At 47.1% G+C, this 223,619-nt stretch overlaps 2 protein-coding genes across 3 annotated transcripts; both read left to right on the top strand.

Annotated features, from left to right (window-relative positions):
- The first annotated feature begins 77,644 nt into the window (after nucleotides 1-77,644).
- top2a (DNA topoisomerase II alpha) lies at nucleotides 77,645-157,050 on the top strand. The gene is made up of 35 exons (XM_072487392.1): nucleotides 77,645-77,829; nucleotides 82,198-82,347; nucleotides 82,672-82,762; nucleotides 82,852-82,915; nucleotides 84,717-84,862; nucleotides 85,961-86,058; nucleotides 86,427-86,639; nucleotides 88,960-89,133; nucleotides 90,445-90,546; nucleotides 91,725-91,862; nucleotides 92,796-92,934; nucleotides 96,496-96,653; nucleotides 101,501-101,626; nucleotides 103,647-103,757; nucleotides 103,930-104,035; nucleotides 104,716-104,825; nucleotides 104,911-105,003; nucleotides 105,270-105,384; nucleotides 108,606-108,727; nucleotides 111,717-111,865; nucleotides 115,110-115,341; nucleotides 122,396-122,530; nucleotides 125,179-125,379; nucleotides 127,711-127,906; nucleotides 128,173-128,264; nucleotides 133,261-133,404; nucleotides 134,105-134,188; nucleotides 135,603-135,800; nucleotides 137,208-137,319; nucleotides 138,810-138,971; nucleotides 142,843-142,972; nucleotides 143,070-143,152; nucleotides 144,430-144,627; nucleotides 145,275-145,486; nucleotides 156,499-157,050. Exons 1-35 carry the CDS (start codon nucleotides 77,797-77,799, stop codon nucleotides 156,646-156,648), a joined length of 4,767 nt encoding a protein of 1,588 aa, XP_072343493.1. The 5' UTR covers nucleotides 77,645-77,796; the 3' UTR covers nucleotides 156,649-157,050.
- Nucleotides 157,051-167,909: 10,859 nt separating this feature from the next.
- LOC140398575 (gap junction delta-3 protein-like) lies at nucleotides 167,910-222,830 on the top strand. 2 transcript variants are annotated; one of them, XM_072487391.1, is made up of 3 exons: nucleotides 167,910-168,094; nucleotides 220,157-220,287; nucleotides 221,178-222,830. In XM_072487391.1, the coding sequence occupies exon 3, from the start codon at nucleotides 221,201-221,203 to the stop codon at nucleotides 222,056-222,058; it is 858 nt and encodes a 285-aa protein (XP_072343492.1). In that variant the 5' UTR covers nucleotides 167,910-168,094; nucleotides 220,157-220,287; nucleotides 221,178-221,200; the 3' UTR covers nucleotides 222,059-222,830. The 2 variants fall into 2 exon arrangements, with proteins under 2 accessions (XP_072343492.1, XP_072343491.1); XM_072487390.1 differs by lacking the exon at nucleotides 220,157-220,287.
- The last annotated feature ends 789 nt before the right edge of the window (nucleotides 222,831-223,619 follow it).

Genomic DNA, 223,619 nt, shown 5'->3' with positions numbered 1-223,619 from the left:
ACAGGTTTCTCAGTGGCGGGGGGTCACCCACTGTTGGCCGGCAGCGGGATCCTCTGGTCTCGCTGCTGTCAATGGGATACCCATGGCAGGGGGTGCACCGTCGGTGGGAACAGAGGACCCCACCAGCATGAACACCCGGAAGACCTCGCCCATTGTCTCCATGGCCTTGCAAGAAGCCGCGGTTTGTCAAATGCAAATAGCCCCCGGGCGATCTGGTAGAAGCTCCTTTGACATGATGAAGTGTGACATTCCCAAAACTGAGCAGTGAATTATTTTGTTCTGGAGACTCGCAGATGATAGTTCACGGACGGGTCAGCCATTTTAACGGTCTCCATTGAGTTTGAAAGTAAGAAAAGGTAATAAGGAAATATTTTAGATAAACCTATCAGGTTAGATTTAGTTGCGTCATAGCACAAAGAAAAGATCATAACATCTGGAAGATAGGTGGCAAGGTCGAGGACACCGATTTAAAGAGAGTGTCAAAAGAATGAGAGACTCCATGAGGAGATACTTATGCAGCAGGTGGATCGGATCTGGAGTGTTTGCGAGTGAGGTGATTGTGGTGTTCTCTGTGATTCTTGTTCTCAGGATGGACGTTGTAATGTTCACAAAGACCATAGAAGCTAAATTCATTAACAAAGCTAACATTTATTTACACTACTTATTAAGCAGTAGTATTAAGCTGGCTGCACGAGGACTCGCCCTGCCAAATAATGTCCCCCTTTGGCCACCCCCCACCAGTGCCCCCAGCCCCCACCAAAGCCCCCCTACCCGCGGACCAGCATCCCCCCCCCGCAGCCCCCCCCCCCCCCCGCCCCCCCGCACCCCCGACTGTGGCAGTGCTGGACTCAGTCTGCAGCCACCACGCCAGGTTCACGAAAATAAATAGCACACGTGTCCCACGCCATCGGGAACTCGGCCCATGGGGGGGGGGGGGGGCGGAGCATCGGGGGAGGGCCTCCGGTGATGTCGTGAGGCCATCCATACGGTGAGCGGCGTACTCTACAAGTACGCCATTTTGGAGGAGGCGGAGCATCGCAAAAGCGGCACCGCCCCCGATTTCGGTGTAAACGGGGATTCTACGGCTGATTGCCGAGCCCGACTTTGGCATTGGAGACTGGAGAGTCTCGCACCCTGTCTATAACTGTACTGTCTTCTCTATCACTGCTCTCTCTAGCTCTCCTCTGGCTCTCTCCCAGTAGTCTGTGATTCAGGGCTTTATATAGTTCTGCATCTAGCTCCATCTAGTGGTTAATTATGATATGGTATTAAATCTTTGTATTCTGAACATTTCCCATAATGTCACAGTAATAGCAGGTTCATAGCGAGGTTTTCAATTATCCGAATGAAAATATTTGCGGGGCTGTGGGACTATGTGATTGGCTCTCTGAGAGAGGTGGCACAGAACATTCTCCTTCTATGTTGTAACCATTCTGTGATTCTCTGAGAAAAAAATCCTCAATGGTGGAGACAATGCCAACTGATATAGAAATAGGATTGGGAAATTTAAATACCTTCTACCAGTGTAATGAAATACTCCCCACTTGCCTGGATGAGTGCAGCTCCAACATCATCCAAGAAGCTCGACAACATCCAGGACAAAGCGGCCAGCTTGATTGGCACCCCTTTCACAAGCATCCACTCCCTCCACCAACAACACACAGCAGCAGTCGTGTGTACCATCCACAAGATGCACTGCAGGAACTCGCCAAGGCTCCTTATGCAGCCCCTCAGGCAACCCCTCCAAAACCCACAACTGCTCCCATCTAGAAGGAGAAGGGCAACACATACACGGGGACACCGACACCTGGAAATTCCCCTCCATGTCACTCACCATCCTGACTTGGAAATATATCGGCCATTCTTTCACTGTCGCTGGGTCAAAATCCTAGAACTCCCTCCCTAACAGCACTGTGGGTGCACCCACACCACATGGACGACAGCGGTTCAAGAATGCAACTCACCACCACCTTCTCAAGGGCAATAAGGAATGCACAACAAATGCTGGTCTAGCCAGCGACACCCACATCCCAGAAAAAAGAACACCAGAGGAGATGCAGATCACGGAAAGTTCCTACCATCCAATTCAATGGGAGAAGGGGTAGTTAAACTTCTATTGCAGAGTGCTAGCATGGAAACGATGGGCCAAATGGCCTCTCTCTGTGCGATGCCCAGTCTGACTCCCTTTATCCCCGCTTACAACATTTGCAGCTGTGTCACCGTAGCAGAGAAAAATGAACAAAGACAAAAGGTCCTGAAATATTTTCAAATTACATGTCATCTTTATGTTGAGCCAATTTCTTCCCAATCTCCAAGGATGGGGAGGGGGGAGGTGGGGGGGCGGGGGGGAGTTGCTGGTATTTTATCTGAAATGCTTTGTGACATTTAGATACCAGGGCAATTTGTAATTATGCAATTGATTTATTGTTGATGATACATTTCTACACTAACATTTAATTATTTCTCCTTAACCTACTGATATTAACATTGGTTAAAGTGCACTCTGAGATAGAAAAACACTACGGGCAGGATTCTCCCATGCCGCGCCGTATGGAGGAACCGCGTTCGCGCCATTTATTCCCGCGGTGCCGGTCCGACGTCGGCCGGCGATTCTCCGATCGGCGCGGAAACGGCAGAGTCCCCCCGCTGCCATCCACACCAGCTCGCAGCCGGCGGGACCTCTGCGCGTAGGGTCGGGGGGCGGCCTGTGGGGCGGGGAAAAGCGCTCCTTAACCGGGGTGGGGGGGGGGGGCTCCCATGGGGTCTGGCCCGCGATCGGGGCCCACCGATCGGCGGGCCGGCCTCTCCAGCCCAGGCCCTATTTTATTATGCGGCCGGCCCCTGAACCGCCACGCCATGTTGCGTCGGGGCCGGCGCGCTGAGGAAGTCTCCCGCGCATGCGCGGGTTGGCGCGGCCCAACTGCACAAGCGCGGGTTGGCGCGGCGCCCATTTGGCGACGGGAAGGGAGGCCGGAGCAGCGTGAACCACTCCAGCGCTGTGCTGGCCCCCTGTGGGGACCAGAATCGGTAGTGCCCGCGCCCGTTTCACGCCGTCATCAAGCCGTTCACGACAGGGCGAACACTTAGTCTCCATTTCGCGCCCTACATGTGTCCTGTATATTTCATAAGAAATACCTGCTGGTGTATATCCTAAGGTTAAGTATATTGATTTTAGATGTCAAATTCTGCCTCGATATTTATTCTTCCAGACATCTGTGTTCTTCAGTGTGCAGCAAGCAATTCATAATCACAATGCATGTTTAAACGGCAAAGTTAATGGATTCTTTTCTTCATTTTTGGAAATGTTAGTCTACTGCTAATGGTGAAGAGCACAATATAAACACTGGTGTTTGGACTGAAAGGAGTTTCCGCCTATTCACCAAGATCCTCTGTTCATGTCAATGAATATAGTCATAAGATCATAAGAACTCGGAGCAGCAGTAGGTCATGCAGCCCCTAGAGCCTCCCAATCACTAAGATCATGGCTGATCTGATTGTGCCCTTAGCCCAACTGGTCCCCCACGCACCCCTGCCGACTCCCTCGTCAATCAAAAATCTGTCCAGCCGTAGTGATGGTGACTATCACATTTGATTGTCGTTAAAACTCAACTGGTTCACCAATGTCCTTCAGGGAAGGTTAGCACTGCTGCCTCACTGTGTCAGGGACCCGGGTTCAATTCCGGCCTTGGGTGACTGTCTGTGTGGAGTTTGCACTCTCTCAATAAGGGTGGGACCTGTACGAGAGGTAAACGTCTTTTGCACTATGTTTATGGTTTCGTGTATATTGTTTATTTTGTTGTTCTTACTATACCAAAAATATCTCAATAAAATGTTTATTAAAAAATGTAATCGGTTGTGACCTGGCATTTACACCAGATATGCGCCATTCAGTACTGACTTTACCCAGGTTTGTAGGGTAAGTAGGGGGCCAGTCATGTTAACAAAGGTAAAGTCCACCATCCGAGGTTCGGAAGAGGGCTTCCTTACTGCCTGGGGGCAATTTGTCGGCCTGTTCCAAAACCTCCTCGAGGCCAGCAACAGGCAGTAGAGAGGGAAACTGGAAAGTAAAAATAAAGAAAAAGAGGCACGTCGGGGATGCACAACCGAAGGGGGGGGGGGGAGAGAAGAGAGCTTGAGGGAGAGGGAGAAAAGAAGCAACGCGGAGTGGGGTGGGGAGGGGGCAACCCCCTCCCCACAAGGTGGACATGACCAAAACCGACGGGGGCAGAAAAAAATCATAGAATCATAGAATTTACAGGGCAGAAGGAGGCTATTAAGCCCATCGAATCTGCACCGGCTCTTGGAAAGAGCTCCCCACCTGAGCCCACACCTCCACCCTATCCCTGTAACCCCCCCACGTAACCATTTTTGGACACTAGGGGCAATTTAGCATGGCCAATCCACCTAACCTGCAAGAAAGGTGGGGGTAAAGGGGGGAAACGAGGAGAAGGGGGAATACACCCCCAGAACAAGCAGGGAGGGCATCAGGGGAGGGAGGTGAGGGGGGGGGGGGGTTGGGCAGAGTGGGGAATGGGGGGGGGGGGTAAGGAGGATTGTATGTCGAGTCAGACGGCGACAATCTGTAAGAAGAGAAACTTAAGAAAAAACCTTTTGTACTGTATAATAAACGAAAACGAACGGCAATGTATATAAGATAGAAAATGCCAATAAAAAGATTTTTTTAATAAAGTCGCCATAGTCCAGATGACTATAGGTTGTTTTCCCCTTTGAGGGGGAGAGCTGACTGGTGGCGGTTTAACCTGAGGATCACCACACCTCAGGCGAGGGGCCTTCATGACTATCCTCACCCGTGGGGATTGAACCCATGCTGTTGGCCTCGCTCTGCATCTCAAACCAGCTGTCCAGCGAACTGTGTCAAACAAATGGGGCTGGTGGTTACACATAGCACCAAGCACACATGTATCGATTTTGTATGTCCCATGGAGATGGAAAATTCAGCATCTGGTCATCTTTTGGACAGGGGGGGTGGGGCGATGTTGGGGCGGGTGGGAGGGGGGGGGGGGGGGGGGGAGGAGGGGGGGTCATCAGGGCAGAGATGTTGGAGAGCTTGTTCATGGACCCCCGCCCCCCCCCCCCCCCCCCCCACCTCACGCAACATTTTGCCAGAGCCAGTCCCAATTCAGGGATCAAATTTTTGTTATTCTGCCCATTTTTTAGGGAATTCGGCCTGCTTCTCTCTCCGAAAGTGTACGGCTCATTGGTGTTCCCTTTGAATCTGCTGTGTCTCATCTCGGAGTCTAGTCTTCAATTCAATCCCTGGTCCCAGGTGAGCTGGGAAAACAAGAAACCCTATTTCAAGCAGTCAGACCCCAAATTCATTTGCTTTTGTTAGTTGGGCAACAGAAATAAGCATTTTGCAAGCCGATTGAAACCATCGGGTTGCAGAACTAAAAAGTTTAGCAGGCGGCAGGAAGCGATGGATCTCTATAGTTACGGAACATTTTCAAAACTATTTAATATAAATGCAAGTGTTATTGACAGTAGGAGCATGTGTCAAAAATTCTTACACTCTCGATGTGGTTCTGGACTTTGCAAAGTCTGCCAAATATAACTTGTACTCATTAATTTAATGTGACTCGAGAAATTGACAGCTAAATTAAGCCTTCTCACTTGTTCCAGCAGTTAGTTACAACGGGAGACAGGTTGTGGCATTGAAAGCCCTATGGCCCATATATACTTTTCCTTGCTGAATATCAATCATGTTATTTTTTAAATACCTGGACCTGGGTGCCAGCGTTTTTATTGTCCATCCCAAATTGCCCTCGAGAAGGTGGTGGTGTGCCTCCTTCTTGGACCGCTGCAGTCCATGGCTCGTAGGTACACCCACAGTGCTGTTAGAGAGGGAGCTTCCTCATTACAGCATCTACCACTTTCTGACGTGAGTGCGGTCTCCTGGCCCTCACCCGTATCCCGTTCGACTATTGATTGGTGGGGCAGCATGGTAGCACAGTGGTTAGCACAGTTGCTTCACAGCTCCGGGGTCCCAGGTTCGGTTCTTGGGTCACTGTCTGTGCGGAGTTTGCACTTTCTCCCCGTGTGTGCGTGGGTTTCCTCCGGTTGCTCCGGTTTCCTCCCACAGTCCAAAGATGTGCAGGTTAGGTGGATTGGCCTTGCTAAATTGCCCTTAGTGCCAAAAAGTTTGGGTGGGGTTACTGGGTTGTGGGGATAGTGTGGGCTTGGGTGGGATGCTCGTTCCGGGCTGGTGCTGACTCGATGGGCGGGGTGGCCTTCTTCTGCACTGTGGATTCTATGATTGACCTCTCATTTGAAGGAAGACTTCCTGGGCGGAATTCTCCGACCCCCCCCGCCGGGTGGGAGAATCAGCGCGGCATGGCACGAATCGCGCCACGCCGCCCTGATTCTGGGATGCAATTCTCCGCAGTGCGGAGAATCGGCGCCGTCGTGGTCGGTGCAGCACCGGTCGGGGTACGCGGCGACTCTCCGGCCCGGACCGGCACGGGCTGGTTCGCCGATTCTCTGGCCTGGATGGGCCGAGCGGCCGTCAGCTAAAAGCCGAGTCCCGCCGGCGCCGTTCTAACAACCTCTGAGCCGGCGGGACCTCGGTGTTGAAGGGTCTGGGGTCGGCCCGCGGGGGGGGAGAGGTGGTCCGACCCTGGAGTGGGGCTTCCGTAGTGGCCTGGCCCGCGATCGGGGCCCAACGATCGGCGGGCCGGCCTCTCTGTCCCCCGGCCTCCTTTCCTCCTCGCCGGCTCCTGTAGCCCTGCGCCATTCGGCGTCAGGGCTGGCGTGGGGAAGAAGGCCACTGCGCATGCGCTAATTGTCGCCGACCCAACTGTGCATGCGCGGACCCCGCGGCACCGGGTTCACCGTGGGCCGCTGCAGTGCCGACCTAGCCCCCTGTGGGCTGCAGAATAAAGTCCCGGAACGGGCGCCGACACCGGAGTAAAACACTCCCGTTTTTACTCCGGCATCGGCACTTAGCCGCCCAATGGGAGAATCCCGCCTGGTCCTAAATTTCTCAACTTTTACCTGCGCTCTCTTGCCCTGCTGCCCTGCTCCCCTATTCTGAAGCCATTGTTCTGAAGTTACTGCCGGGATTGTGAGATCAGAGGCTTCTAATAGCTGCTGCTTTCAACACTTTTGTCTGAGGCATCAGGGCCGGGATTCTCCCATCGGGCGGCTAAGTGCCGATGCCGGAGTAAAAACGGGAGTGTTTTACTCCGGCGTCGGCACCCATTCCGGGACCCCATTCTGCGGCCCACAGTGGGGTAGCCTGCGCTGCTCCAGCTGCCGATCCCGGCCTGAACCCGGCACCGCGGGGTCCGCACAAGCGCAGTTGGGCCGGCGCTAACTAGCGCATGCGCAGTGGCCTTCTTCCCCGCGCCGGCCCTGGTGCCAAATGGCGCAGGGCTACAGGAGCCGGAATGGGGGAAAGGAGGCGGGGGGGGGGGGGGCAGAGAGCCCGGCCCGCCGATCGGTGGGTCCCGAACGCGGGCCAGACCGCTACGGAGGCCCCCCCCCCTCCCCCACAGGCCGCCCCCGACCCCTTCAACGGCAAGGTCCCGCCGGCTCAGAGGATGTTAGAATGCCGCCAACGGGACACGGCTTTTTGATGACGGCCATTCGGCCCATCCGGGCCGGAGAATCGGCGCACCGGCCCGGGGCGGAGAGATGTCACGTACCCCGACCGGCGCCTCGCTGACCACGCCAGCCTTAATGTTGCCGATTCTCCGCGGCGTGATTGGCATGGCCCTCCGCCAATTCTCTGGCCCGGCGGGGGATCGGAGAATTCTGCCCCAGATGTTAGAAAAGGGTAAGTAAAAATGCAGTGAATTTGCAGTCTCCTTCCAGGACTAGCCTTTAGCTATCAGGCAGGCGTCTACAATGGGGGTTCTGATGGAGGTGACTGCTGGGAGTGGGGGGTGGCGGGGGGGGGGGGGGGGTGGCAGTGGGGGAGGGGGTCCTGCATGGGGATGGGTGACCCATTATTTCTATGATGGGGGACGGTGCCCATCTTTGTGAGTAGGGTGGGGAGTGGGGGGGGGGCGGGTCAGAATTTGCTTTGTGTGGGGGATGACGAATTCTGATGGACTTTACCGGAGGGTCACCTCAGTTATGTACTGACCCCATTATCCTACCTCGGGGTCTACTACATCAGGGCCACACTTGGCCAAACCTGCACCAAACCCGCCTGGATGATTTCCCGCTGTGGAAGCCGGTGCATTATGGGGTGTTAGGGGGTGCGGGCTGATGAATTGAGCTTCCAACTCATTAAACAAATTAAAATGGATGCAAATCACCTGCTGTCCCCTTGCAACTCATTTGGTGATATGAAGACGAATTGATGCGGGCAGGGATCGAGGCCAGGTCACAGGTTTGGACCCTAACCAGACCCTCCACTACAGGGACTAGAAGGCGGCCTTCACTGGGTATTATATCAGATTGCCTGGTTCTCTGCTGGTTTGTCCACTATCAGGTATAAGCTGCCTTTATATACCCAGGACCCAGGGACACAGGTATGGTTCTGGGTGACTGTGAGGAGTTTGCACTTTCTCCCCGTGTGTACGTGCGTTTCCGCCAAGTGCCCTGGTTGCCTCCAACAATCCAAATATGTGCAGGGTACGTGGATTGACGTGGATTGACCACACTAAAAATTGCCCCTGGAGAATTCCAAAAAAAGGGTTACGGGTTAACGGGTGTAGGGTGAGGGCATGGGCTTAGGTGGGGTGCTCTTTTGGAGGGTCGGTGCAGACTTGATGGGCCGAATGGCCTCCTTATGCACTGTTAGGCTTCTCTGATTCTATGTCAGGTCTACTAGGGTTAGAATGCAAGTATCATTCAAAGAAGCATATACCCTAATGTAAAGTTTGCTAAATTATCTTGGAGAGCCATTTAGTCTGCAGAATCTAAAAGAGAATGACTTTCCAGGAATAGACTGTGATCCAGTTTGCTGTCTCATTATTTTTTGACTTGAAATTGAGTCTTTATACACACAAGCAAAGGTGGTTCTGGTGCATCTTTTAGCTGCAGGCTCGTGAATGGTAGGTTCATGATGACATCATCTCCATGCGCTGTGCAACAGCAATGATGTCATCCCCCCTTCCCCGCATCACAGCATTGTTGGTCTGGTAATTGGTGTTCTTTTTTAAAATAAATTTAGAGTACCCAATTCATTTTTTCCAATGAAGGGCCAATTTAGCGTGGCCAATCCACCTACCCTGCACATCTTTTGGGTTGTGGGGGCGAAACCCACGCAGACACGGGGAGACTATGCAAACTCCACACGGACAGTGACCCAGAGCCGGGATCGAACCTGGGACCTCGGCGCAGTGAGACAGCAGGACTAACCCACTGCGCCAACGTGCTGCCCTGTGTTTGGTACTCTTGCCCGCCAACACGATGGGCGGGATTCTCTGGCCTCCCTCCCCGCGGCGTGTTTCTCGATGGCGGGAGGCGGCACGATCTCCTAGTCCCGCTGCTGGTCAAGCGCGGGGCGGCTGGGCGGCCATCGCCAGAGGCCCTCCCAACGATACTCTGGTCCCGACCCGCCGGGTTCCTGACGGGGTGGTTCTAACCACGTCTGACTGGTTGGGATTCTCGTGCGGCAGCTGCGGACTCAATCCGCGGCCGCTCTGGTGGGGCGGCGGGGGGATCAAGCACTGGGGGGAGGGCCTTATGGGCGGCTGGGGTGGCGATCGGGTGGGTCCGATGGAGCGGCGCGGGGCAGATCGTGGGACCTTGTTTGTTGGTCCAATGGATACTGCAAGGCCTGGATAGAGTGGACGTGGAGAGGATGTTTCCGCTTATAGGAGAAACTAGAACCAGAGGGCACCATCTCAGATTAAAGGGATGATCCTTTAAAACAGAGATGAGGAAGAATTTCTTCAGCCAGAGGGTGGTGAACCTGCGGAACTCTTTGCCGCAGAAGGCTGTGGAGGCCAAATCACTGAGTGCCTTTAAGACAGAGATAGATCGTTTCTTGATTAATAAGGGGACAGGGGTTATGGGGAGAACATAGAACATACAGTGCAGAAGGAGGCCATTCGGCCCATCGAGTCTGCACCGACCGACTTAACCCCTCACTTCTACCCTATACCCATAACCCAATAATCCCTCCTAACCTTTTTGGACACTAAGGGCAATTTAGCATAGCCAAACCACCTAACCTGCACGTCTTTGGACTGTGGGAGGAAACCGGAGCACCCGGAGGAAACCCACGCAGACGCGGGGAGAATGTGCAGACTCCACACAGACAGTGACCCAGCGGGGAATCGAACCAGGGACCCTGGCGCTGTGAAGCCACAATGCTATCCACTGTGCTACCGTGCTGCCCTCAGAAGGCAGGAGAATGGGGGGTAAGATTATATCAGCCATGATTGAATGGCGGAGCAGACTCGATGGGCCAAGTTCTGCTCCTATGTCTTATGCTCTTGTGGCTAAGTCCGCCATCTAATTCAGCACGGCCGTTGGAGGCCGCCGTTGTGCGCATGCGCGGACTCAGAACCGGAAGTGCGGGGGCCGTATTCACAGCCAAAGCTGCGTGAAGTTCCCCGGGTCCCTGCCAGCCCCCTGCAGATAAGTGAATTGCTCTTCATTGTTTTCAGGAAAGTCTGGAGTGAAACACCGGCGTAAAGGGGACATAGCCCCATTTTTGGAGAATTCAGTCCCTTTTCTTTTATCCACTGAAGGGATGTGGACATCTCAGTGTTGCATTGACTTTCAAAGAGCTGGACACGTGGAAACAGCAGACCACTAATGGGATAGAGTTTGCTTACAAAATCTTGGCGAGTTTAACAAACCTCCCATTTTTAGTGAGGAACTTGTGGAGAGAAAGCTAACCGTGAGTTAGGAGCTGCCAAAAATAAAACCGGTGCCGTTTTGTCAATCCCCTCATGAAAATACCAACTTGCCCTCAACACAAAATTATTGGATTTGGACATTAATGGACCATTGAACATACTGCAGAAAGGTTGGGGTAGTACTCTTGCCCTATTAATGAGGAGATTTATGTTGTTGCCACACTCCAGGCTCGAATGGGAACAGCTGGAGCAGGGAGGTTCATTCCAGCGGGTCGGGAATTTTCCTTGGAAATTTAAAAAGATTTCAATCTTGAACTTTTTAGAACTTTTCCTTCCTTGTCTCTTTCTTTGCCCCTCTCTCGCAATCCAATATTTCTTTCCCTCCATTTATCTTTCCCTGATTTGACTTTAATTCGCCCATTTCTTGGGTTAAAGAGATGGACAGTTGGTCCCACCAGGATCCCAGGTGCGGCGTTCTCCCCTCGTTAATGACTCCATGAATTTGTGATGCGAAAGCTATTTCATCTGAAGCGTGACGAGAGGTTTAATAGAGGACACGGGCAATTTCTGGGCCAATGCTTAAAAACGTCTCGAGAGACAGAAAGCCAAGGATACATGCACACACACAAATGCAACACACACTTCAGTTATCACATTTATTTATTTTTTTCAGCTGCTGAATTCTTGTGATCTCTAAATAACTTGAGAAAAAGCCTAAATGCAATTAGTTTCGGAATAAGAGTATGTCTGCACACTATTTAACAACAGCAACTTGTATTTCTATATTTTTTTATTCATTCTTTGAATGTGGGAGTGCTGGCTGGGCCCATCCCTAATTACCCTTGAGAAGGTGATAATTGAGCTGCTCTCTTAACTTTTTTAAAACATTTAGAGCCCCCAATTATTTTTTCCCAATTGAGGGTCAATTCACCTACCCTTCACATCTTTTTGGGTTATGGGGGTGAGACCCGCGCAGACACAGGGGGGAATGTGCAAACTCCACATGGACAGTGACCCGGGGCCGGGATCAAACCCGGGTCCTCGGCGCCGTGAGGCAGCAGTGCTAACTACTGCGCCACGTGTCGCCCCTCTTCTTAACTGTTTCAGTCCATGTGGTGTAGATACACCCACAATGCTGTTAGGGAGGGAGTTCTAGCAACAGTGAAGGAACAACAATATGTTTCCAAGTCAGGATGGTGTGTGGCTCGGAGGGGAACATCCAGGTGGCAGTGTTCCCATGTGTCAGCTGCCCTCGTCCATAATCTAGGTGGTAGTGGTCGTGGCTTTGGAAGGTGCAGTCTAAGGAGCCTTGGTGAGTTCCTGCAGTGCATCTTGTAGGTGGTACACACGGCTGCCACTGTGTCGGTGGTGGAGGGAATGAATGTTTGTGGATCGGGGACCAAACAAGCGGGTTGCTTTGTCCTGGATGATCTGATTTGTTCTTTTTTTACATTTTTGGAGGCATTTACAAATATTTACATAACAAAGAAGAAAAACACAAAAACCAACCGTGGCAACAGCAAACAGCCAAAACATCCTTTCACACTCCCCCAACCATCCTCCCCCCCCCCCCCATCTACCCGCTGCCACACCGCCGCCTGTCCCCCCTTTTTAATTTTTAGCCCAACCCGAACAGAGAAAGAAACACTCCCCCTCCCCCGCCAATGCCTCAATATTCCTCAAAGAAGTCGATGAACAGCTTCCAACTCTAGATGGGCCCCTCCTCTGCATCCCTAATGGCGAACTTGATTTTCTCTGCCAAATCACTCACAGTAAGAAATCTTACAACACCAGGTTAAAGTCCAACAGGTTTGTTTCGATATCACTAGCTTTCGGAGCACTGCTCCTTCCTCAGGTGAATGAAGAGGTAGGTTCCAGAAACATATATATAGACAAAGTCAAAGATGCAAGACGATACTTTGAATGCGAGCATTTGCAGGTGATTAGTTCTTTACAGAGCCAGAGAGAGGGGTAACCCAAGGTTAACGAGGTGTGAATTGACTCAAGCCAGGACAGTTGGTAGGATTTCGCAGGCCAGGTGGTGGGGATGAATGTAATGTGACATGAATCCCAGGTCCCGGTTGAGGCCGCACTCATGTGTGCGGAACTTGGCCATAAGTTTCTGCTCGGCGATTCTGCGTTGTCGAGCGTCCTGAAGGCTGCCTTGGAGAACGCTTACCCGGAGATCAGAGGCTGAATGCCCTTGACTGCTGAAGTGTTCCCCAACTGGAAGGCAACACTCCTGCCTGGCGATTGTCGCGCGATGTCTGTTCAACCATTGTCGCAACGTTTGCATGGTTTCGCCAACGTACCACGCTTCGGGACATCCTTTCCTGCAGCGTATGTGGTAGGCAACGTTAACGTTGGCTGAGTCGCATGAGTGTGTACCACGTACCTGGTGGGTGGTGTTCTCACGTGTAATAGTGGTACCCATGCCGATGATCTGGCACGTCTTGCAGAGATTGCCATGGCAGGGTTGCGTGTGTTGTGGTCGCTGTTCTGAAGGCTGGGTAGTTTGCTGCAAACAATGGTTTGTTTGAGGTTGCGCGGTTGTTTGAAGGCAAGTAGTGGGGGTGTGGGGATGGCCTTGGCAAGATGTTCGACGTCATTGATGACGTGTTGAAGGTTGCAAAGAAGATGTCGTAGTTTCTCCGCTCCGGGGAAGTACTGGACGACAATGGGTGCTCTGTCGGTTGTGCTCACATATACCCCTACGCTCAGTGGCTCCGAGTCCCGCCAGCACAACAAAATCCATCCCCGGGCTATCAGAGAGGCAAAGGCCAACACATCGGCCTCTCCCAAAGAAGCTATTTTCAACCCAACACCTGCCCTCACAGCGGTATAGAAACCAACAAAATTCTGGCAAAGGAACCCCTCTCCCAAATCTGCCTTTACTGCATTTGGCTGTGCTTCTTACAAAGGGAGTCCCTGTCCCATTTAACCCTGACAGGAACTAATTGTCTAGGGCCAAGAACAAGCCTACATGGGTCCTGTCTAATTTCACATCCCCTCCGCTGAACTGACAGTGGGTCTATGCTGGGAGCTCCCATAAAAATGTTGGCTGCAGTTGATTTCCCAGGGCTGGTAACAATAGTGTAAAATAAATCCTTTATTCATGAGATCAAGTCCCATTAGCTGTGGAAGGGACTGCGAGAAATCAGATAATTAGATGAGATTGCCCCAATTTAAGATCTATTTATTTGTGATAAAATATTGCCACGGAGCCATAACCATCACGTAAATATCAATGCTGGATTTGTTTTAGCGCTTAAATGTTATTACTGTTTAATGTAACTACTGCACTGATGCCTCCCTGATATGTTGGTAAAGATCATTCCCCTCATTTTCAGTCTGCATTTTGTAACACGGTGACACTAATTTTCCAATAATTGTTTCATTCTGGCACATTAGCCAGCTCCCCTGTGATGTTTTGGCAGGCTCTGCAACGCCCTGAATCAATACAGTTATGTTTTTTCATCACAAATCTCATAAAACTCATTAGTCTTCAACATCTCGCATGTGCTGATCACAAGCTTGACACACAAAAAAAAACAGTTTTGCTCGAACCGCGGTAAAGAAATGATACATATCAATATACGGCGCCTTACCCACTCTTGAGAAGCCTCAAAGTGTCTCACAGTCACTGAATTATCTTTCTCTGAAGTGTACTCACTGTTGCCTTGCAGCCTTTGCCCACAGCAATTAAACAAATGACCATTTGGAACATCAATGATCAAAATGCCTTCAGCAACCTGGAATTTATGAAAAACATCTTTTTAAAAGACATATATTTATGGAATTTCCAAAAATAAACAACAATATCAACAGACAGGTACACAGGATATATAGGTAAAGAATCAGGAAAGTGATAAGCATATACATTGGTCTTTATGGGTTGCACGGTAGCACAGTGGTTAGCAGTGTTGCTTCACAGCGCCAAGGTCCCAGGTTCGATTCCCGGCATGGGTCACTGTCTGTGTGGAGTCCACACGTTCTCCCCGTGTCTCCGTGGGTTTCCTCCGGGTGCTCCAGTTTCCTCCCACTCCTGTTAGGTAATTTGGGCATTCTGAATTCTGACTCAATACCCAAACAGTGATTCCCACTCTGTGATGGATCCCGTTGGCGGCTGTCTTCTGGGGCTACCGGGCTGGATGAGCCCGGCTGCTGCTCGGGCATCTGAGGTTGCGTTGTGCCGCCCTGTTCTGCCCGCTGCCCACCAGATGCACCAGGGACAGAAGGGAGGAGTCCGAGGTGGTACGGTATTCCAGCATCTCCCCTGCGGGAGTCACTGGCATGGACCCCATCACCAATCCTCCCTCAGGGTGCCCGATGTCCCCCGGGCTACTCCATGGGATGGGGGTGCAAGGGGAATTATCCCCCGAGGCACTCCCATCACCTGGCACTGCCAGTCCTGGAGGCCCGCTCCGGTCTCGATCAGGGTCTGCATGCTGCCATCCATGGAGCTCAGGGAGTGGGCCATCTCCATCTGGGACTGCGCCACATCACCCATTGACTGTGCCACCACCTTCTGGGTTTGTGTCAGTGGCTGTGCCATCTCCCTCTGTGTCTGTGCAACATCGACCAGTGCCTGGGCAATACCGCCAATGTTCCCAGCCACGGCCTACTGTGATTGGGCCACGTTTTGTTAAGATTAATAAAGTTTGCTATGGCAGCAGACAAATGCTATGAAAAACAACTTTGAGACTATCTTGTTTGCCCATTCCAGTGGAGTGCTGACGTAACTCCAATGTGAGTCCAGCTGAATGGTGGTAAATTCTCCGGAACTCAGTTACTCAGAAGGAGCCAGGAGTGGTCATCATCAGCAGCTCCAAACATGGGGCGAAATTCTCTGGAAACGGCGCGATGTCCGCCGACTGGCGACCAAAACGGCGCAAATCAGACGGGCATCGCGCCGCCCCAAAGGTGCGGAATGCTCCGCATCTTTGGGGGCCGAGCCCCAACCTTAAGGGGCTAGGTCAGCGCCGGACGAATTTCCGCCCCGCCAGCTGGCGGGAGAGGCCTTTGGTGCCCCGCCAGCTGGCGCGGAAATGACATCTCCGGGCGGCGCATGTGCGGGAGCGTTAGCGGCCGCTGACGGCATTCCCGCGCATGCGCAGTGGAGGGAGTCTCTTTCACCTCCGCCATGGTGGAGACCGTGGCGGAGGCGGAAGGGAAAGAGTGCCCCCACGGCACAGGCCCGCCCGCGGATCGGTGGGCCCCAATCGCGGGCCAGGCCACCGTGGGGGCACCCCCCGGGGCCAGATCGCCCCGCGCCCCCCCCAGGACCCCGGAGCCCGCCCGCGCCGCCTTGTCCCGCCGGTAAGGTAGGTGGTTTAATCTACGCCGGCGGGACAGGCATTTTAGCGGCGGGACTTCGGCCCATCCGGGCCGGAGAATCGCGCGGGGGGGCCCGCCAACCGGCGCGGCGCGATTCTCGCCCCTGCTGAATCTCCGGTGCCAGAGACTTCGGCAACCGGCGGGGGCGGGATTCACGCCAGCCCCTGGCGATTCTCCGGCCCGGCGGGGGGTCGGAGAATCTCGCCCCTGAAAGTAACGCAAAATAATTTCACGCAATAATACATTTCCTAAAGATTGCAATGAGTGTTCATTATCCATGAGTTAATGGATTCACCATTTCCCTTGATTCCTTCGAAAGACTTCAGCGGAAAACCTCTATCTAATTAAAATGCTTTTAACGTCTTCATCTAAATTCCAAATGAGGCAACGTTTACTTGTCTTTTCTTGAACCTAATTATCTTTCATCATTCAATAAAGGAGAGACAATTATCTGTGACTCTACTATTCTTCATTTCATTTTGCTGTCAGTGATAAAATTTATTGACGCGAGGCATCGGACCGTTGGATGATGGATCAGCTGCAGCTGAGAATGCATGTTGCTCTTCAGGAACAATGCAATTTAATCATTGATTATCATAATCCAACATTGATATATGTGGCACCAAAGCACAGTATGCTGACGGATGAAAATCAGGATGGCACTGTAGCTTTTGACACTAGAAGCTGTAAGAAGACATTTTCCAAGGGGCAGCATGGGGGCGCAGTGGCTAGCACTGCTGCCTCACGGCGCCGAGGTCCCAGGTTCGATCCTGGCCCTGGGTCACTGTCCGTGTGGAGTTTGCACATTCTCCCCGTGTTTGGGTGGGTTTTGCCGCCACAACCCAAAGATGTGCAGGTTAGGTGGATTGGCCACGCTAAATTGCCCTTAATTGGAAAGAAAATGAATTAGGATCTTCCGGGCCCACCGAAGTCAAGAGCATTGGTCATTGGCCGCGCTGCTAGAGAACCTGCCGCAGGGTGTTGCCTTCAGGGGTACTGGAAGATCCCACCATTGGGAAGGATTGGAAAATCCCACCCATTGAATTAATGAAGTGGTCAGAATAATGGTATATGAACATACGGAATGAGAGCAGAAGTAGGCCATTTGGTCCTTCGAGCCGGTTCCACCTTCAGGCTGGTCCATTTGAGGTTTTGTTTTAAATTTGTTTTCATTCAAAATTTTTACAATAAAATAAGTAAATAAAAATGGCTGATTGTCACAAGTAGGCTTCAAATGAAGTTACTGTGAAAAGCCCCTCGTCGCCACATTCCGGCGCCTGTTCGGGGAGGCTGGTACAGGAATTGAACTGTGCTGCTGGCCTACCTTGGTCTGCTTTCAATGCCAGCGAATTAGCCCACTATGCTAAACCAACCCCCCCCCCCCCCCCCCCCCGTTTTGCTGCTGCTGCTGACCTCCACCTAACTTTCCGCGAGAAAGTCAAGGAACGGTTGCCACTGCCTGGCGAACCCCTGCAAGGACCCTCGCAAGGCAAAATTTCTCCTCTCCAACCTGAGAAACCCCGCCACGTCACTGACCCAAGCCTCTACGCTTGGGGGCTTCGCGTCCCTCCACATTAACAATCGCCTTCTCCGGGCTACCAAGGAGGCAAAGGCCAGAACTCCGGCCTCTTTCAACTCCTGCACTCCCGGATCGTCTGATACCCCAAATATCGCAATCCCCCAGCTCGGTTTTACCCGAGTATCCAAGACCGCGGACATAGCCTTTGCGAAGCCTTTCCAAATTCCTGTAAGTGCCGGGCATGCCCAGAACATATGGACATGATTTGCTGGACTCCCTGAACACCTCACGCACCTGTCCTCCATCCCAAAGAACTTACTCATTCTCGCCACTGTCATATGCGCCCGGTGCACCACCTTAAACTGAATCAGGCTGAGCCTGGCGCAAGATGAGGAGGAATTGACCCTGCCCAGGGCGTCAGCCCACAGGCCCTCATCCAGCTCCTCCCCCAGCTCCTCCTCCCACTTGCCCTTCAGCTCCTCCACCGAGGCCTCCTCCGCCTCCTGCAGCTCCTGGTATATGTCTGATTCTTTGCCATCCCCCACCCACACGCCCGAGACCACCCTGTCCTGTATCCTCCGGGAAGGCAGCAGCAGGAATTCCCCCACCTGCTTTTTCTTTTTTTTTAAATATATTTTATTAAAGTTTTCAAACAGAAATTTTCCAATTTACAAATCAACATAAAAATAGCACAATAACCGATAAATAACATTATTTAAATAAAGTAGTGAGCTAACAAAGTAACAAAAAATAGTGCCCCCCCCCCCCCCCCCCCCGCCTCCACGCCGGGGGGGTTTCGCTTCCTTCCACATAAGTAGGATCCTTCGCCGGGCTATCAGGGACGCAAAGGCCAGAATATCGGCCTCTTTCGCCTCCTGCACTCCCGGCTCTTCCACTACCCCAAATATAACTAACCCCCAGCCTGGCTTGACCCGGACCTTCACCACCTTTGAAATTACCTTTGCCACTCCCCTCCAGTACTCATCCAGTGCCGGACACGACCAGAACACGTGTGTGCGGTTCGCCGGGCTTCCCAAGCACCTCCCACACCTGTCCTCCACTCTGAAGAACCTGCTCAGTCTTGCTCCCGTCATATGTGTTCTGTGTAGATCCTTGAATTGTATCAGGCTAAGCCTGGCACACGAGGACGAGGAATTTACCCTACTTAGGGCATCAGCCCACAGCCCCTCCTCAATCTCCTCCCCCAGCTCTTCTTCCCATTTTCCCTTCAGCTCCTCTACCAGCGCCTCCCCCTCGTCTCTTATCTCCTGATATATTTCGGACACTTTGCCCTCCCCGACCCATACCACGGAAATCACTCTATCTTGGATCCCCTGTGTCGGGAGCAGCGGAAATTCCCTCACCTGTTGCGTCGTAAACGCCCTCACTTGCATGTATCTAAAATTATTCCCCGGGGGCAGCTCATACTTTTCCTCCGGCGCTCCCAGGCTCGCGAACGTTCCGTCAATAAACAAATCGCTCAATCTCCTAATTCCTGCCCGATGCCAGCTCTGGAACCCTCCGTCCATCCTTCCTGGGACAAACCTATGGTTGTTCCTGATCGGGGACCACACCGAGGCACCCATCACCCCACTGTGTCGCCTCCACTGCTCCCCCACCTGCTTTTTCACGAATGCCTGAACCTGCATATACCTAAAGGTATTCCCCGGGGATAGCCCAAATTTCTCCTCCAGCGCCTTCAGACTAGCAAAAGTCCCATCAATGAACAAGTCCCCCATCCTTTTGGTACCCGCCCTGTGCCAACTTAGGAACCCCCCGTCTATTCTACCCGGAACAAAACTGTGATTGTTCCGTAGCGGGACCCGGACTGAAGCCCTTGCCTCCCCCCTGTGCTGTCTCCACTGCCCCCAGATCCTTAATGTTGCCGCCACCACCGGGCTCGTGGTATACCACGTCGGCGGAAGCGGCAACGGTGCCGTCATCAGTGCCCCCAAGCTAGTATCTTTACAAGACGCCGCTTCCAACCGTTTCCACGCCGCCCCCTCTCCCTCCATTACCCATTTCCGAATCATGGATATATTCGCTGCCCAGTAATAGCAGCAAATGTTCAGCAGCACCAACCCCCCCCCCCCCCCCCCACAACCCCCGACTGCGCTCCAAGAACAGTCTCTTAACACGCGGGGTCCTGTTTGCCCACACAAATCCCATAATAATCCTATTTACCCGCTTGAAAAAGGACTTGGGGATGAGAATGGGAAGGCACTGGAAGACGAACAAGAACCTGGGCAGGACCGTCATCTTTACGGACTGCACCCTGCCCGCCAGGGAAAGCGGTAGCTTGTCCCACCTCTTGAAGTCCACCTCCATCTGATCCGCCAGCCGGGCTAAATTGAGTTTGTGCAGGACCCCCCAGCTCGTAGCCACCTGAATGCCCAAGTAGCGAAAGCTCCTCTCCACCATCTTAAGTGGTAGCTCTCTCAGTCTCTTTTCCTGGCCCCTCGCATGTATCACAAAAAGCTCGCTTTTTCCAACATTCAGCTTATACCCCGAAAAGTCTCCAAAATCCCTAAGAATCTGCATAACCTTCCCCTACACCGGATCCGCAATGTACAGGAGCAGGTTATCCGCATACAGTGAAACCCGATGCTCTTCCCCCCCGAACCAACCCCCTCCAGTTTCTGGACTCCCTCAACGCCATGGCCAGCGGCTCGATCGCCAGGGCAAACAGCAGGGTGGACAGGGGGCACCCCTGCCTTGTCCCTCGATGAAATCTAAAGTACCCCGACCGCAGCCGGTTCATCGACACACTCGCTACCGTGGCCTGATACAACAATTTGACCCATTCTATAAATTCCTCTCCAAACCCAAATCTGCCTAACACTTCCCACAGATACTCCCACTCCACCCGATCGAAGGCTTTCTCCGCGTCCATTGCCGCTACCACTTCTGCATCCCCCCATTCCGAGGGCATCATGATCACATTCAGGAGCCTCCACACATTCATATTCAACTGCTTGCCCTTCACAAACCCCGTCTGATCCTCATTGATCACTCCCGGGACACAGTCCTCGATCCTAGTGGGCTAGTTCCCGTACCAGCCTCCCAGAACAGGCACCGGAATGTGGCAACTAGGGGCTTTTCACAGTAACTTTATTTGAAGCCGTCTTGTGACAATAAGCGCTTTTCATTTCATTTCATTTTCATTTTCATTTCATTCAAAATCTTGGCCAACAGCTTGGCATCCACATGAAGGAGAGAAATCGGCCAATAGGAGCCACATTGCAACAGGTCCTTAGGATAAGCGAGATCAGAGCATGCGACATCATCGGGGGAAGGGTTCCCTTTTCCTTAGCCTCATTGAAAGTCCTGTCATGCGAGAGTGCCTTTAAGAACTGGATGTTTAAGCAATGAACCTTTAAGAAAACAGTGATGTCATAGAGTGGGTGGAGCTCAGCTCAGTTCAGCCATTTTGCAGTTTGGTTTTTGCAGGTTTTTAGTTTCAGTTTCCAGAGAGCTGCAGGTTTTGCGGTTTGGTTTTGCTGAGAGCAGCTAAAAAGTGCCTGGCTGGTTTTGCTGAGAGCAGTTTAAAAGTAGAAAGCCAGTTTGCGACAGTCTCTGCCATTCTACAGTAAATATATATATCCTTTAACCTGATGTGATACTGTTTAAAGGTGTTAAGTCTCTTGGAAATTTGAAGGAACATTTTAAGGAATTATTTACTGTTGCAATATTTTCTGAGTTATCTTTGAAGTAAGGGGTGTTAAGAGATCCAATATTTATTTAAGAAGTTAAGTTGAGTTCATGGAATAAACAGTGTTTTGTGTTTAAAAACCCACATGTCCCTAATTGTAATCCCACACCTAGGGAACAAGCCGTGTGCTCGGAAGAGCAACAAATCCATTAAAGGGAGAGGTTGGTTGAACTCCATGATACATTTTGGAGTTCTGAAACCCCTCGCCCATAACATTTGGGGGCTCGAGGGGGATAAAAGTCTATTTATTGAATTAGCTTTTGTGAACTTAAAGACAGTAAAGGATTGTTGATTTTCCGGTGTGGTATTTTAGTTTAAGTGGGGAGAGTGTTGTGTACAATGGCTCTTTCAGAGGCTCAGAAGTTTTTGGGGGTGGAGAATTCACACGTAGTACTTTACGGACAGAAACAAACAGCAGACTGTTAGATTTGGCAAAAACATTGCAGTTAACCTTACCTGATAAAATGCGAAAGGGTGAGGTAATTATGGCGGTGGTTAAGCATTTAAAGTTACCTGAGATAGAGTTTGACTCATTGGAAATGGCAAAAATTCAGTTGCAAATTAAACAAATGGAACATCAGAAAGAATTAAAGCGGCTGGAATACGAGAGTGAGAGAGAGGAAAAAGAAAGAGAAATAGAGAGAGAGGGAAAAAAAAGGGAAAGAGAGAGAGAGGAAAAAGAAAAGGAGAGAGAAGAAAGGAGAAAAGAAAGAACAGCCCTCGCAGAACAAAAAGATAAAGAGAGGGAGTTTGAACTTCAGAAAATTGCCATGAAATATGACAATCAGTTAAAATTGGCAGACGTAAAGGGAAACGTACAGTTGGATGATAGTGATGAGGATAGTGAGAAAGAGCATCATAGTCGAAGGCTTGGTGGGGATCTATTTAAATATGTCCAAGCATTGTCAAGGTTTGACGAGAAGGAAGTGGAAGCCTTTTTCATTTCATTTGAGAAGGTAGCTAAACAAATGAAATGGCCACAGGACATGTGGGTGTTACTGATTCAAACAATGCTGGTAGGTAGAGCTAGTGAAGGGTTTGCATCACTACCGGAGGAGGTATCTGGAACGTATGAGGAGGAGAAGTAATCCATCTTAAGTGCATATGAGCTAGTGCCTGAAGCTTACAGACAAGGGTTTAGAAATTTAAGGAAATAATTTGGTCAAACATACATGGAGTTTGAAAGGCTCAAACAGAATAATTTTGATAGGTGGATAAGGGCTTTGAAAATAGACCAAACGTATGAAGCTCTCAGATAAATTATACTTTTGGAGGAGTTTAAAAATTCAATTCCTGATGTAGTGAGAACTCGTGTGGAAGAGCAGAGGGTTAAAACTGCGGAAATGGCAGATGATTATGAATTAGTTCATAAATCAAAGATTGGTTTCCGACATCAGTTTCAGCCAGTGAGGGATAGAAACTGGGGACATGAGAAATACTGAAGTGGTAAATTGGTGATCTGATGGGAGATAATAAGGAGAGTGTACCTCAGATTAAAAAAAGAAATCCAAGAGGGTAGAAAAGAAATGAAAAGTTTCAAATGTTTTCACTGTAATAAACTAGGCCATGTAAAGTCACAGTGTTGGTGGTTGAAGAAAAGCACTGGGAAGGCTGATGTGGTAAAATAGGATAAGACAGTGGGGTTTGTTAGAGTGGTAAAGGAAAGCCCAAGGGAAGCGAAGGAGGTGCAAACGATTGTACAGCTTGTTCAAGAAGTAACTGTTAAGAAGGTGCCAGATGTCTTTAAAGAATTTACTTGTGTGGGTAAAGTTTACTCATGTGTATCAGGAGGAGCAGGTAAAGAAGTCACAATTTTAAGAGATACAGGGGCTAGTCAATCTTTAATGATAAGAGATGAGGAATTATGTAGTTTGGGAAGAATGTTGCCAGAAAAGGTGGTGATATGTGGAATTCAGGGTGAGAGGAGTAACGTTCAATTATATAAGGTAAGGTTGGAATCTCCAGTGAAGAGTGGTGAAGTGGTAGTAGGAGTAATAGATAAACTATCTTGTCCAGGAATTCAGTTTATCTTGGGTAATGATATAGCTGGATCGCAGGTGGGAGTGATGCCTACTGTGGTTGATAAGCCAGTGGAAAATCAGACAACTGATGTGTTGAAGGACGAATATCCTGGGATTTTTCCGGATTGTGTAGTAACAAGGTTGCAAAGTCACAGGTTAAGACAAGAGGAGAAATCAAAGAGTGAAGGTGAAGTTGAAGTGCAATTATCAGAAACGATTTTTGATCAGATGGTTGAAAAAGAACAAGAACAGGTGGAGGATGAGGCGGATATTTTTAGTTCAGGAAAATTGGCGGAGTTACAACAGAAAGATGTAGAAATAAAACGGATATATCAGAAAGCATATATGGAGGAGGAATCTGAGAGTATACCAGAGTGTTATTACCGTAAAAATGATGTCTTGATGAGAAAATGGAGACCTGTACATATGCAGGCGGATGAAAAGTGGGCAGAAGTTCATCAAGAAGTATTGCCAGTAGGGTATAGAAAGGAGGTGTTGCGAGTTGCACATGAGGTACCAGTGGGAGGTCATTTGGGAATAAGGAAAACTCAAGCTAAAATCCAGAAGCATTTTTATTGGCCTGGACTAAATAAAGATATAGTTAAATTTTGTCAATCATGCCACACATGTCAAGTGATAGGGAAACCTCAAGCAGTGATAAAACCAGCGCCCTTAATACCCATTCCAGCATTTGAGGAACCTTTTACAAGGGTCCTAATCAATTGTGTAGGACCGCTTCCTAAAACAAAAAGTGGGAATCAATATCTTGTGACTGTAATGGATGTGTCTACTAGGTTTCCAGAGGCCATTCCAGTACGTAATATTACAGCTAAAAGGATTGTGGAGGAGTTACTTAAATTCTTTACTAGATATGGACTACCCACAGAAATTCAATCGGATCAAGGAACAAATTTTACTTCAAAGTTATTCAAAGAAGTTATGGATAGCTTAGGAATAAAACAATTTAAATCAACTGCGTACCATCCAGAATTGCAGGGAGCGTTAGAAAGGTGGCATCAGACATTAAAGACAATGTTGAGGGCATATTGTCAAGATTATCCAGAGGATTAAGATAAAGGAATTCCATTCGAATTGTTTGCAATTAGGGATGCACCTAATGAGTCTACCAAATTTAGTCCTTTTGAACTAATTTTTCGTCATGAGGTAAGAGGACCACTTAAATTGATTAAGGAGAAATTGGTGGGTGAGAAATCGGAAATTACACCATTGGATTACATGTCAAATTTTAGGGAACGATTAAATAGAGCAGGTGAATTGACTAGACAACATTTGAAAGTTGCACAAAATGTGATGAAACGGGTAGTGATGAAATCCAAAGTTCGTAGATTTGCCAGTGGGGATAAAGTTTTAGTGTTGTTACCAGTTGTAGGGGCGCCTTTAAAAGCTAGGTTTTGTGGACCGTATCAGATTGAAAGTAAATTAAGTGAAGTGAATTATGTGGTAAAAACACCAGATAGAAGGAAGACTCACCGAGTGTGTCATGTGAATATGCTTAAAAGGTACTTTGAAAGGGAAGGAGAGAAAAAGGAGGTTTTAATGATTCTAACTCAAAGTAACGAACCAAATCCAGGTGACTGTGAATTTGACATACCTCAAATTAAATTGGAAAATCAGGATGTTCTTAAAAATTGGGATGAATTGTTAAGTTACCTTCCAGAGGAAAAACAAACTGACCTGAAAGAGTTATTGATATCACATGGACAAGTTTGTAGAGATAAATTGGGAAGTACTAAAATGGCTATACATGATGATATTTGAATCATCAGCAGCCACAGGTGAGGTGCCTGAAGATTGGAGAGTGGCGAATGTTGTGCCCTTGTTTAAGAAGGGCAGCAGGGAAAAGCCTGGGAACTACACACCGGTGAGCCTAACGTCTGTAGTAGGTAAGTTGCTAGAAGGTATTCTGAGAGACAGGATCTACAAGCATTTAGAGAGGCAAGGACTGATTCGGGGCAGTCAGCATGGCTTTGTGCGGGGAAAATCATGTCTCACAAATTTGATTGAGTTTTTTGAGGGGGTGACCAAGAAGGTAGATGAGGGCAGTGCAGTAGACGTTGTCTACATGGACTTTAGCAAAGCCTTTGACAAGGTACCGCATGGTAGGTTATTGCAGAAGGTTAAAGCTCACGGGATCCAGGGTGAGGTTGCCAACTGGATTCAAAATTGGCTGGACGACAGAAGACAGAGGGTGGTTGTAGAGGGTTGTTTTTCAAACTGGAGGCCTGTGACCAGTGGTGTGCCTCAGGGATCGGTGCTGGGTCCACTGTTATTTGTGATTTATATTAATGATTTGGATGAGAATTTAGGAGGCATGGTTAGTAAGTTTGCAGATGACACCAAGATTGGTGGCACAGTGGATAGTGAAGACGGTTATCTAGGATTGCAGCGGGATTTGATCAATTAAGCCAGTGGGCCGACGAATGGCAGATGGAGTTTAATTTAGATAAATGTGAGGTGATGCATTTTGGCAGATCGAATCAGGCCAGGACCTACTCAGTTAATGGTATGGCGTTGGGGAGAGTTATAGAACAAAGAGATCTAGGAGTACAGGTTCATAGCTCTTTGAAGGTGGAGTCGCAGGTGGACAGGGAGGTGAAGAAGGCATTCGGCATGCTTGGTTTCATTGGTCAGAACATTGAATACAGGAGTTGGGACGTCTTGTTGAAGTTGTACAAGACATTGGTACGGCCACACTTGGAATACTGTGTGCAGTTCTGGGCACCCTATTATAGAAAGGATATTATTAAACTAGAAAGAGTGCAGAAAAGATTTACTAGGATGTTACCGGGACTTGATGGTTTGAGATATAAGGAGAGGCTGGATAGACTGGGACTTTTTTCCCTGGAGCGTAGGAGGCTTAGGGGTGATCTTATAGAGGTCTATAAAATAATGAGGGGCATAGATAAGGTAGATAGTCAACATCTTTTCCCAAAGGTAGGGGAGTCTAAAACTAGAGGGCATAGGTTTAAGGTGAGAGGGGAGAGATTCAGAAGGGCCCAGGGCGGCAATTTCTTCACTCAGAGGGTAGTGAGTGTCTGGAATGTGCTGCCAAAGGTAGTAGTAGAGGCGGGTACAATTGTGTCTTTTAAAAAGCATTTAGATAGTTACATGGGTAAGATGGGTATAGAGGGTTATGGGCCAAGTGCGGGCAACTGGGACTAGCTTAATGGTAAAAACTGGGCGGCATGGACTGGTTGGGCCGAAGGGCCTGTTTCCATGCTGTAAACTTCTATGATTCTATGTAGATGTGGGAAATGCTGTTCCGATCAAACAACATCCATACAGACTTAACCCTTTAAAATTGGCACAGATTAACAAAGAGATTGAGAGTATGCTGAAGAATGGCATAATTGAAGTGGGTTGCAGCCAATGGAGCTCACCCATAGTGATGGTACCTAGACCAGATGGTACCCAACGGTTGTGTGTGGACTATCGAAAGGTGAATGCAGTTACAAGAACGGACTCTTATCCTATCCCACGTTTGAGGGATTGCATGGAGAAAGTGGGACAATCTGCTTTTATTTCCAACTTCCAGACATGGAAAGAATATTTGAAACATCGTATGGAGTTCTTCGATCGACTTCAGGAGGCGGGTTTGGATAAACCTAGCCGAAAGTGAATTTGGAGAAGCCTGAATCACTTTCCTTGCGGAGTTTCCGATACCCTCAAGACGAAGGGAAATAAAGCGATTTCTTAGCATGAATGGATTTGATCGAACATTTGTGCAAAGGTTTTGTGGCGTGATTTCTCCACTGATGGACTTGCTAAAGAAACCTAAAAAATTTCAATGATCAGCGGATTTTCAACAGGCATTTGACTGCCTGAAAGCTGTGATCACCAATGTTCCTGTATTGGAGAATTGCAAGGGACTCTGTGGTCAGATTGAACTAAATTATCTGATTCTGAAGGGAAACGCCGAGGAGTAGAGGAATGGATGGATCGTGCAGAGTCTTTATTCAAAGAGACTGGAGGAAGAAGAACAAAGAAAAATGGACTATATTATTATACTTGTTTGCATGTGTTATTTTCTTTTAATGAAAATGTATATTTACTGTGTGCATTTCTTAGTGGATGGTGCAAAAGTGAAAAATGAAACCATCTTGAAGTTGATGGGGGGGTTTTCTTGGGGGGGAGGTGTCATCCGAGAGTGCCTTTAAGAACTGGATGTTTAAGCAATGTACCTTTAAGAAAACAGTGATGTCATAGAGTGGGTGGAGCTCAGCTCAGTTCAGCCATTTTGCAGTTTGGTTTTTGCAGGTTTTTAGTTTCAGTTTCCAGAGAGCTGCAGGTTTTGCGGTTTGGTTTTGCTGAGAGCAGCTAAAAAGTGCCTGGCTGGTTTTGCTGAGAGCAGTTTAAAGGTAAAAAGCCAGTTTGCGACAGTCTCTGCCATTCTACAGTAAATATATATATCCTTTAACCTGATGTGATACTGTTTAAAGGTGTTAAGTCTCTTGGAAGTTTGAAGGAACATTTTAAGGAATTATTAACTGTTGCAATATTTTCTGAGTTATCTTTGAAGTACGGGGTGTTAAGAGATCCAATGTTTATTTCAGACGTTAAGTTGAGTTCATGGAATAAACAGTGTTTTGTGTTTAAAAACCCACGTGTCCCTAATTGTAATCCCACACCTAGGGAGCAAGCCGTGTGCTCGGAAATGCAACAAATCCATTAAAGGGAGAGGTTGGTTGAACTCCATGTTGCATTTTGGGGTTTAGAAAAGCCTCACCCATAACAGTCCTCAACAACAGCGGAGCCAGCAGCTCCGAGAATTTCCTATAAAACTCTACGGGACATCCATCCGGTCCCAGGGCCTTGCCCGCCTGCATACCCCCTAACCCCTTAACCAGTTCCTCCATCTCAATCGGGGCCCCCAATCCCTCTATTCGCCCCTCCTCCACCTGTGGAAACCTCAATTGGTCCAGGAACTGCCTCATCCCCCCCCTCCCCCCCTCCGGGAGTTCAGACTCGTACAATTTGGCATAAAAGTCCTTGAAGACCTTGTTAATCCTTGCCAGGCTCAGCACCGTGTTACCCCCCTATCTCTAATTCCCCCAATCTCCTTGGCCACCTCTCTCTTCCGCAGCTGATGCGCCAGCATCCTACTTGCCTTCTCCCCATACTCCTACACTGCTTTTGTACCTTCCTCAACTGAGCCTCAGCCTTCCCCGTGGTAAGCAAGTCAAACTCCGCCTGCAGGCTCCGGCGCTCCTTCAACAACCCCTCCTCGGGGGATTCCGCATACCTCCTGTCCCCCCTAAGTATCTCCCCCCCCCAATCTCTCCCTCTCCATCCTATCCCTCTTCTCTCTGTGGGCCCTGACTGAAATTAGCTCCCCTCTGACAATTGACTTCAGCGCCTCCCAAACCACACTCACCGAAACCTCCCCATTCTCATTTGTCTCCACATAGCTTTGGAATACATCTCCGAACCCGCCCACAGACCTCCTCGTCCGCCAGTAGTCCCACGTCCATTCTCCACAGAGGGCGTTGGCCTCTCTCCTCCCCCAGCCCCAACTCCACCCAGTGCGGGGCATGGTCCGAGATCCCAATGGCCGAATACTCCACTCTCGGGATTAGCGCCCGATTTACCACAAAGAAATCAATCCGCCTAGGGCACATGGGAGAAGAAGGAAAACTCCTTCGCCCTTGGCCTGGCAAATCTCCACGGATCCACTCCCCCCATCTGGTCCACGAACCCCCTCAGGACCTTGGCCGCTGCCGGCCTCTTACCCGATCTCGACCTAGACTGATCCAGTGACGGGCCCAGGACCGTTTTAAAGTTCCCCCCCCCCCCCCATTACCAAACTGCATGACTCCAGATCCGGAATCCTACTCAACATTCGCTTCATGAACCCCGCATCATCCCAGTTCGGAGCATACACATTCACTAGCACCACCCGGGCCCCCTGCAACCTGCCACTCACCATAATATATTGACCCCCTTTATCCGCCACAATACCCGCCGCCTCAAATGCCACCCGCTTGCTCACCAAAATTGCGACTCCCCTGTTCTTCACATCCAGCCCCGAGTGGAAAACCTGCCTCACCCATCCTTTCCTCAGCCTGGTTTGATCCGCGATCATCAGGTGCGTTTCTTGTAGCATGGCTACGTCTGCCTTTTGCTCCTTTAAGTGCGAACACACACGGGCCCTCTTGACCAGCCCATTCAGGCCTCTCGCGTTCCACGTGATCAGCCTGGTCGGGTTGGCTACCGCCGCCGCCCCCCCCCCCCCCCCCTCTGCCGACTACCCATCTCATATTTTAGGCCAGCCTCGTGCCCGCACCTCTTTGAGATAGATATAAGACAGATGTCAGAGGTAGGTTCTTTACTCAGAGAGTAGTAAGGGTGTGGAATGCCCTGCCTGCAACAGTAGTGGACTCGCCAACACTAAGGGTATTCAAATGGTCATTGGATAGACATATGGACGATAAGGGAATAGTATAGATGGGCTTGAGAGTGGTTTCACAGTTCGGCGCAACATCGAAGGCCGAAGGGCCTGTACTGCGCTGTAATGTTCTATGTTCTAAGTTCCCGCACCCTCCAGCCCCCCGCAAGCGGAGGCTCCCTGTCTCAACTCTCCCCTTTAACATCGATTCCCCCTCAGTCAGCACAGCAGCATCCCAGCCCTCTTAACCCTCTCCCCCCCCCCAAGTCAAGCATCCGCTTAACCCCTCTACCCCCCATTACATTCCCGCAAGTCAGCTGGCTCATGCTGACCCCGGCCACTCCCGCCTCCACCTCCAATTGCCCTATGGGTTCTCCTTACAAATCTCCAACCTCACCCCCCCAACTCCCCACCTAAGTGGGGTAGAGAGAGTCCCCCCCCTAAACCCCGTGTGAACAGAGAAAGGAAAACAAAACAAAGTACCGTACACTCAAACCCAACTGCGACCTTGCCCAAAGCCTCGAGGGCCCAGGGCAAAGGGGCCACAGAAACTCAAGAAAACACGGGGGGAACCCCAACATAACACCGCCCCCTCCCCCCACCAACAACCCCCACAACATACTGCAGTCCATTAACTCGAGTCCAGCTTCTCATTCTTGATGAAAGTCCACGCCTTGTCCAGTGTGTCAAAATAGTGGTGCTGGTCCTGATATCTAACCCACAGCCTCGCCGTTTATAACAGCCCCAACTTCACCCCCTTTCCGTGGAGGACCGCCTTGGCCCAGTTGAATCCTGCCCTCTTCTTGGCCAGCTCTCCACTCCAGTCCTGATAAATACGGTTCTCGGTGTTCTCCCACCTGCTGCTCCGCTCCTTCTTCGCCCATCGCAGGACACACTCCTTGTCGGTGAAGCGGTGGAACCTTACCGCCATCGCTCTCGGCGGCTCGTTCGCCCTCGGCCTCCTTGCCAGGACTCTGTGCGCCCAATCCAGCTCCAGGGGCCGCGGGAAAGGCCCCGCGCCCTTCAGCGTACCCAGCATCGTGGTCACGTACGCCCCAGCATCCGACCCCTCCACGCCTTCAGGGAGACCCAGAATCTGCAGGTTCTGCCTCCTTGACCTATTCTCCAGGTCCTCCAGCTTCTCCTGCCATTTTTTGTGCAGCGCCTCGTGCGCCTCCACTCTAACCGCCAGGAACAGAATCTCGTCCTCATTATCAGAGGCCTTCTGCTGCACCTCTTTGATCGCCGTCCCCTGCATCTTCTGGGTCTCCACCAACCTTTCAATCGACGCCTTCATAGGGGCCAACATCTCCGCCTTTAAATCCGCAAAGCAGCTTCTCAAAACCTCCTGCTGCTCCCGAGACCACTGGGCCCAGGCCGCCTGATCCCCGCCCGCCGCCATCTTGTTTTTTCGCACCCGTTCTCCTCTCTTCTCTGAAGCCACTTTTTTGACAGCTCCATTCCTGATCCACTCCATACAGCGCTGGGGGACCCTCACTGTTTGCTTCCCACACCGGGAATCGTCGTCAAAGTGCCGCTGGAGCTCCTTAAAAGGGCCCAAAAGTCCGTTATCGGCGGGAACCGGACGTCATCCATTTGAGTTTTAACTTCCACATTCCCACCTGCCCCTGATAACCTTTGAGCCCCTTGCCTAACAACAATCTATCTACCTCCCCCTTATAAATATTCAATGACCCCCACCTCCGTCGCCTTCTAAGGCAGAGAGTTCCAGAGTCGCACAACTCTCTGAGGAAAAAATATTCTCATCTCTGTGCTGTTATGCATCAGAGAGAATACATCCCTGCTGGTGAAGTGTCACCTGATCTGTCGTGACCTCAGCAGTGAGTTTTTGAGCGGGCTTCAGTTCTCCACCTTAGATTGTATGAGCAACAGCCCTTATAAGACTGCTCATCGTGTTTGTAAGAATCCAGAGTGCGGGCACCCCCACACCTTTTCTCTTTGCGGCATACTCAAAGATATAACAAGGGAAAACTGGCGATGAGGATTGAGGCAAGAAAACGGAATTGTGCTGAACAAATGAACAATTTTTGGCAAAATTGGTGGAGACGGCATCGAGAGCAGAGAAAGGCTCTCAGGACAAGACACACACACGCGTCAGGTGAGGCAAGCCACTGATGTTGAAGGTTTTAAACAAAAACTACTACAGCCGTGAGTAAAGAAGAATGAACGTTTGAAAACTTGCTTGTAGTTGAAGTGGGTAGAGTACCGCAGGGACCGCTCACTTGATGAAGTTTAAATGGGCTGCAGGAATGGGGATTCAGAAGCCTTCCGACTCTGCCCACAACTCGGGAAAAAGCCAAGCCACCGTCCGGCAAAAAGGAAAAGAAAACTCTGAGCTGCTTTGTATTTAAGGGGATCACCTGTGCCATATATCAAAAATAAATGGAAGGGAAGAAATTGTTTCAAGTATAAACCGTGGGAGCCACGATCCAGAATGGCAGGAAAAATGGGAAACCATGGATGCATTTAATGAGGACTGTGAAGTTTGGAACTCATAAGAGGAAAGATTCCAATTGTATCTCATAGCGAATCAAACACCAGAGGACCTAAGGTTGCAACATTTCTTGGTTCGGTAGCACGTAAAACTTTTATGCTGCTACAAAGTTTAGTTCACCCAGCAAAGCCATGAGATAAGTCTCATATCAAACAAATTACCACTTTAGAAGAGCATTTCTCACCTAGACCGTTGTTAATTCCACTGCCAGAGAGTCAGAAAGAAGGTGAGAGCATTTTACCATTCATAGTGACTTTAAGACAGTTAGCAAAATACTGCATGTTTGGTGCAACACTCGATGACACTTTTGTGATAGGCTGGTTTGTGGACTGCACAGTGAAGCTATTCAGTGGAAGCTGTAAGTGATTTAACTCTCAAAGCTGAGAGGTACTCAGTTCACTTTGAAGGAGTTTGAGGACTACCTAAAGGGAAACAATATGCACCAGATCAAGTCAGCTCCCCACCTTCCAGCATCAAATGGGTTAGCCGTATGTTTCAGCCAATCATTGAAACTTCCATCAAGGCATCGAAGGACCAAGGTACATTGGCAAGAAGAGTTCGCAAATTGGTAATGTCTTACTGGAACACCTCACAGGCAACAACAGAGTTCACCAGCAATGCCGTTGCTCAAGAGGAAACTGTGAAAACAGTTTGATCTTTTGGTACCGGCTGATACTTTAGAGTTTGCCAAATGACAACAATAAGCACAGATTTCTAGGAGGGAACAAAACTCTAAAAAGTGAGTATTCAATCAAGGAGAGGTAGTGCTGGCCAGAAGCTACACCCCTAGCAAGAAATGGGTACGTGCTGTGATCCTAGCGAAGACAGGTCCAATATCAGACACCATACAGACGGAGGATGAAAGAATTTGGCATCATCATGCTGACCAGCTACTAGCTTCAAGGAGTGAAATCACTTAAACTTCTCAAGAAGTATTTTAGGCAGCGATAGCTCAGAACAGACCCTAAACACAGAGACAAGTGCAGATTTGGGGTGGGTTTTATCAGCTGTTCACACGGGCGGGATACTCCAGCCCCTTGCTGGCGCACAGGTTACCTAGCGATGAGGGACGCGGGAAATCCGGTGACAATAGTGGGACCAGGATATCCCACTGGCAGGCCCCCTCCGCCACCGAAAAACACATGCCGGGCGGGTTGGTCGGTAAATTCAGCCCTCTGCTTCTGAAGACTTCCCATTACCTCTAAAGACATAAGAAGAACAGAAGAACAGGAGTAGGCCATCTGGCCCCTCGAGCCTGCTCCGCCATTCAATTAGATCATGGCTGGTCTTTTGTGGACCCAGCTCCACTTTCCAGCCCGAACACCATAACCCTTTATTCCTTTATTCATCAAAAAACTATCCATCTTCATCTTAAAAACATTTAATGAAGGAGCCTCAACTGCTTCACTGGGCAAGGAATTCCATAGATTCGCAACCCTTTGGGTGAAGAAATTCCTCCTAAACTCAGTCCTAAATCTACTTCCCCTTATTTTGAGGCTATGCCCCCTAGTTCTGCTTTCACCCGCCAGTGGAAACAACCTGCCCGCATCTATCCTATCGATTCCCTCATAATTTTATATGTTTCTATAAGATCCCCCCTCATCCTTCTAAATTCCAACGAGTACAGTTCAGTCTACTCAACCTCTCCTTGTAATCCAACCCCTTCAGCTCCGGGATTAACCTAGTGAATCTCCTCGGCACACCCTCCAGTGCCAGTACGTCCTTTCTCAAGTAAGGAGACCAAAATTGAACACAATACTCCAGGCATGGCCTCACTAAGACTGGAGTAACTTCCCAAGAAGTACCACCTACTGGAGGAACAGACAAAGCTTCCGAAGGTCACGAGCAGCCAGGTTCCAGAACTTCAAATACAACCCAAGAGGAATAGTCCTATTAAGTTGTATATATTTGTATAGAGATAATGCTCAAGTGTGTCTGTTGTATAAATGTTAAGTCGTTGTCACTGTACTAAAGAAGTAAAAGGGGACGGGTGTTATGTATCAGAGAATACTATCCAGCTGGCGAAGCATCACATGTTCTGTAGTGATGTCTGCAGTGAGTGTTTGTGGGAGCTTCAGTTCTCCATGTTACATTGTATGAGCAACATCCTAAAATAGCAACACCTTGGGTTGGATTTTCCGTGGCTCTCCATTGGTCGGCAGAGGGATCTTCTGCTCCCGATGTTGCCAGCGGGGTTTCCTGTCGTATGCACGCCTTGTCACCAGGAATTCACAGCAGGAGTGCGCCGCCGGCGGGACTAGAAGATCCTTGCTTGAGTGATTGGAATGCACTTACCTCACTTTGATGTGGTCAACGTTTACAAGCATTGGGGTTTCACCACTTAGGCCACGGAACATGAAGGGAGATGAATGGACCAAAGCTGCAGGTGGTTTATAGAAGCTGACAATTGCAGGCAACTACTAGAAAGCTATGAATGGCCTGCAGCTAATGGAACTGTGGGAACCAGGCGCAGATCACAGCTGTTCTCTTTGAGGAATGGACACGTGGAGCTTCAAAGTAAGTGATACAGCTGTAATAGTCCCTGTCGGGACTATTCTCTCGCTTCCAGACAGGGATCTGTTTTCTGGGTGGGCAGGGGGTTCTGTTTGGGACTGGATTTGTGGGGGAGGGCCCATTACAGGGGTGACTGTGTGGGGTCTCCCTATTACAAGGGTCCAGGTGGGAGGTCTCCCAATGACAGGGGTCTCTTAGGGGGTCTCCTAATAACAGGGGTGCCTGTGAGGGGGGTGGGCGGGTCTCCCCATCTGACACCGGCATATATGATGGACAGTGTGCAGAACAGAGTGGCACCTGATCTCCTGTGACACCTGAAGGTCGGCCTATCCAGGTCCAGGCCCTCCAGAGGACGGCTGCCAAAGGCATTTCAGGTCAGAGGGTGATAGACACAGCAGGCTGCCTCCACGCCTGATGTACAATCTGGGGTCTCACCTAGAAGGTGCAGTAGGCCACGTAAAATAAGGAAGTTAAACACCAGTTAAGTTGGCATGGGTGCAGCACATAGGTTAGAGGTAGGGGTCAGGGCACAATAATGCATATAGTCACTATTAAACACCTTTTCACCAACATTGCAATGTGCCTCAATCTTCTGTCTGAAGGGTGTGAGGGATGGGCTGGGCTGGGCTGGGTGTAGAGAGTGTGCCAGCTTGGAGTGTGGGAGGTTGGTGTTGTGGGGTGTGGGTGTTGGAGGATGGTACGGGGCAGGGCCCTCAGAACAAGTAAACGTTCCACCTGGGGTCACCCTCAGAGGTGGCAGGGAACAGGGCCAGAGGTGTGAGGCCACCTTGTAGGACAGCTTACCCTGCTCACCATTTCCATATCCCACCCAACTCCCCCAAGGATATATAGGCCCGTGAGATGGAATGACCAGCACACTCCCGGGGAGGCGGTGGCATTGTGGCATTGCCACTGGACTAGTAGACCAGAGACCCAGAAACAGTTAGCAGTCAGCAGAGTGAGCAGCCAGGGGCCTGTAACTTGTACCAAATGGCTGCATTGGTATAGCTCCCCCGACCCTGGCAGCCACCCCCCCCCCCCCCCGCCCCCAGCACGTGGTACAATTTTTAACATTTTAAAAAAACTTTGCTTGCCTTCTCTCTCACCCTCAGCAGCTATGGGCCTGGACCCGTTTGTAAATACATTTCGTAAATCACGCCCGCGTGGCTTCCGCCTGAGAGGCGCGGAGCATTGGGTGGGTCAAACGCGCTAATCACATTTCAATGAATGCAAATGCCGGTTTTGCCTGTCGCCGCTGGCGCAAACCTCGTCAACGCCACCAACGATGGAGCAAGCGTAGACCTCGATTTTGGTCTTACTCCCGATCCTCCGCCCGATCGCGGTTCACGTTTGCGGCGTCACGACGCAGAGAATTTTACCCATCGTGTCGGACTGGTATCCATTTTCTATCTTATAAGCTTGTTTGGCCACTTTTGTGCATACTCGCCCTTTCGTGCTGCTTGCTTGATTCTGCAAGTCAACAACAGGTCTCAGCTCGGCTGCTTCCTGCCTTTCCTTGGTCGCTCATGTTCTGTCGGCATCTCCCGCCTCTCGGTATAACACTTAGCACCATTGATTGGGCACGAAACTCGCTTCCAGCCCAGTTAGGATATCTACCGTTAAAGTTTCTATTGCGTGAGCAATACAGACATAGCACTGGGCTGGAATTCAGAAATTCTCAGATGTTAAGATGCCCACCCCGAGGTGAAAATCAAGTGTGTGTGGTTTCGACATCCACCTTGGAAGGACAGATAGATCTTGGAGAAAATTTAGTTACAATTCCCTGAGCTGATCACTGGGATAAAGGGTTATGATGGAACACAAAGTAACTTTGAATTATATTGTTCGGAGATGATGAAATTAAGGCATGACTTAGTTGAAACATGGAAAGAAATCAAAAATTACTGATCATAATCTTGGTACAATACATAGCAGTGGAGAACACACTTGGCTAAATAGCTGGATTATAATGCAGAACAAGGCAGCAGCACGGGTTCGATTCCCGTACCAGCCTCCCCGAACAGGCGCCGGAATGTGGTGACTAGGGGCTTGTCACAGTACCTTCATTGAAGCCTAATTGTGACAGTAAGCGATTACTATTATTATTATTATAAAGGGTTGTACATTTTTTGCATTAACATTGTTTTGTTTTGTGAAAGATTTGGTGCCGCAGTTTCTAAACATAAGAGGTAAGATGTTGCCGGCTTCAGACCGCCCCCCCCACCGATGTCAGGATGAAATATGGTTCCAAGCCCACACTTCGCAGCAGCAGGACCAACTCGACCATTTTACCGGCGACAGCCTCCTAATTGGCCAATTAAGGACGGTCGGGGGGCTCCCAATGCTGCCAGCCCAGTCAGAGGGCTGGCACCTCGAGAGCAGCATGGTAGCACAGTGGTTAGCACTGTTGCTTCAAAGCACCAGGGTCCCAGGTTCGATTCCTGCTTGGGTCACAGTCTATGTGGAGTCTGCACGTTCTCCCCGTGATTGCGTAGGTTTCCTCCGGGTGCTCCGGTTTCCGCCTACAAGTCCCGAAAGAAGTGCGTGTTCGGTGAATTGGACATTCTGAATTCTCCCTCAGTGTACCCGAACAGGCGCCGGAGTGTGGCAACTAGGGGATTTTCACAATAACTTCATTGCAGTGTTAATGTAAGCCTACTTGTGACAATAAAGATTATTATAATCTCAACGATTCTGAGTATACCTCGGCCACACCATCAGGAGAGATAGGCACTGCTGAGGCAGCTCAGGAATGAAGAGGATACCTCAACATGGAGGCACAATTGAAGAGGTGAGTATAAAACGTTAAAAATCAGAGGAGCCAAACAGGAAGCGCCACGAGGGTGACGTTCCATGACCACGATCCCTTCTTCGGGGCATGGAGCCTCCAGTTTTGAAGTCCCCTCCCACTGCAGACTATCACAGGGAAGCTGCCTCCATAATGTTGGAGACTTCCCCACAAGATGTGGAGGGGTGGGCGGCTCTGCCACCACAAAATGCCAGGGGCACAAGGAATTAATTCTTTACATACATAGATTTACATAGAACATACAGTGCTGAAGGAGGCCATTCGGCCCATTGAGTCTGCACCGACCCACTGAAGCCCTCACTTCCATCCTATCCCGGTAACCCAATAAACCCTCCTAACCCTTTTGGCCACTAAGGGCAATTTATCATGGCCGATTCACCTAACCTGCACGTGTTTGGACTGTGGGAGGAAACCGGAGCACCCGGAGGAAACCCATGCAGACACGGGGAGAACGTGCAGACTCCGCACAGAGAGACGTTAAATATTTAAATTGACTTCCCAACTCCAGAAACTTAACTGGTCGTGAGAATGTGCTGGGAAGCCGTATTGACACGGTTCTCCCCCTATTTTACTGGCCTGACCTGCTATGTTCTTGCCAACACAGGGCAGGTAAAATCCAGTCCAAAAAAGGAAATACAGGACCTCAAGAAACGCAAGAATTTCAAAACTTCAGGCAGCGAGTTAATACTGATCCTCAGTTGTTCCATTTTAGCATGCTGCAGGTATAATGCTTTGGTGAAAAAAAATGTCTCGTTGTTTGTTTAGAGGACAGCAAATTCATTATACGGACTGTGATACATATGCAATTTTCAGCACCTCAAGGGAAGTAGCATCCAGCCCAATCTTTTCAACCTGAGACGCCGATTTTACAGCACAAAAGGTTATTGTCTTGCTCAATTAATGCAGAAGATTTCTTCCATTGAATTCCTTCAATGTGTGCTGGGTTCTCTCCCAAGTGCCATTCATGAATTTTGATCGATACTGGAGCCAAAATGCTGCTGCAACCTTTGAAAGAAAACACAGGCAGATAATTTCCATCAATTCTGCCCTATCTGCGATGCAAAAATGGGTAAGTTTTATGAGGAGCATCTCAATAGATGGCATTTAATTTCACAAGATCCATCCCAAAGATTTTCTAGATTCTGTGATAAATACTGGGTGTGAATACAAATCTACATGCATCTAAAGAATAATCATAGAATTTACAGTGTAGAAGGAGGCAATTCGGCCCATGGAGTCTGCACCGGCTCTTGGAAAGAGTACCCGACCCAAGCCCACACCCCCATCCTATCCCCATAACACAGTAACCACACTAAGGGCAATTTTGGACTAAGGGCAATTTAGCATGGCCAATCCACTTAACCCACACATCTTTGGACTGTGCGAGGAAACCGGAGAACCCGGAAGAAACCCACGCAGACACGGGAAGAACGTGCAGACTCCGCACAGACAGTGACCCAAGCCGGGAATCGAACCTGGGACCATGGAGCTGTGAAGCAATTGTGATAACCACTATGCTACCATGCTGCCCGAATAATGATCACAGCCATCAACTATTTTCTCCAAACTTTAGTTTGGTCGGTAAAGTTAAGCTTTCATGGGGAGCTGACTTCTTTGCAGAGTAATTATATCCTACAAGATAATTTCTCAGGTTAGAGAATGGGGGAATACTGTGATGGGTTTAGCTCAGTTGGTTCGTGATGCAGAGTGAGGCCAGCAGCGTGGGTTCGATTCCCGTACTGGCTGAGGGTATTCATGAAGGTTCTGCCTTCTCAAGCTGCCCCTCGCCTGAGCTATGGTGATCCTCAGGTTAAATCACAACCGGTCAGCTCTCTCCCTCAAAGGGGAATGCAGCCTATGATCATCTGGGACTATGGCGACTTTACATTTACTGTGATGGGTGAAAGAGTATCATCAAACTTGTTGAGTCAACACTTACATTACTTTTATATTGTATTTTGCGAACAACAAATACTCATTAGAAATGTAAAAATCGTAAACATTTGTGCAACAATAGCCATTGTCAATTGGCCAATGTCAAGACAGCAACACAACTGTTCCAGACCAAGGTTGACTGAACTGAGAACAATCCTTCAATTGCAGGACAAGTTTGCATTCAAATTGGTTCTTGATGAGCGACTGATGATCTAAACATCAGCGAATTATCCTCCCCTGTGGTGTTTGGTGGACTGATCAAGTTTTTGAAAGCTGCATAGATTCAGCAAGAGGTGATGGTGTGTTGCAGTTTGCTCGGGGAGTCCGTGTTGCTGTGGTAACATGCACGCTGTAGTCCAGAGCGACCTTGTATCACATTGCTGACCAGGAATCTCTCTGGTTGTTAGGGCCTGCCATTGGTGTGTGTTGGAAGGACTTGCAGAGTGCTGATGCCTCGTGTGTTTTATAGCTGGTGTTCTGTCTGGTAATTGGTCGTGTTCTGTTCTGTATGTTGGTTGGCTCACCTGGGTGTCTGTCACTACCTGCTTTTACCTCATGATGTGCATGGGTGCATATTATGACAGGGTGGGACTCGAATCCAGAGGCTGAGAGGCAGGGACACTACCCATTGCGCCACACAGTCACCTCAACAAGAACGTGTCAGGCCTATTTTTGATTTATAAACAAGTGAGATGAATTAATTGCCAATTTTCACCGTGTTTTCTGATGTAATTTATTCTTTAACTGGAGTCTTTAGAGAAATAAGCGGGAACTATAAAGGAGGTTTTCATTTTTGCGGCCTTGTGGAGTCCATGGACCACGTCTATGTTATAGGTGGCACCCCCTTTTTAGTTTTCTGAAAAGTCTTTTGTTAAAGTTTTGTTTGCACTTCTGCCCTATGCTCCACAGCTATATTCATAGCCAGATATTCCCAGAAAGGGAGCATGCAGTGTCCACGGGCACCATCAAGGTCTTCTGCGCCCACTGGGCACCACAGGGGTTGAAGTGCTTCATTGATCCTTTTAAATTCACACTTATTTGATGTTTCTTTTAATACATTTAGAGTACCCAATTATGTTTTTTTCCAATTAAGGGGCAATTTAGCGTGGCCAATCCACCTAGCCTGCACATCTTTGGGTTGTGGTGGTGAAACCCACACAGACACGGGGAGAATGTGCAAACTCCACACGGACAGTGACCCGGGGCCGGGATTCAAACTTGGGTCCTCAGCGCCGTCATATTTGATGGTTTAAGGTTCTGTTGACCTTTGTTACGTTTGGGCAGTGCCCCTCTCAGGAGCAGCTCATTTTGCATTATGCCTTATCTTAATTGCTTTTGTCTACTTAGTTGCCCTTCCTGCTCTCTTGCAGGTGGCTCCTGCTTGCTCCTGCAGAGTGCCGCCGATGCCTGGAGGTTCGCTGTCGGCTGTGCAGCCGTCGTGACTGGGGGAGAGGACCCCGAGGATGGGAACCAACACTTTGCCTGCGCCAGGGGAGGAGCAGTGCAGTTTGGCGGTGGATTCGGTGGTGAGCCTGGTCGGAATTGACCTGCTGCCGAGCTGTAGGTGGAGACGGAGCTCGCTCGTGCTGTCATTGAACTGGGTGGTGCCGGTGCTGTCGGGGGGCGGCCTGATTGACTGTGCTGCTGTGTTTGTGACTATATGCTGCTCCTGTATTCAGCTTTGTTCCTTTGCACTGTGGAATTGTTAATAAACTCAAAGATCTAAAGGAGGTTTTCAGCAAGGTTCCAGGTGGAACTGAATTAGTGTTGAATTAGCTGATCATTTCAGCGGTAAGGGCTGGATGCTATGATTGGCCTTTGCGTCCTTGACCTTGGGAGTAGAAAACAAATATTTTCTGAGAGCTACTTAGTGAACCTTCCTGGAAGATCTATACGTGAAGTCAGTAAGGAGGGTATCAAACTCAATTGATTAACACCTTTATTTATTTATAGACTACTGACATCGTCTGTGGTCATACATGTAGCTTGTCCACTTTGGTGGATTATTTGGAGAGCTACCATCACCTGTCACTTTTGTCACAAGAGAACATTGAGGTTGCGCATAAGAACAGGAATTGAAGGGCAGCACGGTGGCGCAGTGGTTAGCACTGCTGCCTCACGGCACCGAGGTCCCAGGTTCGATCCCGGCCCCGGGTCACTGTCCGTGTGGAGTTTGCACATTCTCCCCGTGTTCACGTGGGTTTCGCCCCCACAACCCAAACGATGTGCAGGGTAGGTGGATTGGCCACGCTAAATTGCACCTTCATTGGAAAAAAAATGAATTGGGTACACAACATTTTTTTAAAAAGAACAGGAATTGGAAAACATGACTCTTGCATTGAGGGACAGACCAAAACCTAAGAACTGTAAATGTGTCAATTCTGCAACATCACTGCTGTGGCCCAAGTTCAAAGCAGAAGCGTTTACCCCACACAATCCAAGAATGTGCAGAGTGAGGAAATTATACATTTAAGGAACAAGAATTTTTTTCTGAATAATTTTATTAAGGCTTTATATATATATATATACACACATCAAACACAGCCACACCAAAAAGAGAATAAACAGGAATTCAAATAACCAATAACTATCTAACATTCCACCATGCCCCCTCCCTGCCGCTACTCTCCAACTCCCCTACCTCCTATTTAACCTCCCCACCCCCCGACCCCACTGCTAACATCTTAACTGTTTTCAAAGTAGTCGATAAACGGTTTCCATCTCCGGGCAAACCCCTCCACAGTCCCTCTCAAGGTAAACGTGATAGAATCATAGAATTATAGAGTTTACAATGCAGAAGGAGGCCATTCGGCCAATTGCGTCTGCACCAGCCCTTGGAAAGAGCACTCTACCTAAGCCCACACCTCCACCCTATCCCCAATACCCAGTAACCCTATCTAACCTTTTTTGGACACTAAGGGCAATTTATCATGGCCAATCCACCTAACCTGCACATCTTTGGACTGTGGGAGGAAACCGGAGCACCCGGAGGAAACCCATGCAGACACGGGGCGAACGTGCAGACTCCGCACAGACAGTGACCCAAGCTGGGAATCGAACCTAGGACCCTGCAGCTGTGAAGTAAATGCGCCAACCATTGTGCTACCATGCCGCCCATGTGCTACCGTACCTCCCATCTTTTCCAATCTGAGGAATTCCGTGAGGTCGCTCACCCACACCCCTGGTTTCGGCAGCCCCGGGCCCCTCCATTCCAACAAGATCCGTCTCCAGGCTACCAGGGAGGCAAAGGCCAAAACGCCGGTATCAATCGCGCCCCCTGGACTCCCGGGTCTTCCGACACTCCAAAGATCACCACTTCTGGACTCAGGACCACATTCACCCTCAACCCCTCAGACATCACGTCAGCAAACCCCTGCCAGAATCCCTCCAGCTTCAGGCAGGCCCAGAACATGTGGACATGGTTCGCCAGCCCACCCACGCACCGCTCACACTTATCGTCTACCCCTCAAAAAACCTACTCATCCTGGCCATCGTCATGTGCACTCTGTGAATTACCTTGAACTGAAAAAGGCTAAGCCTCGGACATGAAGAGGATGCATTCACTCTCCTCAAAGCCTCCCCCCACGGCCCAGCCTCTAACTTCCTACCCAGCTCTTGAAATGAAATTAAATGAAAATCGCTTATTGTCACAAGTAGGCTTCAATGAAGTTACTGTGAAAAGCCCCTAGTCGCCACATTCCGGCGCCTGTTTGGGGAGGCTAGTATGGGAATTGAACCGTGCTGCTGGCCTGCTTTAAAAGCCAGCAATTTAGCCCAGTGTGCTAAACCAGCCCCTGTCTTCCTCCCACTTGCGCCTGACGTCTCCTCTCGGAGCGCCCTCCCAGTCCATTGACTCTTTGTAGATCTCCGAGACTCTGCCCTCACTCACACCTGTTTTCAACACCACCTTATCCTGTAGCCCCGGGGGCGGCAGGTCAGGAATGGATGGCACCTGCTTCCTCACATAGTCCCTCACATGCTAATACCGGAACCCATTCCCGCTGGGCAGCTCATATTCCTCTACCGAACCCTCCAAGTTCGAGAATAGGTCCCCAAACCACTCAATCTTGCCGCCACCCGGAGCGAACCTATGATTCCCGCAGATCGGTTCCCTTACCGAGGCCCCCTCCAGCCTCTGGTGCTGCCGCCACTGTCCCCACACCCTCAGGGCCCCCACCACCAACAGACTTGTGGAGTACCTGGCCAGCGAGAACGGCAGAGGTGCCATCAACAGTGCCCCTAAGCTCAAGTCCTTGCACAAGGCTGCCTCCATTTGCTCCCATGCCGACCCCTCCCCCACTACTGGTAATCACGGTAGCACAGTAGCACAGTGGTGAGCTCTGTTGCTTCACAACGCTAGGGTTCCGGGTTCGATTCCTGGTTGGATCACTGTCTGTGCGGAGTCTGTACGTTCTCCCCGCGTCTGTGTGAATTTCCTCCGGGTGCTCCGGTTTCGTCCCACAAGTCCCGAAAGACATGCTGTTAGGTGAATTGGACATTCTGAATTCTCCCTCTGTGTACCTGAACAGGGGCAGGGATGTGGCGACTAGGGGCTTTTCACAGTAACTTCATTAGAACATAGAACATAGAACAATACAGCGCAGTACAGGCCCTTCGGCCCACGATGTTGCACCAAAGCAAAAGCCATCTAACCTACACTATGCCATTATCATCCATATGTTTATCCAATAAACTTTTAAATGCCCTCAATGTTGGCGAGTTCACTACTGTAGCAGGTAGGGCATTCCACGGCCTCACTACTCTTTGCGTAAAGAACCTACCTCTGACCTCTGTCCTATATCTATTACCCCTCAGTTTAAAGTTATGTCCCCTCGTGCCAGCCATTTCCATCCGCGGGAGAAGGCTCTCACTGTCCACCCTATCCAACCCCCTGATCATTTTGTATGCCTCTATTAAGTCTCCTCTTAACCTTCTTCTCTCCAACGAAAACAACCTCAAGTCCATCAGCCTTTCCTCATAAGATTTTCCCTCCATACCAGGCAACATCCTGGTAAATCTCCTCTGCACCCGCTCCAAAGCCTCCACGTCCTTCCTATAATGCGGTGACCAGAACTGTACGCAATACTCCAAATGCGGCCGTACCAGAGTTCTGTACAGCTGCAACATGACCTCCCGACTCCGGAACTCAATCCCTCTACCAATAAAGGCCAACACTCCATAGGCCTTCTTCACAACCCTATCAACCTGGGTGGCAACTTTCAGGGATCTATGTACATGGACACCTAGATCCCTCTGCTCATCCACACTTGCAAGAACTTTACCATTAGCCAAATATTCCGCATTCCTGTTATTCCTTCCAAAGTGAATCACCTCACACTTCTCTACATTAAACTCCATTTGCCACCTCTCAGCCCAGCTCTGCAGCTTATCTATAGCCCTCTGTAACCTGCTACATCCTTCCACACTATCGACAACACCACCGACTTTAGTATCGTCTGCAAATTTACTCACCCACCCTTCTGCGCCTTCCTCTAGGTCATTGATAAAAATGACAAACAGCAACGGCCCCAGAACAGATCCTTGTGGTACTCCACTTGTGACTGTACTCCATTCTGAACATTTCCCATCAACCACCACCCTCTGTCTTCTTTCAGCTAGCCAATTTCTGATCAACATCTCTAAATCACCCTCACTCCCCAGCCTCCGTATTTTCTGCAATAGCCTACCGTGGGGAACCTTATCAAACGCTTTGCTGAAATCCATATACACCACATCAACTGCTCTACCCTCATCTACCTGTTCAGTCACCTTCTCAAAGAACTCAATAAGGTTTGTGTGGCATGACCTACCCTTCACAAAGCCATGCTGACTATCCCTGATCATATTATTCCTATCTAGATGATTATAAATCTTGTCTCTTATAATCCCCTCCAAGACTTTACCCACTACAGACGTGAGGCTCACCGGTCTATAGTTGCCGGGGTTGTCTCTGCTCCCCTTTTTGAACAAAGGGACCACATTTGCTGTCCTCCAGTCCTCTGGCACTATTCCTGTAGCCAATGATGACATAAAAATCAAAGCCAAAGGTCCAGCAATCTCTTCCCTGGCCTCCCAGAGAATCCTAGGATAAATCCCATCAGGTCCCGGGGACTTATCTATTTTCAGCCTGTCCAGAATTGCCAACACCTCTTCCCTACGTACCTCAATGCCATCTATTCTATTAGCCTGGGGCTCAGCATTCTCCTCCACAACATTATCTTTTTCCTGAGTGAATACTGACGAAAAATATTCATTTAGTATCTCGCCTATCTCTTCAGACTCCACACACAATTTCCCATCCCTGTCCTTGACTGGTCCTACTCTTTCCCTAGTCATTCGCTTATTCCTGACATACCTATAGAAAGCTTTTGGGTTTTCCTTGATCCTTCCTGCCAAATACTTCTCATGTCCCCTCCTTGCTCGTCTTAGCTCTCTCTTTAGATCCTTCCTCGCTACCTTGTAACTATCCATCGCCCCAACCGAAACTTCACACTTCATCTTCACATAGGCCTCCTTCTTCTTCTTAACAAGAGATTCCACTTCCTTGGTAAACCACGGTTCCCTCGCTCGATGCCTTCCTCCCTGTCTGACCGGTACATACTTATCAAGAACATGCAGTAGCTGATCCGTGAACAAGCTCCACTTATCCAGTGTGCCCAACACTTGCAGCCTACTTCTCCACCTTATCCCCCCCAAGTCACGTCTAATGGCATCATAATTGCCCTTCCCCCAGCTATAACTCTTGCCCTGCGGTGTATACTTATCCCTTTCCATCATTAACGTAAACGTCACCGAATTGTGGTCACTGTCCCCAAAGTGCTCTCCTACCTCCAAATCCAACACCTGGCCTGGTTCATTACCCAAAACCAAATCCAACGTGGCCTCGCCTCTTGTTGGCCTGTCAACATATTGTTTCAGGAAACCCTCCTGCACACACTGTACAAAAAACGACCCATCTATTGTACTCGAACTATATCTTTTCCAGTCAATATTTGGAAAGTTAAAGTCTCCCATAATAACTACCCTGTTACTTTCGCTCTTATCCAGAATCATCTTCGCCATCCTTTCCTCTACATCCCTAGAACTATTAGGAGGCCTATAAAAAACTTCCAACAGGGTGACCTCTCCTTTCCTGTTTCTAACTTCAGCCCATACTACCTCGGAAGAAGAGTCCCCATCTAGCATCCTTTCCGCCACCGTAATACTGCTCTTGACTAGCAGCGCCACACCTCCCCCTCTTTTGCCTCCTTCTCTGAGCTTACTAAAACACCTAAACCCCGGAACCTGCAACATCCATTCATGTCCCTGCTCTATCCATGTCTCCGAAATGGCCACAACATCGAAGTCCCAGGTACCAACCCATGCTGCCAGTTCCCCTACCTTGTTTCGTATACTCCTGGCATTGAAGTAGACACACTTCAAACCACCTACCTGAACACTGGCCCCCTCCTGCGACGTCAAATCTGTGCTCCTGACCTCTATACTCTCATTCTCCCTTACCCTAAAACTACAATCCAGGTTCCCATGCCCCTGCTGCATCATTGCAGTGTTAATGTAAGCCTACTTGTGACACTAAAGAAGATTATTACCCACTTCCTTACCATGGCTATATTTGCTGCCCAGTAATAATTCATCAAGTTTGGCAAACCCCCCCCCCCCCCCCCCCACAATGTGCACACTCCAGCAGCACCCTCTTTACTTGTGGGGCTTTACCTACCCACACAAACCCTGAAATCAGTGCATTAACCCTCCTAATAAAAGCCTCTGGAATAAATATCGGGAGGTTCTGGAACACAAATAAGAACCTCGGGAGATCCGTCATTAAGGAACAAGAAATGAATTTACAATAACAGGTTGGGAAAGATGACCTGTTCAGAATGATAAGATTTTCAGGCTCAGCAATTTGTGAATTTAGCTTTTTGGATTGAGAAAAAAATGTAATTGTGATTGCTGATGGAAGAGACTTGAGTGTAGAGTGCTGAGGAACCGGCATGTACTTAAATATTCTTTGCTCTCATTATAACAAGATAGCACCATTAATCATCTTACACAGGGAGGAGATTTGACAGCATGGTAATATCAGCAGACATAGCAGTGCAGTCTGGTTTAACTGCAATTGCCTGTTCTTTTCCATATAATTGCTGGAAACTGACCAGCTGACATTTACAGACCGACATTGTACTGCACTGTTAGCTTCGGGTTCGTCACTGAAATGAGTGTTTCAAAGCATTGAAGGTAGTTGCAGAAATGCAAGCCTGCCAGAGACTATTACAGTTTTTCTGAAATGGGTGAAACTACTATGATCTCTGTCATATGACGTGTGCTATCTCTGGAAATGTATTCTGGTGAAGAGTAAGCAGGGCTGGCACTCCCACTGGGAGTTCAGCCCGCTTGAAATAAGTCATCACTGTCATAGCCCCGGCTCCTAAACTGGGCTGTCTCCCTCCTCTCACTACAGGATGATAAATGGACATCCTCATCTCCCACTTTCTTCAGTTTTCCTATGCTTTACTCAATTCATGGTGTTTGGGATGCTTAATCAATACCACTTATTGACTTCCCACCACCCATTTTGGAATGGGCAGAAACTGTGGCAACAATCCTCAGAAACTAGCCCTCATCATTGCTGGGATTTGCCAGGCCCTTGCGTAAAACTGCCCACTTTTGTTGGGTGCACTCAGATCTGTTATTAACCCATCATTCAATGGATTTATGGTCATTACCATCTTAGCAACGTTAGGCATCAACACTGACCTGCATTTATAATGTGGAGATGCCGGCGTTGGACTGGGGTGAGCACAGTACGAAGTCTTACAACACCAGGTTAAAGTCCAACAGGTTTGTTTCAATGTCACTAGCTTTCGGAGCGCTGCTCCTTCCTCAGGTGAATGAAGAGGTCTGTTCCAGAAACACATATATCGACAAATTCAAAGATGCCAAACAATGCTTGGAATGCGACCATTAGCAGGTGATTAAATCTTTACAGATCCAGAGATGGGGCAACCCCAGGTTAAAGAGGTGTGAATTACATCAAGCCAGGACAGTTGGTAGGATTTCGCAGGCCAGATGGTGGGGGATGAATGTAATGTGACATGAATCCCAGGTCCCAGTTGAGGCCGCACTCATGTGTGCGGAACTTGGCTATAAGTTTCTGCTCGGCGATTCTGCGTTGTCGCGCGTCCTGAAGGCCGCCTTGGAGAACGCTTACCCGGAGATCAGAGGCTGAATGCCCTTGACTGCTGAAGTGTTCTCCGACTGGAAGGGAACATTCCTGCCTGGTGATTGTTGCGCGATGTCCGTTCATTCGTTGTCGCAGCGTCTGCATGGTCTCGCCAATGTACCACGCTTCGGGACATCCTTTCCTGCAGCGTATGAGGTAGACAACGTTGGCCGAGTCGCACGAGTACGTACCGCGTACCTGGTGGGTGGTGTTCTCACGTGTAATAGTGGTATCCATGTCAATGATCTGGCACGTCTTGCAGAGATTGCCATGGCAGGGTTGTGTGGTGTCGTGCTCACTGTTCTGAAGACTGGGTAGTTTGCTGCAAACAATGGTTCGTTTGAGGTTGCGCGGTTGTTTGAAGGCAAGTAGTGGGGGTGTGGGGATGACCTTGGCAAGATGTTCATCGTCATCAATGACGTGTTGAAGGCTGTGAAGAAGATGACGTAGTTTCTCCGCTCCGGGGAAGTACTGGACGACGAAGGGTATTCTGTCGGTTGTGTCCCATGTTTGTCTTCTGAGGAGGTCTGAAAGGATGTCCCGAAGCGTGGTACATTGGCGAGACCATGCAGACGCTGCGACAACGAATGAACGGACATTCCTGCCTGGTGATTGTTGCGCGATGTCCGTTCATTCATTGTCACAGCGTCTGCATGGTCTCGCCAATGTACCACGCTTCGGGACATCCTTTCAGACCTCCTCAGAAGACAAACATGGGACACAACCGACAGAATACCCTTCGTCGTCCAGTACTTCCCCGGAGCGGAGAAACTACGTCATCTTCTTCACAGCCTTCAACACGTCATTGATGACGATGAACATCTTGCCAAGGTCATCCCCACACCCCCACTACTTGCCTTCAAACAACCGCGCAACCTCAAACGAACCATTGTTTGCAGCAAACTACCCAGTCTTCAGAACAGTGAGCACGACACCACGCAACCCTGCCATGGCAATCTCTGCAAGACGTGCCAGATCATTGACATGGATACCACTATTACACGTGAGAACACCACCCACCAGGTACGCGGTACGTACTCGTGCGACTTGGCCAACGTTGTCTACCTCATACGCTGCAGGAAAGGATGTCCCAAAGCGTGGTACATTGGCGAGACCATGCAGACGCTGCGACAACGAATGAACGGACATCGCGCAACAATCACCAGGCAGGAATGTTCCCTTCCAGTCGGAGAACACTTCAGCAGTCAAGGGCATTCAGCCTCTGATCTCCGGGTAAGCGTTCTCCAAGGCGGCCTTCAGGACGCGCGACAACGCAGAATCGCCGAGCAGAAACTTATAGCCAAGTTCCGCACACATGAGTGCGGCCTCAACCGGGACCTGGGATTCATGTCACATTACATTCATCCCCCACCATCTGGCCTGCAAAATCCTACCAACTGTCCTGGCTTGATGTAATTCACACCTCTTTAACCTGGGGTTGCCCCATCTCTGGATCTGTAAAGATTTAATCACCTGCTAATGGTCGCATTCCAAGCATTGTTTGGCATCATTGAATTTGTCTATATATGTGTTTCTGGAACATACCTCTTCATTCACCTGAGGAAGGAGCAGCGCTCCGAAAGCTAGTGACATCGAAACAAACCTGTTGGACTTTAACCTAGTGTTGTAAGACTTCGTACTCTGCATTTATAAGGCACGCTGTTGCTGACCGACCTTCCTCTAACGCTCCGCGAGATAGTCTAGGAACGGTTGCCACCGCCTGTAGAACCCCTGCGCAGACCCTCTCAAGGCGAACTTAATCCTCTCCAGCTTTATGAACCCAGCCATGTCGTTTATCCAGGCCTCCACTCTGGGGGGCTTCGCCTCCTTCCACATTAGCAAGGTCCTTCGCCGGGCTACTAGGGACGTAAAGGCCAGAATGCTGGCCTCTTTCGCCTCCTGCACTCCCAGCTCGTCCACGACTCCAAATATTGCTAGCCCCCAGCTTGGCTTGACCCGGACTTTCACCACCGGAGATATTGCTCCCGCCACTCCTCTCCAGAACCCCTCCAGTGCCGGGCATGACCAAAACATATGGACATGGTTCGCCGGGCTCCCTGAGCATCTTCCACATCTGTCCTCTACCCCAAAGAACCTGCTCAACCTCGCCCCCATCAAGTGAGCTCTGTGAACCACGTTAAATTGTATCAGATTGAGACTGGCACATGAGGAGGAGGAATTAACCCTACCTAGGGCATCAGCCCACAGACTTTCCTCGATCTCCTCCCCAGCTCCTCCTCCCATTTACCCTTCAACTCTTCTACCAGCGCTTCCTCCTCTTCTTTCATCTCCTGGTGTATTGCCGACACCTTGCCCTCCCCGACCCACACACCCAAGATCACCCTATCTTGAATTTCTTGTACCGGGAGCAACGGGAATTCCCTCACCTGTCGCCTCACAAACGCCTTCACCTGCATATATCTAAAAGCATTTCCCGGGGTTATCTCAAACTTCTCCTCCAGTGCCCCTAGGCTCGCAAACGTCCCGTCAATGAACAGGTCCCCCATTCTTCTAATCCCCGCCCGATGCCAGCTCTGGAACCCCCCGTCCATCCTCCCCGGGACAAACCGGTGGTTACCCCTGATCGGGGACCACACCGATGCTCCCATTGCACCCCTGCGCCGTCTCCACTGACCCCAGGTCCTTAGCGTTGCCGCCACCACCGGGCTCGTGGTGTACCTTGTCGGCGAGAGCGGCAGCGGTGCCGTCACCAACGCCCCCAGGCCCGTTCCTTTACAGGACGCCATCTCCATCCTCTTTCATGCCGCCCCCTCTCCCTCCATCACCCACTTGCGGATCATCGCCACATTTGCTGCCCAGTAGTAGCTCCCTAGGTTTGGCAGCGCCAATCCTCCTCGGCCCCTACTGCGTTCCAGGAACCCTCTCCTTACCCTCGGGGTCCTATTCGCCCACACAAACCCCATTATACTCCTACCTACTCTCTTGAAAAAGGCCTTGGTGATCACAATGGGAAGGCACTGAAACACAAACAGAAACCTCGGGAGGACCACCATTTTGACCGACTGCACTCTACCCTCCAGCAAGAGCGGCAACATGTCCCATCTTTTGAAGTCCTCCTCCATTTGCTCCACCAACCTCGTCAGATTCAGTTTATGTAGGGCCCCCCAACTCCTGGCTATCTGGATCCCCAGATACCGAAAGCTCCCCGCCGCCCTCCTCAGCGGCAGGTCCCCTATCCCTCTTTCTTGGTCCCCTGCCTGTAATACAAAGAGCTCACTCTTCCCTACATTGAGCTTATAGCCCGAAAACTCCCCAAACTCCCTTAGAGTCTGCATGACCTCCACCATCCCCTCCATTGGATCCGCCACGTTCAACAACAGGTCATCCGCATATAGCGACACCCGATGCTCTTCTCCCCTCGGACCACCCCCCTCCATTTATTAGACTCCCTCAATGACATGGCCAAGGGTTCGATCGCCAATGCAAACAACAGGGGGGACAGGGGGCACCCCTGCCTCGTTCCTCGGTACAGCCGAAAGTACTCCGACCTCCGCCGGTTCGTCACTACACTCGCCACCGGGGCACTGTAAAGGAGCTTAACCCAACTAATAAACCCTCCCCGAACCCAAACCTACGCAGCACCTCCCAGAGGTACTCCCACTCTACTCGGTCAAAGGCCTTTTCCGCGTCCATAGCTGCCACTATCTACGCCTCTCCCTCCTCCGATGGCATCATTATCACGTTTAAGAGCCGCCGCACATTAGTGTTTAATTGCCTGCCCTTTACAAATCCCGTCTGGTCACCGTGGATCACCCCCGGGACACAGTCCTCAATCCTCGTGGCCAGCACTTTTGCCAACAACTTAGCATCCACATTGAGGAGCGAGATCGGCCTGTACGATCCACGTTGCAGTCGGTCCTTGTCCCGCTTTAGGATCAAAGAAATTGTCGCTTCCGACATTGTCGGGGGCAGGGTCCCCTCCTCTCTTGCCTCATTGAAGGTCCTCACTAGTAACGGGGCCAACAGGTCTACGTACTTTCTGTAGAACTCCACCGGGAACCCGTCCGGCCCCAGGGCCTTCCCCACCTGCATACTCCCCAGACCCTTGCTCAGCTCCTCCAACCCAATTGGTGCCCCCAAACCAGCCACCTCTTGCTCCTCCACCCTCGGGAATCTCAGTTGGTCTAGGAATCATCTCATCCCCTCTTCCCCCGCTGGGGGCTGGGATCCGTACAGCTCTTCATAGAAGGCCTTGATTACCTCGTTTATTTTCGTCGCACTCCAAACCTTCCATCTTTGATTCCCCCTATTTCCCTCGCTGCCGTCCTCTTACGGAGCTGATGTGCTCCATACTCGTAGGTCGCCCCCTGCGCCTTCCTCCACTGTGCCTCCGCCTTCCCTGTGGTCAACAGGTCAAACTCCGTCTGGAGCCGTCGTCTTTCCCCAAGTAATCTTTCCTCCGGGGCCTCTGCGTATCTCCTGTCCACTCTCAAAATCTCCCCCACTAACCTCTGCCTTTCCATGCCCTCTATCTTCTCCCTATGAGCCCTGATGGAGATTAGCTCTCCCCTGATCACCGCCTTCAACGCCTCCCATACCACCCCCACCCGCACCTCCCCGTTGTCATGGCGTCCAAGTACCTTTCGATACACCCCCTCACCTTCCCACACACCACCTCATCTGCCAGTAGTCCCACATCCAGCCGCCACAGCGGGCGTTGGTCCCTCTCCTCTCCCAGCCCCAGTTCCACCCAGTGCGGGGCGTGATCCGAAACGGCTATGGCCGAATACTCCGTCCCCTCCACCCTCGGGATGAGCGCCCTGCCCAGAACAAAAAAATCTATCCGGGAGTAGGCTTTGTGCACGTGGGAGAAGAAAGAAAATTCCCTGGCCTGCGGTCTTGCAAACCTCCATGGGTCCACTCCCCCCATCTGATCCATAAACCCCCTAAGCACCTTGGCCGCCGCCGGCCTCTTTCCAGTCCTTGATCTGGAGCGGTCCAGTGCTGGGTCCAACACTGTATTGACGTCCCCTCCCATTATCAGGCCTCCTACCTCTAGGTCCGGAATGCGCCCCAACATGCGCTTCATGAATCCAGCATCATCCCAGTTCGGGGCGTATACATTTACCAACACCACCCACGTCCCTTGCAACCTGCCACTCACCATCACATATCTCCCTCCATTATCCACTATGATAGTCTTGGCCTCAAATGACACATGCTTTCCGGCCAATATTGCCACCCCTCTATTCTTCGCGTCCAGTCCCCCCCCGCCCCCCCGCCGACTAGCCATCTCCTTTTCTGGGCCAGTCCCGTGTCCGCGTCTCCCTCACCCTCCAGTCCCCCAGCCGGGGGACCCCCGTCCCGACCACCTCTTCTGTATCCCATTCCCTCGGCCAGTGCAGCAGCAACCTTTCTCCCCCGCCCCCCCCCCCCCCCCCCCCGCTAGACCCCTGTCTAGCTTTTTTGCTCCCCCCATATCACTCCCGTAAGTCAGCTGACACCTGCTGACCCCGGCTTCCCCCGCCGTCCCTTTGACCTCCCCGTGTGGGAGTCTCCCAATCAATATGCGTTCCTTCGTTCCCCTTCCCGCCTTTCTTCCCGCACGCGGGAAAAAACCCGCGCTTTCCAAAGCCTGCCCCGCCCCCTCTGGCGCAGCTCCTGTCGCGGCCTTGTCTCTCTCCCCCATGTAACATTTCCTGCGCGTGATTGACCCCCTATATACAACAACCATCACACATCAAACCTCAAACAACCCCCCCCACCCTCACAAACCCTCAGTCAGAGTCCAACTTTTCGGTTTGTATGAAGGTCCACGCCTCTTCAGGCGTTTCGAAGTAATAGTGTTGGTCCTTGTATGTGACCCACAGTCGCGCTGGCTGCAGCATTCCAAATTTCACTCCTTTCCAGTGCAACACCGCTTTGGCCCGGATGAAACCCGCTCTCCGCTTTGCAACCTTCGTGCTCTAGTCCGGGTATATTCGGATCTCTGCATTGTCCCACTTGCTGCTCCGCTCCTTCTTGGCCCATTTCAGGACCCTCTCTCTGTCCGTGAACCAGTGAAATCTCACCACCATCGCCCTTGGCGGCTCATTTGCCTTGGGCTTCCTCGCCAGCACTCGGTGTGCCCCGTCCAGCTCCAGCCACCTCGAAGGGGCCTCCGCGCCCATCATCGCCCCGATCATCGTGCCCGCGTATGCCACGGCATCGGCCCCCTCCACTCCTTCTGGGAGACCCAGGATCCGCAGATTCTTTCACCTCGACCTGTTCTCCAGGTCTTCGAGTCTTCCCGCCCACCTCTTGTGTAGCGCCTCGTGCTGCTCCACTCTCACCGCCAGGCCCAAGAGCTCGTCCTCATTCTCACTGACTCTTTTCTGTACCTCCTGGATCTCTACCTCGTGGGCCTTCTGGGTTATCCCTAGTCCTTCAATTACCGCCAGCATAGGCGGCAGCATCTCCTTGCGCAGCTCCTCGAAGCAGCGCTTGATGAATTCCTGCAGCTCCGGCCCGCACTCTGCTTTGTGACCGTCCGCCGCCATTTTGATTTTTTCCCCTCGCTTCTCCCGCTGCTCCAATGCCGCTTTTTTGGCCGTTGCACTTCTGGTCCGGTCCATAAAAGTTGGAGGGGGACCTCTCTCTTCCCTTCCCCACGGGTTGTCTTCAAAGAAATTCCGTTGGGGCTCCTCCAATGAGCCCTAAAGTCCGTAATAGCAGGAGCTGCCGAATCGTGCGGCTTAGCTCCGCATAGCCGCAACCGGAAGTCTCCATGTTAAATACAGTTAAACACCGCAAGACATTTTCAAACAAAATGTGACACTGCTCTGATAAAATTATATATTTTTTAAATGTCACACTGGAGGAGATATTTGCCACAAGGTGGTATTTGAATAGGTAACTAAAATTAGGTCAAAGAAGTGGGTTTTTAAAGGTGTCTTAAAAGGAGAAAGGGGCTGAGAATAGGAAAGGTTTAGGGAGGGAATTCATAGAATCGTAGAATCCCTACAGCGCAGAAGGAGGCCATTCGGCCCATCAACACTGCACAAAACCTTCAAAAGAGCACTCTACTCACGTCCACTCCAGCCATGTCCAATTCTAGAGCTTAGAGGCAGCTAAAGGCAGCCACCGATGTTGGAGTGATGAAAATCAAGGACTTGAAGAGGACAGAATTGGAGGAATGCAGAGCTCCTGGAGGATTGTAGGATTGGGGAGGAGGGTAGAGTTTATGAGGGACAACACCAGGGTGGGGTTTGACAACAAAGAAAATAATTTTAAAACTGAGGTGTTGCTGGATAAGACACAAACGCGGGACAGCAAGCTCACGTGTGAAGAGTGAATAGGACTTAGTGAGGGTTAGGATGAACTTCAGTTCACGGAAGGTGCAAGGTCAGAGGCCAGCCCCACTGTTGTGTCCTGCTTGCATTGCAAAAGCAGCTGAGGGAAACCTTAAAGATGAAAAGCTTGCAAAAAATGAAAAGTATTAGCGAGAGGCAGCATGGGTATTAGCGAGAGGCAGCATGGTTTTGTGAAGGGGAGGTCATGTCTCACTAACTTGATTTCTAAGAGTATTTCGAAGAGGTCACAAAGATGATTGATGCAGGTAGGGCAGTGGATGTTGTCTATATGGAATACAGTAAGGCCTTTGACAAGATCCCTCATGGTAGACTGGTACAAAAGGTGAAGTCACACGGGATCAGGGGTGAGCTGGCAAGTTGGATACAGAACTGGCTAGGTCATTGGGCAGCATGGTAGCATTGTGGATAGCGCAACTGCTTCACAGCTCCAGGGTCCCAGGTTCGATTCCGGCTTGGGTCACTGTCTGTGCACATCCTCCCCGTGTGTGCGTGGGTTTCCTCCGGGTGCTCCGGTTTCCTCCCACAGTCCAAAGATGTGCAGGTTAGGTGGATTGGCCGTGATAAATTGCCCTTAGTGTCCAAAATTGCCCTTAGTGTTGGGTGGGGTTACTGAGTTATGGGGATAGGGTAGAGGTGTGGACCTTGGGTAGGGTGCTCTTTCCAAGAGCCGGTGCAGACTCGATGGGCCGAATGGCCTCCTTCTGCACTGTAAATTCTATGTAGAAGGCAGAGAGTAGCAATGGAAGCGTGCTTTGCTAATTGGAGGGCTGTGACTAGTGGTGTTCCGCAGGGATCAGTGCTGGGACCTTTGCTGTTCGTAGTATATATAAATGATTTGGAGGACAATGTAACTGGTCTGATTCGGAAGTTTGCAGACGACACAAAGGTTGGTGGAATTGCGGATAGCGATGAGGACTGTCAGAGGATACAGCAGGATTTAGATCGTTTGGAGACTTGGGCGGAGAGATGGCAGGTGGAGTTTAATCCGGACAAATGTGAGGTCATGCATTTTGGAAGGTCTAATGCAGGTAGGGAATATACAGTGAACGGTAGAACCCTCAAGAGTATTGGAGGTCAGAGAGATCTAGGTGTACAGGTCCACAGGTCACTGAAAGGGGCAACACAGGTGCAGAAAGTAGTCAAGAAGGCATACGGCATGCTTGCCTTCATTGGCCGGGGCATTGAGTATAAGAATTAGCAAGTCATGTTGCAACTGTACACCCCACACTTGGAGTATAGTGTTCAATTCTGGTCGCCACACTACCAGAAGGATGTGGGGCGTAAAGCGAGGTGCAGAAGAGATTTACCAGGATGTTGCCTGGTATGGAGGGCATTAGCATTGAGGAGCGGTTGAATAAACTCAGTTTATTCTCACTGGAACGATGGAGGTTGAGGTGTGACCTGATAGAGGTCTACAAAATTATGAAGGGGCATAGACAAAGTGGATAGTCAGAGGCTTTTTCCCAGGGTAGAGGGGTCAATTACTAGGGGGCATAGGATTAAGGTGCGAGGGGCAAGATTTAGAGGAGATGTACGAGGCAGGTTTTTTACACAGAGGGCAGTGGGTGCCTGGAACTCGCTGCCGGAGGAGGTGGTGGAAGCAGGGACGATAGTGACATTTAAGGGGCATCTTGACAAATACATGAATAGGATAGGAATAGAGGGATACGGACCCAGGAAGCGTAGAAGATTTTAGTTTAGACGGGCAGCATGGTCGGTGCAAGCTTGGAGGGCCGAAGGGCCTGTTCCTGTGCTGTACTTTACTTTGTTCTTTGTTCTTTGTTCTTGCATTGCCCAGTGCAATCCGTCGTAGATGAAAGCAGGTGGTTGGAAGACTCTTTACACTTCAGCTGGTTCAATTCCGGCTGAGGGTGACTGTCTGTGCGGAGTTGGCACTTTTTCCCTGTGACTGGGTGGGTTTGCTCCGGGTGCTCCGGTTTCCTCCCACAGTCCAAAAATATGCAGATTAGGTGGATTGGCCATGCTAAATTTCCCCTTAGATTCAAAAAGGTTAGGCGCGGTATGGGGATAGGGTGGAGGCGTAGGGTGGTCTTTCCAAGGGCCGGTGCAGAGCCGATGGGCCGAATGGCCTCTTTCTGCACTGTAAATGCAATCATTCCATGAACTCAGACTGGGCTCAAGATGCTAGGGATTGGGTTGGCAGAGCTCGAATTGCATGTTTCAGTCTGGCTGGTAATGGGCCCCATTCGCAGTCTGGTATTCCTCATCATCAGTTTGGTTCTCCATATTATTGAAAGGATCATCAAGGGACTGGCGAGGGGGCAAAAATAGACTTTGTTAATACAAAATCTTCAGGAGACCCAAGAAGGTGATCCAAGCATTGGTATATTTTCCAGTCAATAGACAAGGCCGCAACAAGGCATACAGCACATAAATCCCAACCGGGACTACCGACCATGCCGGTCCCATTCCAGGCCGGTTTTTAAGGACTGATGTCACGAGCACCAGCTGTTTGGACTCCGCCCACCAGCAGGGGAGCTCATATTCCACAAGCCCCATGGGGAGATCAATTGGGTCATTCAATAAGTGGTAGGGATCTGGGATGCACTGCCTGTAAGTGTGATTGAGGGAGGGCCAATTGAGGCAATTAAGAGGGAATTGGATTGTTGGGTGGGATTTAACTAAATGGGAACAAAGTCCCATAGTGAGCACGTTTAGCTGTGTGTTTCCCGGCACTCGCAGTGCGGCCAAAGCCACGCATAACCCTGTTTTGTGCACTGAGGAACTCCGCTCACCATAAATCCTCAGTGTACCCCCCCCCCCCCCGCAAAAACACCCCTCCACACCCGTGCAGGGCACCCCCCCACCCATCGCCACCATGCAAAAAAGCCAGCTTGGCACCTTGGCAATCCCTGGGAGACCCCCACAAGTGGCATTCCGTCTGGCGTCCTGTCCCCGTTTGTGGAGACCAGCACTGAACAGCGCTCGCCCAAGGCCTCTGAGCCGAATGGGATAGATCCCAACACCTCGGCTACCTTGGGAAACTGTATATTAAGGTGAAACCAGCTGTCTCCCACATCGCAACATCTCACAAGATCACATTGGAACCTCGTGAGGTGCTGCGAGCCAGGTAAAACATAGAATCTACAGTGCAGAAGGAGGCCATTCGGCCCATCGAATCTGCACCGGCCCTTGGAAAGAGCACCCTACCCAAGCCCACACCCGCACCCTATCCCCATATCCCCAACTAATCTTTTTTGGACACTGAGGGCAATTTACCATAGCCAATCCACCTAACCTGCACATCTTTGGACGTCTTGGGAGGAAACCAGAGCACCCGGAGGAAACCCGTGCAGACACGGGGAGAACGTGCAGACTCCGCACAGACAGTGACCCAAGCCGGGAATCGAACCTGGGACCCTGGCGCTGTGAAGCAACTGTGCTAACAACTGTGCTACCGTGCTGCCCACCGGGGTCTCCTGGCTTAATTCGGCAACGCTGCACCTCGGCGGGCTGCTTTTCGGGCTCAGCATGGCCGTTCGATCGGGCCCATTGTCTGAAAAGGAAGGAGGTAGAGGGTTACAGGAAGAAGGCCAAAGAGTGGGAGACAGGATGGGCCAAATGTCCTCCGTCTGTGCTGTAACCATTCTGTGAAATACTGTGTAACTTTCTAACTCATGCAGGATAACAATCGATATTACTTCACCCGCTTCTCTAAAGACTCAGTGCAGAGATTGAGCATTTCCCCATTCCCCCCTCTGTGCTGCGGGCACACAGGACAATTCCCACACATGCACTGGTTCCATTCTTTCTTCAAATTCGGAAAAACCTGTGCTGTTTCTCCCACGCAAGCTGCCTTGGCTGCCTTTGTGCAACACAAATAGAATTTCTGACCTTCTATCAAACTGAGATTCCCAATGGCAGCAGCTAAAATGATTGCACTTTAATTGAGTTTACTTTCAAAGACATGTGCTGGGAAGTAGATTGCTGCTGTAGGGTTGCGAGCAGAGAATCAATTTGCTCTTAAGTATTGGGAAATTGCCAACATTTTTCACCAAGAGGTAAAAGTAGATGTTTTAAAAAACACATAGTAACTACATAAATGGGACAGTTCGTACACGTAATTGAGAATTATGTTTAAAATGCTGAGACAGGGCATACTGGGATTCAAAGCCTTAGAGGCTCCCTTGGTAAGAATTAAAACATGCAATAAATTTAACCTTACTTAAAGTTCAATCAGAAACAATCACGTTAGAGGATTTTTTTTAAAAACAGGCCCATTAGACCTTTTTACATTTCCACCTTTGTGCTCAGCATCCTTTGGTGTTGTGGGTAGTGCCCCTGTCTCTAAACCAGAAGCTCTGGATTTGAGTCACACCCCAGGACTCGATGGCCAAGGAAGATGCACTCATAACGTGGCCAAACAGGTTAGGCTCACCCTGCAAGTCCTTCCAACACGTCAGATGGTAGCAGTGGGGGGGAATCCTCGTCAACCAAGTGATGGAAGTTAGCAAGAAAAAGCAATAGACCTGAGGATTGAGAACAGTTTAAAATTCAGCAAAGGCGGACCAAGGGATTGACGACGATGGGGAAAACACAAAATGAAAGTCAGGGAGCGGGCAACATAAAAACTGACGGTGAACTATAGGTATGTAAAGAGAAAAAGGTTGACAAATACGAATTAGGCCCCTTACAGTCAGAAATGGAGGAATTCAAAATTGGGAACAAAGAAATGGCTGAGGAACTAAATTTGTACTTTGCTTCTGTCCTCCCAAAGGAAGACATGAATATGCACTGGAAGTTCTGAGAAACACAAGTTTTAGTGAGGAGCTGAGGAAATGAGTATTAGATAGTTTTGGGGGGAAGTTAATGGGATTGAAGCTGATAAATCGCCAGGATCTGATAATCCTCAACCCAGAAATAGTAGATCTATTGGTGGTCATTTTCCAAACTTTGTTGGACTGTGGAATAGTTCCTCCATATTGAAAATATTTTATCGAGGTTTGAACATTTTATATCAAAAATTCACAGGGCCAAACAAAACCAACACATGAGCACGATTCATCGTCCACGCTGCACCTGAAAAGCAGCTTGCCGCGGCACAGCATGGCCGATAAAAGCCACGAGACCCCGCTCCCAGGATCTACCCGGCTCCCAACACCTTGCAAGATCCATCACGATCTCGGGAGATGTTGCGATGTAAATCCCGCCGATTATGGGCAGGATACTCTTTGGCAAATCTGCATGTTATAGCGAGACAGTTAGCTGGTGCCACCTGGGAACCCTGGCAGTGCCAGCCTGGGACCATGGCAGTGCCACCTGGGTGCCAGGTTGACACTGCCAAGGTGCCATGCTGACATTTTCCGCGCAGGTGCGATCGGGCCACTTTGGGGGCTTCGGAGATTGGGATGACACTTAAAATTGTCTACAAATCTATGAGAGGCATAGACAGAGTGGATAGTCAGAGACTTTTTCCCAGGGTAGAGGGGTCAATTACTAGGGGGCATAGGTTAAAGGTGCGAGGGAATAGAGGCGATGTACGAGGCAAGTTTTTTACACAGAGAGTAGTGGGTGCATGGAACTCGCTGCCGGAGGAGGTGGTGGAAGCAGGGACGAAAGTGACGTTTAAGGGGCATCTTGACAAATACATGAATAGGATGGGAATAGAGGGATACGGACCCCGGAAGTGTAGAAGATTTTAGTTTAGACGGGCAGCATGGTCGGCACGGGCTTGGAGGGCCGAAGGGCCTGTTCTTTGTTCTTTGTCCTTTGTTCTCACTACACTGGGGAATTCCGGCGAGCGGAGATCCCCAGGGTACAAAACGGGGCTATGTGCGGCCTCAGCCACGTGTCCCCCCCCCCCCCCCCCCCCCCCACCCCCCCACCCCCCGCTGAGGCCCCTTATACAAAGTGAGTCTTGTTGTATAACCATGTGCTTCTCAGCGCTGCGAGCACGGGAAACACGTGGCTAAACACGCTTGCTGTGGGACTTTGCTCCCATTTTGTTTGCACATTCTCCCCTTGTTGCGTGGGTTTCGCTCCCACAGCCCAAAGTTGTGCAGGCTTGGTGGATTAGCCACGCTAAATTGCCCCTTAATTGGAAAAAATGAATTGGGTACTCTAAATTTATTTTTTTTAAACTCCAAAGTGTATTATGGAGCTCACCTGGCCTGTATCTTTTGTTGAATTTGGCCATGGTGAGCACATGAGCCTTCCCATCAGGTGTGATCCAACAGTCTTTCCAGACACTTTAATCAAAATAAGCTTTATTCTAAGAACTTAATTAACATTTATATAAACACACAGCAAGAATTTTTATCAATTACAAACATAAAGACACACCACAGCTACATTAAGCTATGTATAACACTCAATGAATTCCCCCTTAACTGTTCCAATTAATAAACAATATCTCATAAACCAAACCCCTTTTCAAGGGCATGGCCCAGCACTCTGCATTCCCACTTGAGTAAGACTGGCTTTCCCCGAGATTCTGACCCTGTCTCACCAGCAGATTTAAACCCTTCCGGAAAGCAAACTATATCTTTGAAGTTACCACCAAGGTGACTTTTTACTGAAATAGATATTTAAAATGAAACTACAGAGAGACAGACCAAAACACTTCTCGCTCCTGTCTGTGTCCACAGCAGTCAAATGTGAAAGCGAAACCAAAAAACCTCACACAGCCACAGCCCAGCTCCACCCAAAAAAATGACATCACTGAAGCCATGTGATAAGACAAAAATCTTTCTTCAAGGGATACTCCCATGACAACAGGGAGAATGTGCAAACTGCACACAGACACAGTCACCCGAGGTCAGAATCAAACCCAGGTCTCTTGCGTTGTGAGGCAGCAGTGTTAACCACTGTGCCACAATGGGATGCAGTGCACAAAATAAACTACATTGTTTTCAGACCATTTTCATCAGTACTCATTTCCTTACAACATGAATATATCTAAAAAGGGCGAGCTTTATCTTCAAACACCCAGTCCCTGTTTTATAGTTAAACCTAGACACAGCTGTTCATATTGCATTCCTGTTACAATCTTAATATTGAGATGCGGCAGACATGTCTTCCTCCTTTGTGTTGTTCATGTTGCTGAGCTCTGGTTGTCCGGATTGAGTCTGGCAACCACTAGAACGATGAGAACTCGTTGGTAAGTCAACAGTTTCTGATTCCATGATAATTGTGATATAAAAATTGCCCATCTCAGATGTTACTAATATGACGATTCGTAAGCAACCTGCACCCTCTGCTGTACAGCTGCGGTATTAGAAGTAAGATTACCATTTCCATGATGTCTTTTCCCATCTCAGGACTTCCCAAAGCACATTGCGACCAATAAAGTACTTTTGAAGCATAGTCACTGTTGCAATGTCGGAAATGAGACATGCAATATCTGCATAGCAATTTCCCACAAACTTCAATCAATAATGGTCAGATAATCTGATGATGGTTGAAGGATAAATGTTGTCCAAGGTACTGGGGAACATACCTCGTCTTTAGAATAATGTCATGGATATTTACAATCACCTAAGACATTTAATGTCGCAACACCTGTGACAGTGCAATAGCCTCTCGGTACTGTTCAGATTAGATTTGAGCTCAATTCCATGGACGGCATGGTAGCACAGTGGTTAGCACTGTTGCTTCACAGCTTCAGGGTCCCAGTTCGATTCCCAGATTGGGTCACTGTCTGTGTGGAGTCTGCACGTTCTCCCCGTGCCTGCGTGGGTTTCCTCCGGGTGCTCCGGTTTCCTCCCACAGTCTAAAGATGCTCAGGTTAGGTGGATTGGCCGTGCTAAATTGCCCTTAGTGTCCAAAAAGGCTAGGTCGGGTTACGGGGATAGGGTGGAGGTGTGGGCTTAGGTAAGAGTGTTCATTCTAAGGACCAGTGCAGACTCGATGGGCCGAATGGCCTCCTTCTGCACTGTAAATTGTATGATAAACCCATAACCTTGTGACTCAGAGGTGAGAGTGCAACCACTACACCACGGCTATTACGCTTAACCAATAAAATGTTAATTGAACTGGAAACCTATATCTTCAAAGAGTATGGACTTCGGTTTAAAAAGAGCAATGTCTCCCCTGCACCATACACAGAATCATTATGGTGCAGAAGGGGGCCACTTGGCTCATCCAGCCTGCACCAGCTCTCCGAACGAGCATCATCAATTAGTGGCACTCTCCAGCCTTTGCCCCGTCCCCTTGCGCATTATTTCTATTCAAATAATCATCAAATGCCCTCTTGAAATGCCCCGATTGAACCTGCCTCCACCACACTTCCAGGCCCTGCATTCCAGGCCCCAACCACCTCTCTGTGTGAAAAGGTTTTCTCTCACATCGTTTTCTTTCTTTTGCAAATTTCTTTAAATCTGCGCACTCTCATTCTTGATCCATTTTACGAGTGGGAACAATTTCTCCTTATCTACTCTGTCCAGCCCCCTCGTGATTTTGAACACCTCTATCAAACCTCCTCTTAGCCTGCTCCTCTCCAAGGAAAACAGTCACAGCTTCTTCAAACTATCTTTATAACTGAAGTATCTCAACTCTGGAACCATTCTTGTAAACCTCTTCTGCGCTCTCTCCAATGTATTCACATCCTTCCCAAAGTGTGCCACCTAGATGAGGTCGAGCTAGTGTTTTATACACGTTCAGCACAACCTTCCTGCCCCTATACATTAATGCCCCTATTAATAAAGCTTCAGATACTCTATGCTTTATTAACTGCTCTCTCCATCTGTCAAGCCACCTTCAATGACTTATGTACATTGTGGTGGATGTATTCACCATAATGCATGCATGATACCATAACCTGTGACCTATGACCTGGAAGTGGTAATATGAACTGCTTCCAGGTACTGTACTGTAACCCCAGTATGGCTCCGCCTCTGGCTCCACCCACACCGGGGTATATATAGAGTGGCCTCTTGTGGGCGGCATTCATCTGTACTACTGACTCTGGCTAGGCAAGTTCATGACTAATAAAGCCTTATGTTCACTCGCTCTCGCTGCCTCTCTGTGGATTGAAGGTACATCAATTTATTAGTCATAGACAGCACTATGGAAGCCGCTCTAAAGCCAGAAAGGCTCGAACTCGATGCCCGCCATCCGAAGCCAAGGAAATATTTGAACATTGGCTTTGATGCTTTGAGGCCTACATCGACTCCTCAGCAACGGCTCCCTCGGAGACCCTCAAATTGCGACTCCTCCACGCTCTGGTGAACCATCGAATCTCGATAATGATTGAAAAAGCGGCCACGTATGAGGAAGCGGTCGCAACCCTCAAGGCGCACTTCGTGAAACCCGTGAACGGGGTGTTCGCTAGGCACCTCCTCACTACTCACCGGCAACGCGCCGGAGAATCGTTAGACGAGTATCTGGAAACCCTGACCCTACTTGCAAGAAACTATCGAGATGTGACGGCGGAGGACCATATGAACTCACAGATCCGGGACACTTATGAGGCGGGGGTCCGCTCGAACTATATCAGGCAGCGCCTGCTGGAAAACGGGATCTCCGACCTGCAGGACACGGTAAAGCTAGCTACCTCGCTCGAGGTGGCCTACCAGAACCTCAGCGGGTTCCCCGCGGGCCCGGGCCTGGCGACCCCCTCATGGACACTATCGTCACGGCCCCCATCGGACCCGCCTATGTGGCAGGCCTTGCCCCCCCCTCACAGTATGCAGCCTCGCGACCCTCAATGTCTCCCCCCCTTCACTCTTTGCGAACCTCACTCCTGACTGTAAGCCCATTGCCACCAGGAGCAGGCGGTACAGCTCGCTAGACATCCATCGACTGCTGAGTGAGGGGATCATAGAGGCCATAAACAGCGCCTGGAGAGCGCAAGTGGTGGTCGTCCGGACCGGGAAAAGAACCGGATGGTTGTGGACTACAGCCAGACAATTAACCGGTTCACGCAACTGGATGCGGATCCCCTCCCCCGCATAGTGGAGTTGGTCAACCAGATCGCACAGTACCGTGTGTTCTCCACGGTAGATCTGAAGGCGGCCTACCACCAGCTCCCAATCCACCCGGAAGAACGCCACTACATTGCCTGTGAAGCAGCTGGCCGACTCTTCCACTTCCTCAGAGTCCCTTTCGGAGTCACAAATGGGGTCCCGGTCCTTTAGAGAATGATGGACCGAATGGTGGACCAATACGATTTGCGGGCGACACACCCGTACCTGGACAACGTGACCATCTGCGGCCATGACCAGCAGGACCTTGACACCAACCTTCAGAGGTTCCTCCAAGCTGCCCAATACCTCAACCTTACATACAACAAAGAAAAGTGTGTCTTCCGTACTACCCAACTGGCCATCCTCGGCTACGTCGTGGAGAACGGAGTCCGAGGGCCCGACCCCGACCGCATGCGCCCCCTCACAGAACTCCCCCCCTCCCCACAGCCTCAAGGCCCTAAAACAATGCCTGGGGCTGTTCTCATGCTACGCCGAGTTGGTCCCCAACTATGCGGACAAAGCCCGCCCACTGATTCAAACCACCAGTTTCCCCTGACGGATGAGAACCGCTCGGCCTTCAGCCGCATCAAGGCCGACATCACCGAGGCCGCAATGCATGCGATGGATGAGTCCATCCCTTTTCAGGTAGAGAGCGATGCGTCAGACGTCGCACTGGCCACCACACTCAACCAGGCGGGCAGGCCAGTAGCATTTTTCTCTCGGATCCTCCACGCTTCCGAAATTCGACACCCCTCGGTCGAGAAGGAAGCACAAGCCATAGTGGAAGCCTTGCGGCACTGGAGGCACTACCTAGCCGGTAGGAGGTTCACCCTCGTCACCGACCAGCGGTCGGTCGCCTTCATGTTTGACAACGCACAACGGGGCAAAATAAAAAATGATAAAATCTTGAGGTGGAGGATCGAACTCTCCACCTACAACTACGATATCAAGTATCGTCCTGGGAAGCTCAACGAGCCCCCTGATGCCCTGTCCCGTGGCACATTCGCCAGCGAGCAAGATGACCGACTTCGGGCTATCCACAATGACCTCTGCCAATCGGGGGTCACTCGGCTTACCTACTTCATTAAGGCCCGCAATCTGCCCTTCTCCTCCGAGGAGGTCAAGGCCATGACCAGGGACTGCCAAGTCTGCCCCGAGTGCAAACCGCACTTCTACCGGCCAGACAAGGCCCACCTGGTAAAGGCCTCCCGGCCCTTTGAGCGCCTAAGCATCGAATTCAAAGGGCCCCTCCCCTCCACCAACCGGAATATATACTTTCTCACCATCATCAATTAGTACTCCGGCTTCCCCTTTGCCGTCCCCTGCCCCGATGTGACCTCAGCCACCGTCATAAAGGCACTGCACAGCATCTTCACGCTGTTCGGTTTCCCTGCCTACGTCCACAGTGACCGGGGCACATCGTTCATGAGCGATGAGCTGCATCAGTACCTGCTCAACAAAGGCATCACCTCGAGCAGGACTACGAGCTATAACCCGCAGGGAAACTGGCAGTTGGAGTGGGAGAACGTGACGGGATGGAAGGCCGTTCCTCTGGCCCTTAAGTCTATAAGTCTCCCAATTCCCCGCTGGCAGGAGGTCCTCCCTGACACCCTCCACTCCATCAGATCGCTCCTCTGCACGACCACAAATGAGACCTCTCACGATCGTTTGTTTGTCTTCCCCAGGATGTGACCTATGACCTGGAAGTGGTGATATGAACTGCTTCCAGGTACTGTACTGTAACCCCGGTATGGCTCCGCCTCTGGCTCCACCCACACCGGAGTATATATAGGCCGGCCTCCTGTGAGCGGCATTCATCTGTACTACTAACTCTGGCTAGGCAAGTTCATGACTAATAAAGCCTTATGTTCACTCGCTCTCGCTCCCTCTCTGTGGATTGAAAGTACAACATACATATACACCCAAGACCCTCTGCTCCTGCACCTACTGCGGAGTTGTAGCTTTTATTTTACACTGGGCGCAATTCTCCGGCCGCATTGCGCTCAAGCGAGAACACAACGCGGCCAGAGAATGCCGGGAGAGGCCTGCAGTGAGCCTCCTGCCAGGATCCATGCTTCGTGAGATTCTCCGAAGTCCCGCGAGATGTCGGAATAGCAACCCCGCCCCAAAAGTGCAGGACCGAATGACGCTCACCGGATCCCTCGATTCTCCGGCCTCTCCAGGGAGGCTGCAACCGGGCGCCGATCAGTGCTGGTCCACAAATATGTGGACCAGGCGGAATGGCACCCGGGGGGTCTCCCGGGCCACCGGAGATGCCTGGGTAGTCAATGTAAGTGCAAGGTGGCTCCCTGGCCCTCTCCCTGGAATGTGGGCATCTTGGCACTGCCACCCTGGCACTGCCAAGCTTGCAGGAGCACTGCCTGGGTACCCAAGTGTGAGGGTGGCACTGCTAAGTGCCAGGGGGTGAGGGGGTTCATGCCCATGAAAGGAGAGTGGAGGGGAGGTTTCAAGCGTGGGGGTGTGCAGGGCAGGTACGTAGGGGCCTCCGAGGGGTTGGATGGGTGATGGGTGGGGGTCCTAGAAGGGAGGGGGTGCTGTAAGGGGACTTGGAGGGGCCTGAAGAGGAGGTACTCCCAGGGAACCCATAGCGGGGTGTCCTCACTTGGGGAGTGTGCGGTAGTGTCCATGTGCGCGGGGGGTGAACTTGCCCATGGGTTGGGGGTGAACGTGCCCATGGATGGGGGATATGGAGGACCCACAAGCTCACTTAGAGATTGGGGCATCCTTTCAAAATGGCGGCCCGATCGCTGAGTTCAGTTCCCCAATGCTGAAAAAAATTCTAAGTGTGGGCTAAACCGGTGAGCAATTCCCCAGGTGAAAGTGACCAAATGTCATTGAATAGAGGCGGGGAACTCCCTGAACAACCTGCCACAAATTAACTTGGGGCTGGAGTCTTCCGCCCTGCCCGCCACAAGAACACCATCGACGAGACACCAATACTAGCGAAATCCATTGACCTCGGGCGGGATTCTCCGGCCGCGGCCGCCCGGCGACAGGAGAATCCGGCCCATACAATGTTTTTTCAGAGAATCGCGCCCTAAGTAATTGAGGGTAGGAGATAGAGACAGGGGCCGGGATTCTCCATTCTGGGGACTAAGTCCCCATACCGGCGGGAAAATCGGCGCCACCCACTCCGGCGTCAACAGCCCCCGAAAGTAAGGAATTCTCCAAACTTTTGGGAGCTAGGCGGATGCCGGAGTGGTTGACGCCGCTCCAGGCGGCGCCGAAGGGAAGGTGCGAGATCGCACATGCACGGAACGGCCAGCGTGATCTCGCGCTTGCGCGGACCTGACCGCGTATTCCCGCGTATGCGCGGGGATTCTCTTCTCTGCGCCGGCCCCCGGGCAGTATGGTGGAACCCTACAGGGGCCCGGCGCGGAGGAAAGAAGTCCCCCCCACGGAACAAGCCCGCCCACAGATCGATGGGCCCCCAATCACGGGCCAGGCCACCGTGCGGGGCCCCCCCCCCAGGGTTGGATCCTCCCGCGCCCCCCCCCTGCCCCCCGAGGACCGCCCCCACATACTCGCCTGCCAGATCCCGCAGTACGTGAGGTGAGTAATTCACGCCGGCGGGACTGGCCAAAACTGGATGGCCGCTCATCCTATCGGGGCCCAGAGAATCGTCGGGGGGGGGGCCACTGTCAACGGCCCCCGACCGGCGTAGCGGGAATCCCGCCAGCGCCCGAAAAACACCTCTGGAGAATAGGGCATCCAGCGTCGGGGCGGCGGGGTGAGATTCGTGCCTCCCCCCGGGGATACTCCGACCCGGCGGGGGGGTCGGGGAATCCCGGCCAGGGTATCAAAACACCAAATGGGAATTGGAGTATTGGGTACAGTTCAATGGAATGTTTCAATCTGGCATTGATATATAGGGGAGGAAATCTAGAGGAGGCAAGTAAATTGATAAACTTTTTCTTGTCTATGTTTTTTATTCAAGAGAACAAAGTTTGATACTCTGCGCTCCACCCGAGGCATCTGGACCATGCATGGAGAGATAAGCAATAATTTTTAGATCTTTGGATAAGATCACAAACAGTTCAAGAATATGTGGAATGACATTTGGGGCACTGCATAAGTGTGCAGATGATTTACATGTGAAGTCATTAATATGCAGGAAACCAGTTCAATATAGACCCATTCAAGGGTTTGAAAATATTTGCAATTATGTATTGAAGAGCAGGCCCCAGGCACACACACTACTTGACAAACAACATGGGATGAAAGGGCTAATGGGGTGAGTAGTGTGAAACATCACATTGAATTAAACATATCGATACCTGTCAAAAAAAATGAGTAAAATTAAGGTGAAAGGGTGAATTTTTTTGTATTCGTTTACCGGATGTGGACATCGCTGGTTAGGCCAGCATTTATTGCCCATCCCTAGTTGCCCTATCGAAAGCAAATTTCAAAGCTCTTTAGGTTTCTGAACCATTTCAGTGGGAACAGAAACAATCACCGCCTGTTACGAGGCAGAGCGCTGCCTTTTAGGCTCTTTCATTGGCCACCAGCCACATCAATCAATCTGGGTCATCACTGGTGTCAGTCTATCGCAGTATTCTGGATCATGAATTAAAGGTGAGGCTGCTTTGCCTTAAAGTCACAGATTTATTAAACGTCCATGGATCAAAAATGTAACAAAAGAAATAAAAGAAAGGGGGAATATTGGAATAAACAGGGAACAAACATGACCTTTACATCATTCAGAACATTTGGACAAAGGAGATATCAGAACATTATTTTATCTTAGTAAGAAATAACAGAAACAAACTTTAATGAGAGGGATGGTCCCACAAGTAATTGACACCTTACAAGGCCAGCCAGTGGTATTAGGGAATCCCTGAGATTATTTGGTTTAGGAGACTATGGGGAAATAATAACAAGACTTTTCACAGGAACTTTGTTGCAGTGTTAATGTAAGCCTACTTGTGACACTAATAAAGATTATTATTATTATTATCAAGAGATAATCATCACCCTCAACAAAACAATTTGACAATCACAGATTCATCACACTGTGGATTGTGGCATGTAGTTAGTCAATAAGCAGCAGCTTTCACTGACTGAGTTACGCATTGAGTATAGATCTGACATTTTGATTGTAGTGCCTGCTGTTCAAAACAAAGAGGGTAGAGGAGAGGAACTTTCAACTAATTTGGCTTGTTTGGGTAAGCCAAGGTCCAAAAGGGGGAACTGAATGGGCTAAAGGTCCATTAAAAGTCATACCAGCTAATAGTCACACAAGCCGCTAGCTGCTAAATTCTCAAAGACAGGAAACTAGAGATGGGAAACCAGGGGCTGATTTCTCTGTTTCAGGGACTATGTCCCCACGACGTCATGAAAACTGTTCCCTTTTACGCCAGAAAAACAGGAGTCAAAAGGCCACATATTCACAGTCCAACAGAGGACTAGCAGGGACCGTCGTGAAACTCGCAGCTCCAGCTGCATATATGGGCCCCCGCACTTCCGGTCAGAGGTTGCGCATGCGCATGGCGGCAGCCTCCAGCGGCCACGCCGTGCTCCATGGCGACTCAGACCGTGAAGCTGGCCCGTGTAAATAATGCCCCCGATTGGTTGCGCGCCCGACCCGGACCACCCACCCAAAAATAGCGCAGTCCCATATGAGGCCCACCCTGCCCTCTGTCGTGTGAGATTACCTTTAAGAAATGGGTGTTTATAAATGGGTGTGTATATAAATATTGTAGTGAGAGTACCTTTAAAAAATGGGTGTTTATAAATGGGTGTGTATATAAATATCTGTAGTGAGAGTACCTTTAAGAAATGGGTGTTTATTACTGCAGTGATGTCAGAGAGTGGGTGGAGCTGGGCTGTCTGTCAGCTTTTTACTTTCGTTTTAGGCTGTTTGCTGCAGGGTGTGTTTTAATTTCGTTTTCAGAGCTGGATAGCTGCAGTCACAGCCAGAAGGTGTATTAGAGTCTCTCTCTGTAATCTAAAGAATTTAAATCGATCCTTTGGTGATTTAAAACTAATAACTGCTCTTAGTAGTGACTTTAATCTGATGTGCTTCTGTTAAAGGTTATGTTTTTAGTAAGTCTTCTGGATGTTAAAAGGACAGCGTACACATTACTTAGTGTTGTATTCTTTGGGGGTTGTATTTGAATTAATGGTTGCTAAGATGTTCACTGTCTGTTTTAAAAAGGTGAACTTGAGTTCATAGAATAAACATTGTTTTGCGTTAAAATATACTTTTCCATTTCTGCTGTACCACAACTGTAGAGTGGGCCGTGTGCCCCCCCCCCCCCCCCCCCCATACCACAATCTATTAAAAGTTGTGGGTCAGGTGAACTCCATGATACACTTTGGGGTTCTCTAAACCCTGGCCCATAACAGTTGATACAGCTGTAGTGGTTAATACAAGACCAGGAAATGCAAAGCCTGGCAATATCTTGTGGAGAGAAAACAGTAGCGTTAACTTTTTGGGCTTGACCTTATTAGATAAGTGGAAATCAATCCGTGCTTGGTCACATTATAATTAAGTATACTTGTCCAGATTATGATTGATAATTATACTCATGTGTTATACATTATGTACTCCTAATTATTAGTTCTGAATGGACACAGATAATTACTACACAGGATGTATTCTTTGATTGGTATATGTTAATTACTTGAACTATAAGCAAAGATATAATTACTCTGTATTTTCTATGACCAGGGAGCTGGCAAGCCATCTGATGGATGTTTAGCTCCCCTGCTGTAGTGTGAATAGAGTTCTTGAACTGAAACTCTGAGTGTAGTCTGGTCAGTTGTGAAATGAGGAACGTTATAGTCGAATAGTTGTTTGTCTCCTGCGACATCACAAAACTATAACACGCTGTCATGAACACTCACCTGGTTCACTAAAGGGAAAGAAATCTGCCATCTTTACCTGCTCTGGCCTACATTTGAGTCCTGACCCTAGCAACGTGGTTGACTTTTAACTGCCCCCTGAAATGGCCTAGCAAGCAGTTCAGTTCAAGGGCAATCAGGGATAGGTAACAAATACTGGCTTTGCTGGTGATGTCCATATTCCATGAAATAGAAAAAAAAATGAATTGCCTTCGCCTCTCTGATTGCCCAGCGACGAATCTTATTGGCGTGGCGGTCAGCAAAGCCACCGGGGGTAGCAGCCCGGCTGGGGGACTTATATGAGTTTCTTCAGATGGAAAAGATCAAATACAAATTAAGGGGTTCAGTGGAGGATTTTGAGGCAAGGTGGGGGTTGTTCGTGACCGTGTTTGAGGAGTTGTTCGTCTTGGGGGGGGGGGGGGGGGGGCGGGGGGGGGGGGGGGGGGGAAGCGGGGAAATGTGTACAAACTATATAGCCACGTGTTGGGAAGTTTGTTTCCCGAATTGTTTATGTGCTGTAACTTTTCGTATACGTTTGAAATAAAAATACATTTTAAGAAAAAAAATTAATTGACGGGAGGTTGGTGTGGAATGTACACACTATAATAATAATAATCTTTACTATTGTCACAAGTAGGCTTACATTAACACTGCAATGAAGTTACTGTGAAAATCCCCCAGTCTCCACATTCCGGCGCCTGTTCGAGTCGTCAAGTAGGGCCAAAGTACCTGCAAATTCTATGTAGACACCAAGAATTGGTTTTACCTGACCACTATTTGCTTTTACTTCTGTCACTCTTTTCAAACTTGTCAGTATATTACTAATTAAAAGAAAATAGCATATTTTACAACCAAGACCATCTCAAAGAAATTTACAACCAATGGAGTGTAACAATAATAATGGCTTATTGTCACAAGTAGGCTTCAATGAAGTTACTGTGAAAAGTCTTTAGTCGCCACATTCCGGAGCCTGTTCGGGGAGGCTGGTCCGGGAATTGAACCCACGCTGCTGGCCTTCTTCTGCATTACAAGCCAGCTGTTTAGCCCACTGTGCTAAACCAGTCCTTTTGTGTAGTCACTGTAGGAAGCGTAACAGATATTTTGTGCACAGCAAGCTCCCACAAATAGGGAATTTAGCGTGGCCTATCCACCTATCCTGCACATTTTTAGGTTGTGGGGGCGAAACCCACGCAAACACAGGGAAAATGTGCAAACTCCACACGGACAGTGACCCAGAGCCGGGATCGGACCGGGGACCTTGGCGCCGTGAGGCAGCAATGCGAACTACTGCGCCACCGTGCTGCCCTCACGATGAGAAGTTTTGATACAGGTGACAGAGAAAGGAATATTCCCTTTGGTGTGTGGGACAAAAGCAGTTGGTCAAAACCATGAGGCAAAAGGTCAAGCGGGAAATGAGGAACTTTTTCATGAAGTTGTTCCGATTGGGAATGTTCTGTCTGAAAAGGGGGTGGAAGCTGATTCCTTAACTAATTTGAAAGGTATTTGAGGATGAGAAAGTTACAGGGTTACAGGCAAAAAACAGGCATGGAGGAGTAAGGGTAGTTGCTCTTCCAAAAAGCTAGCACAGGCATAATGAGCCTTTTGTGCTGTATGTTTCTGTGATTAAATATGACCACAATAGAAATATTACATTTTCAGTTGAGGTTGCACAGCAACAGAAAAGCAAAAGGTAGATGTTGGAGATCTGAAATTAAAAATTTGCTGCTAAAGTCTGTGGAGAAAGCTAACCTTTGTTGGCAGCGGCTCCCCCCCTCCCCCCGCCCACAGATTTCCCGGCGGCGTGGGGTGGCTTCAATAGTCATTCCCATTGACAGCGACAGGAGCAGAGAATCCCGCCGCCAGTGAGCGCGCCATCTCCCGCCACTGAGAAACGCGTGGCTGGGAGGCTGAGAATCCCGCCCAACATTTCAATGAGCCACTGCAACACAGGGGGCCATTCAGTCTATTTTGTCAACTCTGCAGAGCAATCCAATCATTCCTCATTCCCACTGAAAGACATGCATTTGTACAGCACTTTTCTATGACCATTGGATGTCTCAAAGTGTTTTGCAGGCAATGAATTACCTTTGATGTGTAGCCACTGTTGGAATGTGGGGAATATGGTGACCAATTTGCACACAGCAAGCTCCCACAAAGCGCTATGTGATAATTTACTGATAAGATCAATGAAGCATGAAGGGGCATGATTGGAATGCACTTAACTCTCCTTGAAGTGGTGAATGTTTATCAACATTGTGATGAGAGCACTTCAGAATTACTCAAACGTGAAGGAAGATGAATGAAGCGAGGCTGACAGCTGTGTATGTGTGTGGACGCTGTCGGTCACAGCCCAGTGAGGGAAATGAGTGAATGGCTTGCAGCTCAAGAATCTGAGGGGTTTAAACACAGGTCACTGGTTTCCTTTTCAGGAATTGACACATGGTGCTTCCTGTGTCTGAGCCAGCAAGGTGTATACCCAGGTGAGTGTTACAATAGTAATTATTTTTCACTGCCTCTTTCTGGTCTGCTCTCTCCAGACAGGGGTCTCTTTTCTGGGGAGGGGGTATGTTGGGGAGGGGGGGGGGCTTCCTGACAGGTTTCCTGACAGGTTTCTCTTGTCTGGGGGGGCTTCCTGAAAGATTTTGTTTTTCTGGGCGGCTTCCTGACAGGGGGTCTGGGAGGGTCTCTTTATCTAGGGGGTCTCAAGGGGGGTCTCTTAATTGACAGGATCTCTTGGTGGAGTCTCTTTATTTAAGGGTCTCTGGGGGTCTCTATATTTAGGGGGTCTCAGGAGGGCCAGCGGAGGGGTCTGATTGGGGTGGGGTGGGCAGGTCTTGCATTGTGCGGGGGGCGGGGTGGGTGTCCCTTAGATAGATTTTGGGAGGTCCCCCTTGGTCCACTGAGGTCCACCACATCAGGGCCACGCTGGGAAATACTTGTCGTAAATTCCGCCCACGTGATCCCCAGAAAGAGGACCAGAGAATCATGCGGGCCTGGAGAATATGGTGCCCAGTCCGCTAAGTGAATGCAAATGGGTCATCAAGACCCATTTCCATCCTCCTACTGGCACCTGGGTGTGCTCCTCAATCCCACCACAAGCGGGAGACTGGAGCACAGGTGCCGGTCCTGTTTTTTCCCCCGACGCCCGATTCTCTGCCGCATCAGGAACCCCCGCTACTGCTGATGGGGAATCCAGCCCCTTTATATCTCACTTGAGCAGACCATGAATTGGATTCAATTTGAATTGGCACAAGGTTTTGGAGCAATAATGAGATGGATTAAGGGCTCTCCCTGTCTACTTTGCGCATTGGCTTTGTAACTTTAAGAACGGAATAAAAATTAAAAATAAATAAATGGTGGCTTAGCATCCTGTGAAACATCAAAATCTTACCCAAAAGTGAGCAACTCCAACAGTGCAATTCTCCCTCAGTGCTAGATCAATAGATAGGTAAATAGATAATTGGTTTATTGAAAAATCATAATAGCACCAGCCAGAGTGAGCAACTCCAACAGTGCAATTCTCCCTCAGTGCTAGATCGATAGGTAAATAGATAATTGGTTTATTGAAAAATCATAATAGCACCAGCCAGAGTTCACCCAAGTGTTTTGATGATACATATAAAACAAGCAATCATACAACTCCCGTGAGGTGGCACAGTAGCACAGTTGCTTCATAGCACCAGGGATCCGGGTTCGATTCCCGGCTTGGGTGACTGTCTGTGTGGAGTCTGCATTTTCTCCCCGTGTCTGCGTGGGATTCTTCCGGGTGCTCCAGTTTCCTCCCAGAAGTCCCGAGAGACGTGTTTGTTGGACGAATTGGACATTCTGGATTCTCCCAGAATGTGTGGCGACGAGGTGGTTTTCACTGCAGTGTTAATGTAAGCACTACTTGTGACACTAAGAAAGATTATTATTATTTATGAAACCAAAGAGAAATGCTGGACAATCTCAGCAGGTCTGGCAGCATCTGTAGGGAGAGAAAAGGGCTAACGTTTTGAGTCCAGATGACCCTTTGTCAAAGCTGGTTTCAGATTCCAGCATCCGCAGTAATTTGCTTTGATCCTTTTATTCAGTATTATTATTCATAATAATAAATTGTGGGCAGCACGGTAGCAAAGTGGTTAGCACTGTTGCTTCACAGCTCCAGGGTCCCAGGTTCGATTCCCGGCTTGGGTCACTGACTGTGCGGAGTCTGTACGTTCTCCCCGTGTCTGCGTGGGTTTCCCCCTGGTGCTTTCTCACACAGTCCAAAGAGGTTACGTGGATTGGCCATTCTAAATTGCCCTTAGTGCCCAAAAAGGTTAGGTGGGGTTATGGGTATAAAGGGGATAGGGTGGAGGCATGGGGCTTAAGTAGGGTGCTCTTTACAAGGGCTGGTGCAGACTCGATGGGCTGAATGGCCTCCTTCTGCACTGTAAATTCTATGATAATGTAATTGCAGTAAATTATTAATATAAAAAGTATAAATATATTACACAATTATGAACAGTCAAGTGTACAAATAGTGACAACACAATATTGTACTGGGGTTATCAACTTGGGTTTCTGCACCGGGATGACATGGACCTACAATCCTTTCAGCTGAAGCCAGCGCTGGGCATGTGATGACGCGCAACGCAACCGCGGAGAAGCCGGGCAAACTCCAACACCCGTCGGGCGCATAGAGATGACGTCACGTCCGCGCGCCGGCGCCGCCCAATCAGATTCAAACCCGACGGCCCGGCAGCCGGGATTGGCCGGCGCTTTGGCGGGCTGCGAGTCGCATTGAAGAGTCCGGGGCGCGAGCAGCGAGCGTTAGTCTGAGCGGGAGGAGAGCGGAGCGCTTTTACCTCCGCATCGGCCAGAGTCAGTGAGGAGGAAAAAAAATAACGTCCAATCTCCCCTTTGTGCCAGCAGCTTTTAAGATCCCCGATTTCAAACCATGGCGTCGGACCTTGCATCGAGCCCCTTGAGGGTGAGTACAGGTACCCCCCCCAAGCAAACTTTAATCGTTTGCTTCAAATTGCACCCAATGGCCGAATAAAAATCGGGCTAATTTTAATGAAAAGTCGATGAAGTGCAAAGTTCCAGTGGCCGATTTTTTTTTTTTAATGCACAAAGAGTCTTGTTGGGGGGGAGGGAATGTGGGACTTTATTTAAAACTAAAGAGTGAAGACGTTGGTGGTCAAAGATCTATATCTAACCTTTACCTCGAAGATGAGGAGAGTACATTTTTTAAAAAAAATCCTACCTAATGCAAAGTTTTTACATTCTGCTCCCCCCCCACACACACACTTTTTTTGCCTTGCCAGACATTAGGCAGTCAGTGATTGAGAGGAAGATTGACCAGAGTTATTGAGAAGGTTTTCGTTCTTATGGAGCAACTGGGATTACTCCCGCATTCCTAAAGCTGGGGAAGTTTGAAGGGGATTTAATAGAGGCGGACAAAATTATTCAAAGATTTGTTTTTAATCTTGCAGAGTTGTAAAACTTCCCTAAATCTGCTTGCAATGACTGCCCCCCCCCCCCCCCCCCCCCCTTTATTTTGTCTCTTGCCGGAAACCAGGTCCGGGGATGTGCACCTATCCTCGCCTGATGTCAACAAGACCTGCACTGTGCTGACATCAGGATGTGACGCTTGTGCATCTCTGCACCTTGACGGTATCATTGTGGCTTCACAGCGCCAGGGACCTGGGTTTGATGCCCGGCTTGGATCACTGTGCGGAGTCTGCGCGTTCTCCCCGTGTCTGCGTGGGTTTCCTCGGGGCGCTATTGTTTCCTCCCACAAGTCCCGAAAGACGTGCTTGTTCGGCGAATTGGACATTCTGAATTCTCCCTCGGTGTACCCGAACAGATGCTGGAGTTTAGCGACTAGGGGATTTTCACAGTAACTTCATTGTAGTGTTAATGTAAGACTACTTGTGACACTAATAAAGGATTGTTATTATTAATAAAGTATTGGGACAATTTGGTGGCATTCTCATTGCCTTGAGGCTGGGTAAAGTTTTAGTTTTGCCTGTTTATCGGGGGGAGTGGGGTCGAAGGCACAACATCCAGAATTGTGAGAGTGCACAAAAGTCCAGTGAAAAGTGGACAGAACGTCATGAAGGGGTTCAGTGTTGCTAGGATTGAAGTAAGCCCTGTTTGTGCGTAGGATTGCCAACTGTGATCAAGTGTATTCTTGAAGGCCCCATCACGGGCCAGAGCATTCATGTTGGCCAGAGCAATCATGATGCAGTGCCTTCCTAGGACTTTTGGGAAGCAACATGATTCATTACCCAATTGGATGGAGCTTGACTGTCGGCCAAACAGCCCTTTCTCCCATTTTCAATATATTTATATCTGGTAAGAGAAATGTTCACAGAGAATAACAAAAAATATATCATTTAATATCCTGGAGATTCAAGGTTACACACAACAGAGGCCTGGAGATTGATCTTCAATCCCAGACAAATCCAAGATATGTGTGTGTGGACTTCTGTACTCTGACCACCTAGCCTGTGGAAATGTCCCAATAGTGTAATAAATGTGGATTGGTCCTTCAAAACATGGATTGTATTTTAAGAGAGGAACTTGAGCTGCAAAATGCTGAAAGATATAGGGCAGGATTCTCCGACCCCCCCGCCGGGACGGAGAATCCCCGGGGGGCAGCGTGAATCCCCACGGTGGCCTGGCCCGTGATCGGGGCCCGCCGATCTGCGGGTGGGCCTATGCCATGGGGACAATCCTTCCTTCCGTGCTGGCCTCTGTAGGGCTCCGGCGTGGAGAAGACACCCCCTGCGCATGCAACAGACCACGTTGGCCCTTCGCCACCCGTTCGCGTAGTTCTTGCTGCCGGTGTCGGGCCATCCCGCCGATTGCGGGAGAATCCCGTCCATAGTTGTGATTATGACCTATGTCGCCTGTGGCAGCACTAAAACATCTTTGCTTCACTATAATCTTTGTCCTGGCAGCCCTTCAAAAAATGTTTGGTACCAGTTGCCCAGAATCAATCATCCAAGTATTTTAGCAATATGATACATATTTTGACAAATTATACACAACCTTCCGTATGATCCATTGCCTTGTATCATTTTGTTCTATGTTTTGCCACAGGGTGTATAAACTCTGGGGTGGAGGGGGTATATAAGCAGCTAGTATATCAATTAGATTAACGGCAACAGCACGGAGTTTGATCCCATGACACTTGTCAAGAAGGAGGCTTATGTAAAGATGAGACATGAAGGTTCAGTTAGGGCGCTCGAGAGTTAAAAGTTAGCTAGGAAGGATCTAAAGAGAGAACTAAGAAGAGCCTGGAGGGGACATGAGAAGTCTTTGGCAGGTAGGATCAAGGGTAACCCTAAAGCTTTCTATAGATATGTCAGGAATAAAAGAATGACTAGGGTAAGAGTAGGGCCAGTCAAGGACAGTAGTGGGAAGTTGTGCTTGGAGTCCGAGGAGACAGGAGAGGTGCTAAATGAATATTTTTCATCAGTATTCACACAGGAAAAAGACAATGTTGTCGAGGAGAATACTGGGATTCAGGCTTCTAGACTAGACTAGGTTCATAAGGAGGAGATGTTAGCAATTCTGGAAAGTGAGAAAATAGATAAGTCCCCAGGGCCCGATGGGATTTATCCTAGGATTCTCTGGAAAGCTAGGGAGGAGATTGCTGAGCCTTTGGCTTTGATCTTTAAGTCATCTTTGTCTCCAGGAATAGTGCCAGAAGACTGGAGGATAGCAAATGTCCCCTTGTTCAAGAAGGGGAGTAGAGACAACCCCGGTAACTATAGACCAGTGAGCCTTACTTCTGTTGTGGGCAAAATCTTGGAAAGGTTGATAAGAGATAGGGTGTATATTCACCTGGAAAGGAATAATTTGATTAGAGATAGTCAACATGGTTTTGTGAAGGGTAGGTCGTGCCTCACAAACCTTATTGAGTTCTTTGAGAAGGTGAGGTGGATGAGGGCAAAGCAGATGATGTGGTGTATATGGATTTCAGTAAAGCGTTTGATAAGGTTCCCCACGGTAGGCTACGGCAGAAAATACAGAAGCATGGGATTCGGGGAGATTTTGCAGTTTGGATCAGAAATTGGCTCGCTGGAAGAAGACAAAGGGTGGTGGTTGATGGGAAGTGTTCAGACTGGAGTCCAGTTACTAGTGGTGTGCCACAAGGATCTGTTTTGGGGCCACTGCTGTTTGTCATTTTTATAAATGACCTGGAGGAGGGCGTAATGACACTAAAGTCGGTGGAGTTGTGGACAGTGCGGAAGGATGTTACAAGTTACAGAGGGACATAGATAAGCTGCAGCGCTGGGCTGAGAGATGGCAAATGGAGTTTAATGCAGAAAAGTGTGAGATGATTCATTTTGGAAGGAATAACAGGAAGACAGAGTACTGGGCTAATGGTAAGATTCTTGGCAGTGTGGATGAGCAGAGAGATCTCGGTGTCCATGTACATAGATCCCTGAAAGTTGCCACTCAGGTTGAGATGGTTGTTAAGAAGGCGTACGGTGTGTTAGCTTTTATTGGTAGAGGGATTGTGTTTCGGACAGGTCATGTTGCAGCTGTACAAAACTCTGGTGCGGCCGCATTTGGAGTATTGCGTGCAATTCTGGTCGCCGCATTATAGGAAGGATGTGGAAGCATTGGAAAGGGTGCAGAGGAGATTTACCAGAATGTTGCCTGGTATGGAGTGAAGATCTTAGGAAAGGCTGAGGGACTTGAGGCTGTTTTTGTTAGCGAGAAGTAGGTTAAGAGGTGACTTAATTGAGGCATACAAGATGATCAGAGGATTGGATAGGGTGGACAGTGAGAGCCTTTTTCCTCTGATGGTGATGTCTAGCACGAGGGGACATAGCTTTAAATTGAGGGGAGATAGATATAAGACAGATGTCAGAGGTAGGTTCTTTACTCAGAGAGTAGTAAGGGCGTGGAATGCCCTGCCTGCAACAGTAGTGGGCTCGCCAACACTAAGGGCATTCAAATGGTCATTGGATAGACATATGGACGATAAGGGAATAGTGTAGATGGGCTTTAGAGTGGTTTCACAGGTCAGCGCAACATAGAACATTATGTTCTATGTTGCGCCGACCTGTGAAACCACTCTAAAGCCCATCTACACTATTCCCTTATGAACATAATGTTCTATGAATGTCGGCGCAACATCGAGGGCCGAAGGGCCTGTAATGTTCTATATTCCGGCTGAGATAGACTTGGGAGCGTCTGCTTGCGTTCCCTACCTGGTAGCAAAGAAATTAGGGCACTTTGCATGGTTCAGCCAGTATTCACCTAGGACTTGCCTTCAGGCAGAGAACTCAAGAAGAGTAATGTCAATATTAATTTTCTTTTCATCTTCCCTCAGCCTTTGTTTCCCAATCAAGTCAGTAAGGTGAAAAAAGGTGATCCTGATCGCAGATTGTCTGTTGAGAGAATCTACCAGAAAAAGACACAGTTGGAGCATATTTTGCTCCGTCCTGACAGTTACATTGGCTCCGTGGAGACAGTTGTGCAAGTGAGTATTGACTTTTTGCATTACTCGTTTTACTTTCTAAAAGAACTTCACAATTATGAAGTTGTAATAGCCTAACCATGTGAAATCATTGTTTGATGGGGAAGTTGATTTCTCCTACACTCCATCCTCTCCCGAATCCAGATTGAGGCCATTTGTAACATCACTATTTCTGGGATGCCCTTAGTAATGTTTAGAATGTGACATTGGGGGGTATTCATTTGCCTGAAGTTTACTGAATACCTTTGAAAACACAAGAACTGTACAAGAAAATTACTGTGTGTGTGATCTCAAACTGCCATGAATATACTATCTACTCTTTTATAGCAAATGTGGGTGTTTGATGAAGAAGTTGGTCTTAATTGCAGAGAAGTGACTTTTGTTCCTGGTTTGTACAAGATATTTGATGAAATTCTAGGTACGTGGAAATGAAAATCCGAAATAATCTTTCTACGTTTTGGAATATGAATATAAACTAAATTGCAAAATTAATCCCTTTTTAAATAGTGAATGCAGCTGATAACAAGCAGAGGGATAAAAACATGTCTTGTATTAAGATCAATATTGACCCGTAAGTATTTTAAAAATCTATTTACAAACACGGTGGATTCTTAAATGTTTACGATGGGGGAGAGGGGAGGGAACGTTTTGAAGTGACAATTAGTGACCTTGAATTCAATAGTTTAAAGCTCGCCCCATGTACAATCTGACTTTTAAGGTGATCGAGGGCACACTATACTGGCTGCATTCCGCCCGAATGGTGGCATGATGTTGCCGGGAGTGGCCTCTACTGGGGTTTACCCGGCTCGCCACACCTCGCGAGTTCTAACGGGATCTAGTGAGATGTCACAATCTGGATCCTGCCCATTGTGGGTGGGATCAGTATTTGGCAAATCTGCATATTAGAGTGAGGAGCTAGTCTCACTCTAATATGCAACTTGCCTGATCTACTCGAGACGTTGGGACCTAAGCTCTCCTCCTCGGAGACCTTAGGCCAGCGCCATTCAGTACTAGTTCCCACAAACACCCGGTTTAACACGCTCGATACGGGACTCATTTTGATTGCGCTCCTTGTTTATGTGAACTGTGTCACATGAAAAACTGTATGCGGTGTCCAATCAAGTTTATTTATAAATTGCATTTCAGTGAGACTAGGTGGTATCTCGTGCAAAAGACAGCCAGGCTTTGGTTTAATGTTTATCGTAATTATGCTTTGTCCAAATGGCCACCAGTCCAGTCATTGAGCACTGTTTGAGGATCTCTCACCGTTGGCAATATTTAAAGCTTTGTATTCCAACAGAACGGGAGGCCACAATTATGGGATACATCTGAAAACTTTATTTGATGGCATTAATTTCAAATTGAATGCTAGAAATAGGTGTGCTGTATTTGAACTTATTTTGTCTCGTCAAACTTCTCGTATTATTTACCTTATATTGTTACATTGACTGCCAAGCGTCCAAGGAATCAGGATCAATCTGGTCAGTCTTTGTAACTTAATATGAATCCAACGGCAGTTCAATGTTAAATCATTTTACCTCCCCAAGGTTTAATGCAGCTCCACAAATGCCATTGGCACCTCCAGAAGTGAGGCTATACCGTGTGGAATTTGCACGTTCTCCCCGTGTCTGGGTGGTTTTCACCCCACAACTCAAAGATGTGCAGGGCAGGTGGATTGGCCATGTTAAATTGTCCCTTAATTGGAAAAGAAAATAATTGGGCACTCTGATTTTTAAAAAAAATGTATAAAATATGACAAAACCATGTCTGCCGATGAATAGAATTACCTGTGATGTGAATATCATCAGCACGGCTACCATTTGTTGCCTATCCCAGATTGAGACTGTAGTAGTGAGCTATCATCTTGAACTGCTGCAATCCATTTGGTGTAGGTTCACCTACAGAGAGGTTAGGGAGGAAGTTCCAGGTTTTAGACCCGACAATAGTGAAGAAACTGATGTAATTTCGAGTCAGGATGATGTGTGGCTTGGAACAGAATTTGCAGATTATGGGGTTTCCATGCATCTGCGGCCCTTGTCCCAGATGGTTCAGATCATGCGCTTGCAAGATGCTGTTAAAAGAGGCTAGATGAGCTGCTGCCGTGCATTTATGGATGGTATACACTGCTGGTGGCAGAGGAAGTGAGTGTTTGCGGTGATAGATGGGACGCCAATCAAACTTGCTGCTTGTTCTTGATAGTGTTGAGCTTCTTGAGCATTGGAGCTGAACTCATCTGGGTTTGTGCCTTGTAGTTAGTAGGCATCATGTGCAATTCATTTATAACATGAAGAAAGTGAAATTGTTATGTTTTTTTACTCGCAATTCATTTATAACTTGAAGAAAGTGAAATTGTTATGTTTTTTTACTCGCAGTGAGAACAACACAATTACAGTGTGGAACAACGGAAAGGGAATTCCTGTTGTGGAGCATAAAATAGAGAAAGTTTTTGTTCCTAATCTCATTTTTGGCCAGTTACTGACCTCCAGCAACTATAATGATGAACAGAAGAAAATTACTGGTGCGTTTGTTTTATCATTATTAGAGTTAAACTGTTTAAAGGTATGAGAGTTAAATAGCTTTCAGATGTTCGTGTTTGCCTTAGGACAGAGAACTGTGAATGTGTTATTGAAGCTTAAGAAAAACATGATGTGATCATTAAAAATTAAGAGTGACCAGTTATAGACTTCACTGATAGATGCCATGGTGTCTTGGGTGCTACATGTAGTTTGTACCTGGGTCTTGGGTATTAAAAAACCTTGATTTGACTCAAAATTTATGAACCAGTGAGGCAACCATCAAGAACAGCTTTAAAAAAAATTCTCCCAATAAATAAAATGTATTTTGGACCAATCAATAAAAATAAGAAATGAGTGCAATTAGGACTAAATGGCCTTGATTTCAACAGCATTGCCAGGTTTTCAAAATCCTGATTTGGAGCATCTCTGGCATAAAATTGAAGTCACTTGTATAAACTTATTATGTAGGATGGGGTGGAAAGAAGTTGCCATCGCCCTTTAACTGAGTATGTTTGCGACAAATGGGTTTCCTGGTACATTTTTGATGGGATAAATCAAGATTAAATGGATTAGAAGGTGGCGATAACTGCACTGAGGTGCTGCATCATATTAGTTTAATTCATTATTCTGCTCTGACCTATAATTTCTACTTCACTTTTATGTTATTTATAGTTAAATAGCAAAACACATAGAAGTTTGAGAAATAGATTTGGTTGAAGTATAGGAGGTTTTTTGTGGTACAGTTTGAGGAACTGGGAGAAGCAAAACAGACGTAACGTTACTTGTGGGAGGTTGTAATTACAGAATGACAAGTCGACTTCAGCAATTTCAATCTAAATGTAATTAAAATATGACTACAATGGAAGCAAGGTTTTGCGAACAGAAATACAGTGCATATTTTAAGGTCCTTAATATAGATAGATAATACCGGATCTGCTTATAATGTTTTGTTTTTCTGTGATACTTGAATTTCACTCTCTTACTCGGACAGTGAAGCTCTGAATGCTATATTAAAAAGTCTGTATTGATTGCAGGTTTGATGCCATTAGCTGTTGCTTTTTAAACTACCAAACAGAATAACCCTTATTTGTTTCTTTCAGGTGGACGAAATGGTTATGGTGCAAAACTCTGCAACATTTTCAGCACAAAGTTTACAGTGGAAACTGCTTGCAGGGAGTACAAGAAATGTTTCAAACAGGTGCACTGAACAGACAACTCTAGAATGAGAAAGAAATAGCTTGGGTCAAAAGAACTTCAATATTAACTTTGCTCAGAGCAGTTTGTATGTGAGACAGTTCTTGGGCTGGTATCTACAAAATATCTTGTACCTTTAGTAAGCACCGCAGTCTTAAAGAATCACTGAGAAAAATCATTCAGCATCACGTTTTGGATTTTTTTTAACAACAAATCCTTTTTGAAACATGTTGGTATTCTTGTTTCCATGTTTTTGGGATATGTGTTATAGTTGCAGTGTGTTTTAGTTAAGTTCTTAGTTAAAATCTTTTTAGACAAATTCATTTAATCAAGTTATGTTATCTTTACTTTTATTGCACTTTTTTTCTACAGACGTGGACAAACAATATGGGAGATGCACAAGAAGCTAAAATCAGATCTTTCGATGGTGATGACTACACCTGCATCACTTTTCGACCTGATCTCCCTAAATTCAAAATGGAGACCCTTGATAAAGATATTGTGGCAATAATGTCACGAAGAGCATATGATATTGCTGGCACCTGCAAAGGAGTGAAAGTGTTCCTAAATGGCAAGAAATTACCTGTACGTGTTTTTTTAAAAAATACTATTGCGGTCATTCGGGAGAGCTATATTGGTATACGCTATATCTGAATGCCACAGCATTTATAAGAAGTGGCAGGTTGGGAGTTATTTTAAGGAGCTTGTTTCATTTTAGTGTACAGGTTTAAAATTAATACAGTGATTTAACCTAATTTTAATGTTCAACGCTAATTAATGACTGACCTAAAGCAACTTAACTTGAAAAGTGAAAATAATGTAACCGTATTGCTGCAGCTCATTTTCAAGGTACGAAAGAGACATCCATTTATGCATTCAGGATTACTGATCCCCCAAAAAGTTTTAATGCACTTCATATCAATATTAGATTTATATCTAGTTTTTCTTGGAGAGTCAGATGGCCATTTGCTTCTTGGCTCTTGTTTCCCCTGAGTTGGCTCACAATTTAGATCCCCTTCCCTTCTTGTGTTCTCCAGTTTATGATAGAATTTACCCTGCAGTTTGAGAGGGAGAAGCTGCAATCAGATGTAGCGGTATTACAATTAAATAAGGATAACTACAAAGACATGAGGGAGGAGCTGGCCAGAGTTGATCGGAAAAGGAGCCGAGCAGGGAAGACAGTGGAACAGCAAGGCAGGGGTTTTGGGGGGTTATTAGGGAGGCACAACAGAAATTCATCCTGAGGAGGAGGAAACATGCTAAGGGGAGGACAAGGCATCCATGGCTAACAAGGGATATCAAGGACAGCATAAAAGCTAAAGAAACAACAATATGGGGAGAGAAGATGAAGTATGGGTGCAAGCTAGCTAGTAATATAAAGGAAGATAGGAAGAGTTTTTTTTCAATATATAAAAGGTAAGCGAGGGGCAAAAATAGACATTGGACCGCTGGAAAATGTGGCTGAAGAAGTAATACTAGGAAACAAAGAAATGGCAGAAGAACTGAATAGTTACTTTGCAGTAACTATTCTTCACGGTGGAAGACAGCAGTGGGATGCCAGAGGTCCGGGAGAACCAGGGAGCAGAGGTGAGTGCAGTGACCATAAGGTTCTGGGGGAACTGAAAGGTCTGAAGGTGGATAAGTCACCTGGACCAGATGGACTACATCACAGGGTCCTAAAAGAGATAGCTGAGGAAATTGTGGAGGCATTGGTGCTGATCTTTCATGAATCACTGGAGGCAGGAAGAGTCCCAGAGGACTGGAAAGTGGCTAATGTAACACCACTGTTTAAGAAGAGAAGGAGGCAGAAGACGGGAAAAACTAGAACCAGAGGACACCATCTCAGACTAAAGGGATGATCCTTTAAAACAGAGATGAAGAGGAATTTCTTTCAGCCAGAGGGTGGTGAATCTGTGGAATCTTTGCCGCAGAAGGCTGTGGAAGCCAAATCACTGAGTGTCTTTTAGACAGTTAGAGAGGTTCTTGATTAATAAGAGGATCAGGGGTTATGGGGAGAAGGCAGGAGAATGGGGACGAGAAAATATCAGCCATGGTTGAATGGCGGAACAGACTCGATGGGCCGAGTGGCCTAATTCTGCTCCTATGTCTTGGTTTCAGTGGGAGAGTAAAGAATGTTTTGTGTGATAATCTCAGCAAATTTCAATTTCCATGCACTTGAACAGAATTGATCAGTAAATTACCCAGTCAGTGGTTGCTACTTAATCCAAAGAAAGCTATCCATAAATATCTAGTAATCCTTTGGCGTGGATTTTCCCTTTCTTGACGTTACTTTAAATCTGGTGCCACGCCAAGGGGAGCTCAACTATCCAACAATCATATTATCCAGCAAGTAAAAAGCTAAGTATTTTTAGTCAACCAGAGAGAAAATGCACTGATTGTCCTTCACTTTTAACAGTTTATACAGAGTTGGAAATAATTGAGAGACACAGGAGATTGGTAGCAGTTGAAATAACTAAGTCTTGGAATATATTTTAAAATGTGAATGATTTACCACAATGAAGACATTTGATATTCCACAAATATAGAATTAGTTTTTCAGGGCCTTGAAAGGCTTTTCAACAATACTTATCGCATTGTTGTATGTAGTTATCCCTCATTCAGTAACGTGTGACTTTTTCAGCGGGTTTTGCAATATGACATGGCGGAAAGTTCTCATCAGTTCATTGATTTATAATGTTTGCAGTCTATTGGTATTTTAATGGTGCAACCTCTGGATAAGCTTACAATCACTGCAGCAACCTCTGGATTTGACTGCATGTGGGGACACCCAATGTCAGTTTCAGAAGAATAATGATGGCAAGGACTGATACCCTCGCCATCTTAATGCTGCAAAGTTCAGGCTAATGTCCAAAACTAGTACTTTATCTTGTCTTCCTGCTAATAGGTTTCTGGATTCCGTAGCTATGTGGATCTTTATGTAAAAGACAAAGTGGATGAATCAGGCAGCCCGCTTAAAATAGTCCATGAAGTTGTAAATGAACGATGGGAAGTCTGTATGAGTATGAGCGAGAAAGGCTTCCAACAGATTAGCTTTGCAAATAGCATTGCCACCACAAAGGTAAGTTAATGTTTATTTTTGCTATCTACAGATGTTTGGCCAAATAGATTTGCCTTGATGAACATGGCCTGAAAAAAAATTATCTTGGCTACTTTACCCAGGGAGTAGCTGAACCATACACACTACAGAGGTCCATGCTTTGATCTTCTGTGAGTTGGCTAATCTTAACCAAGGCAGTGGTTTATAAAGAGAAATGGAAGTGGCTCAGCTATCATGTGAGGTATATTGCAGGACAATTCTTCAGGAATCAGAAAATTGAGGTTTATAATAATAATAATGATCTTTATTAGTGTCACAAGTAGGCTTACATTACGCTGCAATGACGTTACTGTGAAAATCTAGTCACCACACTCCGGCGCCTGTTCAGGTACACTGAGAAAGAATTCGGAATATCCAATTCACAGGTTGAGGATTGCATGGAACATTGAGTAGCAAACTTTTATTTGTAGCTTCAGTGAGTTTGCATCCAGCCTGACTGGCATGTAAGGTGATAAATGGAATAAATTTTGAGCAATATCAGCTTCAAATAGACCACACAAATTCCCAGAATTATGAGTTTATCAAAGAAAACAATTGACACAATTCAGCAGGATGGCAAATGGGAAATCCACCTCGACTCTGCAGAAACCTTCATCCACATGACAAGGATGTGCTTGATTATTACAATGTGTGGCAAAGATATTCAGCATTCTGTCATCTTTTTCTGCAGTACTAACGATGAATATAAAATAACATAAATAAAAGTTAATTTTGTAATTTAGTTGATTGCCTTTTCAGAACAATATTTGGAATGAATTCAAACGTCTGGATCATTGTATCTTTTTACAATTAAAACTTGCACTTATAGGATGGCACAGTGGCTAGCACTGCTCCTGCTGAGGACCTGGGGTCACTGTGGTGGAGTTTGCATTCTCCCCGTGTCTGAGTGGGCCTTGCCCCCGCAATCCAAAGATGTGCAGGGTAGGTGGATTGACCATGCTAAATTGCCCCTTAATTGGAAAAAAAAATAATTGGGTACTCTAAATTTATTTTTTAAAACGTGCACTTATGTCGGACATTTAATGTAGAAAAGAAATGACCAGATCCCTTTCAAAGTTGTACTTCAACATAAATCAACATGGAACCAGAGGACATAGTGGATATGATGACTAAAAGCTTGGGAGTAACCAAGTTAATTTGAGCAAATCATTTCAGAGCTTGGAGCCTAGATGGTTGAAAGCATCACCGTCAATAGTGAAATAATGAGAGGATGTTGGTCATCGGTTGTACTGAAGTTATTTTAATAGCTGATGTGACTATTTCTTTTTACAGGGTGGGAGACATGTTGACTATGTCACTGACCAAATGGTGAACAAATTAATTGAGGTAGTTAAGAAGAAAAATAAAGGAGGAGTTGCAGTGAAGCCATTTCAGGTAAGGTTTGCATAAAATGTAGTTGTCAGTGTAGCTGTTGAAAGCCAGAGATCCTGCTCCCAGGATCTACCCAGCTCGCCAATGCCTCGTGAGATTCAGCGCAAGTCTGCATATTATCAAAGCAGCAAGCTTCACTTTAATATGCAGATTCCCGAGGCTTTGGGATTCATCCCCTAAACCTCGGGCGAGCACCGTTTGGTACTTAAAGGAGACCAGATGGAACGGCACTCGTGTGGGTGTCCAGGGGATTGGAGGCCCCCCAGCTGCATGCCCTTTGGGCGGGTGGTGCCCTGGCACTTTGGCAGTTCCACATGGGTGCCAGCCTAGAATTGCCAAGGTGTTCAGGTGGTGTGGCCAGCTGGCATGGGCACAGCCAAGCTGGCATTATTTTCACTCGCATGATCAAGCCGGGGTTGCCTGCCGCAGGTGTTTGTGGGGGCGGACGGACTCTTCCATATTGCGTTGGGGGGGGGAAGGTCGTGGATTCTTTGGTCCTAATCTCTCCCCCATTGTAAAAATCCGGAGCGACACGCGGCCTCAGTTGCGCGTTGCCCTTTCAGGCCCCTTACCATGTTGAATAGCCACGTGTTTCTCGCGGCTTTGGAAGATCGCACGCCGTTTCCCACCAGAGACCGCACGTAGAAATCGTTGAGGAGAATTGTGCCCTTTATCTTTTGGTCTTAACTGATATATGGATACATGATAGAAGATGGATTTTAAATGAGAAGGAATGTAACTCCTCTTAATATTATTTTAAAAAACATTTTCAGTGTGGGTGTCCATTTTAAATAATAGCCACTGGAGAGATCCCCTGCACTAATAGAGTACTAATTAAAGACAAAGCACCAGAAATCTGATGGCTTTATGGTTCACCTATAGTCCTCAGTTAAACATGTGAAACTAAGATGGTGTCCATTTCTCTAGTTTCTGAAATGTGTGCAGGTTTATCAGGAAAAACTAATGAACCTTGGTTATGTTGTGAGTCCCTGACCCAATCTAATGTTTGTCATCTGCCTTTTCTTTAAAGAAAATTGACTTGTTGATCAAGGAAATACATTTTAATCATCTTTTTTGTGATGGTGCCTACTGGTTGATTTGCTGTTATGCCACAACATGTCTGATTATTCTCTGTTGCTGTTTGTGTGTTATTAACTATTATAAATTTGTATTTATAACAGGTCAAGAATCATCTTTGGGTCTTTGTGAACAGTTCGATTGAAAACCCAACATTTGACTCTCAGACCAAAGAGAATATGACACTTCAAGCAAAGAGCTTTGGGTCACGATGCGTGTTGTCTGAGAAATTCATCAAAGCGGTATGCTTCGACATCCTAATCTATTTAACATCACCGTATTTTTTTAATTGAATGCCACTCCAGAAGACTATTTTTCCCAAAGTATACTTAACACTTCTCTACACCTGCCATGTACTCATCTGCTCTACAAGAACATCTGTTAGCACTTTGCATTCTTTTGCCATACTCATGTTTTGCTTACTTTGCCCCTACTCTTGCTTCCCTATTACTGGCTCTATCACTATCTGTCCTGGCAGGGGCACTGATCTAATTTTCACATTTATATCCAATTTCAGTTGCCGGTGCTTTTCCACTGGCAAAAATATTTTGAATAGTATTTGTTGTGAAATGCATGACAGCTTCAACATGCTGACATGGGGGGAATCTCAGTTCCTGCCTGCTGAAATTGGGAATCTTAATTGGGTGGAGAATCCCGTGATAGCTGAAAAACTGGACCGGTGCCGGGTAGACCCGTCCAAAGCCTCCGTCCCACCCTGCCGGCCAGAGCGGCTTCCCGCCACACACCAGCAGGGACATGCAAACAGCTCTTACGTATTCGGCCCGAATATTCAACCCCCCATTATGCTCTGATTTCTCTTCTCCCCCCCCCCCCCAAACCCCAGGTGCCAATGGGAAATATCTACCAGGCAGGCTTTGGTGCAAGTATTGACAAGCACTTTGCGTTTCAATTTTGCAGTGCAGTACTGTTAACTGACCTTAGATGGACAGCTTAATGGTTTTTAAACAGCAGGCAGGAGGTTTGTTTATTTTTTTCCTTCATGCTTGAATGTACCCTCCATTGATCCGAACCGCAACGTTTATAAACATCCTTGTTCTGACTGACAGCTGCTGGTCACTTCAACAGTGTTAAGAGCTTTCTGTGGTTAGACAAGAAGAAGTGAAAGTGCTCTGCGTTTTGAAATTGTGCTTCATTTCATTCTGTTTCTATTGTAGGCAATGAACTGTGGCATTGTTGAAAACATCATGAACTGGGTTAGGTTCAAAGCTCAGAATATGCTTAATAAGAAATGCTCAGGATTGAAACAAACAAAAATCAAAGGAATTCCAAAATTGGATGATGCTAACGATGCTGGTATGATGACATTTCTGGAATTTGTCACTAACAAATTTTTGTGGCGAGCTAACTGTATAGTAGTAGTAAAATATTAATGTTCAAGTGCTAAAGTGTTTTAATGCAAGGAAACGCTGGTTTGTGGGCTGTAACTGAACGTAAAACTTGTTAATCATTGTCTTTGCAAATGTCAATTCTAGAACAATGACCAGTTACCAAGACCTGTAATATAAGCACAGCTAGGAATTCTGTTCTTTTGTTCAATGTATTCATTTTCTTGCAAGAAAGATTATTTATTTAAACTTTTTACATCCTATAAGAGATCTCAAACCACATGAAGAAGACATTAGCTGGGATTTTCCCACCCACATGCCGTGTGTTTTTCAGCAGCGGATGGGTCCCGCCAGCGGGATCTACCAGTCCCGCTGGTGTCAACGGGAAACTCGTGCGCTGGCGTGGGACTGGAATTTCCCGGCAGCATCGACAGTCGGTAAATCCCACCCACTGACTAAAACCTCATCACTGGTCTGCAGAACTCAATATTGAACAAATTGGGCGTTCACAACTAGAACAAGTTACTCACATGTGTCTTTTTAATTCATATTGTTATATTTAGCTAGCTCATCTGACAGTTTATACTTGAAGTGATTGTGGAATAAGTTTTTAGTTGGTATTTGGGGTCAAGTTTCAGGTGACAACAAGGAAAAATCCAGCCTGTGTGATTTGCGGCATTATTTTTGTTCAGATTTGCCTTCCTATCAAGCATAGGAAGCAGTGACTAAAATTTATCCAAAGGACAGGAGTGCACCAGATGCGTTTTTACAACAACTGATGAGAGTTTCATGATTTCAATTACTAAGACTAGCTTTCAATTTCAAAGTTTTCAAATTGATTTAGTTTTCTCAATTGAATTTAAATGAAATGAATGAAAATCGCTTATTGTCACAAGTAGGCTTCAAATGAAGTTACTGTGAAAAGCCCCTAGTCGCCACATTCCGGCGCCTGTTCGGGGAGGCTGGTACGGGAATTGAACCGTGCTGCTGGCCTGCCTTGGTCTGCTTTCAAAGCCAGCGATTTAGCCCTGTGCTAAACAGCCCCTAATTCCACGTGCAACTATGGTAGACTTTGACCCGGTATCCCGAGCATTAATTTGGGCCTCTGGATTTATCATCTCCCCAAAATGCATGCATGTTAGCTGAATGGCATGTTAGAGTCAGAGGTAAGCAATCCCAAAACCGACAAATCCGATCAAAGTCTGTAGGATCAAAGGATGTAGCAGGACTCTGCAGTCCTGCTACATCCACTTGTAAGAGGCAGTGGACATTTAAACAATGGAGGAGGAGGCTCCATCAACTTCCCCAGTTTCAATAATGGGGGAGCGCAGTGGAAAACAGGAGGCTGCAGCATTTGCAATCATCTTCAACAAGAAACAGCAACTGGATGATCCATCTTCTAAGGGCCCTGGCAATACAGCTGACGGTGTTCAGCCAATTCAATTCACTCCACATGACATCAAGTAACAACTAAATGCACTGGCTACAGCAAAGGCCATCAGCCCTGCCAAATCCTGTGTAATACTGAAGGCTTTTTCCAGAACCCCAAGCCAAGCTGCAGCACTGGGATATGCCCAACAATGTGAGAAATTGTGTGGGACAAATCCAGTCCAACAAATGACTGTCCATCAGTCTATTCTCAATCATTCGTGAAAGACGGTGCTATCAAGCGGCATTTACTGAGCACAACTTGCTCACTGATGCTCAGTTCGAGTTTTGAAAGAGCCAGTTAGCCCCCAGACCACATTACTAGGGGTAGGTGGTGTAGTGGTATTGTCACTGGACTAGTAATCCAGAGACCCAGGATAATGCTCTGGGGATCTGGGTTCTAATGTCACATAAGAATTATCAGCAGGAGTAGGCCATCAGGCCCCTCAAGCCTGCTCCGCCATTCAATAAAATCATGGCTGATCTTTTTGTTGACTCAGCTCCACTTACCCGCCCGCTCACCATAACCTTTTATTCCTTTACTGTTCAAAAATCTATCTCCCTTTGCCTTAAAAACATTTAATGAGGTAGCCTCAACTGCTCTGGGCAGGGAATTCCACAGATTCACGACCCTTTGGGTGAAGAAGCTCCCCCTTATTTTGAGGCTCTGCCCCCAGTTCTAGTTTCACCCGCCACTGGATATAACCTCCCTGCTTCTATCCTATCTGTTCCCTTCATAATTTTATGTTTCTATAAGATCTCCCCTCATTCTTCTAAATTCCAATCAACATACTCCCAGTCTACTTAGTCTCTCCATGGCAGGTGAAATTTAAATTCAATAAAAAACCTGGAATTAAAAGCATGAAACCATATTGATTGTCATAAAAACCTATCTGGTTCAGTAATGTCCTTCAGGGAATGAAGTCTGCCATCCTTTCCTGGTCTGGCCCACATGTGCCTCCAGATCCATAACAACAGGGTTGACTGAACTGACCTAGCAAGCCACTCAGTTCAAGGGCAATTAAGGATGGACAATAAATGCTGGCTCAGCCAGTGGCGCCCATGTCACGTGAATGCATTTTTAAAACATACCTGAATTCCTGACGTGATAATGATTCCTGGCCGTCAGGGCATCATTTGACCAAGTGTCAATAACCTGCAGCAAGATTGAGATAAATCTAAATTATGGGGTAATCCCCATTAGTTGGAATCATACCTACCTAAAGGATGGCTACATACACATTTTCAGCTGCTTTGCCAATGATCTTGCCATCATGAGTGATGTAAGAAGTGGGGATGATTGCACACTATTGAATGCCATTTGCAACTTCTCACATGGTGAAGCAACCCTGCCTGCATGCAGCAAGACCTGGACACCATTCGGACTTGGGCTGATCATAACCTCAGCACAACAAAAATGTCAGGCAATAACTATCTCCATCAAGAGAGGATCCAATCATTGACCAAAAACTTAACTGGATCATCCATGGGTACAGAGCAGGTTCTGGGCTGGAAATTCTGTGACGAGTCTCCTAATCCATAAAGCCTATCTACCATCTACATGGCACCATTCAGAACTCTGAGGAAAAGTCTCCATTTGCCCGGATGTGCGCAGTTCCAACAACTCCAGTAGCTTGACACCATTCAAGACAAAGTAGCCCTTTGATTGACATACCAGCCAACGTGTTAAACATTCACTCCCTCCAGCCCGATGCACAGTGGATTCAAAATACACTGCAGGAATTCACCTAGGCGCCTTTGAAAGCACCTTCAAATCCTCCAAATTCCACTCTTTACAAGGGTAGCTGGCAAATGGGAACACTGCCACCAGAATGCTCCCTCTCTAAGCCACACACCATTCTGACTTTGAAATAAATGAATATTCATTCACTGTCACGAGGCAAAATCATGAAACTCGCTCTTTAACATCACTTTTGAGTTTATGCATTAAATATGGGCCGAAAGGGTTCAAGTGTGGCTCACCACCTCCTTAAGGACAATTAGAAATTTGCAATAAATGCTGGCCACAGCACATGTACAGGAAAATAATCAATTTTAGATATGAGTTATGTGACGATAAGGATAAAACTTTTTCTTTCAGGGACAAAGCATTCTCAAGGCTGTACCCTTATCTTGACGGAGGGAGATTCAGCCAAGACTTTGGCTGTATCGGGTCTTGGAGTAGTTGGACGGGATAGGTATGGCGTGTTTCCTCTTAAAGGGAAAATTCTCAATGTACGGGAAGCCTCTCACAAACAGGTAGGTCGATGTCAATACTAGAATTTATTTTGCATCCTAAATGTTAAAAAATGTCCCCAAACCCTTCACAAAGACAAATTACAAATGGCAAGTCTGCTAAAGGTAGGGACAAGGGGTGCACAAGAGCTTAGATTTGGAGAAATTGGTAGTAGGTATCTGCAGCGCCAGAGAAAGTTACTTGTCACCTCGGAAGGAATGAGATCATCAGAAGAATTTTAAGTTTGAGGCATTGAGAGTACCAGGAAGCAATGTGAACACAAGTTCTGAGCAAACGGGATGGAATTTGCCAGCAAGTGTTTTAAATGCTGAAGGAAGTTTGGAGGCTAGCAGAACAGCCTTGGAAAAGCCAAGTCTGGATGTGGTATGGTTTTCAAAAGACTCTGTTGGGGCAAGTGTGGAGACAGAAATATTTGAGGTGGAAGTAATTGAGTTTTGTGATAGAGGGTATGGATTTGTAAGCTCTGCCCAGGGAATTCTAGGATGTTGAGATTCTGAATAGTCCGGTCCAGTTTAGAATGATACTCCGAGGACACTGGAACCAGTGATGTGGATTCAGTCTGTGGTGAAAGCTAAGACGATGGCTTTGGTGTTTTCAAAGACTGGGGCAATTCTCCGGCCAAGTTCATAGATCATAGAAGTTGGGAGAACCCTGCAATGGGATTTGTGCCAGGTGCCAAACAGTTTCTGATGCTCCCAGCCTGTTCCAGCTGGTGTGATCTGGTTTATGCCCAGAACCAGATTAGCATAATCTTTATTTTATTTTTCAGGATCTGTTTTAAGCCATCTCGACTCCAGGACATCACTGCAGGAGTTCCTCTGGGTACTAGGCCCAACCATTTTCTTTTTTTCCCTTTTTTAAAAATAAATTTAGTGTACCCAATTAATTTTTTCCCAATTAAGGGGCAATTTAGTAAGTTCAATCCACCTACCTTGCACATCTTTGGGTTGTAGGCGTGAAACCCACGCAAACACTGGGAGAATGTGCAAACTCCACACAGACAGTGACCCAGAGCCAGGATCGAACCTGGGACCTCGGTGCCGTGAGGCAGCAATGCTAACCCACTGCGCCACCATGCTGCCCTGGCCCAACCATTTTCAGCTGCTTCATATGACCTCCCTTCCATCATAAGGTCAGAAGTGGGGATATATGAAGCAGTCCATATCCAAAAGCAGCAAGACATGGACAATACCCAGGCTTGGCTGACAAGTGGCAAGTTACACTTGTGCCACACAAGTGCCAAGTAGATGGCAATGACCATCTACAAGAGAGCATCTAACCACCACCACATAACATTCAATAGCATTAACATCCTTGGGGTTGCCATTGATCAGAAACTGAACTGGACTAGCCACATTAATACTGTGGCTACTAGGGCAGATCAAAGATTAGGAATCCTACGGCGAGTAACTCATCTCTTGACCCCCCCCCTCCCCCAAAAAAGCCTGTCCACCATCTACAAGGCACAAGCCTGGATGAATGCAGCTCAAGAAGCTCAACACCATCCAAGACAAAGCAGCCCGCTTGATTGCACTCTTCCTTAACCTCCCCCACAAACATTCAAACTCTCCACCACTGATGAACAGTGGCAGCCGTGTACCATCTACAAGATGCACTGCAGTAACTTACCAAGGCTTGTTAGACAACACCTTCCAAACCCATGACCACTCCCATCTAGAAGGACAAGAGCAGCAGATACCTGGGAAGCCCACCACTTGGATGTTCCCCACCCGAGTCACTCACCACCCTGACTTGGAAATATATTGCCGCTCCTTCACTGTTGCTGGGGCAACATCCTGGAACTCCCTCCCTACCAGCGCCATTGGTGTCCCTACATCTCAAGGACCGCAGTGGTTCAAGAAGGCAACTCACACCTTCTGAAGCGCAACTAGGGATGGACAATAAATGCTGGCCTGACCAGCGACACCCACATCCCGTAAAAATTAATAAAAACATTTGGTTTTTTTTTTAAGTTCTTGCATTGCAGTCCCTGCAATTCTCATAGCCACCAGCGCAACATGAAGCCGGCGCGAATCATTCCTGGTCTCCACAAACAGATACGGTGTGATGATCACGCCAGGGGGCTCGGAGGCCATTGTTGCCCCCGGGAAATAGCACTGCCGAAGCGTGGGGCTTGAAGTCAGGCATTTGGCCTGACATTTTTACATGCTGTGGATTGCGATCCGGATCGTGCTGAACCACTAGGAGAGAATTGCACCTCATTTCCTGCCGGAGACCACGCTTAGAAATGTTTTGGTGAATTGTGCCCCATTGTAAAAGATGGGCAGGATTCTCCAGTCTCCGAGCCGTGGGTTTTGTGGCGGCGCACTGGTGGCGGGATTCTCTGCTCCCGCTGCTGTCAATGGAAATTCCCTTTGAAGCCATGCCACCAGGAAACATCTGTGCCGTCTTGATGTCTGTGTGGGAGGGAGAGAGAGAAGGCAGCCAAAGTTGGGGAGAGAATGCACGCGCCTTCACACGGCTCATGTCGCCCACAACATAAATCTCCTCTCCCATGATTGCTTCTTAAAGGCTGTTTCTCCCCCACATTCGTTGCTGACTGATGAGTCTATGATTGGAGGAGTAACTCCTTGTAGAGCTGTCACTTCCACTTTTGTGTATATTGAACAGTGAGTCTGCAGGCCAGATGGAGAGGCAGGGCGGCCTGCGTTGTGGCCTGTATGCTGTAGTTTGAAAACCGTAATATAGTACATTTCTGCATTTTCTAGTTGTCCAAGAATGTTTTTTATGCAAGTCTAGGGCTCAATCCAATGGCCATGCTGCGCCTGAAAAGCAGCCCGCCCGCGGCACAGTGTAGCTGATAAAAGCCGGGAGACCCTGCTCCTGGGATCTGTCTGGCACTTAATGTCACGTGCAATCTCGTGAGATGTTGCGATGTAAATCCTGCCCATTGTGGGCACTTTTTAAGCAAACCTGCATATTAAAGTGAGACAGCTAGCCTCACTTTAATGTGCAGATTCCTGAGGTAACCAAGACATTGGGATGTATCCTCTTCACCTCAGACCTCGGGCGAATTCTGCTCCGAACTGGTCCCCAAAAACAGGGATTAGATGGAATGGCACTCTCCACTGGGGCAGAGAATAGCCGTTCACGCCGTAAATCCGGCGCGGCACGTTTCCGCGATTCTCTGCCAGTCGCGTGCGCGGGGCCGCCGCGGTGCCAGTCGGGGGCCGCTGAAAGAGGCCTCCACGGTCGACCGGCCGAACTCCCGCCGGCGTGGTTTACATCTGGTACCACCCGGCAGGAGCTGGGACCCGCGGTAGCGGTCCTGGTTGGGGCAGGGGGGCTCAGCGGTGGCCAGACCCGCCATCGGGGGGGGGGGGGCTACCTTACTCTGTGCGGGCCCGCTGTGTGGCTCCGCCATGTCGGTGGCCGTGCGCAGGGCCCCGCCGGCAGCCAGAGCTCGGAATGCACGCCGGGGCTCTGCTAGCCCCCTGGACAACGTGGAATCACTGGACTTTTGGGGGAAAAGTCTGGAGTGCTTCTCACCTGTTTTCCGGTGTGCCTGGGGACTTAGTCCCCAAAAAGGGAGAAACCCGCCCGTGGAGTCTCCCAGTGCTTGTCGTTTCGGCAGTGTAGTACCCTGGCACTGCTGCTGCCACCTGGGTGCGAGCTGATCGGGGCACTGCCAAAGCGACAGGTGATGTATCCTCTTCACCTCCGAGACCTCGGGCGAATGCTGTTCAGCACTGGTCCCCACAAATGGGGACTAGATGGAATGGCATTCTCCACAGGGGCGGCAAATAGCCGTTCACGCCGTAAATCCGGCGTGGCGGCGCTTCCGTGATTCTCTGCCGCCCCGCCAGTCGTGCGCACGTGGTCGCCGCGGCAACAGTCGGGGGTCACTAAAAGAGGCCTCCGCGGTCGAACGGCCGAACTCCCGCCAGCGTGGTTTACATCTGGTACCCAACAGTGCTGAGTTGGGGGTGCTCTGCGAGGGTGTTGGGAGGGGGGGGGGCGGCATGGACCCTCCTGAAGTGCTTGGAGTGGTTGGGGGCCTCCCAAGATCAGGACACCATTTAAAAATGGCATTCCCATCTCTCGCTCCACTGAGGAGCTCTGGCGAGTGGAGCTCCTTGATGTAGAAAAAGGGGCTATGTGCAGCCTTGGCTGCGCGTTCCCTGCTGAGGTCCCTTATTTAACGAGTGACCGTGTATAGCCATGTGATTCTTGGCGCTGTGAGCGCCGGGAAACACACAGATAATCACACTCGCTATGGGACTTTGTTCCCATTTAGTTGAATTGCGCCTTTAATGTTAGATGATTTACAAAGATAATTCCCCCTTCTGTGCACTCTGCAGTAAGGATATGGGAAAAACAGTTGCTTCACAGCGTCAGGGACCCAGGTTCAATTCCCGGCTTGGGTCACTGTGCAGAGTCTGCATGTTCTCCCTGTGCCTGCGTGGGTTTTCTCCGTGTGGTCGGGTTTCCTCCCACAAGTCCTGAAAGATGTGCTTGTTGGCTGAATTGGACATTTTGAATTCTCCCTCCGTGTAGCCAAACAGGTGCCAGAGTGTGGCGACATGGGGATTTTCACAGTAACTTCATTGCAGTGTTATGGTAAGCCTATTTGCGACACTAATAAAAATTATTAGATTATTATTATGTGTCCCCAGCAGACAGTTCACCAATAATTCTGCTTTGATTAAGCACTATTGGTCGGATCAAGAAGGGGAGTGCTGCCCAGTCTGAGTTGGTACTTCAAATGAACCATGCTATTTTCCATTCTAGACAGTGAAGATTCCAATGGCTAATATGATGGGCTACTACTTTAGTAGGCAATTAGAAACATTTGGACTATGTACCAATGGTATTTTTGTTTTTGCAGATTATGGAAAATGCTGAGATCAACAACGTGATAAAAATCATTGGTCTACAGTACAAGAAGGATTATAATGATCAAGAGTCTCTGAAGACACTCCGCTATGGAAAGCTGATGATTATGACAGATCAGGTTGGTTTAATTGTTTTATCGCAATGAAAAAGTAGCTCATCTTTTCGAGTAGTGTGTAAAGTTCAGGCCGTGAATATCCGGATTGTCAGCATTGATTCGCAGCAGCACGGCAAATCACTCTCTCCTCCCTATGCCACCCTTCCCAACCCCATCCTCCACAAAAAGTTGTGATCTATTCAAATTGCATTCTATTGCCAGTGAATGCCATTGGCTAAACAAGGTATAAATTGCTGACAAAAGCAAAGTGCTGGAAATACTTAGTGGCTTGGCAGAATCTTAGAGAGAGAAATAGAGTTTATGGGCACCGAGTGGTTAAGCATGATTGCAATCACAATCCACCCACACTTGGGACAATTATTTGGAGGTTGGGGTGATATATGCCGTGAAAGAGATGTATTAGGACCTAAAGAGTCCGGCAAGGCTGACTCCTCCGAGATTGTGGTGCCAGTTTTAAAGGTGCCCCAAACTCAAAATAATGCTCCACCCCATCACCAGTTACCTGCTTCAGGCCCCCTCCACCACACTCAAGTCAGCGATGCCATGAACCCCCCCCCCCCTTCAGGCCCTGCCGCTTGGCTGTGCCAAACACCAGGAGACCAGTCCCTGACCACCCGGGGCCCGGGCATGGTCATCACGCCTTGTCTCCATTTTCAGAAACTAGTAGTGATTCCTGCCAACTTTACGTGCGCGGGTAGATGGGTGATTTCCACGAGCCGGATGAATCCGGCTTAAAACAAATTCAGCTTATTTAAATATGCTAATCTCATTCACGCCCATTAGTCGTCAGCCGGGAGAGGGGAGAACCTCAAAATGAGTTCTGCCTGGCGCAAATCACGTGATGGCACTCTCTCAAGAATCTCCGGCCCTAGTGTGATTTGCCTGCATGAGGTGGACCGGAGAATTGCCCCCAATGTTTTGAGCCAAATATGTCTCCTCAGTCCTGAATAGTATAGTTCAGAGCTGAGTCTTTCCAGCACTTTGTTATTATTTCAGATTTTCCATATCTGCAGTAGTTTGCTTGTTTTAAAGATATAAAATGCTGCAGGATTCGGCCTGCTCGAGGTGATCTGATCATTCAACATATCACTATATTATTAAGTGAATTATAGGAAAACATTTGTGATATTAAAAAGTTGACCGATTTTAGTAGTGTTGTGCACTGTATGGTGACAATTCTGAAAACAAATGAAATATACATTTATTTTGTGCTTAAGACAAAGAAAATAAAGTGGCAGATCGAATTTAACACAAGAGAAGTGTGATGAATTTAGGGAGATCAAACAGTTATAGGGAGTACACAATAAATGGGAATATACTGAGGGGTAGATGAAGTGAGAGATCTTGGCGTACAAGTACACAGGTCCCTAAAGGCAACAGATCAAGTAGACAAGTTTGTTAAGAAAGCATATGGAATGCTCTCCTTAATTGGCAGAGGTATCGAATATAAAAGTAAGGATATAATATTGGAATTGTATAAAACAGCGGTGAGGCCACAACTGCAGTATTGTGTGCAGTTCTGGTCGCCCCGTTACAGGAAGGGTGTTATTGCTCTGGAGAGAGTGCAGAGGAAGTTTGCAAGAATGTTGTGAGGGCTAGAAAAGTGTAGCTACGAGGAAAGATTGGATAGGTTGGGATTATTTTCCTTGAAACCAAGAAGGCTGACGGGTGACTTAATTGAGGTGTACCAAATTATGAAGGGAAGAGATATAGTTGGATAGGATAAAAATTGTTTCCCTGGTGGAAAATTCTAGCACCAGGGGTCATGAAGAAGAACCATTTTACGCAGAGGATAGTAGGAGTCTGGAATTCGCTGTCCATGATGGTGGTGGAGGCAGAGACCATAAACTCTTTTTAAAAGTACCTGGATCTGCACCTTAATTGCCTTAAGCTACAGGGACGAATGTATTTGAGATCTTGTTTATAAAAATCTTATCTCCTAATGCATTTTGTTATGCATGCTTGTGGAAAATGTTCCACACTATAATATGAATCCTAATTCTACTGAATTATTATTTTGCAGGATCAAGATGGTTCACATATCAAGGGCTTGTTGATCAATTTCATTCACCACAACTGGCCTTCATTGCTCAGGCATAACTTTATTGAGGAGTTTATTACTCCAATTGTGAAGGTTTGTTCAGATATTTTTGAATAGTATTGAATCAAATAATATTCTGAAACGGTCCATCATGTAAAAGATGCAGATTCAGACTTAATTTGACGTCAAAGTTTTCAGTGCTTAGTGAACTAATACAGCAGAGGCATTCAATAGTCTATATAAATTCAGGTTATGGTTTTCCCAGGTATCAAAAAACAAGCAAGAACTGGCATTTTACAGTATCCCTGAATTTGAAGAATGGAAGAGTAACGTAGACAACAGCAGAACTTGGAGAATAAAGTACTACAAAGGTTTGTTTAAAACCCTGTGTTATGGTACGCTCAACTGTAAAAACCTATTTTACTTCGTTATAAAGTTTCCTCTGATACGAAAATGAAATGAAAATGATACAAAAAATATATACTTTTAGCATTTCATTTTTTCTTGTAAATAGATCAAAACGGCGCCAAAGACCCGGGTTTAATCCCGGGTCACTGTGTGTGGAGTTTGCACATTCTCCCTGTGTCTGTGTGGATCTTATCCCCACAACCCAAAGATATGCAGGGTAGGTGGATTGGTCACGCTAAATTGCCCCTTAATTGGAAAAAAAAAAAGAATTGGATACTCTACATTTATTTATTTTTTAAAAATATGACAGAATAGAATCTACTCTTCATTCTTGTAGGATTGAGTTCTGACTTGATGGTTAGAATTTTCTAGACCCCTGCTGCGAATTTCTCCGCGGTGGAGCCGGCGAGCCATTGAAATCTCCGATCACATCGGAGGTTCCACTGGCATGAAGGACTGGAATATTCCGTCCCATAAAATTTGCAGTTTTCTTTTTTTTTGTCTGTACCTCACCATTTTTGATTGACAGGTGAACTGTTAGTATTCCGCTCTTAACTCTTCAGAAGTGTCTCATGACTTCTTGTGATATTCTGCGTACTCGTGTATTTGGCTAACATCTAACTACTGAACTTAAATCATCTAGGTTTGGGTACGAGCACTTCTAAAGAGGCAAAGGAATATTTTGCTGAAATGCAGAGGCATCGAATCCCCTTTAAATATGGTGGACCAGAAGATGATGCTGCGATAACTCTGGTGAGAACTGAGTGCTACAATATATTGTCAAAATCAGAGTTTTGTCACATAAAATGCTTCAATTAATAATACTTTCATTCTTCAGGCATTTAGCCGGAAAAAAATCGACGAACGCAAAGAATGGCTGACTAACTTCATGGTTGACAGAAGACAGCGGAAAATAGATGGATTACCAGAAGTACTGTATCAAAATTAATTTGCTGCAAATCACAAATTTCATAAATTAGTAATGTTATAACAGTACCTGGAATGTGCCACATGGAAGCTGAATAAAAATAATTTATGTACAGACAAAACTATAAACGATGTAGATCTTTGGCAGTTATGAAGAATAAATTCACAACTGGTATAGTCTGATTGTATGTTGAGGTGCAGGGCATGGCCTGCTCTGCTATAGAATCTTCCTGGAAATACTTACATAAAATCATTTTGACCTTTTTACAGCAATACTTGTACGGGAAAGAAACAAAATATTTGACTTACAATGAGTTCATCAATAAGGAACTGGTGCTTTTCTCAAACTCTGACAATGAGAGGTCAATTCCTTCACTTGTGGATGGTGAGTTTTTAGCTGTGATAAATGCACTGGTTTATTTGTTCGTTTATAGCATAACGGTAGTTTTCTATCTAGACATTTTGAACATTTAAGGACAAGGGCCGGGATTCTCCCCTACCCGGCAGGGGGTCCCGGTGGGATGGAGTGGCAGGAACCACTCCGGCGTCGGGCTGCCCCAAAGGTGCGGATTCCTCCGCACCTTTAGGGGCCAAGCCCTCACCTTGGGCTAGCCCCACGTGGAGTGGTTGGCACGCCGCCGGCTGGCGGGAAAAGCCTTTGGCGCCACACCAGCTGGGGCCGAATGGACCTTGGCGGAAGGTCGCGCATGCGCGGGAGCGTCGGTGGCTGCTGACGTCATCCCTGCGCCGGGCGGGGGGGTGGGGGTGTCACTTCCGCATCGGTGGGCCCCAATCGCGGGCCAGGCCACCGTGGGGGCACCCACCAGGGCCAGATCGCCCCCACCCGCGCCGTCAGTCCCACCGGGAAGGGAGGTGGTTTGATTCACGCCGGCAGGACTGGCATGACAGCAGCGGGACTTCGGCCCATCATGGGCCGGAGAATCGCCGGGGAGGTGGGGCGCCGACCGGCACGGTGCGATTCCCGCCCTCGCAGAATTTTCGGTGCCGGAGAATTCAACGGGGGCGGGATTCATCCCCCCCCCCCCCCCCCCCCCGGCGATTCTCCGACCCAGCGGGGGGTCGGAGAATCCCACCCAAGTTGTCTAACAATTGATTAATTATCACTGTTCTTCCTTACTCGTGAATGCATCTGGTCTTCACGATAGGTTGTAGGCAGCAAAAGGCTAACGGTTGGCCGCTTCATATAATTTTTTTGTTATTTAATTGCATATGTAGATTTGTTGCAAATCAATTGCTGGACAATAGGAAATAGAATACTGCAATAGAAATGGGGTCAATCAGCCCATCATGTCTTCCGACTGTTTGAAAGAACATAAGCGCTAGGAATAAACCATTCAGCCCACTCCATTCAATGAAATCGTCATCTTTACTTCAATACCATTTTTCGGCACTATCCCCGTATCCCTTGATGTTTTAATATGTAGAAATCCAGTGATCTCCGTATTGAACATGCTCAGCGACAAAGCTTCCACAGCCATCTAGGGCAGAGAATTCCAAAAATGTACCACCCTCTGAGAACAGTTATCTTACATAATCTTTTCCACTGCTTTTTCCCTGCAGCTTTGCAAATTTTTCTTTTTGAGATGTGTACACAATTCACTTTTGAAAGTTAGTATTGAGTTTGCTTTCCTCCACCCTTTCTGGCAGTGCATTTCAGATTAACAACAAATCATTTCATTCAAAATTCTCATCTCCCCTTTGGTTCTTGTTCCAAATACTTGAATTGATGTCCTCGTTATCGACCCAATATGTCTCTGAAAATTCTTTATAGTTTTGGACACAAATCAAACCACTGCTCTGATCAGCTGTTCCAGTCTTTCCACTGAAATTAGTCATAAGACCTAGGAGCAGAATGAGGCCATTTGGCCCATCGGGTCAGCTCCGCCATTCAATCATGGTTGATGTGTTTCTCATCCCCATTCACCTGCCTTCTCCCTAAAACCCCTGATCCCCTTATTAATCGAGAACCTATCTATGTCTGTCTGAAAGACACTCAATGATTCACCACCGATTCTTCTGGCTGAAGAAATTCCTCCTCATGTAAGTTTTAAATGATTGTTCCTTCAGTCTGAGGCTGTGGTCTCGGATTCTAGTTTTTCTACAAGTGGAAACATCCTCTCCGCCTCCACTCTATCTGGGTCTCTCAGTATCCTGTAAGTTTCAATAAGAACCCCCTCATTCTTCTAAACTCCAATGAATATAGACCCAGAGTCCTCAACGGCTCCTCATATGACAAGCTCTTAATTCCAGGGATCTTTCTTGTGTACCTCCTTTGGACCCTTTCCAAGGCCAGAACATCGTTCCTTAGATACGGGTCCCAAAACTGCTCACAGTACTCCAAATGGGGTCTGACCAGAACCGTATACAGCCTCAAAAGTACATCCCTGCTCTTGTATTCTAGCCCTCTCGACATGAATGATAACATTGCATTTGCCTACATAACTGCCGACTGAACATGCACGTCAACCGTAAGAGAATCTTGAACTAGAACTCCTAAGTCCCTTTTGTGCTTCTGATTTCCTAAATCGTTTCCCATTTAGAAAATAGTCTATGCCTCCATTCTTCCTACCAAAATGCATAACCTCAAATTTCCACATTGTATTCCATCTGCCACTTTGCCCACTCTCCTAGCCTGTTCAAGTCCTTCTGCAGCCCTTCTGCTTCCTCAATACAAACGGGCAGCACGGTAGCATTGTGGATAGCACAAATGCTTCACAGCTCCAGGGTCCCAGGTTCGATTCCGGCTTGAGTCACTGTCTGTGCGGAGTCTGCACATCCACCCCGTGTGTGCGTGGGTTTCCTCCGGGTGCTCCGGTTTCCTCCCACAGTCCAAAGATGTGCGGGTTAGGTGGATTGGCCATGCTAAATTGCCTATAGTGTCCAAAATTGCCCTGAGTGTAGGGTGGGGTTACTGGGTTATGGGGATAGGGTGGAGGTGTGGACTTTGGGTAGGGTGCTCTTTCCAAGAGCCGGTGCAGACTCGATGGGCCGAATGGCCTCCTTCTGCACTATGATACCACCTGGAGAAAACCCACACAGTCACCTGAGGTCAGAATCAAACCCGGGTCCCTGACGATGTGATGCAGCAGTGCTAACCACTTATATTCGAGCTGAGGCTTCACCAGTTGTATATGATTTAGCATATGATAGAAATGATGCAACAAAATCCAAACTTTCAGATGTCCTGGAAAAACCTGGGGCATGTGGATAAATTGTTTACTTTAGTTCTTAACTCAAATGAGTTGCATAAATATAGGTTGATGGAACAGAAAAGGGATTTTATATGTTGTGCCAACATCTGAATGCGAGTGTAAATGAGCAGTAGTCAGTTCGACTAAAATCTGTGTCCAGCTACTTAAGTTCAGATTTTATGATATGCCATTTCTTGGTGGATGTGTTTAAATGTACCATATGATGTTCTACTGAGTCATGTCACCCTAGGAAATGTGTCCCATGTCTGCTCGATTTGTTGATCTCAACCAGGATAGCAGTGGACATTAAAGTTAATATTTCACTTTGGGAGTGCATTCTTCTTGGGAATATTTGACTTTACATTTCTTTCACCCAACATGTTTATTAATCAAGGACTGAAACCTGGTCAGCGCAAGGTTTTATTCACCTGTTTTAAGCGAAATGACAAACGCGAAGTCAAAGTTGCCCAATTGGCTGGTTCTGTTGCTGAGATATCAGCCTATCATCATGGTGAGGTAAGACTGTTGGTTAACTGCTATTAATTTTCCTCTTCTATAAAAATAGATTTGTTTAGCTTGGAAACAATTCATGATGCGTGAAAGTTTGTGCTCATGTGAATTTTGTGGCATATATCAAATTCCTACTTGACGAAGGGACAAAGCTTTCATTTTGATGCCCTCCTCCAAAGTACACGAGAGAATAATATTTAAATGATTTCTATAATTGATAATCAGTGGTAGTCCTGCCTTAAGAAGCTGAAACAATCAGCAGAATTCTCCGTCGGCGGGGTCCTCCGGTCCGCCAGCAGCGCACTCACATCTGTGGGTTTCCTGGCAGCGTGTGGTGCCCACAGTGGGGAACCCCATTAGCTGGCTTCGGGAACGGAGAATCGCGCAGCCGGCGGGCGCGCACCGCGTGGTAAACACGCTGGCGGACTGGAGAATCCCACCCAATGTCTTAAACTGCTATTTGCCGATGTTGCTCACAATGAGTCAGGGTATTTAAGGGCATTGCTATGATAAATCTTCCAGCGAGTTTGGAATCTCAGTATTGAGATCCGGAATTAACAGCTTCATAGCAAAGACCACAAAAGAATGGGCCTCTCTACCTGTCATATCGTCGAGTGCCATTACTGGACTAGCAACTTGGGTATCATAAACGCAAATGCCACGTGGAAAGTTATGAAATTGAATCGCGCAAAAAAAATGATTATTGTCAAAGCACTGGACATGATTACAGTCATATATTATTAACCCCTTGACCTCCGTGTTCAAATATCAAGAACTGTGGCAGTTCAAGAAGAAAGCACATCATCTTTTCGTGGCACCTCAGCATGTGTAATAAATGTGACCATGGCAGCATTGTCTGCATTCTGTACATAAATTTATTTATTTAAAAAAAAAAAAAAATTAGAGTACCCAATTACTTTTTTCCAATTAAGGGGCAATTTAGCGTGACCAATCCACCTACCCTGCACATCTTTTTGGATTGTGGGGCGAAACCCACGCAAACACGGGGAGAATGTGCAAACTCCACAAGGACAGTGACCCAGAGCCGGGATCGAACTTGGGACCTCAGCGCCGTGAGGCAGCAATGCTAACCACTGCGCCACCGTGCTGCCCTATTCTGTACATAAATAAAGAATTTACTGACTAGCAATTACAAAAAATAAATAATTTCCATGTACACAAATTACTCCTATAATGTTCAACAGATCATCCGTGGTTTTTATATTTAAATTACCATTTGAGTGTTAAAAATGGTTCAGACGGATTTTCAAGAACAATACAGAGGCAAATTGACTTAGATTAATTCTCTGTAAAGTCTTATTTTCGCAGTTGGTGAAGAGACCACAAAAGACAGGGAGATATCAGAGGAGTTCATCAAAATACAACGGTCAAAATCTAACGGTCGAGTCCGACCTGACGCGACCGGTAAATCTTGCTAGATTTACCCGGTCCATTACATCTCATGGCATCTCGTGAGATGTTGTGACCCGGATCCTGCCTGCAATGGGCGTGGCCCACATCTGCATTTTCAAGTGTTCAATGCGACACACTTGTACCCACTCGCCGGAGTTACCCAAGTCTCGGGATCTGACCCTGAGTGAGCGCTGGTTACTCCTGGTCTCCACCAACGTTGGCCAGGTGTACCGGCACTTGGGGGCGTCTCCCAGGAGATTGGGGGCCCCTAGGTGGTTGGATTTTGGGCAGGGTAGTAGCTTGGCACTCCAATGCCACTCTGGCATTGCCAGGGTTCCCAGGTGGCATCTTACCCGCGACGGGGATTTGGCGTGGGGTGCCCTGCTATTATGAGGTGGGGTGTGGGGGGACATGATGACCCCTTGTAGGGGAGTTGGGGGTCCGAAACTGCGGTGAGGGGTCTCGAAATTGGGATGGCATTTAAAATGAAATGGGACTAAGTGTGGCCTCTGCAGGATATTTCTCGGTGAAGTTTTGAAATCAAGCACAATCCTGTTTGATGGTGGATCGTTCTCTTTGCTCCCAGCTTCGGGAAATACCCGGCTAAGTGTGCTCAACACTGGACTCTGTTTCCTTTCCGTTAGATCGCGCCCAATATTTCTCATTGTCTAGTTTGGCCAAAATAAAACTTTCTAAATTAAATCTCTACTTTTAATATCTTTTTTTTGGGGGGGGGGGGAACAATTAGCCAGAAATCCTCAAAATGGGGGAAGTACTTTCTGGGCATATTTTATGATGGAGGTTAACTTGTAAAAATTCAGTTGACCACCATACTTATGAGATTGGCTGATACCTTGATGTAAAACCTCAATGGGGGTATTGAGATTAAAAAGATTATTCAGTGGATAAATTTAATCATATCACGGAATATGTGATTTAAAAAATTGTTTGAACATTTCAATCACTGATGAATAAGTATGATTTCAAAAAGCATTTCTAATTAAGTTGATTGATTTATCAATATATTTTAACAGTAAAACGTTTGTTTTCCCATAAATTTTCTATTGTAAATATTGACAAAAACATTGCTCAAAATGTGTAAACAGGAAATGTGTTATACACGAGAATTCTGATACATGTGGCAGACTTTTCCAGCCCTTGCATGGAAACCAGCATGTTCTCTGCCAACCATAAATATGCATGGCCAAGGACTATCTTGTGCCTGGATGCCGTTCCTAGCGCCAGTGGGGGCCAGTCCTGATTCTCTGCTGACAGGAGCACTGAAACTCCGGTCGGAATCCCAGCCTATATGGACTGGGTCTTAGAACTACCTGAATTGAAACTTTTGGAGGAGAGGTGAAATGTGTGTACTGATATATAGGATTTGCTAAAACATCGCCCTTACTTATTATTTGTCCCCTGATAAAATGCAAATATATACCATTATAGCTTAAATGGAACACTCAGTGGCAGCATAAAAATATCCTGATTTTATTTTTGTGAATTAATATTCAATCAAATCATTTGTTGCATTGCAGTTCCAATGCATTTTACTATCTGTTGCTTTAATTGATGCTTTCAGGCTTCTCTTATGATGACAATTGTTGGATTAGCTCAGAACTTTGTGGGCAGCAATAATATCAATGTTCTGCAGCCAATTGGTCAGTTTGGTACAAGGCTAAATGGAGGCAAAGATGCTGCAAGTCCTCGATATATTTTCACTATGCTCAGGTGGGTGCCATTACAATGTTTAAGTCGTAATTGATAGCAGCTAGAAATGATTTTGGAAGGATTTAGTTAGCTGGCCTATTTTGCATATTTTGAAGGCTACTTTTAAAGGAAGATTCTATTTTGTCAACTATTAAAATGATATGCCTATATTTCATTGTTCTGCTTCTCAATGGTCATTATGGCTAAGCTGTACTGTAAACTAGTTAATAGATTCATGTGTAGTATATTGTTGAGTGGCTTTTATTGAAACCAGGGGCTGGATTCTCCGTTCGGGAGACTATGGACGGGATGCTCCGGCCGGCGATTGGAGAATCCCGCCCGAGGTCATTGGAGTTCTCCATTGTACCCAGCTTGCTCATGATGTTCCTACAGCGGGCGGGGTATGAGAATCCAGCCCTATTTTCTGTTGGATCCGAATCGCTTCTTTTCGCGTGGGAGCAGCACCAGAAGCGATTCAGTATCCCTTGCTAGGCAAATTTATGGATGGCTGGTATCGTAAACGATTCTGTCACAAATCACACTATCAAGCTGCCATTTTAACAGGCGACCCGATAGTGAGGTCCAACTGCTGCTGGCCACTCCTTGCATTGCAAATCTTGGCTGTCCCTTCTCACTAACAAGTAGGGGCTTCATCCCCACCCCCCCAACGTGGGACTTGCCAGGGTGCCCCCCACAGAACACATGCATGAGGGCGACCTGACCCCCCACCACCACCAGTGACCCTGATCAGCTCTTCCCCCATGCCCTTCACCAGAGACCCCCCTCATAAGAGGGAACCCACCCACCCCAATCAGTCACCCTGCCTGGAAGCTAATGAACAGTTCAGGCCAAAACAGTGAAAAACCATCTAGCTATGGTTGATAGCTCCTGACCCCTTCAAAAACAGTTAAGTGCTTTCTGCTGAGAAAAAGGAAGTGAAAGCACTTAACTCCTAGATGTCAATAAATGTTGTGGTTATTTTCACAGCAGGCTACTTGAAATCCATTCAAGCATGAAGGGAAGTGAAAATAAACAATCCATATATCTGGCTGTCTGGAAGCTACTAAATGTTATTTCTCTTTGAAGTGAATAGAAACATTAGAGATCAATGGATCTGAAGGGGTTCAAAACCTTGTGATGTGGTTAAGGCATTTTTATTAAGTTACAGTAGCTGCTTTCTAGATATCTGAGGCAGCAGGCATCGGGCACAGATGAGTGAAAAAGCAGTCCCCCCCCCCCCCCCATTGTTTCTGCCTGGGTTGCTCTTTAACTTCCAAGCTGGGCTGACTGATAATGGGGGGGGGGGGATTCTCTGAGATAGGGAATGTCTCGGATGGGATTCTCCGTCTTGCTGCAGCGGGTTTCTGATACGGCCGCCCCTGCCGGCAACAGAACTTTCTGTCCCACCAGCCGGCCAATGGGGTTTCTCATTGTGGGCAGCCCCACGCCGTCAGGAAATCCCTGGGCGTGGGTGCACTGCCGGCGCAACAGGGAATCCAGCCAACGGAGAATCCAGCTCTCTAATATGGCGAAGTTCTCTGATTCGGTCGTTTCCCTTTATGGGGGGTTCTCTATTATATTGGGGGGACTGTGGGGTGGGCAGGATTTGCATTGTGGGGGAGGTACCTACCTTAAATACTTAACCAGTTTGTCCACAGGGCCATGCTGACAAATACTTCTGCCAATCCACGCCTAGGTGAATCCCGGCCCAGAGAATCACAGAGGTGTGGAGAATCCGGTGTTCGGCTCATTAATAGAATGCAAGTGAGTTATTTTGACCCATTTGCATCCTCCCATTGGTGTGGGCCGCAGACCTCTATGCCGCTGCCAGTGGAGGGCCAGAGCATCGGAAACGCTGGGTGCTGGTCACATGTTTTACCCGGCGCTGGCTGGATTCTCTGACACATCAGGAACTCTGCTGCGGGCGGTAGAGAATCCAGCCTCAGATCTCCTGTTGTCTTAGTCTCCTGAAATGTTTTTGTTTTTAAGATGTCTGAGCCGCAAGTTCAGAACAGGTAAAAATGTTTTAATTGTTCCAGTTGTTACACATTGAAAGTGAGGAGTTGGCCTCTGAAAATTAAATCATATGGCTGAGTTTTACTTTCTGAGCTAAAGCAATTTAGTTTTCTAACAAATAAAAGCATATGTTGGAAGTTTTTATAAAGAAATGTTTGACCTGATTCTGGGTGAGTTGTATATTTTATTGGAAAATAAGTGTGAATGACACATTGACTCAGAATGGGCTTAACAGGGGGCAGCACGGTCACAGTGGTTAGCACTGCTGTCTCACGGCGCCAAGGACCCGAGTTCGATCCCGACCCGAGTCACTGTCCGTGTGAAGTTTGTACATTCTCCCCATGTCTGCATGGGTCTCACCCCCACAACCCAAAAGGTTATGCATGGTAGGTGAATTTGCCACGCTGAATTGCCCCTTAATTGCAAAAAAAACAGTTGGGTATTTTAAATTTATAAAAAGAAAAAAAAAGAATGAGCCGAACATTTATTTGAAAAGAGCAGAGTCGGTATGGAGCCATGAACCAAACTCCCCCTCAGTCATAACATTCTCACCACTGCCAGGAAATTTGGATTTGAATATGGAGTATGAAGACAACTCAGGATCATGGGCTGGGCAGCTGAATGATGCTGCAAACAGGATAGCAAGGGTACTTCGCAAACAAGATAGATTTCTATGCACTGGAAAGGCTTGGAGAGATTTTCTGTGGTTGAATATCCTAGAAAGGGAAAATAAAATACACTTAGTAGTTTCAAAGTAAAGTTGAAGAACTGCTATACGAGAGAAAATCACAAAATGAAGGATACACTTCAGCATCACAAAATTTTTAATCTTTCTCTCCCTTGGAGCTACAGTCTGAAAATGGACATCGTGAAAAGAGGGTAGGGAAAATTGATTATGAGAAACGTGGGAAAATTTGTGCTCTGATTTTTAGAACGTTGAGAAAACCTCTATTTGTGAAGAACTACAAACTCAGAATTTCAAACCTAGTCACTTCAATATTTTTCGCCATTTTAAGCTAGCTCCTAATTTTTTTCAACCTTTTTTTTTTTTTGCTGATCGTCGTATTTCGCATTTTATTGTGATGCAGGTAAATAAAGTTAATTTTACCTTTTACCATTGCCAGTAGATGTAACATTCTCATATTTCAATAGGTGGGTCATATCTACAGATTTTAATACATAAATTGTCAAAATTGTATTTGAACTAGCTTCCATGAATTGCGTAGTAATCACAATTTATTTTCTTTAGTACATTGGCTCGTCGGCTCTTCCCCTCAGTGGATGATGCTATCCTGAAATACATGGATGATGATAATCAGCGTGTGGAGCCAGAGTGGTATATACCCATTATTCCTATGGTGTTAGTGAATGGTGCAGATGGTATTGGCACAGGATGGGCATGCAGAATCCCCAATTATGATGTAAGAGAAATTGTTAATAATATCAGACATATGCTGGATGGGGATGATCCAGTGCCCATGGTAAGTGAATTGTTCCCATTTCCATTAACTTGAATTCTTTAAGGCAGGGATTGTCATAACTTTTTGGTTGAAGAACCTTTTTCAAATTGGTTAGTAATCATGAATTCCCCCTCCAACTTAATTTGTAATACCATACAATACTCAATATGAAAGCCTGGTACCCATAATGGTAATTGTGGGTTTAACTGGCAATCTTCTTGCCCCCTGTGCTGCTGCATACACACTCTCCTTATAACTGAGCCAACCAGCCCAGTCTGTGCTCCATATGTGATGGCGACACTCTGTTCATACCTCCCGGCTCATATCTAGCTGACCTCATTTACATACTGGCCAAAGCAACACCTGACCAAGGTGAATTAAACAGTCACTCAACACTACTAGCATTTCGTTCCAAATTTATTAATAAATTGAATTTAAATTCCCCGAGCTTCCATGGTAGAATTTGAAATCATGGGATGGATTTTCATTTGAGAGGCAGGTAGCAGAATCTGCAAGCGCTTGACACCTCCTCATGAGTAAATAAATATTCAACAATTGAAATATAGATCCAACAGAAAAGGTCAATAAAGTAATGTCTTCCCTTGGGTGCAGATGTTTCAACAGACTCATGGAGGTCTGGGCACTCTGCCATGCCTCATTACGTATCCTTAATTGCTCAGTATTTATACAAGATAAAGGTGTGAAGTGCTTGCAGTTTCTGTTGATACTTAAAAGTTATGGTTGATTGACATTTTTATAACGCTGTAGTAAATGCAGTTTTTGTTTAAAGAAAGCTATGAATGACTTCGAACACTTTTGCACACATGCAATTGATACTGTAGGGTTTGTTCTGTCCACAGTCTATACTGAGTGAATGGGCATAGAAGTGCCTTTGGTTGACAAGAGGGACTGAGGGACATAAGATGGCATGGAGGATATGAGGGACCATGGTATTGAGTGACGAGCATGGTTAAGATCCCTTTCTTTTTTTTTTAAATAATATTTTATTGAAAATTTTTGGTCAACCAACACAGTACATTGTGCATCCTTTACACAACATTGTAACAATACAGATAATAATGACCTTTTTTAAATTTAAACAAAAACAACAACAAATAAATAAATATTAAATAACAAAAAATAAAAACTAGCCCTAATTGGCAACTGCCTGTCTCAGGCCACCACCCCCCCCCCCCCCAAGTCCTGGGCCGCTGCTGCTGCCTTCTTTGTTCTCCCCTATCTATCTTTCCGCAAGATATTCGACGAACGGTTGCCACCGCCTAGTAAACCCTTGAGCCGACCCCCTTAGGACGAACTTAATCCGCTCTAACTTTATGAACCCCGCCATATCATTTATCCAGGTCTCCACCCCCGGGGGCTTGGCTTCTTTCCACATTAGCAATATTCTGCGCCGGGCTACTAGGGATGCAAAGGCCAAAACATCGGCCTCTTTCGCCTCCTGCACTCCCGGCTCTTGTGCAACCCCAAATATAGCCAACCCCCAGCTTGGTTCGACCCGGACTCCTACTACTTTCGAAAGCACCTTTGTCACCCCCATCCAAAACCCCTGTAGTGCCGGGCATGACCAAAACATATGGGTATGATTCGCTGGGCTTCTCGAGCACCTCGCACACCTATCCTCCACCCCAAAAAATTTACTGAGCCGTGTTCCAGTCATATGTGCCCTGTGTAATACCTTAAACTGAATCAGGCTTAGCCTGGCGCACGAGGACGACGAGTTTACCCTGTTTAGGGCATCTGCCCACATCCCCTCCTCAATCTCCTCCCCTAGCTCTTCTTCCCATTTCCCTTTTAGTTCGTCCATCATAGTCTCCCCTTCGTCTCTCATTTCCCTATATATATCCGACACCTTACCGTCCCCCACCCATTTCTTTGAGATGACTCTGTCCTGCACCTCTTGTGTCGGGAGCTGCGGGAATTCCCTCACCTGCTGCCTCGCAAAAGCCCTCAATTGCATGTACCTGAATGCATTCCCTTGGGGCAACCCATATTTCTCGGTCAGCGCTCCCAGACTCGCAAACTTCCCATCCACAAATAGATCTTTCAATTGCGTTATACCTGCTCTTTGCCACATTCCATATCCCCCATCCATTCCCCCCGGGGCAAGCCTATGGTTGTTTCTTATCGGGGACCCCCCCCAGTGCTCCGGTCTTTCCCCTATGTCGTCTCCACTGTCCCCAAATCTTCAGTGTAGCTACCACCACCGGACTCGTGGTATAGTTCCTTGGTGAGAACGGCAATGGGGCTGTCACCATAGCCTGCAGGCTGGTCCCCCTACAGGACGCCCTCTCTAATCTCTTCCACGCCGCTCCTTCCTCCTCTCCCATCCACTTACTCACCATTGAAATATTAGCGGCCCAATAATACTCACTTAGGCTCGGTAGTGCCAGCCCCCCCCTATCCCTACTACGCTGTAAGAATCCCTTCCTCACTCTCGGAGTCTTCCCGGCCCAAACAAAACCCATGATACTCTTTTCTATCCTTTTGAAAAAAGCCTTCGTGATCACCACCGGGAGACACTGAAACACAAAAAGGAATCTCGGGAGGACCACCATCTTAACTGCCTGCACCCTCCCTGCCATTGACAATGCTACCATATCCCATCTCTTGAAATCTTCCTCCATCTGTTCCACCAACCGCGTCAAATTTAGCCTGTGCAATGTGCCCCAATTCTTAGCTATCTGGATCCCCAGGTAACGAAAGTCTCTTGTTACCTTCCTCAACGGTAGGTCTTCTATTTCTCTACTCTGCTCCCCTGGATGCACCACAAACAGCTCACTCTTTCCCATGTTCAATTTATACCCTGAAAAATCCCCAAACTCCCCAAGTATCCGCATTATTTCTGGCATCCCCTCCGCTGGATCCGCCACATATAGTAGCAGATCATCCGCATATAAAGATACCCGGTGTTCTTCTCCTCCCCTAAGTATTCCCCTCCATCTCTTGGAACCTCTCAGCGCTATCGCCAGGGGCTCAATCGCCAGTGCAAACAGTAATGGGGACAGAGGACATCCCTGCCTTGTCCCTCTATGGAGCCGAAAATATGCCGATCCCCGTCCATTCGTGACCACACTCGCCACTGGGGCCCTATACAACAGCTGCACCCATCTAACATACCCCTCTCCAAACCCAAATCTCCTCAACACCTCCCACAGATAATCCCATTCCACTCTATCAAATGCTTTCTCGGCATCCATCGCCACTACTATCTCCGTTTCACCCTCTGGTGGGGCCATCATCATTACCCCTAACAACCTCCGTATGTTCGTGTTCAGCTGTCTCCCCTTCACAAACCCAGTTTGGTCCTCATGAACCACCCCCGGGACACATTCCTCTATTCTCATTGCCATTACCTTGGCCAAGACCTTGGCATCTACATTGAGGAGGGAGATTGGTCTGTAGGACCCGCATTGTAGCGGATCCTTTTCCTTCTTTAAAAGAAGCGATATCGTTGCTTCTGACATAGTCGGGGGCAGTTGTCCCCTTTCCTTTGCCTCGTTGAAGGTCCTCGTCAGTAGCGGGGCGAGCAAGTCCAAATATTTTCTGTAAAATTCAACTGGGAATCCGTCCGGTCCCGGGGCCTTTCCCGTCTGCATGTTCCTAATTCCTTTCACCACTTCTTCTACCGTGATCTGTGCTCCCAATCCCATCCTTTCCTGCTCTTCCACCTTGGGAATTTCCAGCCGATCCAAAAACTCCATCATTCTCTCCCTCCCATCCGGGGGTTGAGCTTCATACAATTTTTTATAAAATGTCTTAAACACTTCATTCACTCTCTCCGCTCCCCGCTCCGTCTCTCCATCTTCGTCTCTCACCCCCCCTATTTCCCTCGCTGCTCCCCTTTTCCTCAATTGGTGTGCCAGCAATCTGCTCGCCTTCTCTCCATATTCATACTGTACACCCTGCGCCTTCCTCCATTGTGCCTCTGCAGTGCCTGGTCAGCAAGTCAAATTCCACATGCAGCCTTTGCCTTTCCCTATACAGTCCCTCCTCCGGTGCTTCCGCATACTGTCTGTCCACCCTCAAAAGTTCTTGCAACAACCGCTCCCGTTCCTTACTCTCCTGCTTCCCTTTATGTGTCCTTATTGATATCAGCTCCCCCCTAACCACCGCCTCAACGCCTCCCAGACCACTCCCACCTGAACCTCCCATTGTCATTGAGTTCCAAGTACTTTTCAATGCATCCCCTCACCCTTAAGCACACCCCCTCATCCGCCATTAGTCCCATATCCATTCTCCAGGGTGGACGCCCTCTTGTTTCCTCCCCTATCTCCAAGTCTACCCAGTGTGGGGCATGATCCGAAATGGCTATAGCCGTATATTCCGTTCCCCTCACCCTCGGGATCAATGCCCTACCCAACACAAAAAAGTCTATGCGTGAATAGACTTTATGGACATAGGAGAAAAACGAGAACTCCTTACTCCTAGGTCTACTAAATCTCCACGGGTCCACCCCTCCCATCTGCTCCATAAAATCCTTAAGCACCTTGGCTGCTGCCGGCCTCCTACCAGTCCTGGACTTCGACCTATCCAGCCTTGGTTCCAACACCGTGTTAAAGTCTCCCCCCATTATCAGCTTTCCGGTCTCTAGGTCTGGGATGCGTCCTAGCATTCGCCTCATAAAATTGGCATCGTCCCAATTCGGGGCATACACGTTTACCAACACCATCTCTCCCTGTAATTTGCCACTCACCATCACGTATCTGCCCCCGTTATCCGCCACTATAGTCTTTGCCTCGAACATTACCCGCTTCCCCACTAATATAGCCACCCCCCTGTTTTTCGCATCCAGCCCCGAATGGAACACCTGCCCTACCCATCCTTTGCGCAACCTAACCTGATCTATCAGTTTCAGGTGCGTTTCCTGTAACATGACCACATCTGCTTTAAGTTTCTTAAGGTGTGCGAGTACTCGTGCCCTCTTTATCGGCCCGTTAAGCCCCCTCACGTTCCACGTGATCAGCCGAGTTGGGGGGCTTCCCACCCCCCCACCCCCCCTTGCCGGTTAGCCATCATCTTTTTCCAGCTTCTCGCCCAGTTCCCACGCGGCTGTATTTCTCCCAGACGGTGCCCCCCCGCCCATCCTTTCCCGCACCCACTCCCCCCTTTCCCCAGCAGCAGCAACCCAGTAATTCCCCCCCCCCCGCTAGCGTAATTACTCCCCCCATGTTGCTCCCAGAAGTCAGCAAACTCTGGCTGACCTCGGCTTCCCCCCGTGATCACGGCTCGCCCCGTGCGGCGCCCCCTCCTTCCTGCTTCTCTATTCCCGCCATAATTATCATAGCGCGGGAACCAAGCCCGCACCTCTCCCTCGGCCCCGCCTCCCATGGCCAACGCCCCATCTCCTCTCCCTCCCCACCTCCCCCCATCACCACCTGTGGGAGAAAGAAAAGTTACCATACCGCAGGATTAATCATACAATCCCTCTTCGCCCCCCCCCCACTCGTCCCACCACTTTGTCCAAACGTTCATTTTCGTAGTCCAATCATTCCAATTTTTCTTCTACAATAAAAGTCCACGCGTCATCCGCCGTCTCAAAGTAGTGGTGCCTCCCTTGATATGTGACCCACAGTCTTGCCGGTTGCAGCATTCCAAACTTTATCTTTTTTTTGTGAAGTACCGCTTTGGCCCGATTAAAGCTCGCCCTCCTTCTCGCCACCTCCGCACTCCAATCTTGATAGACGCGGATCACCGCGATCTCCCATTTACTACACCGAGTTTTCTTCGCCCATCTAAGGACCATTTCTCTATCCTTAAAACGGAGAAATCTCACCACTATGGCTCTGGGAGCTTCTCCTGCTCTCGGTCCTCGCACCATAACTCGGAATGCTCCCTCCACCTCCAACGGACCCGTCGGGGCCTCCACTCCCATTAACAAGTGCAGCATCGTGCTCACATATGCCCCGACGTCCGCCCCCTCCACACCTTCAGGAAGGCCAAGAATCCTCAAGTTGTTCCTCCTTGCGTTATTTTCCAGTGCCTCCAACCTCTCCACAGATCGTTTCTGGTGTGCCTCCTGTATCTCCGACTTCACCACCAGGCCCTGTATGTCGTTTTCATTCTCTGCTGCTTTCGCCTTCACGACCCGAAGCTCCTGCTCCTGGGTCTTTTGTTCCTCTTTCAGCCCTTCAATCGCCTGTAATATCGGGGCCACCAACTCTTTCTTCATTTCCTTTTTTATCTCCTCCACGCAGCGTTTCAAAAACTCTTGTTGTTCAGGGCCCCATATGAAACTGCCACCTTCCGACGCCATCTTGGTTTCTGCTTGCCTTCCTTGCCGTTGTTCCAAAGGATCCGCTGCAATCCGGCCACTTTCCTCTCCTTTTTCCATCCGTGTCCAGGGGGAACACCCTTCTGGTTTACCGCACGGTGTTTTCAGCCGTTAAAATTGCCGTTGGGGCTCCTATCAAGAGCCCAAAAGTCCGTTTCACAGGGAGCTGCCGAAACGTGCGACTCAGCTGGTCATCGCCGCACCCGGAAGTTCCGTTAAGATCCCTTTCTAAAGGTTTCCTCATCCAGACTATGTTCCACAATGCCTCTGAGGGGTCAGGAGTCACTATTTGAAAAGCTGGCCGGACCTCAAGACAATTGCAAACCACTAAGAGTTGCTTGTCCCCATGTTGGAGCCAACTGGTCGGGTTAGACCTGTACCAGCCTGCATCCTTATCCTGTGCTGCGATTGGGGTGCTGAGAATCCCAGAATCAAGTCCCAGTTTCATTTTTAAATGTCTGCAGAGACTCCCCGACTCTGAAAATCCAGCCCGATGTCTGGAAAATTAGTCAGGGCCTCTGGATTACTAGTCCCAGTGATGTTGCTCCTATGCACCTCTCCCAATTTGAGAACATTTTAAGATCATTCTCCTTTGTATTAGTACACTGTTAAGAAATTTGTCGGAAGGAATCTTGTAATGTGGGTAATTTGGTTTTAGTCGATACCTGATTAAATTCATTTGCTGACCGATGGCACAATTTGTTCATATTAAATGTATTCATTATTACAGAATTTTTGAATGTAAATTCTTCTGATGTGCGCGTTGGATTTTTTTCTCAATAGCTTCCTAATTACAAGAACTTCAAGGGTACAATTTTTGAACTGGGTGCCAATCAATACATGATTAATGGAGAAATCTCTGTATTGGATACCACCACAGTAGAAATTTCTGAACTCCCAATCAAGACATGGACTCAGGCAAGTGGAGCTTTCATATCTTATTAAACCACATTTGTTATATAAATGTAGTGCAGTTAAATTAAGCAGGCATTTGCTGTTAACATCCACCTCCGTGAAGTTTTTTGTAGTTGCTTTTTGGTTGCATCAGTTTTACGTGGGGTTTATAATGGAGTTTGGCTTGCTGTAAAGTGGTTAGCATTGCTGCATCACAGTGCCGAGGACCCGGGTTCCATCCCAGCCCCGGGTCACTGTCCGTGTGGAGTTTGCACATTCATAGAACATAGAACATTATGTTCATAAGGGAATAGTGTAGATGGGCTTTAGAGTGGTTTCACAGGTCGGCGCAACATAGAACATTATGTTCTATGTTGCGCCGACCTGTGAAACCACTCTAAAGCCCATCTACACTATTCCCTTATCGTCCATATGTCTATCCAATGACTATTTGAATGCCCTTAGTGTTGGCGAGTCCACTCCTGTTGCAGGCAGGGCATTCCACGCCCTTACTACTCTCTGAGTAAAGAACCTACCTCTGACATCTGTCTTATATCTATCTCCCCTCAATTTAAAGCTATGGCCCCTCGTGCTAGACATCACCATCCGAGGAAAAAGGCTATCACTGTCCACCCTATCCAATCCTCTGATCATCTTGTATGCCTCAATTAAGTCACCTCTTAACCTTCTTCTCTCTAACGAAAACAGCCTCAAGTCCCTCAGCCTTTCCTCATAAGAACTTCACTCCATACCAGGCAACATTCTGGTAAATCTCCTCTGCACCCTTTCCAATGCTTCCACATCCTTCCTATAATGCGGCGACCAGAATTGCACGCAATACTCCAAATGCGGCCGCACCAGAGTTTTGTACAGCTGCAACATGACCTCATGGCTCCGAAACTCAATCCCTCTACCAATAAAAGCTAACACACCGTACGCCTTCTTAACAACCCTATCAACCTGAGCGGCAACTTTCAGGGATCTATGTACATGGACACCGAGATCTCTCTGCTCATCCACACTGCCATGAATCATTAGCCCAGTACTCTGTCTTCCTGTTATTCCTTCCAAAATGAATCACCTCACACTTTTCTGTATTAAACTCCATTTGCCACCTCTCAGCCCAGCGCTGCAGCTTATCTATGTCCCTCTGTAACTTGTAACATCCTTCCGCACTGTCCACAACTCCCCACCGACTTTAGTGTCATCTGCAAATTTAATCACCCATCCTTCTACGCCCTCCTCCAGGTCATTTATAAAAATGACCAACAGCAGTGGCCCCAAAACAGATCCTTGTGGCACACCACTAGTAACTGGACTCCAGTCTGAACACTTCCCATCAACCACCACCCTTTGTCTTCTTCCAGCTAGCCAATTTCTGATCCAAACTGCTAAATCTCCCTGAATCCCATGCTTCCGTATTTTCTGCAGTAGCCTACCGTGGGGAACCTTATCAAACGCTTTACTGAAATCCATATACACCACATCAACTGCTTTACCCTCATCCACCTGTTTGGTCACCCAGTACCAAGTCCAATACGGCCTCTCCTCTCGTTGGCCTATCTACATACTGTGTCAGGAAACCCTCCTGCACACGTTGGACAAAAACGGACCCATCTAAAGTACTCAAACTATAGCGTTTCCAGTCAATATTTGGAAAGTTAAAGTCCCCCATAACAACTACCCTGTTGCTTTCGCTCCTATCCAGAATAATCTTTGCAATCCTTTCCTCTACATCTCTGGAACTTTTTGGCGGCCTATAGAAAACTCCTAACAGGGTGACCTCTCCTTTCCTGTTTCTAACCTCAGCCCATACTACCTCAGTCGACGCGTCCTCATCAAACGTCCTTTCTGCCATGGTAATACTGTCCTTGACTACCAATGCCACCCCTCCCCCTCTTTTACCACCTTCCCTGAGCTTACTGAAATAACTAAACCCCGGCACCTGCAACAACCATTCCTGTCCCTGCTCTATCCATGTCTCCGAAATGGTCATTACATCGAAGTCCCAGGTACCAACCCATGCCGCAAGTTCACCCACCTTATTCCGGATGCTCCTGGCATTGAAGAAGGCACACTTTAAACCACCTTCCTGCCTGCCGGTACACTCCTGCAACTTTAAAACCTTACTCATGACCTCACTTCTCTCAACCTCCTGTATACTGGAGCTACAATTCAGGTTCCCAAGCCCCTGCTGAACTAGTTTAAACCCTCCCGAAGAGCATTAGCAAATTTCCCCCCCAGGATATTGGTACCCCTCTGGTCCAGGTGTGGACCATCCCGTTTGTAGAGGTCCCACCGACCCCAGAATGAGCCCCAATTATCCAGAAATCTGAAACCCTCCCTCCTGCACCATCCCTGTAGCTCCCTGTGTGCGTGGGTCTCACCCCCACAACCCAAAAAGATGTGCAGGATCGGTGAATTGGCCATGCTAAATAGCCCCTTAATTGGGAAAATAAAGCATTGGATACTCTATTTTAAAAATAGTTGTATTTCCACACTTAACCATGGCTACTGTTTATATAGCTGTTTGGCTATGTCGGCATTGTTTTGAAGTACTTTATTTCAGTGAAGTGTATACCTCAGCACCATGGATTGATAAAGTCTTTATACATTTTTCTTATAAAGCTAACTTAATGGACTATTTCTCATTGCTGTTGTATCTTATGCAGACTTACAAGGAGCAGGTACTAGAACCAATGTTGAATGGAACAGAGAAAACACCATCATTGATCACTGATTACAAGGAGTACCACACTGATACCACTGTACGTTTTGTAGTAACAATGACTGAGCAGAAACTGGTTGAGGCAGAAGCAGCAGGACTGCACAAAGTCTTCAAACTAAATTCCCCTCTTACATGCAATTCAATGGTAAATAATTTCCAATTACTAAATTTTCTATGTATATTGCAGTTTTATTTGGGTATCAATACTGACAGTTACTTCGTATGTATGCTTGCATACTATGTTCCTTCTAAGCCACACAGCAACCTGAGAGATCCTCTGGAGGTTGTGCATAAGTCATCCCCTTTAAGTTACTGTAAGTGAGCGGCTGCACACTTAAACAAATCATCCTTGCAATGCAAAACAAAATATGGGCGTGCTGCTTCTACCACTGGAACAAGCTTCACAAGCTCCAGAATCTGGAGGCTTTTTCAGCAAATCTACAGCAGCATTATTTAGAGAGCCCTAACCACTCCAGGCAGCCCTAATATTCCATTGAAACTATTAAGTTTGGAAAAAGTACACACCATTTTCTTTTTCTTTTGATTCCCTGATTGTGAGAGCCAGCCAAGCTTTTTTTCTCTCTTCCTGTGATTATTTTTCACTACCTCCTCCCCTTCAGAGGTATGCAATCATGAATGCATTGAGGGATGTTTTTGTCCTAACTCACCTAGGCAAAAATACAAGTGATCTTATAATCTCCCGGGGCTGGCCATTGTATTAGTTGTTGTGTTTGTGCATTGATATTAATGATAAGGTTGATTGTTTGGCCTAAATGTTGGTTCTAAACTACAGAAGTAAAAACCTTAGTTACTAGTTTTATTAGATATAAAATTAAGTTACCCCAATCCCCCTATGACCATGGGTGGAATTCTCACAAAAGATTTCTAAAGTGTGGTCTCTGGCAGGAAATGAGATGTAATTCCCACTGGGTGGATCAGCATGATCCACGTCACAATCCACCCACACTTAGAATTAGTTTGGAGCCATGGGTAATTCGCACCATGGAACGCAAAGAAGCCTGCGACATGCCAAATCTTCTAGCTCTGAATTCATTAATTATGCATCCGTATTTTTCACGTCGTATTCAGTGCCGGGGAAGTCCCTCCATCTCAAACTCCGGAGACAGCCCAGGCATTGTTCAGGTGAATTCTGTCATTTGCACGCTACAATCTGGCATGGGGAGGGGGGGCAGGGGTCAGGCCTTCACCTGCATTTCATTAACAGGCAGCAGATGATGTTCACACCAATCTTTGGCAGGTTTCCCGACCTGCCACGGCAGGCACCAGCAGAAGATCCCGCTTTAAATTCATGCTGACGTGAAATCAATTTCTGGGCCTCCCGCCATATTCTGCGCTCCTTCTCCCTCCCCCCGTCCCATGCTTGCCATCGAACTGTTGCTAACTTTGCCTTGGTTCAATTGCTCCGTTTTATTACCTTTGCTCTCGAGTCGCCAGGTATCTTTATGATACCGCCACGAGGTTCAAGTCCGAGTAATGATCAATAATCCAATACACCGATTAGTAAGATTTAAATCAAAGCACATTTATTATACACAGTAATCGCTACTCATGCACAAATTCTACATCTAAGCTACTTCTACAACTAACAGGCCTATACTTAACTTTGGACTGGCCCACCAAATGGGAACAAGCTTCAAAAATGGGAACAAATGGCCTTTCGTTCGGGTTCTGAGTCTTCAGGATTCGAAGTTGGTACGGATTGGTAGCTAGGAGCGCCTGTCTCGTAGCGAGCGTTGAATTAAGACTTACATTAATCGACGATCACTGCACCAGTCACGGTCAATGCTGGTTCGTGTTGCTGGGTGACCCGGGCAGGAAGAAGAGAGCTGAAGAGTTGCTGAAGAGTGAAGAGAGCGATTTGAACTTGGGGCTTAACTCTTATAGTCCACAGGGGCTTCCCGCCTTTCGGGGAGGACCCTGTACCTGGTCCCAAGTGATTGGACTTTGTCCCAATCGCTTGGTTCAATTTTCTCCCAATACTGGAGCGGTACCCTGATCGATGGGCGGTCTTGAGGTGCTGGCGCCGAGGAGTCTGGCTTTGCTTTGTGTGTCCAAAATGTTACTTATTGTTCCCGGGGATTGCTCATCAGTATGCAGATGGCTGCTACTTTGTTATGCTGATGACCGCTACTTTGTTATGCTGATGACCGCTGGTATCGATATTGTCTGGCCTTTTCAGAGGTAAATACACAGCAAACCTGCAGCTGCTGGTGTCTGTCTTGTTGACTGACTTTCCCATCAGCCTTTGCTGTTCGCCATTTTAAATCGGGAGTTGGCCAATTTAGAACCCACCAGTGGGGGCTTGGGAGAATTCTACCCATTGTATATTTCCCATTAGAAAGGGATGATTGGTATAATGGATCAAGAGACTAGATTTTTTAAAGCTGGTTTACATGATGCCAATGGTGAACAGTTAAAAGTCATCTTAATTTGGTTTTCTAACTGCTTTTTTTAGGTGTTGTTTGACCACACCGGCTGTCTGAAAAAGTATGAAAATGTACAAGACATACTGAAAGAGTTCTTCAACTTGCGCCTGAAATACTATGATTTAAGAAAGGATTGGCTTGAGGGATTACTGGGCGCAGAATTTAGCAAATTAAGCAACCAGGCTCGTTTTATCTTGGAAAAGATTGAAGGCGTATTGGTCATTGGTATGTCTTTTAATTATTGCCTAAGGGTTTACGTTTTGGTCTTGTCTATGCTCCAAATGTGGGCACAGGACAAAATATTTGGAAGCGATATCTGATTTCTTTTCTATCATTGGATATCCCAGTGTGTGCTATGTGATTTTAATATTCAGTGAAACTGAGCTACAAAATTCTATTTAATGCTCAGGCCATATAATGTATAAGGATACCTCTTCCTTTAGTGGTCTTTAAGGCTTCATATTAAATTTATAATTTTCTTCCATCTGTAGAAAACAAACCAAAACGTGAATTGATCCAGTTACTGCTCGACCGAGGTTATGACTCTGATCCTGTGAAGAACTGGAAAGAATCTCAGGAAAAGGTGAGAAGCCGGCAATATCAGTTGAGACTTGAGCTGTGCCAATGTGCACTTATAATTTCATACATTTTACAAATTGATCTATTAAACAAAGAACAATACAGAACAGGAACAGGCCCTTCAGCCCTCCAAGCCTGCGCCGTCCATGGTACCTGCCTAAACTAAAACTGTTTGCACTTACGGAGTCCATATCGTTTCATTACCACCCTATTCATATATTGTCTAGATGTCCCTTAAATACCGCTGTCATACCCGCTCCCACCACCTCCCCAGGTAACGTGTTCCATATATTTACCACCCTCTGTATATTTTAAAAAACTTGCCACGCACATCTGTTCTAAACTTTTCCCCACGCACTTTAAATCTATGTCCCTTAGTACTTGACTCTCCTACCCAATGAAAGATCATCTGACTATCCACTCTGTCCATGACACTCATAATCTTGTAGACCTCTATCAGGTCACCTCTCAACCTCCGTCGTTCCAGTGAGAACAGACAGAGTTAACTAACCTCTCATAGCTAATGCCCTCTATACCAGGCAACTTCCTAGTAAACCGCTTCTGTGCCCTCTCCAAAGCATCCACCTCGTTCTGGTAGTGTGGCAACCAGAATTGGACACAATATTCCAAATGAGGCATAACAAAGTTCCTGTACAGCTGCAGCATGACTTGCCAATTTTTATATTCAATGCCCCGACCTATGAAGGCCAGCATGCCGTATGCCTTCTTGACCACCTTATCCACATGCATTGCCACTTTCAGTGATTGGTGGACATGCACACCATCTCTCTGCCCGTCAGTACTTGCAAGAGTTCTACCATTTATTGTGTAATTCCTGCATGCATTGGACCTTCCAAAGTGCATTACCTCACACTTGTCCAGATTAAACTCCCATCTGCCATTTCCCGCCCAAGACTCCAACCAGTTTATATCCTGCTGTATCCTCTGACAATCCTCTTCACTATCCGCAACTCCACCAATTTTTGTGTCGTCTGCAACTTAGTAATCAGGCCCCTGCATTGTCTTCCAAATCATTTATATACACCACGAACAACAAAGGCCCCAGAACTGATCCCTGTGGTAAGCCGCTAGTCATCGCCTTTCATTCAGAAAAGCAGCCTTCTGCTACTGTCTTCTGTGCCCAAGCCAATTCTGTACCCAACTTGCCCGCTCTCCTCTGATCCCATGTGACTTCACCTTTTGTACCAGTCTATCATGAGGTACCTTGTCAAAGGCTTTACTGAAGTCCATGTATATAACAGCTACTGTTTTCCCTCATCTATCATTTTTGTCACTTTGAAAAACTAGATCAAATTAGTGAGGCATGACATCCCCTTCACAAAACTATGCTGTCCATCACTAATAAGTCCATTTGTTTCCAAATGCGAGTAAATCGTATCTCTAAGAATCTTTTCCAATAATTTCCCCTATCACTGACGTAAGGCTTGCCGGCCTATAATTTCCTGGATTGTCCCTGCTGTCCTTCTTAAACAATGGAACAACATTGGCTACTCTCCAGTCCTCTGGAACTTCACCTGTGGCCAATGAGGATACAAAGATTACTGTCCAGGCCCCAGCAATTTCCTCCCTTGTCTCCCTCAGTATTCTGGGGTAGATCCCATTAGGTCCTGGGGACTTGTCTACTTTAATGCTTTTTAAGATGCCCAACACCTCTTTGTTAATATCAACATGACTCTGAATATCTACACACTCTACCCTATACACCTCATCCACCGATTCCTTCTCTTTGGTGAATACTGAGGCAAAGTATTTTATTTAATATCCTTCCCATTTCCTCTGGTTCCATACATAGATTCCCTCCAATAGCCTTGAATAGGCCAACCCTTTCTCAGACTACCCTCTTGGTCTTTACATATGTATAAAATGGCGTAGAATTTTCCGTAATCTTGTTTGCCAATGGCATTTCAATACCCCTTTTAGCCTTCCTAACTCCTACCTTAAGTTCCTTCCTACTTCTTTATATTCTTCAAGGGCTTCATCTGTCCTAAACCTTTTAGACCCTATGAAAGCTTCCTTATTCTTTTTGGCAAGGTTCATGATATCCCTCGTTATTCCAGGGTTCCCTAGACTTGCCACCCTTATCTTTTGTCCTCACCGGTACATGCCAGTCCTGAAGTCTAATCAACTGACATTTGAAAGCCTCCCACATGCCGGATGTTGATTTTCCCTCACAGCCTTGCCCAGTCAACACTCTCCAGATCCTGCCTAATGCTGTTGTAATTCGCCTTGCCCCAGTCTAACACCGTCACCTGAGGACCTCTCTTGTCCTTTTCCATAAGCAGCTTAAAACCTACAGAATTATGATCCCTGTTCGTGAAATTATCTCCTATTGAAACTTCGATCACCTGGCCGGGCTCATTTTCCAGCACCAGGTCTAATATAGTCCCGTCTCGAGTTGGGCTATTTACATAATGTTTCAAGAAACCCTCCTGGACGCTCCTTACAAATTCTGCTCCATCCATGCCTTTAACAGCAAGTGTTTCCCAGTCAATATAGGGAAAGTTAAAATCACCCACCACAACAACCCTATTGTTTATGCATCTTTCCAAGATCTGTCTGCACATCTGCTCCTCTATTTCACGCTGGCTGTTAAGAGGTCTGTAGTAAACCCCAACATTGTGACAGCGTCCTTCCAGATTGCCTTGCTGCCTGAACCCTCCAAGGTGACCTCCCTCAGCACAGCTGTGATATTCTCCTTAACCAATAATGCAACTCTCCCACCCCTTTTGCATCCCCCTCTGAAGCATCTAAATCTGGCATGTTTAGTTGCCAATCCTGTCGATCTCAACCAAGTTTCTGTAATAGCAATTCCACGTACTAATCCAAGCTATTAAATTCATCTCTTACCTGAAATACTCCTCGCATTGAAACTGATGCACTTCAAGCCCACCAGCCCCGCTGCGTTGACCAACCACTCCCTGCCTGCTCTTCCTCTTAATCTTACTCTGTAGATCTCCCTCAGTTATTTGTCCTGCTGACGTACTGCTCTGGTTCCCATCCCGCTGCCATACTAGGCAGTTCAATCTGTTTCTCTAACTTCCACTTTTCTCCTTACTAGCTTTTGTTTCTGTCCCCTCTTTACTACCCTCTGACTTCCTGTATCGGTTCCCATCCCCCTGTCAGATTAGTTTAAACCGTCACCAGCAGCACTAGCAAACAAACCCTCCTCCCCCCCCCAAACGATTTGTAATGGTCCCACCTCTCCCAGAGTCGGTTCCAATATCCCAAAAATCTGCATGCCTCCCTCCTGCACCATCTCTCAAGCCACGCATTCATTCTGTCTCATCTGCCTTTCCTACTCTGACTAGCAGGTGGCGCTGGTAGCAATCCTGAGATTGCTACCTTTAGAGGTCCTACTTTTTAGTTTATCGCCTAACTCCCTAAATTCAGCATGTAGGACCCCATCCTGTTTTTTACCTATATCGTTGGTGCCTATATGCAGAACGACAGCTGGCTGTTCACCCTCCCCCTTTAGAATGTCCTGCAGCCGCTCTGAGACATCCAGGACCCTTGCACCCGGGAGGCAACATACCTTCCTGGAGACTCGTTTTGCGTACGCAGAAACACCTGTCTACTCCCGTTACGATCAAAGTTGAATTGTGTACCATGAACAGTAACAAAAACTTTCATTTTAATGGTGTCTTTACCAATATAAAATATCCAGGGCACTTCACAAGTAGCATTATCGAACCAAATATGAATTTGGGTATTAGGACATGTGACAAAGCTTGGTCAGAGAAGTAAGTTTTAAGCAACATCATAAAAAAGAGCAAAGAGATTAGAGAGGGAATTCCAGAGCTTAGGACCTAGGGTACCTGGGGGCGTGGATGTCAATGATCAACATTCGGGATAAAGAATTACTGATTCCAAACTACTTGAAACCATGCACTTACAGGATCAACATGTCCTAGTATTCCAGATGATGTCAAATGCCAGATATCCTACTGCAATGTGGTGGAATCAAGTTGCAATGGACATTTGTACAGAAAATGCAGATTTTGCATGTGTTAAAAGGAATCTTTGTAGCACAATGTGGATGAAATGTTTGCTTTGAAATATTTCAATAATCAAAAATCAGTATATATAAATTATTTGTGATGCTGGGTATATACTTTCCAAGCTATTGTGAAAAGTGTGGGGTTAATAGAGCCTTTGAGAGACAGGCAATGGTGCAAAATGTTCACAGCATCAGATCTTAACAATCTATTACTACACATATCTTTGTTTGTTGGCAACCCTAATAGGCGGGATTCCCCAACCTCTGAACGCCCAGAATGTGTTCTCCGATGGGATGGAGAATCTGGTGTCGGGGCAAAATTGGGTCGGCATCATCTGACCTCTCGCTGGCTGCGTGAATGAGTTCCACGTCAGCGGGAGCATGGAAATGACACATTTGCATCTATTTAATGGGTGCCAGCCGCAAGACCCGCTCGCTCAAGATGGCAGCCCGATAGCGGGATTCTTCTAGGAAATCCTGCTTTACGGCCACAGGGGGATCGTAAAACTAGTGCAATTCAGCTCCAGCAGAAGAGCTGGCCACTACTTTCTCCATTTAAAATCCGACAAATTGATATTTCCTATCCTGGCGAGAGTTTCCTGGGTGGGGAAATTGAACATTTATTGAGTACGGAGGTGTGAATTTCCAAATTTAATTTTTAAGATAGGAGTTTAAGGGTGCTGCAGTGGTTAGCACTGCTGCCCCACGCCGCTGAGGACCTTGGTTCGATCTCGACCCCGGGTGGGTCACTGTCTGTGTGGAGTTTGCATATTCTCCCAGTGTCTACATGGGTCTCACTCCACAACCCAAAGATATGCAGGGTAGGTGGATTGGCCACGCAAATTGCACCTTAATTTTAATTGTAAAAAATATATATTTTAAATAAGATAGGAGTTTAGACCTCAGTTGGATTTTATTTGAAGCTACTCACTTCATTCCTTCTGTCTTTCTTGAATAAGCATTTTTAATTGCTTCCTGGCAGGATGAAGAACCTGAGCTAGAGGATACCGAGGGAGAGGCAACCACTACTTCATCTGGGGCAGATTTCAACTATCTTTTGAATATGCCCTTGTGGTACTTGACCAAAGAGAAGAAAGATGAATTGCTTAAGCAGAGAGATGTCAAAGTAGGTTCATGTGGATTAATGGAGACTGACATTAAATGTGAAGATCTTTTATTGCACTTGAGAATGGTATTGTCTTTAAGAGATATCTAAAGTTTTAACTACCTTGACACCATTGTGTATTTTTCTAAATTAATTTGTTGTTATTGGGTATTTGTGTGCTGTGACAGTAAATGGTCCCAAGATGGCAGACAGGAAGTATGCGATCATTTGACAAACAATTTGTCAATGCCTGAAGCAGGTATTGGGTTTTTTGCATATGCATATAAGAGTCTGTTTGTGGACTCCTGTAAGATAAATTTCTCGTGAGGCAACCTATATTAGCACTTCATGCAAGGAAACTAGCAGAAATGTTGTTCCCAGCTTCATATTAAAGGACCCGTTCAGCACTCTTTACACACATCTACCCAATCACCACCACATCTTCCCACTGTTCCCAGTATCTAGATAGCACTTGCAGCAATGTCAACTTGGAAATCTCTGCACCAATGGGATCTTGATGCTTTACAGTCTCTTGAAATCAGGATTGATGTCGAACTGAACGAAGTGCCTCTGTTCCTGGCTTTTCGACATGAGCTGTGCAAGCCACACAACTTACTTTACATCCATATCTCTGCTATGGTCCTGATTTGGAAGTGAGGAATCTGCAGTGTATGACTTGGACAATGGGGATTAATTTTGTTTCCAAATTATTTTACGTTAGGAAAAAGAAGTTAAAGATCTGAAACAGAAAACCCCAACCGATATATGGAAGGAAGACCTGGCAGCCTTCGTTGAGGAGCTTGAGGTACTATGACTGTTTCTGCTTGCTTGGAGACACAGTTGAATTAATGTGGGAATACTTACTGCACTATGTAAATTGGGATCACCCAGTATTTTGCCTCATCCCTGTCCCTCTTCCTCTTGATACAGACCTTTCGTAAGGGCATTGAATGTGTTGCAAGTCTTTAAAAAATATTTGTCATTAAGTAATTTGCAAGTTCATATTAAAGAAAAAAAACATATTTAACACAACCTACACGCTGCAATGAATGTATTTTTAACTAGTTAAGGAAAGAATATTTGCAAGGAACGCAGATGCTATTCTTTAAATACTGTCCTGAGATCCTTGGTATTCATCTGAGCCAGGTATTGAGTAGTGGGGATCTACATTAGCCATCTCTGACACATAAGTCATATAATTTTATTGGGTGTTGTCACATTGCTAGACTCATGTTTTATTTGCCCAAGTACATAATGTGAATTTGTCTAAAATTTAGTCTTTGCTTGCTTTTCTTAATGCTGAGGTATTGTTGCTAATGGGCTAGATCTACCGGCTGTGTTGCACCTGAAAAGCGGCGCGGCCAGTACATGCTGGGAGATCCCACTTCCGAGATCTACTTATGTGTGAGTTGGGGCCCTGCACTAAGGAGTTATGGCAAGTGTGGCTCCTTAGTGCAGGGGTGGGGTTAAGTGTGGCCTCGGCCGCGCGTTCCCTGCTGAGGCCTCCGATCTACCCGATGGTATTTAGATAGCCTGCTGTTTCTCGGCACTCTGAGCGCTGGCAAACACCAGGCTAATCACGCTACAGTACTCTGTCCGCATTCGGGTAGATCGTGCCCAAAGTGTGTCTTGCACCTGCTCCACCCACTGATTGTGAACTGTTTCACCGAAGGATCCTAAAACCGATGTCGAGTTCCTCATTTTCATAGACCTGGCCTCTGTTTTAGGTATGCCTGGAGATGCTATTTGTGCCCTGAAAATGTTTTTTTGGGCTGGGATTTTCCTGCCGAAAGCCACGCCCCTATGGCGGGTTCCCCAGCAGCGAGGCTGGCGAGCAACTCAAATGATCATTGACTTCAGCAGGACCGGAAGATCCTGCCAGCAGCCAATGGCGCGGCACCTCCCCATCAGACAACGTGCCGCACACGGTGGAAAATCTTTGCATTTGTGTCCCGTATCCTGCCCAGAAAACAGTGCAACAAGGACCAGCTTACCCTTTGCATTTCACTGCTGTTTTTAGGTCTGTGTACCGCAACCTGCTTACACACCTGTTGAGTTTGCTGGTTGGCTTTGCATTTTTTAGGTGAACGGTAATATAATTACATTTTCTTCCATCCATTGCACAATGCAAAAGATTTTATAGACAATATAAGTTCTTTATCACTCTGAAGAGATGTGTATTTTCTCTTTTCAAAACAATTTCCTTTTTCTTTATTCAGCGTGTGGAGATGGAGGAAAAAAATGATGAAGTGTCTCACATTTCTAAGGCCGTTAAAGGTAAAGGTGGTAAGGGCAAAATCAGGAAGCTACAGATTGAAGAAACCATGCCATCTCCTCAAGGCAGAAGGGTTGTCCCCAGAGTTACGACTGCCATGAAGGTGGAGGCCACCAGAAAAAATATCAAGAAAAAGGGAAAGGTGAGTCTATCTGCTTCTGGTGCTATTACTAAAGGCCAATGTTAACAGAAATTCCAGTGAGAACTGATGCAGTGGGTTGAATTTTCTCACAATTTGTCAGTGTCAGTCTCTGACTAAAAAACCTGTGTATCTCTCCAGATGCACAGCCAGGTTTCCAGACTGATTATTAGCCTTTCTGGACATGAGAATTAGGAGCAGAAGTAGGCAATTCAGCCCTTCGAGCCTGCTCTGCTATTCAGTCATATCATGGCCGATCTCTTCCTGGTCTCAAATCTACCTCCCTACCTGTTCCCCATATCCCTTTAACTTGTTTTTTATCAGAAATAATCTGGGGCATGGTTTGCGGCTTCACTGGTAGGGCGGGCCCTGATAAAGTGGGCATGGCCGGCTCCAGTGGGATCAGGGCAGCATATTTAAAAGACGTCATGATCAGCTCTGAAATTAACCCCCCCACCACCACCATTGAGCATCGGGATTATCCCCCACTCTGCATGGAGAAATCAGCGGCTCTCTTTCCCAACACTACTGTAGCAGTATCACTGGCACACTTCCCCCTTCGCAGCCAAGGGCCGGGCACGCTCCCCCCACCCCACCCCCTAATTCAACTCTTGCCCCGCTCATGGTAAGGTGAATTGCCCCGGGCGTGTCCATCTCTTTCCCCCCCATCCCCACCCCAGGGCCTATACTTAGCTTGGTGCCCCCCAGCGGGATCCCCTCGACTGAATCCCACCTTTAAATACCGATTGTAAACCTTGTCACATTGGTGGCGTTCGAATACTTAGTGAGGGGAGATCATGTGACATGGAAGCCTTATGATAATATAATGTAGGGTGGGAATCACGTTATGTTACTGGTGAGGGGCAGGGAAAATCAGGAAACGAGAGCCAAAATTCTCTGGACGTTCACTGGAGGCATAATTTTCTGGTCCCGCCAGTAGTGCACCCCACCTGCAGGTTTCCTGGTGGTGTGGGGTGGCTTCGATGGAGCAGTCACTGTCAGCAGCGGGAGCAGAGAATCCTGCCACCAGCGAATGGTCCGCCGCTACCTGCTGTCAAGAAACACCTGGCTGAAAGGCTGGAGATTCCCACCGGGGAGAATCTCATTTCCCGTCTCGTTTACCCGTTTCATCACTGTTTACTCTCGCGGCGGATGCAAAATCGCTCCGAGTATCTTGTGCTCTGAATGGGTTCTTTAAAAGCTCCATATTGGCTAAATGTAACACTCCTATACTTGTGAAGAAGGAGGAAGCAGATTATTTTGATCGGCCATCTGGAGATGTCAGTGTTTTGAGTTGAAATCTTAAACCTGATTCACTGATTGCAATTTGCAAATCATCTTTGTACTTTTTTTCTGTGGCTGTAATGTGAATTTTAGACTTAATTTAAAAAAATATTTGTTACACTACAGAGTGAAACAGATTCTCTTGCTGTTAAGATGGAATTTGGCGATGAAGAGGGATGTTCTCTTGAACAAGGAAGTCTTGCAGAACGACTTTCAAAGAAAGTGAAATTTGAAGCAGGTAAATATACAGTGTAATTTAACCAAAAATGACTCGATATCTGTAAACAGGAACTGACACTTGGAAACACCAACATGTGGAACTATTGTACAAGCAGATGTTTAATTTCTTCTACTTCACTTGAACTGAATGCCCAAGTTGGAAAAAAAGGAGCATCTCTCCTCTGTAAATTACCTTTATTTTTTTTAAATGACATTTTTAATGAAGCAAATATAACATACTTAATACATCACCAAACATTAATTGACTTGGAAATTAGTGGCACAATTTAATGGTGAACCCTTGGCGAGGCCATTGAATCTTGCGATTAAATATATTTATTTAAACTAGGCTCATTTAAAAATGCTGCGCCATTTTCTCCCAGGGCCCGGGAACTAACAGACTTGCTGGGAGACCTTGCCATGGTGCCGCTTAGCACTGGCCCACACAAACATGGACCAGGTGTAACGGGAAAGGGGGGCTCCAAGGCCATTGGAGACCCGTGGGCGGTCTGGTTCTGAGCAGAGTAGTACACCCGCTGACACCTGGGCACCTTGGCAGTGCCCGGATGGCACTGATAGGGGTCCTAGCAGTGCCAGGTTGCCCGGGCAGGGGTGCCTTGCCCTTGAGGGGTGGGTGAGAGGTAAGTGGTATGGTGGGGATAGTCCGGAGGCCACGGTGGGGGTGGCTGAAGGGGGCCGAAAGATCTGGCGCCCTGATCTGCAGATACTCTTCCTGAAAGGAAATGAAGGCGAGTGTGGCAAAGTCCCGTTAAATGGTAGTGTCATTCTCAGCGATGTAGGCCAAGAAACACCCCACTAAATGCATCCAAAACGGGACTCTGTTTTTGTCCTGTTAAGCCGCATCCTACAACACTGTTGCACATTGTTTTGGCCAAGTAGAACATACAGTGCAGAAGGAGGCCATTCGGCCTATCGAATCTGCACTGACCCACTTAAGCCCTCACTTCCACCCTATCCCCGTAACCCAATAACTCCTCCTAACCTTTTTGGTCACTAAGAGCAATTTATCATGGCCATCCACCTAACCTGCATGTCTTTGGACTGTGGGAAGAAACCCACGCAGACACGGAGAGAACATGCAGACTCTGCGCAGACAGTGACCCAGCGGGAAGCCGAACCTGGGACCCTGACGCTGTGGAGCCACAGTGCTATCCACTTGTACTACTGTGCTGCCCATCAAATATTTACCATCATCGTAATAGCAAAGATGTCTTGCCTCCGATTGATTGCCTGGTGTGTTGGCACTGAGGTTGACACTTTTTCGGTATGGTTATTGTGTATGAATCTATTTTCTCCCAGTCCATAATATACATCAATCTCAACCCAGTGGCATAGAATGATGGGATTTCAGAAGAATAAGATCAAATGATAATTGTTATGGTGTTTGCCATTTAATAGCTTGCCTGATTCTACATAGATATAATCCATTTGAATGAGCTTATTGAACTGTTTCTATTGTGCTAATAAATAATTGCTAATTTTTTTAAGGGACCAAGACCAAGCCAAATGCTCAGAAGCAGACTAAACTTCAATTTAAACCTCTTGCAAAGAAAAGGAACCCGTGGTCAGATTCAGATTCGGCATCGGGGTCAGACAGTGATATAGAGATTGTTGACCTTCCTTCCAGGCAGAAAACACAAAGGGCTGCAGGTAGTGCTTTTGAATCCGTGTTTATGCTAAATATTTTGCTAGGGGGCAGCTCTTTAAGGGTTTGCAAGGATAGTTTATAAGTACTGGTTTTGTGAATACACAAGAGGAATATACTAACAACAAAAAACTATCAGAGTTGAAATTTTAAAATTATCGACACGTATAAAAGAAGCCATGGTTACCTTTAATGGATCAGGTGGGAATAGAAAGCTCCTGGGTTTCTGCTTGATCCCAGGAGTGGCAGCAGTGCCAGTAATTTTGGAATTGGGCAAGGTTCTTGCAACAGACTGCTATTGAGTTATCCTTGCTCTAAAATATATCTGTTGGACAAAGAACAGATTTGGCTGTGACAGCATTAGCAGTCAAAATAAGCCTGCCATAACACTTGTTAATTAAGTTCAGATTGAAAAATGACCATTTGACCTAGACTCTGGAAAACAGCTGACATCTTACACACAAAGAGGCTGCCCTTGACATGAAGGCAACATTTGACAGTGATATTAAGGATCCTGAGCGAAATTGAAATCAATGGGAATCTGGGAAAACCCCAGTGTCAGACCTAGCACAAAGAAGATGATTGTGGTCATTGACTGCTAATCAACTCAACTGCAGGGGTTTGACAGGGCAGTGCCTTGGGTCCAACCATCTTCAGCAGCTTCAGTGACCTTCACTTCCATCATAAGGTCAGAAATGGGTTGCCTACTGATTATTACACTGTGTTCTGTTCCATTTTCAAAAAATAACTCGTGCCTGCATGCTTGGGCTGATAAGTGGCAAGTAATGACATGTGTCACAAAGTTGTGCAGGTTAGGTGGATTGGCCATGATAAATTGCCCTTAGTGTCCAAAATTGCCCTTAGTGTTGGGTGAGGTTACTGGTTTATGGGGATAGGGTGGAGGTGTTGACCTTGGGTAGGGTGCTCTTTCTAAGAGCCGGTGCAGACCCGATGGGCCGAATGGCCTACTTCACTGTAAATTCTATGATAATCTATGACAAGTGAGAGGCAGTGATTATTTCCAACAAGAGAGAATCTAACCATTTCTCCTTGATATTGAGTGGCATGACCATTGCTGAACCTCCTGACATAAACACAGTGGGCTGAATTCTCCGCAACCCTGCGCCGAAATTGCGTTCGGCGCGAAGGCAGAGAATCCGATTTCACACTGAAATCGGAACCGGCAATTCTCCGAGAATCGGTGTGATCGCGGAATGCGCAGGTGGGGGCCCATTGACAGAGGCCAGCACAGTGATCCTCCGCTCCCGACTGACCGAGTGCCCGATGGCATGGAACTAACCTGCTATTGCTGGTCGGGAAGCTCGTGTGGCGGCTGCGGACTCAGTTCGCGGCCGGCAAGGTGGGGGTGGGTCTTCTTGCCGGCCGGGGTTAATATCTGCACGGTCGGATCCTCAGGCGTGCGGCTGATGAGGGGAGGTCTAAGTTTTCAGTCTGCCTACGCGGCCACTGGAGGCCACCGCCATGCGCATGCGTGGACTCAAAACCGGAAGTGTGGGGTCTTTTTTTGTAGGAATCTCCAGAGCAAAACTCCAGCATTTTTACACCGGCTTGGAGACATAGTCCCATTTTGGGAGAATCCAGCCCCTTGGGTTTACCATTGACCAGGAACTTAACAGGACCAGTCGCTTTAGAGCAGGTTATAGGCTGGGAATTCTGTGGCACCATTCACGACAAAGCAACCTCCTTGACTGTCATACCATCCTCAAATTAAACAGTTACTGATGCAGAGTGGCAGCGGCCTGTACAAAATGCACTACAACAACTTGCCATGGTTTCTTCAGAACCATTCAAATCCATGACTTCTACCACCTAGATGAACAAAAGTAGTAGGTGCATTGGAATGCCTTCACCTGCAAGTGCCCCTCTAAACCATACATCATCCTGACTTGAAGCTATATTGCTGCACCTTCACTGTCATTGGGTCAAAATCCTCAAACTCAATTCCTTACAGCACAGCACCATGGGTATACTAACACCACAAGGGTTCCAGCGGTCATGAGGCGGTTCACCCCTACCTTCTCGAGGACAATTGGAGGTGGTCAGTAACTGCTAGCCCTGCCAGTGATGCCCATAATCTCAGAAATGATTTTAAAAACCAGTGACTTCAAAAGAGTTGAAATGATAAAAAGATCACGTGCTTGCGAGTCCTTCCTGTGCTGAAAGGTTTGCTGTATATTTCTAGCAGTTTGTTTTCAGATTTGTTCTTAGTTGCTTTCTTCTTTTTGTTTATATCCACTTGAAATAGCTAAAAGCATTACCTTGTTTCAAAGCTATTTCATCCTTCAGTTGTCACAGCCAAATCAATTGTTAGTAAATTAAGATAATTGTTCTAAACCAGTATTATCAAATGCTATACAGTAGAAAAATTTACTTGGCAGAAGGCTGTTCATTTTCAAAAACAGCAGTGTGCAGTTTAACATTTCAATCAACTTTAACGCCCTTTAATTTGTGTCTGCAATTTAATTTTAGTAACCAAATCATATTTTTATAGACAAATTCAAGAAAGCTGTTACTTACACCAACTAGTTGAAATGAAAAAATGAAAATCACTTATTGTCACAAGGAGGCTTTAAATGAAGTTACTGTGAAAAGCCCCCAGTCGCCACATTCCGCCGCCTGTTCGGGGAGGCTGGTACAGGAATTGAACCGTGCTGGCTTGCCTTGGTCTGCTTTCAAAGCCAGCGATTTAGCCCTGCGCTAAATCAGCCCCTAATTGGCATCTTTCACTCTCTGATTCTTTCAATATTATCTTTTGGAGATTTCAAATAAAAGATTATAACTTATGTTTGCTGACATTTTGAGAAAAAAGATGAAACCCATGTATAATAGCTATTAATGGACACTGAATCCTTTTCTTACTACCTCAGTTTTTCCTTTCTATAATCTTTAGGTTTCTGGGGCGAGATTCTCCGACCCCCCCCCCCCCCGCCAGGTTGGAGAATCGCCGGGGGCTGGCGTGAATCCCGCCCCCGCCGGTTGCCGAAGTCTCCGGCACCGGCGGGGGCGGGAATCGCGCCGGTTGGCGGGCCCCCCCCCCCGCGCGATTCTCCGGCCCACATGGGCCGAAGTCCCGCCGCTAAAATGCCTGTCCCACCGGCGTAAATTAAACCACCTACCTTACCGGCGGGACAAGGCGGCGCAGGCGGGGTCCTGGGGGACGCGGGGCGATCTGGCCCCGGGGGGTGCCCCCACGGTGGCCTGGCCCGGGGCCAACCGATCCGCGGGTGGGCCTGTGCCGTGGGGGCACTCTTTCCCTTCCGCCTTCGCCACGGTCTCCACCATGGCGGAGGCGGAAGAGACTCCCTCCACTGCGCATGCGCGGGAATGCTGTCAGCAGCCGCTGACGCTACCGCGCATGCGCCGCCCGGAGATGTCATTTCCGCGCCAGCTGGCGGGGCACCAAAGGCCTTTTCCGCCAGCTGACGGGGCGGAAATCCGTCCGGCGCCGACCTAGCCCCTTAAGGTTGGGGCTCGGCCCCCAGAGATGCGGAGCATTCCGCACCTTTGGGGCGGCGCGAAGCCCGACTGATTTGCGCCGTTTTGGGCGCCAGTCAGCGGACATCGCGCCATTTCCGGAGAATTTCGCCCCTGATTCCCAAACTTAATGACACCAAAACGTTGGCTTTTATGCAGGATTTTAGTTCTACAATTGGATTATCCAAACCAAAATATACTAACTTAGAACTTCAAACCAGAAATCCCTTTTGCATACTAATATTTTTGACCATGTGTTTGTTCTCCCCGGGCTCAATGTGGTGTTTCCTCGAGCGCTGCTCGCAATTTATTTAATATTTCCTAAGTGGAAAGGTACAAAATGTCCTTTTCTTAAGTTCTCTCTTTCCCCATTTACCATAGCTTCGAAGGCCAAATATACGCTTGGGTCATCTGATGAGGATGATGATGATGATGAGAAAATGATGAGTGATGAGGAAAGTAATGCTGAATTTCATATTTCTGACAGTGAAGCTGAGTTCTCGGCTCCAAAGTAAGTGTGAGAATTAGATTTAAGATGCGATGAATTTCTTCCAATTGGAATGAGAAATCTTACATTTCCCTATAATAAATGTAATGTGTTTTTACAGGAAAGCGCAATCAAAACCTTCCCAAAAACCTGTTCCTCCTGAAAGTACAATTCTGCAATCATCACAGACATCTTCCAAAACATGTAAGTGAATCTCCATTTCCAATGATAACGTTAAGGAACTATCATTTTGATAAAGATTTGAAGCACTGCTAATGGTTCAGTCATTTTTTTAAATCACTGAAAATAAATGAACTGTACAAACTAGAGGGTCCCGGGTTTGATCTCTAAACTGCTGTGCATTTCAGCCAGCTGATTGAAGATGGAAAAATACTCTTTCTGCCCTTGGAAACGGTCATCTATTGTTCATTTTAAAGTGCGTACATGAGCTCTGGTGTTTCTTTATGGTAGGTTATTGGGTTAGAGTGGGGTGCGTGGCAGGCTGGACATGGGTAGAGTGCTTATCTTGAAGCGTCTGTGCAGACTTGATTGGCCGAATTGCCTTCTGCACTGTAGGTATTCTATGGGGAGAACAATGCGATACATGACCAAGGCTGATCAAAACTGGTAGAACCAAATCCTAACAAGATAATACTTTCATGAATCAGATGGGATAGAACAAAATGTTGTATCCATAAAGTATATATCAATAAAAGAAAGTTCTAATATTTAAATGTGGTTCTTTTCACAATTGCATTGTGAATGTGGCAGCGGCCACCTATCATAGTATGATTGTGCATTCTTAATGCAATAGTTGATACTATTCCAATGATGACCACATTTTTTTCCTGGACTGGTTATAAATGTTCAGATTTGACCAAATGTGGATATTTGGCCCCAGCATTCCTTGTATGGACAATAATTGGTGAGAAGATGGTGCTAACTGACCAATGTTGCCTGATTTGCTCCTGCATACCACCTCCTGGTTCGTTGTAGAGCAATCGGGTTTTGTTTGCAGGGAGATGAGCAAAAGGATTTTTTAAAGCTGACTTGTAATCAAGTCACATTTTCTGCTTATTGTGGATTGGATTTATGAACGAGGGTCCAAAGTCAAGATGAAAAGCTTTGAGTAAAACTTTTAACCCACAATAATGCTTGAGATTGGGTTGCATTTTGGCATGACATGTCTAAAAAGCTGTACATGTGCCTTGCTAAATATGACTGCCCAGATCAAACCCATTTAATTAGATATTTCAAGAATTCTTTGTATTTTTGTAATTCTGAAAAACAGCACTGAAATTGTTTTGCTGATTGTGCATAGCATATGTTTTTTCAAGGTGATCTTTTTCTACTATTGAGGAAAATATTGCTGCAACCTGTTTAGAAAATGCACTTAATATGCAAATAGTGTTTTTCAGGATTTGGACCTTGCTATTAGATTTTTTTTAAGTAACTGTAAAATCTGTTCTTGTTTATGACAGCCACGGAGGACATTCAAAAGAATATTCCTGAAGTAGCTGATGATTCTTTATCAGCGTCTGATTCAGTTAGCGAACCTGAAGCTTCCTCTACCACTTCTAAACCTACAGCCAAGAAACCAGGAACCAAACCTGCTGGAGAGAAAGCAGCACCAAAAAAACGTGTTCTTGGCAAGAAACAAACATGTGCTTCTAAGAAAGGCAAGTAACTCTGTTCTGATAAAGATCTGGTATGGATTGCAATCTGCACAGTACTCCATTTCTGGTAAGAAATTACTGCTCCAAATTGGGGGATAGGGTATCAGAAATTGTTCCAATTATATTTATTTCTTTGGATTTAAGGTTAATTTAAATTTAGCTGTGGCTAATGCTTTGTAATAATAGTTATCAATGTGTTATAACTTCGAGGCCAATCTACCGTTGCTATTGAAAGCATATAATTGCTGGATGAATTTGATAGTTAGAACTGGGTTTTAAAGATTCATATATTGTCAAACATTGTTAATGCAAAGAGTTACAGCAAAGCTCATTTCTTAATTTACAACAGTGACCACACTTCAAAAGTACTTAGTTTTCTGTAAATAATTTTGAGATGTTTGGTGGTCTTGGAAGGTGTTACTAGGGGAATCCTGAGAAGCTTTCCTTTTGACAAGTCATGAGAACTGTCTACTTGAGAAGCTTTGAGAAAGATCGAGATTTGGTTCTCCCAGTCAGGGAAAAGGGATATTTATTGTACTCATTTGTGTTCTAAGGTGAATTATATCTGCTGCAAAGCTATTGAACAGTTAACAAATAATGGCTTTGAAAAGCTCAATGTTAGGTCTAACCTAAAATATAATTATTTCCAGATGAAAGCCAGCCTTCCATTTTTGAAGTTCTCACCAAACAAAAGCCTGCTCCAAAGTCTTCCAAGACTGCTACGAAAAACAAAACATCTTCTGATGAAGGCAATGTTTCAAAGAAAGCTGCTCCAGCTAAAAAACCTAAAAGGAAAAAGGACAGCGATTCTGATTCGGAATCTGATTTTGGATCAAAGCCTGCAAAAGCAACTGCAAGCAAAGTGAGTGTTTTCTCATTTCAAATTCTGGGTCAGTCTTTCACTTTTCAGAGCCCAAAATTGCCAAACTTATTTCTCTAAAGTTAGTAATAAGACCTTCACAGTCCAACTTCACTTTTTGTAGATTAAGCCAATAGTTATAGCTAGCATGTACTCCCCATAATCTATGAATTTAGTGATTGTGCGAAATCAGCATAAAACAAAATAACCATGTCACGATTGAGAGGGTTGCAGAGAAATATAAAGTGACGACATTGAAATTTCCTTTATTCTTTTTTTTTTTAAATTACTTTTTCTGAGTTACAAAGCCAGGGCTCAGAGTGTGGGTCAGGGGCGAACCCCTAATCCAGCTCCTCGCCTGCTCCAAAAACCAATTCAAATTGAATCCAATTCATGGTCCCCACAAGCGAGACATACCAGGTCTGAGCCAAAAGGCGCTGGTTAAGGAGACACAGCCTGAGTGAGTGAGACACAGACAGAGTGAGAATTTGGTAATTTGGTGCAGTGAGGTAACCAGGAAAGGTAAGTGGTTAATCTAATTGTGCTGTTTTTCAGTTAAAAGTGCAGTGTAGATTAGTGTCTGATTGGCTGAAGCTGCCCCCACCCTAATTGCTGAGAGGCAGTTATCTGGCAGTCACCTGTGGCCTGTTAAGGGGCGCAAAGGTACACATTGTATTCTTCTCTTGGAAGTTTTAGTGTGAGCCATCCTAAAGTCTGTATAAAAGACAGACAGAAAGCGCACTTAGTAAGCATTGCGCTGGTCAAGGAGACACAGCCTGAGTGAGTGAGACACAGACAGAGTGAGAATTTGGTGCAGTGAGGTAATTCGGTGAAGAGTGGGAGAAGGTGCTTTTTCCCGCCTGTTTTGTTCTCTCTCTTTCTTCGGGCCTAATTTTGGGAGCCATTCGGAGGAGGAGGAGCAGTCTCTGAGTATAAAAACCTAACGGTAACTTTTTTTCCCCCAAAAACTGATGTCAAAGGGAAGCTGTGATCTGATTGGTTGATAGCAAATCTGCACCAAATTTTAAAAAAACACAGCTAAACTCGTAAACTTAAATTAAACTAATTAATTAATTAGAGATGGCTGGTCAGGTGATGTGCTTGAGCTGCTTGATGTGGGAGCTGGCAGATCCCATTGCGAGCTGCAGCGACCACATCTGCAGTAAGTGTTGGCTGCTCGAAGAGCTCTGGCTCCGAGTTGATGAGCTGGAGTCTGAGCTTCAAACACTGAGGCACATCCGGGAGGGGGAGACTTATCTGGACACCGTGTTTCAGGAGGCAGTCACACCTGTCAGAGTAAGTAGTTTAAATCCGGCCAGGGACAGCAGGGTGTGACTGCAAGTCAGGCAAGTAAAGGGAACCAGCAGTCAGGAACTCAGGAGCCTCAGCCCTTGACCCTGTCCAACAGGTATGAGGCACTTGCTCCCTGTGTGGATGGCGAACAGGGCTGCAGGAAGGATGAGTCAGCTGACCAAGGCACCGTGATTCAGCAGGCCATTCAAGGGGAGGGAGTAAATAGGCAAGTTGTAGGGGATTCTATTATCAGGGGGATAGATAGTATCCTTTGTGAGCAGGATAAAGAGTCCCGCATAGTATGTTGCCTGCCCGGTGCTAGGGTGCGGGGCATCTCTGACCGGCTTGAAAGGATACTGGAGAGGGAGGGGGAGGATCCAGTTGTTGTGGGCCATCTCTGTACCAACAACATAGGCAAGTCTAGAAAAGAGGACCTGTTTAGAGATTATAAAGAGCTAGGATTCAAATTTTAAAAAACAGGTCCTCAAGGGTCATAATCTCCGGATTACTGCCCGAGCCACATGCAAATTAGCATAGGGAGGCAAGAATAAGGGAAGTTAACACGTGGCTGAAAGAGTGGTGTGGGAAAGAGGGGTTCCTTTTCATGGGACACTGGCATCAGTTTTGGGACAGGGGGGGGACCAATACCGTTGGGATGGTCTCCACCTGAACCGAGCTGGGACCAGTGTTCTGTCGAAAAGAATAAATAGGGTGGTCAATAGGACTTTAAACTAGAGATTGGGGGGGGAAGGGAAAGTCAGGAAACCAAGAGGTGAAGTAATCATAGAACAATACAGCGCAGTACAGGCCCTTCGGCCCACGATGTTGCACCGAAACAAAAGCCATCTAACCTACACTATACCATTATCATCCATATGTTTATTCAATAAACTTTTAAATGCCCTCAATGTTGGCGAGTTCACTACTGTAGCAGGTAGGGCATTCCACGGCCTCACTACTCTTTGCGTAAAGAACCTACCCCTGACCTCTGTCCTATATCTATTACCCCTCAGTTTAAGGCTATGTCCCCTCGTGCTAGCCATTTCCATCCGCGGGAGAAGGCTCTCACTGTCCACCCTATCTATCCCTCTGATCATTTTGTATCCCATAATCAGTGGGAAGCGTAGCTGCTTAGGAATACAAAAAAGCACGAAAAGACAGAACTCAGGAGAGGTTACGATAGTCCCCATCCCACAAAATATGACAGTGTATGGAAAGGCTCAGTAAACCAAGGCCCACCACACTAAGAAAACAAAAAGGGACGGTCAATAGAGAATTAAAGGTGCTATATTTAAATGCGCACAGTGTACGGAACAAGGTAGATGAGCTTGTGGCCCAGATTGTGACTGGCAGGTATGATGTGGTAGGCATCACAGAGACATGGTTGCAGGGGGTTCAGGACTGGCATTTAAACATCCAGGGATTCACAACCTATCGAAAAGACAGAGGTGGGCTGAGGGGGCGGGGTTGCCTTGTTAATTAGGAATGAAATTAAATCAATAGCGCTGAACAACATGCGGTCAGATGATGTGGAGTCTGTGTGGGTAGAGTTGAGGAACCACAAAGGCAAAAAAACCATAATGAGAGTTATGTACAGGCCTCCTAACAGTGGTCAGGACCAGGGGCGCGCAATGCACCACAAAATAGAAAGTGCATGTCAGAAAGGCAAGGTCACAGTGATCATGGGGGACTTCAATATGCAGGTGGACTGGGTAAATAATGCTGCCAGTGGACCCAAGGAAAGGGAATTCATTGAATGTTTACAGGAGGGCTTTTTGGAACAGCTTGTGATGGAGCCCACGAGGGAACAGGCCATTCTGGACTTGGTGTTATGTAATGAGCCAGACTTGATTAAAGATCTTAAAGTAAGGGAACACTTAGGAGGCAATGATCATAATATGGTAGAATTAAATCTCCAATTTGAAAGAAAGAAGGTAGAATCAGATGTAAAGGTGTTACAGTTAAATAAAGGTAACTACAGGGACATGAGGGAGGAACTGACGAAAATCGACTGGGAGCAGAGCCTAGTGGGAAAGACAGTAGAACAGCAATGGCAGGAGTTTCTGGGAGTAATTGAGGACACAGTACAGAGGTTCATCCCAAAGAAAAGAAAGGTTATCAGAGGGGGGACTAGGCAGCCATGGCTGACAAAGGAAGTTAGGGAATGCATCAAAGCAAAAGAGAAAGCCTATAATGTGGCAAAGAGTATTGGGAAGTCAGAAGATTGGGAAGGCTACAAAAACAAACAGAGGATAACAAAGAGAGAAATAAGGAAAGAGAGGATCAATTATGAAGGTAGGCTAGCCAGTAACATTAGGAATGATAGTAAAAGTTTCTTTAAATACATTAAAAACAAACGGGAGGCAAAAGTAGACATTGGGCCGCTCCAAAATGACGCTGGTAATCTAGTGATGGGAGACAAGGAAATAGCTGAGGAACTAAATAAGTACTTTGCATCAGTCTTCACAGTAGAAGACATGAGTAATATCCCAACAATTCAGGAGAGTCAGGGGGCAGAGTTGAATATGGTAGCCATCACAAAGGAGAAAGTGCTAGAGAAAGTAAGAGGTCTAAAAATTGATAAATCTCTGGGCCCAGGTGGGCTACATCCTAGAGTTCTAAAGGAGATAGCTGAAGAAATAGTGGAGGCGTTAGTTATGATCTTTCAAAAGTCACTGGAGTCAGGGAAAGTGCCAGAGGATTGGAAAATCGCTGTTCCCCCCCCTGTTCAAGAAGGGAACAAGGAAAAAGATGGAAAATTATAGGCCAATTAGCCTAACCTCGGTTGTTGGCAAGATTCTAGAATCCATTGTTAAGGATGAGATTTCTAAATTCTTGGAAGTGCAGGGTCGGATTAGGACAAGTCCGCATGGATTTAGTAAGGGGAGGTCGTGCCTGACAAACCTGTTCGAGTTCTTTGAAGAGATAACAAATAGGTTAGACCAAGGAGAGCCAATGGATGTTATCTATCTTGACTTCCAAAAGGCCTTTGATAAGGTGCCTCACGGGAGACTGCTGAGCAAAATAAGGGCCCATGGTATTCGAGGCAAGGTACTAACATGGATTGGCGATTGGCTGTCAGGCAGAAGGCAGAGAGTTGGGATAAAAGGTTCTTTTTCGGAATGGCAACCGGTGACGAGTGGTGTCCCGCAGGGTTCAGTGTTGGGGCCACAGCTGTTCTCTTTATATATTAACAATCTAGATGACGGGACTGGGGGCATTCTGGCTAAGTTTGCCGATGATGCAAAGATAGGTGGAGGGGCAGGCAGAAAGATTTAGACAGTTTAGGAGAGTGGTCCAAGAAATGGCTGATGAAATTCAACGTGGGCAAGTGCGAGGTCTTGGACTTTGGAAAAAATAATAGAGGCATGGACTATTTTCTAAACGGTGACAAAATTCATAATGCTGAAGTACAAAGGGACTTGGGAGCCCTAGTCCAGGATTCTCTAAAGATAAACATGCAGGTTGAGTCCGTAATTAAGAAAGCAAATGCAATGTTGTCATTTATCTCAAGATGCTTGGAATATAAAAGCAGGGATGTACTTCTGAAGCTTTATAAAGCATTAGTTAGGCCCCATTTAGAATACTGTGAGCAATTTTGGGCCCCACACCTCAGGAAGGACATACTGGCACTGGAGCGGGTCCAGTGGAGATTCACACGGATGATCCCAGGAATGGTAGGCCTAACATACGATGAACGTCTGAGGATCCTGGGATTATATTCATTGGAGTTTAGGAGGTTGAGGGGAGATCTAATAGAAACTTACAAGATAATGAATGGCTTAGATAGGGTGGACGTAGGGAAGTTGTTTCCATTAGCAGGGGAGACTAGGACCCGGGGGCACAGCCATAGAATAAAAGGGAGTCACTTTAGAACAGAGATGAGGAGAAATTTCTTCAGCCAGAGAGTGGTGGGTCTGTGGAATTCATTGCCACAGAGGGCGATGGAGGCCGGGACGTTGAGTCTCTTTAAGACAGAAGTTGATAAATTCTTGATTTCTCAAGGAATCAAGGGCTATGGAGAGAGCGGGTAAATGGAGTTGAAATCAGTGGTGGAGTGGACTCGATGGGCCTAATGGCCTTACTTCCGCTCCTATGTCTTATGGCTCAATCTACACTACACTTGATCTTAGCCAAAAGGCCAAGGAGTGATGAAATTTCCTTTATTCAAACAGCATAAATAGGAGCAATGGTGGCTATATGACCCCTGCTCTCTCTCATTCATTGTGATCAAGACTGATCTTACATTTGGACAAGGGGCCAGGAGTAGGCAACTCTTCACCTCAAACACTCCACTATTCAATAAAATCAAGCTGATGCAATAGTAACCTCAAATCTGCAGACGGTCTACGCCTGATAACCTATCACCTTGCTTACCAATAATCTATCTATCTCTGCCTTAAAAATATTAAGATCCTGCTTTTTCAGGAGTTCCTAAGACTCATCTCTGTTTTAAGTGGGAAACCTCTTATTTTTAAAGTGACCCCTAGTTCTAGATTCTTTGACAAAAGGAAACATCCCCTCCACATCCACCCTGTCAAGACCCCTCAGTGTCTTATATGTTTCAATTGAGTCGCCTGTTGCTCTTCTAAACTTCAGTGAAAAAAAAGCCTAACCTGTTCAACTTTTATTTATGAGATGACCCCTCATTCCAGGTATCAGTCTGGTAAATCTCTGAACTGATTCCAACGCATTTACATTCTTCCATAAATAAGGTGACCAATATTTACACAATACTCCATAATAATCTTTATTGTCACAAGTAGGCTTACTGCAGTGATGTTACTGTCAAAAGCTCCTAGTTGCCACATTCCGGCGCTGTTCGGGTACACAGAGGGAGAATTCAGAATGTCCAGATTACCTAACAGCCCGTCTTTCGTGACATGTGGGAGGAAACCTGAGCACCCGGAGGAAACCCACGCAGACACCGGGAGAAGGTGCAGACTTCACACTGATATTGAACCTGGGACCCTGGAGTATCCAGATCCCTCTGCACCTCCAAGCTCTGCAAACTCTCACCATTTAGATAAAAATGCCTTTCTCTTATTCCTGCCAAAATAAACAATTTCACATTTTCCTATATTCTACTCCATTTGCAAGCTCTTTGCCCACTCACTTAACCTATAACCTACCTATATCTTTTTGTAGCCTTCTTATGTTCTCTTCACAACTTACTTGCCTACATATATTTGTTAAATCAGCAGATTTGGCAACCATACCTTCAGTCCCTTCTTCCAAATCATTTGTATGAGTTCCAGCACTGATCCCTGTGGTACACCATTTGTTAATTGTGCCAACCTGAGAAGGACCCCATTGATGTCTACTCTCTGCTCCCTTTTAGTCAGCCAATCTTCAATCCAGGGAGCGTGATCTTCCGGCCATGTAGCGCCAAAAAAGCAGCAGGCCGTGGCTCAACGTGGTCGGTAACTACCGAGAAACCCCACTCCTGGGATCTTCCCATGCTCGCCACGCCTCTGATCTCACGATATGAAGCGCATCCATTGTGGGCGGGATCACTTTTGACATCTGCATATTGGAGCACTAAATTCTATGATTAAAGAGCGAGGCAGCAAATCTCACACTAATGTGCAGTTCCCTGAGGCTGCAAGCGCCAGGAGAAATGCGGTTAAACCTGCTCACTATGGTCCATAGTTTCCATTTTGTTTGATTGCGCCCATGACATTTTGGATCTTGCCTTGATTTACCTGCCTACTCACCATATCCGTGATTTCCTTAAGAGTCAAAAAAAATGTCCTCAATGTTAGGGCAGAGTGGCAGTGTCGGTCAGGGCCTGAGGGGAGCCATGCCCATGAAAGGCGGGATTGGAGGGTGGGGGTGAAGGGGGCTGGCTGAAAGAAGGCATGGGGAGGCCTGAAAGGGGGGGGGGCTCATAGCAGGGTGCACCCACTTGGTTGGGGGGGGGGGGGGGGTGAGGAGGTGACATTGCCTGTTGGGTGTGGGGGCCTTCGAGCTCACTTAGAGATCGAGCCATCCTTTCAAAATGATGGCCCAGCCTCTGAGTAACTGGTCTGGCCAGCGAATTCGCCTCCCAGTAACGTGTGGGCTAGCCCGGAGGGAATCTCCCCAGGGCCCAAAAAAGTAGTTGTGTGTGGTTAGATAGTGGTGGGGACAGAGCTGGGGAGAAACTCCCAGCCAAATCCACCTGATATGACGATGAGAAACATTTCTGTTAGTTCGCCCCCTGGTTCTAGATTGCCAACCAGTGAAAACATCCACCCTGCACCTAGTGTGTTCAGCCCTGTTAGAATTTTATACACTTAAATCAGATTTCCTGTCATCACTCTAAACTCCAGTGTATACAGGCCCAGTCAAACTAATCACCCTCATAGGACAGTACCACTAACCCCAGTTAACTTTTAATAGATTTTGGTTATGAGGAACACAAGGGCCCACTTTCCAGGTGTTATGCAACAGAGATCTTAAGTATTTTTAAACAAAACAATATTTATTCTATGAATCCAGTTTACATTTTCTAAACACACAGTAAACATCTTATCAACTACCAACACAAATACCCACCAAAGATACAGTACTCTATAGACAACCCTTAATAACTTTCCTAACAACATCCATTAGCCAAACACCCTTTTTCTACAAAACAGTATGTTTCAATTCCTCACAGACAACAGGTATTACTTTGAAGTTATCAAGTGGTCTGGAGACATTCTTTAGAATGCTGAGAGAGAGACAAAAAATACACCTTTCTTTGATTGCAGCTCCCTTTTGAAAACGAAACCAAAAACCTCAGGGCCACAAAGCAGCTTCCTGCTCAAAATGAAAGTAAAAGACAGAATCACAGCCCAGCTCCACCTACACAGTGACATTACTGCAGCCATTTGATAAAACACTTTTAAAAATCGTAAACCAATGTCATGGCTGCTGAGGGAGAGATGGGGGGTACAGAGAGTGTGCAACATTGCCATAGTTTTCTGACAGTTGAGCCGCATGCTTGTGGGGGGGGGGGCATTCTGCCAGGAGGTGGGCTGTGGGGTTGGGGTGGATGGGCGCGAACACCATTGCCGCAGCCAGCAAAGCAGCTGCACACGCCGCTGATTGCCCACTGTGAACTTGGGGCCAAGCGTCGTATAGATATCACCCCAGGCCAATCCCCTAAGTGCCCTCTGTCCCCAGCTGACCCATAAGCGGGATGGGCACGCTCCAGCACAACCAGTGCCATCTTGTGGCTGGGATGTGTGTATATTTGGCAGCAGCTCAGAGTGTCAATCACAGACCCGGTGAATCATGCACCATTTTTCATTGAAATTGATTGTGTTCCACGTGGCGCCTGTTCTAGCCCCTCCCCAGTTGCTGAATCAAATCTGGTTCGGCGCCAGTTTTGCTGTCGTGAAAGTCCACAAATTCTGTGACGGCGTCACCACTTACATCTCTGAACAGGAGAATCCTGCTCCCTATTTCTGAACTAAAATTCTCTTGCAATGAAGGCCAATCTACCATTTGCCTTCCTTGCTTGCTGCACCTGCCTCTCCACTTTCATTGACTGGTGTACAAGTACATCCAGATTCCTTTGTCGACCCACATTCCTCAATAAATCACCATTTATATAATACTCGTCCTATCTGTTTTTCATACCAAAGTGTAAAACTTCACATTTAGCCACAGTACTGCATCTGCCACGTGTTTGCCCATTCACTCAACTTGTCTAAATTACCATGAAATCTCCTTGCATCCTCTTTCCGCCCAGTTTTGTGTCTTCAGCAAAATTAGAAATATTACATTTGGTTCCCTCTTCCAAGTCATTTATATAGATTGTGAATAGCTGGGGCCCAAACACTGAGCCCTGCAGTACCCCACTAGTTATTGGCTGCCACTCGGGATGGGGGGGGGTGGACATTTGTTCTCACTCTGTTTCCTGTCTGTCAACCAATTGTCGATCCATACGAAAACATTACCCCTACCCCTCTTGTGAGGGACCTTGTCAAAAGCCTCAAAGTCCAAATACACCATATCCATTGGTTCTCTCATATCTATTTTAGTTACATACTCAAAAGTCTCCAGTAGATTTGTTAAGCATGATTTAGCTTTCATAATCCATGTTGGCTTTGTCCAATTCCATTAATGCTTTCCAAATGTTCTATTGTTACATCTTTTATAATAAACTCAAACTTCTTCCCTCCCCACTACTAATGTCAGGCTAACTGGCCTGTAATTCTTCTGCTTTTTTCCTCTAAGTTTTCTTTCTTCTACTCTGATATTTCGATTGACCAAGCTGACAGTAATATTTTCCTCCATACAAGGCTGTTGTTTTTTCTGAGACAATTAAGCAGATAGCCAAAGAGCACATTGATCAAAAACTGTCACAACTACTGCTTTTTATCATAACATTTTGCTAACAAACTGTTAAAAGGGTTGAAGTTCACTTGCATGTGCTGTGTGAATACAAGTATTGCCATCATAAACCCAACAGCGAATGTCTGGTGCTTATATTTACTTATAAGTAAAATTGTTCTACAAGACATCCAACTCATCCAGTTGGATGTCTTGTACCAACTTTACCAGGATGTTGCCTGGAATGGAGAGTAGGTCTTACGAGGAAAGGTTGAGGGTGCTAGGCCTTTTCTCAATAGAACGGAGAAGGATGAGGGGCGACTTGATAGAGGTTTATAAGATGATATGGGGAATAGATAGAGTAGACAGTCAGAGACTTTTTCCCCGGGTGGAACAAACCATTACAAGGGGACATAAATTTAAGGTGAAAGGTGGAAGATATAGGAGGGATATCAGAGGTAGGTTCTTTACCCAGAGAGTAGTGGGGGCATGGAATGCACTGCCTGTGGAAGTAGTTGAGTCGGAAACATTAGGGACCTTTAAGGAGCTATTGGATAGGTGCATGGATTACGGTAAAATGATATAGTGTAGATTTTTTTGTTCTTAAGGGCAGCACGGTAGCATTGTGGATAGCACAATTGCTTCACAGCTCCAGGGTCCCAGGTTCGATTCCGGCTTGGGTCACTGTCTGTGCGGAGTCTGCATATCCTCCCCGTGTCTGAGTGGGTTTCCTCCGGGTGCTCTGGTTTCCTCCCACAGTCCAAAGATGTGCAGGTTAGGTGGATTGGCCATGATAAATTGCCCTTGGTGTCCAAAATTGCCCTTGGTGTTGGGTGGAGGTGTTGACTTTGGGTAGGGTGCTCTTTCCAAGAGCCGGTGCAGACTCAATGGGCCGAGTGGCCTCCTTCTGCACTGTAAATTCTATGATTAATCTAGGACAAAGGTTCGGCACAACATCGTGGGCCGAAGGGCCTGTTCTGTATTTTTCTATGTTCTTCCGTGTGAGGATTGTTTGCACTGCTCTCAGCTGATTTAGCTCCTCTTAGGTGGAGCATCTGGAGGGTGCTAGTATTCCTGAATTAAGGAGTAAGTTCTCACTCGTAATTGCAATTCGGCCAATGTTTGCTGAAAATGTGTGAACATGAACATTGGCAAGGACCCAAAGAACAGTGATGACCCCGCCTCCTTCTACATCAACGTGATGATACATTACTGATGACCGTTTGTAGATATACATATACCACCACTTAGTTAATTTACTGTTGACTTTGGAAAGCCACGTTGGCCACTACATTTATTTTCCATTTTGCTTGTGAATTTGAACTTTAGTTCTGGCTTCCCTCATCATTTAATAAAACACAGCCAGAGTCCTCAAATAGTTATATTGTTTTTTCTTTACCATGATTATCCTTCAGAAAAGCAAGATGGTGGATGATGAGAGTTTCCACATCGATGTCGATGAAGACTCCAAATCAAGTATTGATCTAGAGCGAGCACCTAGAATGGCCAGCCGTACAAAAAAGCCTGTTCGGTATTTGGAGGATTCTGATGAAGATTTGTTTTAAATTTTTTGATATTGACCCAGTTAATATGTGCATTGCCTGTTATACTCGGTGTTACTGGAGACTTCCTGGGGGGTAGTGGGTGAACATCCATCCAGATTCCTGCTCTTAACCTGTGGGGGGGAAAGTGCAGGTTTTATAGACTGGGTTATAGACACAATTGAATAGCCTTTTGAGTGCCAATTTTCTGACCTGTATGAAGAATTGTCTCATAGGCTGCAAATGTATTAATTTGGAAAGATGTTGCTAATTTTAAGCTCAATTTTTGTCTGTCTGTTGTAAATATTTGCTGGCAACATAATCTTATACTCTTAACTGAATCTTATACTCTCACTTACCTGTTCACTTGCACTTCACATTTTTTAACTTTTTCAAATTTCTGAAATAAAACTTTTGTAAAAGGTCCGTATTGTGAGCATTCTTTCAGTCAAATGTGTGCTTTTGGGTAAAACATAATAGTCTCCTCGTTCATAGTTGCTTAATTTAACTTAATATAATTGCACAAAAATGACTCCTTTGAAAAATACTCAAGTTTATTTATTAATTTTCACATTAGTTCAATACCCACAAATAAGTATGATCAATGCATAACTCTTAATTCGACACTACGATCAGCATCAAGTACCATGGTCTGGTACTCATTCCCTCACGCATGAAAGATTAACGGGTGGTCTGATTGAGGTGTTTATTTTTTTAAAAATATATTTTATTCAACATTTTTGGCCAACCATAACAGTACATTGTGTATATTTCACACAGTAATATAACAATATAAATAACAATGGCCAGTTTTTTAAACAAGAAATAAATAATATATAAACAACATCAAAAAAATTTTTTTTTAAAAACTAAATGGCAACTGCCTTGTCCCAAATAAATACCCTCCAAAAAATACAATTCAGCCGTCCAGTATACAATTACCTATAACAACAACCTATACATATTATACTTATACACTAACATCCCTGAGAGTCCTTCTGGTTCCTCCCCCCCCCCCCCCGGGTTGCTGCTGCTGTCTTCTTCTTTTCCATTCCCTCTATCTTTCTGAGGGGTATTCGACGAACGGTTGCCACCGCCTGGTGAACCCTTGAGCCGATCCCCTGAGGACGAACTTAATGCGTTCCAGCTTTATAAACCCTGCCATGTCATTTATCCAGGTCTCCACACCCGGAGGTTTGGCTTCCTTCCACATCAACAGTATCCTGCGCCGGGCTACTAGGGACGCAAAGGCCAAAACATCAGCCTCTTTCGCCTCCTGCACTCCCGGCTCTTCTGCAACCCCGAATATAGCCAACCCCCAGCTTGGTTCGACCTGGACCCCCACCACCTTCGAAAGCACCTTTGTCACCCCCACCCAAAACCCCTGTAGTGCCGGACATGACCAGAACATGTGGGTGTGATTCGCTGGGCTTCTCGAGCATCTCGAACACCTATCCTCTACTCCAAAAAATTTACTGAGCCGTGCTCCAGTCATATGCGCCCTGTGTAACACCTTAAATTGTATCAGGCTTAGCCTAGCACACGAGGACGATGAGTTTACCCTACTTAGGGCATCAGCCCACAGCCCCTCCTCAATCTCCTCCCCCAGCTCTTCTTCCCATTTCCCTTTCAGCTCATCTACCATAATCTCCCCCTCGTCCCTCATTTCCCTATAAATATCTGATACCTTACCGTCCCCCACCCATGTCTTTGAGATCACTCTGTCCTGCACCTCCTGCGTCGGGAGGTGCGGGAATTCCCTCACCTGTTGCCTCGCAAAAGCCCTCAGTTGCATATACCGGAATGCATTCCCCTGGGGCAACCCATATTTTTCGGTCAGCGCTCCCAGACTTGCAAACGTCCCATCTACAAACCGATCTCTCAATTGTATTACTCCTGCTCTTTGCCATGTTCCAAATCCCCCATCCATTCTCCCCGGAGCAAACCTATGGTTATTTCTTATCGGGGACCACACCGAGGCTCCCGTCTTTCCCCTATGCCGTCTCCACTGCCCCCAAATTTTCAGAGTAGCCACCACCACCGGGCTTGTGATGTATTTCTTTGGTGAGAACGGCAACGGCGCCGTCACCATAGCTTGTAGGCTAGTCCCCCTGCAGGACGCCCTCTCCAATCTCTTCCACGCCGCTCCCTCCTCTTCTCCCATCCACTTACATACCATTGAGATATTGGCGGCCCAGTAGTACTAACTTAGGCTCGGTAGTGCCAACCCTCCCCTATCCCTACTACGCTGCAAAAATCCCTTCCTCACTCTCGGGGTCTTCCCGGCCCACATAAAACTCATGATACTCTTCTCAATCCTTTCGAAAAAAGCCTTCGTGATCACCACCGGGAGGCACTGAAACACAAAGCGGAATCTCGGGAGGACCACCATTTTAACCGCCTGCACCCTCCCTGCCAGTGACAGGGATACCATGTCCCATCTCTTGAAGTCCTCCATCTGTTCCACCAACCGCGTTAAATTTAACCTATGCAATGTACCCCAATTCTTGGCTATCTGGATCCCCAAGTAACGAAAGTCCCTTGTTACCTTCCTCAGCGGTAAGTCCTCTATTTCTCTGCTCTGCTCCCCTGGATGCACCACAAACAACTCACTTTTCCCCATGTTCAGTTTATATCCTGAAAATTCTCCAAACTCCCCAAGTATCCGCATTATCTCTGGCATCCCCTCCGCCGGGTCCGCCACATACAACAACAAATCGTCCGCATACAGAGATACCCGGTGTTCTTCTCCCCTGAGTACTCCACTCCACTTCCTGGAACCCCTCAATGCTATTGCCAGAGGCTCTATCGCCAGTGCAAACAATAATGGGGACAGAGGACATCCCTGCCTCGTCCCTCCATGGAGCCGAAAATACGCAGACCCCCGTCCATTCGTGACCACGCTTGCCATCGGGGCCCTATACAGCAGCTGTATCCATCTAATAGACTCATCTCCAAAGCCAAATCTCCTCAACACCTCCCACAAATAATCCCACTCCACTCTATCAAATGCTTTCTCGGCATCCATCACCACCACTATCTCCGCTTCCCCCTCTGGTGGGGGCATCATCATTACCCCTAGCAGCCTCCGTATATTCGTATTCAGCTGTCTCCCCTTCACAAACCCAGTTTGGTCCTCATGGACCACCCCCGGGACACAATCCTCTATCCTCATTACCTTGGCCAGAATCTTAGCGTCTACGTTCAGGAGGGAAATAGGCCTATAGGACCCGCATTGCAGCGGGTCTTTTTCCTTCTTTAGGAGAAGCGATATCCTTGCCTCTGACAGTCGGGGGCAGCTGTCCCCTTTCCCTCGCCTCATTAAAAGTTCTCATCAATAGCGGGGCGAGCAAGTCCACATATTTCCTGTAAAATTCAACGGAATCCATCCGGTCCCGGGGCCTTCCCCGCCTGCATGCTCCTAATTCCTTTCACTACTTCCTCCATTTCGATCTGTGCTCCCAGTCCCACCCTCCTGCTCCACCTTAGGAAATTCCAGCTGGTCCAGAAAACACATCATTCTCTCCTTCCCATCCGGGGGCTGAGCTTCATATAATCTTTCATAGAATGCCTTGAACACTCCATTCACTCTCTCCGCTCCCCGCTCCATCTCTCCCTCCTCATCCCTCACTCCCCCTATTTCCCTCGCTGCTCCCCTTTTCCTCAATTGGTGGGCCAGCAACCTGCTCACCTTCTCCCCATATTCGTACTGTACACCCTGTGCCTTCCTCCACTGTGCCTCTGCAGTACCCGTTGTCAGCAAATCAAATTCTACGTGTAGCCTTTGCCTTTCCCTGTACAGTCCCTCCTCCGGTGCCTCCGCATATTGCCTGTCCACCCTCAGAAGTTCTTGCATGCAACCGCTCCCGTTCCCTACTCTCCTGCTTTCCTTTATGTGCCCTGATTGATATCAGCTCCCCTCTAACCACTGCCTTCAGTGCCTCACAGACCACTCCCACCTGGACCTCCCCATTATCATTGAGTTCCAAGTACTTTTCAATACACCCCCTCATCCGCCATTAGTCCCATGTCCATTCTCCAGGGTGGACGCCGTTCTTTTTCCTCCCCTATCTCCAAGTCCACCCACTGTGGAGCGTGATCCGAAATAGCTATCGCCGTATACCCCGTCCCCCTCACCTTCGGGATCAACGCCCTTCCCAAAACAAAAAAGTCTATTCGCGAATAAACTTTGTGGACATAGGAGAAAAACGAAAACTCCTTGCTCCTAGGTCTGCTAAATCTCCATGGGTCTACTCCTCCCATCTGCTCCATAAAGTCTTTAAGCACCTTGGCTGCTGCCGGCCTCCTTCCAGTCCTGGACCTCGATCTGTCCAGCCCTGGGTCCAGCACCGTGTTAGAATCTCCACCCATTACCAACTTCCCCACCTCTAGGTCCGGGATACGTCCTAACATGCGCCTCATAAAGTTGGCATCATCCCAGTTCGGGGCATATACGTTCACCAAGACCACCGCCTCCCCCTGTAATTTGCCACTCACCATCACGTATCTGCCCCCACTATCCGCCACTATGGTCTTTGCCTCAAACATTACCCGCTTCCCCACTAGTATAGCCACCCCCCTGTTTTTCGCATCTAGCCCCGAATGAAACACCTGCCCCACCCATCCTTTGCGTAGTCTAACCTGGCCTATCAGTTTCAAATGCGTCTCCTGTAACATAACCACATCTGCCTTAAGTTTCTTAAGGTGTGCGAGTACCAGTGCCCTCTTTATCGGCCCGTTCAGCCCTCTCACATTCCACGTGATCAGCCGGGTTGGGGGGCTCTTTACCCCCCCCTTGATTAGCCATCCCCTTTTATCCAGCTCCTCACCCGGTTCCCACGCAGCTGTGTCCCCCCCCAGGCGGTGCCCTCCCGCCCCGCCCACCCCACCCCATACCAGCTCCCCCTTCTCCCCAGCAGCAGCAATCCAGTAAATCCCCCCTCCCACCCCCCCCGCTAGATCCCCCACTAGTGTAGTTACACCCCCCATGTTGCTCCCAGAAGTCAGCAAACTCTGGCCGACCTCGGCTTCCCCCCATGACCTCGGCTCGCACCGTGCGACGCCCCCTCCTTCCTGCTTCCCTATTCCTGCCATAATTATCATAGCGCGGGAACAAAGCCCGCGCTTTCCTTTTGGCCCCGCCCCCAATGGCCTACGCCCCCAGCTCCTCCACCTCCCTTCCTCCCTCCCCCACAACCTGTGGAAGAGAGAAAAGTTACCGGGTCGCAGGATTAACAACATAAAAATCATCTCTTTTTTCCCCCCTATTCGCCCCACCACTTTGTCTCAAACGTTCTTTTTTAATAACCCGCTTATTCCAATTTCTCTTCAACAATAAATGTCCACGCCTCATCCACCGTTTCAAAGTAGTGGTGCTTCCCTTGATATGTGACCCACAGTCTTGCCGGCTGCAGTATTCCAAATTTAATCATTTTTTTATGAAGCACCGCCTTGGCCCGATTAAAGCTCGCCCTCCTCGCCACCTCCGCACTCCAGTCTTGATATGCGCGGATCACCGCGTTCTCCCACCTACTGCTCCGGGGTTTTCTTTGCCCATCTGAGGACCATCTCTCTGTCCTTAAAACGGAGGAATCTCACCACTATGGCTCTGGGAATTTCTCCTGCTCTCGGTCCTCGCACCATCACTCGGTATGCTCCCTCCACCTCCAACGGACCCGTCGGGGCCTCCGCTCCCATTAACGAGTGCAGCATCGTGCTCATATATGCCCCGACGTCCGCCCCTTCTGCACCTTCAGGAAGACCAAGAATCCTTAAATTCTTCCTCCTCGCATTATTCTCCAGCACCTTCAACCTTTCCACACATCGTTTATGGTGTGCCTCGTGTATCTCCGTCTTCACCACCAGGCCCTGTATATCGTCCTCGTTCTCGGCAGCCTTTGCCTTCACGACCCGAAGCTCCCGCTCCTGGGTCTTTTGCTCATCTTTTAGCCCTTCAATCGCCTGTAATATCGGGGCCAACAGCTCCTTCTTCATCTCCTTTTTAAGCTCTTCCACGCAGCGTTTCAAAAACTCGTGTTGTTCAGGGCCCCATATTAAACTGCCACCTTGCGGCGCCATCTTGGTTTTTGCTTGCCTTCCTTGCCGCTGCTCGAGAGGATCCACCGCAATCCGGCCACTTTCCTCTCCTTTTTCCATCCGTATCCAGGGGGGATTCCCTTCTGGTTTACCGCACAGTACTTTTAGCCGTTAAAATTGCCGTTGGGGCTCTTATTAAGAGCCCAAAAGTCCGTTCCACCGGGAGCTGCCGAAACGTGCGACTTAGCTGGTCATCGCCGCACCTGGAAGTCGATTGAGGTGTTTATGATGATTAGATACGGTAGTTTGAATTGGATTGGATTCGTTTATTGTCACGTGTACAGTGAAAAGTATTTTTCTGCGAGCAGCTTAACAGATCATTAAGTACATGGGAAGAAAAGGGAATAAAAGAAAATACATAATAGGGCAACACAAGGTATACAATGTAACTACATAAGCACTGGCATCGGATGAAGCATATAAGGTGTGTTAATGAGGTCAGTCCATAAGAGGGTCATTTAGGAGTCTGGTAACAGCGTGGAAGAATCTGTTTTTGAGTCTGTTCGTGCGTGTTCTCAGACTTCTGTATCTCCTGCCCGATGGGAGAAGTTGGAAGAGTGAGTAAGCCGGGTGGAGGGGTCTTTGATTATGCTGCCCGCTTTCCCCAGGCAGTGGGGGGTGTAGATGGAGTCAATGAATGGGAGGCAGGTTCGTGTGATGGACTGGGTGGTGTTCGCGACTCTGAAGTTTCCTGCGGTCCTGTGCCGAGCAGTTTCCATACCAGGCTGTGATGCAGCCAGATAGGATGCTTTCTATGGTGCATCTGTAAAAGTTGGTACGGTTTAATGTGGACATGCCAAATTTCCTTAGTTTCCTGAGGAAGTATAGGCGCTGTTGTGCTTTCTTGGTGGTAGCATCGACGTGGGTGGACCAGGACAGATTTTTGGAGATGTACACCCCGAGGAATTTGAAACTGCTAACCATCTCCACCTCGGCCCTGTTGGATGCTGACAGGTGTGTGTACAGTACTTTGCTTCCTGAAGTCAATGACCAGCTCTTTAGTTTTGCTGGCATTGAGAGAGAGATTGTTGTCGCTGTACCACTCCACTAGGTTCTCAATCTCCCTCCTGTATTCTGACTCGTTATTCGAGATTCAGCCCACTATGGTCGTATCGTCAGCAAACTTGTAGATGGAGTTGGAACCAAATTTTGCCCCGCAGTTGTGTGTATACAGGGAGTAGAGTAGGGGGCTAAGTATGCAGCCTTGAGGGGCCCCGGTATTGAGGACTGTTGTGGAGGAGGTGTTGTTCATTCTTACTGATTGTGGTCTGTTGGTCAGAAAATTGAGGATCCAGTTGCAGAGTGGGGAGCCAAGTCTTAGGTTTTGGAGCTTTGATGTGAGCTTGGCTGGGATTATGGTGTTGAAGGCGGAGCTGTAGTCAATAAATAGGAGTCTGATGTAGGAGTCCATGATGTCGAGATGCTCTAGGGATGAGTGTAGGGCCAGGGAAATGGCGTCTGCTGTGGACCGGTTGCGACGGTATGCGAATTGCAGTGGATCAAGGCGTTCTGGGAGTATGGAGGCGATGCGCTTCATGATCAACCTCTGAGCACTTCATTACGACTGAAGTCAGGGCCACCGGACGGTAGTCATTGAGGCACGTTGCCTGGTTCTCCTTTGGCATCGGTGTATGATGGTGGTCTTCTTGAAGCAGGTGGGGACCTCGGAGTGGAGTAGGGACAGGTTAAGGTTGTCCGCGAACACCTCTGCCAGCTGGTCCGTGCAGGCTCTTGAGTGCACGAACAGGGATCCCGTCCGGGCCCGTCGCCTTCCGAGGGTTCACTTTCAGGAAGGCCAATCTGACTGGAAGCTGTGATGGTGGGTATGGGTGAGTTATGGGCTGCTGGGGCACTCGACAGCAGATTGTTGGTTACCTGCTCAAACTGAGCATAGAATGCATTGAGTTCATCGGGGAGGGGTGCGCTACTGCTGGAGATACTGCTTGGCTTCGCTTTGTAGCCTGTTATGTTTAGTCCTTGCCACAATCGCCGAGAGTCTGACTAGCTTGGTTTGATATTCTCTCTTGGCATCTCGGATGGCTTTGAGGAGGTCGTACCTGGATTTCTTGTATAGGTCAGGGACGTCTGACTTGAACACCTCAGATCTGTCCTTCAGTAGGGAGTCAATCTCGCAATTGAGCCATGGGTTCCGGTTGGGGAACGAACGTACCGCTTTCTTTGGCATGCAGTCGTCCACACATTTGCTGATGAAGTCTGACGGTGGTGGCATACTCAAGTTGGTCGCTGAGTTCTTAAATATGGACCAGTCCACTGTCTCTAAGCAGTCACGTAAGAGCTCTTCTGTTTCCTCGGACCAGCACTGCTCGTCCTTCTTAGCTGGATTCTCCCACTTGAGTTTCTGCTTGGAGAAAAGATAAAATCTCTGGTGAGGCAAAACGAGTACAAAGAAGCATAACCTTATAGTTAGAACTAAACTGAATAGGGGTGATTGTCAAGAGAAACTTTTTACACTGGAATGAAATGCTGCTGGGGCTGGGGACTGATGAAAATTTCAAATCAGATTGCTGGATTTTTGTTACATGGTTATGGATCTGAGGTAAGCAACAAAATTATTTAAACAATCAAACATGATTTAATTGACTGGCAGGACAGCTTCAAGGGTTGAATGGCTCAATCCTGTTCTACCCGAGCGCCAGGTATAACATGAACACATTTTACTGGACACAATATAGTACTCTTCGTATTACATTGTGCCTCTTGTCTTGCCAATTAGCTTTGCTGGGGTTGGTTCAAGCACGCCAAAGTAGCTCACCTAATGTTGCTTGGCTACTAGAGGCACCAATGAGTTTGGATTTAAACATGAGGGCATCATAATTTCAGATCCATATGGGGAAATTGGCCATAATCTCAAGGGCAAGTACATGATAGTTATCCAGAAGTTGTACATTACAGGCCTCCATCCCAGTTGATGTTGCCGACTGCCATCCCAAAGAAGCATTCCAAATTCCCATTGCCGTTCAAAAATCCTTGTATGTGCCCTGTTCCTGCAGCTCCATATTTGGAACTCAAATTAAGTGGTTGAGACCTCCTCCCCCTAAAACAGCTCTAATTAGTTATAAATAACATACTTTTTTTGCCTCAATTTAAAAACTCTTATTTAAATCTCCAGTTTTACTCTATTTATAGTATACATAGTGCTCCACAGAAATGTTGTTACAAATGAGGGTCCAGTGTAGCTCAGTTGGCTAAACAGCTGGTTCACGATACAGAGCTGAGGTTATTCATGAATGACCTGCCTTCTCAACCTTGCCCCTCGTCTGAGGTGTGATCCTCAGGTTAAATCACCACCAGTCAGCTCTTCCCCCCGCCCCCCCCCCCCCCTCTTCAAAGGGGAAAGCAGCCGATGGTCATCTGGGACTGGCGACTCACCTTACGAAATTACATCAGGTTCTACCTCGTCACCACATGTCAGCCCACTCTGTGCTTCCAAGATAGTTTTTCAGACATTCTAGCCTCTTCGAACCACAACTTAGAACATCGTGGTCGGTCCAGCCATGAACTCCACCCCTACTTGTCGCTGTTTTTGCTGCTGAAAAGTTGGTGCTCGATTACCTGCAGGCACGGCTATTACAACTTCCCCACCCCATAAATTCCAGGTCATTGAAAGTCACTGACTGCTCTCCATAACTCGCAGCAAGTCGCATACTCCCCCTCTCCTTGGTGCACCCCAATGAGTCAAACTCAACCTCATCTGAGGATCCTCTCGATAGAGAACTGTGTGTTCTTCCAACAGGTTTCATGGTGCACCTCCCCCCCCCCCCCCCAATTTCAAACAATCCAATCCATGTATGATCCCTTATGATGTGGAGATGCTGGGGTGGACACAGTAAGAAGTCTTACAACAGGTTTATTTGGAATCACAGCTTTCGGAGCGTAGCTCCTTCAGCTGGCGATGAAAGAGCTAAGTTCTGAAAGCTGGTGATTCCAAATAAACCTGTTGGACTTGAACCTGATGTAAGACTTTTTTATTTATTTTTGTGTTCTCTTTTTTTTATTTAGAGTACCCAATTCATTTTTTCCAATTCAGGGACAATTTAGCATGAACAATCCACCTAGCCTGCACATCTTTGGTTTGTGGGGGTGAAACCCACGCAGACACGGGGAGAATGTGCAAACTCCACACGGACAGTGACCCAGAGCCGGGATCAAACCTGGGACCTCGGTGCCATGAGGCAGCAGTGCTAACCACCGTGCCATCATGCTGCCTTTGTAAGGCTTCTTAAATGAATTAAGCTGCAATAATAAAACTGTGCCTATAACGGTGAAGGCCCCGGACAGTGGAATTCTCCCTGGACCTCTTTAAAACCCTACCTCGACTAAGCGTTTGGTCCCAATAACTACTAACTTGGCTCAGTGTCCTTTTTTTTGTGCCATGTTCCCGCGAAGGGCTGACGGGCATTTTCCTGCATTGAAAAGTGGTTTACTTTGGGCGGGGAGGGAAAGTAAAACGATTTGCCCTGTTTTGGTAGGAACTGATTAGGAGGACGGGGCAGGTGGCAGCAGATCCAGCCCAGTGGGGAGGAATGTGGGCTCCTCGCTAATCATTCCCTGAATGAAACTGGACTCTGCATTGACAGCTCGGTGATAAGGTGGCACAGTGGTTAGCACTGTTGCCTCACAGCGCCAGGGTGCCAGATTTGCTTCCTAGCTTGAGTCACTGTCTGCGGGAGTCTACACGTTCTCCCTGGGTCTGTGTGGGTTTCCTCCGGGTGCTCCGGTTTCCACCCACAAATCCCGAAAGACGTGCTGTTAGGTAATTTTGACATTCTGAATTCTCCCTCCTTGTAGCCGAACAGGCGCCGGAATGTGGCGACTAGGGGCGTTTCACAGTAACTTCATTGCAGTGTTAATGTGAGCCTACATGTGAGAAGAAATTATTATTATTATAAAATTCTGCAAACTTTGCTGTGTCAAAGTGAGCGGTTCAGTTACTTCCTGCAACATGTGCAGGCGGAGGGAGGACACCGAGGGGAGCAGTGGGACAATAAATAGCAGCAGCCTGAAGTTTCAAAGACTTCACACAGGGGGGAGAAAACCCCATCTGGCTGGACTGTGAGCTGCTGCTGCTCTGGGTCACAAGTGAAGGGATTTGTCGCGTCTCCCAAAATAGGTGGATGGATTTCGGGGGCGGGGGGGGGGGGGGGGGGGGGGGGGGGTCAGGGTCCAGCCCTCAGGCACGTCAAAAAGTTACTTGTTTGGAGAGGCTCCAGGATCGTCCAACTTGAGAATAAAGCTTCCAACTTGAGAATAAAGCTTCCATCGTGATCCCGGCCGCTGCTGGAGGGAAGGGGAGTGTGTCCAGACACCGCAAGATGGGATTTGTCCTGGAGAGCTTTGCCTGTCACTGAGAAAAGTTAAGTGAAACTTCTCACTCACTCATCTCCCTGTTTTATTGCTTTGGCGCGTTTCAGGGGTTGTTTGGAAACAGACACGGTTCACAGTGACACTCTTACTGATAGAGGATTGATGGTTTGTTCCCTCCCCACTAATGTTTATTTTTGAAATTGAAGCGCATTGAGAACGCGGTTGGAGTGGAAATGTTTGTCTCACTAACCCCGCCGTGGGGAGGGTGGCAGTGGGATGTGGAGTGTGCCCCCGGGTGTCCAAAACGCAGGTTTTCTGCATCTATTTACCAGCTGCAGTTGGGGTCGCTTTCCACAACAGGGGAGGCGGTGTAGTTGGCAGAGCTTCTGGAGATTGCCCACCCCTCCTCCCTCTTAAAACGACACTCGGCCCGAAACGTTTCCTATCCGGCTTCATTCCAGGCACTCCCATTGAACCCTCATCACCGGCGGCACAGTGGTTAGCACTGCTGCTTCATAGCGCCAGGGTCCCGGGCTCGATTCCCGGCTTGGGTCGCTGTCCATGAGGAGTCTGCACGTTCTCCCCGTTTCTGCGTGGGTCTCCTCCAGGTGCACCGGTTTCCTCCCACAAGTCACGAAAGACGTGCTGTTGGTGAATTGGACATTCTGAATTCTCCCTCTGTGTACCCGCACAGGCGCCGGAATGTGGTGACAAGGGGCTTTTCACAGTAACTTCATTGCAGTGTTCATGGAAGCCTACTTGTGACAATAAAGATTATTATTAGTATGTTCCTGCTGGGATAAGGTTGTTGGTTTCGGTTAGTCTCAGAGTTGCTGGGAAATCTCAACTGGCCGGTGCTGAAATTGTTGTTGTTGGCTCCTTACTGGGCACCGTCTGCTCTCGTGCCAAAGTAATCATTCTCTCTCTCGCCTGGTGTGGGTGCCAAGTTATTTCACTCCAAGGAGAGTGGACACCATAGCCAGGCTGGGCTCACCCACTGCTGACAGAAGCTTCGTTTCCAGTAGATGTCACTAGATAGTAATCAGAAGCTGAAACTCCCCCGAACCGAGCATTCGCCTCCCTCGCCCTCTTGGGGTATTCATGGTATTCTTTCTGACTTTAGCTAAATCAGCAGATTCCAAGGATCTCCCTATTCTGTGAAGCACAACTGCTCACCACCTCAACTAGGTGACACTTTAGAAAAGTTATTTTCACGACCAAGAATGCAGGTCATTTTTTAGCAAGATTTTGAATGAATTACTTAAGTGAATGAAATGAAGGTTAACCACATTTAAATGAAGGTTATTGATAATGTCACTGGACAGATTGGTTCTGAAAAGCTATTTAAAGTCATATTCTCACAATATCTTTGATTCATGAACTGGTGCCACACTCAGCTGTACAAAACTGCTTTGATTCCTGGGTTGTGTGAACTGGGGGCAATAATAGACCTCATTGTTCCTGAACTGGGCGAAAACAATAACCAGGTTTTCTATTCGGGTCGTACCCAATTGCCTTTGCTGGAAATTGTGCATGTTGCAAGACTTATGTCTAACTGTGCATCTACAGTTTGCTATCATTTATTTTTAATTCATTACTGGATGTAGGTGTCACTGGCAAGTCTTTAGCCAGGATGTTTTTGGGGGTCTTTGCTGTATCCAATGCATTCAGCAGTTTGTTGACATCATGTGGCATGAGCTGAATTGACCGAAGACTCACGTCAATGGTAATTTCAGGTGGAGGCCGAGATGGGCCATCCACTCGGCACTTGTGGCTGCAGATGTTGTAAAACATTCAGGCTTTTTATTTTGCATTTGTGGGCAGTGCCACGAATCATTAATGACTGGATGCGACAGATCTTGTGGGATTGTCGAGCTCTTGATTGCATGCTGGTTCCGCTGTTTAACACACATACGGCACTGTGTTGTAGCTTCCCCAGGTTGGCACCTCATTTATAGTTATGCCTCGTACTCTTCTATGCATGCTCATTCAATCAGAGATGATACCCTGGCTTGATGGTAACAGTATAGGAAGGAATATACCAAGCCATGAGGTGACAGAGCGTAGTGGACTACAGTTCAGTTACTGATGTCCATGAGTTGCTCATGGATGCGCAGTTTTGAGTTGCTAGATCTGTTCTGAGTCTATTCTATTTAGCACGTTGGTCATGCCACACAACATGGTGGAGTATGTTCTCAGCGTGGAGTCAGGACATTAACTTCAGAAGGACTCTGCGGTGCTTACGTCTACAGATACTGCCATGTACAGATGCATCTGTGACAGGTGGATTGGTGATAATGAGATACAGTAAACTTGTCCTGTCGATCCCCAAATTTCTTTCTCTGTCAGTCTGGCCTCAATAAAAGTTGAGATGGATTCGCACGTAAAAAGAAGTTATTTATTTAGCTTGCAAGCTTGAATCATCTTACAGAAACGTAAGAGACATCCAGCCTCTTACACCCCAGAAAACGACTGAACTAAAAGACAAAGGGATCTCTGCAAAATCAATTCAAATGGTATCAAGTTTCACATACTCGACGGACATAGGTCAGCCTATGTCCCTCCTGACCTGTTCGATCTATTCTGATTGGCTCACTTCCAATCCCTTTCTCTGGACCCTATCAATGCAGCATCACTCTCATAGACACACCTCTTCCTGCTTTTTCCATGCGGTCTCAAACCCCTTTGTCCCTAACTGCCAGAATCAAAGTGGCTTATTTCTACATTACATTAACTAGTATCTCTAAAGTAACTATTTTATATCACATTCGTCATTCCCTCCTTTTATCATTCCATGATAACCGAACTATCCAATCCATAGCTACGGTTCCTCATCTAAAAAGATCCGTCGCTGCATTTCCAATTCCTGTCTTAGCCCCCCTTCATCTGCCTCACCCTCATGGATTTTAACAGTTACATTTTTTTTTCCGGTGATTGGGGCGGTGATCTGATCTAGTGCACCCCGCATTCTACCCATCACACATTTAAGGATGGCCAGGCCCACAAAGATGCAGCCGATAGCTACCACTAGATACATGGCCATATTTATCAACCAGTCCTTCCATCCTCCAAATCCCCAGTTACCCCAAGAGTCAGGATCCTGCATCCCGTCCAAGTGATCCCGTATGCGATCCATAAATTTAGTAATGTTAGCGGTCAAGTCCTGAACACCCATGATACACTTGCCCTGTACTATGGCGCATACCCCACCCTCACGGGCCAGAAGATAGTCAAGAGCATACCGGTTCTGCATTGCAAACAACCGTAGCTGAGACAACTCCTTGGTTATTGCCCCGAGGGCTCCCAAGGTTTACTACCCGGGTTTTCCTCAGTTTGGCCTTTAACTAACTTAAGTGTATCTCCCGGTAACCTACGTTCTAGCTGTACTTCCCTTCTCATACGCCCCGTCCTCTCTCTAGTCCCTTTCTCTTTCTCATGGTCTCTTCCTACACTCTTCTGACAGCCTGACTGATGTTACCTTTATTGTACCACTTTTAACACATCCAAAATCAAATTTACATGTATTCCAAAAACAAGGCAATGTCCACATAATGTTCCCTTCCCATCGCCGGGACCGGTGCAGCTGCTTCATGACTCCTGCATTCTCCTTAACTTTGATGACCTTCCATGAGTCGATACCATGTCCTCGTATATGGGGGCAGCGAAGAACATCACCTTTGCATAGGTGATGTATCCTTGTAGATTGGTTGGGGCTACACAGATACATAATATTCCCCTTTTCCATGTCCATCGCCAATAACACGCCAAGCGAAGTGAGGCCAAATATCAGACAGACGATGCGTAGCCACTCCATCATGCTCCACACCTGTAAAATAGCACTGGAGAAGGGAGGCAGGTTAGTATCCGACCTTTTACAGTAGTGGAGATGGACTCAATTTACAGTGATGTAGGTGGAACCAAGCACTTCGCCCCTCCACTTTAACTGCTGTGGGGGTGGTAAGGAGAACTTGGAAGGGCCCGTCCCATCGCGGCTCCGACCCCTTCCTAGTCCAATTTTTGACCATGACATAACTACCGGGCTGGACTGAAAGTGAGCTAGGTACTGGGGCAATGGCTGGTGAGCCACGCGGACTTGGCCATGGAGTTCCTTGAGCACTTGCGTAAGGGCTAGAACATAGGCGGTCATTTCTTCAGTCATCTGATGAAACTGAACCCGTCTGGGAACCTGCAGGCTCCAAGGAGTTCTAAGAGGCCTGCCATAAAGAATCTCGGCGGGAGAGAGCCGGGCTGGTCCCGCAGGTGTAACCCGCAGCTGGAAGAGGGCAACGGGGAGCAACTTAAGCCATGTCAGTCCCGTGTCTGCTCTTAATTTAGCCAATTTAGTTTTGAGGGTCTGATTGTGTCTCTCAACCACACCGGCCGCCTGCGGTCTGTAAGCACAGTGTAACTGCTGGCGTATGCCCAACTGGGAGCAAAACTCCTTGTTAATTTGTCCAATAAAATGAGGCCCATTATCAGAACTTAACTGAGCTGGTATACCGTACCGGGGAATGATTTCCCTCATCAAGACTTTAACCACAGTAGCAGCTTTACTATAGATAGTCGGATACGCCTCGACCCATCTGCTGAACACATCCACAATGACCAAAACATATTTGTAACATTGACACCTTTCCAACTCAATGTAATCCATTTGGAGCGTCTCAAAGGGACCACTGGGCAACGGGGTTTGCCCCTTCCCACAAGGGATACCTTTTCCGGTGTTATATTGCTGACAAATCAAACACCGATTACTGATACTTTGGGCCAACCCCTGCATTTTAGGGTGCCACCAAGTGTCCAGCAACAAATCACTAGTCCCTCGAGCCCCACAATGAGTTGCAAAGTGTACACATTCAATGACCCATAAAGCCAGCACATCAGACATACAAGTCTGATGTGCAGGCGTGGTCCATAAAGAGGAAACAGAATCATATGTACAACCTAACCGTTTCCACATTTGTTTATCACTCTCAGGAGCGTCCTCCTGTAACCTTATGACGTCTTGGATGGTTGGCATTGACTTGTCAGAAGCAGACATATTCATAGTAGATCGTTTAGTCTGACTTAACATCTTAGGCACCATCACTTGCTGAATTTGCGCGGCTGTCCGCGCTGCACAATCTGCTCGTTCATTACCAACGTCAACTGGGGTTGTACCATTCGTGTGGGCAGCGCATTTAATAACGGAAATCTGCGCGGGCATAAGGAGGGCCTGCAGTAGGTCATTAACTAAACCCCGGTGGGATATTTGACCACACATAATCATGTCAGGTTGTTCTGACGAAATGTCACTCAAATCGCCCCTTATTGTGGTAGTTTCCTGAATCAAGGCTAAACAGTCGTGGCCAGGTGCGTCTTCATGGACAGGGGGACCGCTAAGAAAACAGGCTGGATTGATAGTGGTACAGTATTTAAATGTCAGACGTGGATTGTTCAAAAGGTATATCTCATACCTATTCTGACGAGCTGCGGTGAGATGCTGACCATTCGCCCCATATCCCTGGCATGGTACTGGTCATGGACCTGACGTGTAATATGAGGGCTTACCGAAGCTGACTGTGGCCATAAATGTGGTGATATTGTAACAAAATCGGCTGTACCTTCTTTTCCCGTGACTGTGGCTGTAACCTTGACTGGCCATTCGGTCTCAAGTAATGGCCGGTATTTGTCCTCCAACTCCCTGTTTCGTCCAGTTCTGTCATAGGCCAGGGTAACGTGATGCAGTGACTGTTCAACGTCTAACGTCCACCACTGGGGGGGTGATAGAAATATAGCACTGTTGTCTCATCCTCCTCTTCGCTGATCCACCCACCCAAAGTCACTATATTGGAGCTCCTGCTGGTAAACTACCATTTCTGCCGCTTGTTGGGGTCGCAGATCATCCTTTTTCATTACATACTCAGTCTTAACCTTTGTAACTGAGCCTCCTTCTTGGCCTACACCCTCCTTCCAGTAAAATCTGACTGCCCTTGCCATCTGGGAAGGGTCGTTCTCTGTCCAATTCATGTTATTACATTTCACAGCAGTAACCACAGAAGGTGGTAGGCAATGCATTAACATAGCACAGTATTGAGGGGAATTCTGACCATTTTGATACAGCAAATCGCCTGACTGCCCCCGGTAGATTTCATTAAAACGCTCCAGAAATTCCTCTGGCTCGTCAATCTTCCTAGGTTTTAGGTCTAAGATAACAGAAAGATTTATGGGCCTTTGAAATGTGCTATTCAACGCATTCAAGATCTGTGTCCTTCTTTTCTCTATTTGCTCTCTTTTTTTTAAAACTTAAAAATGTTTGAAAATTCAAATTGAATTACTGCAACTTGCAAGCTTAGCTCCGATCTCAACTCAGAACTAAATTTACAATTTGCTTAACACAAACTTGTATAACATTTACAACTTAATTATTTCTTTATCTTAACAATTTTTCTTTTAACAAGTTTTTTTTCTTTTACATACACATAAGTATTAGCAAAATCAACTATCATCTCCAGATTGACACTTTTTAAAATGGTGTCCATGATCTTCTTTAAGTTTCTATTAATCTCCAGATAAAATGAGATAAACCTTATTTCAAGTAAGTAAAACTTAAGATTCTGGCAATTTCAATCAATTGCTTTCGAAAATAATAACTTTTATCAAAGAGGTGGAGAAACCCACTGGTTTCCTTTAATTAATTCAAAACGTAACTTTGCTGGTGTTCACTGACTCAAAGGAAAGGTATCCGATTACACTACGGCTGCTGCTGTTATCTCAAAGCCTGAGTGAGAAGCACTGTCTGTTTTCAACTCCGCCTGCTGCTGTTAACCCTTTGAGAGACTTCTGCTTCAACCAATATGCAGCATTCCTCACAATCTCAACTAGACCTCGGAACTTTACAGTCCAAGGAGACAATTTTAGCTTAATCAACTATATATTTAAAACACTCACACATAGAGTTGAACCATCTTCAGATTTAAAAACAGTTATACTGGACTGAACCTCCATCTATTGAAGTCCCATCAGCCCCTGAACCCATATAATAGACTGAACCTTCATTAATGAAGTCACATCAGCCTCTGAACCCTTATAATAGACTGAACCTTCATTAATGAAGTCACATCAGCCTCTGAACCCATATAATAGACTGAACCTTCATTAATGAAGTCACATCAGCCTCTGAACCCATATAATAGACTGAACCTTCATTATTAAAGTCCCATCAGCCCAAAACCCTAACCCAAGCCGAAACAACAATATGAAATCCCATCAATTAAAGTGCTAATCCCCAGACTGACCTGTGATTTCGTCGAGGCGGTCTTTCTGTGCCAACCGCGAGTGACCAGACTAATCAGACGATAAGAAGAGGGGAACAATCAATGCGCGGTCGTTTTCCAGTTCTACATTGAGGGCCCTTTGTTCCCCATCCTCCTGTTCATAATCAGTCTAATTCTGATTTCGCAGTTGGATCAGGATCGCCCAGAGAAATCCCGGTTTTCGGCACCAAATGTCGATCCCCAAATTTCTTTCTCTGTCAGTCTGGCCTCAATAAAAGTTGAGATGGATTCGCACGTAAAAAGAAGTTATTTATTTAGCTTGCAAGCTTGAATCATCTTACAGAAACGTAAGAGACATCCAGCCTCTTCCACCCCAGAAAACGACTGAACTAAAAGACAAAGGGATCTCTGCAAAATCAATTCAAATGGTATCAAGTTTCACATACTCGACGGACATAGGTCAGCCTATGTCCCTCCTGACCTGTTCGATCTATTCTGATTGGCTCACTTCCAATCCCTTTCTCTGGCCCCTATCAATGCAGCATCACTCTCATAGACACACCTCTTCCTGCTTTTTCCATGCGGTCTCAAACCCCTTTGTCCCTAACTGCCAGAATCAAAGTGGCTTATTTCTACATTACATTAACTAGTATCTCTAAAGTAACTATTTTATATCACATTCGTCAGTCCCTCATGGGTTCTCTCACCACCTGCTATAGGTCCTATCTGGCAGCCGTGTCTTTCAGGAATTTGTCTGAGGGAAAATTCCTCATGTCCATCATCCATGAAGAATGGCCATTTGGACAACTTGCTGCAGGACTTCCAGACCAATGGAATTCTTTTTTTATATATAAATTTAGAGTACGCAATTATTTTTCCAATTAAGGGTAAATTTAATGTGGCTAATCTACCTACCCTCCACATCTTTGGGTTGCGGGGGTGAATCCCACGCAGACACGGGGAGAATGTTCAAACTAGACCAATGGAATTTTACTCTAGAATTCTACTCTCGCCTTTAGCAGAGAATGAGTGGGTGTGACAGACAACTGGAGGTCAAAAGGGATCATAACCCCATTAATACTAAGCACCGACAGTCTAGTTATTGAAAGGGCTTGAGGGCAGGTAAGAGTCAACCATGTTGCTGTGGGTCTGGAGTCACATATGGCCAGACCAGGTAAGGATGGTAGATTTCTTTCCCTAAAGGGACATTAGTGAACCAGATGGGCTTTTACGACAATGGTTTCATGGTCATCAGTAGACTTTTAATTCCAGATTTTTATTGTATTTAAATTTCACCGTCTGCAATGGTGGGATTTGAACCTGGGACAGCAGAGCAGTACTCTGGGTCCACGGATTACTAGTCCAGTGACAATACCACTACGCCACCACCTTCCCTTTTAATTGTACATGTTGGGTCTGGAAAACAATTGGAACCATGATTTCAGAATATATTCCATAAGCTTTAATATTTGAAAAACAACATAAATAGACCTAATAATGACAAATAATACTTTGAGAGTGGATTTACTGTAATTTTATAGAGCAATATACGTGTGAATTTCACACACAATTTTTTGAAATAAACAGTTGACAATAGATCCAACAATTCAAAGAAAGAATCATAGAATTGTTACAGCACAGAAGGAGGCCATTCAACACATCAAAGTTATGCTGGCTCTCTACAAGAGCAGCTCGGCTAATGCCACTTCCCTATCTTTTCCCTGTAATCCTGACAATCTTTTTCCTTTGGATCATTCTCCAATTCCCTTTTGAAATCCGTGATTGAATCTGCCTCCACCACACCCTCAGACAGTGCATTCCAGGTCCGAACCACTCACAGGGTAAAAGAGGGTTTTCCCATGTTTTGCCTTTGGATCTTTTTGCCATTCGCTTTGTAAACTGGTGTCATCGGGTTCTTGACCCTTCCACCAATGGAAACAATTCCCCCCTGTCTACAATGGCTGGGGTCTTCTGGCCTCTCCTGCTGGCAGGTTGTGCCGGTCCCGTCGATGCAGACCCCATGCGGCGGGTTCCCCGGGATCCTGGGGGGGGATCCTGTCCTCTGTCTGATGCCCTTGTGCTTCTGAACACCTCTATAGAACAAAGAACAAAGAAAAGTACAGCACAGGAACAGGCCCTTCGGCCCTCCAAGCCTGCACCGGTACCCGTCTAAACTAAAATCTTCTACACTTCCTGGGTCCGTATCCCTCTATTCCCATCCTATTCATGTATTTGTCAAGATGCCCCTTAAATGTCACTATTGTCCCTGCTTCCACTACCTCCTCCGGTAGCGAGTTCCAGGCACCCACTACCCTCTGTGTAAAATACATGCCCAGTACATCTCCTCTAAATCTTGCCCCTCTCACCTTAAACCTATGCCCCCTAGTAATTGACCCCTCTACCCTGGGAAAAAGCCTGACTATCCATTCTGTCTATGCCCCTCATACTTTTGTAGACCTCTATCAGGTCACCCTCAACCTCCGTCGTTCCAGTGAAAACAAACAGAGTTTATTCAACCGCTCCTCATAGCTAATGCCCTCCATACCAGGCAACATCCTGGTAAATCTCTTCTGCGCCCTCTCTAAAGCCTCCACATCCTTCTGGTAGTGTGGCGACCAGAATTGAACACTATACTCCAAGTGTGGCCTAACTAAGGTTCTATACAGCTGCAACATGACTTGCCAATTCTTATACTCAATGCCCCGGCCAATGAAGGCAAGCATGCCGTATGCCTTCTTGACTACCTTCTCCACCTGTGTTGCCTCTTTCAGTGACCTGTGGACCTGTACACCTAGATCTCTCTGACTTTCAATACTCATTGAGGGTTCTACCATTCACTGTATATTCCCTACCTGCATTAGACCTTCCAAAATGCATTACCTCACATTTGTCCGGATTAAACTCCACCTGCCATCTCTCCGCCCAACTCTCCAAACGATCTAAATCCTGCTGTATCCTCTGACAGTCCTCATCGCTATCCGCAATTCCACCAACCTTTGTGTCGTCTGCAAACTTACTAATCAGACCAGTTACATTTTCCTCCAAATCATTTATATATATTACGAACAGCAAAGGTCCCAGCACTGGGTGGAGGTGTTGAGTTTGGGTAGGGTGCTCTTTCCAAGAGCTGGTGCAGACTCAAAGGGCCGAATGGCCTCCTTCTGCACTGTAAATTCAATGATAATCTATGATTAATCTAGGACAAAGGTTCGGCACAACATCGTGGGCCGAAGGGCCTGTTCTGTGCTGTATTTTCTATGTTCTATGTTCTATGATCCCTGCGGAACACCACTAGTCACAGCCCTCCAATTAGAAAAGCACCCTTCCATTGCTACTCTCTGCCTTCTATGGCCTAGCCAGTTCTGTATCCATCTTGCCAGCTCACCCCTGATCCCGTGGGCCTTCATCTTTTGTGTCTCCTCTCATCCCTCTCCTTACATAGAACAAGCCTGCTTCTCCAATCGATCCAAGTCCATCATCCTTATTTGATATTTGAACATCAACTGCACAGATTTCCCATAGTACCATTGAACTATAGCATTGTATAGAAAACAGCTATCAATTGTATTTTTATGGAGATGAATGTCCATTTGTTCATTATGCTAGAACAGAGAGAGTTGCTTTATATAATAATAATCTTTATTAATCTTTATCACCAGTCGGCTTGCATAACACTGCAATGTGTTTTGGGCATGGGTTTCTGGCAGGAGTTTTATGTCAGAGGTTTTAAAAGTGAGGGGGGGTCCGAGACCAGAGGTGGCGGTCTTTGATGTGTCGGAAGACCCAGGAGTCCAGGGGGTAAGAGAGGCCGATGTCCCGGTCTTTGCCTCCCTGGTGGCCGGACGGATTCTACTAGGGCGGAGGGACTCGGAACCCCCCAAAGTCGGGGGGGTATGGGTCAGCGACATGGCGGGGTTTCTCAGACTCGAGGAAATTAAATTCGCCTTGAGGGCTTCATTGCAGGGGTTTCCTCGAAGGCGGCAGCCGTTCATTGACTTCTTCGAGAAAAATTAAGCTGTCAGCAGTGGGGGGGGGGGAGAGAGAGAGGGAGAGGTGGGGCGAAAGGGAGGCATGAGGGGGCGAGTAAGGGCAGGAGAACCAACGGAAGGGGGGCTGGGGAAGATGGTGCTGTCTGTGTAAGCCACGTTGGCTGGGCTTTGTTACTGGGTGTGTGTTGGTTATACTGTTTTGTTTTTGTTGAAACCTGATGTTTAAAATTGTTAAAATTATAAATGCCTCAATAAAATATTTTCCAAAAAAAACCACTGCAATTAAGTTATGTGAAAATCCCCGAGTCGCCACATTCCGGCGCCCGTTCGGGTACACTGAGGGAGAATTCAGAATGTCCAATTCACCTAACAAGCACATCTTTCAGGACTTGTGGGAGGGAACCGGAGCACCCGGAGGAAACCCACACAGACACAGGGAGAACGTGCAGACTCCGCACAGACAGTGACCCAAGCCGTGAATCGAACACGGGTCTCTGGCGCTGTGAGGCATCAGTGCTAACCACTGTGCTACCGTGCTGCCCATATGCAATCTTGTGTCTCGTCTTGCATTTCTAGAATTGACACCGGACCCGCGCTTACTCTCCTCACCTGAGGTCTACAAGCAAGTATTGTCCTGCAGAGCCACAGGACAGCAATCTGAGGTTTTTCCCCTTGCTTTTCTTCCTCATCAATCCGCTGGTTTACACGGCCAATTAAAGCAGCGCCAATCGTATTCAAGATCGGAAGCAAAGTACTGCAGAAATCTGAAATAAAAACGGGAAAAGCTGAAAATAATCAGTAGCTTCTGTGAAGAGAAAAAGAGTTTTTAACAGTTCCGGTTGGCAACCTTTTATCAGAACCAAGATGAGTTGAGCTGTGTCAGCACAGAATGATGACCGAACTTGCGAACCTCCTACTTAGTGTTGATGAGTATCAAGACAATTATCATACTGAGCTGTCGGGTACAACCTGTGGGTTTTTTTTTTCCATCTTTTATTTTATTTATTTACTTTTTAAATTTAGAGTACCCAATTCATTTTTTCCAATTCAGGGGCAATTTAGCGTGGCCAATCCACCTACCCTGCACATCTTTGGGTTGTGGGGGCGAAACCCACGCAAACACGGGGAGGATGTGCAAACTCTACACGGACTGTGACCCAGAGCCGGGATCGAACCTGGGACCTCGGCGCCGTGAGGCTGCAGGGCTAACCCCACTGTGCCACCGTGCTGCCATTTATTTCCATCTTGCTCTTGCCAGCTTATAACAGCCTGTATTTAAGAATCTGATTTTGGAGATAACTGTGCAGTTAGTCCTCTTTATGATTGCAATTAAGTAATAAACCGATATCAGCACTTTCCTGAGGAATATGAGATTCGGAAGGTTTATTAGTTGAAATCACCACAGGCATGTGCTCAATTCGCTGGTACAATTAGTCAAGGAAAGACGCTTCGAGTGGGGTCCTCATATTATGGGCTGGATTCTCCGTTTCCCCCGGCCGCGTGTTTCTCGGTGGAGCGGTCTTCGCTGGCGACGGGATTCTCTACCCCTGCCGCATGTCAATGGGATTTCCCGTTGAGGCCACCCCATGCTGCCGGGAAACCTGTGGGCGGGGGTGCCTGCCAGCGGGAAAAGACAATCCCAACGGCCGGAGAATGTCATATAAAATTCTGACAGGCTGGACAGACTGGATGGTGGTCTGTAGTTTCCTTTGGCTGGGGCCTGGAACAAGGGATCACAGTCCCCGGATACAGGTAGGCTATTTAGGACTGAGATGAGGAGGGATATCTTCACTCAGAAGGTGGTGACCTATGGAATATTCTACCATAAAAGGCTGTGGAGACCAAATTGCCAAATATATTTAAGAAGAAAATAAGATAGATTCATCTTAGCAGAATTTGGCAAAGTGCCAGGCTCCCACAGAAAACTGGCATGTGACTCTCCAGTTGCACAGACCAGCTTTCTCATGGAATCTTGAGCCTCTTAGCCAAAAATATTACTGAGCGTGGTTACACTGCCACTCTGGTGGGGGCTGGACATCATAAAGCCAGGAACCAGCTCCAAAGAGATAGGAGCGCCATCTTTAACAGGCATCCCTACCAGCGGCACAGCCTAACGGCTCTGAATCCACATCACAGAGGTCTCAGGGTGGACACCCCGCCCAGCATTCATCGCCGGCAAAACACACCCTGACATTCTTCACTGGCAAACTCTTTGCCCCCCCCCCCCCCCTTGACATCAGTGGAACCCCCCCCCTATTCATCGCTAGCAAACCCACCACCGCCTGACATTCATCACTGGCATTCCAACCCCCTCCCCCCAATGTCCACTCTTCCCCACTCACCACACATCAACGCAACCCGCCCCCCACACCACTAATATCCGCCATTGGCACTGCCATATTGGCATCATGTACCTCTACGCTCCCAGAGGGATTCCCTCAACTGACTCGCAGCTGACCCAACCTGTAGTAAACCCTGCTGATGTGGCATTCAATCAGTGATGTATGAACATTTAGTGAGGGGGGGGTGGGGGGGGGGGGGATCATTTGGCAGGGGTGCTGCTCATAACATGAAAATGTGTCACAGTGCATTACAATGAGATTCGCCTCCTCTGTGGACTGAATCTCGTGATGTCGCCAGCAAGGGGGGGGGGAGCAAATCGGGAAGCGCGACCTCTCTGGAGTGAATTGCATTTCCTGATTCCAGCGAGATTTATGACCCGGGTCGTCGATCCTGCGGGCGGTGAGTCCAGGCTCAAGATTCCGCCCGTTCGTCCCCATTGTTACCAGACTCATGAGTGGCCTTCTTAAGGACTGATCTGATCTCTCTCCTCACCTTCTCTACTGTTGTAGTATGCTTGCAAATGCTCGCCTTCAAAGCATTGTCTTGCTTCTTTGACTTTGTCTACACATATGTTTCTGGAACATACCTCTTCATTCACCTGAGGAAGGAGCAGCGCTCCGAAAGCTAGTGACATCGAAACAAACCTGTTGGACTTTAACCTGGTGTTGTAAGACTTCGTACTGTGCTCGCCCCAGTCCAACGCCGGCATCTCCACATCACTACTGTTGTAGCACCTCCGTGTGCTTCACCCGATATCCATGTCTATGTATTTACATTGTGTATTTATCATATGTCCTATGCTTTTCAGGTATGGAACAATCCATACTGGACTGTATGCAGAACAGTTTCACTGTACCTCGGTACACGTGACATTAAATCTAAATCTATAGGTGTCAAGGGGCATGGGAGAGTGCTGGAGTATGGTATTGAGATCGAGGAGCAGCCATGATCATATTGAATAGCAGAGGAGGCTTGAAGGGCTGAATGGCCGACTCCTCACGTTCCGAGTTTCTATGTTGCACTTGTCCCCTATCGATTCATGAATCTATCATGACTTGGAGGTGAGGAGGCAAAGGGAGCTATTTATGTAGAATTTTTTCTCCACCAATTTAAATGGAGAGTCCACAGGAGGGTATAACGGTAGCACAGTGGTTAGCACTGTGGCTTCACAGCGCCAGCGTCCCAGGTTCGATTCCCCGCCGGGTCACTGTCTGTGCGAAGTCTGCACTTTCTCCCCATGTCTGCGTGGGTTTCCTCCGGGTGCTCCAGTTTCCTCCCACAAGTCCCGAAAGACGTGCTGTTAGGTAATTTGGACATTCTGAATTCTCCCTCCGTGTACCCGAACACGCGCCGGAATGTGGCAACTAGTGGCTTTTCACAGTAACTTCATTGCAGTTAATGTAAGCCTACCTGTGACAATAATAATAATAATTATTGTTATTATTATTATTGAACATTGCATGTGAAAGGGACCATAGAATCCCTACAGTACAGAAGGAGACCATTTGTTCCCTCTGACCGTCTGAAAGAGCACCCTACCTTGACCCACTCTTCTGCCCCATTCCCGTAACCCCACCTAACCTCTGGACAGTAAGGGGCAATTTAGCGTGTCCAATCCACCTCACCTGCACATCTTTGGACTGTGGGAGGAACCCAGAGGGAACCCACACAGACACAGGGACATCGGACAAACTCCGCACAGACAGTCACCAAGGTCAGTTTCGATCCCGGGTCCCTGGCGCTGTGAGGCAGCAGTGCTAACCACTGTGCCACCGATCAAAAGACTTTTTCTCAGCTCGTGTTCTTTTTTTTAATTTAGAGTACCCAATTCATTTTTTCCAATTAAGGGGCAATTTAGCGTGGCCAATCCACCTACCCTCCACATCTTTGGGTTGTGGGGGCGAAACCCATGCAAACACGGGGAGAACGTACAAACTCCATACGGACAGTGACCCAGAGCTGGCATCGAACCTGGGACCTCAGCGCATGAGGCAGCAGTGCTAACTACTGCACCACCGTGCCGCCCTGGAAGGCTGATCACTAAGTTTGTGGATGACACGAAAATTGGTAGGGTGGTAAATAGTGAGGAGGATAGCCTTAGATTACAGGAAGCTATAGACGGTCTGGTCAGATGGGCAGATCAGTGGCTAATGGAATTCAATTCAGATAAGTGTGAGGTGATGCACTTGGGCAGGACAAACCAGGCGAGGGAATACATGATAAACAGCAGGACCCTGGGAAGCACCGAGGATCAGAGGGACCTTAGTGAGCATGTACACTGGTCCCTTAAGGTAGCAGGGCAGGTGGATACAGTGGTTAAGAAGGCATATGGTATTCTTGCCTTCATTAGCCGAGGCATAGATTTTAAGATCAGGAGGTTATGCATAAAATGTTGCTTAGGCCACAGCTAGAAGACTGTGTGCAGTTCTGGAATCCACAATATAGGAGCGATGTGATAGCACTGAAAGGATACCGAGGAGATTTACAAGAATGTTGCCTGGGCTGGAGAGTATTAGCTATGAAGGGAGATTGGAAAATCTGGGGTTATTTTCATTAGAGAAGAGGAGACTGAGGGGTGACATGATTGAAATGTATAAAATTATGAGGGGCACAGATAGAGAAAACAGGAAGAAATCTTTCCCCTTGATGGAGGGATCAATGGTCAGAGGGGGGGGGGCATAGATTTTATTTCGGTAAGGGGCAGGACGTTTGGAAGGGATATGCGAAAATTCTTTTCACCCAGAGGGTGGTGGGAGTCTGGAACTCGCTGCCGGAAATGGAGGTGGAGGCAGAGACCCTCATAACATTTAAGAAGTATTTAGATGTGCATTTGCGATGTCCAGGCACACACGGCTATGGAGTGGGTGCAGGAAGTAGGATTAGAATAGTTAGGTGGTTGTTTTTGACTGGTGCAGATGTGATGGGCTGAATGGCCTCCTGTGCTGTAACTTTTCTATGGCTCTAAGTGAGTCTTATAGAACCACGGAGCTCATATTGGTTCCAAGGAAAATAACTGCAACCTGTTCAATCTCTCCTCGGAGCTACTTCATGATGCAATTAACTCCTAGCAAGAGTAAAGTTGGGTTGAGATCACAGCCCTGGCTCAGAGCACTTTGTCAATATGATCCTGGCTGCTTTGTGTGGGCATAAAGCTCTTATGATTAATAATAGAATTTTGATGGGGATATCTAGAGATTGTAACAGGAGCCATAGGCACTGTGCATTCATGAATCAAAACCTTTCTCAAACTGAGGTAAGCAACCTATAGCGTCTTGCTGTATTTGTCTCAGTTGGTTGCACCTGCTGTAGTGTAAATAGCTGTTGGACCTATTCTCTATTCTCCGTGACATTTGTGTCTGTGAAGGTCCTTGATGTGAGTAAATATCATCCAAGCAAATTATTTAGCCGCTGTTGACAACAGAGTAATAGCCTCATGGTTAACGCAATCACATTTTGGTGCTGTGCATTTGTAAAAAGAAATAAGTGATGTTGCCTTTCCACCAGCGATGAGCGATGATTTCAACAGCTCATGCTTTTGTCGGTGACAGTTCCTTCATGACCGTCTTTGAAGTGCGATGTCCCACGTGTATGTTTGGAATGTAGAAACAAGAATAGGCCCTGAATCAGCACCTCAGGCTTCTTCCACCCTTCAATTCATCCACTCGTCAATTTGGCACATTTTCATTCATCCGCGGGGGAGGGGGGTCAACTTGCCAATTGCCAACTTGTCATTTTTGCTGCCAACGGTGGGCTCCTGAGCGGTTATGTCGATAATCTACAGGCTTTGGTTAAACATGCAACCGCATAGTTCACATAAATTATAGAGGAGCAGGAAAAGAGAATGTTGAGAAGGGCAGCACGGTGGCGTAGTGGGTTAGCACTGCTGCCTCACGGCGCCGAGGTCCCAGGTTCGATCCCGGCTCTGGGTCACTGTCCGTGTGGAGTTTGCACATTCTCCCTGTGTTTGAGTGGGTTTCGCCCCCACAGCCCAAAGATGTGCAGGGTAGGTGGGTTGGCCACGCTAAATTGCCCCTTAATTGGAAAAAATTAATTGGATACACTAATTTATTTATTTTTAAAGAGAATGTTGAGAAAGATAACCCACAGTGTGTAGTCCGTAATGTGAACTTGAATCCCTCTGACAACTTAGATCCACGAGGATTGAGATAAGATTGCGACCGGTATGTTTTCAGCTAAATCAGTATCGACTTAGTGACTGTACTGAGGTCCTTCCTGGTTTGCATTGCACAGAGTACTGGAGGAGCAGCTTATGTAGTTTCTGAAACCAGAAATCTATTTGAATCATTCTCTGACATTTTTAATTCTATATTTTCTCAGATACTGAATAATGTCTGATCTATTCCCTTCCCCCTCCCTTTGGGATAAATATACCCTCCCTGTCTGCATAGCAAAATTACCACGTGCTTCTGTTTCGGAGTTATGCTGAGGAGTTATATGGGTTGAGTGGATAAATTTCAATCTCTCCTTGTCCTCCTGTCGTTCTGCAACCAAGTATTTCTCGGCAGTCGGCCACACAGCACTATAAGATCTAAAAATAAAATCAAAACACTTTTTGATGAGTCTTCGTCATGCTCTTCACTGACCCTGATTAATTTAAAGGTATATACCCCGGGGGAGAGAGGCTTTGGATTAGTGGTTAACATTTCTGCCTCTGAATCAGAAGACAAAGGGTCTGAGCTCCTCTCCAGACAGACCCAGTGGTTGGAGACAAGAATGTGGTCCCTAAGCATGGGGCTGATATCCTGCAGGAAACTCACATCTGAATGGAGGGACCACTGACTCAGTGGTAGCATTCCCACCACTGAGTCAGAATGTTTGGGCCTGCTCCAGGCAGCAATCCAGAAAAGGAAGTATAACAGAATGAACTATCATGAAAGAATTTAACTCAGCCGAACCTGCCGTAGTGGCACCGAGTCGCACAATTCAGGAAGGCTATAGGGATGGGGTAAACGCTGGTTGAGAATCCACTTTACAGCGTGGCTTCAATGAAGGTTACCAAGAGGATGTGAAGAAGATGTTGGTTCCTGGACAGATGAAAGGGCTTCTGAGTGCCTTGTTATCATGATATCACCTGAATGGAAGTGATCCTAATCTCCTGGCCAAAGTAAACCAACTCCTTGGTGTTGCTGCCCAGCAAGAGGAACTTATTTTTAGAAATCTGAGTGCACCGTCCCAAGAAACAACTGTTGGTGAAGTAACGGAGTGCATTGAAGACATGGGCTTGGACATATTGCCAGAGAAGCAACCAGAGGGAGGCAACTGCAGTTGTGCTGAAGGTGAAAGCTGCAGACCTTTTTAAAAAAACTTTTAAAAAATATAAATTTAGAGTACCCAATTTATTTTTTCCAATTAAGGGGCAATTTAGTGTGGCCAATCCACCTAGCCTGCACATCTTTGGGTTGTGGGGGCGAAACCCACGCAGACACGGGGAGAATGTGCAAACTCCACACGGACAGTGACCCAGAGCCGGGATCAAACCTGGGACCTCAGCGCCGTGAGGCAGCAGTGCTAACCCACTGCGCTACCGTGCTGCCGAAAGCCTCAGACCCGACAGTGAGATTGGAAATCTTCACCATGGGATCAACCGTACCACTTTGCAACATCACAAGTGCTGTAGGACTGCAACAGGAATTGATGAAGCAGAAATGGTTAAGCAACTGTGCCGAGTCTGTGCACTCTTATTGAAAGACTGGGTTCTACCATCAGATATAGCACTTCATTTCCAGCTGCAAGCATAACAGTTTTTCAGAAAAGGCTTCTGCCCAATATTTTTCAACATCTTTTGGGCTTTTTTAATGTGATTAAGTGTACCTATTTCACTACCTCTAGAAGCAATAAAAAAAACTTAAGAAACTAAAACAAAAATGAAAGAATTTAACTGAAAGGAATAATGATCAATAGCAATCCTTCACACCTACTCAGATCCATATGTCTCAAAGTACTAAACAGCTTTTCCTTCACTCATTCTATGGTTCTTTGAATACCATTTAGAAAAAAACTTCCGTGTTTGTGTGGGTTTCACCCCTACATCCCAAAGATGTGCAGGGTAGGTGAATTGACCATGCTAAATTGCCCTTAGCGTCCAAAAAAGGTTAGCTGGGGTTACGGGGATAGGGTGGAGGTGTGGGCTTAAGTAGGGTACTCTTTCCAAGAGCCGGCGCAGACTCGATGGGCCGAATGGCCTCCTTCTGCACTGTAAATTCTATGAAGTGGTGGCACGGTGATGTTGCGGTTAGCACTGCTGCCTCACGGCGCCGAGGACCCAGGTTCGATCCCGACTCCGGATCACTGTCCGTGTGGAGTTTACACATTCTCCCTGTGTCTGCGTGGGTCTCCTTCCCACAAGCCAAAGATGTGCAGGGTAGGTGGATTGGCCACGCTAAATTGCCCCTTAATTGGAAAAAAAATGAATTGGGCACCTTTTTTTTTAAGAGGGTTGAAAAAAATTAAGGCTAACAATATAACCAAATATAACCACGTTTGACAACTGTAATCTATATAAACCACCTCCTTTGACATTTCTGAGTGTGCTCTGAACCAACTCTTGGGACTTTGTTCTGCATCAAGTGTTGCCACCCTTTTCGAAGGCCAAGGAATGAATTGGGGACAAGGTACAGCTTCATAACTTGGAATCGGGTGTGAATTTCCCTGCCAACCTGATTGGCTAATAGCACAGGAGGAAATGCACTTCTTAAAAATACATAGATTCATTCCGTGCCTGGACTGTCCAATTCAAGATTGAAAAGGTGTCTGAGTCTCTTAAGTAAAAAACCACTTATCTTTAATCCTCCAGTAAGCAGAAGATGAGTTCAGAAGAAATAGGAGCAGAAACAGGCTGTCAAGCTCATTCCACCATCCAATAATATCACGGCCGGTCAGGTTGTAGTCTTAATAGCACCTTCCTACCTGCCCCCTTGAGTGCTTATCAATCAAAAATCTGTGATATCTGCCTCTGATATGTTCAATGACCCGGCCTCTTCATCTCTTTGTGGAAGAGAATTTCAAAGGCTTGGAGAGAAGAACGTTACTCCTCATTTCCATCTTTATAAACTGTGTTCCCCGTCCCCCCCCACCACCATTTCTAGATTCCCCATGGGAGGAAATATCGTCTTAGCCTCCACCATGTCAAAACGCCTCAGAATCTTATGTTTCAGAGTAAGGTCACCTCATTCTTCGGAACTCCATTGAATATGGGCCCAACTTGCTCGACCTTTTTTCATAAGACAGCTCCTTCATCACAGGTCTAGTGAATCTTTTTAAAAATAAATTTAGAGTACCCAATTCCTTTTTTTCCAAATAAGGGGCAATTTAGCGTGGCCAATCCATCTGGCCTGCACATCGTTTTGGGTTGTGCGGGTGAGATCCACTCAGGCAAGGGGATAATGTGCAAACTCCACACGGACAGTGCCCTGGAGCTGGGATCAAACCCTCAGCGCCGTGAGGCAGCAGTGCTAACCACTGCGTACCGCCCCTCAGTCTAGTGAATCTTCTCTGAACTGTTGCAAGTATTTGTTTCCTCAAATAAGGAGACCAAAACTGTACACAGTACTCCAGGTGTGGTCTCACCAATGCCCTGTACAGTCGAAGCAAACCTCCAGTGTGGTGTTTCGTGGAGTAGTGGATCATGGGATTTAGTCCTGTTTTTTCCCCCCATGTATGACATGCCATTATGAGGGACAGGAGAAAGGTATGGCACAGAGAACCGTTGTGCATTCATAGGAAGGATGGAAAGAAAGTTTGGTGGGTGAGTCATTTTAGAATGGGATATCTATCCAATTACTTATCTTGTGTTGCACATTGGTGGCTCTGATTGGGTAACGCCCTTGCCCGGTGTACTATCGACCCCATTCAGTGCTCAGCCGCTGTCTGCTGATCTGTACATAACGAACGGAAAGGAACGTAAGTTGCTGTGGTTTAAACTTGATTTTGCTAATCTAACTTGATGCTGGTTTCAATACAATTTATTTCAGGCAATGTTTATCAATCAGGATTTTGGTCCCTCGGAGTTCAGTTTCAACACCTTTGCTATGATGATTAGATGTTATGAATTTCCTGCTGAAATTAGTAAAGTGAAAGTATTTTTCTGTACACTGATGACACTCTGATCCGATCAATACAATGGATAGCATTCTGTGTAAATGATTCATCTTGTGTTCATCAGGACAGATTGACAAGAATATCAAATGTAAAGAGAATGACAATTTCTACTGAAATGAAATGAAATGAAAATCGCTTATTGTCACAAGTAGGCTTCAAATGAAGTTACTGTGAAAAGCCCCTAGTCACCACATTCCGGCGCCTGTTCGGGGATGAGAAGAGTGCACTGATTGGTTGGCAGGTGGACTCTGATTGGTATATTCACTGCCAGGGAGAATGCACCAGGGAACAGTTAACTGCCAAGCTATTGTTGAAATTCAAAGCAGGCAGGTCAACTCTGATTGGTCGAGGCACTGTCTTGGGGAATGTATCAGGGAATGGTTGTCCCCCAACCTCCTGTTTAGCTGGAAAAGCGCAACGCGTCAACATGCTCCTTCTGCCTGCAGAGGACAGGGCCCTGTGTGTGAATATACGTAGCTTCTAGCATGGGTAAGTGAGCCACACTGCTACACATTCTCCAAGATAAAAAGCTTTGACAGTATTTCCTTCCTTATTTTCTGCAATACTCAAGTACCAACAGTAGTTGGGATAAACATTCATTTTGATCCCGAACAGAACAAAAGACTTTCATTGATATAACGCCTTTCTTAAGCTCAGGGTGACCGGAGGTAAATTCTCAGGATGACCGGAGATAAATTGATAAAGTGCAATATTGTTGTGACGTAGGGCTGGTTTAGCACAGTGGGCTAAACAGCTGGTTTGTAATGCAGAACAAGGCCATGAGCGTGGGTTCAATTCCCGTACCGGCCTCCCTGAACAGGCGCCGCAATGTGGCGACCAGGGGTTTCCCACTGTAACTTCATTGAAGCCTACTTGTGACAATAAGCGATTATTACAGGGGCTGGTTTAGCTCACTGGGCTAAACCGCTGGCTTTTGAAGCAGACCAGGCAGGCCAGCAGCATGGTTCAATTCCCGGACCAGCCTCCCCGAACAGGCGCCGGAGTGTGGCGACTAGGGGCTTTTCACAGTAACTTCATTGAGGCCTACTCGTGACAATAAGCAATTTTCATTTCTCTGCTCAAGAGAGAGTAAGACTGGTTACAGATGATATACATCGGTTCAAAGGTTTGTTTGCCGCCATTCCTTAATGGTTCCAGAATCATGTCTATGACCGGAAATTGCTGTTGTCCAGAGCCAGAGGTCTCTCAGCCATGTTTGTCTGTCTGATAGGACCCGAACAAAGGCTCCTGTGTTGAATTTAAAGTTTGTGAGATGGTCGCTAACCAAAATGTCTGCATTCCAAAATGAAAACTTTGACCTCACCCCAGAGGCTTGGTTGTATGACCTCTTGGCGTGCAGTCTCGAACTCATGAGTCATCTCTGGGTCTTCTGTGCGTTTAGATGTTTTATCCGTGCAGTTTGCCTAAGTTTCCAGATCTGTTACATTGAAAGCAAGGGGCTGTTTAGCACAGGGCTAAATCGCTGGCTTTGGAAGCAGACCAAGGCAGGCCAGCAACACGGTTCCATTCCCGTAACAGTCTCCCCGAGCAGGCGCCTGAGTGTGGCGACTAGGGGCTTTTCACAGTAACTTCATTGAGGCCTACTCGTGACAATAAGCAATTTTCATTTCATTTTTCATTTCAAGGTAACAGCCAATTTGCACACAGCAACTTCCCCCAAACATGGAGTCATATCGGGCACAAAGGAAAATAGTTGTGGTTGTTGGACATCAATCATCTCAGTTCAGGACATCACTGCAGGAATTCCTAGGCCCAACCATCTTCAGCTGTTTCCTTCCATCATGATGTCTGATTTGGGGACGTTCGTTGATGATTTCACAATATTCAGCATCATTCACCACTCCTCAGATGATGAAGCTGTCCCTGTCCAAATGCAGAAAGACCTGGAAAATATCCAGGCTTGGACTGACACGTGGCAAGTTACATTCTGACTGCACAAGTGCCAGGCAATGGTCATCTCCAACAAGAGAAAATCTAACAATTGCCCCTTGACATTCAATGACATTAGGATTGCTGAATCCCTCACTACCAGTGCCCTGGGGCTTACCATTGACCAGAAACTAACCTGGACCAGCAAAATAAATACTGTGGCTACGAGAGCAGGTCAGAGGCTAGGAATCCTGTGGTGAATAACTCAACTCCTGACAGCCTGTCCACCATCTACAAGGCAGAAGCCAGGAGTGTGATGGAATAATCTACACTTGCCTGGATGAGTGCAGCTCCAACAACATTCAAGAAGCGTGACACCATCCAGAACCAAGTAGGCCGGTTTTTTGGCACCCCATTCACTCCCTCCACCACCGACGCACAGTAACGGCAGTGTGTATCAGCTACAAGATGCACTGCAGAAACTCACCAAGGCTCCTTAGACAGCACCTTCCAAACCCACGACCACTACCACCTAGAAGGAAAAGGGTTGCAGACACATGGGAACACCACCACCTGGGAATTCCCTTCCATATATTCCTTCATTGTCGCTGGGTCAAACTGGGGCGGGGAGTGGATTGGTTGGTCGGGGGGGGGGGGGGGGGGCGTCGGAACCAGATTGTGGGTGTAATTCTGGGAGGAGTGATGGTTGTGTGTGCAATAGGGGTAACGTTGAGGCAGAGCTATCAGAAATGTACACTCGCACACCTCCCAGAGCTTGGCTCAGCGTAATGATGGTGAAAACCTGAGGACAGGTCGCACCCACTTCCCTCCTATTTGCTCAGCCACCATTGATTGTGTTGCTGGGGAAATTAGGAGGGGGAAATGATTTGAAGGGATCTTTAAGACAGAGATAGATAGGTTCTTGATTAATAAGGGGATCAGGGGTTATGGGGAGAATGGGGATGAGAAAGTATCAGCCGTGATTGAATGGCGGAGCAGACTCAATGGGCCGAGTGGCCTAAATCTGCTCTTATGTCTTCTGGTCTTATGGAAGGGAGAGAGGGGTAGAGAGTTATCCTCAAGTTAGAAAAAAGTTGTTGGAGTCAGAGAAGATTAACACCCAAAGCCCCCCACCTCCACCCAGTATACTTCTCCGTGACTGGCTGTTGTGAGCGGTCTGAACATGTCGGGTGCTGTATCCTACTGTGCGTCAATATAGGATCTTGATAGGGTGGCGTTGAATTTAAACACTATTGATTATCCTGCTGTGGAGCTGTCAGAAACACCGTGCCGTCCCTCCTCGTGCATTTACACCATGGAGGTGGTGGAAGACCCATGGATCTGCAACTTGGTGGACATTATATTAAAGCCCCTGGAGACAGGAGACCGCCAAACCATCAGTTTAAACTGGATTTAAAACCAGGTTCTGGAGCTGATAGGAGTGTTTCATTAGCTGGTTCCACTGCCCCAGTTTTATTTTGACTTGCATGCCCTCAGAAGGAATGAGGAGTAATATCTAGCTTTGATAATGTAGTTTCAGTTCATTATTTAAACCACAGCTCGTCTAGCCTTTAATTTGCCTCTACGACTGTACTCGGTAAGGGCTGATCTGCTCTGCATCAAGAACTACAAATAATGCTGAAAAAAATGCCTTTAACAGGGTGAGAACTACACTGCCCTGGTGGTGAAGTGCGTTAAGCCTCAGTTTCTTTCCTTGTGTCAACTGTTGCCCAGAGATACCACGCTGATGCTCGATCAATAACTCCAGAAGTGAGATTGGATGATAATTGAAGGCTTTATTGGACTAGATGTTTCCCCCAGCAGCGCAGGTACAGAATGCGGCTGCTAGGGAGACACAGACTCTTATACTCCGCCTTACTTGGCGGAACCAGCAGGCAGGCTTCACCAATGATCTTCATGTCCCAGGTACCTTCCACACCAATAGTCTTACAGCCTCAACCTAGGTACCATAATAACCCTAATATAGACTACCACACACACTCACCTCTGAGACAGAAGGTTGTGGATCCACGTCCCACGCCAGAGACACGAGCACAAAATGTAGACTGCATGAATGAATCACGGAAGACTCCAGTCCGGCTCCAGAGGCTTAGGCACACAATCCATACTGATACTCCAGCACAGTCCTGGGGGCCTGTGGCGGTTCAGGATGAGAACTCAGCTGACCTCTCAGCTGGTTGTAACGGATCCCACAGCTACTCTTCGAAGAAGAACAGGGGATTCTTGCCAGCATTTGATGCTCAACCAACATTGCTCACCTGCTTATTACGACATTGTTCTTTGTGGGATCTTGCTGTGCGCAAATTGCCTGCCACACTTCCCCTAAATTACAACAGTGGCCACACTTCAAAAATATATAGTTAATTGGCTGCAAAACCTTTGGGACATTCCAAGGTTTTTATGGATACGAGTCCAATGTGGGTCCACTGACAATCTGGCATTTTACTCATTTATCTGATGCAGAAGTCATTCTCCTCTGGCCTTTATTCTGGAATCTGGGCGGGAATGAAGTGATAATGGAAATGCTGACTTCCTCATGTGTGTGTCGCTGTCAGTGCCATTGTGTCATCTGTGAACCTGCCACCAATTCAAACTTAACTAAAACGTTTAGCCTAATCTCTTCACAGAATTGAATAGAATTTCTACAATGCAGAAGGTGGCCACTCGGCCCATCGCGCAGGCACTGGCTCTCCGAAACAGCACCTTACTCAGACCTACTCCTCCACCCTATCCCATAACCCCACCTACCCTGCACATCTTTGGACTGTGGGAGGAAACCGGAGCACCCGGGGGAAACCCGCGCAGACACGGGGAGAAAGTGCAAACTCCACACCGACAGTCGTCAAAGGCCAGAATCGAACCCAGGTCCCCGGCGCTGTGAGGCAGCAGTGCTAACCACTGTGCTACTGAGCTGCGCTTAAATCCCCATAGAAACCATTCTTATCAGGTTGACTCCTTGCTGGCAAGTATGAAGACTTTTTTTTTCTTTTTTTATATAAATTTAGAGCACCCAATTGTTTTGTTTCCAATTAAGGGGCAATTTAGCGTGGCCAATCCACCTACCCTGCACATCTTTTGGGTTGTGGGGGTGAGACCCACGCAAACACAGGGAGAATGTGCAAACTCCACACAGACAGTGACCCAGAGCAGGGATGGAACCTGGGACCTCGGGGCCGTGAGGCAGTGATAACCACTGCGCCACTTAATCTCAGTATTAAGATTCGAAGAGCAAATGGGGGAAGAAAGAGAGAGCAAAGACATCCCAGTATCAATATCTTCCCTGGTTACCATTACCCAGCTACTTTTCTCCTTCGTTGTTAGGCATGCATTCATTGATGCAATTCAAGATTGATTTTCAGGATCATGAATATGGAACATACAGTGCAGAAGGAGGCCATTCGGCCCATCGAGTCTGAACCGACCCAATTAAGCCCTCACCTCCACCCTATCCCCGTAACCCAATAACCCCTAACCTTTTTGGTCACTAAGGACAATTTATCATGGCCAATCCACCTAACTTGCATGTCTTTGGACTGTGGGAGGAAATTGGAGCACCCAGAGGAAACCCACGCAGACATGGGGGGAACGTGCAGACACCGCACAGACAGTGACCCAGCGGGGAATCGAACCTGGGACCCTGGCGCTGTGAAGCCACAGTGCTAACCGCTTGTGCTATCGTGTTGCCCCCTAAGAACAGTGTGTTTACGTGTCTGGGTGTGCACACACACCCATGTGTGAGCTTGCACGCGGTGGTATGGGGGGGGGAGGGGGGCAGATATGCATGGGTCTTGGGAGGCTTGGCAATATTGGACCTGTATCTGTCTGTGGCTGTGTCACTCCATGGTTCAACGATCCAAAGAAAGCTCCCTGTCAGGACTTTTCCATAAATTGTAAGTACTTGGGTGAGATACATGTACGTCAATGTGACTCACTGCCCGTGGAGGAGGAGGAAAATAAAAAAATCTTAATTATGGCCTTAAAGGCCCCAGTACGAATAGTCAAGCACTGGCTAATGGTGTGGCAACATTGATCTGATTGTCATTCCAGTTAAACCGGTCTAGAGACCCACATTTTTGTCATTGTTGCTCAGAAAGCTTATTAAGAGACTCATAAATCACAGCGTGAGGGAAATGCAAATTGCTGCGGAGGTCAAAGGCATTCTGGGTCATTCGCCCTTGAATGATTGGCATTGCTAAAAGATCATGAAGCTGTCAAAAATCATACCGCAACATTCCACACGCCCTACAAAACGTCTTCAGGATAGCTAAACAAAATACATTTTCCAAACTGCTGCCACAGTTCACAGAATGGACCAGCAGAGGAAATTATTCAACCCCGCCATATTTCTTCTCCTTGCCCGCTGTTGACTGTTCCTTGCCTGGTTGTGAAGGGGGGGGGGGGGGGGGGGCATGGTGTCTGAGTGATGGGATGTTGTGCTGGGTTTGTTGGTAGATCTTGAAACTCTGAAGTAAACTTGTCAGGTTTGCCCAATCTGCTGGACGGGAAGACCCAAGGAGTCACAGCCACTCAACCTCAGCAAATTGACCTATTTGCTTTTGAATTTGCCATTGATTGCACATGTGACGTGTGTCAGCCGCCAACACAGGAGAATATGAGGCTCTTGTAGCTGGGTGTGGGGTCATGTGCTGGGAGGGAAACTCCCAAATGCTTGGATGCTCTTGTTTCTGTATCTCAGGTCTGCCTTTTGTCTCCTGCAGGTGTGCTGGAGGCAGCCCAGAACATGACGGTTGCCTCTTGTTCATTGTCACTCTGACATAGCGGACAGATAGCAACACCCATGCAAGGGTGGATATGTGCCAATTATTCAGAGGTTGGGATGTTTTCGCTTTGAGTGTGTTGTTGGTAGCACAGGAAAACACTGTAGTGTATTGGCCGGCCGAGTCAGAGATCATAGTCATCGAGTTTTTACAGCATAGAAAGAGGCCTTGCCAGGTATTCCACGCCAAGGGAAACAATACCCTAAATGGCCCTTACACCAGCCATGCCAGCGTGTGGAGCAAAGCACCTTCAAATTCCAACCCAGTGAAATGAAATGAAATGAAAATCGCTTATCATCACAAGTAGGCTTCAAATGAAGTTACTGTGAAAAGCCTCTAGTCGCCACACTCAGGCGCCTGTTCGGGGAGACTGTTACGGGAATGGAACCGTGCTGCTAGCCTGCCTTGGTCTGCTTCCAAAGCCAGCGATTTAGCCCTGTGCTAAACAGCCCCTTGCTTTCAATGGAACAGATCTGGACACTTAGGCAAACTGCACGGATAAAACATCTAAACGCACAGAAGACCCAGAGATGACTCATGAGTTCGAGACTGCACGCCAAGAGGTCATACAACCAAGCCTCTGGGGTGAGGTCAAAGTTTTCATTTTGGAATGCAGACATTTTGGTTAGCGACCATCTCACAAACTTTAAATTCAACACAGGAGCCATTGTCCGGGTCCTATCAGACAGACAAACATGGCTGAGAGACCGCTGGCTCTGGACAACAGCGATTTCCGGTCATAGACATGATTCTGGAACCATTAAGGAATGGCGGCAAACAAACCTTTGAGCCGATGTATATCATCTGTAACCAGTCTTACTCTCTCTTGAGCAGAGATGCCCGTGTAGCCCTGAATCACTTCAAAATGGCAGAAGATGTCAAGTTAGTCACTGTCATAAATTATGCAGAACTGCCAATTCCTGAGTGCCCAAACAAGACAGAGTATCCTGACCGGGACTTCAGCTCTGAGCTGTCTTCTCTCGCAATTCTTCCGAATAAAGTTTTGCTACTGGTGCTGGAAAGTCCTCATTGGTCAGACCAGCTGACCACTCAGATTGTTACCACAACGGCTCCATTGCAGGATGGACACGGGAACAACCCCACAACCAGAGTATTGATGAAGTCAACACAACCATGGAGCAAACGCTGTAACTCCCAACCAGAATGACCGAGGCCACAAACGATGCCGGAACCAAGTGGCAGCCAGAAGCCAAAAGCAAAGCTGAACTTACTAAAAAAACCACACACCCTCAAAACGGAATGGCATCTTCTATCACGACAGCCCACAGGACGAATGATGAAGAGTAAAATAAACACATGGAATCGGGCACAAGGTTCGTCCAACCTGTAAGAAACAGGACGGAACAACAACTACCTATCCACTGTATTTTGAGTTATTCTAGTTTACCCCATGCATTACATCGTTATTACTATTCCATCACCTTCCTTCAGCTCTCTGAGTTCATAGGTTCAGGTGGCTACCTATCACCATCACTACCAAATCGACAAAGAGCGGTTCAATACCAATGAACGGAAAAAGGGAATCAAAAGATACCCAAATGCCAGAACAACCTCCAATCTGCAACCACAGACCCCATCACTCCTCTGGTAATAGTGCGAACCAAAATGGAAGATTGTAAGGCCTGCAGGCCACCTGAACCTATGAACTCAGAGACCTGAAGGGAGGTGATGTAGTAACAACAATGTAATGCATGGGGTAAACTAGAATAGCTCAAAATACAGTGGATAAAGATTTTTTGTTTGGGGGGGGGGGGGGTAGTATAAGGGTCTGACACATAGAGTTAACGTGGGACTGAGTGCAGTATGGCCCACATCGTGAAGTAAGAGTACACATGACCCACATCTAGGTGTCAGTCTAGTGTTGGGTCAGAGCTGTGTGTATAAGCAAGCTTGGAGAAAGCTCCTAGCTCGAACCCTTTACTACTATACATGTGTCCAGAGTTTTCAGAGTTAATAATCCACAATTTTTTTTTTAAATGTTAAAGTACCCAATTCATTTTTTCCAATTAAGGTGCAATTTAGTCTGGCCAATCCCCCTACCTTGCACATCTTTGGGTTGTGGGGGCGAAACCCACGCAAACACGGGGAGAATGTGCAAACTCCACACGGACAGTGACCCAGAGCCGGGATCAATCCTGGGACCTTGGCGCCGTGAGGCAGCAATGCTAACCACTGCGCCACCACGCTGCCCCATAAATACACACAGTTAAGCAACTTCAGACCGTTAAGACCTATTGAACAGTATCCAACATCCTACAGGAAGAGCGTTTCTTTCCAGAGGGATAAAATTGAAAGATGATGGAATTATGCCAAACCTGGTTCAGCTCGAACTTTGGTTAGAGCACACTTGTGAGTTTTGGCTGCCATATTTTAAAATGTAGATAGAGGAATTGAAAAGGGAGGAAAAAGAATTACAAGGATAGGACTGAGGTTATGCCTATCGGAATAGAATAAACAGGCGGGGGCTTTGTTTATTCTGAAAAGAGCAGTAGCACAATAGAAAGGTTTTGATAGTAAACCGAGAAAGAAAGAGTGTTTCTGCTTGTGGGAAAGAGCAAAACTAAAGGCCATCAGTGTAAGATTACAAGTAGGGAATTCAGAAGAAAGTTTCCTTGGGCAGAGAATGGTGCCGATGTGGAACTTGCTATAATTTTTATTGTCACAAGTAGACTTACATTAACCCTGCAATGAAGTTACTGTGAAAAGCCCCTAGACACCACATTCGGCGCCCGGAGAAAACCCACGCAGACGTGGGGAGAACGTGCAGACTCCGCACAGACAGTGACCCAAGACAGGAATCGAACCTAGGACCCCGGAGCTGTGAACCAAATGTGCTAACCACTGTGCTACTGTGCCGCTAACACAGCGGTGACTGAGCTGAGCAGTATTGATGCCTTTTACAAAGAAACTGGTCAAGCTGATTTCAACATTCTCCCGTCTCCCGACTTTTACTTGGAGGGAAAAGAGTACAGAGGGTGATGTTGCTCATTTAGACGGTGGGAGGATGCTTACAACGGAGTGTAAATGCTAGCATGGACTGATGGGGCCGAATGGTCTGCTCCTGTGCTCTATGTCCTGCTTAATTCATCCCTACAGGATGGGAAGTTTTCTGAATGACTTTGGAACCTAAGTTGATGTAAATTGAAAATATCAATTGAGGAAGCCGGCAGCGCCTCGCCCCTGCTCCACGGGAGACTTCTAACCCTGCCCCAATCCAGATTCTACAAACAAACTCCCACTTCTCGAACCTTTCGCCAGTTTCTCATCCCTTCCTCATTTTTACTGCAACTTCTTTTCAGTCGAAACGGCAAACGTCCACTGCTGTGTCTGCCAAAGGCTTTTGGGGGGAATTTGAGGTCTGTCTTTTTGGTGAAGCGAGCTTCCATTGGTTCCACTGGCAAGCGAAGAGGGCAGACAGGTGACCTGCCTCTGACCTCTGTCAGCAATGCAGTTGAATGGACAGCTTAAAATGTGTGAGTGCCAAGAGCAAACGATCTCTGGAAACAACTGTTTCCCATAATGGCAGGACTAAAATAAGGAATCCGGCATACTGTGCACTAACGTCCCTACTCCTGATTTCAACACTCTCGCGTCTCCCAACTTTTACTTTCCCCTCTGTGTCCAGCCCTGTGGAAAATTTCATTTGAACAGGCACGCCACAAAACAGCCTGGCTGCCGGCAACTTGTTCTAATGAGGGTGGAATGTATTTTGTTTTCATTTCAAGAAGGCCTCCAATGGCTTTTCCTAAATAAGGGAAAGAATAAAAGTGCCTGACAAAAGTTCCCAAGCGACGCTGTTGCTGTGCAGGAGTCCTGCACTGATGATAAGTCGTGAGTTTTCCTGCAGTCCTGTTCTGGAATCCATCTCTGGGGTACTGGGCCAGACATCAAAACAAAACGAACCGTGCCAACCTTCCACAGGGCTGCGCGCAATGCTGGCCACTCTTATCTTTAACGAAAGTATGAGAGATGGTGCAGAGGAGATTAGCCAGGATCATTCTGGGGCTTCTGGGGGAAGGGGCTGAAACCTCACCAAACACAGAAAAAAGTTAGCTCGTTCTCACTGGAGAGAAGAAGGTTTAAGAGGGAGAGCTTTTAAACTGACAGAACGGAGAGGGTGCGTTGAGCAAGTTGATTCCGTGTTTACATTGCTGCCTGGAGCCCACCAGGGTCATACAAGAAGCAGCCTGCATCTGGGGAACGTCTTGAATTATATTGTACACTCCGAAAAACGTTACCGTGTGCGAGTTGGATCTCTGCCTCAGTGAAAAATTAATATAAATAAATAAATAACCTTTATTGTCACAAGTAGGCTGACAGAAGTTACTGTGAAAATCCCCTAGTCGCCACATTCCGGCACCTGTTCGGGTACACGGAGGGAGAATTGAGAATTCTCAGCTGGTACGGGAATTGAACCCGCTGCTGCTGGCCTTGTTCTGCATCACAAACCAGCTGTCTAGCCCGCTGAGCTAAACCAGCCCTCCCATTGAAAAATATGCACGAGACCAGACCGCTTCAATCAACACCCACAACAGAGGAACTGGTCAAAAGATAAAAGCGGATGCTGGAATCTGAAACCAAAAGAGAAAATGCTGGAAAATCTCAGCAGGTCTGGCAGCATCTGTAGGGAGAGAAAAGAGCGAACCTTTGTCAAAGTTCTGAAAAATGAAGATGAACTGGTCATTCATTTTGTTACTGTTTTTGGGATCTTGCTGTGTGTAAATTGGTTGCCACATTTACAGCATTTTGAAAGTGCTTCTTTGGCTATAAAGCACTTTGGGATGACCTGAGATTGTGCAAGGTGCTATGTAAATGCAAATCTGTCTTTTCTTTTAAAACCCATTTATATAGTAACTCCATTGCAAGGTAAGCCTACTTGTGACAAAGATTATTATTATTATTATAAAGTATAAGCATGGGAGCAGGCATACTGGAAACATATAGGACATGTGTTCGAATTGTGTGTGTGTGTACACGCACTGGGGTGAGGGATCATGGTGTTTTCATGCATCATGTTTGAACATGGAAAACTGTGCATGAAATGGGTCTAAAAAGGGCATCTCAAGCTAAACCAATACCTGAAAAATGCAAATCTGTCTTTTCCTTTATTATTTCACCTGAGGGCGGAGCTGCGCTCCGAAAGCTAGTGATTTGAAACAAACCTGTTGGACTTTAACCTGGTGTTGTAAGACTTCTTACTGTGCTCACCCCAGTCCAACGCCGGCATCTCCACAACATGAATACATGAAAAGTTGGGTCTGTGATGTCAGTGGCCTTTTCCATTTACGAGTGTGCATGGAAGAGCAACACCAGAGGCAGACTTTACACTTTTAGGGCCCCACGCTCTCCCTCTTTGCGGAGGCCCCACATCACATTGAGCCCTGCCCACAATGACATCTCTGCTCACCTCCCTCTCGAGTGGCAAAGCCTTGACCCTCGACAACCATATGTGCTCCTGGCTGGTTGCCTCGCTGCTGCAGGCCATCCGGCCTGGCCTCTGCTCTCTCTCGCCCCCATCGCCCAATCCGGATGCTGCCCAATCCAAACCCCTCACTCTCAGCCCTGCCTGGCTGGCCTCTGGTCAAGTTGCCCTGTTCCCACTGACTCCCCAAGACATGTCTGGCCTTCTTCACACCTCCCGACTGCTGCTCCGCTCACCTCTCGGCTCTCACTCAGGTGGCCAGGCCTCGAGCCTCAACTCTCCATGACCACCTATGCTCCTGGCTGGCAGCGGCTTCTGGCTATCTGGCCTGGTGGCCTCTGTTCCTTTCAGTTGGTTGCCCTGCTGCTTCCCTCAATGGCTGTTTGCCAGCACCACCTTCTCATCTTGCCGAAGGCTTCCTAGGCTCACACCCCGATCTTAGGTCAGCGACCTCACTTTTACTTCAGGCTGTCCACCAGACCAAATGCCAGAAACCTGACGACTGCTTTGTACCTTTTAGTCAATGTTCAGAAATTTCACACCGGTTCAGGAGATCCGTGTCTGAACTTCCCTAGGCCTCAATGCCTGGCAAACTGTTTTCCCACTCTAAAGGGGAGTCCACCAATCAGAGCCCCATGTTGTTCTGTATTGCCTGCTGCCTATAAGCAAATTTAGAGCTACCAAGCCTCTGATTGGTGTTCCCACCACAGGTCACCTCTCTGTACGGGGGCCCCCATTGGCCGGGGACATTAAAATTCCACCTCTGAGCAACACCAAACTCAGACCTTTGAAGTCATTTCCTGAAAAGATCTTGCTTAAGCCACAGTTGGAGCACTGCGCACAGCTGGCGGCACAGTGGCGCAGTGGTTAGCACTGTGTCTCACGGCGCCGAAGACCCGGGTTCAATCCCGGCTCTGGGTCTCTGTCCGTGTGGAGTTTCCACATACACCCTGTGTCTGTATAGGTCACACCCCCACAACGCAAAGGTGTGCCTGTTAGGTGAATTGGCCACACTAAATTACCCCTTAATTGGAAAAAAGTGGGCAGCACGGTGTCACAGTGGTTAGCCCTGCTGCCTCATGGCGCCGAGGTCCCAGGTTTGATCCCGGCCCCGGGTCACTGTCCGAGTGGAGTTTGCACATTCTCCCCGTGTCTGCATGGGTCTCGCCCCCACAACCTAAAGATGTGCAGAGTAGGTGGATTGGCCACGCTAAATTGCCCCTTATTTTGTAAAAAATGAATTGGGTACTCTAAATTTATTTTAAAAAAGGAATTTGATGCACAGGTCTGGTGTCCATATTGCAGAAGGTGATAAGGGAGATGGTGCGAAAACAACTTGCAAGGATGATGCCAGAACCAAGTGTTTATGACAATAAGGAAAGTCTGAACAAGTTCAGGTTCTTTTCTCTATTAAGAAGAGAAAGGCGATGAGCGACCTAATAGAGGCCTTTAAACATAGAGGTGTTCAATTAGGTGAAGGTAGAAAAGATGTTTTCACTTATATGAATAAATGCTTTCACTTATATAAAATAAATATGATAGTCATTAGTAAATCCTTTTTTTTCCAATTAAGGGGCAATTTAGCGTGGCCAATCCACCTAACCTGCACATCTTTTGGGTTGTCGGGCGAAAGCTACACAGACACGGGGAGAATGTGCAAACTCCACACGAACAGTGGCCCAGAGCTGGGATCGAATCCGAGTCCTCGCTGCCATGAGGCAGCAGTGCTAAGTCATTAGTAAGTCCCAAAAGGAATTCAGGATAAACCTCCTTTCCAACATATGTGGAACTTCGACAATATGGAGGAGTTCAGGTGAATAGAACCGATTTGCATTTATATTTAAGGGGAATCTTATCTAAGTACACGATGGAGAAAGGAATAGAGGGATATTCTGATAGAAGCAAATTACTGCAGATGCTGGAATCTTAAATGAAAACAGAAAATGCTGGACAGTCTCAGCAGGTCGGACAGCATCTGTGGAGAGAGGAGGGAGCTAACATTTTGCGTCTGGATGACTCCTTGTCAAAGCTGGAGAGAACTGGAAATGGGGTCAGATTTATACTGTTGTGAGAGGGGATGTGTTCCCCCTACAATACACCACCGCAAATCCCATCAGTTTACAAATATATTATGCTGTAAACTTAGAGGTTCTGCTTGATTTACCTTTTATAATAGGCTAGAATATGCACAACGCTGGATTGAATAGTTTAGGTACATTCTGGGGAGGGGTGCATGAACTGTATACAAATATATACCTCTGAAGGTCCCCAAGGATTTATGTTTTGATTGCACCATGGGAAGGTTTTCTGTGAGGCAATATCTAAATGCAACTTGTACTCGCACAAAACCAGAAATATTAATCTAAACTTACAATAAACCGTTGCAATGTTCACTAGTTTCATGGATGAATCAAGGGAGCATGTATGCTGGGAGTGTGCAGGGTGTGTGTGTGTGTGGGGATAGCTACTGTTGGGGTGATGAGTCTGCAGCTTGGGTCAGGAAGCGAGCTTGCATGTGTTTCAAACTCACAGGCACACAAAACGTTCTCCCCGTGTCTGCGTGGGTTTCCTCCGGGTGCTCCGGTTTCCTAACACAAGCCCGAAAGGTGAATTAGACATTCTTAATTCTCCTTCAGTGTACTAGAGCAGGCGCCGGAGTGTGTGGCGACTAGGAGATTTTCAATGCAGTGTTAATGTAAGCCTACTTGTGACAATAATAAAGATTATTATTATTATATAATGGGATTTGTCTGGACCTCTAATTAATTGGTCAATCAACATCTTCATAGAATCATAGCATTTACAGTGCAGAAGGAGGCCATTCGGCCCATCAAGTCTGCACCGGCCCTTGGAAAGAGCACCCTACTTAAGCCCCACGCCTCCACCCTACCCCCTTCATCCCCGTAACACAGTAACCCCACCTAACCTTTTTGGACACTAAGGGCAATTTAGCATGGCCAATCCACCTAACCTGCACATCTTTGGACTGTGGGAGAAAACCGGAGCACCCGGAGGAAACCCACGCACACACGGGGAGAACGTGCAGACTCCGCACAGACAGTGACCCAAGCCGGGAATCGAACCTGGGATCCTAGACTGTGAAGCAACTGTGCTAACCACTATCTCCCCGTTCTCGCACACTCTCCCCGTGTGTGCGTGGGTTTCCTCCGGGTGCTCCGGTTTCCTCCCACAGTCCAAAGACGTGCAGGTTAGGTGGATTGGCCATGCTAAATTGCCCTTTAGGGTCTTAGCAGAAACTCTTCAATGCTGTTTCACCCCTCCCCCCCAAATTAACATGGGTAGTACAACTAATATACAATGCACAACTATTGGAAAATGAGCAACAACTGCACAGCTGAGATCTGGCAACTGCAGCGATCAAAACTGGGACCTCTCTGCTCGACATTGTGACATTATGGGAAATGTTCAGAATACAAAGGGTTAATGTCATATCATAATTAACCACTAGATGGAGCTAGATGCAGAACTGTATAAAGCACTGACTCACAGACTTCTGGGAGAAGGTTGGAGAGGACAGCATAGGAGCAGTGAGAGAGATCAGAGTACAGTTATAGATAGAGTGCAGAGACGAGTGTTAGTTCAGTGTAGATTGTAGATTACTAGATTACTGTTTACTATAGGAGTAAGTAGTTGAGCTTTAATAAGTAGTGTTAATAAATGTTAGCTTTGTTAATTAACTTAGCTTCTGTGGTCTTTGTGAACACTACAACGTCCATCCTGAGAACAAGAATCACAAAGAATGCCACAGACATCTGAGTTTCTCACTTGCTGGCGCGCTGCCCGCAGGAACCCTCTGGATTTATTACACTTCAACCTTAATTTTATTACACTCCTCTCACAATGACTTGCTTTGTTACGGATGTTTGCAGAAAACAGTTTCACAATCTCTCAAAGTCCAAGGGCCAGAACCGGTTTCCCTGCCTAAACTGAAGCTCGTTTTTAGCAAAAGATGGAAGTTGAACCACTAACCCAATGTGGCTGGCTTGGAGCACAGAAGGAATACATAGGGCAGCACGGTGGAGCAGTGGATTAGCCCTGCTGCCTCATGGCGCCGAGGTCCCAGGTTCGATCCCGGCTCTGGGTCACTGTCCGTGTGGAGTTTCTCCCCGTGTTTGCGTGGGCTTCGCCCCCACAGCCCAAAAGAAATGCAGGCTAGGTGGATTGGCCACGCTAAATTGCCCCTTAATTGGAAAAAATGAATTGAGTACTCTAATTTTTTTTTTTAAAGGAATACATTGGGGACGAGGGGGTAAATGGAGAAGTAATGATGCAAAACTATTCATTCGAACTTGGGACAATATTACCATTCAGACAGGTACATTTTTCACATTCCCCGGTGTTGTGACTACAGACATTGGAAGGATCTCTTTCTGTTTCAACTGCAATTGCCTCTTTGTACTTTGATTCAGAGGCAATTAGTTGGTATCAGGGTGGCACAGCGAAATCTAAGGTCAAAGCCAAGGGAGAGGCAGCTTCTTTTCCCCTCTCTGCCTATCTCTCACAATCTTCACATCTACTGATAGCTGGATCAGAGTTGCACTGCAAGAATGACCCACCCTGAATTGTTGCAGTTACAAGATGTAATTGTAGCAATGATGGTCTATTAAAGGCTGACTCTGCAACAGTACCAGCCAATCAAGCATGCAAATGGAGTGGGGTAAAAGCACAACCAGAAACAGGCCAACAAATGGAAGTGGACAGAACACAGCAGTAAAATTAAAAAGAAAACTGATCATCTGCTGAATTTGCTGAGTTGAACCAGGGGACAAGGGAAATTAGGAGTCAGCCTCTGATTCCTATTCAATGACTTTCCCGCTGGAGTGCGTATGGGTGTAGGTGTCGAGTAAAGACAATTCAGCTGCGGCGTTGCTGGCACAGCCAGTTTTTGTTCTGCATTTCTGCTCCAATTATATCCTGGAACTGTTACAATTAAGGGTGGGTCACTACGGGCAGCTTGGTGGCGCAGTGGATAGCACTGCTGCCTCACGGCGCCAAGGTCCCAGGTTCGATCCCGGCTCTGGGTAACTGTCCGTGTGGAGTTTGCATATTCTCCCCGTGTTTGTGTGGGTTTCACCTCCACAACCCAAAGATGTGCAGGGTAGGAGGATTGGCCACACTAAATTGCCCCTTAATTGGAAACAAAAATGAATTGGGTACGCTAAATTTCTTTTTTAAAAAAGGGTGGGTCCCTATGCCAGTGTAATTCTGACCCAGTTAGCAGTGTATGCAGGAATTGAGAAAGATATGGAGGGAAAGATAATCTCTGGCCCGTAGTTTCCAGGCACATCCATTGCTTCGTGTCCCATGTACATAATGACTACTCGAGTGAGATTCTAGAGGATTATCTGCAACTGTGGCACAGTGGTTCGCACTGCTGCCTCACAGCGCCAGGGATCCGGTTTCAATTCCAACCTTGGGTGACTGTCTGTGTGGTTTGCACATTCTCCCCCATGTCTGCGTGGGTTTCCTCCGGGTGCTCCGGATTCCTCCCTCAGTCCAAAGATGTGTAGGTTAAGTGGGCTGGCCACGCTAAATTGCCCCTTAGTGTCCAAAGGATGCCCAAATTGCCCAAAGGTTAGGTGGGGTTATGGGCTAGGGTGCTCTTCCAGCGGGTCAGGGAAGACTTGATGGGCCGAATGGCCTCCTTCTGCACTTTAGAGAGTCTATGAACCTCTGAACTGTACCCCTACACGGATCAACATCCTCAAGAGGAGGGAATAAATACAAGAAGGAAATAGTTTATGAGAATAACAACATGGAGAATTCTCAATCAATTTGAATAAACTTCTGTCCTGCATTCCTTTGGAGGAGAAATGAAAATGGGGATGTGACTACAACATTGTTGGTGATAATAGCTGACAAGTTTTGATGTGTCCCGTCCTTAAACATTCCTCTGCTTGTTACTCTGAGATATTAACCCAATGGAGATGGAAGAAGGCAATGTAAGTCACAGATTTAGTGAGGGTTGTCCCAGATTGTGAATAAGGGCACAGATTCTGTGGAATTCTTTTCAGTGTGGTAGCGGAAAGGCCATTTTGCGTGTCTCAATGGTGGCGTTCTTGCCTTTGAGTCAGAAACTCATGGGTTCAAGACCCACTGAGACTTGAGCATTAGGTAGGATAACTTTGCTAGTGCCTTACTCAAAGGGTGCTACACTATCGGAGGCCCTGCCCATAAGATGAAGTGCTAAACAGTAACCTTGTGTGCCTCTCAGGTAGATGTGAAATATCCCACAGTGCTACGTTGAAGGGGAGGGACGTTCCCCTACGTGTCCTATAATTCATCCCTCAACCAATATCGCTGAAACAAGTTATCTGGTTTTTATGACCTTGTCGATTGCCAGAGTTTGCTATGCAGAGATTGGCTTTATATTTACAACTGTACAACAGTGACTACGCTTGACAAGTACTTAATTGGCTGTAATGTGCTTTGAGATGTTCTGAGGTTCTGAATGTCTCTCCATCAGTTCAAGTTCTTCCTATTTTGTAATGGGGCCATTTGTAATGAAATGTAATGACTTGCAAGATGGAAGTCAAACGCTACTCTGGAAAACATTCTTTTTTTCCGCCACTAATACAGTAAGGCTAACCACTCATTGAAATGCTAGTTGCTGTAATGATAATTATTCAACTTAATTAGCTGTAAGTCATCCGTGGCCAAAGGTCAAACAGGAGCAACAGGAGTTGGTCGTGAGAAGTGAAAAAGCGAGCCTTTGGGAAAAAGGAGAAAATTCAGATTAAGGTGGAGGCATATCTCACTGAAGAAACGTAGATTAGGTTAATATCCGAGAGCGCAAGAGATCCAAACAACTCAATGTCACTTCCACAGTTGAAGAATCTGGTTCTGAGGGGCTGGTTTAGCACACTGGGCTAAATCGCTGGCTTTGAAAGCAGAACAAGGCAGGCCAGCAGCACGGTTCAATACCTGTAACAGCCTCCCCGAACAGGCGCCGGAATGTGGCGACTCGGGGCTTTTCACAGTAACTTCATTGAAGCCTACTCGTGACAATGAGCAATTTTCATTTCATTTCATTTCATCTGGGAAGCAAAAGGACAAAAAAAAAAATCAATGAACAGGGTGGAAAGAAAAACTGAATATGTACTCGGGAGTTTTAGGAATGGTAGGCTCCAATCCAAAGACCGGCACCAAAGAAAGTACGACGAGCTTTAGGGTGGGAAGGGTCAATGTGAGGACCTGGAGACACATCCTCTGAACCCGGTCAGTTTGGGAATTATTGAGGGAGTGGAAAAGCCACAAGTTTCCACTCCTAATTGCCATCTTATCTGGGTACATGCAGACTGGCGTTGGTGTGAGGGCAAGACCAAAGTTGATGAGTGATATGAATGCTTGCTTTGAAAGCTACCAGATGAATGGCCAACAGGGCAAAATATTGGTAGGTTGCCATTGTCTCTGGAACCAATGTCATTCCATGGGGACAGTACACCTGGAGATGAGAAAAGAAATTAGTGTAGCACAAATGATCTGACAACTTGATTATAACCTGAAGTTATAACTATTGAAATAAAAGTTCTCTCTTGATTCATTTAAGGAACCTTCTGCACGATGAGGCATATCTATATTGCCAGATCTGGCTGCTTCATCCATTGCCTTCCCTTCATGGTGAGGTCAGAGGTGAGGATGTTTGCTAATGATTGCACAGTGTTCAGCACCATTCGCGACTCCTGAAGCAGTCCGTGTCAATAAGCAGCAAGACCTGGACAACATTCAGGCTTGGGCTGAGAAGTAGTAAGTGACTCTCATGCCACACAAGTGCCAGGCAATGACCATCTCCAACAAGAGAGAATCTAATTCCCTCCCCAATACCAAGTTCACCAACTGCAGAGGAAGGTCTGAAATAACCATGGCCGAGTACTCTGCTTTGCTCACCCAGGAAGAAGGGACCTTCCCACTGAATGTTCTGCCAGAGTGTTTGATGGGCCCTATCCAACTCGGCAGGCACCTCTCCACCCCCACCCCACCGGCTCAGTGAACATCTGAAAAATGTACTTGGTTGGCTTCGGGTCCTCTACCCCACGATTCTGAGGTTCCTCGACCTGTTCTCCAGGTCATCCACCTTTTCCTTCAGATTCTTGTCCATCTCCTCCACCAGCAGTATCTCAGCTTCCAACGAGGATTTGGTCTCTATGCTGTGACCAGGCTGCCTCTGCACCCTTCAACACCTCGCCATGTTCCTTCACAGCCTCGGAGGTTTTTCTCGGCTGCTCTCTAAGCGCCACCTCAATTGACTTTTTGAGGGTTTCCATCATCGTCTTTCCTTGCTTATCAAAACGTATCTCAAATTGCTTTTCAAACCCTTGTGCCAGCACCCCAGTCAGCGTTTCACCATAATAGGAGCGACCACACCCGCCGAGGCCGCGTCTGCCATCTTCCCTCCCAATGAGCCTCATGAACTTCCTGGCTCCGAAGGATTACCAACTGTAGCCTTCTTGCCACCAACCTGTAACTTTCGACATACTTTCGCCGACAGATGCCTAATACAATTAGATGGGCTGGGTTTGTTCACCCAAATCCCTCAGGAACCGGGCAAAAAGGACCAAAAAACAAGACCACCTGGTGGGAGCTACCTTATGTGCGACCTCCTCCTACATGCCACTACCAGAAGTCTCGAATGGCTTCAGGATTGAGGGACTTTGATTCCCTGGATAGGTTGCTGAAGTTGGGACTGTTTTCCTTGGAGAAGAGAAGGTCGAAAGGAGATTTGATAGAGGTGCTCAAAATCATGAGGGGTCTGGTCAGCCGAGAGGGAGAAACTGTTCCCATTGGTGGAAGGGCCAAGAACTGGAGAACACTGAACTTAAGGTGATTGGCCAGAGAACCAAACACAGCGTGAGGAAAAACGTACTCAGGCAGCGAGGGGTCAGGATCTGGATTGTGAGGCCTGAGAATATAGAGGAGGCAAATTCAAAAATGGGAATTCGGAAAATTATATGAATAGAAACAATTATAATAATCTTTATTGTCACAAGTAGGCTTATATATGAAGTTACTGTGAAAAGCCCCTAGTCGCCACATTCCGGCGCCTGTTCGGGGATAGTGTTCAATTCCCGTACCAGCCTCCCCGAACAGGCGCCGGAATGTGGCAACTAGGGGCTTTTCACAGTAACTTCATTGAAGCCTACTTGTGACAATAAGCGATTTTCATTTCATTATATTCACACTGCATTGAAGTTACTGTGAAAAGCCCCTAGTCGCCACATTCCAGCGCCTGTTCGGGTACACGGAAGGAGAATTCAGAATTTCCAATTCACCTAATAGCACGTCTTTCGGGACTTGTGGGAGGAAACCGGAGAACCTGGAGGAAACCCACGCAAGACACAGAGAGAAGGTGCAGTCCGCCTAGACAGTGATCCAAGCCGGAATCGAACCTGGGACCCTGGTGCTGTTAAACAACAGTGTTGACCACTGTGCTACCGCGCCGCCCGTGATGGGGTTCAAAGGAGTACATGGAATAGCAGCCCAAGGGTAAAGGCTGGGGAGCAGGAATAATGGATTGTTCCTATAGATTGTTTGAACACCTCTATCAAGAGCTGACATGGATACAACAGGCCGAATGGCCTCCTTCCATGCTTTAATCATTCTATGATTCACACAGTATGGTAGTCTGTGGACAAACAACCCAGGTTAGCACAAATGTCATTCAGGATGTGAGCTCGACACGTCCGCCCAAATTGTTATTATTGGTGCTGACATCACTCAAATGGATAGAAACCAACAGCTGTGAAACACAATAATTCTCACGTACTGAATGACCATTCAGACCAATCTGTCGGAGAGCTTGGGGCTCACAGGACTTGAGGGAGATTGGCTGATATTTAGCCTTAGCACACGATTTGTCATTGGCTCACCAATATCCTGATCCCTTTCAATTCAGAACAGATACCAGTCAGATCTTCCCAGGGGTGGCCACCAGCCAAGCAGCAAGGTGAGACAACGCAAGTGCCAAAACCACTATGCCTGGTGTGATTTGAAGCTTGATATCAGAGGCCTTGGCAGCTATTGGCTCCAATTCCTCCACCTGATATGCCACAGCAAGCAGCAAAGAGTTCTCATTACCAAGTGTTATGGTTATTCATTTTAGTTATTAAAATTAGACTAATTAAATAACAAAATGAAATGTATTTTTACCTTCATTCCCAGTATTGAATGGATTGCGGCCTCCTCAGGATTGTACTGTGCTGTTTCCATTGTCCCCCGCGGTTTGGAATGCACGGCCAGGAAGCGTGGTGGAGGCAGCTTCAATTGAAGCATTGAAGAGGGCATTAGGTGATTATTTGAATATAAACCGTGTGCAGGGGCAGGGGAAAAGGCAGGGTAATGGCAGTAAGTCATGATGCTCCTTTGGCGTGCCGGTGCAGACACGATGGGCCTCCTCCTACGCCGTAACCATTCAGTGATTCTCCCATCTTGTCGCTGACTGCATCCTTGTGGTCCAGTTCCAGGGCCATCAGTAACTTGGCCATGTACTTGTTCTTCACTTGTGTTCCAGCCAGAGATGCCCGTAGCTTGTAGTGTCCTGTTGTACAGTACATGTTGTCACCACGAAGACCCACGTGCTTCAGTTACTTCACAGAAGAGTGATCAAGGATAACCGTTATCACACAAATAAATGCACGGGATAAGGCATTCATCCCATTAACTCATCCATTCAATGAATTCCATGGCTGATTTTTCTCCTGTTTTCCCAAATCATTGACCCTGGGGCCCACTAAACTTCCAATTGCAGCCCCACTCCTCAAGGATGTTCGAACATGAAGCCTTTCTGGTCCACGTGCCTCACACAGACACACACATTGCCCACTGGCATAAGCCATCGGGCAAATTTTCTTTCTGTTCTTTATATGGTTACCTAAAAAGAGGGTTCTACTTCCATGCCAATCCTACTCAAGTAACACACATGCTGAAGATAAACCCCATAATAATAGATGGTGGGCTCTTTTTGAGCACGAATTTTGTTTTGTTAGTGGGGTGTCAGCATCACAGGCAAAGCCAGCATCTATTGCCCGTCCCTAATTGCCTTTGAGAAGGTGCTGATCTGCTGCAGTCTGTGTGCAGGAGTATATGTTGGGTACTTCCAGTTTTTTTGACCCAGTGACAGTGAAGAATTGGCGATACATTTCTGAAGAGGAGTCCATATTGGACTCAATGTGAACTTTGCTTCCCTCCTTGCAGATGCTGCCAGACCTGCTGAACTTTTCCATCATTTTCTGCCTTTGTTGCAGATGTGCAGTGTCTGCAGTATTTTGCTCTGATGATACATTTCCAAGTGCGGGTGGTGGGTGATCCGGGAGGGGAAGGTGATGGTGTCCCCACCATCAGCCTGTTACCCTTGTCCTTCTTGGCAGCAGGTTTGCAAAGTGCTGTTGGAGAAATATTATGAATAAATCATTCCGATTTACAATGGTAGATTTTGTCAACTTGTAGTCCTGGCATTGTGACTGGTAATCCCGGCAAATGAATATCAGACAGCTTCTAAAGCAGGTAGTCATTGTCAATTTTACACCCCCCCAGGTCTTGTATTAATCAGGAAACAAATGTGGGATGTGTATGATCCACACAGGTGACCTATTTGCCAGCTTGCACGGTATACCTTATTGGCTCTGTAGTTCCTCTTTCAGTCTTCCCAGTTGTGCTGGGCAGCTGTTGCTGCCAAATCAGTTGCGATGCCGAGTTCTTAATCCGGCCACCAGCTGCTCGAAGGGCCATTGCTATAATCAGAGCGAGGGTGTGTCTGGAGCTGCATATCTCAATTATGATTGAATATCACAACTGAGTGGGGATCAATCAGAATCCCCCTCTCGCCGCCCTCCCCTTCTGCCCTTAATAATGACTTTAATGAGGGACTCATTGACTTTTTGTGCGAGCCATTACACCAGGCAGACAGCACAGATGATGCCGATTGTCCCACAGAAGGACTTACTATTGGCCACAAGTGAATTTAAAGAGTTAAACCTATGGCTCCAATTGGTCAGCAATAAATAGACTGGGACAGGGCAAAGGCGCTGGTTGGGAATCTCGTTAGGAGATGCATTTCATTTGTGGAGGATGGATGTTGAGTAACTGAGATTGTTAGAATTCTCCCCCATCCACATCACCTCACAGCTATTTACAGCATCGGTGGACATTAGCAACCTGCATTTATATTGTGCCTTTGACATCCCCCAAAAGGAAACATCTCACAGAGCTTCACCATTGGCAGGAGCAGGAGCAACCTTTAGAAGCGGAATCCAAAAGGCTTGGGTTCAATGAAGGTTTTTTTTTTAAAAAGCTGGAGTGAGGCAGAAAGTGGAGTTTCACTGAGCGGGATTAACCCAAGACAAGATTTGGAGAAAGGCTATGTTTGGTGAAGATCCACTGTACTGTATGTTCTATGTATCTATGTAAGGGGCGTATTGCAGATAGGATGAGAGGGGCCATGGGAGAGAATTAAACACAAGGACCAGAACTTCAGATTTTCTTGTTGAAGGGCATTGCGGGTTACTAAGGCCGCTGAAGTTAAGAGGAAAAGAAAGTGGATCTGTGATTGGCAAAAAATGTTGCTGTAGCCTTTCAAAGGTTTCGGAATTTCACAGGGGGGATATAAAGCAGCCATCCAGGAACCAATCAGAAACATCGAGGTGTGACATCACAGGAAAGCAGATAGGTGATTGGCTGGTGAGTATTTCCGTATATAATTTAAATCATTGACAGGACTGGAGGCATTGATCAACATTGAACTCGTTGAATAATTTAATAATTTTTTTAGAGTACCCAATTCATTTCTTCCAATCAAGGGGCAATTTAGCGTTACCAATCCACTTATCCTGCACATCTTTGAGTTGAGGGGGTGAGACGCACGCAGACACGGGGAGAATGTGCAAACTCCACACGGACAGTGACCCAGGGCCAGGATTGAACCTGGGACCTCAGCGCCATGAGGCAGCAGTACTAACCACTGCGCCACCGTGCTGCCCCCTGAACTAGTTGAATAATTACTTAATTGAAACACTATAAAGATGGCAGAACTAAATGTGTTGCAGCTGCAGAATGTGGGAGCGTATGGACTCCACTGTGATCCAAGGCGTCTGCAGTAAGTGTCTGTGGCTCCAGGAACCTTGGCTGGGAGATTAAAAAATTTTTTTTATGGAACATACAGTGCAGAAGGAGGCCATTCAGCCCATCGAGTCTGCACCAACCCACTTAAGCCCTCACTTCCACCCTATCCCCGTAACCCAATAACCCCCCCCCCTAACCTTTTTGGTCACTAAGGGCAATTTTGCATGGCCAATCCACCTAACCTGCACGTCTCTGGACTGTGGGACAAAACCGGAGCACCCGGAGGAAACCCATGCAGACACGGGGAGAACATGCAGATTCTGCACAGACAGTGACCCAGCAGGGAATCGAACCTGGAACCCTGGTGCTGTGAAGTTATAGTGCTATCCACTTGTGCTACCGTGCTGCCAATAATAATAAGCTGCATTTCGGACACTTCAATGGAGTAGGGAGGGGTAATGTTACCTGGACAATTTGTTCCAGGAGATAGTCACAAGCTTTAGACTCAGGTCTTCTGCTTTGGTCAGTGGTCAGAGAAAGGAGGATGTGCCTGCGAGTGAGGCTGGCATGGAGATTGAGAGGATTGAATGGAGGAGCCTCAGCCTTTGCAATTTTCCAATAGGTTTGAGGATCTTTCAACTTGTATGGATGAAAGCAGGGGCTGCAGGATGGGTGAGCACATTGACCATGGCACTGTGGCACAGGAAGCTATTCAAACAGAGCGAGTTAGTAGGAATGTAGTTGGGACAGTATGTTTTCTTCGGGACACGGGTTTTCAGTACTTTAATGGATGTCTGGGCTCTCGGCCAAGCATACATAATGAGGTGTGTAAATTTTATTTTTATTGAGTGTGTAGAAGGGCAGAGCTTGGTGTTGGGTAGAAGGGCAGAATTTTGCATTGGAGGCATAAGGGACAAAGGGGTGTGGGTGCAAGGAGAGGGCAGAGGTCGAAAAGCACGGTGGCATAGTGTTTAGCACTGCTGCCTCACAATACCAGTTGGCCTTAGATGACTGTGTGGAGTTTGCACTTTCTCCCCGTATCTGTGTTGGTTTCCTCCTTGGGTTCTCTGGTTTCTGCCCACAGTCCAAATATGTGCAGGTTAGGTAGATTGGTCATGCTAGGTCATGCTAAGTTGCCCCTTCGTGTTCAAAGATAGACAGGTTAGGTGGAGTTATGGGGATACGGCAGGGGAGTGGGACTCGGGAGGGTGCCCTTTCAGAGGGTCGGTGCAGACTCGATGGGTTGAATGGCCTCCTTCTGCACTGTTGGAATTCTATGAGCTTAGCAAAGGGGGCATGATGGACCAAGGGGGAAAGTGGGTGGAAGGGTCAAGCTTGGTATAGGGGCACGAGAGGCATGGGAGGTTGATGAAAGGGCAGTGCTTGGCATAGGAGGCATGTGGGGCCATGGTGGGTGGGCAAGGGCCATGAGAAGAACCCTTTGAACTTAACTTTTAGAAGGTGCCCTCATGCAGATGAGGGCTTATGACTCCTCTGATGGGCTGTGAACCACACTCTTTAAAACCCTGGCCTGACACCACGAAAATTGCGTAGGACATGTCTATGTCCACAATGGGTCTGGACAGGTCGAGAATGTTGGATGTGGGTTTTGCCAGGAACTAACCTGAATCCTTTATAAAGGCGCTCCTGAAAATCAGACAACCCGGGAATGGGGTCAGGAATCCCGGAATCAGGACCTGCCCAGCATTCTTGAAGGGCTCCCAAATCAGCCCAACTCAGTGAAGATCTTGGTCAAGGAGCCTGCAAAGGGATATAGATAGACTCCATGAGTGGGCAAAGGTTTGGCAGATGGGTTATAACGTGGGAAAATATGAACTTGTCCAGTTTGGCACAAAGAATAGAAAGCTGCATATTATTTAAATAGAGAGAGATTGCAAAACTCCTGAGTTACAGAGTGGTCTATGTGCCCTGGTACATGAAGCACAAAAGGTTAGTACGGCGGTGCAACAAGCCATCATCAAGGCAAATGGAATATTGCAAGGAGAATGGAATATAAAAGTAGGAAAGTTGCAACAATTGTACAAAAGATTGGTGAGACCGTATGGGCAGTAATGTGTACAGTTTGGATCTCCTTATTTAAGGAGCAACATAATTGCATTCGAAGCATTTCAGAGAAGGTTCATCCGACTGGTTTCTGGGATGCAGAGATTATCTTCCGAGGAAAGGTTGGGCCTGTATCTGTCGGGAGTTTTGAAGATGGAGAGGTGACCTTATTGAAACATAGAAGACCCCGAAGGGACTTGACAGGGTGGATGCTGAAAGACTGGAACTAGGGAACACGCTTTGAAACTATGAGATGAGAATTTGTTTCTCTCAGGGATTTGCTAGTCTGTAGAACTCTCTTCCCCAAAGAGCAGTGGAGGCTGGGTCATTGCATATTCTTCAGGCTAAGATAGATAGATTCTTGACCGAGTCTAAGGGGATGGGGGGGGGGAGACAAGAAAGTGGCCTAATCCAGCTGTCCGTAGCAATTCCCGTAAAGGAGATATTGAAAACTTTCCCTTTGACAGGAAGGGGCTTACTCTATCCACAGAATATTAGTGGAGTTGCAGAGCGAATCTGTTTCTCCACCAGTGTCCCGAGTTCAGTAGTTTTTTTCCTGCAACCTCGCTCAGTGCTGTGTTCATGATGCAGTTTGAATTGTGGATCTTTGCCCTAACCTTCCAATGCTTCACCATTTAGACTGCAGCTTCCAGCCATTTTGTCCCCTTACTTTAGAATTCTCTTTCTCTGATCTTAGTTTGGGCACTTCCTTGAGCTTTTTTTGAAGCACTTTTGCTGTTGTTACACAGCAGTAGACAATCCCATAAAAGCTCAGGAAACCAGCCTTTGACAAACTTGAATCCTGAGATTCAAGAACGTTGCTTCCCTTGGTACCCAGCATGGCAACCGCTGTTAACCATTATTTTTTTAATAAGTAAATTAAAGATTGACCAATATAACATAGGATTCAGTTCCCATATTGGACATACTTCCCCCATACAGGATAGAGAAGTTCCAAGTTTGATTCCTGTCCATGCTGGGTTTTCTGATCTTGGGTGGAACAGCACTGGGGGATTTATAATCGACCTCAGCACCCCGCTTCAGACAACTATCCAGGATTCTTTTCCTGTTTGTAGAAGTACTGGGTTGCAATAACTAGCGGCCAGGGACTAACAACAATAAAGGTTTATTGATAATACCGAGCGGCTCTTCCATGCTGTGTGTCTGTCTGCACCCAGGGGAGAAGTCCTGTGCTCCTGGCACCTATTATACTCGGGCCATCCCAGCATCTACCCAGTCTACACTGCTCACTTTTAATGACAAGGGCAGTTTTCCGATATCGACTATTGGCCTCCTAAAACTTATTCTTCTATTCTTCCCCTCTACTGTCGAATACTTTATTCACGTGTCTAGACTTGATTATTCCAACACACTATTTTAAAATAAATTTAGAATACCCAATTCACTTTTTCCAATTAAGGGGCAGTTTAGCGTGGCCAATTCACCTACCCTGCACATCTTTGGGTTGTGGGGGCGAAACCCACGCAAACACTGGGAGAATGTGTAAACTCCACATGGACAGTGACTCAGAGCCGGGATCGAACCTGGGACCTCGGCGCCGTGAGACTGCAGTGCTAACCACTGCGCCACCGTGCTGCCCATTCCAACGCACTCATGGTTTGCTGCGCCCATTCTAACGTCCATCAATCTCAAGTTGTCCAAAGCTCTGCTGCCCCTATCCTAACTTGCATTAAATCCCATTCACCCATCACTCCATGTTTGCTGACCTGCATTCGCTCCCAGTTAAGCAGCACCTCAATTTTAAGATTCTCACCCTTGTTTTTGAATTGCTCTTGGGCAGCACGGTGGAGCAGTGGTTAGCACTGCTGCTTCACAGCGTTGAGGTCCCAGGTTCGATCCCGACCTTGGGTCACTGTCCGTGTGGAATTTGCACATTCTCCCCGCGACTGCGTGGGGCTCACCCCTACAACCCAAAAATGTGCAGGGTAGGTGAATTAGACAGGCTAAATTGCCCCTTCATTGGAAAACAAATAATTGGATACTCTAACTTTATGGCAAAAAAAGTTTTTGAATTGCTCCTGTCCATATATGTTAGTTCCTGCAGCCCCGTAAAAACAATCTGTGCTCCTCTTCATTCTGGCCTCTTCGTCATCCCTCCTTTCTGTCACCGCAACACTGCGGCCTGTGCCTTTGGCTAACCAAAACTCTAGTTTCTTGAATTTCTACCCTAGCCCTCTCTGCCTCTCCGGCTCACTTTCCCCCTTTAAGTGGCATTTAAAACTGGCATATTTGACCAAGCCTACTGCGATCTACCTTAATATTTCTTAAGTTGCTTGGTGAACATCTTTTGTTTTCTGATGCCTCTGTGAATGCACATTCTGTTATATTGAAGGTGCTATATAAATACAAGTTGTTGTTGTTGTTGTTACATCTTTGGAGACTGCTTGTTGATAGTGTGGATCAGGAAAATCTCCATTAGAAATCAGCACACTTGGCCAGCAGTCCCACCCCCCCACCCAATTTTATTGAACGACTTGGACAATAGGGGATGTTACAAGTTAGTCACACTGACCTCTGGGTTTAATTCTCCAATCCATATTCTCTTTTAAAAAAAATAAATTTAGAGTACCCAATTAATTTTTTCCAATTAAGGGGCAATTTTAGCATGACCAATCCGCCTACCTTGCACATCTTTGGGTTGTGGGGGCGAAACCCACGGAGAATGTGCAAACTCCACACGGACAGTAACCCAGAGCCGGGATTGAACCTGGGACCTCGGCGGTGTGAGGCAGCAGGGCTAACCCACTGCGCCACCGTGCTGCCCCTCACATTCTCTTAAGTGAGATGCTACAGCAGGAAGGGAGCCTCAAAAGATTTACCCCATTTATTCGGTAGAATGGCCAACAGACCCCAGGAGAAATCTCTGGAGGATTGCTACTTGTGTTGCTGGGTTCTCGTGTCAATGCACTCTGCAGGAGCAAGTTGCATAAAGTAGCAAGACTCCCAGTAGTGAATGGGATATTACTAATAAGGCTCGGTCAATAAAATGTCATGCAACTAGACACTTGCGTACATTGCTTTACGACAGGGATTAGGCGTTTCTGTGCATTCTTGCTCAGTGGTGTCCTGTCGAAGTTTTGTACAAACCTATAATCATGTTTTCCCAAATGACAGGGTTCACTTATCGCTGAAACTGGCTTCAGACCTCCACTGCTATAGAGGTTACATTTGTTTGACAGAATTAATGTGGGTGTTCCTTAGCAACACTTCAGAGGCACGATGAGTGTCTTAAAAACCAGAGCACCGTAAGTAACTCCGTTTCAACTTTGGTTTTGGTAGAAAGTCAACAGGTGTATCCTGGCAACTTTTCCACCCCCTCCACCCCCCGAATTTCCTGGCAGAAAGCCATTTATGGTCACGTGGCCTTATTCAGCTGTGTCAAATTCACGCACAGGGTTGAGAAGTAGTGTATTGCTTCTTGTTTCCATTGCTGGTACATGGAGTCGGGTCCAATTGCTCCAACTTGGATGGAGAGCTTCCACTGATTAGAGAACTTGGACTAGGTAGATGGCATTGTTCTTCGTCGGTGTAGGAGCAGCGTATTAATTCAGTGCAGGGAGAGATGCAATGGAATTCTTCCGTAACTGCGGATCGAGTGACGCTGTTGCAGAATGCACTTTTCCCGCAACGGAAAAATCTGGTTTCAAATGCATCAACCGGTACAGCGATGCTCGGTTTCTCCAGTTGAGTTGGTGGGACGGGCAGCACGGTGGCACAGGGAGTTAGCCCTGCAGCCTCACGGCACCGAGGTCCCAGGTTCAATTCTGGGTCACTGTCCGTGTGGAGTCTGCACATTCTCCCCGTGTTTGCATGGGTTTCGCCCCCACAACCCAAAGATGTGCAAGCTAGATTGGCCACGCTAAATTGCCCCTTAATTGGAAAAAATGAATTGGGTACTCTAAATTTATTAAAGAAAAGAGTTGGTGGGACATGACTGTTCGTTCAATGCTGGGACCTGAATTGGAATCTGAACCAGGCATAGGGATCAATCTCGTTCTAGTTTTCAGCAAATGTGAAACCGTAATGCTAAACTGGCAGTAATTAAGACACTAATTAAGGCAATTAAGAGTGGACAATGTTAATTGAGTTACTTTGTGTGTCGCTGATGAATTTTTTTTTAACTCCCTTTCTGCAGGTAGGAAACGGGACTGAGCTGCAATGGGAGAATGGAGTTTCTTGAGCGACCTGCTGGAATCAATCAAGAGCCACTCCCCGATGCTGGGTCGCATTTGGCTCCTCCTCATGATGATTTTCCGTATCCTTGTCCTGGCCACGGTGGGGAGTGACATTTTTGAGGATGAACAAGAGGAGTTTGCCTGCAACACGTTGCAACCTGGCTGCAAGCAGGTGTGCTACAACAAGGCGTTTCCCATTTCTCCGTTCAGGTTCTGGGTATTCCACATAGTGATCCTGTCCGTGCCGTCCCTGCTGTTTGTGGTGTACGCCATGCACCAGTCCTCGAAGGACGAAGAGCAGCAAGTGAAAGTTGGCATCCTGCAAAGGAAAGAGCAGGCCCTCGATGGGACGCCAAGGATACAGAAGTGTTACATTACTCACGTGATTCTGCGTCTGCTGACTGAGATTGGCCTCATCGTTTCACAGTGTTTAATATACGGCTTCACAATCGAAGCCCGCTTTCTGTGCACTGGCTTCCCATGTCCTCACATCGTGGATTGTTTTGTCTCCCGGCCAATGGAGAAGACGGTGTTTTTAATGTTCTATTTTATAGTCGGCGTCCTCTCGGCGATCATCAGCCTTGTTGAGTTGCTGCACATTCTTCACAAACTGTTTTACAGGAGGCCACTGAAATCCTGCGAACAGCAGAACCGCTCAAACATTGACTACGAGAGGGGTAGGGACCCCCACTCGGTCCAGTTAATAGACAAGAAAGATGCAAAGAACCACAACACCAGCCATTCTGACATGGAGTCTAGTCATCAGACCAAATCTTTAGGCAGCAGTAACAGTGGAAGGTCCTCGCAATCCAGTGCAAAGAAACCCCCTCTTAATATCTGAGAAGAAACTGGTGCAGGATCTGATCAATCATTGACTTTTGTAAGGGACAATCCTTGGTGTCCCAAGCAAAGAAAAACAGGATCTGGAATCTTAAAATGCGCAAAATTGGATCTGATCAAAACCTTCTGTGGGACCATGGACACGGAACAAAATTGATTTCATTCATTTGAATCCAGTTTCTCTCTTTCATAATGCTTGTGCTTTTAATCTGGCCAGTCGTTTGCCTGGCTATTTGATTGACTGCAGTCGATCAATGGAAGTTGTTAAGGTTAGTGAGATATTCTGGAAATAGACAATCACTTTCTTTGAGGGTGAATATCCTCCCGGGGAGGGAGTGGTGTGGTTAAGTGAGTTGGTGGAATCCATACTCAAATGGATTGTAGCGGAAATAGGCCTTGGATCAGTCAGGTATTTCCCTGAAAGGTGAGGAAGACACAACATTGCAGGTCCCTGTCAGATTAGAAAACACAATGACTATCTCGCAGGTTGGAGATTTTTTTTTAAAGATTGTTTTATTTTATAGTGGAAACGCCTCTCTTCTCCTTTACCTACGATCCCTGATTGAATCTACAATGATCTTAATGAAACGGGTGCTAGATTGAAGGTTAAGGGTGCTAGTCCGGCAAAACAATCCATGAGCTGTAGCAACAAGATGTTGGCAGCAACCACCTCACTTGCCCAGTTGTACAGTGTGTGAATGTATAAAAGTTCCAGATTCAAGCTTGGTCTGGTTAGTTTCAACTGTGGTTTGCAGGAAGGGTCTCTTGGTGGATCGGGGGGGGGGGGGGGGGGGGGGGGCGTTGGCGGGCGTGGGGGCGGAAGAGAAGGAAATATTGGTCAGCGATCCGGCTCAAAAAGTGAATGGACGATGGGTGAGGATGGAACAGGGTTCAAACGTGATCTGCCTACTTCCGTTGTCCAAGTTCACAATGCCACCCCCCTCCAGGGGTTCCCTGGAGTCTCGTGCAATTGACGATTAACCCTTTAGATGCTGCTGGGGCAAAAACCTAAGATAATTGAAAGCAATTTGCATGTGTTTTGTTTTTCATTTCCGTAGAACACTTTTTAAAAGTTATTGAACATTGGAGATTGGGGAACGTTTGGAAGTTGGAAGGGAGGGAGTAGATGGGAGGTCTTGTGATGAACCCTTGGAGTTGGCCGAGATACTGAAGAATGACCAAGGGCTGAGTGTCGGTACGCAACACGAGTCAGCACCGTGAGGAGACAGTGAAAGCTGAGATGGGGGGAGGATTATTAGAAAATAAGATAATGCCGTAACCTGCAACAATTCTTTTAACTGGAGTTGGCTGGTACCAACTTTGTACTGTAACAGAGCGACAGTACGTTTTACTCAAATGTGTAACAGTTCTTGGCAATATTTGTTGTTTGCTCATTTGTAGATACTGTTTCTGATTCTACATCCTTTTAAATGTGATTAAAGTAATATTTTAAATGAATACAGTGGAACAGCATGTTGATTTATCAAGAGACGGGAGGGAGATTGCCTTTGACTTTCCCTGACTATTCAACTGAGTTTTTTAAATCTCCGCTGAGATTTCAG

The sequence above is a fragment of the Scyliorhinus torazame genome, chromosome 21, assembly GCF_047496885.1.
Source record: "Scyliorhinus torazame isolate Kashiwa2021f chromosome 21, sScyTor2.1, whole genome shotgun sequence".
Lineage (NCBI taxonomy): Eukaryota > Metazoa > Chordata > Chondrichthyes > Carcharhiniformes > Scyliorhinidae > Scyliorhinus > Scyliorhinus torazame.
This window is presented reverse-complemented; position numbering and strand designations above follow the sequence as displayed.

Coding starts and splice junctions, on each gene's coding strand:
- top2a (XM_072487392.1), top strand. CDS start 77,797: ATGGCGTCGGACCTTGCATCGAGCCCCTTGAGG. Junction 82,763..82,851: donor GATATTTGATGAAATTCTAG/GTACGTGGAAAT, acceptor CTTTTTAAATAG/TGAATGCAGCTGATAACAAG. Junction 104,826..104,910: donor ATGATGCTGCGATAACTCTG/GTGAGAACTGAG, acceptor TTCATTCTTCAG/GCATTTAGCCGGAAAAAAAT.
- LOC140398575 (XM_072487390.1), top strand. CDS start 221,201: ATGGGAGAATGGAGTTTCTTGAGCGACCTGCTGGAATCAATCAAGAGC.